At 51.8% G+C, this 268,685-nt stretch overlaps 4 protein-coding genes and 1 long non-coding RNA gene across 9 annotated transcripts; 3 read left to right on the top strand and 2 right to left on the bottom strand.

Annotated features, from left to right (window-relative positions):
- The first annotated feature begins 92 nt into the window (after positions 1-92).
- Positions 93-3,906, top strand: XKR5 (XK related 5). Its single transcript, XM_087815026.1, is given in 6 exon segments — positions 93-106; positions 992-1,089; positions 3,059-3,313; positions 3,316-3,510; positions 3,513-3,758; positions 3,761-3,906. Coding segments are annotated over 6 exon segments (954 nt in total).
- Positions 3,907-26,452: 22,546 nt separating this feature from the next.
- AGPAT5 (1-acylglycerol-3-phosphate O-acyltransferase 5) lies at positions 26,453-61,347 on the bottom strand. The gene is made up of 8 exons (XM_016219164.2): positions 61,118-61,347; positions 52,684-52,753; positions 47,300-47,415; positions 42,978-43,067; positions 38,565-38,655; positions 34,092-34,253; positions 30,423-30,546; positions 26,453-28,345 (listed from the first exon to the last, which is right to left on the bottom strand). The coding sequence occupies exons 1-8, from the start codon at positions 61,334-61,336 to the stop codon at positions 28,120-28,122; spliced, it is 1,098 nt and encodes a 365-aa protein (XP_016074650.2). The 5' UTR covers positions 61,337-61,347; the 3' UTR covers positions 26,453-28,119.
- Positions 61,348-72,978: 11,631 nt separating this feature from the next.
- Positions 72,979-207,152, bottom strand: MCPH1 (microcephalin 1). 5 transcript variants are annotated; one of them, XR_015714014.1, is made up of 15 exons: positions 207,068-207,152; positions 205,754-205,845; positions 204,896-205,014; positions 198,763-198,850; positions 196,927-197,041; positions 194,872-195,015; positions 191,568-191,657; positions 189,740-190,813; positions 185,515-185,621; positions 180,194-180,231; positions 178,211-178,373; positions 163,055-163,132; positions 91,821-92,058; positions 83,486-84,342; positions 72,979-73,045 (listed from the first exon to the last, which is right to left on the bottom strand). XR_015714014.1 is itself a non-coding variant. In XM_087814058.1 (14 exons), exons 1-14 carry the CDS (start codon positions 207,105-207,107, stop codon positions 84,287-84,289), a joined length of 2,442 nt encoding a protein of 813 aa, XP_087670184.1. In that variant the 5' UTR covers positions 207,108-207,152; the 3' UTR covers positions 82,209-84,286. The 5 variants fall into 5 exon arrangements, 4 of the variants coding, with proteins under 4 accessions (XP_087670185.1, XP_087670184.1, XP_016074631.2 ...); XM_087814058.1 differs by lacking the exon at positions 72,979-73,045 and having other exon boundaries at positions 82,209-84,342; XM_016219145.2 differs by lacking the exons at positions 72,979-73,045; positions 207,068-207,152 and adding an exon at positions 206,425-206,576 and having other exon boundaries at positions 82,214-84,342.
- On the top strand, positions 117,321-160,158 carry ANGPT2 (angiopoietin 2). The gene is made up of 9 exons (XM_087814057.1): positions 117,321-117,954; positions 141,726-141,881; positions 145,120-145,241; positions 147,336-147,568; positions 148,852-148,982; positions 153,740-153,841; positions 154,389-154,555; positions 157,201-157,331; positions 159,924-160,158. Exons 1-9 carry the CDS (start codon positions 117,667-117,669, stop codon positions 160,082-160,084), a joined length of 1,491 nt encoding a protein of 496 aa, XP_087670183.1. The 5' UTR covers positions 117,321-117,666; the 3' UTR covers positions 160,085-160,158.
- Positions 207,153-208,900: 1,748 nt separating the features above from the next.
- LOC107541950 (uncharacterized) lies at positions 208,901-213,723 on the top strand. The gene is made up of 2 exons (XR_001603656.2): positions 208,901-210,168; positions 213,115-213,723. It is a non-coding gene; the product is annotated as an uncharacterized LOC107541950 (long non-coding RNA).
- The last annotated feature ends 54,962 nt before the right edge of the window (positions 213,724-268,685 follow it).

Genomic DNA, 268,685 nt, shown 5'->3' with positions numbered 1-268,685 from the left:
TTTAATGGCTAATAAAAATTTCCATTATCTGCTTAGTGGAGAGCATGGCCCCAGGTCAAAGCCACCAGAGCCCAGGGCCTGCATGGGCGAGCATGTGTGAGCATGTGTGAGCATGTATGCATGTGTATACATGTGTGCACAGGGGGAGTGGGCATTCTTGGGATATTAAACGGCTCATAATAACGTTTTTAATTCCCTCGTTATTTAAGTCTTCTCGAGTTAAAATGATGCCCATGACCATGCAAAGCTTTCAAAGACCTTTAGCACAACAGTATTCCAGTTTAGTGTTTTAAATATCTTGTACATGGTATTTCAATATATCACCTTTGAAGTATGAATAGTTTAATTATTTTAAGAAATAATATTTTTGAAAATTGGAAAGCCAAGTTAAAAAGCCGCCTAGTGGGAGGGACAAAGCCTTCTGCAGGTGCTGCCCCAAGAGGCCACTCAGGAGGCTCAAGGTTCAGCCAAAAGCGACACTCCCTCCGCTGCCCCCTGGTGGCCGCAGACCAAATTTACCTTTAAAGAGGCAAATGCTTGAAAAAGAATTTCTAAAGTTTGTTCTGAAAGTTTGTGACTCTAGCCTACTGGAACTGACGGGCACTATGAGCTCCGCAGATGCTTTTAGTGACTGTGTTATAAAACTAATACCTGCATCCAGTCAACTCGAGCATGTGAAATACATAAAGTAGGAGAGAGAGTCTCCTCTCCTAGCCTCCCTGACTCACCAGCGGAGCCGTGGCCTGCAGACCCCTCCTTACACTCCCTGGGGGCCATGACTCCAAGTTCCATGAGCTGCACTGAAGACAGGGACAACCCCCTCTGCAGAGACGCTCTCAGCTCCTGACCCTGTTCCCAGGAGGGCTCGGTCACCCGGGGAGCCCCGAGGGCACCGGGCCTCCCACACTGAAGGAAGCCCCTGCAGAACTGTGGGATGGGCACCCAGGCCCTGTGCTCCCTGACCGGGGGCGACGCTCCCTTTGTCCCCTAGATTATGCTCCTTGAGAACAGCGTCCACTGACTTCCTCCAGGGGGCGTCATGGACCAGCCTGTGGACAGCGGCAGCCGCCTTGTCGGGATTTCTCATGAGTAAGACCAGTGGGCCTTCTCATCTCTCTCCCCACCCAACAGCAAAGAGGGAGCTGGCTCAGAATGGCACAGAGGTGAAAGAGGAGGGGGGAGCGGAGGGAGGGGGAGGAAAGAATACAGAGAGATTGCCCAGGCGTGCCCAGGTGTGCCCAGGCGTGCCCGGCTGTGCTCATCATGTGGCTCATGGGTTGGGTGCTCCTGGCGTACCTGGAGCAGCCTTCCCCGGAGAGGGGGGCTGGGGGGTGCCACCTGGAAGCCTAACCACTCCTTTGGACTCTGTTTCTCGGAGGCACCCGAGTCCTATGAGCACAGCGGGGTGGCAGGGAAAACGCACCCCCCCCACTCCTCGCATTTGCCTGCTCCAATTCATAAACAGGTGCCCGACACCCCTCCTAAAACATGCCTCACGCACGGCTTCCCGCCACTTTCCTCAGGGAGATAGTTTCTTTCTCAGCGTGTTGACCAGGGCGTGGGAAGTGGAGCCGGCACCGGCTCAGCCGGATGGGGGGCTCAGAGCCGCCCTGCGGCCCTTCCCCGCTCCTGGAGCTGCCTGAACCCCGACCCCCGTGGTCAGGAGGTTGACCTCGGTGGGGAGATGTGTGTGCACCATAGTCACCGGACCACAGCTCTCCATCCACAGCTCTGCCTCTCGTCCTGAGCCCCCTCGACAAGCGTTAACTGAGTACCTACTGCACGCCAGGCGGGGCTGCAGCAAGAACCCCGAAGGACGCGCCCTCGAGGAAAGTCTGTCTTCACCGAATCTGTGTATTAGGGCTGCGTGATCAGGGCCTCAGTCCCCCTTGGCCTTGGGTGCCTCGCTGTAAAAAGGTGACATCTCCCTCAGCGGCTGATGGTCCGGGCTCAGGACAATGTGAAGTGGTTTGCTCAGTGCCCGGGGCACAGCCAGCCCTGTCACGTTGGCACCAGGCCTCCATTCCCCTGTTTGAGGCTTGGCTACCTGCCCCCCTCGTCCCCTAACATAGTTCTCAGAGGGGGCGAGGGGATCTGGCTGGGCTCCCCCAGCCCCTCCTGGCCCCTCCAAAGCTCCCCCACCCGGTGCAATTTCAGATTTCATGCTGTTTATAACGAGGCCCTGAACCCGGGCACTTGGTCCAGTCCAACAGGAAACTGGAAATAACGTGGGAGGTTGCTGGAACTCCCTGTTAGAGACTCTATTGCCCTGGTCAACACTTCTGATCAAAATAAATCAACCCAACAACAATGTGATTAAGATGTTTATGCACAAAGGAAGTGTTGTTGCTGCCCATGGAAAGTCCTTGATCCGGGGGTTTTGGTGGCTGTGTGACCTCTGCCTGTTGTCAGGATTGTTCCTCCCCCCTCCCCCCAGCTCGGGGATCCATCACCCCTGTGTGGGTGGCTGAGTTCGGAGTATCTGATCCAGTTATTTGAAAATAAAACTAGCATTTCCGCCAAGCATTCCCATATACATGACACGCGCGCTGCACGCCTGTGCACACACACGTACGCGTCTCGAGCGCTCAGTTGGAGCCACCCTCTAAATGTAGGATTTAAACTTTGTTATTACATTTAAAAGAAAAATTTTAATCCTCACTGGAGGGTATTTTTTTCATTGTTTTTCAGAGAAAATGGAAGGGAGAAAGAGGGAGAAACATACATCGACGTGAGAGGGACATATCGAGTGGTTGCCTCCCGTGTGGGCCCCGAGCCTGCAACCCTTAGGCCGGAATCGAACCCGGGACCTTCAGCCCACAGGCCAGCGCTCTAACCGCTGAGCCAGACCAGCCAGGGCTGTTATTACATTTTTAAGTTCAGAAACATTTGCAGCTTATGGAAGCTGGAGCCAACGTAAATTGCCCCCAGGTATCCAGTCCTGATGCCCCACAGCAGTCCTGTTTGGATCTCAGAACTCCGGGACCTGGGCTTTTGTGAGCCACGGGGAGGAAGGGACTTCGAAGGACACAACCTCGTGCTCTTTTCCCTTTTCCAGGCAGTGTCCCGCTGGCAGTTTACTGTGGCCTGTGCCACCCCAAGTCCACGGCCACCTGGCAGGGCCTCATGGGGAGGCCCTGTGGCATCGCAGGGGGTGACGGAGCAGAGAAGGAATCATCTCCCCGGGCCTCCGCTCTAGCTGGGGACAGGCTGGAGAGCCCCGGCACATGCCCAGGGGACGGTCCTGAGCTAATAAGCCTGGGGAAGCCCCCCAGCCCGCAGTGGGGCCACCCAGAGGCTGGGCTGGGAAGCCAGGGGGTTGGGGGGATTCCTTCCTCAGTCACCACCACTGGCTGTTGGTGAAACTTGCCCTAAAAACCAGGAATGTGTCCAAGATCCACGCAGCTTTTGGGGAAGACCAACCCGGCTGCTTTTGTTCCCCTACGTGGGGCTCGAGTCAAGATGACAACCGGCAGGGGAAGTCGTCGTTTTCCCAGCAAGGCCGAAACCCCTCACCTCAGAGAAAGGCCCTGAGGTTCAAGGTGACTCAAAAGCAGAGGCTGACATGCTGGAAACTTCAAGTTACGTCTCCTTCAACAGTGACAGTGATGACAGAGCTCCTGTCCAGAAGCCATCGGCCACCTGGCAGGAGGGCTGCCTGGAGGAAGGGGCGGGGGCCGTGTCTCAGGTCCGAGGAAGAGGCACACGTGGCAGCTGAGAGGAGGGGAGGGCCGAGAGCTCCACGCTGTACTTCAGCGCCGCACTGAGGGGGCCACCTCCTCACACCAGGACAGCGGGTGGGCAACTCTGCAGATGTCGGGAAAGGCAGCCCGGCTGGGCCCGCCCCAGCTCAGCGGGCCGCCGAGCCCTTTCCCAGCACCGCGGCCAACATCAGCCCCATCCTAGGCACGGGCCCAGGCCCAGGGGGAGATCCCAGCCCAGCACAGTCTTCGCTGGCAGATCTCGGGGTGACTCAGAGCGTGGGGAGCAGCAGGAGCCCACGAGGGACCTGGGCCTCCTGCCACGGCTGGCACGTGGCTGGCACTGTCGAAGGCGAGCCTGAGGCCCACGGAGAAGCCCTGCCTCTCATCCGCCCCGAGTCTGAGTTCCTCGCGGGGACGGCAGCCGGAAGGGCAGGCTGGAGACCCAGACGCGTTTCCTCGTGTGCCCGCAGTCACGGTGGGTGAGACAACAGGCTGGCAAACCCAGCTGCCCTGGGTGTCGGGACAGGAGAGACCCCGCTTCTGACGCTACAGCCTTGGAGCATCAGCCATGGCCCTCTGCACAGCTAGGAAGTGAGGGGCCGGAGGAGCTTATTTCTAAGGCGCCCGCCGCACGTGTGCGCAGGAGACAGCCTCTGGCGCAGCCTCGGGAGAGGGAAAAGCTTCCATCCAAATCGCCTGCTTCCGCTTGTGAACTATGTGATCTCTGTCTTATTTTATTCTATCTTTTTTTGTGTGTGTGGCTTCAAGGAAACCAGAGGTATAACCCAGAGTCCTATTTTATTCTGGGTTCTCATTATTGTTAATGCCTCCTGACACTAGTGATTATCAATCTCTTTATAAAAATGTATTCTAACTGCATTATTTTGTGAAAATCCTGGTGAGGCCATATAAGCCCTTTCTGGCCTCTTCAGGCCCCGGCCGGGTGGCCCAGTTAGTTAGGGAATCGTCCCCACACTCCACGGCTGCAGGTTCATCCCCGGTCAGGGCACATACAGGAATCAGCCAAAGACGCGTAAACCACAAATCAGTGTCTCTCCCCCCCCCCCCCCCCGTCTGAAATCAATAAAAACAAATAAACGGCCTCTTCATGTCACACGTCCTGTAAGCGCTGGCGCCGGAAGGTCCTGATGGGTGAGGTGTGTGTTACTCCGTGGTGGTTGCTCTAAGGGCATTTATCCTGAGTCTGCTGTCCCACCCGCCCTGCTGCATTTCTTGGTTTTACTGAGGCTCCCTCCCCCCCCTCCCTCGGGGTCACCCAGGGAGCAGGAGAGGGGCTCCGAGGGCCCTGAGCTCCGCAGGTGGTACAGGCGTGGACTTCCCAGCCCTCCCACCGTCACCGAAGCAGGGGAACCGCTGCTCCAGCCCTGCAGGAGGTGGGGTTGAGTCCCTCAGTTTCCACAGCGACGGCCCCTCCCTGGGACGAGCCGTTTCTGCAGCATTGTCCTGGCGAGGCCTGGCCACCTCTTAGCAGCACCAACATGGGAGAAAGTCCAGAAAGGGCGCCCCTTGAGCAGGGCGCCATGTGTGGGCCCATAGGGGAACCCCCAACTCCCCAAGTCAGCCTCCGAGTTCCTTCTCTCATCGCCTGCACCCAGTCCTCTTCTGGCTAAGAGGAGAGGTGTTCACAGAGCCCCCCAGGGCCTGCCGGACACAGGCCTGGAGACCGGGACCCTGGGCAGCAGCCTCCTGGAGGCACCTAAAGGCCGTAAAATGCCTCGTTAGCTCATGCCTCCAGAAGGCCAGAGGGCAGTGTGACCCACGGCACGCCTGGCCGGGCAGTGGTGTGCTTGGTTTTTGCTAGTACCTCCTGCCAGGCCAGGCAGAAGCTTCCCATTCCTCCTGAGCCGTGCCTGAGTCCCTTCTCAGGCCGAATGCTAACTACACGGAGGTCTCGCATGCACCAAGCAAGGGTTTTACCTTAAATCCTTGTTGCTGTCTTAAAAACAGAAAGACACATATCACATGATCTCACTCATATGTGGAATCTAAGGAACAAAATAAACTGACAAAAAATAGGGCCAGAGGCATGGAAACGTGGAACAGACTGACGGCTGTCAGAGGGAAGGGGGGGGACTGGAAGAGATTAACCAGAGAATATACGTGCATAACCCAGGGACACAGACAATACTGTGGTCAAGGCCTGGGGGGGAGTGGGTGGAGGTGGGCAAAGGGGGGGAACGGGGGGCATCTGTAATAGTGTCAACAATGGAAAAAAATTGAAAAAAAATAAAATGGATTTGATTCAATTTTCCATAGTATTTCAGGTGACTGGCTATCCTGGTGTCCCCAGCATTGGGAGGGTTACAGGGCTGTGAGACGTTAGGGCTAAAACCAGGGTCCCAGTGTTAACGTAGGAAATCATTCAAAGCTGTGAAGAATTTTTGTGAGTTTATTTGAGCCAATTGCCGGGAAGCCAAAACCTCCACGGACTGGGAGAATGCTCCGGAGGGTGGCAGATTTGCACCTGGCTTCATAGATTACAGTCGAAGGGGGGGAGGTAAGTGGGTTACATGAAATCCATGGGTGATAGATGGGGGGGAGGCGGGAAAAAGCAAAGCAGGGAAACCTCTGGGACGGGATGAAAAGTCAATGATGGGCACACTGCTTTACACAGGTGGGTGCAGGATAGTTAACAGTCACCAGTTAACAAGTTACCAATCACAAGGAGAAGATGCCTGGCCTCTGCCCTGGGGCACTGAGAGGGCCCAGAAAAGGGAAATGACTCTGTTTTGCAAAGGCCTGTTCATCAGGATTGTTATCTCAGATGCAAAAGACCAGCCCGAGGCTTAGTTTAGGTGAAAACCTTTGTGAAGGAAAAATACTGGCTTAGGGCGTGACTGCCCACCGCAGACTGCTTGTAGTTAAAAAGTTTTCCTTTCCGACCGTCCTTTGTGGTTATTTTAGGTCTCAGGCAGGCCTGAGCTTTTCAGCCTTAGCATGTGGCCCCGTTTTCCTCGACACCAGGCGGGACGGGGTGGCTGTCCCCCCCATACCTATTAGCGGCACTTTGCTTTCTCCACTTTACGGAGCTGCGAAGCCAGGCAGCAGAGAGAATACTCCACGGTTACGAGCCTGGGGGACATTCCAGTCTCCAGAAATAGCTCCTACACCCCCCACCCCAACCCACCCGCCAGCCTTTCAAAAGTCGATGTGACTAATGTGCCCCTTGCTCGTGGTGACCACCAAAGTCAACCCGCTGTCAGCTTGAGCCCCAGCAAGCGTGCCAGGAGGGCCCCCGCTCCGGAGGCCACGCGTAATCCAGATTTAAGTGAACATCGCTGGGGAGGAATCTCCCATGGAAAAATACCACGGAAAAACCCATGACTGACCACACGGGAACATTCATTACAGCAAACTAATTGCCATGCGGCCCGTGGGGTTTCCATTATAAATGGGGTCTCAGGCTCAGGGGAACGGGATTCTTTCCAGATGGAGGTAACCGCGGACGGGTTGCCCGCCCGCAGCGGGATTTTCGGATGTGTTTACAGATTGGCAGGGCCTGGCCGGCCGGGCGGGCGGGGCGGGGAGGGGCCGGGCGGGGCGGGAGGGGAACGAACTGTGCGGATCTGTGTTCTAAGCCTGTTCTTTAAGCTGCAGTTAGGAAAACACAAACAGAACAACCAACCAGGATAACTGGGGACGTCTGGAGGACCCGAAAATTTTGCGTTTGAAGGCGACACTTTGTCTCTAACTTACTTTAAGAACTGACATGCATATGTGCATAACCCAGGGGCACAGATAAGAGCGAATGAAGGCCTGGGGGGGTCGGAGGGGGTCAATGGAGGGAAAAAGAAGACATCTGTAATACTTTCAACAATAAAGACAAGTTAAAAAAAAAAAGGTTGGCGTGTTTGCCGGGAGAACAGAGGCTTGCTGGCTTCCCTTCCTACACCTGAAGCTCCCTCGGCCGGGAAGGAGTGAGCTCCGGCTTCTGGGGGGAGCTGTGTGCTGGGGAGGCGGAGGGACAGACGAGACCTGGCTTCTCTTCTCTGTCTCCAGCCGATCCCCTGATTTCACAGAATCCCCTCATGTCTGGGCCTGGGGTTCCTCTTGGGAAATCAGGGGTGCTCGCTGCGCTGGCCTGTGGCCAAGGAGGCAGGGGGTGCAAGCTGCTTCTCGGTTTTACTAAAACCTCTTACAGCCACTGTTCGGAGCCCCTAAGACCATTTGGGGGCATGTGGCCATGATCTTGTGACTTCCTAAGGCACAAGGGCCGAAACCCTCAACCCCACCCCACCCCAGTCCTGCAGGTGGGGATTGAGACCCCTCTCGGGCCTGGCAGGGCTGCCAGGAGATAAAATGGCCCTTAAGAAACGCCTCACAAACCAGGAATCCCAAAAACGTAGCCCCCGCCGTCCCCTCTTATCTCTAGAACATGTAGGAAGAGTGAAGGGACGGGGCTCGGTTCCGTGACTGAGAAAGAGCATGTTTTACTCAGACCCCCCTTTCCAGTCTCCGAGTCTTAAGAATTTGGAGGTCAATGTCCGTCCCCGCAGTCAGGCAGCGATGGGAGCAATCTGAGCAGCGGAGCTCCGTGGACCAAGGTCCAGGTCGAGCTGGGTAAGGTTGTGACAACTGTGAGGATTCGGAGTCATTTGTTTTCAGTAACTGCCGGCTGAGAGCTGAATCCGGTTTAGTTTTGCCTTGGGTTTGAAATACATGACACTATGTGGCCCTGACCTGAAGTTACAAGAAGCGGGTTCTGCAGAGAGCCCCGCATGGCCCCGGCCTGTCAATGCTCTGAGGGGCTGGGGGGCTGTTGGCGTCCACGACCATGACGAAGTGGCCCTGCTTCTCGGGCAGGCTTTGCTTTCCGAGTTAACGCTCTTGTAACCTCACGTAATCCCCGACTCTGGGCACAGTCTGGCCGCCGACGTTTCCAGCTGCGCCCGGAGCTCCCCTGCCCGCGCAGCGCCCCGCGGGCCAGGAGGTGGCGCTCTTGCCCCTCCTCAGCGGCGCAGCCCCGGCCCCGCCGACCGCTCCATCTCTGACCCTTTTCAGCATAAGCTTGGGTGGCGGGTGTTCAGTGCCCGCTTTTGGTCATACCCGCGAACACCCGCGCGGACCGTACCACGGGACTCGCCAAAGGCCTGGCGGGGCAGGGCCTTCTGCATTTTCCCAGCAAACAGCCGAGCGCCCTAGTCAGGGGCGGAAAGGTTTATCCGGGTGGGCAGGCGTTCGAACGCGGTTGTCCACTTCCCACCAAGGGGCCACCGTGGGTCTGCGCTGTCAGAGGCAAGCGCCCTCACATTTGCAGTCGGGACTGGACGTTCCCCGGGCATCACCCACACTTTACGCAACCGGGTCAAACGGGCTGATTTTCATGATGGGGACCCATGAACCAGGCTCTCCTTGCTCTTGTCATTTTTTTAAAAATGTCATTTTCTGTGTATCATCCGGTGGGGGTGTTGTTAGTAGGGGAGGTTGGGGGACCGGGGGAATATGGAATATCTCCCTCCTTTCCCCTCAATTTTCCTGTGACCCCAAAACTGCTCTAAAAAAGTGAAGTCTATTTTTTTAAAAAAATGTTTTTAAATTATACTCTTCTCAGCTACAAACCAAAACCCATTCTTAACACTGAGACGTTTAATTGAGCACCTATAGGTGCCAGGCCCTGTACCAAGCGCTGGGAATGTAGCCCCAGGTCTGCCTATGAGAGCCAGCAGAAGACAGTCCCACCAGAGGTCGGCTGCCTCCCCGGAGTCTTGCTGTGCAGGCCAGACAGCCGGGGCCTGTGAACAGGAAGCACAATTGCTGACCCCTTGCAGGTGCTTCACGAATGTCACGGCTGGACCTGTGGGTTTGTGCCAACAGCGTCCTGGGTGAGCAGGGTAAACCCTCGGAAGGCTCCCAGGCTCACGGTTCCTTGGGAGGGCATCTGCCTCAGAGTCCGGTCTGGTGGTGAGTCAGCTTGTGCCCTGCCTGCCCTCCGGGGTCCGAGCCCTGCTCCGTCCCTTGCGAGGTGTGACCCGGGCAGCGCACTCACCCCTCCCTGTGAGCTCCTCTCAGTGGCAGCCCGCACAGCAGGGTTGTGCAGGAATCGAGTGGGGTGGGGCCCACGGCATTGGGCACAGATTAAAGACAGGCCGCGAGTGAACATCACCTGTCCCGGTGGGAGGCGCGTGGGGAGAGGTGAGCGAGCCTGGCGCTCTTTCTCTTGGTGACCACATGTACCTACACACCTTTTCTCCGAGGCTTTCGAAATCCCTCCAACCTCGCCATGCCCAGGGGGTAGCCCCATGCTGGGTCGAGGGTGTCAGCATCCAGAGGCCCCTCCAGACCTCCGTTCGGCAGACGCGAAACTCCTACCAGGGACCAGAGGGAGAGGCCCGGAGCCGCTCGCATAGAACCTTCTTTAGGGAAAAAGCAAAAGCAGGTCCAGGCTCAGGCTTCTGACGGGCTTCTTGTTTTCCTTCTGAGTCAGGGCCGGCAGAAAGGATCCACGGCCTGCCCACACTCGCTGGGCCAGGATACAGTCACTGAGAAATTTTTAATAAATAAACCACAGCGTGAACCCAAGTGCCCCTGTGAGCCAGCCGGTTCTCATGGGGAGGGCTCAGGAGCTTTATGGAGCAACACTCTGTTCTCATGAGAATTTTATTAGAAATCAGAGATTCGAAATGCATCAGGCAGGAAATTTATGAGGTTGCATGGGAACCATCCCTTCGCTGTGTCATTCCGGGTAAATTTACTTCTGCATAGTGTGTTGATTTACTTTGGAAGTTTCAGTCGTGAATATGAGGCTGAATTTCTCAGCAAATTCAAGCAGCTCGCTGAGTTCATGGATGTTTCACTTTCTGGTTTTACCCTTCAAAGAAGGTGCACAGTTATCGAGAGTCTGTACAAGGCAGGCCCCGCGTCTCTGGGAAACACACTGGTCGGAAACGTGTCCAAACAGGTCTCTCCCGGTGCCAAGGAGTAAACAGGGCCCCGTGAAAACATTTTTATAACCACATGCAAGTCTTTGTCTCCAACGTTTCCACTTAATCGTTTCTCCAAATAATCTTTTTTTAAATTGTGTTTTGCGGAGTACCCAGTTAAAATTTCACTCACCCAAAAAAACTTGTTTATCAACATGTAGCCCAACTTGGAAAAGAGCCCGAACCCGGAATAGCTGTTTGTGCCGGCGGAGCGGACAGGAAGGGCTCTAAACAAGGGCCCGCCTGGGCCCGGGCCAGCGGCTCGTTAACTGGGCCCCGGCCAGCGGCTCGTTAACGGTCCGCGTTAATGGCATGAGGAAGGACGCCAGGCCTGGGTGAGTGGCTCAGGAACCCACTTTCCACGTTGACCCCTTTGCTGAGATTTCGGCGTGACTCCCGGGTGAAGGCCCAAAGTTAGGTAACTTCCCTTCCTCTGTGAATTTAATTCTTCGGTGGTGACTGTGTTTTTCCAGCCAAATACTTGGTGTGGGCGTTGGAGTTTATGGAACGGCCACCATGGGGAGAGGGGGTGTCAGTTTCTGTTCAATTTCCTTTTTCACTCCTTACTACCCATCGCCCCCAAATTCCCAGGCACCCATTTCAGGAAAAAAAAAAAAAATACTCATAATAAAGCAAAGCAAGAAGGCACCCTGGTGCCTGGGCTTGAAATTTCCTGGGACCTCAGAAGGAGCTTGGCTGCCCAGTCCTGGCTTGGCTCCTCTTTGGAGTCATGGGAGTGGGTCATTCCTCCAAGATGCAATGGAATCATCGGTCATCAATAACTGTCACCATCAGCTAATCTTCTCTGCCTACGTCCCATGCGCAGGGTCTCTGCTACTTCATACATATGTTAGCACATTTGCTACTTGAAGCTCTCAAAAGGAGGTCCTGTTGTTTCTCCCCATTTCACAGATGGGGAGCTCGTGGCTCAGGGAGGTGATCGCACAGGAAGATGAGGCTCGTCCCCTGCTGTGCCAGACTCTTCAGGGCCAAGTTCGGACCAAGGTGGGGAGCAGACAGGAGGCACAGGCCCTGCCCTCAGGAAGCTCCCTCCCGAATTTCAGGAATGGGGAGCTTGAGCGTAAGGACTTGGGTCCTGCAGGACACTGTCACTGTGTGGGCAAGAGATGCGTTGACGGCAAAGAAGCTCTGAGAAGATGCCCCCCACATGTGTCACTGGGACATGCAAACTAAACAACACAGCACCACACACCTGTCAGAACCACCTAAACCTGGAGCACCGGCCACGCCCAAACCTGGGAGGGCGCGGGGGGGGGGCGCGGGAACTCACATTCACTGCTGGGGGGACGCAACGGGGTGCAGCCACCTCGGCAGGCAGGTGGCCGTCTCCTACACATCGATCCCACTGACCATTCAGCCCAGCAATCCTGCCACTTGCTGTTTACCCAGCGGAGCTGAAAACTGATGTCCACACAAAAACCTGCACTGGGACGTCTCTAGCAGTTGCCGGAAGCTGAAAGCCACAAGATGCCCCTCAGGAGGTGATGGACAAACCGTGGTCCATCCGCACAATGGAACATGATTCAGAGCTGAAAGGAAATGACCTACTGAGCCATGAAAAGACACGGAGGAACCCGAAATGCATGTGACTGAGTGACAGAAGCCACCTGAAAAAGCTTTACACTCTGTGATCCCAACCCTATGACATCCTGGAAAAGACAGAACTATGGGGACAGGGGAAAGATCAGGGGTTTCTGGGGGTTGGGGGGTGAACGGGCAGAGCTCAGGGGACTTTAGGGCAGTGAACCTGCTCTGTGTGACGCTGGCTGACGGACACGTGTGCTCATGCGTGTATCCAAACCCACAGGATGAACAACAGTGCCTGCTGTCACCGCGCACTCCGGGTGACAGTGACGCGCCGGTGCAGGTGCATCAGTGGTGACAAACGTCCCGCCTGGAAGGGACACTGGTGATGGGGGAGGCGGTGCATGTGGGGGGCAGGGGATGTGGGAAATCTCTGCTCCTTCCTCTCAATATTGCTGTGAACCTAAAACTGCTCTGAAAAAATAAAGTCTATTAAAGAAACAAAACAAACAGAGATGCCCCAGACTTAGGAAACGGTCACCCAGGGCTCAGGAACGGGGAGCTTTGAAACAAGCACAAAAACAAGTAGAAACGACCGATCGGCGGTGGCTGTGAGGCCGCACCCGCGGGGGAAGGCGCGCTGGCCCCGAGGTAGCCAAAGGCTGGGCGAGGAGAGGCCTGGGGACCTGGGGCAAGGGGGGGAAGGGGGCCGCCGGCCTCTCCCTCGGGCCTGTGCCCTGCAGGTTTTGCTTTGCGATCCTTCCCCCACCCACCCCCCGGCCCCCTTCCTCTGAGAATTGCTAACAAGTTCCTTTCCTCCACTTCCAGGCAGCTGTGTTTTGGTGCCGGGCCAAGGAAAATACCCACTGAGCGCAGACCCCGCTCACACCTCGTGCCCAGGGAAGGGCACGGGAACGTTTTATCTTTAGAAGAATCCACAGAGGCTGCCTCTCCTGGTCTTTCCTCGGAGTCCTGAGGGCCCAGAGGGGCAGATGTCACTGCAGGACCACACCGCCGGCCGGTGCCGCCCTGGCCGGATGGGGAAGCACGGACGGGGCTCGGCAGGCCTCCTTCCATCTCAGCTGGGCGTCTCCAGCTGCCACACACAGAGGACAGTCCTCCAGCCCTGGGAGAAACCTCGGCCCCGTGGGACGCAGGGCGGAGGATGGAGGCCACCCCGGGGCCGGGACCGCGGTGGGATGAGAGGGAAGCATGGCTGTCCCTGGGCCTCTGACTGGGCTCCAGCCTCCTCCACACCAGCTGCCAGCCGGGCCAGGGACAGGGGACACACAGGCCTCATCTGAGACTCTAACGGGCGCCGAGCCGCCAGCCGGGCCTGGGGAAGCCCTGCTGGACGTGAGCCCCGCCCTCCCTAGGCGTCAGTTCTGTGAGGACAGCGCCCACACTCCACTCCCCTCCCGCCCCCTGCACTCACTGTGTGTCCTGTCCCAAATGTACCAGCTCCCCCACTCTCCCCACAGGTCACCCCCTCTGGGTGGGGTCCAGCTCATCTTTCCCCAGCCAGACCCCTGCTGCAAGCTCAGGGTCACCGTGGTGCCTGCGGCCCTGACCCCTGCCACCTGCTTAGCACACAGGACGGCCCCCTCCATGGACGCGGTCCTCTATCCATCGGTCTCACTCTCTGCAGGTCGGGCGTGGCCGTCAGGGCTTAAGGTCCCACGTTGTCCCCAATTTAAAGTCCCCTGTGGGCCTGCGGCCTTTGCCACGTGTCCACACAAATGCGCCTCTGAGTTCCCCTCACCAAACCTAGCCCCTGGGGGAGGTCGGGCGTCTGCGGGAACAGCCTGCCATGGCTGGGACGCCGGCAGATTTAGGAAGACGGGCATCGTGAGGGACACTGGAAACAGAGCCGATCGGTACCTGCTGAACAGCGAGGGGGACCAAGGGAGCAGCGGGCACCGGTGGTGTCCCAGGCGGGCGTTCATCCGCTGGAGAGCTCCTCGCCCTCCCTCCACAGCCCCTGACGTGCTCCCGCCCTGTGCCCACGGGCAAGGCCCGCAAGAGCAGGGCATGTGGCCGCTGTCCTTGCCGGGGGCTCAGGGAGCTCCGGCGGGTCGTCTTGGCCTGGAAAACGGGAAATAGTGGAAACCCGTCCCCTGGGCCCCTCGGCACGGTCACCGCGTTGGGGGCTCTCGGCTTGAACTCCGGGGAAGAGCTGCCCAGACAACGGGAACGACCCTCCCGCTGTGCGAGTTCCCCTGGACAGCGGCCTGCGCTCTGCCTCCGGGCCACCCTCCGGCCAGACCCCACGGCCCCCGGCATGGAAGCGCGGGCACGCAGGACCCAGGCCGGGCCAGCCCCCGTCCGTCCGCACACAGCAGACGTCCCCTGTGCCCGCCACGTCTCGGGCCCTGTGCGAGGACAGGCGGTGGGGATAACCAGGCGGGTCCCGGCCGGAGCACCCGAGATGAACCGGGGGACAAACGCCTGCCACATAATTAGCCCTAAAACAGGGCTCGGTCCTGCCCTGGCTGGTGAGGCTCAGTGGTTAGATCGTCGGCCTTCGCGCCAAAGGGTCACAGGTTCCACCCCCAGTCAAGGCAGGTACCTGGGCTGCAGGCTCCATCCCCGGCCCCCGTCAGGGAGGCAACCAGGAGACGTGTCTCTCTCCTGTCGACGTTTCTCTCTCCCTCCCCCCTCCCTTCCATTCGCTCTAAAAAGTCAATGGGGAAAACATCCCCGTGAGGGTCAGTTAACAGCATCACCTCCGCAAAACAAGCGGCCGGGTCCAGACACGGAGTCTGCGCTGAACCAGCGTTCACCACGCCGGCCACTGCCGGTGAGAGCCACGCGGGCGTCGGTGCGAAGGGGCCGAGTGCGGGGTCGGTGGGCACCTCCTCCCTCGGCGTCACACCGGGGAGGCCTCTCCGAGTGGCCCGCGTCCGTCCCTCCCTCGGGACCAGCTGAGGCGGCGCAGTGTGCGGACGTCACTAAACCGGGACGGAGAGGGAAGGGAATGTGACAATAGCCCACAAACACCTGACTGGTGTAAACAGCAGGGAGGGGTTGGCGGCCTGGCATGTGGACATTTAAGTAGGAGTAACGGGGTGCGATTAAGGAAACGGAAATGTGGACTGCCTTGGGGAGAAAACTGCCCGTGGCCTGGCCGCGGACACGCAGCGCTTTCTCCGCCGGGGCCTGGCTGTCACCTTGGGCTGCCGGGGACAAGGGCTGGACCCCCACCCCCGGGTGGCTCAGTGCCATGCAGGAGCCTGGAGGCCGAGTCCAAGAACACAGGCTGAGAGGCACGGGGCCGAGGGGTGTCCAGGGCCAGGCACGTGCGCCGTGCGGTGGGCACTTGTGAGCCCAGAGGCCCCTGGCTGGAGTGAGAGCCTGGAGGGCGATCCCAGGACCCCAGTCTGCTGGTGGCTCCTGAACCTGGCCTGCCAGGGGCCCTGGGGGCTCAGGTGAGACAGAGAAACAGGATGAGCAGTGAGTGTGGGGTGGGCGGCTTTTTGCTTCTTGAGGAAAAAAAGAAAAACCAGGGTCACTGCCTGAAACAGAACTGGGTGAACCTCGGCCACGCTGGCCCGTGACGCGTGCCATCGGCCCCTCACCTCAAGGCCAGTGGGGAAACCACGGGGCTGAAGATTCACATCATGACAAAGGAGAGGAGAGCGACCGGCGAGGGCCGGGCCATCACCCCGCCCGCGCCCGCCCCTGCCGCCCCGGAGAGCACCCGGTCACGGATGCTGTCTGCCAGCCCTCGGTTTGTTCTGTTTAGTTCCACGAGCTAAAGTGATTTGTCAGAAAGAGCATCATTTATAAGCGGCAGCCTTAGTCACTAAAGGCCCACGATGACCTAGGAAAGGGGTAAACACCCTGGGGCAGGCGGCCTGGCGGTGAGTGGGGCCTAAGGAAAGACGCCCACAGCCACGATGCCAGCTCGGCTGTCGGCTGGGCTCTGGCCGAGCCGCCACCTCAGGCCCGGGAGCAGTACCCGGCCACCAGGGCCCGCTGGCCGGAGCGGCCCGGCCCCGGGGAGATGCTGGTGATGTCAGACGCTCATGTTTCCAGCTGGGCCGCGCCGGCCTGCCGGTGGCCGCACTCTGGGGACACAAACTAGGAAATGCTTCTGACCATCATGAGATGCAGAGGGTTCCACGGCCACGATTTCCCCCACTAACTGAGGTTTTCCCCTGTGGAAAGAAAGCGGTCACCAGCCCCAGGAGTCCGATTGGTCGGCAGCCAGGGGAACAGTCCTCACTGCGCTGGGGACATGGCAGAGCAGACGGAAACGTGGCCGCGTGATCTGGGCGGCCAGGGAGGGCGTTCTTGGATGAGCCGGTGGGGCCACGGGCTTCCACCCCGTCCCAGGGGAGGCCCGGGGAGTTAATGGCTCCCTGCAGTTGTAAATTTCCTTTCGTTCCTTGGTTTGTTTACATTTGGGGAAAGGTTTTTTGTGCTTCTAATGAAAAAAAAACAAGCCAAAAAGAAAAACAGAATGGTTCTTTTTTTAGCCTAAAGATGATAGTTTCCCATTCACAGAAAAACGTACACTGGTGTCCTCGGAGACACCTCGCTTCCTCGACGGGCCCGGTTCCCACATCCACACACCACCTGCGTCAGAATCATCCGGCGAGGGGTCGACAGAATCAGTTTCTGGGTCCCTCTCAGAACCACCGACTCGGTCTCTGGAGGGTGGTCCTGGGAGATTTAACACCCAGAAGGGGGCGCCCACTGACCCCGTCCTCTCCCCTCACTCTGGGGCCGTGAGCCTGGGGAGCAGAACCGCGGGGACAGCTCTGTTCAGGAAGCAGCCGGTCGGCAGGAGAGAAGCGGGCTGCCGGAGGGCCCGGCCCCGCGGGTCACAGCTTCTCCTTCAGCCCGGCCCAGGGAGGAATACAGGCCTGGGCGGCCGCGGGGCAGCGACTGCACCTTCTCCTTGGTGCTAACAGGCCACCGATCGCTCGCGTTTCGTTGCTGTTACTGCTTTTCCTTTGCTCCGTCGATCGTTACGTGTAACCCCCCGCTTGCCGGCGGCACGGGGGAATTGTTCCCAGGCACAGCCTCGGCCTCGAGCGGCCTGAGGTAACCGCCCCCTCCGCTGACCGTTAGATGCAGCCCAGCCGGCCCGTGGCCCTCGACCCTGGGAAGAGGCCATGTTCCCCACCCCCGCCCGGCTAGCTGGGGGCAGCTGGGAAAGGAGAGCGGGGAACGAGGTCGGCTCTGGCACAGGCTTTGGAAGGGGACGGGAAGAGAGCCAAATCCGCGAAAAAACGAACCCTGGAGGCCGGCCCGAGGCAAATATGGAGCCAAAGTGATTACTGGGTCACCGAAGCCGGGACACTGCCAGGGAGAACCATCACAAGATCCCCCAAAAGGTGAGACGTGGGCATAAAAGGGGGCACCCACAGCCAGAGCCCCTAACCCTCGGGAACGGCTCATCCCACCAGGCGCCCGAAGGCCACGCGCGCCCGGCTCCCCACCCCTGCTCTGTGCCCAGGTGCTTCCTCACCAGGAGTCCACGCCGGGTGTCGGAAGCCAGCGGCTGCACCCGCCGAGGACACCTGAGGTCCAGGCCCCTACGTCTGCGGGAGGCCCCCACCCGGCGCGCTCTGGGCTGTGGACAGGCCACTCGTAAATCTGTTGGCACCTCTGCAGGCTCATCTCCTGTGGGCAGGACGCCGGCCCCGCTGCACTGCCCCGTGGACACTTTCCCGGCTCTGCCCCGGCTCTGGCCTGTCAGGGCTGAGGCCGAGCTGGCCCAGCGGCTCTGACTCCGGCATCCTCTGCCGTCACTGCAGGGCCACGGGAAGCGCGTCCCAGGAAAACAGGAAGCCGGGGGGCTGGGAATGTGAGCACCTTGGGGATGGTCCTCTGCTCAGAGCGGAGGCTCCCCTCAGCCTCAGAGATCCCACCCTGTTCTCTCTGCTCTGCCGTGAAACGGACCCTGAGCTTCAGTAACAAACCGCAGGGTGCTGAGGGCCCTCGGGTGTGGCCCGGCATCCTGGCAGCTCGTGAAGGCGCCTCCTGCTCACGGATCCTCCCAGTGCCAGCTCTGCCCAGGAGACACGCACCTGCCGCGTGGCCGTGGCCGTGGCCGCAGCTAGCGCTGCTGTGGCGGATGCCACGGCTGGGCTAAAGGACAGCGGCGGTCAGACCTGGAGGCTGACGTCAGGGACAAGCCCCAGCAGGTCCTGTTGGCTGAGGGCCCCCGGGGGCCGCAGACGCCGCCCTCTCCGTGTGTCCTCACAAAGGGGGCACAGCTCTGGGCTCTTCTCTTCCCCAAGGGAGCTACCCCCCATCTCTCAGCCCCCGCTCACGGCACCTCTCAACGGCCCCACCACAAACGCCAGCGCGTGGGCCGAGGGCTGCAACATCTGGATCTGGGGCGCCGCTCCACCCCACAACAATCCCAGGACCCCAGGACCGAGCACAGGCACCTGCACTTGGGGGGAGCACACCGCATGTCCTCTGCTCCCCGACGGCTCGCGGCCCTGGGAACAAGGGCCCGTTGGTCAGCAGTGGGTTTTCCTAAACTAGACGCTAACCTGCTGGGAACGGGGAACCCGTGCAGCAGGCTGGGTTGGCTGGGCACTGGGTGGGCTCGGGGGTCACGGAGGAGACACTCAGGGGCTCCTCTGGGCCTCTGCCTCTCCCCCACCTGCACCCTCTTCCCCGCCGCCCAGCAGACAGCGCCCCCTACTGGAGAGAACAGGCACTGCTCCGCCACCCCTCAGTTCTCTGCCCGGGTCACCTGAGGCAGACAGACCCAAGTCGTCACTCACTCGCTTTCTCCCTAATGCCCACAGACCCACACGGCAGGGGCTTGCCCAGGGACACATTCTACACCCGCGAAAACTAAAGCCGAGGAGCACCAAGAGCGTGGGTGCCATGGCCTGTCCCTTCGGGCGGCGGGGTGGGCCAGACAACGGGGCCGGCCCGTGGGAGCCGCTGCCCCCGGATAGGAAGACGCTTCTGAACAGGAGGGACGACGAGAGGAGGGGCCGGCGACAGGGGAGAAGCTCCGTACAGCGACCCAGCGACCCGGCTCTGTGGAAGGGGCGGGACCCAAATGCTCCTCCACCTGCCGCAGGGGGCTTACTGCCGGCTGCTGCTCTGAGTAGAGCGCACAGGGCTTCTCGATTTGGCGGCGGCTGGTTTTGTTTTTTAAAAGCTGAGCGAGGCCTTGCGATCATCTAGAGCTCCACACCTTCCCAGAGACGAGGGGACCGGCGGGGTGGGCGCCGCGACAAGCCAACAGCGACGGGCACTGCCGCCCCCATCCCGGCCAGTGCCGCTTCTCGGCACGTCACAGGGAGCCTCATCGGAGGTGTCCCGTGTCTCAGGTTCACGTCGTCCTGACGACTTTATAAAGCAGGTGTCACTGCTCCCACTTTACAGACGGGCCTGCCGAGTTTCCAAGCGGGGAGGAGACGCCAGGGCCACAGGGCTGGTCCCGGGAGGAAATGCTGCCGCTGGATTGCGTGTCCTGTGGTCTGCACAGCCTTGGGGGGCAGAGGACCCCAAGGGGAGGTTGTCTCTGGGTAGGAAAGAGGTGAAAAGGCCCTTGGAGGGTGTGTGTGACGATAACACGGGGCAGGGCTGTGGGGACAGAGAAAATCTAGGAAATGACTGAACATCGGGTCACGCTTGCTGTCTGCCTGGAGCTGGGGTGGGGGGCGGGGGGCTGGGGAGACTGACCTACGTGATCCTGCTCGTTCCTTACGAAGCCCCAGTGACACGGACACACGTGCGGATGCCAGGTGTCCCCCCTGGGAGGTCTCACCACAGGTCTGTCCCCTTCGGCGGGTCTCTGAGGGAGGTGGCCACCAGGGGGTGGCAGAGGGGCTGGCACGCGAAGGCTGGATCCTGCTCACTCCTACCCACAGCCTCGAATTCCCTGCGCTTCACCCCGCGGTCCGTGGTCGCAGCACCTCGCACCCGGGTTATGGAGACAGGCTTCAAATAACATTTAACTTGAAAACCAAAGGTGTTGCTACCTTCAATCTATTTTTTCAATTGAAATTTTTTGGGGACATCGGTTAATAAAATTATATAGGTCTCAGGGGTACGATTCTATACACATGGTCTGTATATCGTACTGAGTCCCCACCACCCCAGGTCAGGTCCCCTGCCATCACCATTTTCCCCTCCGCCCGCTCCCTCCCGTCTGTTAATAAGGCTTCTTCTCTAACACGGGGCTGGTTTCACAAGGACAGGGCTCCTTGCACCCTGCAAACCCGGGGCTGCCCTGGGAATTTAAGGGCCAGCTTCCCACCGGGCTTGGCCTCGAGAGTGTGGGGCGGTGAGGACACAGGTAAAGCGTGGGATTTGGAGTCAGACCAGTGCAGGGGTGCCTGCTACCTCCTGCCTCCACCGTGACGTCTTAATCAGGTCTGGGTGTTGCCCTCTGTCCTCACGGTCCTTTCCGCACCTGAAACGTGAGCCAGGTGTGCCCGGCTCCCCTCGCTTCCCCGGCTCTTGGGTTCCCGGTGGTGTCGCCGTGTTGAGCTGTTTAGAAATCTGTCTGCTACGTGACTGTCAGTCCAGCCCAGGGCCAGCCTCACTAGACGACAGGAGTTCTCTGATCGCACCGGGGAGTGGTCTTGTCCTCCGTGAGCTGCAACCTGGTGAAAAAGTCCTCTTTCTGCGGCGAGCGTTCTCGACGTGCCTTCCGGGGCCACTGAAAACAAGCCTCTCAACACGGCACGCCCCCAGTCGCTTCCTTCGGGAAGCATGAGCGGGGCAGGCAGAAGTAATAACGACTTATCTCTTCATCAGAAGCAGGTGCAACAGCAAATATTTTCAAAATTATTCCCTGGATTCGCAGCACCATGAACTGACTGCGTTCGTGCAGCTACACCAGAAACGTCGGCGAGGCTCTCCCAAGTCTTGCAGATTGTAAGCTTGTACTGACTCCATTCACACTGGGACTGGTAATCACAGGAAGGTGGGGCATACTGGACTAGTGTCTGTGATGACGCGGAGTCGCCTTCAGATAATACGGCTGAAAAAAACCACCAATGTGCCTAGGCCTGACATTTTAAATTTGGAAATAAAGATACAAAAATAAACCCAGTGTCCGCTGCAAGCCCCTCCCCGAGCGAGCACATCCCGCGTTGCGTTAGCTTCAGGTTAACTCTAGTGGAACTTTGGTGGAGTCTTTAGGGTTTTCTATGTACAATATCATGTCATCTGCAAATGATGACAGTTTTGTTTCCTCCTTTCCAGTTTGGATCCTTTTATGTTTTCTTCCCGTCTGATGGCTGTGGCCGGGACTTCCAGTTCTATTAGAATAAGAGGGTGAAAGTGGACACCCCTGTCTTGTTCTGGTTTTTAATGGAGATGGTTTTAGTTTTTCCCTTTGAGTATGATGTTGGCTGTAGGTCTGTCGTATGTGGCCTCTATTATGTTGAGGTTGATCCCTCTATTCCCACTGTGCTGAGAGTGTTTATCAGAAACGGGTGCTGGATTTTGTCAAATGCTTTTTCTGCGTCTATTGATATGATCATGTGATTTTTGTCTTTCATTTTGTTTATGTGATGCATCACATTTATTGATTTGTGGATCTTGTACCAGCCTTGCCTCCCTGGAATAAATCCCACTTGGTTGTGGCATATGATCTTTTTAATGTATTGCTGGATCCGGGCCTGTGCCCTGACCGGGAATCGAACCCTGATCTCCTGGATCCTAGGTTGACGCTCAACCCCTGAGCCACGCTGATCGGGCTGCCATTATTTCTTCAAAGACGTTCTCTAAGCCCTGTTTACTTCGACCTCCTCTGTCCGTCCTATAATATGGAGTGTTATGTTCCACGCTGTCCCACAGCTCCCTTAGACTGTCCTCCTGTTTTTTGTTTTTGGGTCTCTGATTGATTTTTTTTCTACCCTGTCTTCTAATTCACTGATCCGATCCTCAGCTTCCTCTAATCTGTTTATTCCTTCCAGTGTATTCTTTATTTCTGCTATGTCATTCTTCACTTCTGACTGGTCATTTTTCAGTTTCCATATCTTTTTTCATGCTGTGGAGCATCCTTACAATCAGTATTCTGAATCTATATCTAAGAGATTGCTTATTTCTACTTCATTTAAGCTCTTTTTCTGGAGACTTCTCTTGTTCTTTCATGTGGAGGTTGTTTTTTGGTCTCCTCATTTTGGCTACTTTTCTGGGTTTGTTTTTAAGTGTTTGGTAGATCTACTAGGACTCTGACTCTTTTTGGAGGGTCTCTGGTACAGGCCAATGTCAGATGCAGTTTCTGGCTGGCCCTGAGTACCCTGTTTGGGGCTATCAACAGCCCTAGGCTTGAGGTCCCCTCTGCTGGGGCTGGGTGTGGTTGGACAGGACCAAGATGCACCCCAAAGTCTGCTTTTCCAAGGCCCGGGTCCCCAAGCAGGTCAGGCAAAGACTCACAGCACTTTGAGGTCTGCCTCTGCCTGCAGGCTGATTAATCTGATTCTCTTAATGAGCCTCAGGCTGCAGAAACTCCACAGGGTGGGGCAGCTGGTTGTTATCAGTCTCTCAACAAGCCTCAGGCTGCAGAAACTCCTCTGGGCAGGGCAAGAGGCTTCCCAGCAGGTGGGGCAACTGCTTCCCCCTCAGGGAAAAGCTGAAAATTATCTGCCTGAGAAAGACGTCCTCCGTGGTGGGGGGAATCCAGAGGGGTGCCTTCTCATCTCACTCTCCAGAGCCCACAACCCCAGGCTCTCCCCACACAGCTCCAGTGCACTCTGCCCTCCCTCTGCCAGGGCCCGAGGTGAGTGGCTGCAGGTGAAACTGTGCGTTGGCCCTTTGAGAGGGGCCTGCGTTTCCAGCCGTCTCTCCCTGGCAGAGAGAAACGCGGCTGCTTTTCACAGCTGGATGTTCTGTGGGCCCGTCTCAGCTCTGGCGCTCTGGGCTGGGAGCCCAGCCTGGGGTTTAGGCCCCGGAGTCCTCAGTGGGAGCCCCACAGCTGAGATCTCTCGGGCCCTTCGGCTGCTGCCTGTGGGGGCCCAGCCGGCCCTCTCGCGTCCGCGCTTCCTACCGGCCTCTGTGGGGTCTCCCCTTGTCCTCCTTGGCTGTGAGGGTGCTCTCCAGATAGTCTCCAGTTGGTTTTCTGGGTGGTTTTTCTGTGTTTTAGCTGTAAAGCCAGTTTGGTCCGGGGAGAGTGTCAGTGTAGCGCCCCTCAGTCCACCGCCCTCGTTTCCTTTTTCCAGGTTTTATTTCTTGGTTCTGCTCCACTGTCGTGGGCGCCAGCACTTTCTGGATGAACCTATCAAATCGCAACTTTCCTATCACTTGTTAAACGTTTAATAAAATATTAAAGGCCACTGACTTTTTAAAAAGAATTTGACTTCAGACTGTTACAATTAAAACAACTGATTTAGACTTCCGACTGATCTCTAGCCAGGGGTGGCGATGACGAAGCCAAGCGGACCAGGGCCAGCCTCGGGCAGCCTACGGAACGGGGCCGCCCGTGTTTCCCACCCCGTGTGTACTCGCTGGGGCTGTGCCCGTCCTGGAGGCAAACCCTGGAGCGAAGCCCCCGCCCCGTGCCACGCGGTAGGCCGGGTCTATGCCATGGAAACACCCAGGGGTGGGCAGAAGTGGCAGCTGCGCTGGGGCACGGAGCTCACGAAGCCCTCGTCATGATCACAGCCTGCATGTCTCTCCACACAAACAGCCGCGAACCTACTTTGCCCACCCCTGTGTTGCCGGACACGGACACGGACGCTGTTTTAAATTTTCTAGTGGCCACATTTTAACAAGTTAAACAGGTGAAATTAATTTCAATATTTTATTGAGCATTGCAGATCCACATTATCATCACAAGATATAATCAGTATAAAGATTAACACACTATTTTACATTATTTTTTGGACTAATTTAAAAAATCTGGTGTGTATTTTACACTTAGAGCATACCTCGCATTTCACGGCTCTTTGGCACGCGGGACTGAGGCCTCTGCCCAGGACAGTGCCGGCGGGAAGGTGGTTGTCGCTCACACATTCTAAGAGGCAAATGGGGGGACTGGGCCCTGGCCTGGGGCTCAGGAGTCAGGGGCTGGGAGGTGGGGAGGTGAAGAGGGAGGAAGCCGATGGCGGCAGGAGGAAAGGGCCATCAAGTAGACTCACCTGGGAGACAGGCGGGAGGTGTGGCTGAAGGTGCCCCTGTGCCATCGGGCCCGGGGCTGGGAGGGTGCCCGGGAGATGCAGACTGTGGAGGCAGCAGATTGGAAGACACACAGTCTCCACGGACTCTGTGACTCAGCCCGGTCCCAGAAGATGGGTCAAGATAGAAGCGAGCCACCGTCACGTAACTGGCACCTGGCCCCAGCCCAGCGTCTCCTGACCCTCAGACCAGTATTTTTTGTGCATGGCACTGTCTTGAGGCCAAGTCTGGTTGAAGCCCCGTTGCTGGTCTTATGTTAGATTGGAGCCAACCATCGGTGATCAAATGGCACAAGGGGGGTTAGAAATGCGGCAGACACCCAGGTGGGAGCTGCCAGGGAGCCAGGGCCAGGGAGCGCCAGGGACAAAGACACACGGAGGGAGGCTTCGTATTGGAGTATTTCTATCTAAAATCCTTTACTCATCTCAGCTTCTAGAAACAGGGAGGGGGCAGACATACAGAGACAAAAAGGAAACATATTAGCACACACAGAGAGGGATACAGTGTCCAGTATTGAGTTGTTAATACACTTTATTTCATTTCACAAGATCATGCGCCAAATTAGACCAACGTACCAAACACCGAAAACAGAGGATGTAATTGCTAGTGTATCACAGAGCCCACGTACGGGCACGTGGACCAAGGATTTGAGTCAACTGACAAGGCAAGGCACCGGCCTGGCGGGGCCTCAGGTAGCGCAGCCACCCAGCGGGAGGCGGGGTTCCTGGGCGAGGCGCCCTTGCCACCTTCAGGCACAGAAAGGTCAGGACACGGGCGGTGACACCGCTGAGCACCGAGTGCTTGGAAAGGGGCGGGCGCCAGGGCCAGGGGGGCGGGCGCCGGGAGGAGCGGGGCGGGCGCGGGGGGGGGGGGGGGGGGTGCGGGCGCCGGGAGGAGCAGGGCGAGCGGGGTGGGCTCCCGGCCCACCCGCCTGCCCACTGCAGCCTCAGGCATGTCGGGGGCACAGCCCAACCGCTGAAGAACTCTCAAGCCATTCGCAGCTGCCACATGTCTTATAAAAGATACAGGTGAGTTTACAGAACCAAACTAATACACTGCTTCACAAGTTTGAGTGTTTTCTTGTCTTTTTTCCCCAACTTGCTCAATACTTTAAAAAAGTATAGAATGCAGGGCCAGCCAGAATGCCTGTTTCGTGTGATAGAAGACTGTTGGGGAATTCTGGGGTCATAAAACATTAAAGAGCACAGACATGAGAGACAGTGAAAGATTTTATTTTTTCTTTTACTTTCACCCAAACGCACCCTTCTCTGAAGAACACAAAAGCATGCACATCGGTGGCGCTCTTACAAAGAAAAACTGAGTAACAACTGAGCTGTAAAAACAACACAAACAAAAGCTAAATGATATTATGTGAAAAGGTTTACAAGTAGAGGTGGGACTCTTAATTTTAGAAAATAACAACTCAAGTCATCAACACACATTAAAAAGAAGCTTCTAATTTTCCAAATATTCTGATACAAATTTTTTAACCAAATATTTATAGACCCTTTGTGAGAAGCATATAAGTAGAGTCATAAAAAACATGATTTTTCAAGGGATCTTAAGCAGTTCACTTTGCCTTCTTAAAATCAGTTACGATCAGTAGAATTCTAATGGTATTGCTTCTTAAAATTTAAACTTAGAGCATAACCATTATATTCAAAGTAAGTTATACAACTTACAGTTATTTTGCTCTAACTAGAAACAGGGTCTAACTTTAGGACTTTAGAAAAACCATGTAACAAAAACATGTTATTGATCTAAATTTCACTTTACAGATGAGAGAAAACTGCAGTTTGGTATGAGAGCACTTTTCAAAAGTTTTACTGACCAACCCTCCCCCCTCCCCCATCCATGACCAGGCCAGTGGTTTCCGTGGGACTGTGTGCATGTGCATGTGTGTCTGTGAATGTGCATCTATGAGTGTGTGTACATGAATGTGTGTGTACATGAATGTGTCTATGAATGTGTCCGTGAATGTATGTCTGTGAATATGTGTCTATAAGTGTGTACATGAATGTGTGTCTGTATGAGTGTGTACATGAATGTGTGTACATGAATGTGTGAGTGTATATGAATGTGTGTCTGAGTATGTGGACATGAATGTGTCTATGAGTGTGTACATGAATGTGTGTCTGAGTGTGTACATGAATGTGTGTCTGAGTGTGGACATGAATGTGTCTATGAGTGTGTACATGAATGTGTGTCTGAGTGTGGACATGAATGTGTGTCTGTGTGGACATGAATGTGTGTCTGAGTGTGTACATGAATGTGTGTCTGAGTGTGTGTACACATACACGCTGACAGACTGATTCCTCCTGCCCGGCTCTTCAGCGGTGCTGCTGCTCTAACTGGCTCGCTCTCTGGCTCGAGACCCAGTTACCCAGAGGCTCCCTTAGTCACTGACTTTGGTCTGTCCGTCACGGGTCAGCTGGTGTGCGTCAGCTGGAGCAGTGACGCAATTCAGGACAAAGCCCACCAGCAGGCACAGGGCTGTTACCGTAAAGGACTGGCAGGCAATCAAGTCTAACCAGTAACACAGAAATGGAGCAGATCACACTGCAGAAAAGTCTCCACAGGACACACTGACGTTTGTGGGATTTGGTACCTGAGACGCAGCCCTTGTGGTACAGGTGAACTGCGCACCCCCGTTACACGCATGGGGGCACCTGAATCCGCATGGACCCGGTGGGTCACATCTGGATTTCGCGGCTCGAGGAGAGTGAATTTCCTGGCATGAGACAGACGCACAGTCTTGCGCAGCCAGTGAGCTCCCCCACCAGGGCTGTAGTAGTTCCCCAGCGGACAGACACCACGCCACACCCCTCTCCTGCGAGCCCACCGTGCAAGCCCTGGAGCACCCCATGGCCGCCACAGAGACGGGCACGGTGAAGATCGACCACGTGATATAAAAATGATCTCGGGAGTAAACATTTTGCTAAACCCCAGAGTGACAGGAGAAAGGCACACGCTAGTGAATCCGCAGACATCTGAAGGCTCCCATCACCTCAATGTCGGGGGACCCAGGTCCAGCAAAGGTACACAAAGATCACTTTTATATAAAAAAGTAAAAGGAAACCTAAGGTTTTCGGGTGCGTATGGCACAGAGGGTGCGAGGTTCGGGGAGCTCAGCTTTACCCTCGGAGGGCTGGGCAGTGTCAGGTCTCGCACAAGGCCCCCCGGCCACAGTTTCAACTCACTGAATTCTCCCACTTTACACATTAGTCTTCCGTACAGAGTACGGGGTGTGCAAATTAAGCTGTTTCAATAAATATTAGAAACGTGGATCATTTTGCAAATAGAGTGCAGTCAGCTCAGACAGCAGGTGCTCACCAGAGCGGATCCCCCCCAGGGGGGCCTGGCCCTTCCTTTCTCTCCCCTCGATACTTAAATACACTTTCTCTCACCGACCTGGAGAAATTGCGCAAGAAGAAAACATTCCATAGCTGCAAGACACTCAATACTTTAGTGGTAAGAGCCGGGAGCAGCGAGGTTGTCAAAAATAGAAAATAAGGAACAGTGAAATGTGCGAGCACAGGCCCTGAACGGCAGACAGCGACAAGCCCCGCAGCACTGACGCGCCCAGGCCCCCGGCTCACAGGCAGGCTGGGCAGCGCCCCCTCGGGGGCTCGGGCACTGACGTGAGACGGGGTGAGTGCGCCCAGGCCGCCTGCAGGCCAGCTTTAGTCAGAAATTCTATTTTATCCGAAGTTCAATCAACAAGGCTTTATTTACACTTCTCGTTAATTCGGGAGGCAATCTGGCGGAACGGGCGCCATCGCCATCCGCGAGCACAGCCCGCTGCCCGGGGCGCCTCAGGCCTTGATGCTGACCCACAGGCAGCCAACCACGGTGCCGTAGACCCAGGTCTTCAGGTAGAGCCTCCGGCCGGCCTCGGTCACCAGCAGGCCGGCGGTCAGGGCGCTCAGGATCAGCAGCGACGGCAGCGTCTTCTTGAGGCTGAGTTTAGAATTAACACTGTTCCCAGGAAACCGGCTTCTCCGGCCCGGGTCCAGGGAGTCGTAGAATTCTATGAGCAGCCTGCGGCCAGACGGAGAAAGTTCTGCGTTTCAGTTTTAGTCGTTTCAGTGCTTTAATCCAACGAATACCTGTTGGGCACCTGTTATGTGCTGGAAGTTACAGGTCCCTGGGAAATGAAGATGAACATGGGGCCACCCAGGGGGCTGGTTTAACTGCAGTGTCTAGACTTTTAAAGTACCTTTCATGTGCCCGATGAGCAGTGTATATAAACTGCACTATACGCCATGGATCCAAGTCATTTTATGGGGATGATTTTGTTTTATAAACTTCAGGTCTTTAAAGCCTTCCAGGCCCTGACTCGCACGGGGTGATGAGCCCTCTGGCTTTCTCTCTGCCTTCCTGCCTTCACCCCCCCGCAGCCCCCACTCCCCCAAAGTCACAGGGCAGAGCAGCAGTGCTCACAACACACATGGCGCCTCCTGTTCCAGGGAGTTACGAAACTGGCCCCAAGGGAAAACGGTAAACGTACTGTTCAGGCTTTCTTCCTGAGAACAGATTTTCATGTCAAAACACACAGATCTTACTTTTTAAACGTCTCCCTTGACAGTGTGTGGCACTGAATGGTGGTTTAATAATTCACGTTGTGTACAACTGAGAGTCAGTGAAATACAGACATTTGGCTACTGGTTTCTGAACGTACTGAGTTTTGCACACTGGGTTTAGCACACTTCAGTCACTCTGTTGGTAGCCAGCCCAGGAGCACTAACTGGGAGACATTTTACTGTAAAGCAGCAAGGAAAGGAGGCAGAGGAGCAGGCTCCCGAGAAGGGGCCTCTCAGGAAAATAAAACACTTGGGTAGAAATTCTGAACATAAACATAATTTTGAAAGGATTTTTAAAGTCCTGAAAAAAACATACTTTTCAATGTGGCCTTTATATATATGTGTGTGTATATACATATATATACACACACACATATATATATATTTTAAATATATCTTTGTTGATTTCAGAGAGAGGAAAGGAGAGGGAGAGAGAGAAATAGAAACATCAATGATGAGACAGTCATTGATCGAGCCCGCGACCCGGGCATGTGCCCTGACCGGGAACCGAACCCTGATCGCCTGCATCCTAGGTCGATGCTCAACCGCTGAGCCACGCCCGGTCGGGCGTCAATGTGGCCTTTATAAATGGCACATCCTATAACTAATGGAAGGTCCATCTTTTCAAAAAGAAGATAAAAGTGTAGATGTTTAAAATATATTTCCAAAAAACAAGACACATGTCAGGAAGGACCAAACCGCCCCCGAGAGCAGAGTGAGCAGCAAACACAACACGTCTTGAAGTTTTTACCAAGAAAATCAGCTTCCAAAAGTCACATCGAAACCCGAGACCCACTTCCTAGCTGCCTAAAAAGAAAACTGTGAATTCCTACCTTTAGAATGTGTGTGAATCAGATACTAATGTCCTCTCCTGTCACCTGCGGCTTCAAGACCTGTCTTTAATCAGCGGCCCGCGCTCCCTGGCGGACCTCTAGGCCAGGCTCACCCCAGAGGTGCCCAAACACACCTGCGCCTCCTCACAGGGCCTCCCGCCACGCTCCACACTCCAGTCTGCTCCACATCAACCGCATGGCCAAACACAAGGCCGATCCCAGAAACTGTTCAGGCCCCAAAATACGAACACCAGAAAGACACGTGGGCCGGGAGAATGCCACCTGCCCCTCCCTCCTTTCCACAGAATGCCCGCATCGTCTCCACGTGCTTCAGACACAGCCTGTCCCCAGGCCTCCTCCCTCGCCGCGGGCGGGACAGCTGGCTCCCCAACAATCCCGCCGCGCCCTCGAGCTGGACGGCAGATCTGGGGCCTCTCACGGGGCCGTGTCCTTTTCTACTAAAAGCTACATCTCACCACAGAGCACTGCTCTGGAAAGTCTGTAATGAAGACGGGCGGCCGCCATGACAAGTCCTCTTAGAGAGACGCGGAGCAGTAAAGGTTAAAACAGGAGCGGGTACCCGTGGGGCAGGACCGGACTCGGCTTCATGAAAACCACTCTCAAGATAATGGAACCCCACCCGTTTCGGATGCTCAGGGCACTGGAAGCCCGCGTTCGCAGAGCTGACCTGCTGTTACTCACTTATCTTTGATCTCAAAACGCTCGTGAAGCCACCTCCTCATGCACCCTCTTTCCTCCGGGACATCTTCTTTATTTATGCGAGCAAAGTGGATGTGGATTTTTGGACATTCTTTGCAGAGAAATTCTAATAAAAAACAAAAATATTTCGTTTTTTATTTTAGGATTCATGATTATATAAAATAAACAATGAAAATGAGGCAAAAAAAAGTTTAAAAATAAAGTACAGGTTCCTTAGCAAAAACAAAAAGTCATAGATTATAAGTGGAGTTGGGGTTTCCAGCTGAAGGGGAGAGCGTGTTAGTTTCCACGGCGACCGCGGCTGCCTGCACCCTAAGGTGCGCCAAGACCGGTGCTTTCGTGAGACATCCTTTCCTTGTGCGGCCTGGAAGGGAGCTGGACCTGCTACGACGTCCCAGCCTCTGACGGGACCCCCAAAGGCCGGCACCATCAAACCCACCAGTCACCTTCCCGAGACCACTCATCAGTCCCCCATTCCCAAGCATATCACTCGTCACAAGGTCACTGCTGCTCCCACACAGGTGGAGACGGGGTGCGTGTACCTGGTTCACTAGGGCAAAACAAGGGGCACATCTGGGCACTTAATCCCTTTGGTCCCTGGTCCCTGACCTGCGCATGAGCCTGCTGTCACTCATGCCTGCTGCAGGGCAGAAAAGGCCTGGGGACAGGTCCCACTCCCTCTCCGGGAGTGCTGGCTCTGCTCTCCCGATCCCATCCGGCTGTAGCCCCTGGGTATGGGAGAGCTCCAGCCCTCACACGACCACAATTCCTAAGTCAATCCGAATCTGAAAGAAGCAGACACTCCCTTTTCAGCTGGGGGGGCCCAGGAACCAGGCCGGCATTCATTCCAAGATAAGAAAGACCTCAGAGCCGGGCCTCCCTTCTGTAGGTGGCTCTCTGGGGAGAGGTGAGGTAGTAACGTATTTAAGTTCCCTGGGGAACAGGGCAACCTTCCTAAGAGCTTTCAGAGGAGACTGTGTTCCCAGGTGGGCAGCAGGAGGAGGCTGAGGCCTTTCATCTCCGGTGGCGACGTGTTCAGAGATGGCTCTGATAAGGGGTGACTCCTCCACAGCTGGGGAGGCTTCCAGCTGACCCTTAAAGAAGGCTCCGACTTCTGACCCCCCCATGCTCAGTCAGCATCTCCGCAGGTGCTGTGCATTTCTGGTGTCCCCCTAGTACCACGCAGCACTTCTCTCATAAAAAATGATCTTATTTTTTATATACTTTTAGAAGTAAAGTGGCCTTGATGATAAACATCCAAAAATACTACAATAGGGAAGATTTACGTTTCAATATTTTGGACTTAATTTTCCTCAAGTTCTATCTTTCATTTAACTAATCAAAGAACTGCTTAGGAGGCCCTGTTAGAAGCAGGGCTGTGCATGGGCTCAGAGCGCGACGGGGAGTCGGGCGGCCCGGGTTTCGGCCCGCGTGGGCCCTGGGCAGTGTCGGCGTCTCGGTACCTGCGGTGTGTGGGCCGCTGTGAGGAGCTGGGCCTGTTACTGGGATTGTTGCCAATCTGACAGAAAGAGAACGGTGCCTCACTGTCACCTTTAACTGGCGCTTTTCTCATTATGCGTGAGGGTGAACACTTTCCTGTGATCTGCCTGCTCTTAGCCTGTGCCATTTTCCAGAGCTGTGGACACAGGTCACCTTCCTGGCCAACCTGCAGGTGTGAGCACCCAACACATCAAGGGCACTTGCCTTCCTCTGCGACCTGAGTCGCAGTATTTTCCCAGCCTGCCCTCAGTCCTCTGGTTTCACTCTGGCGTATTTTTCCTTACAGAAATTATCTTTAATTGATTGAAACGATGTATTTTATTATCTACGTGACTTCGGCGTGTGAGAAGAAAGCCACCTTTTCAAACACAGGCACGGTGTGTAAGGCTTGTAATGAAGACTCTAAGCAAAGCACAGGAGAGCTCGGCAGCGGGGGGCTGGGCTCGGAACCAGGTTTCTCCGGACACTTGTCCTGGCTGCAGAGGGAGCCAGGGCACAGCGTGGGCCTGGAGCGCGGGCCTGGAGCGCTAAGGCAGGAGAAGGCCCAGGGCGCTGGCGCCCAGCTCTGTAGGTCAGACTGTGTGGGAGACGGACTCACCCCCACAGCCTGCAGTGGCCCCCCAAGGCGCTGGAGGTGCGGAGGGGCAGCCCCACCGAGGGCACCAGGCCCCTGGGGGCACCTTTTGGGAGGAGGTGGGTATTTATCCTGCGGACACCGCCCAGCTACCGAGGTCTCACGCCCTCGCAGGCGACAGAAGGAAAGCAGCAGTTCACAAAGGTTACTACGGGAATAATTCTTGGTTTCCATAATCAGCAAAAACACGTTTAATCATACTTTTTAAACAATGTTTGATAAACCAATGACAATGTTGTTGAACTAAATGCAAGTATGCTTTCAAATGTGAGAACAGGTCAGTGACTCCTTCGATGGTTAAAAGGAAGATTCGTTTTTTGTTGCCTTTCTCATAAGAAGGGGCCAGAGAGTCAGATTATACACTTAAATGGGCATCTACTATCCACAAGAAATTAAGGAAAGTGGTTACCTCTGGGAAGGGGGTGGGGACAGGTGGACACGGGGACACGCGCACAGAAAGCCGTTTCACTGCATACTTTCTATAGTTTTCATTTTACAAATGTTTGATGTATAATATATTCCAAAAATCCCATTTAAAATGGAAAAACCTCAGCTTCCCACTTCCCCTGTACTCTGTCGAAGGCAATTGTAAGAGTGACCATAGGGGTAACTGCTCAGATTTTACCGACCCCACAGTGACCAACTTTTACACCCCACAGCCCTGGTGCCTCCACCGTCTCTGGGGACCCCCTGCTGCTCCCAACGCCTTTTGAACAGACACGGTCATCGGCTTTCAGGGGATCCCACCGAAAGAGGACTGACGAGCAGCTGAGGCCACTTCAGACAGTGCCAAGGACAGTGCAGGTCCACGCTGTCCCAGCTCAGCTCCAGTGGACACTGAGAAAGGGACGGCGACCTGAGCTCTGACCCTGCCTCGGCTCCAGTGGACACTCTGAGAGAGGGGTGGTGACCCCCACTGCCTGGCCTGCCTACTCCGCGTATAAATCTCCCTAACAATCAAGCGCACCTTGGGTCTGTTTAGCTAAAATATTCTGCTCACATAAAATTCTATTTTCTTCCTGTTGTAACTGACACACATCGGCAACAGCTCAAGGTCCTGAAGACCCAGCAGCTTGAGGAAAGGGTCACAATAACCGTCCTTCCTCTCATCAGTGACACTAAATTCATAAATGTTAGATGCATATCATGAGGATGAACCAGGGCTACCAGTGCACACCTGGGCATCGCAAGGCTGGCATCCCCCCAGTGAGGCTGGCGTCCCTCCCCACCCCCCACATCCTTCCTCATTTATGGAGCGTCCGCTTTTATAGTGAACTTCTGGCAGAAAGAGGCTGAGTTAATGATCATGGGCAAGTCTGAAGGACTAAGATGGCAACCAAGAAATACCAAGCTTCGCAGGACTGACGACATTAGACCGTCGCAGACGAATAAAACATACTCGAAAAACACATAATACTCAGAAAACGTACCAGGTAAATGCAATGAGGCAGAGCCCCGGGGCTGTTTTAAGAATGAATTACACATTCGTGATACACAGACTTGGTCAGAACACTCACCAACCATGGACGGTGCTTCCTTCCGCTGCCCCTTGTCGTCTACGGTCCCTTCGAAAGCCACCGTGACGTCATAAACTGCATCCAGGTAACTCTTCATGGAAGTGAAGGCGACGTGGGTGGCCTTCACCCTGGGTGTCAGCACGTGTTTCAACACCGGCAAGCCTGCAAAAGAGGTCGGTCGACTCAGTGTGGCCACAGCTCAGTCACAACCCCTCGGGGGACTGGGCGCTGCTTCCAGACACCTCCAGACAGACAGAGGACACTAGGCCGTCCCCCAGACCTACGGGCCCGAGGGCAGAGAGTCCTCTCTGGTGGCTCCACCTAAATCACAACCAGCCGCACGAGACGCTGCGGAAAGCCGCTGGAAGACTGGCCTCACGGTCGCGGAGCCCGTGGCCGTGACCTGCCCCCCAGCACAGCACCGGTGGCAGCCCCTCCGCCTCGGTCACCCGAGACCCGTGACACCGCCTGACAGTTTCTGACTCCAAGCCCCGGACTCCGTCAGTTCCACGTCCAGTCAAGCAGTTACCCGCCTGCCCCCGGGAGCGGGGGCGGGGGGAACACTGGCCCGGCACACCAGGCAGCCTCAGCATCCGATTCTGGCTACGCTTTCTAAACCTGAGAGCTGACTCACCACAGCACCCGCCATGTTAAAGCGGACAATCCAGGGGTGGTCAGCACCTCAGAGAGCTGTGCGGCCATCACCAAGGCGAAACCCAGCCCGCTTCCTCAGCCGCCACCCCCGGGGCCCCGGCGACACTGCGCGCCCGGCCCCGCGCCCACGCCCCTCCTTTCCGTCTCCAGCTCTGTCTGATACGAGCATTTCCCAGAGACGGGACCTGCAGCGTGTGCACTTCCGTGGCTGGCGTCCGTCACGCGGGTAACACCCGTGAGCCCCCCCCCCCGCGGCCCGTCACTGCCTCGCCCTCTCTAGGCCGAGCCGCACTCACTGCGACGGCCCACTGCCCGCGAGACGTCGGGGTCGTTCCCGCCCCGTGGCTACACGAAGGCTGCTCTGCTGCAGACTCAAGCTGCACACGGCGCTGCAGGAGAGCAGTGGGGTCTTGTATTAACACAGGACTTTATTCTCTTGGGTATATTTGACATAGTTGTGTGTATACAGCTTTTAAAAGCTTCTTTTCAAAAACCTTTGAGAGGATACTGCAATTCAATAACCGCATGCCCATCAGGGTCCCGCCAGGCTAAGCAGGTGTCCCACCCTCCTGTTTCCGACAGCCGCTCCTCCTGGGTTAGGACACTGACCAACAGCGTCACGGAGAAGAGCAGCCCTCGGAAGCGCCTCCAACACGGACCAGAAAAGCAGCCCGACTTGGAGTTCCTGCCGCGCTCTCCGGGGAAAACCAGCCGCACCAGGAGGAACAGTCCCAGCACGCTGGGATCCTCCGAGAAGAATTTCTGAAATGCAGAGCGTGTGGGAACAGCGGAGATTCCCACAGCACACGCCCGCCCGTCCCCGGCAGAGGCGCTTAGCTCCCTCGCCAGCTTCTGACAAGGTCTGCAGAGCGCGCGGGGCTGGGAAACGTCCGTGTGTCAGTTAAGTCAGCTGACGCTTCCTCTGCTGCTGGAGCGCCCCGGCTTCTCGTACTGCGCTGGCCTGGTTGCAGGGGCGCAGCGCCGTGCGCGTTCACCCAGCCTTAAGTGCGGGGTTCCAGAGAATCACGCTGTGCAATTCAGTAGGAACCATTAGCAACCGAGGCCCACGAGGCGGATCTGCGGCCTCGCTGAGAGCAGGCGGCACTCTCCACACTCTACCAACGGCAGCCAAGACGAGCAGACACCTGACCACACGAACAGCGACCGCTGCCCAGCCGCGGGCAAAGCAGGCACTGCCCGGGGCCAGGAGCGGAGGGCAGGCCGGGCTCTGCTGGGTTTAGGTAAAAGGATCAGGCCCGTCACGAAACCAACGCCCCAGAGAACGACAGAAAGACCACTTACCCGGCACGCTGCGTCATTTCCCCTGCAAACGACTATACTATAAAGTACATGACATTACACACCCACGCCGCGTCCTCACCTTCACGCACCGACACCATTCGCTGGACACTACGCCGGCCTCTCCTGAACGTCTCACCACTGTCTTCTTAAGCGACAAGCTCCATGGCAGCCTTTCGGAGGACAAAACGCTCCGTCCCCTGACTTACTGCTGCCCAGGGAGCAGCCTTCAGTGCAGACCTGGCTCACCTGACCACAGCCAGTTTCAAGAAGACTCTACCTAGACTTCAGATCTCTCAAAATCTTTAGTGTTGTCCTGGAGAGATTGTAGTTAAAGAAAATCCTAATTTATTTGGTAATGTGAAGTCTTTATTTTTATTTTTTTGTGTGTTAATCTTCACCTGAGGGTATTTTTCCATTGCTTTTCAGAGAGAGTGGAAGGGAGGGGGGGCGAGGGAGAGAGAGAAACGTCGGTGTGAGAGAGACATCACATCGAGGCTCCCTCCCACACACGCCCAAACCAGGGCGGGGGCCGGGACTCTAACCCACGACCCTTTGTGCTCGGCTGACACTCTAACCACTGAGTGACACCAGCCAGGGGGAACAGTCTTTTTTAAAAGAATGACTAACATTTAGTTTCAAGGAAAAAGGGAATTTAGAGATAATTAATAGGACAATCTTTGAAGTAAACAATATTAAGAATTCATGATACTATAACACAAACATATCTTAAATAACAACCCTAATACTGAATCAACATATTTTGTGCCTAATATTTTTTTAAGAAAAATACTTTTAGGAAATAGCAAAAAGCAGAGCCTTGAACTATTTAGGGTTAAGACAGACGTCAGATACGCCTCACAGCTCGTGAGCCAGCCTGGACCGCTGTCCACAGACCTGAGGGTGGTGCCCGGCACAGTCACAAGCATCAGGTTTTAAACACCTCAATTAAAAGGTCTGCTTTTTACGTCAGAATCAAATGAAGATACTTTAGGAGCAAAGTTAACTATGTTTAGAAGCAAAACATATCAGACTAACAAGTGCTAGTAGTTTCCGCTTTCCTGAAGAACAGTTAACAGATGGAGAAACAAGGTCTTTTGTTTTCATTTAACCTCATTTGGTTGTGGCTGAAAAGGAAGGAAAACAGGAAACACTTTTTCTAGATACCTGCTCAAGTACCAATCCCCCTCGTGTCTGGTAGGAATAATCACCTTGACAGTCGCAAGAAAACAGACTTCTGATAGACAGCAATAGTGTCCCAGTTATAGAATTTAAAGACAGAACAGTGAGAGGTTACAAATTATATCCACAAGACAAACTTTTCTTCCCCCTTTGGTCACTTTGAGAAAGATGTACAACTCAGAAAAACAACACACCAATAATTGATCAATTATAGGTGACTAGATTTCTATTAGACTAAAAAGCTAGAATATATATCACTATTACACTATCTTAAGAATTACTTAAAAGTACTTGCTTCAAAACACATTAAAAAATTGCTGCGGATTTTTAAAAATAAGTAATTCTTAGGCATATAAACAGCCATCTCAGTTAATGAGATTAAACAACAAAAGGTAAAGGTCCACCTTAAATTGATTTTAAAGTGATGAATTAAAAAATATTAGTATTAAATATCATTACATACAGAAAAATAATCTAAAGCCCTGCTATGGACTGAAGTCTCTCTCCGCCCCTCCCCACAGCTCATTTTGGAGCCCTACGCCCAGGGTGAGTGCATTTGGAGACGGGGCCTTTAAGGAGGTAATTAAGATTCAATGAGGTCATACGGTGGGGCCCTAATCCAACAGGGCTTGTGTTCTTATAAAAAGAGGAAGACACAAGCGGAGTCTGTGTGAGCCCGAGAAAGGCTGTGTGAGGACACGGCGGGGGGGCAGGCCTCCGCAGGCTGGAAGGTTCTCACCACAAACCTCCGGTCATGAGACACCTGGACCTCAGACTCCCGGGCTCCAGGGCTGAGAAAACCCTGCTGGTCAAGCCACCTAGTCTGAGGTGACTATGCAGGGCCTAAAACTTGGATTAAAATTATGATTCTGAGTAAACATGACACAGTGAATAAATCTCTTTGCATATAAAATTTGTTTTACCCAACTGACAAAAATATGCCAATATTTACATAGGAGCACACACACAGTTAACCCTTGGACAACAGGGGTTGGGGTGCCAGCTCCCCCCACAGTCAAAATTCCCGTGTAACTTCTGACCCCATGACAGCTCCAGGCATCCCTTGGTGTTACAAGGAGCTGGCTCCAGGACACCTAAAGATACCAAAATCCTTGAGGCTCACGTCCCTTATTTAAATGACACAGAACAACGAATGCAGTCGGCCTCCAATCGCTTTCTATGAGCATCATGTCACTGAACCTCCCTCCACTCAAGGCAAAAAACATGTTCATTCATTCTAATTGTTGTAAAACATAAATATCTTCTCTAGGAAGAAAAATTGGAAAGGTCCTTATCTTTAAAAATGTTTTTTTCAAAAGCAGGCAAACATTTACTCACCTTCTCGAGCAGCAAAGGTCTGGCTGGCTGAAATGACTTTGGTCAGCTCGGGGTTATATCGCGTTCCCTCTGGGAAAATCACAAGGTACATCTGTGAAGCATGAAGAGAGTGCGGTTCGTGGGGTATGAGCTTTGCTGTTCACTTACCAACGTCAACCCTACTAATGCAAAGGGAGGGATTCCCGGTGGGAAAATGTACATTCGTTTACATCCAACCTTCATCCAAGCAGAACCACCCGAAGGCAGATGTCAAATAAGTCCAACTTAACACAGACCACACTTCAGACGCGCCTATGTTCACTGGCAGGCCGGTCATTAGGGGCCTAGCATTTCTTACCACCTGTTAATAGTCACTACATGGAAATTTGGCCAAGAAATGCTGACTCATAGGAAGCCTCCATTAATTAATAAAAGAGCTCCCCCCACCAAGTTCTGCAAAGTGACTTTTAAAAAGGGGCACATTTTAGACCCTTGTAGATGAAGCAGATCCAGGCTGATGGGCGCTGAGTGACCCCGTCCAGGCACGTACACCTACCTGCTCGGGAAGTCAGGCCAGAAATAGTGCAACTGCACTGCGAAAAATTCCTAACTTTAGAACCGAGTCGCAAACTACACCAACATGTTCCACAGCCGCAGACGAAGCAGGCCCTCCACTGACTCTCACACGCCGCGCAATTCACCCTAACGATGGAGCCTCCCTGTGGGCTGCACCGTGAACTCCCAGAAGAAAAGAGAAAGTCTCACAGCCTTGAGCTTGGCACATAATTAAAAAATAGGACGCAGAAACAGAAATTATGAGAGAAAAATCAGTGAATTAGAGAGAATAAAAACGGTTCTTCAGGACACCCACACGGAGAGGACAGGGCGTCACAGGTGCAGCTTAAGCGACACGTTCAGTCGCCCCGAACGGACCAGCGGCAGTACGTCCACAGGGTGACACGCTACTTGGGAGTGAAAAGAAACAAAAACACTGATCCACACAATCATGTGGACGAATCTCATGCTCAGTGGAAGAGCCGGACCCACTCCCCCGAAACGAGCACAAGCTGTGGGATCCCACTGTCTAACCGACAGCCACAGGCAGCAGGCCGGTGATCGCCTTGGGACGGACAGGCAGGGAGACAGACGCTCAGACTTCCCAGGTGACGGGCAAGCTCATGGCCTGGCCTGCGCGGGTGGTCCCCCGGTGTGCGCATACAGCGAGCCCGGCGGCCCTGCACCGCCCCCCTGCGGCCGGCCGTGACCTGGCACGCTCACCCGCAGCACGTCCACAAAGAAAACACTCCCAATGCCACCTTGTCACAAAGGACAGGGTGTCCTTCTCTCGAGGCTGAAAATATCCCCCTCTGCATGGACACGCACCGTATTTCCTTTCTCCGCTTGCCTACTGATGGACTCAGGTCGCGCCCGTGTCCTAGCTGCTGTGACTATTGCTGCCACCGACACAGGGGTGCAGACGTCCCCTCAGGACAGCAGGTACCTACATATGTATCTTGGACACACACTCAGAAGCAGACTTGCTGGATCACAGGGCAGCTCTAGTTCTACTCCTCTGCGGTCCCTCCACTGTTTCCACAGTGACTACGCCGATGTGTATTCCCACCAACCGTACCTAAGGGCTCCCTTTTCTCCACACCCCCACCGACATTTGCTATGTTTTGACTTTCGGACAATGGCCTTTCTACCAGGTATGAGGTGACCTCTGCTGTGGTGACTGCATTCCCCTGGTGACGAGTGATGTACAGAGAGCACCTTTCATGTGCCTGCGGGCCCCTCGTATGGCTTCTTTGGAGAATGTTTATTCAAGTCCTCTGCTCATTTCTGGGTGATTTGTTTTCTTGCTAATCAGCTGCATGAGTCTCCCATATATTTTGGAAATTAACACCTTACAGGATACGTCGTTTGCAAATATTTTCTCTTTCCATAGGCGGCTTTTACATCTGGTTTTTGTAAATCCAAAATTATTACAAGCTTTTAAATTTATTAACAAATATAGGAGGCGGCTTTCACTTAGGATATAGAATGATAAAAGAATATTGCTCCCAGCCGCAGAACACCAGCAAAACACTGCACTATCTGCAAACCGAACCGTTCAGAGAGCTGAGGTTACAAGGCAACCTTAACGTAAAACAACTAGAGAATGTTTGTAAATAAAAACTTGACTGTCAGGGCACTTGGTCAGTTGACTGTGGAGAATTCGTCCTCAAACATGAGCTCTGGCTGCCACCCAGGAGCCCTGGAGAGGGAAGGGAGACAGGAGAGAGGGAAGTGGAGAGGGGGTGGGAGGGAGGGAGGCAGGGAGGGAGGCAGGGAGGGAGGCAGGGAGGGAGGGAGGGAGGGAGGGAGGGAGGGAGGAGGAGGGAGGGAGGAGGGAGGGAGGGAGGAGGGAGGGAGGCAGGGAGGGAGGAGGGAGGGAGGAGGAGGGAGGGAGGAGGAGGGAGGGAGGAAGGAGGGAGGGAGGAGGAGGGAGGGAGGGAGGCAGGGAGGGAAGGAGGGAGGGAGGGAGGGAGGGAGGGAGGAGGGAGGGAGGAGGGAGGGAGGAGGGAGGGAGGGAGGGAGGGAGGCAGGGAGGGAGGGAGGGAGGGAGGAGGGAGGGAGGAGGAGGGAGGGAAGAAGGAGGGAGGGAGGAGGAGGGAGGGAGGGAGGCAGGGAGGGAAGGAGGGAGGGAGGGAGGCAGGGAGGGAGGGAAGAGGGAGGGAGGGAGGGAGGGAGGCAGGGAGGGAGGGAGGGAGGGAGGGAGGGAGGCAGGGAGGGAGGGAAGAGGGAGGGAGGGAGGGAGGGAGGCAGGGAGGGAGGGAGGGAGGGAGGGAGGCAGGGAGGGAGGAGGAGGGAGGGAGGAGGGAGGGAGGGAGGGAGGGAGGGAGGAGGAGGGAGGGAGGGAGGAGGAGGGAGGGAGGGAGGAGGAGGGAGGGAGGGAGGAGGGAGGGAGGGAGGAGGAGGGAGGGAGGAGGGAGGGAGGGAGGGAGGGAGGAGGGAGGGAGGGAGGGAGGGAGGGAGGAGGAGGGAGGGAGGGAGGAGGAGGGAGGGAGGGAGGAGGGAGGGAGGGAGGAGGAGGGAGGGAGGGAGGAGGGAGGCAGGGAGGGAGGAGGGAGGGAGGGAGGGAGGGAGGAGGGAGGGAGGGGGGAAGGGAGGGAGGGGGGAGGGAGGGAGGAGGGAGGGAGGGGGGAAGGGAGGGAGGGAGGGAGGGAGGAGGGAGGGAGGGGGGAAGGGAGGGAGGGGGGAGGGAGGGAGGAGGGAGGGAGGAGGGAGGGAGGAGGGAGGGAGGAGGGAGGGAGGGAGGGAGGAGGGAGGGAGGGAGGGAGGGAGGAGGGAGGGAGGGTGGGAAGGGAGGGAGGGGGGAGGGAGGGAGGAGGGAGGGAGGAGGGAGGGAGGGAGGGAGGAGGGAGGGAGGGAGGGAGGAGGGAGGGAGGCAGGGAGGAGGAGGAGGGAGGGGGGAAGGGAGGGAGGCAGGGAGGGAGGAGGGAGGGAGGAGGGAGGGAGGCAGGGAGGGAGGAGGGAGGGAGGGGGGAAGGGAGGGAGGGAGGAGGGAGGGAGGCAGGGAGGGAGGAGGGAGGGAGGGGGGAAGGGAGGGAGGCAGGGAGGGAGGAGGGAGGGAGGAGGGAGGGAGGCAGGGAGGGAGGAGGGAGGGAGGGGGGAAGGGAGGGAGGGAGGAGGGAGGGAGGCGGGGAGGGAGGAGGGAGGGAGGGGGGAAGGGAGGAGGGAGGGGAGGCAGGGAGGGAGGAGGGAGGGAGGGAGGGAGGGGCCTGGGCCTGGAGGAGAGTTTCTGAGCCACAGGAGAGCTAACCCCCGGGCCCTGGGGGAGGAAGTGTTGTCCTCACTGCAGTCCTATTGGTCACTGCACTCCTGTTGGTCACTGTGGTCCGGAGTCCTGAGGGCAGCAGGGGCCAGGCCGTTGGGCGGTATTAGTTAGTGTCTTTCTAAGAGAACACTGAGATTCTTTTTGGGGAGCAGTTTTATAAAGTAGTATTTACGATGAATGACTCCCATTTTTGACTTTTCAAATAACACAATCGATAGGAGAAGTCTGAATTCCACACACAGGCCGGCGCAGCTGCTGCCTCCAGGACACCCTGAGCTGCAGGGCCCCGCAGAGCTGCCCCAGGCTGCAGGTTGGGTTACAGGGCCCTGCGGCTATTTATAGACCCGGGACGCTCCTCCTGTTCCACCTCCTTAAGGCTCACATTGCCCCCTTCCCCTTCCAGCAAAGACCGAGTGGAGACCTGCCGACGGCCCAAAGGCTCGCCTATACTTGGAGGGGTTTGTTGCCTTCACAAAACTCTGAATCACTCATCACACACGGGCTAACACACTTTCAAAGCAGTTCTTAAATTCTAACTGCGTCCTTGACCCCAGGAGCGAGCCGGTTGGCGGGGCAGGTTGGGGGGCAGGTTGGGGGGCAGGGCGCGGCCTTACCGGGGTCCCCGCGCTCACGTAGCTCAGCAGCTTCCTCTGAATTTCCTCCTCCTTAAACCGGGCGCTCCTCTTGACGTAGATCCCTCCATGCTGCCGAACAGCAGAAACATCATCATCAGAACACCTGCCAGAAACGCTCTACCCCCAAAGACTGAGGAGCAAATCGACATTTTAGGAATTAAACTGTTTACTACATTCAAATATTTCCACCTAAAGAACATTCGCTGACAACTTCACTATGTTGCAACGTAATTCAAATAAAACTGCACATTGCCCTGGAAAGTGCGTGAACATTCAGCTCGGTTGGCAGTTAAAGTAAACATGCTTCTTTCCTGCCCGGCTGGTGTGGCTCAGTCGGCTGGAGCACCGTCCCCCACAGAGAGGCGGCTGGTCTGAGTCCCGGTCAGGGCACATGCCCACGTCTCCCCGATCATGCGGAAGGCGACCGATGGACGTTTCTCTCTCATCGGTCTCTCTTTCCCTCTCCCTTCCTTCACCTCTAAAAAAAAAAATCAACGAAACATATTTTTAAAAATGCTTTCTTAAAAATACATTTTTAAAATAAAAAAGTCAATCACAGATGGATCTTAGTTCTCAATTTTTTCAAAAATTATAAAATCACTTCAAAGTGTCCTTAAAATTTGAACATTTATGATCTTTAGGGTTGTTAAAAACTAACCCACTGTTGTGGACTGAACTGTGTTCCCCTGAATTCTTAGGCTGAAGTCCCAACCTGCAGCCTGATGGTCTTTGGAGACGGGACCTCCAGGGAAGAAACGCAGGTTAAATGTGGCCCTAACCCGACAGGCGGGTGCCCTAATGAGGTGAAGACGCGGGGGAGGTGGGCGAGGCCTCAAGGAGACGGACGCGCCAGCACCCTGATGGCACTCCTGCCTCCAGGCGCCCGCTGTGGCATCCGTGTGGCAGCCGCAGAGCTCAGGCAGCCTGGGATTCGCTCCGTCACAGCACCTCCTCCAAACTGCAGAGAAGCGGGGAAGCAGGGCCTCCACCGCCGAGGCCGCGGCTCGGCCCACACACTGGCCTCGGGTGCAGAGCAGCGCCGAGGGCCCGCAGAACGCGAGCCGCTGTTTTCCAGGACACAGGGCGCTGAGAGTCCCGCGAGAGTGAAGGCCACGGGAGGCGCCCACGGCCGCGTACACTTCCCCGGCTCCCGGGACAGCAGGCCTACCCTCCACGCCGCACCTCTCCCGTCACTCAGCTCACTTATCAAAGCCTATTTTAATTCAAAAGCATCTGCAAGGTGCTGGAGTGCAGACCAGGCACCGTTCTCTCGCAGACTCACTGAGCAGAGGGGAAGTGACACGTGACACAAGCATGACCAGAGAGAATCTGGCAAGTGTCCCAGTGAAGACAAACCCGAGGAGGCGCGGGAGGAGGAGGGCGTGTAACTGGCCGGCGCAGGGGGGCTTCATGGTGACGTCTCCACTCGCCTCCAGGACACCGACGGGCGGCTGAGGGGACAGCCCGAGGAGGACGCGGGGAGAGCAGCTCGGGGACAGGAAGGCGGGCGACGGGGGGTCAGGTGGACCCTGACGACAGGCAAGGGGGCTGGGACGCGACGCAGCCGGAAAGCACAGTGTTGGGCAGGCGAGGGGCCTGGCCATACTCAGGCAGGAGAAGCCAACCCGGCGTGTCCGTGGCCGCAGGCAGTCGCGGCACCTCCGTCAGAGTTCAGCCCAGGCCCCAGGAGGCGGAGGCGGTGACAGGCCCACCGGCTCCAGCCGCTCTCCAGGGAAGGGAGCGGGCGAGTCTGCTCAGCCAAAACAGGTAAAATTCGCAGGCCCTGGATGTCACACTTTGCGGCCAGTAAGGCACAAATCAGGCTACAAAGCAACCCTGGCTGAAGCCCAATCAGCTTTAGGATTTTAGGAATCTGGAGAATGAACCTAAGATGTTTAGTTTGATCTGAAGCTGGTAAAATGGACAGACTGAAACACTTCTAAGGTGGATCAGGGGACTTTTATGTTCTAAAAAAAGCATCCAAGACCCCCAGCTTACTCTTTGCACACTCCTGACACGGTCAGAATCCTGCCAACCCCCCAAGTTAAGCATCCTTCTAGGGGCTCTGAATGTTTAAAGCTGGTCTTCAACTATTTCATAAAACTGCAATTTTTTTTTTTTTGGAGAACCGAGCCTGTCTTGGGCTGAGAGAGAAAGGATCCTAGTTAATGGAAATGGAGACTGGGAACTTCAGGTGCAAAGTGTCTTTATTCTCGAAGGCGCCCGCCTTCTGCTGCGTCGGCGTTCCAAAGCAGAATCTACCTCTAAATATTCCTCCCTCCAAAAACCGTTACCTCCGGGACTCCTGCTCCTGCAACTCAGGCAGGTCTCACACACACCACAGGTCCTTCCTGTGCTGAGTTTAAACTCTGAGCCTTCCTCAACTGGCCGCGATTATCAAGGGGTTGTATTTGCCATAAAACCATTTAAACTTTAGAGGTCTGTTCATCATTTTATAGGAAGGACCAATGAAGTCCAAAATACTCTGTTTTTAATATTAATGAAGTATAATGGTGACTTTCATGTTTAAGAAAATGAAGAAGAAATAATAAACATCCCGTTATCTTCACAGGCTCAGATTAGCAAAAGCTCTCGACTGCACTTTCAAAAAAAATTAACACAACAGTAAGACTCCCAGGGCGCCTGCCACTGCCTGGGGGGGGGAGGGCCAGCGTGAGGCAAACTGAACTCTGTTCCCTATTCTGAAGTTAAACTGCAACGTCCCCAAGCTGGCAGTTCGGAAACATTTAGTTTTCTAGATATTTATATCATATTAATAGTATTTTTCTATACATATGAAATATTTAGTATTTATAATAATTACAGGAAATCCAAAATGTGAAAGTTTGTTTCCTCATATTTTGCTTGTAAGTAAGTATTTGTGAGTAGCATTATTTCTGCTTCATACAAATTGTGAAAAACAAGTCCTTTTAAAGGAAAAATTCACTTCCTGGCATCAAGTCCACCTCTTGGCAATCTATTTCATTTTTTTATATGCACCCAGCAGCGTAAAATACTTTTCATCAAAATATGTAAGAATCCGACCTTCCTTTAAAGCACCAGAGATGAGGGGAGAGGAAGTGAGAGTGGGGGAGGCCCGACTGCAACACGCCGCACGCGGGCCGGGCCGCACCCGAGGTCAGGGCGGCTGCTTTCCAATCTACCTGTTTTCACAGCTCCAACTGTAACGTTAGCTTTTCTTCTTTAACCTACTATTAAAGTCTTATGAACAAGCATGCCTGCCATACAAATTTTATACTTTATACTTAAAAAATTAAGTATCAGATAATTTATTCAGAAAAGACATAGGAAAATGCTAGCAATCCCTTTCTAAATACGGACGGTTTTCACAGTTTAAAGTTAACTGCAGACCTGGTCAGGCAGCTCAGTTGTTCAGAGTGTCACCCCAATATACCAAGGTTGCGGGTTTGACCCCCCAGTCAGGGCACATACAAGAATCAACCAATGATGCGTAAACAAGTGGAACAACAAGTCGCTGTTTCTCTCTCTCTCTCTAAAATAAAAAAATAAAAACATTAAAACACCAAAAAATTAACTGCGAAATTGAGTAAGGTACAGTTATTTCCCACACACCCCTGCCCCCAAACCCTTCTGAATATTAAAACAAAACCCTGTTATACAGAGTTTCATGACCTGAAGGTTACTATGTAATTTTTATCTTAAATTGATTTCAGAGAGAGGAAGGGAGAGAGAAACATCAATGATGAGAGTCACTGATTGGCTGCCTCCTGCACGCCCCTCACTGGGCATCGAGCCCACAACCCGGGCCTGTGCCCTGACCGGGAATCGAACTGTGATCTCCTGGTTCATGGGCTGATGCTTAACCACTGAGCCACACGGCCGGGCAGTTACCACGCAATGTTAAAGGGCATTTTGGAAAATAATATATATTGAATATTTATTATGTACTTGGCACTCCTGCTAAGTACTTTACATATAAAACTACTTTCTTATAGCCTACAGTCCATAATTACTTTCATTATTAGCTTCTGAAGGTAATTGTTTATCAAATTCTATGCCATTAAATTTTCCTATTTGTTTGATTTTTGTACATTTGTATTTTTGTGACTTAATTTAACTATCTAGGTATTCAGATAAGTATAGAAATATATACCATTAGAAACCCAAAATAAAATTGTTTCAATTTAGAAAAAGCTATTAAACTCATAAAAATAACCACCCCCGACCTGTGCATTTATATTAAGTGTATGTTCAATTTGAAATCTAAACTTTTTATAAGCTACATATATATTTTTTAAAAAGCACGTAAAAGCCGTTACCTGAGAGAAGTAACACCCATACAGCGGAAGCCACTTCAACCCGTCCTTCAGCACGTAGCGCACGTGCCCGAGGGCGCCCTGCCGGATGGCCAGCATGTCGGCGATGATCCAGTCCACTGCAAGACAGAGCGGGTTAGGGCCCCCGGCCGCCGCCTGCCAGCCCCCCAGCGGCGAGCGGCTCCTCACAGCGTGAGGACTATGCCCGGAGAACGTTACGATCAGAACTTTAAAACTACTTTAAATTAACACGAGACATTTAAAAAATATAAATTCTGTGTTTTTAAATTTGTTTTTGTAGTTTAGGGTTGTTTTGTTTTACATTTCTTGAAAGGCTTTTATTTTGTGAGCAAAATGCACAGGCTACCAAGCGCCGGGGCAGTGCAGAGGCAGGGCCAGGGGCCGCCTCCAACTCTGAGCTTAGAAACCTGGCAAAGCGGCAGCAGGGTAACGGGCACACGGCACTGCCCGCTACAGTCAAGTATTCTGAATACACCAGTATGTTCAGCAAAAGGCAGGGACACTGTACCAAGGGTCTGGGGACACAGCGCTGGGTTAGGAGAGCCGCACGGCTTTCATCGCGCCCGGCAGACGCGTGACACCAAAGGGCGTGGCCCAGGCGGCCAGGATCCCTAGTTAACAGGCGCGGTGCCACGAACGGGCCCTGGAGGAAAAATGAGGAGGCACGGGTGAGTCTGTACCAACAAAAACTTGCAGAAAGAATTGTTAATTGATCTTTCAGAGGCATTTTGAACAGGGACTCGCCCTGGGCAAGAAACAGGACCCGGCGCAGTGCGCAGAGGCCGGTAACCAACCGAGAGGAAATGAATGACACGGGGCAAGTGGCAAAGGTCTTGCCGACCCTAAGTGGCTGCAGACTTCCCTACCTCCTGAGAAGAGTGAAAATGATAAAACCAAATGCAAGGGACCCTTCTCTAGCATCTACGAAGGAACTTAAAGCTGTAACCAAGGGGGGTTTCCATAATTACAGGCCGACTAGCCCTCGGCTGTGGGGCCTGCAGGCAACGCGCCATCCGGGACAGAAGAGCCCGGAGAGCAGCCGACTGAAGCGCTAAACGTTGTCCTTTTGGAAACAGTGTTTCAACTGTCATAAGTTCTCTTTTTAATCTTTTTATCATCTGCAAATTAACTCTCCCACGATGACTTAAGAATTCCAATTATTATATATATAATTCAACATATTAAACAGTGAGGATGCCGAGACCCGCCTGCAGTCAATGACCCCGGCACTGTCTGCGGGGAACACCTAGCCAGGGAGCTGTCCCTGTCGCCTCCTCTCCGCTTCCCTCCGATTCACATCAGCCACAGTCACTGAGAACGTCTTTCTCTCTAATCGCATCTTGGAAACCAAACACTGGAGCCGGATGTGAACCACCAGAGTGGGGTGAGGCCTGAGTGCACGTCTCCGGCTGACACGCAGCCAGGACACTCCAGGTAAAGACGCGGCCTCTTTCCCTGCAACGACGGTTTTCAGAGTCTGGGGGAATTCTTAGGATGCATTTTATATTGAAACCTGCATGGTCATGGGATGGTCCAGGATGCACCTTCCAAACACTTTTGAGAGAAAGTGTAAAATTTTAAACATATGTCATGTTTGAAACAAACCGTCCTGGGCCCTGCCCTAAATCTTTTGAAAGATTTTAGTGGAAAAATTTAAGAACTTAAATAGTCACAAGACACAAGCTTTGTGCCATCAAATTTTTTTAAATCAATCCTCACTCGAACGTATGTTTTGATTTTTTAGAGAAGATGGGAGAGGGAGAGACACTGGTGAGAGAGAGAAGCCTCAATCGGTTGCCTTCCGCACACGCCCGACCAGGACTGAACGTGCTCCCCAGGTATGTGCACTGACCGAAAATCGAACCCAGGACCCTCTGGTGCAGGAATGACGCTCAGCCGAGCCACCGGCCGGGGCTGCGCCATCAATTTTTGCTCCTCAAACACCCTTTTCACTTTTTCCATTTATCCTCAACGAGGTTTCAGGTGGAGACCCTAGACAGAGCCAAGAGGTAAGTCATCTTCACGGGGCATTTACACCGCGTCGGGCACAGTGCAGTTCAGACGCGCAAGAAAGGCTGCCATGCGGGCTCCTTCCGCGGCGGCCCAGCCAAAGCAGGGCCACTGTTCCCCTGAACTTGGGAGGGTTCACGGGGGCGCTTGCGCTTGCCCGGCAGGCACCCAGCACTGTGCCTCAGCAGCTGTCGTCTTCATCACCATCATCACCACCACTCCTGCTGTGAACGTCCCCACGAGCCAGGCGCCCCGAGAGACCGCGAGCCAGCCGTGCAAACGCCCGAAACCCGGGTCAGCAGGTGTCCCTCGCCCCTTCCCGGTATCTCAGGCTCAGCGGTCACGCAGTTTGCGGCTATCACACGCCAGGGTCTCTGAGCCCGAAGCCCAAGCCTTTTCATGACAATCCTCTCCCCATACGTGTTGTCAGTGAAGAAAAACGTCACCCAAACCGAGGAAAGGGAGCGTTTCCTGAGACTAGTGAGCTAAGTAGAGTCCAAAGCAGAGTTAAAGAGGCAAGGAGGAAGGAGTTACAGCCACTACATTCGTGCTGACTGGAGAAATAAGGTAACGGACTAGACACGGAGACAGCACAGACACCTCAAGTGAAGACGAGGGAGGGGAGAGCCCATTAAGATCCCAGTCTTTCGAAAGGCCAGGCTGAGCAGAGGCTCCTGCGCTCTGGCTGGCCGGGCAGGTGACCCAGAGTCCGCGTGGGCAGCGGTCCTCCAGGGACCGTCCTGCTCCTCGCGTTCCTAGCTCCTCGGCGTGACTCCTGATATCTCCGCAGAGTTTGAAAGGGGCACTTGACACACAGGCCAGTGACCCAAGTCCATGGATATGCCGGAGGGGCCTCCGGAACCTAAAACTACATGCACATTTTTATGGGGACCCTTGTTTTTTTATGGGAAAAGGCTCCAGCTCTTCTGTCACACAGGGTGGGGCAAAAATAGGTTTATATAGTTGTTTGTATGGAAAATAATACAATAATTAATAATAAACTGTGTTTCGTGTACTTACAACTGTAAACCTACTTCTGCCCCACCCCGCAAGTCTAAAGTAACTTAGAATCACTACCCAGCTTTATTCCTAAGTTATGGGTTTTTAAAAGGCGTTTAAGAAGTATCCTGCTCAGACCGAACGGCCTGGCGGTGCGGCCTGGTCCCAGGAAGGCAGCCTTAGAGGAGGGTGAGGGCTGGGCCGGGGCTGGGCGGGCGCTCTGCTCCGAGAAGTGCAACCTCTCCAGGCCGCTGTGGGCGGCTGTGCAGCTCGTGGTTCCCATTCACCTTCCAGTTCCAAACACAAGGAGAAGTTTAAAAATCTGTTTTCTTCAGCCCCGGCCGGTGTGGCTCAGCGGTCGGAGCACTGGCCCGAGAACTGAAGGGTCCCGGGCTTGATTCCAGGCAAGGGCACGAACCTCGGCTGCTGGCTCGATCCCGGCCCCGGTCGAGGCCCGTGTGGGAGGCAGCCAGTCAACGCCCCCCCCACTCTCTCTGAAAAGCAATGGAAAAAACATGCTCAGGTGAGCGTAAGGAAAGAAATCTGTTTTCCTCCATACGCCCTCCAGAAGTCCTCACTCTAGTGATGCGCACAGAGGCCCGCGTGCAAGCGCCAAGGCCGGGCGGCTGCCATGGTCTCCCCACACTGCCCACCCAGGAGCGCGGGGAGGGCCCACTCCACGGTCAGCACCACCGTCCTTACCACTGCCCCCGTCCTAATGCAGTGTCCCCATGGAAACCCGGGACAGGGAGGGGTGGCAGGGCACCTGAGCGAGGAACTCTAAGAGGGATCCTGCTCAACAGAAAGAAAATCCTATAAACCACATGGGCCGGGGCCCCCTACAGAGGAAACCTGGGCCATCACGAGCCCCTTCTGCCCTGGACCCCAATCCTTCTCCCCAGGGGAGCCCTGGTGGAAATGCTTCGGCAACGGGTGGGCGCAAGGCTGTGCTGGTGGGAACAAGCCCAGTTCTCTGGAGAAACAGTGGAAATGCAGGACCAAGGGAGGCCACTGTGCAGCCAGGGTCGGAAGCAGGCCCTGATCTCAGGCTGGGCTCTTGGCCCGAGCAAATGGGATGAAATCACAGCATCCGAGCCAGTCATGTCGCTGAAGTTTGCAAAACGCACAGATAAGCGAGAACCATCCACACTTGGTAGCCAACCCTTGTCCTATAAAACTGAATGTAGTCGTTAATAAGCTAAACCAAGAAAACGCATTTCCAGCCCCTTCCCTTTCTCACCTCCCCTGTGGCCGAGGCAGAGCTAAAAGCAGCTAAGCTGTGAGGGCCGCAGCGGAGGGAGGGGGGCGGCCGGGCGCGGGGGCCTTTCTGCTCAGGTGGGAGCACCCGGCAGGTCGCTTTTAGGCTTTGACTTCTGGGCATCGTATTTTTTAGAGTAAAAGCGAAATTTAGGGAGTGGGCACCAACAGCAGTCCCAGGTGTGAAAACAATGTGAAGTGGAATTTTTTTGAGCGGAATTATTTAGAGAACTATAAAGTATTGAACCAAAGTGAATCTCTCGGTTTTGAAGCTGTGCGGTTACACACGGCGTCACCGCTGGGGGCGAGGGGTCGTGGAGCTCGGTGCGTTATTTCTGCAAATCCTTCTAAATCGGCAATCATTACAAGGTGAGACGTTTAGAGCACCGTGGCCTATTTATTTATTTATTTTTAAAAATATATCTTTATTGATTTCCGAGAGAGGAAAGGAGAGGGAGAGAGAGCGATGGAAACATCAATGATGAGAGGCATTGATCGAGCCCACACCCGGGCATGTGCCCCGACTGGGAATCGAACCCCGATCGCCGGGATCCCAGGTCGACGCTCAACCGTGGAGCCGCGCCCGGCCGGGCCACCGTGGCCCATTTAAAGCGCGCCCTGCACTTTATCACAGGCACAGCCTCCGGCTCCCCTGGCAGAAGGATGAGCCGTATTAGACCCAAGCACTTGGAGAGGCCAAAGGAACCTCCCACCCTGGCAATTCGCGCTGCGCCCAGGAGGCGACTCGCACGGGGCACAGCCTTCCTGCAGCGTACAATCAAATACACACGCTATGGGCACGGCAGCCCACCGGCCCCTTCCGGAACACAGCCTACGAGAGGAAGAGCGCACCGACTGGTTCAGGGCTAGTCCAAGGAAGAAAGAAAATAGCTGATTTACACCCATCAGGGGGAAAAAGTAAAGGAGGGAAATTCATAGTAAAATCACAAAAATACAAGGTCAAGTATAATTATCTGCATTGAAAACTCATGTTTCAACAATAACAAAAACATTTTCATTTAAATATATAAGAACAATACTTTGAATGCCCACATATTTTCTGTACAAAAATCTAAGATTCATGCAAATGAAATACAAACCTGTGCTTTGATGATTTGCTAAATATATTACATTTTCTTTATTTTTTGGCAAATCTCCATACAGCAGTATCTAAAAGATAAAACAGAAAGAAACATTACTTGCATATCTGAAGCATGTGCTGCTGTGACACACAAAACGGACACTGTCAAACCGACAGACACGGCGTCACGGCCGGTTCCACCCTCGATGACTGAGGTCAGGGTCTCTCAGGCTCAGCAAGCACAGGGCGCAGGTCTCACGGAGCTGAGTGCAGGGGGTTGACGGTCACACAGTGGGACGGACGACTCCCCGCGAGCACACCCTTCACGGCCGTTCACGGCGGCTGAATCGCTCCCGGCCCCTGGCACGCGCCTTCCTCCCGGAGCCCAGAGCGGCGGGCGCAGCGCCCTCAGGAGGCTCCGAGCCCCGCGGAGCCGCAGAGCCCTGGCTGCGCAACAGAAACCCACCGCCTGCGACGTCGACAGGCCCGGGGTGGGCGAGAGAGGCGCGAACGGGACGAGCGGGCGCAGGAGCGCCCGAGGCCTTAGGCGCCCACGGGTGGCAGAACTTTCGGTTTTCACCTCTGTCCCAGGGGGCCCCGTGGGCGCAGAAATGCCCACAGCAATGAGACCTGTATGACTTCCTCGGGGAATCTGGCCTCTGCCGGTTAATCTGCAGGCCCCACGACGGCCTACGAGGGCAGCGCAGAGGCGTTTCCTGCGCCGGCCTCACCGCCAGTCACCGAGGGCTCCGGCTCTAACATGCTCCCTTTGAAATAGTTTGTTTTCTCTTCAACAGGCACCTGCCTCAGGGGCCGGGGCGGAGGGGGCAGGAAGCCAGCAGGAGGCCAGGGGCCTGGTGTGGCCGTCTGGGCGTCGGTCCCTCGGTGCCGGTACCGTGGCCGGCAGGGGGGCGGGAGAAGAGCCCACTCAGGACGCCTGCTGGCTGGGCGGCTGGGGCGAGCCCCCTGGGGACCTGGGGCAGCACCGACCACACTGAGCCAGGGCGGAGGCGTCTGCCAAGGGTGGGTGGGGGTCTGCCCTCTCTGGGCTGTGGTGAGACGACAACTTTTATTAAAAGCAAACTGCTTATTCAAGCTGATCGTGGAAGGACTCAGAATGCAGAGCAAGGATGAGAAACTCTGGCCGCCAGACGGCTCTGAGGCTCTCACTCTAGGGAGCTCACACTTCGTTCTCAGGAGGGTGACCTAGGCCTCAGGCTGCCACCCGGGAAGGTCCCGTCACAGCCTAGTTCCCACGGGAGTGGGTGGCGTCTGCCGACTGGGTGGGGCCTCGAGCCTTCTCTGCAAGCAGCTGGCACTTGAAACCCAGCCCATCCCCTTACCTGTGAACTTGAGCAAAAGCACCCCACTCGCACCCAACCTCTCACACCCACGGCTTCGCCTGCGCCGAGTAGCTGCTCTGCCCTGGGCTGTGGGGACACTATCGAGACTCTACATCTGGAACAAGGCCTGGGCATCGAAACCGTCCGCAATGCAAACTGCCGCCGGTGTTACCACCCGGAACAGCGGGCTTTTAACTCGGAGCTGGGTGAAGCGATGGATGAAACCAGCTCTCGTCTGTCTTCCCAAACAAAGGCCTCTGATCAGGCAGAACGCAGCCGTGGAGACTTTGTTTGAATGAGCTGAACTTATACTCCATGTAACTTATACTCCATGTTTATAATCCTTTGAAATTTTTTTTATGCCAATGAACTATATCACCAGTTACCCAGTACAAGGTTTCTATACTGAAACACACAGACACTGGGGTCTTTCTCTGCCCCATCTGAAACAATTCATTGACCAGGGAAACTATGGCATCCTCGGAGGCGAGATCGAAGCGCAGGCATCGTCCCAGGTCTAACACCGGTCTGCGGGACTGACGGCTGTGCAACGCTGAGGCGGGCTCCCAGCTCGCGCTCCGGGCACACTCGCCACGCCGTCTCTCGGCACGGTCCCCGCTCCACGGTGGCGTCTTTTCTGAGCACCCAGGGTGGACCAGTCACTGGCCGGCAGCTTCCCTCACCGTCTCGGGCAGTCTCCAAGCTCCCGTGACAACGAGCGCCCACCTTGGGACGAGCCCGGCAGCTGAGAAGGTGACTTGTCCAAGCCGCACGCAGGGTGCAGAGACCTGGGGACCCACAGGTTCCTCACGCCAGATCCAAACTCTTCCGAATGTCTCAAAACTACTCTCTGCAAAACCTCCAAACAAAAACGTCAAACCAGAAGGGTCCTCACATATTAGCAGCTGAGGTGACGTTTTCACTTTGAATACGAACCCAGAGATGAGAAATCTATGAGATCAAGCTGGAAACTGACATAAGAAAAACTTTCCCTGCAGAAATACGGGCGGGGACCAGGCGCAGCGCGGCCCAGAGCGCACAGGGGCTGGCGCCCGGCCCCGTCCAACCCGCTGGCCCACGAGCCTGCTCACGCCCAGGCATCAGCCACACCGCCCCGGGCTCAGCTCCGCGCCCATCTAATCCGTCCCGTGTCTCACTCGACAGGCTGAGTGCGGGTTCCTGAGGGTGGACGCTGCTTTATCAGCACGTGCTGAGCACTCCACGTGGCCCCTTTCCAGGCGGCACCCTCACTCGGCTCCCGGACTCCCACCCGGAGACGGGACGGGGAAAGCCGTCCCCCGAATCTCACTCGCGCATCCACACAGGGCCCCCGCACCGCCGGGGCCACGCTGCCCACACGGGGTGTTCGGGCCGGTCCCCAGACACACGGAGGAGACATAACAAACCCGGCAGAATCCCACAGGTTCAGAACTGCAAAAAGTACCAGTGCCACTGGCAAGTACACAAAGGCTTCTCTGTGTCGCCGCCGCCCGAGTCCCGCCCCGTCCAGCTCCGACCTCCCTCCGCCTCGCTCCTGAGGTGCATAAAGCAGCCCCCACCTGTCCGTCTCCGGAGGAGGGCGTCAGACCCCCCCGGACGCTGCTGGACCCCTGCCGGCTCGCAGGCCGCTCACCCGACCCTGAGGGGCTGCTCACAACAGAGGCCGGGCCCGCGACCTGACCCGGCCCAACCCGGCCCGGCGGCCACTCTGCCCTCTGCGGAGGGAAAGAGGCAGGTCACGTGCGCCCACACCGCCGCCCAGGGTGACAGTCCCGCGGGGGGGGGGGGGGGGCGCTGAGACACGCGGTGTGAACAGTGCAGGTGTCAGTGCCACACGCACGGGATCCTGACGCCGAGATGGCGAGGCCGAGGCGGGTGGGGAGGCCGGCTGGAGCTGGACGAGGCGGAGAGAAACCACGAAGGCAGCTGTGCAGAGTGTGGGCACCTGGGGGCGGGGCCGGCGACAGGCCGCCCGGGCGCGCTGAGGAGTCTGTCTCTCAGCTCTCAGCTGAGGTCCCCGTCCACCAAACGCACGAGGTGCTTCCTCCCGCTGGGCGAAGGCGAAGCAGCTCCGCACGCACACGGCTCAGGCGCGGGATCGGGCGCGGGCTCAGCTCAGGCTCGGGCTCGGGCGAGGGCTCAGCTCAGGCTCAGGCTCGGGCGAGGGCTCAGCTCAGGCTCGGGCGAGGGCTCAGGCTCAGGCTCAGCTCAGGCTCGGGCAAGGGCTCAGCTCAGGCTCGGGCTCCGGCTCGGGCTCAGGCTCAGGCGCGGGCTCGGGCGAGGGCTCAGCTCAGGCTCGGGCTCGGGCGCGGGCGAGGGCTCAGCTCGGGCGAGGGCGAGGGCGCGGGCTCGGGCGAGGGCTCAGCTCAGGCTCGGGCTCGGGCGCGGGCTCGGGCTCAGCTCAGGCTCGGGCGCGGGCTCAGACGCGGCACCTCAGTCGCCCAGCCCGGCTCTCTCCGGGTCGCAGCCTCAGGCCATCTTCCCTCCGGATGGCCCACGTCTCTCCTCCCTGCACAGGACCTGGGACAAGGTGCCCTCGCGGATCCTGAATGAATGAACAAGAGCAGGTTCCAGGGGCCCCTGAGTGAGAAGTTATTCCTTAGTTTGGATTGTCTATTAATATCCACCTGTTTAAGAAACCACCGTGTGATAAGGACACATTACAGGGAACACTGGCTTCTAATTCCATTTACCAAGAGCCAGCTCTCGTGTATCCAGCTCCACAGAATCAGGCACAGTTATAACAGGCAAAGCAAAGCATGTGCACAGAGCTCCCTCCCGCTACTCTCCACTCAGAGTAGGCCAGCGGAAAAACTAACTTATTTTATATCAAATGCCACATTTTACTGTTATAATGTATGTTGCTAGCATTTGGGGAAGAGAGAATTAGCAAACAGAGCCATTAGAACAAAATGTTCTTTAAAGTAAATTCCAACCGATTTAAGCGGGAGGGAGGCGGTGACTGAAACAGTCTCAGGTGTGGATGAAAAGGCACCTATCGGGTCAGCAGGTGCTTCCGGCCTGCAGACGTCAGTGACCAGTTCCTAGCGTATGCTACTGGGAGGAGGGAAAGAGCAGAAATTTTTTAAAGAGAAAAAATTCTGATACTAAGAAAAAATTACAGTAACTTTTGTCAGCTTCCAAAACACATTAAGAAGATGGGTCATGACCCAGCAGGACTCCTGCAGGTACGTACAGCCCAGGCAGCTGTCCAGCGAGGACAGAAATCGCGGGCGGAGAGCCCAGCACCGGTGGTTTCCCTGCCGCGGGAGGTTGCAGGACCCACGTCACCTCCACGGCCTCGCTGGCATCTCCACCTTCTCTGTGCTCTCCCCAAGTCCCCTAAGCTCAGCTCCGAGACAGACACACGCCTCCTTCCTTCTGGAGTCTCCAACCATCCACACCCGAGCTACTTCGCACCCTGCACAGGTGTCAGGGCGAACATAACAAGCGCCAATGTGTTCACCATACTGTGTACAGCAAATTCTTACTTGAAATGTTACATTACCTCTAATTGATCAGTTCCAGCTTGTCTGGGGGGTCAGCTATCACGAGATGGTAACGTAAACGTCTACTAAGAATTCAAAACACCCACACATGGGTAAGAAGCTGGTTATTATTCTACAGAATAAAAATTGGTTCGGAAAATAAGACGCCCATTCAAATACTCTATTTTAGGAATATGTGAAGGTAAATTTGAAAATCAGACACTAAAAGCTTATGGGAAGTTATTTTAAAAGTAACCTTGGCATAGAGAACCTGGCTCCCTTTCCTCTGGCAGGTTAGAGAAAACAGAGCCAAATGCTGGAAGACACCTACAGAAACAGGGCAAAGTTCAAGAAACAACAAAACTCTGAACAAGCACAGAGCGCAGGGTGGTGCCGATGACCCCCAGAGGCGTGTCCATGTCCTAAACCCAGAACCTTGGACGGCGACCTTGTTTGGAAAAAGGGTCTCTGCAGACTGTTAAGATGCCGAGTCAGGGAGATCCTCCTGGGTCATCTGCGTGGGCCCCACACCCCAGGACCAGTGTCCTTACAAAAGACAGGCAGAGGGAGAGCTGAGGGGGAGAGGAGCGGCCTCGCGACCACAGAGGCAGAGGCTGGAGGGCATGGCCCAGGTCAGGGGATGCCAGCAGCCACCAGAGGCTGGAAGAGGGGAGGAAGGATTTTCCTCTAGAGCCTGGGGGGGTGGGTGCAGGCCAGCAGCCACCTCGACTTCTGACACCCGGCCTCCAGAACTGTGAAAGGATAAACTTCCATTGTTTTAAGCCAGTTAATTTGAGGTGCTCTGTTATGGCAGCCCCAGGAGGGTAATACAATTACCCACTTAAATCAGTGTCCCCTCAAACAGTGAAAAGGTGTGTTCTGACTGTCAGTGCATCTCAGACTGAAGATAGATACATGAAACTTTCAAAACCCCAAAGGAAAAAGTGGTGAGAAGGTACCAGTTGAGTTTCAGTACTGATGAGACCCTAGGAGAACCTAAGATAAGCTGTAAACAGTAATTTCAGCAGCAGTGGTGGAAATGTTTTCCTGTCTCTGAGGCAGCATGTGAGAATAAAGCAGCGAGACCAGGAAGGAGCAGGTGTTTACCCAGAATCCAGTGGGACATCCACGTGCACTTGCTGGAAGGACGGTTACCTGCCAAGCAGGTAACTTCAAGGTCCTGATTGTCTTCAGCTTCAGAATTCCAGGCATAAGAAAACACTGTCTTACTACTATTACAGAGCATTTATTTTTTAAACTTATAATTTGAAAGCATTAAAATGCTGTTTATACAAAATCTAATTTGAAAATATTTCTGCAATGTGTATAATTCAATGGTGAACTTCCTTTCATTCAAAAACGTATATCCTCTTAAATTACTAAAACTTCTTCAGAAATGAGTGAACATCCTTTATACAGAACAAACGAGAGGATCATCACATGCCTTGCAAATGAAAGCTGATGAACAAGTCCCCTAGCAAAACAAGAAAAACAAGCTAAGCTTTTAAAAATATTTTTTAATTGCTTTTTAGAGATAGAGGAAGGAAGAGGGAGACAGGGGAACATCAATATGACAGTGAAACATGGGTCGGCTGCCTCCTGCACATCCCCCCACTGGGGACTGAGCCTGCAACCTGGGCATGTGCCCTGACCAGGAACCGGACCAGCAGCCTTTCAGTGCACGGGACAGCGCCCAAGCGACTGAGCCACACTGGCCAGGGCACAAGCCGAAATGTTAATAGAAACTTTGCAATGACAGTCATTGATGAAAACTATTAAATAAAAAATAAGGTGACAGACTGTTCTGATAAACCCTTTTCTTTTGGGTTTATATTTTAAAACAGCTATTTTTTTCCTCTTACTCTTCAAGAACACCATAACAAATATTAGAAGGTAACCTTGTCTACCTAGGAACCCCATATTCCAGAAAGAAAAAGACCCTGAAAAAATACCCTGCTCTCTGTTACTAACCAGCAGATAACTCTTTGCCAAAAAACAATGCACGGACATGAAGCTCTTGGGCCTACAGTTTTATTAAATGTTCATAACCTGCATTTGGTGAACAGTAGGCAGAGTTGTAGGATTCCTAAAATACTTCATCAAGGCAACCACATTGATAAAAGGATGTCTGATGGACCTCAAGTATAATTTAAAATTTTTTTTAAAAACCATGTGCTGAGAACTCAAAAATAAATTGGAGGTCTATACTGAACAGAGCATGGGGTAAGACACAATTTCAGAAACACTGAAATTTTACAATTGCTTTTTAAAATTAGAAACTTTCTAAACACAAAGTACTTCAATGGTATATTGTACATTATATTGCACAGAACGTATTATAGTCTTTGAACAAAAAATACAATAACCCAGAACAGGTAGAATTATTTTTCTAAGAGGTAACTGACTGTCATAAGTTCTGAGTCCACGCCAGCTGCGATATGATGTGAAATTAAGTTCTTAATCATGATAAAACCATTTAGGTAAATGTGAAGAGCAGAGGGGGAAATGATAGGTCTGCATCAGTGAACATTTGAAATGAGGCTCATTTTAAAGGTCAACGACCTGGAAATCACTTTCTGAAAGAGCCATCTTTCTGTCCTAGTAAACAAAGATACCAGTTTAAATGGAGACCCTGGCTTCTCCTAATTCCCTTTCCCTCCAAAAAAACAACCTCCAACTGGGGCAAACTCAAGCCATCAGGGAATCAACAGCAGTTCAAAGAGTCAAAATAGTAGCTGGGTGACTGACAAGAGGGGGAAAAGACAAAACAGTGCCATCCCATTCCCTCCACGCCACCCAACCAAGAAAAGAAAAGTAAAAACAAGAGGAGTAACTGAATACAAGTAATAACCAAGAATCAAGCTCTTTTTTTTCCAAATTGGGGGATAAAAGAAAAATTCACAATTGTTATTTTTGTAAGACGCTTCCCAGAACTAAATAAAGTTAAGAGGCCCTTCTACTTTTGCTTTACGAATTTAATCTACAAAGCCAATCTCTATGGAGAAAGAAAGAAACCGAAAGAAAGTAGCCAGACAAAAAAGATGAGCCACACATTCAAGCCTAGTCAAAGCTGGCAACAGTTTTATCTACGGCGAGGCTTCTACAGTAACAAGTGTATTAATTTCCTCGCCCAGCTTTCCCTTCTGCTGGGGAAGAAGGCAAAACAAAGTTGCACTTCTTGTGCAAACAGTAACAATCTTGTTTCAAGAGAAGGTCTCCGCCTTTTCAAAGCGCGCTTTCGAGGTTAAACAGTACCCCCTTCTCACGCCAAACGGAAAGGCCTGAACCGCCTGCCCTACTTCCCCGTAGATCCGCACCCACTTCGCTAAGCACTAGGATGGCGAGTTAAAGAGGGGGGTGCGGGGCGGCGGGTCCCACCTGCGGCTCGGAGCACGGTTGCTACAGCTTCCTCGTGTGAACTTGGGGTCCCCTGCACGGAAGCCCGGGGCCGAGCCCTTGGGGTAAGAACCTGAAAGTTGCCCCGACGTGGAGGGTGAGCTAACAGCACGTGTTCTCGGGCGGATCTGCCCGGAGGGCGCCCCGATCCTCACGTCCCCGGTGGGGCCGGCTGGTCGCCGCGCGGGACCCGGGCGGCAGGTGCGCGGGGGGCGCAGAGCCTCACCTGCACGCCGGTGTAGTTCTCGAAGAAGAAGAGCACCATGCTCTGGTAGATGCAGTAGACCCGGTCGTCCACCGCCTGGTAGAAGCGGGAGGGCAGGAAGGCGGAGAGCAGCCGCCAGACCCCCCAGACCAGCACGTAGGTGGGCGCCGTGCCCAGCATCACGGCTGCGGGCAGCACCGAGCGCAGCGAGTACATGTGGAGCACCAGTGACAGCAGCATCCTCGCGGCTCTGCGCGCGGCCGGCTCCGCGGCTCCTCCCCGCCGCGGCCGCCTCCGGCCTCCCCGCGGTCCTCCGTCCGCGGCCAATCACCGCGCCGGGCCGGCCCCGCCGCCGCCCCCTCGCCGCCCCGGGCCGCCCGCCGCACCGGAGGCGTCCAGCCCGCGCCCGCTCGGGCCTCCGCCCCCAGCCGCATGGGCCGCGCCGCCGCCGGGGTGGGCGGGCTGGCGGCCGGGCGATGCGGGGCCGGGCGCGCTGCTGCGGCCGCCGGGCAAGGGGACGCCGGGCCCTGCGCGCCGGGAGCTCAGGGGCGCTCACACCCCATGACCCTATCCCGTCACCCTGCGCCCTGTCGGGGGCGGGGCTCCGCGGGAACAACGGGGCTTCCGATTGGCCGCCCGTTTCCATGGTCCCCCGTCGGGGGCGGGGCTCCTCGGCAACAACACGACTGCTGGTTGGTCAAGTGCCGCAGACGGTTGAGGCGCAACTGCCGCGGGGGGGCGGGGCCCGGCGTCGGAGGCCCCCGCGCATGCTCCGGAGCTCGGCCGGGCTGCGGCGCGGCGGCAGGTGGCCCAGCGGCGGGGCCGACGGAGCCCGCGGGGCGGGGGCCGGGCGGGGGCGACCCGCTCGCGGGGCGGCTGGGGGAACGCCCGCCGCCGGCTCGCACGCTCTGTGGCTTCGGGGGCGCCTGGGACCCTGTGTCCCCAGGTGCGCGCTGCGCCCGGGCTGCCCTGCGGGCGCGCAGGACTCGTGCGCCCTCGGGGTATTGGCCGGGCCCCGGGGGAGGGGCCACAGATCCGGCCCGAGGAGTCACTGCCGCGCGAAACGCGCTGTCCACGCCCCGGCCCCGGGTCGTCCGGCCCGGGCCAGGCCTAGACGAGGCTCCTTTCCTTTGGTTTTCTTTCTCTTTTTGTTCGCCGTCACCCCGGGGCGTTGTTCCATCGCTCTTTCTGGGAGGGGGGGAGGGAGGGGGAGAGAGGCGCGCGGATGGGTTGCCTCCCGCACACGTCCGACCTGGGCCCGGGTGGTGCCCGCATCCCAGGTAGGTGCCCTGGGTCGGAATCGAACCCGGGACCCGTCAGCCCGGGCCGGAGGCCGTAGCCACTGAGCCGAACCGACGGGCAGTGGGTCCTCCAGCCCCGCAGCCGGGCTGCCGCCGCGGGGAGGGGGAGGCCGGTCCCGCCGCCCTGCTGCGCCCCGAGCGGGGTCACCCGGGCGGTCGGGGAGTGCGTGGCGCGTGGCCCGCAGCGCGGGGAGCCCCCGACTCCGCGGACAGAGCCTGGGGGCCGGCGGCACAGCTTCATCTCATAGCTTGGATGCCCCCAGGACGCCGTGTACGCCGCGCGCTCGTTTGTAAGTTAGTGTCCGAAATTAAAAAGTTCAGCCCGGCCGGCGGGGCTCAGCGGCTGAGCGTCGACCCGGGACCCAGGCGATCGGGTTCGATGCCCATCGGGGCTCAGGCCCCCAGTGGGGGGCGTGCGGGAGGCGCCCCTGACTCTCATCAGTGACTTTTCTCCCTCCCTCTCCCTCCTCTCTCTGAAATCAATAAAGATATATTTTTTTTAAAAATTAAAAAGTTCAGATGAGTTATGAGATTTTAAAATAAGGTGGTGACAGAAATCTTTTAAATGGGTCCCTTGGGTTCTAAATACCTTAGAGATTTATTACCCACAACCATCCATTAGGAAATACTCCAGATTCTTAGCAGCTAGAATTTTACATTGGCCCTTCTTCTTCTTGAAGACGTTTTCACTCCAGAGCATTTATAGTCACGGAGTAGCTTTTCTGCTTCTAGGTCTTTTATTCAAAAAGGTTCTAAGAGTCGAAATTTCCTCTGGATTGAGCTTATTACTATTGTCAGCAATATAACTTGCTCAACATATATGGCAAAGTCTGATATGTAATTACTGTAAAGTCAAGTCCTTGAAATGCCCGTCTTAATGTGCCTTAATTAAAAGAAGTTGTCCGATTACCTTTTGGTGTCCTCCAGATTGACCCCTTCCCCTCAGTGCAGTGCCCTGAGTAGGATCTGGGGGGCCCAGTGGGCCGGAGCCGTTGCCAAATGCAAGGTGGGTGGACTCCAGGAGTCTCGCCGGCAGATCAGTAGTTTTAGGAAAGTGAAGCGTCTGAAGATTGGTTCCTTTAAAACTCCTCATGGCCACACCATTACTTGGTTTCAGGGATCCCCACGGCGCAGTCTGAAGATGGTAGAGAAAGTACGTGGGACTAGGGAAGGAGACGAAGATGATGGGGCTGAGCTGGGAAAGGAAACCGGCAAGAACCAGGGACAGCGGGGTCTTACGGGACATGAAAGTGACGACTTGATCCCAAAGGTCCTGGGAAGCTACTAAAAGGTTTTAAGGCGGGAAGAGACATGATCAAATTTGATTTTTAAAAAAGGGTCTGGGCTGCGTGGAGAATAGATGGGGAGCAGTTTGGAGGCTGGTCCTAGACTCCCAGCTGGAGACAGTGGTGCCTGGACTGGGACAGTGACCGTGTGGGGAGCCTTGGAGGACAGCTCGGCAGCACTGACCGCAGGCGGGCAGGGAGCCTTTGGATGGGCAAGGCTACCTAACTGAGCCCGGCGGCAGCACGCTTACCCAAGCCCATGAGGCTGACACACGAGACGGGCAGGTAGGTCCACACGTCTCAGCTCCAAGACATCGGCCAGAAAACCAAGCTGTTGGGCGATAGTGCAGTTCCCCCACTCCTGTGAAAACTCAGTCCACGTGTCCCTACGCCAATGTCCAGAAACTGCTGACGGCGGCCACCTGTGCGGGGGAGCAGTCAGGTGGAGGCCGGCTGGACTCCCCATACTGCTTCCCGGTTTCACAGAGGTGCTGACTCCGCAAGCACCCCACCCTCACAGTGCCGGGTGCCAGAGGTAAGGGGAGAGCGGATGAAGGCCCTGAGGTCATGGCCTTGGTCTGGGGCGGGGAGTGGGGTTTACTCGTGACACAGGCAGTTCAAAATGGGTAGGGAAGGAAAGACGCAAAGAGGCCGTGACGGAGGAAGAGGGAGGGGCAGAGCTTCCCACGTCCCAGGCCAGGGTGACCGGGTGGGTTTGGTTGTGTCTACCCATGGGGTGGACGCCAGTGGTTCTGTGGGGCCTGGGACTTGGCTGATGGGCGAGCAGCCCTTTAAGAAAAAACACAAGTTTACAAATACAAAATTAGGTCTGAACATGGATATTTATATAGAATGAGGGGGGGAAAAATCTCAAAAAATAAGACTTTAAAAGCTGACATATCCAGAAAAACAACTATTGTGTATCTGTAGTAGAGTGTACCTTCCTTGTGATGATGAAACCATTTAATATTTTCTTTAATCACCTGAAGGTATTTTTTCGGTTGCTTTCCAGAGAGAGGGGAAGTGTGGAAGGGAGAGAGAACCATCGACGTGAGACACATCCAACCTGGGCCGGGGATCGAGCCTGCAGCCGAGGTGCTTGCCCTCGGCCAGAATCGAAGCCGGGACCCTTCAGCCCCCGGGGCCGAGGCTCTAACCACTGAGCCAAACCAGCCAGGGCCATACTTTCTTTCTATAGAAAGAAAAGTAATTCCTCTGGCATGACAAGTGGAAATTTGGTTTTTACCATTGATTGTTAGGACATATAAAATACTCAACCACGTGCTATGATGCTAATACATATTCAAAAAACTCCAACTAGGTGTTTCTGAGGAGGGAGGTGCCGAGGACAGCCAAGTGCAGTGGGACCTGGACAGGCGCATTCTAAAATTTATGTAGAAAAACTTGAAATATTTTGAAAAGGAGGAATGCTGAGTGTGGTGGATAGAATGATGCCCGCCCCCAAGAAGTCCACATAGTTCCCGGGGCCTGTGACTATGTTAATTTACATGGTAACGGAGAATTTGGGGCACGGGTGGAATTAGGTTGCCAGTCATATGACCCTGAGGTAAGGCCAGGTTACCCGGGTGGGCCCCGCATAACCACCAGGGCCCTTAAAAATGGAAGGAGGCGGCAGAAAAGGAGCTCAGAGTGACCCAGTGTGAGGACTCGGCCCGGCTGTGGGCTTTGAAGGTGGAGGAGGGGGGCAGGAGCCAAGAAAAGGGGGGTCAGGCTCCAGAATCTGCAAAAGGAGGGTATAGATTCCCCCACCAGACCCATAAGGAAACAGCCTCTGTACCCAGGGAGACTTCTGACCTGTGAGCTAAGTTTCTATTATTGAAGCTGCTCCCTGCGTGGTAACTTGTTACAGTGGCAGTGAAACCAGCACCGAGGGGTCTTCCAGCAGGTACAGTAACAATGTTACTGGTGCAGAAATCGGTGGCTCTGAAGCCAAAGGAAGAGTCTGGAAGCCCATGGACTGTGTGTGTGCGGTTTGTGTTGTGAGTGATGTAAGTGGCGTTTAAAATCCAAAGGGAAAGAATTAGTAAAAAATAAAAATAAAATAAAAAATCGTAGCAGCACCGTCATAAAAATTGTTAGAAGCACACATGACAGTGTACACCAGAATGAAAGCCAGGCGGGATTTAGACATAAAAACATTAATTAGAAAGCTGAGAACACACACATACCAGAAAAGACACAGGGTAACAGCTTTATAGTCTTCAGGTAGAGAAGACTTTACTTGGGGTGAGACTAAGACAAATAATCACGGTAAAGTATCAGGTGCCTGAAGGTCCTGGAATCTCCACAGAGCAACGCCACGGCCGAGGTGCGTGACCTTCACTGTGGCTGCACCGCAGGCAGGTCTCGGTGCTGCCGAGGGCCGTGGGTCACCGGCTGGCTGTGGCGGGCTCGGGCGCGCACCGGAGCTGCAGGGGGGTGCCCGGGGCAGCTCTGCTGTAAGTGGACCCTCCTGCCTGGGCGCGAAGGTGCCGACAGGTGAGGGAGCGACGAGGTCCTGGGCAAGCTCCGCTCGTCCTAACAAGACCAGCCAGGCTCGGCCTGTGCCGTCCGCTGCCCCTCCCGCTCTGACTTTTCTATTTGTAAAGCGAAAACAAGAAGGCATTTGTTCTAAAAGATTTAAACAACCGTGTGTTTTGAAATGAATGAAACCGGGGAGCCTCCCTCGCTGCTGCCCAGATCTGACTTTCTCACCTAGAGGGTAGCAGTCGTAATAAACAGTTTTCTATGTATTTTCCTGGCTTCCACCAATGGGTGTTTGTGGCCCCCTGGATGTCACTAGGACTTCCCTTCAGATCAGGTGCCCGGCCCTCCTCAACACAGCTCATAGGCTCTGGGGGACGGGCCCCCTCCCCCTCCCGGATGGGCCGCGATCAGTGGAAGGCAGTGTTGGTGCGTTTTGAAGCGTGGACCTGGAACCCTCAAAGTTCCCCAAGACGCTTTCGGGTGCTCAGAGGTCAACACATTTTCATAATGACACTGAGACGTGATCTGCCCTCTTTACTGCGTGGAACTTGCGGTGATGTTGTGGGTAAACCTGCTCGTCCCTCAGCAGCATCGGGCAGTGGTACCCAAGTCCCAAGGGCCACGTGGTCTCCATCCCCACGCGCTCACGGCAGGAAGCTCACACCTGTTTCACTCAGGACTGTCCCTGATGCCTGACACGAAAATGCCAGTTCCGTTAAGTCCCGACCCTTGAGCACACCCCTCCTAGCGTCTGTGAGCGGGAGGTATGCGCGGTGCACACCGACACACCAATTCTTTGGAGGAAAAAACCTTTGATTTGTGAGCTGAACTTGCTTTTTTCATGGTCATCATTTTTACTTGAGAGAATGATAGATAAGCTACAGATATCTGGCAGACAGTTTCTCAAAAATGAACAAAACGATCCTGTCACTTCAAGGAAAACAACCGATAGCGTGGCCAATAATAATATTCGAGCTCTCAGATGAAAATGAGAATTTTGGGAAACTTAGATTTTCTCCCACGGGGTTGACACATTCCCAGTACTGAAGACTCTTTTGAATTCTGTGGTGATAGAACCACTGTGGTTTTTCAATGCGAATGTCAGCATTTCGAAGGCCTGTGTAACTCAGTGAGCCACTATTTTATAAACCAGGGGTGACCGTTTACTTGTTTTGTTGAGTGATACCAATTGATATTTACTATTGCAAATTTAAATGAATGGGAGGTTTTAAAAATATTAATTCCCTAAAAAAGAACAGTAATAAGTCCATTGCATAGTAACATATTTTTATAAAACATAACTGTTTTCAAAGACAACAAATATTTAGCAAGGAGAGTGGCCTCAAACTCAGGATGGTCACGTCCTAAAGGCTATTAGTGTGGAGTTTGAAACGTGCCGTGAGGCCTCTGTCCCACGGCTGAGTTTACCGCTGTGTCCGGGGCCCGGTCTCCCTAAGCCGCACCCCTCTAGTGCTCTATCCAAGCCCGTTCCGGTCGACATGCCACCGTTTGCAACAACATGGATGGGCCTTGAGAATATCATGCTAAGCAAATAAGTCAGAAAAAGCCAAGGACCCTGTGACTGCCCTAGTGTGGGATAAAAACCTGAAACTCAGACACAGACAACTGCAGGGTGGTCACCAGAGGGAAGGGGTGGGGGAGGTAAAGGGTGAGGCCAAATACACGGTGACGGAAGGTGGTTTGACTTTGGGTGGTGGGCACACAATGCGATGTATGGATCATGCATCTTAGAAATGCAACCGAAGCCTATCGGATCCTGTTAACCAATGTCACCCCAATAAATTTAATTTAGAAAAAGAAAAACCAAATAAAATGTTTGTGCCCCATTACATTAAAATCCATTGGCGTATCGTGCACTTCGAAGCGACCGTTTACTCAGCCGCGGGACAGAGGCCTCACGGCACGTTTCAAACTCCACACTAATAACCTTTAGGACGTGACCATTCCTGAGTTTGAGGCCACTCTCCTTGCTAAATATTTGTTGTCTTTGAAAACAGTTATTTTTAATAAAAATATGTTGTTATGCAATGGACTTATTAATGTTCTTTTTTAGGGAATTAATATTTTTAAAACCTCCCATTCATTTAAATTTGCAATAGTAAATATCAATTGGTATCACTCAACAAAACAACAACAAACACACAAAAAGCTGTTCGTGAAAGGCCCCTGAACCACCGAGGCAGCCCCATCTCTGCTGCCACCAAAACTGACGTAGGGAGGCACCCCCACGGCGCCTGAGACGCGGGGAGACGAGTGGGGTTTTCTGTAAAGGCTGTTCCCTCTGTGGGAGGAGATGCGCCTCCCTCTCCTCCAGCTGGCGACTTATTCGGGGTGAACTGTGAGCGGCCGAGCGACTCAGCCGTGACACACACAGTCAGTTTTAGGGTGAAGCTGATGCCCCGAGGGCAGGGCAGAGAGACCACAGGCCGGTGGTGAAATCCTGCTGCTGCTGAGGGGCGCGGCTGAGGCCCAGCCTCCCTCCCGGCCTTTGCCCCTGCCAAGGCCCATGGCTCCACCGGCCCGAGGGCGTTTCTCTTGCCCGTCCCTACCCGGCCTTCCTGCTGGAATGTTCTTCTGCACCCCCACCTTTTGGGAAGAGCTGAAAACGATTAGTATTAAGGCCTCTTCGGAGGATTGTGAACTCACCTGTGAAACCCTGAGGCCCGGTGTGGGGCCGTTTGGGTTCATCTCCCTGGGACACCAGCTGGGATTTCTGGGTCCGGGCGTCGGCTTCTTTCTCCAGGTTGGGAAAGTTTTCAGGCGTCGTTTCTTCAAGTACCGGCCCTCCGCCTCCTCTGGGGCCCCCTATGAGTGCCAATGCCAGTCTGCCCGACGTTGCACCGCAAGTCCCTTTAGGGTATCTTTATCTTTCCGAGAACACACTTTCTATTTCTGGGTTTTTTTGCAGCTCCGCCTGGGTCTCCACTGCCGTCTTCGAGGTCGTGGATCCTTCCTCCTGCTCCCCCTAAGCTGCAGCTGAGCCCCTCCAGGGCCCTTTTGGTTCAGCTACTGTGCTGTTTAGCTGTGACCCCTTTTTGGTATTTTCTTGAGTTTTCTCTCTCTTGGTTGAATTCTCACTGTGCTCGTCCATCTTACCAGGTTTGGTAAGCGTCTGACGATACTTCCAACTCTTTACCGGCTAAATTACTTATTTCATCGGTCACACGGCTGCTCTGTGGCGATGCTGGTTCCCCCGTCACCACTCTGTCCACCCTCACACTCCACCTGCATGTGGCCTAAGGGTTTATGTATGTGCTGCATCGGTGACATTTTAAAAAATGTGTCTTTATTGATGTCAGAGAGAGGGAGGGAGAGGGGGAGAGAGAGAAAATCAATGATGAGAGTCATTGATCGGCTGCCTCCTGCACGGCCCCTGCTGGGGATTGAGCCCGAAGCCCGAGCATGTGCCCTGACCGGGCATCGGCCCTTGACCTCTTGGTTCGTGGGTCAACACTCAACCACTGAGCCACACTGGCTGGGCTAAATCAATGATATTTTTCATGCAGTTTAAATTTAGCTTCATACGCTCCGGTCTGTCCTGGCAGATAAAGTGGACTCATAGCGAGCACGCTGATTTCTTTGTACCTTAACTTCAATTTTATGACAGTTCGTCCAATAGGACAAGCATCACGTTTAAAAACTTGCTTTCGAGCTAACTTACTAATTTGCAAGCAAAAATATAGGTTTAAAGGCCTTTCAGGCGGTGAGCCAGGTCACTAGGGTGTGGCAGTGTTTGTCCAGCTTCCTTGATGAGTTAGCCTCGCAGTTTATCACCGATGTGGGCACCGCTCCCCCCTCCTCCCCTCCCCACCCACGGTCTCCTCCTCTTATGCCCGCGGCCCAGCCACACTCACCCCCATTTGCTGGAGATGGTGACAATGCCGTTGTATCTGGTGTTTACGGACCTTCATGCTTTAAAACAAATATTGAAAGCTATCAGAATTTTTTTCAAAAGTTTTTTCTAGCCTGGCTGGCACGGCTCAGTGGTTGAGCATCGACCTAGGATCCAGGAGATCGGGGTTCGATTCCCGGTCGGGGCCCAGCCCGGGCTGCAGCTCGATCCCAGCAGGGGGCCTGCGGGAGGTGGCCGGTCCAGGACTCTCACCATTGACGTTTCTCTCTCTCTCCCCCTCTCCCTTCCTCTCTCTGAAATCAATAAAAAAAATATTATTTTAATAAAGTTTCTTCTAGTAAATCACTTCAAATTTCCTGAAGTAACGCTGTTAGGATTCAACCATACCATTTCTCTACTCTGTGCTCTCCTAATAATTCATGTCATTTACAAGCACTGTTCTTTTTCTGTTGAAAGAGATGCATTTTGGAAACGGTCCCTTCCCCACTCCTCTCATTTCTGTAAAGAAAACACTGACGTTGGAGATGGACAAATGTGTGAATGAGCCGCGGCCCTGAGACTGAGCGTCCGTCACTCCTCTGCTCCGCCGGAGGATCCCCAGGGTAACCCCCTCGCTGCGGCCAGGGGACGTCGGCAGCCGGCCCATGCGCGGTCATCCCTCTGCGCCGGCCACCCTGGACCTGTGTCCCTCGCCCGACCTGCGACGCTTTCCCTATCTGGCTTCTTGGGGTCCTTCCGACGGCTTCATTTGGAGGGGCAAGGACACCTCTGGGCCCACGGCTCCCGTCTCCGGCCTCCAGGCTCCTCTGCTGTGCTGTTCGGGGGGGAGGACAACGGGCTTCTCGCCCCGTTTCCTGCACACGCTCTGCTACAGCTTTTCTCATCGAGACTTAAAGCCTAGATTATTAAGTGACTGTTTTTCTCCCTTTTGGAAATCCATGTGATTTCTCTTGTCTACAGAGCCGTATGTTACCCTTGGAAGTGTCCTCTTGGCCAAGAGCTGTATTTATTACTTAATGTTACCACCGGAAAGTCCTTCCACTTAAACCTCTCAGGGCTGTGTCCGCAGAGCTTCGCCATTAACGTCGCGTCTTCGGCAAGGGCCACGCTGCTCCGCGAGCACCCTCCCACGGCTGCACGCCCCACACACGTTTTAGGTTAAATTCTCTTTTTTGTTGGTAATCACTTCAATATTTTCTTATTCGTTCTTCCTGGCCCAGTGTCATCCAATGTAACAGCTATTTTGACCTTACCACGTCCACACTGGCCCAGGCGCACAAGATCACATGCTCGAATGTCTCCAAAGAGCACACAATAGTTACCACCTGATGCCGACAACGTGAACAGCAGCAAGCGGCAGGGGAGGGAAGTCAAGGCTTGGAAGCGGCCAGTACGAGTGAGTGTCCGCGAGTGTTCATCTCCCGGCGTCCACGACACGCCGTCTGAGGGAAACCCGCCTTCAGCAGAGCGGTCGGTCAGAAGTCAGGCTCCGGGGACTGTGATACGCAAACACGGGTCCTCGGGAAGCTGGAGTGGCCGCGTTAACACCATACCCGCAGAGTTTAAGGAAAAACAACGACCACAAATAAAAGGGCCGACTCACCAAGAAGACAAAGCGGGCTCTGTCCCCGGCTCCGGGGCATCAGGATGCGCGAAGGGAGACCTGACGGGATGACACCAAAGGTTCAGCACCAAGGACAAACCGAGAGCTAGTCGGCGCCTGAGCAGCCGCGGGCGCAAACCAACACGCGAGGACCGGCTGCACCCCTCCCCGCCAGGCGGGACAGCCCGGCGCGGAAGCCGAAGCGGTTTCACTCCCGAAAGAAGGAGAGAGACACTTAGGGACGAGCTTAGCCGGGGGGACAAGACTCGTGCCCTGAAAACTGCCAAACCTTGCTGCAAGAAATTAAAGAAGTGCGGGAACGGCCACGTTCATGGACTGGAGGGCGCAGTGTCGCCAACATACGCCCCCCCGTGGTGGCCACATTCAGCGCAGTCCCTCTCGGTATCCCGCCGGGTTTTGTTTCTTTTAGTTTCGTGTTTCTGTTTTACAGAAAAGCAGAGCCCATCCTCAGCTCCACAGGGAATTCCAAGGGACCCCGCGTAACCAAACAATCTTGAACGAGAACAACGCCGGAGGCCTCCCGTGTCCTGCTTCAAAGCCGCGGCACTGGGCCCGTCTCAGGTAAGTGAGCGGCTCCCCCCGGGCGGCGGGGCACAAAGGATGGGCTGGGAAGCCGCGAGGACCAGGGCACCTGAGGGGCACCTGAGGGGCACGTGGCTGAGCGGAGAAACCGCCCCACAAGGCTACTTGCTGTGCGGTTCCAACGCCCAGGCTCCTGGAAAAGGGGCACTGTGGGGGTGGGAAGACCAGGGCCCTAGGTGTGAGGGGGGACGGGCGCGGGTGGCGCAGGGAGGACCTTTGGGCCAGGAGCGCTGCCCTGCGTGAGGCCGCGGCGCTGGGTACGAGCCGTTCCTTCCTCGGCCCACGGACCGTCCTGCAGCCAGCGCGAGCCCTCAGGTGAGCCTGGTGTCGGCGCCCGAGGCCGTGAGCGCCCCGGCGGCCAGGAGAGCAGGGCGCCCGTGGGAGACGAGCGGGCGGTGGTGGCCGGTGAGGGATCGGCGAGGCCTGCGCTTCTCGCTCAGGATTCCCCGCAGGTCTGAAACTCCTCACTCCCCCTTTGTTTATTTTTTACCCAAATACAGATCAGGGGCTCGGGGTTCACCAGGACCGCCTGCCCTCGCCCTGGTCCTTCTCGCTCACCTGCCGGCCCTTCCTCCGCCCGGCCCCGCGGGTCAGGCCACCAGCAGAGGGCGCCGGCGGCAGGCGCCCCCGCCCAGGGCCTGGGCTCCCGCGCGGCTCGGCTCGCGCCCCAGCGGCCGGTGCCCGGTTCACGGCGGAGCCCGGGTGTCTGCGCGTCCTGGGAACAGCCTGGAGGAAGAGGGCAGATGGTCCGGGGGCCTGGGGCGGGCTCACGGCTCCGTCTCGGGATGTTAACATCTAAGTTGAAAGAAAGACTTTTTATTATTTTATTTTTACATTTTGTAGACACCGGAGTTCCCCGTCTCGCTAAGTTCCTGAGAAAATTAGAATAAATTTCACTTCACCGCTGCTGAGTGATCCAGGTTTTGGCTTAATTTTGTGTTTTTATTTTTTCAGAGAAAACTCCCAGCAACGGGAGTGAACGGAGGTATTAAAAGCTTCGCTTAGGGACACGTTTCTCAGAGCCAGCTGACGGACTGATCCCTAAAACCGCTTCTCAGGCCTCCGGCCGAGGGCTGCGGGCCCCGAGCGCCCGCCTCGCCCAGCAGGGTTCCCAGCGCGCCTCCCGCGGCCAGAGGTCGCCCAAGAGGGAAGAGGGGTCCCCGCTCCTTCCTCGGCGGGTGGGAACCGGTTCAGGGCTATTTATAGCGGCCCTCGCTCTGGAAATCCCAGACTCCGCCGTCTATTTATAGGCAGGCTTTGGGTTAAAGGGGTGAAGCCAGAAATCCTGACAATGCCGCCCGCTTTTATCCTGCCGTTGGAGCTAATAAGCTGCCTTCCCGGGGTTATGACGACCAGGCCCTCGAGGGGCAACCCTGGAAACCCAAGCACATCTTGGCTGCGGGGAAACTGTCCCAGTCGAAACGAGCCCTGTTCTCCTGATGAAGCGACCCTTACGTGGTTTTCTTCTGCTTTCAAGTTCACTGCAAACCGGATCTGTCCACGGCGCGGGGGCTCATCGGGCGAAATGTGGGAAGGGGAGTGGGGGGGACAACGCTTGCAGGGGGCTAACAGGACAAAAGGAAAGCCAGGTAAACGAGCAAGCACAGGCGGTCCCCATCCCCGGGGGATGCGTCCTGAGCCCCCTCACAGCCGCCAGCTCCTGAATGGGGGACCCGGCTCCTCGCGGGCAGCGCGGACCCGCCCGGGACCGGCCGTGGCGTCCTCAGTGGGCTCTTCCCTGGCCAGGGCTGGGGACGCCGACCTCCCGCCTCCTGCCACAGGCTGGCTGGTGTCTGTGTGGCTCTGGGAATATTTTCTCGGTGGGGAGAGGGAGGAGGGCTAACGGGCGCTTAGGTCACGGGAATGGACGTCTGAGCCCAGCATCAGTTTCCAAGACAGGAGGGAAACCTGAGCATGAGTTGCCTCCCACGAGGGGCCCAGATCTGTCTGCTCTGCCTGACACTCAGCACAGGACCCTCGAGGTCCATCACGTTGCTGCAAATGGCAAGAGGGCGGGCGGGCGGGAGGGAGACATCGATGTGAGGGAGACACATCCATCGGTTGCCTCCCACACTTGCCCCGACCAAGCTGGGGATCGAACCTGCAGCCCAGGTAAGTGCCCTTAATGGGGAATCGAACCCTCAACCCTTTGGTGCTCAGGCCAATGCTCTAACCACTGAGACACACCGGCCAGGACAGAAAGTGGCTACTTCTTGAGCCAACAGGCAACTGGGCCCCGCTATCGGCAGGCGTGAAGGAAGCCGTGTGGAGTTGGACTTGACCTCCGAGCTTGCCCGGCCCGCGGCGGGGCTTGCGTGGCGCGTGGGACCCTCCTGTACTGGGGCCGGTGCCACAGAAAGGGACACGGTGGAGCCCTGAGGGGTGCATGTGCTCAGCGCAGGGGGAGAGGACGCCCACCGCCTTCCCCAGAGAGCCAGAGGGGTTCCCCGCGGGGCCTCCGCTGGGAAGTCTGTCGCTTCGGGGAGTCCTCCTGCTGGGGCAGGGGGTCCTCATGGGCCGATGCGGCGAGGGCCTCGCGGTCTTCCTGTCGCCCCCACGCTCCCCGCGGACTGTCTGCTGTGGAGTCCGGACGTGCTCCCTCCGAAGCTCCATTACCCTCTGCCCTCTCTACTTTTTTCAAACGTTATTTTTCAGTTATAACTGACATTCGGGATGATTTATATTAGTCTCCGGTGTGCAGCACGGCCGCTGGGCAATTACGTAACTTACGACGTGAGTCTCCCCCGTGTTTCAAGTAGCACCCGGCACCCTGCAGTTAAGACACTATTGTTGAGGGTGCTCCCTGGGCCGTACTTTACACCCCCTGCTACTCTGTAACTGCCAGTCCTACCTCTCGGTCCCTCCACCCTGGTCACCCAGCCCCTGTCTGCCTCGCCCCTCCCTGTGAGGGGGGAAGCTGACCCTCCGCCCACTGAGAATCCCTGCTCCAAGGGAGACCATGCCCGGGTCCTCCCGGTCCTGCTTCAACTACTCACGGGTCTGCCTCCCTCCCCATCGCTGCTGCCACCGCCCAGGACACGCCGGGCCCTCCTCGGGGTCACCTGCCACCGCCCGGGACACGCCGGGCCCTCCTCGGGGTCACCTGCCACCGCCCGGGACACGCCGGGCCCTCCTCGCGGTCACCTGCCACCGCCCGTGACACGCCGGGCCCTCCTCGCGGTCACCTGCCACCGCCCGGGACACGCCGGGCCCTCCTCGCGGTCACCTGCCACCGCCCATGACACGCCGGGCCCTCCTCGCGGTCACCTGCCACCGCCCATGACACGCCGGGCCCTCCTCGCGGTCACCTGCCACCGCCCATGACACGCCGGGCCCTCCTCGCGGTCACCTGCCACCGCCCATGACACGCCGGGCCCTCCTCGCGGTCACCTGCCACCGCCCGGGACACGCCGGGCCCTCCTCGCGGTCTCCTGCCACCGCCCGGGACACGCCGGGCCCTCCTCGTGGTCACCTGCCACCGCCCGGGACACGCCGGGCCCTCCTCGGGGTCACCTGCCACCGCCCGGGACACGCCGGGCCCTCCTCGCGGTCACCTGCCACCGCCCGGGACACGCCGGGCCCTCCTCGCGGTCACCTGCCACCGCCCGGGACACGCCGGGCCCTCCTCGCGGTCACCTGCCACCGCCCGGGACACGCCGGGCCCTCCTCGCGGTCACTGCCCACCCGGACACTCGGGGTCTCCCAGCATTCGCCCCAACCACCTCACGGGCCTTTTGGCCTCGTCTCGCCCCACCCACGGCCCCTCCACACCCGCATCAGGACGACCTTCCCCCAACGCAAACCGGGTCACGCCGTGTCCTGCTCAGGAACCTCTGGCGGCGTCCCGGCGCTCGCTGACTTAGGACGAGCTGCGCCAGCAGGGGACTCCCAGCCTCTCCCTAACCAACCTGCCCGGCTCCACTCCGGGCACCGAGCAGGGCGTCTGCCGCGAACCCAACCCTGTCTGCGCGGACGGGTAAATGGCCCTTCCTGCAAGTGCCAGCGCACAGCCCGTCTCTGTGCCCTGTGGGCGCTGCTTCCTTGCGGAGAGGCCTCCCCACCAGGCTGCCCGCCCAGAGAGCTCAGGCATGGCGCCCGGGGCCCATCTGTGCCATCTCCCCGCCTCCCCCGCCCCGCGGCCAGCCCAACACCTCTCCTCCCGGTGCCTGGAGCACCCCGGGCGACACACCTGGCTACAGCTACTGGTTCGCCCGGTTCACGCGCTGGTCAGGTACGAGGATGACACCCACGTTTTGAGGCCTCCACGGCAAACGGGTGCTCTGTGCGCGTTCGATCGAACCGGAAACCGGAGGGGACCTTAGTTGAGCTGGAACTCGGTGGGATTCAGGGTCCCTCGGCCGAAAAAAGCAGCGGCTGGCGCCCAGGGCCCGCTAGCCCAGCCCTGCGCGCAGCACGCGTTACGGGCCCTGAGGTCCTGCAGCAAACACTTCCTGGAGGGGACGCCGGACGTCACCAGGACAACAGAGATTTTTGAAAGATTTGCAAAGCAAGGGACTGAACTCTGGAGGGCTCCCGGCTGGCCACGCTCACCGGGGGTTCCGGGAGCCAGGCCACGCAGCCTCCGGCCCTCACGTGAGCTGGCGGCTTATTGGGCCTGAAGGCACCAGACGCCGTGGCTTCTGAGGGGCCGCGGCTGCCGACGGGAGCCCAAGTGGGAACCTAAACCCACTTCCCGCACCAAATCCCCACAGCTTAGCTTTGCTGCCATAACGTAACTCAATTTAGATGGGATGCTAGTTCTTCATGTGATTTTAACTTTTCTCACCCATGACTTTTCGGGGGAAACCCTCCTCGTGACTGCGGGAACCTCGCCCCTCTAACGAGAAGCCCGCAGACATCAGACTTCACTGCCTGCTGACCCCCCAGGCGTCGTCCGTCTGTTTGGCAGCCGCAGCCGTGTTATTAGTTAATTCTCAGTAACGTCAGGATCGGCGTCTGGGTCAGAGGCCGTGCGCGTGGAAACAGCTGAACACGCCGGAGGGACCCGAACCCTCCCGCTTTCCCTTCCCGGGGCTGTTGCCGGTCACCAGGGCTCAACTGGTACCTGCTGGCCGGCATCTCGAGATGTCCCCAAAGGAGCCCGCCCGCCGGCACGCGGGGCTGGCGCCCAGAACGGTGGCTGTGCCGGACCCCCCCCCGTGGGTCCTGTTGCAGGAACGTCCCGGGTGCCGGGAGCCTCAGGGCGGTTCCATGGGAGGCGGGGTGGGGGTGAAGCTCTACGGACGCAGGGTGTGGGGGGGAAGGGAAGGGCTTTGGGAAATGTCTGTGCGGAGAACACGGGTTTGGGGATCGGACAATGGAACGTGCACCCCCACCACTCGGACGTGGTGGCCTCAGCACCCCTCACCTCCGCAGGACCCTCCTCTGTGACATCCTGTCACGCGGCCCTGTCCTCGTGTCTGTCTCCTACAAAGCAGCTCTCAGCCTCGCTGGGCGGTGCTGTGCTCGGGTCACCGAGGACGGTGGTCAGGGGACACAAGCCTGGGCACTGCGGCTGACCCGAGGGGTGACAGGAAAGAACGCCGGTGTGGTTGGGACGGGAAACCTCCCCTCCAAGGCAGCGTCACTGGGTGGATTCCGAAGGCTGCCCGTAAGTGGGGGCCTCATGCCCACTCTGAGGGGACGTGCTGGCAGAGGGCGCCCTGGGCACCACACACCTGCTGGCAGCCTCCCGTCCCAGCTGCTCTGCTCCTGGAGCCCTTGCCGGGCACAGTTCAGTCGTCCTGGGAGCCTCATGCCTCTGGGAGGCCGGGAGGGGGCAGAGAGACTCTGGGGACCCACACAGCCTGAGACACTGGGTGGCGTCCTTGAAGCCATCTCTCCTAGCCGCCCCCAGTCTCGCATCCACGGCCTGCCCAGTGCCCCGCAAGCACCGGGGACACCCCGACTCTGGGCCGCTTTCCCACTCACAGGGCCACAGGAGCCGCTCCTCCCGACGTGTGTAGCCTCTGCCGCCTCCTCTCCCCACACCCTGTAGCCTGTTTCTTACTCCCCCCAAGCTGGGCCATCCCGGGTGCCCCCAGTGGGAGTTCCCTGGCCACCTGACCTGTTTACGCTGAGCCGGATACGGGGACTCCCCGCCTGGGACCGGGGGCTGGGCGAGACATCGGCTGCTCCCCACCTTTGGGTCCTTGCTGGCCCCAGAGCTGCCCTGTGGGAACTGACTTCCCTCCTTCTTGCCGCAGGGAGCGGGGCCACGGCCACCACGGTTGTCTCTGTTGCCCGCTGGCTGGCAGCCCAGCCGTCCAGTGGGTTCCTCCCTGCCCGGCCCTCTCCTCTGTCCACTCCTTTCAGGGAGCGGGGAGAGCTCCAGAGCTAAGTGTCCCTTTCCCGGGTGGAGACCACAGCCTCCCCCCGCTGTGGACAGTGTCCACCCCCCTCTGGGTCAGGTCCCACCAGTCCCGCACCCTCCCCTTGGGCCGTGGTCAGTTCAGAACAAAGGCCAGACGGCCGGGGAAATGGAGGTGGCAGCGCTTGAGGCCGGTTAGTGCCTGTCCCAGGCCCTGGGGACTGTGTCTGTGTCACGAGAGGTTTAAGAAAAATGGATCGGAGACAGCTTCTTCTCTGCTAATTTCAAACGTGCCCCGCCTGGGCCACGCTACGGAGAATCATTACACGGAACGGTCAGACCGAGGAACAAGGACCAGCCGAGCGAGCCCTGCGACCCCGATTCCGAGCACGGCCGCGAACTCACCGGCCGCTGGGGTCTGGCCGGGTGCTGTGACCAGCTGCACACGCGTGAGCCCTTCTGAACCCCCGTATCTTCTGGAGGCGTCGGGAGGGACCATCTGCCAACAACCAGAGAGTCCAGCTGGCCAGAGCCGAAGAGCGACAACCACGTTTGTGGCTGGAACCGAGGAAATCAGAACCTCCTGGTAAAACCACTGCTCCAGGAGTTAAAAACACATCGTCTGCCAAAATTATAATGGAAAACTGAAGAAAACAACAGATAATTTGGTGGAAATGAAAAAAAATAATACAAAGGAATCAGCTTGATGGATGGAAACAGGGACCGTTGCCCACTGGGGGGTCTGCCTGTGGGGGCTGCAGGGACCCAGCGACCGCAGTGGGAGGCGCTTTTCTGGTGTTGTCTTCGCTCAGCTCCAATCACAATGTATCTTTTCTCGATTTTCTGGTGTTATCTTTGCTCAGCTCCAGTCACAATGTATCAGCATGAGAGGTGCCCTGGCTTAATCACAGCAGCCCCTCGCCTCACAGCCAAGCTGCACGTGGTCTGTCAAGCTCAGGATCACGGGTGGTTTCACCCAACCTCCTGCCCCTCAGCCCAGGGAGCAAGCCCTCCACCCCTGAGCATAGATGTGCCCCCGTCAGTCTAATGTGGGCCCCGAAGATATTACGAGGTGGCCTTGGGTCCAGCAAACCACAGAAGGAAGAGGTGTTGTGGGAACCTCTCAGGAACAGCAAATGCCAGCGTGGAGGTAACCCGATTCCCCGCATCTACCCGCGCTAGAGGCCCCTCCACGGGGACGGGGTGGCCGTCTTTCATCGCCCTCTGAAACGAGGGTGGCCTTGAGCTTTCTACCTCCCGCTGTCCCCCAGCGTGTCCCAGCGCCGTTCCTGGAACCAGGCTTGTGGCATCGTGAGTCACAGCCCTCCTGCGCCCGTCAGCAGCTCTGCACACTCAGGACCCCCAACGGCGCGTGGTCGGGTTTCAGGCCCCTGGCTGAGCCCGTTCTGGCCAACAGCTGGCTGTGCGCACCAAGCCCGGGCTGGCAGCCTCTGCCTTCCCGCTGCCCCGGCCCTGCGAGCTGGCAGAGCTACTGCCGACGTGCCTCACCCCGCGCTCGTGTTGACGATGGACGGACAGATAGCTGGACGAACCCCAGCATGGGATTCCCCCCGACAGTTCCTCCCCCTCAGGTTTGGCTGAGATTCCATCTGCTGGATCCCAGGAGGGAGACAAAGTTAACTTTTTTTAGTAAATCTTCTCCTGGAATGTTAAAGATGTTAGACAATCTGTTCCCACATATAAGCTGTGATTCCAAACGTTAAAAAAAAACCCAGATTGATAAGAAGACTGGGCCCGGTACCTCCGACTTCAAGGAGCTTCGGCTGGAAGGCCCCGAGGCTCTGGGAAAATGTTAACAGCCAACCTGGGGATACAGCGAACACACCCGACCAGCCGCCGATCTCCGCGTGAGCGGCTTCAGCTCGGCAGCTAATCACGGTCTCAGGCACCGGCTCGAACGTCCCTGGGACTAAAGCAGACGATCTGTCTTCTGGGCCCAGAAAACTGAAAGATGAAGCACAGCTGAGAACAGGGACCATCAGAATTGAATCACAACCACAGGTCACGGCAAAATACACGCTGACGCTGCACAGGAGGGTGATTAGGTTCGACACCAGCTAAGCCCAGTGGTCTGAAGGAACCCAGGGTGTCCCTCTGTCTCCATTTTGTCGGCAGCGAGGCTGGTCTGCTTTGCATTCTCAGCCGGTGCTGGGACTTCCTGTCGCCTGGACGGTCCGTGTTTTGGGTAGAGATGCTCCCGGAACGATGCACACGGGGCTGCGCTGACTCCCACGCCCCTCAGAGCGCTTTCGTCTCACGTGGCCCCGTCCTGTGCTCCGAGGACCCCGACACGCACCCCTGCGAGTGCTGATGAAGGGTCCCGCGTGCTCAGGCCTGTCCATCTCCTGCACCTGCTCTTAGGCCTCCGTATAAAACCCAGTTTCAGTGGGAATCCTGCTGAGTCAGTTTAACCGGAAGCCCTCGCCCTAGATCTGATCCCCCTCGGCCCCCCGGTGAGGTCTGGTCACCTGGCTGCCTTCAGCAAGAACCCTGCTGGGTCGGTGTAGCCAGAACCCCTCCCCCGATGTTTCATACCCCCTCCGGCCCCGCCCTGCTCCCTGGCTGTGAACCCCACTTCCAAGGCTGCTTTTGCAGCTGCGCCCCATCTGTCCCCCAGAGGCCCCCACACCTATGGCTGAGGCCCCCTTGAACACCTGCCTTAGCAAGTGTCTAGACTATATATATATTTAACAGTATTGCTAGTTGCAGAAACTGTGGCTCTAGGACAAATGCCTTGTCTGAAGTCCCAGAGCTGGTGCCACTGAGATGGGTGACCAGCACGCCCACCTTAGCATTAGCATGGACAAGAGTGGAGTGTGGTCAGCAGAACGGCCCCTGGCCTGTGACTGTGTCACCTTTGTGGCTGCTAGTCAGCTGACTTTAAGACAGAGAGATTGTCTTGGATCTTCTGGGGCAGTGGGTGGGGGAGCCCAAGGTCATCAATATGATCACAGGGTCCTGAGCTGGGGAAGAGGCAACCAGTTAGTGTCGCAGGGAACGAACAAGAGTCTCCACCACGCTGACGGCTGTGCAGGTGGAGGAGGCGTCCATGAGCCCAGAAGGGCAGGCGCCCCAGCAGCTGTGAAAGGCAAGTGAAGGAAAGTCCCCCGGAGCCTGCGGAAAGGACCGCAGCCTGCCCACACCATGGTGGGAGGCCCAGTAAACCGCCTGACCTCCAGAAAGGAAGGGGAATAGGAGGTGGGAGAGAAGGCAAAGGAATGGAGTTGGACATAGAAAAATAAAGTTAGAGAGCAAAGATGCGAGGAGGGGGAAGGAGGATCAGGTTAGACGGAAGGCAGCACTGAGGAGAGGCTGATCTGATCTTCATTTTCAGTTTGCAAAGAGCTTTATGATCGGAGAACCGGACCCCAAAGGGGTTCTGAGTAGGTGTTAATACCCCACTTGGAGATGAGAGAATTCAGGCTCTAGAGTGTACGCAACTTGGCAAAGAAACTTGGGCCGACATGTAGGCAAAGAAACATGTAACCAAAATGCAACATGCAAGCTGTTCCTGAATAAGGCTTCAGATAGGTAGGTGCTAAATGTTTCTTTTCAAAAACATTAACAGTATTACTGAACAAACATGTAACACAAAAACCAAATACAATAATTAATCCTGGTCCACTGCCCCACTCCATTTTCACCCTCCGCATGTAATTCTGCATGGCTCTGGTTGCAGGATAAGTGTAATTTTGTATCTTTGCTTCACATTATAAACATTTCCTATACTGTATCAGTCTTCGTAATTATAATTTGTAACAGCTGCTTGGCATCAATGCACACTGACTTACCAAGTAATTCCCATAGCTGTGGGACATTTGACTGTTCCCAGTTTCTTTTCAATATAAATAATGCTGCAATTAGCCTCTCTGGGTCCATGTCATTTGTCTTTTTAAAGGACATTTTCTTAAGATTAATCGCTGGGACTGAGGGTCTGGAAGTTCTGACAATTCCTTGTTTCAAATACTGTTGTGGTTGGAAAAGATACTTGATATGATTTCAATCTTTTTAAGTTTATTAGGACTTACTTTGTGGCCTAACATGTGATCTGTCCTGGAGCATATTCAGTGTTTGATTGAGGAGAATGTATATTCTGCTGCTTTTGGAAGGAATGTTCTGTGTATGTCTGTTTAGTCCATCTGGCAAATGTGTCCTTTAAGGCCAATATTTTTATTGGTTTTCTGTCTGGATGCTCTATCCATGGATGGTTACATTAAATCTATGGACCAAGTTGAGAACTGCTGTCTTATCAATATTGTCTGCTAAAACACGAACTTGGTATATCTCTCCATTTATTTAGATCTTTAATTTCTCTCAGCAATGTTTTATAGGTTTCAGTACACAGGTCTTACACTTTGGTTACATTTATTCCTACTTAGTTTATTTTTAGATGCCATTATAAGTGGAACTGTATCCTTCCATTTTCAAATTGTTTAGTATGTACCAATAGTAACATCAACAGAACCACAAATAACTTAGCTGGTGTACTGATTTTGTATCCTGTAATCCTGTTAAACTTGATTATTTTTGACACAATTCCTTATAATTTTTTACATACCGTATCATGTAACCTGGAAATAGTTTTACTTCTTCATTTCTAATCTGTGTGCCTTTAATTTTGTTTCCTTGCTGTTTTCTCTGGGTAGAATTTTGAATAGAAATGGTAATAGTTGCATGCCTTTGAAAATTTAAAAGAACTCGGACTTCTGAGACCCTGTAGCCCTCGGTGACTTGGGTCAGGGACCGCAGACCTGCAGTCACTAACCTTCAGGATTACGGGAGGGCTGACGAGCCTCTCAGAGGCCAGGCCAGGGCTCCCGGGATGCAGGGAAACACGACTACTCACGGGAGAGTCGCACTGCGGTCAGGTAGCTGTGGGGGTGTGAGCACTGGGAGAGGATTACCTGTGTTGGACATTATTGTAAAATCAAGAGGAAACCCTTCATTATTTCCATGTGCACTTGCTACCTCATTTCTGGAAGGTTTATTCTAGGAGTTGATCCACTACATTGTTGAGGGCCTTTAATTCCGAGGTGGGAGTCACAGCCGAGACGAGGGACGGGCCACGGAGAAGGAGCAGCAGGAAGGGCCTCTTCCTGATGCCATCACACTCGGTGGGATGGAGAATTTCTGTCCATAGGCGGTGACTGGTCAGCACGCGCCAGCTTCCTCTTGGGGACAGTGAGTGTCAAGGCGGCCAGTGTGGCCGGATTTCTCACCCACCTGGTGGCACTAGTTCTCAGGGCACACACTCCTTGTTAGTCAATTTGAGAAGAGCCTCTGGGGCATAAAGGCATAACCAGCACTTACTGACTGGCCAGGGTCCGTTGTCTCTAGCACATGACATGTTATAAAGACCTTAGAGCCTAACCAGGAGACTTAGAGGTTAGCTTGTTGTCTAGAACAAAACAATTTAAACAAATTCCTGCTCTTTATTTAGTGATGAGTGATAAAGGTTCTGTGGCCTCTGAATTAAGGTCATTCCTAAGATATACAACCTGTCCACAGGGCGAGTCAGGCTTCTGTGAACCACGTCGGTCTCAGAAAGGCCATGGAGGTTACAGAGCGTAGCTGCAGCACCCAGGCCCCGTGTGGTGCCACAGAAGGGCATCCTCTGGGCGGTTCCGGCTCCCTGGTTCTGTCTGGCTGAGCCCCAAGGACAGTGTCACGAGCTGCCTGCAGGCGACATCTCGAGTGACATCTCGTCATTGCGGCAGCAGGTAGTTCTCACGGGCGCAGATCCCATGCTGAGTGACCGAATCTGGAGGAAGAGAGAGCAGTTGGGTGTTGACAAGGGCCAGCCACACAGTAAGGAGCAGCCCTTCTATGTAAACGCAAAACCATACTGTACAATCTCAAAGGGTCTAGAGCTGCGCTTTCCACACGTCCACGGGTCCAAGTAGCCCATAAAAATACAATAGCATGAAATAAAGTAAAATGAAAAATTCAGCTCCTCAGCCACACTTGCCACACCCCGAGCGCTGGCAGCCGCAGGCCCTGTGAGATGTGCTACACGGGGATTCTGGCCACGGCGGGACAGTCCCTCAGCCAGGGAGGACAGGCCCGGGCTCCAGTCTCAGCAGCTGCAGCAGCCTCTCTCTGGCACAGGCCGAGCATGAACAAGCACGCAGGAGTTTCAGGCGCCACACCAACCACGCACTGCAGGCCGTGCGGGTCATCCGCTCAGGCGAGCCCTTCACGTGGGACACGGGTGGGTCGCGCTCTGACCTGCAGGCTTTCTCCTTCAGCCAAGGAAGCTGACACTGCTCCAGTTGAAACTCCTTTCAGGACAAGCTCCAGGTGCAGCTGACAGGCCGGCCAGGCGTCCTGCAGCCGGCTCAAGGCACCCCCTTGCACTTGCCGTGAAGAGTCCACGGCTCCCAACCACTTCCACTCGAATGGAAGAGGAATGCGAGGGACCCTCAGCTCTGCCGGGTTCCAACTCTGTCAGCCTTACTGGTGACCACTGTCACTGGGGGGGTGGGGGTGGGCAATGTAAGATGATGGCCGTGATGATGTGGGGCACCAGGGGGGAAATGGGCTTATTCCCCGAGTACAGGGGAAAATGGGCTTATTCCCCGAGTACAGGGGAAAATGGGCTTATTCCCCAGTACAGGGGAAATGGGCTTATTCCCCGAGTACAGGGGAAATGGGCTTATTCCCCGAGTACAGGGGAAAATGGGCTTATTCCCCGAGTACAGGGGAAAATGGCTCATTCAAGTCCGAGGGTTTGACCAGAGCCTCCTCAGTGCAAACTCGCCTCCACACGGGAGGTGGGAGTGGGCGAGCCGAGCCGCGGGAGGAACCCCAAGATGTGTCACGTGGACATCACGCCTTTGTAATTAATAAACAGACAACAGATTTTGGCCGTTCCTACGAGTACTGTGCAAACCGCTTAAGCCGCAGCCCCGTGAGGAGCTGACTGTGATTTACGTGTGAACATTAGTCCTTTACTTGTGAGGTGTTTCCGTGAGATGCCCGTTGGCCACTTCATCTCTTTTTGACTTTTCTTGTGCAAACTTCCGCTGCGCGAACCTGTCTGTTCTACTCCCACATTCACGTTAGGTCAGCCTTCCCTTTTATTGCCTGGACTCTGAAGGACGGGCAGAAAGCCGCCCCCGTACCGGGTGTAACGGAACCCGGCCCTCCGCTCTTCCAGGCTGTGAAACCTCTGTGAACTCAACGTCTACGTTAGGTTTCTGACAGGCTGTCATCCGCAAAAGCCAGAAAGGACGGCCGAAAGGATGCGCCTCCTGGTGAGGCTCGAGTCCAACAGGGCCCTAAACTTCCAGCTGTTTCTTTAAAACACTTGAGGCTTAGGCTGAAGTTTATATGAAAGAAAACGCACAGAAGGCGGTTCAGAGAGAGGAACGAGGGGCCGACACCGTGAAGTCGCTGCAGTGAGCGGCACGCAGTCAGCAGGGACAGAAACGCTCCGCGGCCCTGCCGCAGAGGTGCTGCTGGGAGACGGGCAAAAAGGTGAACGGCCAACTTTCAAACAGGCCGCTCATGACCCAAACCCCGCAGACGCCCACCCGCAGCGGCAGCCCAGTCGGAGGGGCTGCAGGGGAAGGCGCGAGGTGCTGCTTCAGCTCACCAGCAAATCCTGGGCCCGGGGCAGTCGGCACTGGGGGCGGCCGTGCGACTGAACGTCAAGCACCCCCCTCGCCTGCGTGCCTGTGACACTGGACAGGCGCTGGAGCAAAGCAGGCCTCGCCGACGGAGAGAAGCAAACAGTCAGGAGCAGCCCCGTGGAATTTAAATTGAAAAAATCGGTGTTGTTTTTAACGAGGTTACTCGGCAGGACTTGGCTCCTGTGTGGTCTCAGGGTTGGGACACGAGTCAACACGCTGCCTCGCTAGCTCCTACGGTGCGGTGGGCGAGTCACCCCCTGACCTGAACCTCTAATGGGCAGCCAGTGTGGCCACTGGTACAGTGAGTGGAGCTCACAGGCACCCAGGCCCGGGGGACGGCTGGCGTGGGTGCCCGGGCACTCGCCCTGCAGGAGTCTGCGCTGTGAGCGCCCTCAGCTCAGCGCTGCCAACCTGGGAAAGGAGGGCTCAGCCCGCGTCCTGGCCAGACCGACGCCCCATGGACCACCCCTCCCAGCGATGGACAGAAAAGACCATTTACAACATTGCACGTCCTGAGCCAACAGGCAGCTGGCTGACGGGTGTGCCCCAGGTTTTCCTTTATGTCCATTTATTTGTAATCCTCACCCGAGCATATGCTTATTGATTTGGGGGGAGGCAGAGACGTTGACTGGTTGCCTCCCATACGTGCCCCGAACAGGGATCTAACCCCAAATCTAGGTCTGTGCCCTGACTGGGGGTCAAGCCCGGCCAGGGCTCTAGTTTTACTTTTCAAGTGATGCTTGAGGGCTGCGCCTTGGTGGGAGGCGCAAAGAAGGCCTTTTCTTTTCCAGTCTGCTGGCCTTTAAGATGCCTTCTAGCCCGGCCGCCGTGGCTCAGCGGCTGAGCATCGACCTAGGATTCAGAAGACTGTGGTTCGATTCTGGGTCGGGCACGTGCCCTGGTTGTGGGCTCCATGCCCAGCAGGGGGCGAGCAGGAGGCAGCTGATCAATGACTCAACATTGCTGTTTCTCTCTCTCCCTCTCCCTTCCTCTCTGAAATCAATAAAGACATATATATGTGTGTGTGTGTATTCTTAAAAAGATGCTTTCTAACCTCGTTCACATCCAGTAAGGGGAGTCGCGTAGGAGGAAACTTGCAGGAGAGCCCAGCAGACAGGCTAGGAAACTTCAAAGATAACCGTCTGGGACCCACAAATAGAAAGGCAGGCTCAGAAACCCACCTTCTGCCCACACTCTTTCCATAACTTCCCGAGGCTAATGCTAAAGAGCTGCCCTAGCAGCTAGCAGTTAATTTAAAAGAAAATCAACACTAATGATATTTTTCTTTTTAAAGAAAGCCTCAGCACGAGAAGTTGGGACTGCAGACCCCCTGAATCAGTCTCAGGCCTCACTCACTCCTCTCCTGGCAGAGGCCAAGTTCTGACAGCTCAAAAGAAGATGAATTCATCTTCCTGTCTGAAATTGCACCTTAAAACTCCAGTCATTTTTTTCCTTTCTTCTTTTTTTAAGTTTTTTCTTTCTTTTTTTAATATATCTTTATTGATCTCAGAGAGGAAAGGAGAGGGAGAGAAAGAGAAACATCAATGATGAGAGAGTCATTGGTCAGCTGCAGCCAGCAACCCGGGCCTGTGCCCTGACCAGGAACCAAACCCCGATCTCCTGGATCCTAGGTCGACGCGAAACTGCTGGGCCACGCCCGGCCGGGCTTAAGCTTGTTTTTTAAATTTAAGTACAGATGGCGCACAATCCTATATCGGTTATAGTTTCAGGTGTACAATACAGCGATTCCACATTTCTATGCCTCGCCCTGTGATCACCCCACTAATGCCAGCGACTGCCTGTCACCATGCAAACTATCACAGTGCTAGTGACCCTCCCCCCCTTTCCTCCAGAGCAGACAGAGTAGCCAATGGACACACGACAAGATGCTCAACATCACTCATCACCAGGGAAACGCAAACGGAAGCCACGGTGAGATACCACCGCACACCAGTGAGAATGGCCGTCACTGAAAAGACGAGAGGTACGTGTTGGCAGGAATGTGGAGAAGGGGGACCCTGGTCTGCAGTCACCTTCTGGGGTGGTAGCCTCGGAGAGGAAGGAATCAGGGTGTCCGAGGGGCAGCCCAGAGCAGCCCTGCCTCCCGGCCCCTCTCCCTCCCCTCAGTCTCCGTCCCTGGTGGTGGGCTCGAGGCTCTGCGACAGCTTCCCTACCTGTGCAGCGGGGTGTGGACAAAGGTGACTGAACCACGAGGCCTCCTACATGGCCTAGCTCCCAGACAGCACCCATCAGCACATGCATGTCCCTCCCAGGCCTCCGGTCAGCCGCGGGAAACAGTGATCAGATAGTGCCCTCGAGCATGCGCCAGGCCCCTGCCCTCAGCCACCTCTTCCTGAGAACATCGACCCGGGAGACGGTCAAACCACGTGCTTCTCATAAGCTACAAGGAAATCATGCCCAGGAGAAACTTTCTCTCTTGTTTTTGGCAACACTGCTGAGAATATTACACGATGTTCCCACAATAGCGTAAACTGTGTGTCTTATCACTTGAACGGAACCCAGACAATACAAGGGTTCCCGAGCCTGGAAATCTGTCTTATGAGAAAACCCAACCTCTCGTGATAACAGGCTCAGCGGAGGGAAGAGTGAGCAGAGAGGACCCAGCCCCGCAGTCCCAGAGCCGCCCTGGGGAGGTCGGGGCAGAGGTCCGAGGCGCACACCCTCCTGAGGCAGCCACGTCCCCGCGGCCCAGGGCCCTGCTTTAGATCTGGGGCGTGGGGATGAAACTCCAGAGGGGGTCCCAGGGCGTCCCGGGGGGGGGGGGGGGGAGTCACTGGGCCGCGCTTCAAGCACAACGCGTATTAGCGGTACCAGGTACAGGTAACACCCCACTTCCTGGCCCGGGAATTTAATGTCTGTTTTCCTGTTTATTTTCATACACATCCACGTGCCCAGAAGTGTCTCTCTCTTAAACACCCCCCTTTCTCCTCTGGCTGAATGATTCATCCAGAGTCTTGGCCTCAGCGTCCTGCAGTTTCAGGGAAAACGGGCCCTGGGGACGGCACGGGGAACCTAATCAGACAGCCTGGCTGCAGGGCAGCTCGCATCTGAGACTCTCCAGGGACAGAGCACGCAGGGCACGGCGCGTCTCACACGGGCCCTATTTGGAGGTTGCTCTGTGCCAGCAACGAGGGGCGGGGGCAGGGCGAGAGGCTGGGGTGCAACATGGTCACCCCACGCTGCGTCTCCCCCAAAGAAACCACTGAAGGCTGAGAAGACATTTTTATAATTAGCATGATCATTTAACAGTTGTGTTTTTTTTAATATTCATAAACGGTGGGTCTCTCTTTTTTAAGACGCAGATGGGGAAGGGATGAAGTGGCCTCTCTGAGGGACTACAGTGCTCGGGGTTGGGGGCCTGTCTCTTTCTGGTGTATCCACATTTCCTCTGCAAAAATAAGTCTCCTGCTTGCCCACCCCTTGCAACTTTATTATGTTTGCAAAAACTAGGACCGTGTAAGCTACAGCAATAAATATGAAGGCACTAAAGCCCCTGGAATCTTTATTTTGGAAGATAAATTACAAATCAGAATAACTTTACCTTTCCAAACTATGCTTAAGTCTAGGGATCTACCTCACCCAGCAGCTGATGCTCCAGTTAGAACAAATTTAATTTACAAATTCTGAGTGTTGCTGTTCATAATCGGTCACAAAATAACCCATTTTCTTTAAATCGGTTCTTATGTTGTGAAATTAAAATTTAGTCCTAATTTTAATTTCACAACATATTAAGAAAAAATACTCTCCAGAATGTTAATAACGGAAACTAATGGAGAAGGAGGAAGGTGTTCAGGAGACAGAATTCTGCTTCGTCCAAGAGTCGGGAGGACTGTTCTGCGTGTGAGTGGACGCCATCACCAAGACCCCAGACAACCGCCCACTGGGGAAACGCACTGTTCTGCGCTCTCCTGGGCCTGTCCTCTGTCATCAGTGAGTAAATGGGGCAGAGGCCGCTACCCCGTTTCACAGACGGAATGAATGAGGCCCAGAGAGAATCGGCGAGTCGCCCCTGGTGGCAGAGCCTGGGTGGGGAGGAAAGGCCACCCTCTGGACCGTGCATTCCTGTGAGCAGAGACAAAATGAAACCTCTATTCTCACACAGCTGGGGCTACTGAATGTAAATTCAGAAAGAGGAGAGCGTAAACTAATAAGTATTTGAAAAATACACGCCCAACCCCCACACGACCAGGCTGGGGGGCCCGGTGCCGACGGGCAGTGGCCAGCAAGTCGGGGCTCATCTCATGGGTGAGAGTTTCTCCACTCTGAGAGCCAAGGACTCCCAGGCACAACGCCCAGATGCAGCCAAAGGCCAATCAGGAACAGGACAGAAGTTACGGGAGGGGGAAGAGGCAGACGCTCTGACGCTCAGAGAACCCCAGGGGCCTGCACAGGTGGAACCCTGGGCTCCACTAGGTAAGTCACCTCCTCAAGCCACCAGCAGGAGAGCCGATCACAGGACAGCCAGAGTGACACTGTGTGTACAGGATCACAGAGCGACCTGAGGGGCTGGAAGTGCCCGGCCTGGAAATAATGGGAGCAGACCCGGGTCCCGGCCTCCCCACAGCACATGGTGCCCAAACCCCGGACGCCAGTTGTTGGTCACTCAGGTGCACAGTCCCAACAGCCGAATGAGACCACGACTCTGGTGCCCAGTCGGTGTCATTTTGATTCGTGAACTTTTCTCAAAATCAAAACAAGAGCCTGTGTTTCAGAACAGAGGATGTTTTGAAGGCTGTGTTCTTGGCATTTGGGAGGAAGACGTGAAGTTTATTCCCCAGAGTAAAGTCCAGGATCATTCATCCCACTACAAGCCCCTCAGTAACAGCAGGGACACTACCCGCCATGGTATCCCGCCTGGGAGTCCTGGCGGCCCCTATGGGTGGCCCAGAGCACAGGGGACAGACCCAGCCTACTGTCCACATCTGCGTCCCAGAAGTCAGGGCACATCTCCCACCACCTCTGACCCCCCAGGAACTAGTGGCACACAGGGCACAACCGACCCCAGGCCTGGACGTCACATTCACGCTACAAAAACCACAGCTTCTTCTGTGCTAATGGATACCACTTGGAGCATGTGAACAAAGGAGGTACCCGGACAGGTGCCCATGAGAAAGGAGTGGTGGAGCCCTTGGGAGCCCGGCCGTCCTCAAGTCCACAGTCAGAGCATCTCCCCGACTGGCCAGTGCCCCCCCCCCCCAGGGACCCTGGCTGCCCCTGAGCCTGAGGTCAGAGCACCTCCCCGACCTCCCAGTGTCCCCCCTCCCCCTCCGAGGGACCCTGGCTGTCTCCGAGCCTGCAGTCAGAGTACCTCCCCGACCTCCCACTGTCCCCCCTCCCCCTCTGAGGGACCCTGGCTGTCTCCGAGCCTGCAGTCAGAGCACCTCCCCGACCTCCCAGTGTCCTCCCTCCCCCTCCGAGGGACCCTGGCTGTCCCCGAGCCTGCAGTCAGAGCACCTCCCCGACCTCCCAGTGTCCCCCCTCCCCCTCTGAGGGACCCTGGCTGTCTCCGAGCCTGCATTCAGAGCACCTCCCCGACCTCCCTGTGTCCCCCTGGGGCCCCAGCTGTCCCCAAGCAGGCTCCTACCTAGGATCCACTTCTCCGACAAGTACATGACGCTCTCCTTCCTCCTTCCGTGGCAGGGCCCGATGAAGACGCTGGCCTGTCGAGGGACACCCGTGACCCGGCCCCCACACAGGAGGACCAGCTCCCATAGCTTGGCTCTGGGGGGGTCGCTGGCGGGCGAGATGAACATCGTGGGCTGACCGGTGAACAGGGTGCCCTGGTACTGCCCGGCGGACAGGTGGCGCTCCCGGCGGCAGAGCTGCAGGCAGAGATGGGGGGGTTAGGCGGGAGCCAGGGCAGGGTCTGGAACAGGTGCACTGTGCGGCTCACGGCCTTTCTCGGGAAAGGGCAGAGTGAACGGCACGGGGCACGTCCTCGGGTGAATCCTGAATTCTGAGGACCGGAGCAGAAGATGACAGGAACACTGACATTATCTGAGGCAGCCTGAGAGCAAAACTCCAGATGAACGATTTACAGGCAAAAAAAGGCTTAGGACTTTGAATTATTCCACACTCTAAACCAAAGTACTCGAAAGTAGCCAGCTGTGCAGCACAGTGAGGTGAGCCACACCTGGCTCTGTGAGCCCCGTGGCCAGGGCAGCAGGTCTCCTTAAAGCCACCCCCAGCCCCGCACCTGAGCAGCAGCCTCGGGCCTGGTGCTCTGGGTTCACACGAGGGTACAGAGCGGAACCTCAGCGGCTCCCCGAGCACCGCGGGTTGGGAGCGGCATGGGCACCAGGGAAATGGGGAGAAGCCGAACCGGGCTGGGGACACTTCAGGATCCGGATGCTGGGCCGCGCTCCTTTCTGTTGATGAGGTTGTGGTCGTCTGGCTGCCCAGGGGGCGGTGGGGAGGCCCAGTTATTCTAAACACACTTCACTCAGGACAGACTAACGGAGGCGTCGTTTTAAGTGCAAACTCCCTCCAGGAGGCACTGAGGGTGCCCTGCTGTCCACAGGGTGAGTGTTATAATCGGCTTATTGCCCTGAGGACAGAACTGAACATCTGAGACATTTGTTGTTTTGATGGGAGGTTTGTGGGGAAAAAGATCAAGGGGTGCTTCTCAAGGAGTGTGACCAGGGCGGGGGACAGAGGGTGGGAGGGGGAACCCAGTGCTCCACCTACATGTGACAGAACTGGAGAAAGAACGAACTGCTCTCCCACCAGGTGTGCAAATTGCTCCTGCTTTTTAAGAAAAGAGGGTGTTACTGTAAAAAAAAAAAAAAGCCCAATGTTAAGCAACCTAAGTGTCCACTGATGGGTGAATGGATAGGGGTGGTACCTATGTGTGATGGAATATTACTCAGCCATAAAAAAGGGCAAACTCTTGCCCTTTGCACAACATGGATGGACCTAGAGTGTGTTATGCTAAGTAAAACCAGACAGAGAAAGACAAATATCATGATTTTACTTAAATGTGGAATCTAAAGAACAAAATAAACAAAGAAATAAAATAAAAACAAACTCAGATACAGAGAACAAACTGATGGTTGCCAGATGGGAGGGGGGTTGGAGGGATGGGTGAAAAGGGTGAAGGAGTTAAGAGGCCCAAACAGCCAGTTATAAAAGCAGTCCCAGGGATGTAAAGTACAGCACAGGAAACAGTCAATAACACTGTAATAACTGTAGATGGTGCCAGGTGGGCACTAATTGAGGTGACCACTTTGAAACTTAAACGAATGTCTAATCACCATGCTGTACACCTGAAATCAGTATGTCAACTGTAATTGAAAAACAAAAAATTTTAAAAGGTGATTGTGTGTTTTTCTAAATTCTGTATCACACGCATGCATATTTAGGATACAGGGGTTTTTTTTGTTTTTTTTTTTTTAAATGGGATCCGGGGTTATCTCGGTAAATGGGAAAGCAGTAAACCCACTTTTAATCCAGTAGAAAAGGGCACATGTAACATGCCAGTAACAAGCAGCTGCGTGACCTATTACGAGGACATGTGCAGGCCTTCCAGGTGCTCAGAATGGGACTTTAGTGGCCGATCTCTGTGAATCCTCAGTCCTCTCCCTCCCATTTAGTCAACACTCACCCTCCACCAGGCCCTCGAGCACAGTGCAGGGGATGCAAATGTGAATAATCCGTGGCCTCTGACCTGAGACTAAACACATCCTATAAAAGTCAGCCCATGAAAATGCCTCCCTTCACTTATTTACTCAGCTTGAAGTCAGAGGGGTCAAAGAATTACAAAGACCCAAATAACTGAGTGGATGGGCATGCGGGTTCCCAATCCTAAGTAAAGTAGCTGCCAGGAAAGCCTAACCGAGATGTAGTTACTTAAAATTAAAGCTTAACGTGGGAAGTTAACCCATAAAGCGCTCCCTGATGTGTATACGGAGCTCACTGCCACAGAAAGGAAGATACAGGCCAGTCTAGTCTCATCCACACTGTAGGTGTGACAGGACACAGGATTCTGCTTGTCACCGAGCTGCAGTGACACTCATTTGGGAAGCAGCAGGTCCTAGGAGGCAACACTTCCCCACTGCTCCCGAGGACACACAGCCCCGCTGTCATCTCAGTCCCCCGGGGGATTCCCTATTCCAGGTCCTCGTGACTGAGGAAACGGCTCTGGGAACCCCTGTCCCCGTGTGGCCTCTCCTGTGGAGGCCACCTGTGCACGGACCACGACCTGGCGTGGCTACTGTGGGACGTCAGTTGCCTCAGGAACCCACCCCCGGCAGTCAGCTCTTCCCTGTGCAAAGGCCAGTTCTGTCCCCATGGGGACATTCTACACACAATTCAGGACGGTAAGGCCGCAAGCAGCACAGAAGTCACTTTTTCCAGCTTCATTGAGAGATAATTGCTGTATAATCGGCACTGACTTGAACACCACAATGTGTCAGCACGTTGGCAATAAATGTTGAGAAATTTCACAGATCTTCCCCAGGAATGGGAGCGAGGGAAGGCAAGGAGGGCGGACAGGACCTGAGGGCCACTGCATCCAGGGCTCGTTCCGGGCAGACAGGGGACCCGTGACCCGTGCCTGGTGCTGGCACCTGGCCCAGCGTGGGGGCCTCTCTCCACAAGGACACTCCCAGTAAGCACAGATCCCTGACGCTGTCCAGAGGAGGGCGGGGAAGGCTGCCCGGTGTGCGGGGTCTGCGGGGATGGTTTCTAACTTCTCCTTTCATGAGAAAATGAAGCAAAGCACCAGGTAGACACGTTCCCGACCCGAAGCCACCAAACGGGCCCCTCGCCTGCCCTCCACAGTCAACTGCAGTGTAAGCTGAGGCAGGATGCATTTCCCCCGCACTTCTTAAAAAAGTCTTTATTGCTGGAAGTACCCCCGTTTTCCCCGTACTTTTGCCGAGGGCTGTGAGGACGCCCGAGTTAGAACTTGGAGTGGGCCCAACTTGGATTTTTTTAAAGTGCTATTGGAGTTTTAAAGGCTGCATAAGTGATGGGAACACAGTCGCCTTGGGAATCCACAAATAGCCTTTAAAAGGCTGTAAATCTGGGTTCCATGCCTCACAGCTTTCAACGCGGTAAGTAGGTCAGAGCCCTGTCGGGGTTCCTGCTCCGCAGCATCCAGCTGGCGGGGCTCCCTGGCTCCTTCGCTAACAACACGCCAGCAATCCAGCCACACTCGCCTCCCGGCTGCTTTTCGCGCTCAGTTTTCAAAAATCATAACAAAACACACACATGGAAATCGCTTCTGGGTTTTATAGGACTTTTTATTTCACCCTTTAAAAACCCTCTGGTAGGTGGCAAGAAATGTGTAAACCTATGAAAGTTAAAGTTGGGGTCCGCGCAGGCCTGCGGTCGGCAGAGCTGACTGAGTCAGGGCTGGAGGCCAGGCACTGGGCAATGGCATTTCCAAAGCTCCCGGTGACCCAGGGGCCACCAGGTGAGGAAGGGTCCTAAAGAGGATGGGCACAGATAGCAGCCACCCGGCGGCTTTATAACACTAATGCTGGCCAGTCCCAGCCATTCTGATGAGGCAGGGATGTGGCCTGGGGATGTGGCCCAGGCAGAAGTTAAAAAAAAAAAAAATCTCCCAGGTGATTCTAATGAGCCAGAGCCACTGAATTAGAATCAAAGGGGCTCCCAAGAGCTAGCATTTTGCCCCGAAAGCCCTGTCTGCAGCGCTGAGGGCCAGGAGCATAGGGGAAAGGCACCTGTGAGAAGTACTTAAGGGTGGGCACCTCCTGCCTTGCATCGACCCACCCACCAAAGGAGAATAGGACATAGTCCCTTAGAGGATGAGAGGAAAAAACCCACCCAAGTGTGAGAGTCCAGCCGATAACATTTCAGCTCCGAAACAGAGCGGCCGCCCACTAGGAGACAGACGTCTGGGTTAGAGCCCTGGTCTCCAGTCGCTCGGTCTCCTCTCCAGTTTGTCTGGAGGCTGCCAGCCTGTCCTGTCTCCATCTGCAGGCCCTGTGCCTCCTCCTGACCCCTTGTCCCACCCTGGCACAGAGGCCTACCCCCCAGTCCTGCTGGGGCCCCAGCTCATCTCACTCTGGGCAGTCCTGGCCAGGCTCCCTCCTGGGGGCTGACCTTCCTCATGCCAAGTCCTGCATGGCCGGCTTCCCAGGCCCACCAGCTTCTCGCAGGTGCTCTAGTGGTTCCACTGCCGAGAGCCCCCGACAGGCCCCGCCTCACACCAGGGCCTTGCTTGTTGTTTGGCCTCCACGTTTCTCAGGAGCATCTTCCTCCCTCTGATCTAACTCCATTCGCCAGCTCCATGTGCAGGGGGAGAGGAAGAGCATGTCCTCTGTCCCCTCCCGTCAGCTGACGACTGTGGTTGTTTGACTGGGGCACCGTCGAGACACCTCCCATAGGCCAGGTTTTTTTGTTGAAGTTTTTATTCAGAGCCGTATTTTGGGTCGAGATTTGCAGAATGATCTACTGTGAATTTTGTTTTTAGGTCACTCTGAGGACACTTCACCTGCTACTGTGACCGTTGCAGCGTGAGTTAGGATGAATTTCATTTGCTTTCTCCAAAGTTGTCTTCCCCCTTCTTTGAGGGTTAGTAGGCGGTTTAGATATTCTGTTCTGTACACAGGTATACGAGACAACTATATCATTTCAAGGTTCCAAGAACCCGTTTTCCTTATAGTTAAATCAGGCACATTCTTCCAAAGATGAGGGACAGCTCCTAGGAATCCTGTGAATCCAGGCTCAGTAACCTGGGGCTGCCCCCAGGAGCCACCGAACTTACTAACTGTTGGAAAAGTTGCTTATACAGTGGTACCTCGGTTTTTGAACATTTCTGTTGACGAACATTTCAGTTTACAAACACCGTAAACCAGGAAGGAAATGCTTCGGTTTTGAACACGCCTCGGAAGTCGAACATGCTGCGCAGCTTCCGCTGAGGGCACGATCCTGAGGCCCGGCTGCTGGCTGTGGATCCCTCGGTTTTCAAATGTTTCAGAGCTCGAACAGTCATCCAGAATGGACTGCATTCGAAGACCGAGGCACCACTGTAGTCTTTCCACTAAAACAAAGCTTACCCATCTGGACTTTTAAAAATCAAACTCAACATCTTATTTTACAAACACAATTTCTTTAATTCCCAGTGCTTAAAACTCAAGCTCGGTTTCTGAACGTCCTTCAAATGCAGGCACAGGCCGGGGCCAGTGACCATCCCTTCTGGACTGGACCGGAGAGCAGCCGCCTCCCTCCCACCCAGCACCGGCAGACGGCTGCTCACAGCGGAGCGTGGCTGTCTGGAGATGGCAGCTGTCCTCGGTGTCCCGGCTGGATTACGCCACAGCATTGTTCACGTCTGACTTGTCTGCTGCTGAGTCTCAGGTCAGAGACGCAGGCCGTCCGTCACACTTTCCTACCAATCCACCCAGTGCTGTGGCTTCTGGGAACACCCAGGGAAGGCAGGGTACTCCCTGCTCCTACGTTTCAAAGCACTTCCTCCTGGGCGAGACTAAGCTTTTTGCCAATGAAGAAGTCCCAAGGGAGGAGGGGCACCAGGAGGCAGGAGAAAATAGGCAACGGATAAACCCTTAGGAAGGAAAGAGTAATGTGGGTGTCAGCAATTGGACAGGGGTAGAAACGCCCCATGCATGAGGGTTGGGCCTGCATTTTAGGAGCCCAGGAAAAGAGGGGCCTGGGCACCAGGAGGCCTGCATTCCCCACTCCCAGTGGCTACAGGGTCATGCTGGCCGAGCCTCGCCTATCCCTCACCCCTCAGGGAGCTGCCAGATGGAAAGGAGTGACCGCCCCTCAGGAAACAACAGAAGGTGAGCTTCTACTGCACGAGACTTTATAACTGTGAGAAAATTGTCCACATCACAAAACTATGCTGGAGAATGCAGACAGTCACTGTTTACCCACCAACAACTTGTCCTGGAGGTTTATTGGGGAATTTGGTTTTTCGGCTGTATGGTATGGGGCCCCACACAGAGACAGGGCCAGATGGTCCAGTGTCCACTCCTCTTTCGAGGCTCCAACACTGGTGGAAATAGCAGAGGCTAGTGGGAGACAGGTGCACAGCTTTCTGTTGGCGCTGTCCCTGGTGCTGCCCCCGTGGGTAGTGAGGACCTGAGACCTGGGGGGCCAGGGCCAGCCCAGCCCAGCCGTGAGGCAGACAGACATACAAGCCAAGCACGAGAAGGACCCCGTTCGCTGTCATGGAGATGGGGCCCTCGGGGGCCTGCTTCTCAGTGCAGCCTGGACTCTGTGAGGTCCGGAGAACCGGTGATGGTCCAGAGTTCATTACCGGCTACATCTCAGTTTGGACCTCTCCTGAGAGCCTCACACAGCCGATGCTCAGGTCTCTGCTGGAAACCATGGCCAGCCTCAGGAATAAGTGGTGCCTGCAGACATGCTGAGGGTGGGAAGGTGTGTCCAGGCCCAAACTCCCCCCACTCCTCTGTGCTGGTCCTTCACCAGGGTTATACCCGGGGAGGGACTGCACTGGCTTGAAGTCACTTAAATGCATAAGCAACCGATGGTACCATTTCCTAGCAATGTGTACGTGCTTTTTGTGTTTGTGATGAACTTTGAAAACCCATTGTATGGAGGTATAACTTATAAACAATAAGATGCACCCATTTTAAATGCACAAAGTTTGATGACTTTGACACATCTGCACGCCCAAGCGTGACGCAGCCCTATCGAGATTAGTAGGCGTCCATCGGTGGAGGTTCGCACTCCCTTGCCCGCGGGCCCGCCGTCAGGGCAGAGGGTGCAGCCTGTCCTTGGAGCTCCGGGCGGGTGAGACGCCGTCTGGCTGCTTCTGCTCAGCACCACGTGTTCGAGATTCGGTGATGTGGCTGGTGCTCGGATTTACTGCCGCAGGTGCTGCTGTGTTAATTTCTGGCTGTACCGCAATCTTCACCCACTCGCCTGTGACTGGCATTTTGGTTGTCCTCCACCTTGGAGCAGGGCTGCTACGGACAGCAGCCTGTCTTTTTACAGGTGTCTCTCCCCCTGCCTCCTAGAATTGGAATGGTGGGGCCACTGGGAAAGTTACTCATTAAATTTCAATGAGAAATTGTCAAGCGGATCTCTGAGGTGTCTGCCGTTTCCTCTTCCCCCAAAAAGTACGAGTTCCAGCTGCTCCGTGTCCTCTTGCCACGTGGCACTTTAATTGTGGCATTAACTTAACCTGGCCACCGCGGGGTGTGGACTCGGCTCACTGTGGTTTCCACCCCATTTCCCAGACGACTCGTCACCAGCACCTTTTCGCCTGCTTTGTCGTCCACGAACCTTCTGTGAAGTTCTTGCCCATTTTTAAAGAACGTGGATTGGGTTGTAAGAATTCTTTATCTAGCCCAGCTGGGCGTGGCTCAGTGGTTGAGCATCGACCTGGGATCCAGGCGATCGGGGTTCGATTCCCGGTCAGGGCACATGCCCAGGTTGCGGGCTTGATCAATGACTCTCTCATCATTGATGTTTCTCTCTCTCTCTCCCTCTCTTTTCCTTTCTCTGAAGTCAATAAAGATATATTTCTTAAAAAAAAGAATTCTTTATCTATTTTGAACACAACTTCCTTTTCAAATATGTGGACTATAAATAGTTTCTTAATTCTGGGGCTCGCCTTTCCATTTTCTCAATGATGCCTTTCAAAGAACATTAACTTTTCATTTTCATAAAGTCAGACTCGGGTTCGTAACACAATCAACACAGAAACTCTCTATACACACACGCACACACACACACTGACGCGCACACACATGCACACACAGACGTGTGCACACATACACACATGCACGTATGCACAATTTTATATACCTTATATGCATATATTCATTTATTTATAATTTTCTCTACTTTAAGACCACACGCAGCAGGCCCTATTTAGTTTACTATATATCTTAGAATAATCAAGATGGAATAAAATCCAAAAACACAAAACAATATCCTTCAGAGAGTGGCCAGAGGTCAGACCCAGGAGCCGAGTTTAAAGGAGTCAGATCTGCAGTTGGGCCACGGGGTGACTCAGAGGGAAGGAGATAAGATCTGTCTACGAATACCTGGACGTGTAAACAACAAGGAAGCCACAAAGCAAACCAGCCCACAAAAGCTGAGCAGGAATGTTCTGTGGACTCAGGGAAGGAAGTGGACGGGCGAGGAAGCCTTCCCACGGGCCGTGCTCTGAGTGGGACCCAAGGCGGGCGCCTCCCTTCTGCCCCACCCTCCCCCATCCTTCAAGGTCCTGGACTCTCGCCAGGGTTCCAGGTCTGGTTCTTTCCCAGCCCATGGGTTCCGGTCCACACATGCAGCTGCCGGGCCGCCTCCCATCAGGACTCTTAGGTCTGACTTCATCTGCCTCCAAGTCATTGCCTGGGAATCCTCACAAAAGCCGGAGCCCAGGTCCCCCTCTGACTGCAAACCTGCAGAAGTGGAAAGACCTGAGTTTGGTCTTATGGCCTCTACGATGTGGTTCCTAATGACCTCCCTCCTTCCCAAAGAGCAGCCGTCTGGAGTCTTTCTGCTGGAGGAACCAGCCCCCAGCCCTCTATCTGCCCAGCACCTGGACCTTGTCACCCCTCCAGTCAGGCTCGATTTTAACTCCAGATGTTCCTCAGGGTCTTCAATACAGATGCAGGGCATTGAGAAAACAGACAAAAACATGGACCTCGCCTCCAAGAAGCTCATCGTCTCCCAGGAGACAAACATAAATGACTCCTTAACACATTAACGATCCTCTTACACAACAGCATGTGTACTGGTGACATGAACAACTGAGAAACCATAGAAGAGGGTGAAATTAGCCTCTCCTGAAGGTCTGGGGATGCTTCCCAGAAAGCGTGTCCTGAGCATAACTAGGAAAAGAACGTGTGTGTGTGTGTTGTGGGTGTGTATGTGTGTTGTGTGTATGTTGTGCGTGTGTGTGTGCATGTGTGCTGTGAGTGCATGTGTGGTGTGTACATGTGCTGTGTGTTGCATGTGTACGTTGTGTGCTATGTGTGCTATACGTGTATGTGTGCACATGTATATGTGCTACGTGTGCAAGGTCATGTGCTGTATGTATTATGCTGTGTGTATGTGTGCTGTGTTTGTATGTGTGCTGTACATGTGCTGTGTTGTGTGTGTTGTGTTATGTCAGTGTTGTGTGTGTGCTGTGTGTGCCGTGCGTATAGTATGTATGTGTGGTTTGCATGTGTGCGTGAGTGTATGTGCATGTGCTGTATATTGCATGCGTGTGCATGTGTTGTGCGTGTGTTGTGTGTGTGTGTGTGTGTGTGTGTGTGTGGTATTGGTATTGTGATGGGCAGGCAAGTGGCTCAGGAATCAGGATGGTGAGGCCGGGCTCACTGTGAGAGCTGAGTGGGTGCCCAATGAACCTGGGGGGATGTCATGGAGCAGCAGAAGGCCAGCCACCATCCAAGTTCACATCCACAATGCCAGGTAGTCATTAATGTGCCTAAAGGGGCAGGCTCCTGAGCTTCAAAAAGAGGTGCTGCCCGATCAGATACTGGGCCAGGGACCCTAACAGCCACCTTACCAAAGATGCACAGATGGCAATGAAAGGATGCTCCGCATCATAGCCCATCAGGGAGTGCAAATTAAACAGCAGTGAGACCCCACTACACACCTGTCAGAAAGGCCAAAACCCAGACACCGACCAAACCCAGTGCCGGGAGGGTGTGGAGCAGCAGGAACCTCACTCGCTGCTGGCGGGAGGGCAGGTGGGGCAGGCACCTCGGGGGACAGTGGCTGTTTCCTATAAAACTAAACATGCCCCTATTATAACAGTCCAGCAACCATTCTACTTGGTATTTACTTAAAAGAACTGAAAACTGACATCCAAACAAAAACCTGCACATGGATGTCTATAGTAGCTTTAGTCATAGTTGCCGCAAGTTGGAAGCTGCCAAGATGCCCTCGGTGACAGATAAACTGTGGTCCATCCACACAATGGAACAGTATTCAGCTAAAAAGAAATGACTATCATGTCATGGAAGGTCGAGAAGGAACCTGCAATGCATGTGACAGAAGCCACCTGAAAAGGCCACACACTGAGTGATTCCAACTCTGTGATAGCCTGGAAAAGACAAAACTGTGGGACAGTAGAAAGGTCAGGAGTTGCCAGGGGCTGGGTGATGGAAAGGATGACCAGGCGGAGCCCCGGGGACTTTCCAGGCAGTGAAACTGCTCTGTGTGCTACCGTAGTGGTGGACACACGTCACCATGCATTTATCCAAACCCACAGCATGTACAAGAGCGACCCTGATGTCCGCAGGGTCATCAGTGATAAATGTCCCATCTGGTGGGGTGCTGATAGGGAGGGAGGCCGTGCGCATGTGTGTGTGTGGGGGGCGTATAGAGGAAATCTCTGCACCTTCCTCTCAATTTTGCTCAAAACCTGAAACTGTTCTAAAAAAAAAAAAGGTCTTAATTAAAAAGAAGGGAAAAGTGGTGCCGCTGTGTCCGGTGGGAAGAGAGCTTGGTTAGCACCTGCCCCTCAAAGCCTTCGCCACACTGCTCGGCGTCTTCTGATGCGCCTTGGAATGCTTAGGGCGGTTGTAAACGTCCTAATTTAGCAGAGGGCTGGCCAGGGTCACAGAAATTAGAGTAGCTGGGACTCAGTCTCAGGGGCCCCAATTCCCCGGGCACTGTCCCCGGCCCCCTGCCTGGGCTCCTCATGCAGTTCCATTAGACGCAGCCCCTGACCCGTTAGTGCCACAGGGAGTTTTCAAAACACAGAGCTCTTGCCGGGGTGGCCGCAGCTTCTGCATATTTTAAGGTGGCATCCAGCCTAATCTTTCAGAAAAGGTCGGGAGACTCAAACCAGAGACTCCTATGTCTGTACCAGCTCCAAGCTCCTAGTTCTATCAATCAAACTCCTATCGGCTTCTGCTGTTAAACGCTCACTTTAAAGCACTCGAGAGCAAACAGAGCACAAAGGAATAAACCCAGGGTGCGTTTCATCTTCATGAGCCTCAGGCCCCCTCCCCTGGCTCATGGTTACGTTTGGAACAGCAAAGGCACCGAGGCACCTGAGGGCTCGCTGCGGTTGCTCTCAGTTTGCAACATAGATAATTGCTATGTATCCGTATCTACAGCCACAGATACATGAGAATTTCTCTGCTTTATTCTTGATAGCTGGCATTTAAAAAATGTACACCATCTCTAATTGAATCTTTCCTACCCCCATTCACTCTCACTGCATTGAAACAAAAAAAACAAAACCCAGAGTGAAGATAAAGAGTAAATCCAGGGGAAAACTACCGGGAGGCCGCCTATTTCCAACAACAGATGACTCAGCGGCACCTGAGAATTTGTTGTGCCTGCGTGTGCCACGCTCTGAACTTCCCGTCTCAATAAAACTCCAAACAAGTCGTGCTTCCTGCACAAATAAGCCATTACATCAAGCTGTTCCTATAACCTCGGGCTGTCTCCACTCCAGCGTTTTCTTTGGCAAACGTAGAAACATTCTAATTAAAGTGGGGAGGAAAACGAGCATCATTCACCACGGTGAGAGCGCGCAACAGAACATCCTCCCTTCTCCCTCTCGCTCGGCTGGGCTGCGCGTCGGGTGGCGCGGGCCCGGCGTCACGCAGTCCCGGACCAATGCCCAGGTAGTGACAGAGAGCGCGCCTGAGTCACCGGGAGAAAATTCCAAAGGTATCGATGATTCCTGTCACAAGCTTCACATTCTCTTAAAAATATCCTTCCGGGGCTGGGAGGAAGTACATTCCTTTAGGGAACACGTAACAGCAGCGAGGTTGCTTTGTAAGATTTTGAGATTAGGAGAGAGAGGCTTCCTATTTACAGCCATGTGTGCGGGGGGGGGGGGGGGGGGTATTCTCACTGCCCAGGACCTCTGAAAATGCTCCCTTTTATCAGAACTTCAGTCTATTCTCTACGCAGCACCAGCTGAAGCGGCTGCATGCTTTCTAAGATGCACGGTCTAATGAGAAGTGATGGGACCTGTTCCTTCGTCCTGGTTAAGGAGGGTGCATGTCTGTGTCTACATGCAGGCACGAGTCTCAGTACAGTCTCAATGAAGCCACGTTCCTTGTCTGTTAACTGAAAAGGCCTGTGCTTTGGAAAGTCACACCCTGACCCGCGGCAGTGCTGGTGTGGCTGGAATAAATTAATTTTATTTATCTATCAGTTCTGGAAGGGGCTCTGTGACCACAGGCGGGAGCCAGGAGCAAGCCCACAGCCCCTCCTTCTCCAGGGCTGCAGCTGCCAAGCTCAAGTGCACATCCCTGGGTGTCTGTTCGTCTGTCAGGATCCTGCACAGAAGCCCTGACTAGGGGAGGGAGTGCGCAGGGGGTGGCAGCCACACACTAGGTCTCCCTCTCCTCCGGCGGGGGCACAGCTGCCAACCTTGCTGGACACCTGCCTGTCAAGCACCGATGAACAGAACTCGGACATGGGGGAGAGGCGGCAGGGAAGCCTCCGGTGGCCCATCACCTCCTCTCCACAGCTCTGTCTGCCTAAAGGCTGGTGTCCTGCCCCCCGAAGGGACAGCCATGCCTGCCTAAGAAGAAAGCAGGGCCCATCTTCCCTGGAGAATCTGAGCAATGATCCACAGCCCCCCCCCAGCCCTATAAACTGTATGGAAAGTAAGCCCAGCCTGGCTTTACAGAAGTGTCCGAGGACCCTCCCAGTCCAAGCAAACACAGGGACCCCTCAACCCAAACTACCCTGAACCGCAGCCTGGAGGCAGCGATTTGAGGGGCAAGACAAGAGTAAGGCCTTTTGTTTATTTGGGGGAGGAGGGGAGAGAAACCGAGTGCCTAGATCACCTTTAAATAACTAAGTACAGCCTAGGGTCAGAGTGACTTTGACTTAGAATGAGAAACTGAGTCTTATAGGAAAACCACTGTGTGCCTGGGTTAAAATCAAATGAGGGTTAGGACGAACATTTACGCCAAGGAAGGCATGGGGCCCACAGCAGAGCGCAGAAGGTCCTTGGCAGGGGTCTTCTTACTTGACGGGTGGGATGCCAGGCACGGTGCTGGGTTCCGAGCCCTGGAAAGGAGGCCCTGCCCAAGCTGAAGGGCCACCAACCAAGTTCTGAGCAAGACTGAGCCCCTCAACCTTTCCTGAGACAGTTTCCTTAACTGCAAGCCCAGAGGGCTGGGCACCCCCAGAGGAGCCCGAGGTCCCCCTGCTCCAGGACTCTCACTGAGACAGGTCCCTGGAGGTGATGAGTGTCAGGAGTCAGGGCCCCAAGCTGTTCCTTTTGAAACGACTTTAAGTATCTACGGCTTTGACTTCCCACCAGGTCCCCGGCGCCACCACCTGCCAGGAGCTGGGGGATTGATTTCAAGTATCTCACACCAACCCCCAGGGCAGGATTATCACCCCAGGAAACAGATGAAGAAACAGGCTCAGAAGAATGGATCCATTTTCCAGGAAGACTAAGGCCTGCATCCCCACCCCGTACACCTGCCTCCACGCCAGCTCCTTCCCACCAGGCACTAAGCCTTCCCCTCAAAAGTCACCTCAAGATGACGGGGTAACAGGCCGGTTCTCAGGGGGGAAGACGGGAGGGGGGCCAGGGAGGGGGCTTCAGCTTCGTGACACTGTAAAACCTGCAACAGTCTGTGAGAAGCCAACAGGAGCGGAAGCAGCGAGAACATCAGGACTTGGCGAAGCTGGGTGGTGGGGCCCGTTCTCCAGGCGCTCGAGAGGCTCCATCAAACACACGCGATAAAGGAAAGCGCCCACCAGCCGTGGCGCCCGAGCACAGCGTGCCCCGCCACCGTGGCCCGCTGCGGTTCCCACTCGGGTTTCTCGGGACGATGACTATGAGACTGGAAGCTTGATTTTCTCACTGAATGTTCGACAACGATCCCGTGTGACTGAAAACGCTGTGAAACCGCCTCCAGCTGCCCCGGCCGCCCCCATCGCTCACGCTTCTGGTCCTCACTCCCCTCACTGTGCAAAACGTCTTGTAATGAGGGTGGCGTTAAAGCAGCATAGTGTTTTATGAATCAAGACTTCTCTTGAATTACTTTTATTCCAATAAGCACAGGTGGCAGAATATTCAGCATTTACTGCCTCGTCTTCACATTTCAGTCTGAAGACAAACACGATGCAGAAGCACGCAAACGGCTGGGCGCCGATTTAAACATTAATAAATCCGAGACTTCGCACCTAACTTACTGAGTTGCCACAAGTTGCAACACCTGAAAAACCACCGAGGATGATGGGGGGGGGGGTCTGACAAACAGGGGACTCCTTGTTTCTACTGCACGGCTTGGGGACATCACATGAGGCTCAGGAAAAAGGGAGCTGCACGTAGTAGGCACGCAGGAGGGCTCCTCTCCCCCCCCTTCCTGAAACCACGCCCTGCCGTTCCGGGTTCCATCATTTCCAGATGCCTGCTCTCCCAGTGACATCCCGGGCGGCACAGATTGATGTCACCAAGCCTGGAATTTCTGGTGGAAACGGCAGATGAACTCACTGGATGCTAAGATCCTGTTTTCCTGTCAATATCCTCAGCAGCAGAATTATGAGGAAAGAGAGGAAGCCCAGGGCATAAATAAGTTCCCTACCCACCCCCAGCCTCCGCTGGTGCTGAGCAAGATTCCCGTAAATCCAGGTACAGCTGTTTGTTAAGAAAGAAAACAAATAATTGACAAAAATGCCATTGAAGTCTGGGTTCTGGAAAATGGCCTTGTCTCTGTCACATCTCCCTAGGACGCATCCCTGCAGAGCAAACCTGCCGGCCCTGGGACCACTCCTGTAACTCTATCGCCTAGGTATTCTAATGACTTTGCCTCTAATTTTCATACCTTGGCCATTTAATAAAGATCTGTTTGTAAAAGCAACAGCATATTTTCAGGGGCGTCCGTATCACTCTCTCAATGCTGCACCTTCTGTCCCCTCCACTTTCAATCATTTTTCTGACGCTCGTCTTTCCCATAAGGAGGGGGGCCCCAACCTGTCTGTGTGGTTCTGGACCTGGCCCAACATGCTGGGAACCACCTGGGGGAGGGTGGACAAGGTGGGCAGGAGACTCAGGTGTGTTCTGGACAAAGACAGGAAATAAATCGAATGTGGACGGAGGGTCCCGGCAACGCCTGCTGCAGGACAGGTGAGCTGCCAGGCCCAGGGTGCCTGCGAGCCCCAAGCAGCTCAGGGCCGGCCGACCCAACGCACCCTACTCTGCAGACCCCTCCTTGGGGAGGTGCTGGGCCTCCTCCCTGGTAACTCCAGCTGGCCCGCAGGGAGGGTCTCAGCCTGCCTCCGCGCTTATCAAACTATTCCTTCAACCACAAGGTCCGTTTCCAAGGGATGTTCTCACAAACATGATGTTCTTTCCAGGGCTTTCCTTTTCAGACCTTTTTTTAAAGATTATTTTCAGGGAATTTTGAGTTCTGACTCCATGGAAGCTTAGCAGCCTTTCTAGACTGACTGCTCCATGGTGGCCAAGCCTCTCCTGTCTCTGAGGTATCACTAGGCCACTAGGGCCATGCAAGCTGCTCCCACCAGATAAACATCGTCACCAACAAGGATGAGTGGCCATGACCAACACTGAGCCCGGGACAGGTGTCCCAGCCCCCATTGTGTGTGTAGCCCCAGGGCCCCTAGAAAGCCCGGATCCTGGAGCCCTCACGGCAGTGATGGGAGTATTTCAGGCAGGACACTGAGCAATCGCCTTTGTCAAGTTAGCCTATGGCCTTTTCCAGAGTTATAACCCGTGGAAGGCATCTACACAGTGTAGCTATGATCCCTGCGACCCGAAGGCCTCACCTCCAGCTGTTTAGAATGGCTGTGGGTTTGGGCTGAGTGTTTTCCTAAAAATGCATCTGGGAAAGAATTCCCACCCATGTCCCTCCCCACAAGCCTTTATCATGGCTCATATTTATCCTTTTGAAAGACCACGTGCAAACGCCCATCAGGGCAGTGATTGTCAGGGAAGCAAGGCCTGGGTGGTATTTTGAGCTGTGGGTGAAAAGAGAGACCACTTTGTCCTACCCAAGGATGAGGGAGGCTCTCCCAATACCCAGGGGACCCCCAATTCCAATTCAGAAAGGCAGGTGGCATTCTGCTGTCTTGGGGGAAGGGACGCAGGCAGTGGAGGCCTTGTTCCCCATGACACCCAGCCTTGGGCTGGGCTGGGCTGGCCTTCCAGAGCGACCCTGGAGGCAGGTGGAGGTGCCCTGGATGACCTAGGCTCAGGATCACCGAGCGCCTCATCCTGAGCTCTCCCCCACGGCCAGCTCACTGAGAACTCCTCAGCCTGCATCTTTTACAACTAGACGCGTCCTTCCCACCTGCGGGACTGAATAAAAGGAACCGGCACTGGGAACCCACAGGGAAAATAGCACGGCGCTGTGCCCCCTCACTAACCCTAACGCAACACTGCGGGCTGGGGCACATTAAACATTATTCTGCCCTGAACCCGTGAAAACGCACCATCGTGGACGACACTCGGACACGGGCCCGGCCTGGGGCAGCTGCTGAGAATGAAACGCGCTCTCAGTCAGAGGACTGTACATTCGGAACCAGTGACCGCTTTCACCCGGGGCCACCTGGTCTGGATCAGGTGCTCTGCACGCGACAGTTCAACTCAACCTGGGGCCATTGACCGATATATTTTGTGACTTCATTCAAACGCAACAGGCCCATGAGGTGATAAGGGGCCCAATGAAAAGACTCCAGCAGCACCCAGTTTAAAGAACAGAGCTCCCAGTGAGCCAGGTGGCCTGAGGAGAGGGTGCACAAATACTTAAAGTCTTAATTAGCCCAAGGGCTCGTGACACCTCTGCGGCACCCTGGCCGCCTCGGCTGCCCCCCGGGCTGATGTCCTCGCTCAGAGCCACTGCATTCGCTTGGTCCTTGTTCCACAGGCCACCTGACTCACCCAGTTCCTGCTTCCACTGCCATTTCATCGGGTATTTCCTTATTGTCATTTCATGGATGCTATTAACACCGTTTTTTAAATTACTTTTACCCAGCACCTTTAGGTGTTCTAAGTGGAAGAGTCAACCCCAATACCAAACCCACCCTGTAGCTGAAATTCCCATATCCGCTCCCTCCAGAAGGCCCAATGACGGTCCTTAAGCAACCTCTGGTGGATGCTGGGTTCTCGTTCAGGCCGACACGTGACCTGCACGGCCGTCCCGTTGCGCCTCAGGGCTCCCTCCAGCCTTACCTTCTCCCCACCTCTCCCCTCAGCCTCCGGGAGCCCTTCACATCAGGTCAGTCCACTCCCGAGGCCCCACATGCATTCTCTGCTGTGAAGTCGAATGTCCCAGCCAGTCCTTGGAAGCGGGGTCTGGGTGGGGTCTCCGTGGTCTCCTATTTATTGTACAACTTTCCCTCCGCCAGGGATGTAACTGCCTTCACTTTTGGAGTCTCTATTCTGGGGAAAGGCTCTTTTGAAATAAGGAAACACTTGGATGGAGGAGGTCACTGAAGTGCTCCTGGCTGATGGGTCAGGTGTCCCTGCTCGGTGTGCTCCCCGGCAGGACCCAGAATCAGCAGGGAGGCCATCAGAGCACTGTCCCCGGGACCCTGGAACTCCCTCCTCAGGCTGTAAGTAAATGGGCTACAAGCAGGATCGGGTCTCTAGCGCACCCCTCAAGGAGACAGACACACAGACCTCTACTTTTCCCACTGCTGCTTCACTCACTGGGAGGTAACCTGGTAACCAGAGGACAGAGATATAGCTTCTGGCTCTGCGTGTGCTGAATGGAGGCTTAACTATACTTCTTACCACCCACAGATGCGCACGAGTGGGTGTTCGACCTCTGCACATGGTGAGGTGCTTTCTGCACTAAAACCATGATGAAAGCTCCCTGGGCTGTACATTAGTTGCTGCTGATTTATGTCCTTAATTGCATCTTACTTCTGTTACTGACTTTAATAAAAACCTTTAGTTCTGCCTGTTATTTGCAATAAGACCAGTGGAGGGAGCAGGCGAGCATCACCAGTGGGTTGGACACTTCGCTTCTCCCACAGGTAACATCTCTAGCAGGTTTTTGTTGTGCTTTTCATTGAAGACAAGCAAAACTTTTTGACAGATACTTTAAAAAGGTCACTGAAATGTGCATCAGGATTTTGGGAAAAAGTAAACCATATTTTTGCCTGTAACTAGTGCTAGGGCTTTTGAAAACCACTATTAATTTTTTTTTTTTTTTCTTGAAGGGAAACAGAAGCCAAAACCGAGGTAGCTAATAAGGGTATAGATGTCCTCTTGTCACAGGCTTTGTAAAATTCACTTCCTTTCATCTTTCTTTTGTATCAATCTTTCTTTGCATTTAGACCCTTTCCTTGAAATAAAATATCTGGGGGAAGAACAGTTTATTATTAATGAAGCGGGTACCAAAGAAACTGCATGAGATGGGGTATAGGAAGAAGAGCTGTGTACATGTCAGATCATCAGGAAAGACCGACAGCTTCATGGGACAGCCAAGCTTGAATTCATGAAGGAACAAGACATGAAGCATTTAAAAAAGCTGTGGGACATTTACACCATGGAATACTATGCAGCTGTGAAAAAGTAAAACCCCTTACCCTTGGGACAGCATAGAGGGACCTGGAGAGCATTATACTAAGTGAAATAAGCTAGTCAGAGAAAGACAAGTATCACAGGATCTCACTAATATGTAGAATCTAATGAATAAAATAAACTGACAGACAAAATAGATTCAGAGACATGGAAGCATGGAACAGACTGAGAGATCGCAGAGGGAAGGGGGGGCATGCAGGAAGAGATTAACCAAAGAACTTATATGCATATATACATGACCCATGGACACAGCGTGGTGAAGGCCTGGGGTGGGGGGTGCGAGGGCAGGTGGAGGGGGTCAGTGGGGGGAAAAAGGAGACCTCTGTAATACTCTCAACAATAAATTTAAAAAAAAAAGAGATGGAGTATTTTTATACACTTGAATGCAAACATCATGTCCTTTTATATATTAACTATTTATTATATTTCTAGTATCATTCTCCAAAAACTATACATAATTCTTCAAAAATACTTTTTATACATGTAACTCCATAATCAAGCCTAATTTCCCACAGGAAGATGTTTTTATATCAAGTCAGACTGATGGGATACCCAAGGGGGTTTAGTGCTTTTATTGTTTTACTCCTTTGACATAAGTGATTTTATTTATGTTAACCTATAACCAGGAGAGATAATATATCTTAATGTAACTAGCACACAAGACATTTTTATCTCTCTTATTTTAAAAGGATTCTCAATAATTAAGATAAAAATTTTATAAAGTCAGATTAAACAAAGATTAATCTAGATGGCATTAAGCCACTTCCAAGAAGTTCATTCTGAAAGAAATTTAGTTTCTAATAGAATGGTTATGACAAGAGACTAGACACATTTTTTACAATCAACAGAATTTAAATTCTCTAAATTTTTATTAAAATAAATTTAGGAACGCTTAATATAAAATTACAACTCATAAACCCACCTCAAAAACCTCTAATGTTGTTAGTCAAAGGAAAGACGTTATTGACTTTACATTGGTTGTGGGTAAAACAGTCATTGTCGACATCAATGCACTGAAAGAAAATGTTTAGTGTTTTTTTCTATGGGGAGAAAACAGGACACAGAATCACGGGCATGAGCATTATCAGACCAACGCACTCATCTGTTGTTTCAGAATTTTACCCGCTGGCTTTTTAAGTTATGGTTTGTATCTTAACCTTTCAGGCATTTTTTGATGAGATGATAAAACATTCCATGAAAATATTAAGAGAATGAAAATATTTAAAAATCAAACAGCATTTGAGATAACTTTTTATAACAGGAGAATTATATAAACCAAAATATCCCTAAAAATTCAGGGAATTCATGCTGGAATCTTAAAAAACAAACAAAAAGCAAACAGTTACTTGGATATTTCCCAAGTCTCTAGTAACTAAGAGGTTTCTCTTCCAAAGTCCTTCAGGTTACACATTATATACAACATGGCTTTAAAGCGAATGTTCTGTAGCAGATGTTATGCTGGGTTTTGGCAGAACAAACTGTAAAACATTCAGGAACCTTTTAAGTTTCTTTAAAAAAAAAAAAAAAAGACGTCTGTCCTTTCTACATGCCTTTTAGACACAATTTCACAGTAAACACTCAGATGACTTACGATGAATGAGTATTTTGGTACCTTTGAATTGAACTGACCTAAATAAGAGTGACAGCCACCTGAGCAGTCACATGGGAAATTCAGATTCTCTCCAGTTATTAACTCTGAGTCTTCCATCAATACCAACCCTCTGACACACAGCCAGGTGCCCATCACAAGTTACACAGCTGCGGGGAGGAAGATGACTGTCCCAGATAAGGCCATGCGCCTGGGGCCTGCCCCTCGGGCCTGCACTCACCCATCTGCTCGGCAAGGAAAATACACTGGGAAGCGCAGGGGAAATGGCTGTTTCCCAGGAAAGGAAATTGCCTGAAAACACATCTGGCAAAGGGTTTTCTCTCCCACTGGCAGGCAGGTCCTTATTCCAACAAAGTATACATTTCCTCACCTTCCACAAAGGTGGGTGCCAGGGAGCTGATGCCCCACTCCAAGTGGACATTTAGTCTGTTCTCCATATATATATACGTACGCGCGCACACACACACACACATATATGTACATTATATGCTTTTATTGATTTTCTAGAGAGAGGGAAAGGGAGAGAAACATTGATGAGAGAGGAATATAGACTGGCTGCCTCCTGCACACCCCTGCTAGGGATGGAGGCCAAAACTCAGGCATGTGCCCTGCCAGGGAACCCAACAGGGACCTCCTGGTGCCGGGGACGACACTCAACCGCTGAGCCACACCGGCTGGCCAGGCTCCAAGTATACTTTATGTCAGATGCTATATATAATCAATTGCAACTGGGACAGGAAACTGTGCTACACTAGGCAGCATACTTCATTTCCGAAACCGTTAAAATTCTAAAAGGTACATCATCAGTCTTCTCAACATCTTCACTGAGTGACACTAAAGAGGCAAAGAAAGGAGGAAAGAATCTGAAAATGCAGCCGGATGTGTACACAGCCCAACTGAGGCCCCGATACCGGCTGATCTCTGAGACTCTCCGCAGCTGGTGAGCAGGATCCACTATGACGTCTGCACCCGAGTGTATATGGCTGAGGTCTCTGCCCACTCAGAGGCCACAGGTCTGGGAGCTGAAGCAGACATGCGGTGGCCCCTGGCAAACCAGCGGCTCCGGCTCGTGGTGGCCCATGGCCACAGGATTCTGTCTCCGGGGACGTGTGTTTGCACCGAACAGAGGAAATGGCCAGCATGACAAGGTGAATCTCCACCATCTCCACAGAAGTTGAGTTACCAGGTTAAAATCGGGGTGAAACCTACTGCTATAAATTCATCAGCATGATGTCAAAGTCAGGCCCAGAGGTGCACCTGGCCAAGGGAATTCTGGTCATCTCCCCACTGAGCCAATTCCACACCCACTACGGGCAGGATTTACCTTCCAAGGGTGCGTGAGTGTGTGTATGTGCGCGTGTGCGAGAGTGTGTGTGTTGTGTTTATATTTATACCTTTTTTTTTCTTCTGTCTTTACTGTATCGTTACTGTAGCTTTTCCTTTGGCACTTTTTTCAAATCCCATAGCTGGGCATAGTCTCTCGCAGCCGCCAGACTCAGGCTTAACACTAGCTCCCCCCCGATGGGCAGCCCTGGAGAGAGGCGGCACCAGGGTTTGCAGGACGGCTCGACTCCCCCTGTGGTCTCCAGGTCCAGCTCAGCCTGTCCAGGGGCGTGGAGACGCCTCCTACAGGTGTGGGGGGCTGCCCGCGGAAAGCTGGACATTGTTGCCAGTTGTGGCTCCTTTAGCTCTCCTTGGTTATCACACACACAAAGTAGTAAAAGTAGCTTTTTCTCCAACCATTTTATGCCCAGTGAACTTTCTAACAGCTCCCCTGTACTCTGAGCATTAGTTTGTAAGTAAACACGCTGACTGGTCTCATTCAGCCGACTCTGGAAAGGCCAGGTGGGAAGAGAGGAAGACAAGGCATCCCGAAGCCCCCAGTGGCTACTGGCCAAGGGCCAGACACTGAAGGGGAGCCTCAGTTTTGCTTCTCATGGTGTCTGAACACTCAGCACCCTCCCAAAACCAAGGCCATGCTGGCCACTCGAGCTGACCAGGGCTCCGCGCCAGGGCCTCAGGCAGCGGTGAGCTGATGCAAGTCAGGGGCCTTTGGCTTTTCCCATGCATGGGGGGAGGGCTCTTGTTCATCAGGGTAAACTGAGGCAGAATTCTTCATGATGCTGACCTTCGTGACCAGAGCAGGGGGAGGGCCATTCACACAGGCTGTGCACCCAGTGGCCTCCCATCCACACCACGCCCACAGGCTCCGAGGTTCCAGCTCAGACTACAGCCCTGCTCTGTTATGAATGGCCAGTGACCTAAGAATGGTTTTTACATTGTTAAATGGCCAGAAAAAAAAGCCAGAAAAGAATATTTCAGTACATGAAAATTAGAAGAACTTCCAATTTCAGTGTCCACGTGGTCAGCAAAGCATGAGACATTTCCATCTGACCTTTCACAGAAGAAGTGTGGGGCCCTGTCTAATGGGAGCTTCCCCATCTCTCCGCTAAAAATTCCCTGTAGGAACCCAGGAAGGGTCTGACCGAGGGGCAGAGACGACAGCGTCCCTGCCAACCGCCTGCAGGACTGCGGCCTGGAGACCACACTGCACTCCCGCTGTGCTCACCCCTCCTCAGTCCCACCCCTCCCTCCTGTTGCTTCTTCAGGTCTATTCATCTTCACCCCAGGCCCTCCACAGTGACCGTTACAGGCTGGTGGACGAGAGGGACCCGCGGGACATCCCCTCTCTCGGAGGCACTGTTTCCTGGACGGCAGAAAAATGATTTCTAAACCCCAATTGCAACAGCGACACCTCACAACAGGCTTCTTCAAATGGGAAAAAACTCAGAAGGAAAAATCTGCCCCTAAGTTTCCATCTCACGTCCAGAGAACAAGTGGTTATGATATTTGATGGTGAAAGAACCAAGTTCCATTCACCAGAAATGCCAGTAAAGAGGAAACTAATATTCCTAGGTCACATTTACTATGTTGTGTCATTTCCATCCGAAAGGCACCACAGAGGAAGAATCGTCTTACAAGTGGGGAAACTGAGGCACAGAGAGGTCAAGCCTTTGCTTCCACTCTCGCTGGACCGGGTTCTGACAAGTCTTCAAACGCGTGCGCTGCCCTCTGCAGCCAGAATTCTAGGGCGCGTTCCCCTAAACCCGTGCCTTCGTGGCATCCACGTACCGCCCAGCACCTGTCCTGCTCCCTGACCTCCGGGGCTCCCATGTCTGCTGAAGGCACAGCCCCTGGACAGCGGCGGGTGCACTCCGCTCGGACACGGAGCACCACGGTTAGGGGGCGAGTCTGACGGTGGCGCGGGCCCCGTGCGGGCGGCAGCCCGACATGTCCTGAGAAAGGAGCTACTGTTTCTAGTGAGGAAGCCTGGACACTGGCCGCTGCTGTGACCATCCGCAGTTCAAGGAAAGGTGGTATTTCAGGTAGAGCCTGGTGGGAAATGCGGACTCTGCCCAACACAGGGAGGACCTCGGGATCTCAGCCCTGCTCCAGGGGTTACCCACCCAGGAGCCAGCCGTGAGCAGGAGGGACGTGCTACCGGTGTGACGAAGACTCCTGGAAACACTCCAGAAGTGAACTCGCTCTGCAGATCCCACACCCACCTGGGAGTTAACATCATAATCCTGCACTCCCCAGCGTCGGCCCAAGAAGTCCCAACCTGTGCAGAATTTTGATGAGTTTATTTGAGCGAAACTGACAATTTCTGGGAAGCATAATCGCAAAGGACTGAGGAAATGCTCCAGAGAAGGCCGGTTCCACACCTTATTTTGTCCATTAGAATCCAAGGAGCAGGTGTAGACGTTACATGAAAGCCACTGGTGGTAGGTCAGGGAGGCGGCAGAAAGCAAAGCCGGGTCTCTGGGATGGAGTAAGAAGTAAAACGGACAGACACACACTTCTGCACTGGTGGGTACGGGATGGTTAATAATTTACATTTCTAGCACATGGAGATGGTATGCAGGGACCAAGGTAACAATGAGACCTGTGGTCTTCTGCCCTGGGAGGTGAGCCCTGAGGAGTTTGGGAAGGTCACTCTGACATTTAAAGGTATGTTATCTTAGATGCAAGGGGACAGCAGACGGGCTCATTTACAGTCAAGACAGACCTCTGGACGGTGCTGCCACCACGACCTGCCTTTCGTGAGGAATTTCTATGCTCAGACCACCCTATGTGGCTGCCAGGCTGGCCTCCTTAGCCCTGGCCCTTTGTCATGTACACCAGGAAGCTGATCTTGCATGACACAGACTGACACAGGCTTTCCCGGCAGGTGTGGTCCCTCGGGGCACCAGCAGGTGCTACCAGTGAGGGCGACCAGCACACCTGTGCAGGTGGGTTGGCACCGGCTCCTCTGCGTGTGCTCTCTGCCTGGGGAGTGAGCAGGCTCTAGCCTCCGACAGCCAGGCTTTGCTCAGGGAGTGACTGAGGACGCACAGTCCCGGGGCTGAGAGAGCAGCAGTGGCAGGGGACCCAACGCCTCGCTTTCACAGGTGAGGCCATCAGCGCTTAATTCAAAGGGGACAAGACTGGATGTCAGGGCTCGGAGGCTGACCTCCCTGCGACTGAATGAAGCGCCGTCTCCCTGTCAGGCGTCTGAAGTGAGAATTCTGTCCTCTGAGCTCAGATCAGAATTGAGCAACACCCTGGGACTGTCCTGCGTCGCCGAGGCAGAGTTTACAGGAGCAGGGCTCCTTCCTCTGTGTTTGTAACAACAATAAACTGGAGTCCTGACGTGCCTGCAGTATTTCTATCCCTAAAGGAAAAACAGGAACCTGCATTGTGCTTTCCAGTGACTGCCTCAGCTACTCCCCCAGCTGCGCTGAGGAATCCGTCAGACGGAGACCCAGGCTCCCTAGGAAATGCTCCGCCGGGGGGGTGCCCTGCAGTGCCCAGGGGCCCTGTGAGCCCCGTTCCCACAGGGCTCTGCCGCGCAGCCTGGCCGGGAGGCACGCACGGGGGGCTGGGGTTTTTCCTGCTGCCTGGCTGCTGACCCCCCCCACAGGAAGATAACGGACGAGCGGGAGGGCGGAGCCGCTCGCCACACATGTCTGGCTGCTCTTATCAACTTATCATATAAAGAGCGGAGAGTGGCCGATTCGGATCCTGATCCCGACACTGCAGGCTCTGGGGCAGAGACAAAGAGGCAGCAACTCCCCTCTGTGGGCGAGCACAGCCCTCCCCGGGGAGCAGGGTGCACTCCCGGCTGCAGGGACAGCTCCCCAGGACAGACAGACAGGCAGCCCGGGGCTGGCTCCGCGCCTGCTGCTGGGAGAGCGGGGACGCGGCTCGGCGGATGGACCCTAAGCCGAGCGGCTGAGCCCTGGTCGCAGAGGGCAGCCCAGGACCGCGTCCCATGCGCCCTGCGGCTCGCTGAGCCGTCTTCCCCAGGCAGGAACAATGTGGCCGATTGTCCTCCTAACTCTGAGCTGGGACCTGCTCCCGGCCGCCGCCTACAACAGCTTTCGGAGGAGCATGGACAGCGGGGGCCGGCGGCAGTACCAGGTCCAGCAGGGCGCCTGCAGCTACACGTTCCTGCTGCCCGAGGCGGACAACTGCCGCCCGCCCGCCGGCTCCTACGTGCCCAACTCCGTGCAGAGGGACGCGCCCCTCGACTACGACGACTCCGCGCAGCGGCTGCAGGTGCTGGAGAACATCATGGAAAACAACACGCAGTGGCTGATGAAGGTAGGGGACCAGCCCGGCTGGGCTCACAGCCCCGGAGGGGGATGGGGTGAGCAGGGGAGAAGCTTCTCGGGATGAATGCGGTTCTGGGTCCCGCGCCAGAGGGCAAAGCGGTCTCTGAGAAGGGGAAAGGGCTGTTTGAAAAGAACGCCGGGCTCAGAGAAAGAGCTCCGCGGTGAGGGATCAGCGAATGAAGCGGAGACCCTGCAGGCTCTTCTGTTTAAGCCGTTTGGGTGCAGGAACAGCGGCTGCCAGGGGCTATAAACCGGCAGGCAAGAGGGGGACGCCAGGGAGCAGCAGCCCGCGGAGCCAGGAAAAACGTGACAATCATGCTAATTGCTGGTACAAAACGGATGGAGGAAAGTGCTTTACCAATTTCCTGAATTTATTTACTAAAATAGACTGTGACTCTCGGTAAATGAGAGGAAATTAATTAAAGCAGACTCATGTTTCTCAGCGTCCAGGGCTTTACCCCAGGGGCTGTCCTCTGCGAGGGGCTGAGCTCTCTCTGTGTCCGGGGGTGGGGGGTGACTGAGCACCACAGCCCCTCCAGTGCCGGCGTTGGCTCTGAGGGGGACCCACATGGGACGCCACAGGGCCAGACTCGCTGCGCTGCACTTACGCTGTGAAGGGGGGATCGGGGTTGTGCTCGCATGCAGGGAGCTGTTTACACAACCCCCCTTCCCGGGCATCTTCCTTCACATGGACCGTGTATTCTAGAGGAGGTGTGAACAGATCCTGACAATAGTGGGCTGATCATTGGTATTATAAGGACTCCAGGGAGACTGACAGGGCAGGGGATGTGACCATTCAAAGCCAGGCAGGAACTAACAAGCCCGTCGGCTCATTCACAACTTTGCCCCAGAGGAGTGCAATTACCATCAGTCCCTGTTTCACATGAACTCTCGGTTAGGATACCTTATCTTAATCTCAGGGCAGATCTCGCCTGCTAATCTGCGTTTCTCATTAACTCCCTGCCTTGGAGAGGGGAGAGGAAAGGACCAAGTTATTAGCTATTAGCGGAGCCCTGAGCCCGAATGAATGAGTCCTCTCTGCCTGGCATTCAGGGGGATCAAAGGACAGAAAACACAAAAAGGAGGCAGAAAGGCCCGCCCTGTCCCATAACTCTCCCTGAGCACTACCCTCTGGCTGATGGTAATTTTCCAGTAAGTTTCCCTCTTTTCCAGAGAAGGTCTCTGGGGTCTGCTCTTCTTAAATCTTCTAAAACGCACAGAGGTGCAAATAACATCAGACTTAAAAACTACACAGCAACACAGGCTCGAGTACTTGGGAGACAAACCTGTACCCTAAACCTCTGCTCCCCGGAGCTCCCCACGTCTTTTCACCTGACCTGCTCCTGTGTCAGTAGCCTCCCTGCACCTCGAACTGGCAGCACCACCAGCCCTGGGGAGGGAACAGAATACCGTCCATTCTAGGAAATATTCCAGTCTGCCCGGGCCGGTCGGTCAGCTTGTCAGATAAACAGTCAAAAACGTAGAAGAATGTTTTGCCAAGTGCAAGGCCCCTAAACTGCACTTGCCTAGCGAAGCCGACCTCAGGTCTGCCTGACTCTCCAGGCGTTGTGCGTGTTTCCTCCCCAGGAAACAGCCCCACTATCGGGACCCTTGAGATGCTGTTTAAGGAAGGAGGAGGGGGATCCCACATTATGTGACCAAAGATTTTTCCTTCCCAGGTTCAGTTCGTAAATTTTTGAACGGGGGCACGGTGGTATTCCTGCCTTAGCTACCTGGCTAAATATCACCAAGCCTGACAATGATTATCTTTTCCTCGGCTCAGCACCTGTTTCCCGGGCCCACCTGGGTGACGTGCACCTGAGAAAGTCGGTCTCTGCTGTCACTGGGCCTACGGGTTTCTGGTTTGGAAATGAAAGCAAAGAGCAAATATGATCTCCCTTAAAGTGATTCCATGGACCTCCCTGCTTGTTTTTTCGTCTGTGTTGTGTCACCTGTGATAACAAGCATTGCTCTTCTCATAGGGAGAAAATAAAGATAATGGGGGGCAGATCAGCCTCATGATTACAGGAGCACCACCATACTATCACCTCCTGACAGACTATCAGAGAGAAAAAGCACAGCCTGTGTTTTCACTGTTTCCCATAGTTCCTTTCCTTTAGGCCTGCTTATATATTTTTTGTTTCCATATTTTCTTTCCCTGACGAATACTGAGAGGAGAGAGACTGACACACACACACACACACACACACATACACACACACAGACCTTGAAGCTTTTAAGAAAACTTGTGAAGAGGTAGAGCGAGACCAAGTTTCTGGTAGATTCCAGGGCAGATGAACAGCATTTCATCTCGGGGGTGGTTAGGGTCGCCTCAGGAGCTTGCACCTCCTCAAAGGATGCCACTATGCCCCCCTAACCTGCCAGGCAGGGGAAGTGTCAGACTTGTGAATGAGCCTGAAGTATGAATGGACAATGCAGGAGGCTGACATTCTGCTCCCGGTGACACAGGATAAGAGACTCCTGAGAGCTGGGGCACCAAACACTCCATGACCTACAAAAGCACAGGACGTCACATCCCCCTCTAAGCCTACCCCTGGTCCAAACCTCTGCCCAGATAGCAAACACACTCTATAAAAACTGACAAATAACTGAGCAAAACAGATCGTGTCCTGCTAGGAGGCCAAATGTTTTCACCCCCCAATAAGAGGAAATAGGGAACGGAAATAAACAACTATTTCACACTGATGAGTACCTTAAATTTATAAACAACTGCAAAGCCCATTGTGCTTCAAAACAGAATGTTTTGAAAAATACAGCTCATGCCTATGAGATGGAGGTAAACATTTCCTCTGTTATCTTGCTGTTTTTTTTTAATGTCAGAGTATAGGCTGGAAACTGCAAACCTGAACAGAGGTCCTTTACTTTCCTTAAAAGTAAGGTCTAAGACCTTTTAACAAGATGTGAGAACAACTACTCATCTATCCATGTGGGAGCAATGAAGTTTTGCTCATAAAACAAAACTGCTGTCCATGGGGGAAACTGAGGCTGGGAGGCTCACATGACCTTGGACCACCAGCCCTTCCCCACCCTGCCAGGGACTGTGTCAGTGTGTGTATATGTGAGTGTGTGACTGTCAGGGTGTATGTGTGTGTGAATGAGTGTGTGTCAGTGTGTGTGACTGTGAGAGAGAGAGTGTGTGTGTGTGTGAGACTGTGTATCTGTACGATTGTGTGTGACTGAGTGTGTGATGGTGTGGCTGTGTGTGACTGTGTGTGTGGCTGTGTGTGAGACTGTAAGTGTATGAGTGTGTGGCTGTGTGTGTGTGACTGAGTGTGTGTGTGTGTGTGTGTGTGTGACCGTGTGTGTGTATCCTGTGGCTGCAAACCTCCCCCTGCTTGGTTCATTAGTGGAAAGAAGAAATTCCCATCCTGTCCATGCTAATGGCCCTGCAGAGCTGGGGCAGAACCCTTCCTGCACAGCCTCAGTTGTATCCTGACTCAGGAGGTGTCACTGTGCAGTGTGAGGGGCAAGCTCTGTGCATCCAGATAAGCGGATGAGCCCCTTTGCTGAAGACTGCAGGAAAGTGGTTACTATTGTCATCTAATTACCTGTTAATAGCATGAGGGTGAGGGATGGAGAGGATGCAAGTTCCACTGGCAGGGCAAATTTGGGAAATACAAGTGTAACAATGTTTTCTGTACTATATGCAAGACATACAGTACAACATATAAAATACAATAAATGTTTACTGCGTGTTACATGTAGAGCATATATGTAATGCTTGCCTTCTACGGTCAAGTAGCTTCTGCTCATCACACGGGGCCGTGTGTTGTGCTGATCAGCTCTGTCCGCATCACACTACCTACGGCGAGATGATCATTCGCCCGCAGAGCTGAGCACTAGGAAATTCCATAGCATCTTACTTCCTGTTTGGAAACTAGACGTCCCATGTGGCCTCCATGCTGAAGCGTGAAAGTCGGCTGATTTTAATCAAAGTGGCTCTTTACTAACAGGTTGTAATCCGAATGGTAATTATAAGCTGGTTACTTTATATGGGACTTGAAATGGATGGTGACCTTACAGTGGTCAGATGTTCGGGCTGGCCCAGAGTGCTTATTTTATTCTGTAAAATAACTGCAATTTTGTATATCTGTAATTGAAAAACAACCATTCTGATTGACCCTACCTCCACACAATCATTTAAAAAATAAAACAAAAAAGATTACGGAAGTCATAGATAGGCAATGTAAAATACAGTCAAACCATCAAAACTGTAGAAAATGGGAAATAAATACTCCCCCCCGACATTTGTCCCCTCTTCAAGATGAGCCCACAGGTTTATACTAGCGCCTCACTGTGACCAATGAACAAAGCCAACGTTTCCTCCTCCTCAGAGCACATACATGACTGCAGGCCGTCATCAAAATCCTCTGTTTAGCTCATAAATGACAGGAAAAGAGGTTGGAGGGAAGATGGTTTAATTAGGGAAAAAGAGCAAGATTGAGAAGGCAGAGGTAAAGGAGACTGGATTAGAGGGGTGCATGGGGGGGACTACCCAGGACGGAATCTATGGAGATACGGGGGCAGTGAACGGCACGGCTGTTCTGATGAAAGGGGGGCTGACACGGCCCCATCTCTGGCTGCAAGGTGATGGCAGGGACTGAGCAGTCCGGGTTCCCGGAGGTGGGATGAGAGGGCGCCCGCAGGGAGGCATGAACATGCAGGCAGCTTCCAGCAGGTGTCACCGTCTGCAGAATGTCTGAACTACAGCAGACAAGCTGTTCTCTCCTAAGTCTGTATTACATATACTTATATACCTCACACCTATCTGATGATTTATATTTCTATTAAAAATAAAATACGAAGTGAGCCATACACATTCTCTCTTCACTGCATCCTTCCTCGACCTGAAGGAAACTGACAATGAGATTTTCTCCTAAATTATTCTGCTATGAACACAGCCACTCTACCTACCGGCCACCCTGTCACCACCGAGGTAACGGCTGTCACAAGGTAATGGGCGGCAGTCAGGTAGCACCTCCCCTCGCTCGTCCTCAGGCATCTCTAGAGCACAAGCGGGGACCGTCCACCTGCTCTCAGCCACTCGTGAACACAGGCCAGGAGAGCGGCAGGCCTGTCAGGTCAGGAGTCTCGCAGGGCTCACCGGAGAGAAAAACAAACACGGAAAAGCATGCGCATCCCGTCGGGCAGAAAGCAGGACTGTCCAGGGGCCACCAAGAGCTCCAGGAGTTGTTGAGAGAAGTGTGAATGAATACGAATGAGTGTTATTTCTCAGTTCCTAACGTCACTGAGTGGAAACTGACCCGCCCCCTCCCACCCCTTGGGGTTTCAGCCATGCAGGTGTCATTAGGTTCACTTCTTTGTTGGACAAATATTTAGGGAAGGCCTGCGGGTCCAGCAGGGGCTCCAGGCAGGGGCTCTGGCTAAACCAGTGAGGTGAAGACAATGACCCGGGGTCTGGCCCTGGTAGGGGCCGCGCTTCCTTTTACCAGCGCATTCTTGTCAGAACATGTGTGACGAAGGGTGGCGAGTGCTGCACAAAACATGAATGAGCAAGCGAAGCGGACAGGGGATAAGAGGCTGGGAGTGCTGGGGGGGTGGAGGGGTCATCAGACTGCTCACCCACTGAAGCCTCTGGCACAAGGAAATTCAAGTCAAACCATTTCCCAATATTCCTTTTTCCTGATCACCAAAGTAACACGTGGTTACTACAGAAAGCAGAATCTACAAAGAATGTACAAAAAATACCATGTATATGTCTACATTCTGAAGTAACCATCCTCAATATCTGCTGCATCTCTATGCCTCTAAATGTACAATGAGTTGTAAACGTGCTGTATAGACTATAAAATTATACACACCCACATCTACCCGATAATGTACTTAACTAAAAGTAAAGAGGGGAAGAGAGTCTGAGAGGTTAAGGAACTTGGCTAGACAGAGGCCCTAATGGAAGCCCCCCCCCCCCAGGGTGCTCAGGGCATAGCTCGGTGCTGGACTCCAGACCCCGTGGCAGCCCTGGCACTGGATGGCTCCTGAATGGACAACCTTGGTACTAAGTGCTTACAGATGAGGTAGGTGATCTTTCTGTGAGGGGATGGTGCCAAAACTACTAAGAAAAAAAGCAATTGGGAATGTCCTATATGCAAAATAACTACATAAAATTCCACTTGGTAGCTCAGTAAAGTAAAACCAAATTCTAGGATGACCAAGAGACTATGAGAAGCCACACCTGTGGTAACAGCCCTTTTCTGGGTGCTGACTGAGGGTGACACCCTGAATGTCACAGAACCACCGGGAAGTCCAGGCAAATGAAATCAGGCCCAGGAAGGCCAGGTGACCTGCCCTGTCCCCTCTGTGATTATAAAAACAATGAGAGGGTGTCTCCCATTTAGCATTTCACAGGTAGGTATAACCCAAACCTCTCAACACCAGCATGATGTTAGTGTATAAAATGCGAAAACAACACAAAGTCCAGTGATTCAGTGGAACAAACTAATAAATCCCATGGGTAATGTTTTAGAATAAGGGTGTCCACATTTCCTGGGATTAAAACAACTCTTCCTGTATGGTTTGAAAGGAGAGATGAGCTCCCCACCACGAACAGTGAGTCAGGTGTGCTGGCTGCCTGCTTTAAATTAATATTTAATGAGCTATTTCCCCATGAAATCACCTTCCTTTCCTGTCCTGATCTCAGCATGCACCAGCTAAGGATGGGAGACCCATTAAAATCTCTGGAGGAGGGGGCCTAATCCTTTCCCCTTCATCACTCCTTCAACAAGCACAATCCATTATCTCTTCAATGCCACAGAAGACTAATTAAAACCTCCCCGGGACCCGCCCCGGGGGCGCCTGGGCCAGTAATTGCTTTGCTGGGAGTCAGCCTCGGCCCTCCCTCTGAACCACCTTTCCCAGGCCTGCACATTGCTCCTGGAATCTTTACCCAGACAGCTTAAAGCTACAAAGTACTCACCCAGTATCTGACATTTAAAGAATCAACAGTCAAGCAAACTAAGGATGTATCTTAGGAATACAACCTGCCACTTTGACATTTAATATCATGTTTGGGTGTCTATGTGGACAGTGGTGATATTTTTTAAAAAAATATATCTTTATCGATTTCAGAGAAGGAAGGAGAGGGAGAGAGAGATAGAAACATCAATGATGAGAGAGTCACTGACTGGCTGCCTCCCGCACGCCCCGGACTGGGGATCGAGCCCGCAACCCGATTCCTGACCAGGAATCGAACCCCAATCGCCTGGATCCTAGGTTGATGCTCAACCGCTGATCCACGCCTGGCTGGGCAACAGTGGTGATTTTTAAGGGAGAGATATTAAGATACATCTGGACCACGTCAACACTGCTCACACAGGAAGGGTCTCCTTGGCGTGAGGGGTGATCCCACCAGGGTGACTGCACCGTCACCTCCACCTCCCCATCTTAAGGACCCAGTATCTAGGACACACGCCAGCACCTTCACTAGGACGGTGCCAGTAAGTTCCAGGGGTGAGGGCCGAGCCTGACTCGTGGCTGAGCCTCTGCAGGTCACTGGTGAGCATCTGGCACAGGGCTGCCCACGCTCCACCCGGGAGGTTTCTCCTCTGGCCTCCAGAGCACACCTTGGTAGTCAGGTCGACAGCAAGAGGGAACAGCCCTGGTCGGGAGGTTGTGTGACTGGTGGACCACAGTGAGGAGGCCACAGTCATTGGGACAACCCACAGATTGCGTGGGACCTGAGCAGGACAGTGAGCCCCACAGCCCGTGTTTGAAGACGTGGTGAGGGGGAGCCGGAGCTGCCCACCCCTTGGTCTAGGAGCCCTGAGACCCCAACAGCACCATCCTGAGGGAGGGGGAGGAAGAGCTGGGAGAACTGGGACCATGCCGGCAGTTTCATTTCTGGTCTGAGCGGCCCAGGAACTCAGCCGAAGACCAGTGAGGGGGTGACACGTTCATGTTCTCCCCAATTAGGAATAAAGACAGGCTGCACCAAGAGAAGCGACAGCTCCGACACAAGGCACAGGAATCTAACTGTACACGAGGCCGATGCTATTATCAGACCAGCTGCCTCTGAAGTTACTTTCCTGGGCTTTGTGTCTGTATGTTTGATTAACTACATGACCAGGGAGAGCTGGCTTGGTTAACTGGTACAATTGGAAGTTATGGAACAAATGTTTTCTGTTATTTCATTTAAAAAATGACTTTTTAAAAAAAGAAAACTTTTTAGAGCAGTTTTAGGTTCCTAGCAAAATTGAGAGGAAGGAGCAGAGGTTTCCCAGATGTCCCCTGTACCCGCCCCCACTGTCAGCACCCCCTGCAGATGGGACAAGTGTTCCAGTCAGTGAACCTGCATGGACACGTCAGCACCAGGGCCCACAGGTGACACCAGGGGCACTCTTGCTCTGGCACATCCAGAGGGTTTGAACAAATGTATGATGACATGTGTCCACCACTGCATCACAGAGTAGTGTGACTGCCTGGAAAACCCCTGAGCCCCACCCGTTCCCCCCACCCTCCCCTGGCAGCCCCTGGTCTTTCTGCTGTCTCGGCTTCATCTTTTCTAGAGGACCACGTACCTGGATCACACTGCATACAGCTTCTCAGATGCCTTCTGTCACTGAAATTACTTTTTCTTTTTTCATGATTAGCCTTCCATTTGTTCAATGACCCTGGCCTTGTTCACTAAGTTAACTGCTAACCCCCCACTGTGCACCTTCTTACCTACCGTGGGGACCTCAGGGGGTTATTCTGTATCCCAAGTATGAGATGAGTGCAAAGTGCACTGGACCCTACAAGATGTCACCAGGGACAGTAATTTAATAACAAATACCAGCAACACACGTCAGATCTGTGCTGTCGCACATTAATGATACTTCCACGAACTTTAACTAGATTAAATGATCTGATCTTACACCTCTGAGGCAGACACCTGGGATGAAGCACGTCTGTGCTCTAAGATAGTGACCTTCCTCTCAGCACAGGAAAGGGTGGCTGTCAGTGTGCCGGTCAATGTCCGTGTTTCTATCCCACGCTGAGGGCCTCTGTAGAACACCCTACTCCGGAATCGCCACTCCTGAACCTGCCCCTACCCCGTCAGGCCCACAGCTCGTCCTGTGAGCCCATTGAAGCAGCCAGACTCCACCGTTCAACTCAGTCTTCACCACTGCAGCTCAGCAGGCGATAAGCAATGCTGCTCCTCTGTCTGTTTTACCGAAGGCGGCAGGCACCGAGTACTAAAGAGCAGCCCCCAAACCACCTCTGAGCAGGTATTGCAGGGGTAGCTAATCACCCCCACACCTTGGTAGAGAAGATTCAAAATTCCCAAGAGGTACCATCTCCTCTGGGCTCCTGACAGCATTTTCTCTGTTGTTAAATTGGGCATCAGCAGATAGGATCAGGTCCTGGTTATGTGCTGGATAACTGCAAACATTAGTCTGTAGCTAACTGAAGCACTCCTTTGAGGTTTATTAACTACCATTGAGTCTTTGGAACCCTGAAAAGTTATTACATACAGATGTAGCTGAAAACTTCCCTAAGCAAAATTTAATGGGAAATTCTGGTGCAAAAAATGCTGCTCGGGAGAGGAGATATTTCGCTGAATCACATAAAACAACCAAATTCCAACCACAAGTTAATTATCTATGCTTAACATTTACTATAAGTATATGAAATTCCTAATTATTTTTAGCAACTAAGGAATATTCTGAGATTTCCTTTAAAAAAAGCTGACTTGGTTTTAACTTAATAAAGTGTTAACAATAGGAATTGCTGACCAGAATTGGTTTTAACTCATCCGTAAAGGGAAATGCTCTTAAAAGCAGTGACGGCTGGGCCAATTCGGCTACAAGTTAAAGAACCAAGATTAATAAGAACCCCGTCTTCTCAAAAAACAATCGGTCATTTTGTGATGTGTAATTAGTTGTCCAAATTTTCAAATATGGTTCCCTTCTGGTTATAACAAGCACAATTAATCTCTATGGGCTTCTCCCTCTAATTGGACAACGTATGAAACGCAGGATGTATCTACGGGCTGGGCCTGCCCCACACCCGGGGGTTTCACACCTGCACACCCAGAATTAACTGATGAGTGCTGCTCCTCCTCCCCTCTCCCCAAACACCATCGCCATTCACATCAACGGTCCCTGCGTGAGAAAGGAGGACAATGACTGATGAATCTGGTGGACGCGCAACTCTCTCCACTTATTTTGGACTCTTTCTCCACCCATCTCCGTTTTCGGGGACTCAGGATCCTGAGCAGCATGCGGGTAACCCCGCACCCATCTCACCTTGCACACAGTGGGGTTTGCCGTCTGTGGCTGTGACACTAGCATCTTTCTCTTGTTTGTATAAAAAGTCTCTAGAGCTCTTGCAAAGGGGCACTGTTCCTACAACAGCGGTCACTAGAGGTCAAAACTGAGAGCTCTCCCCCCGTTGGCGCGCTGCACTTGTTACTGTAAACTGAGTGTGACGATGCCACCTGTCATGTGACAGCAGCCAGCACCCTCAGGGGCATACCTGACCCTCTGGCCTGTCAATCTTCACCTCTCCCCTGACCATGCCTTAATTTCCAGACTCAGCACAGCGAGACGGTTCCACACACAATACTTTCCCAGACTAGAGCTCGCTCCTGGGAGCACCCGGCTTCTCCTCTCCCAGTCTCCCTAACTGGTATCCTGCCTTGGCCTGAATGACCATGGTCACCGCGAGAAAACCCAGGAGGTGTGCCTTCTGCATCACCATGGCTCATGTCCACCCCTCTAACCATGCGCCGGCCTGACCTTGCTTCCCAGGCCCTTATAGGACCACCGAGGCGCACAGCACAGGGCCCCTGAAAAGCCAGACTCTCCTCCAGGCCGCCAGGGAGGGATGGTGGCCGCTGGGAACAAGGATCGAGATGAGGAGTCACATCCCAGCTCCGAGTTCCCCACCGTCGTTTTCGGTGACTTTCCCAGGCAGGCCGGGTTCCCCCCACAGGCACCCATGCTCCGGGGGACAAGTGGTTCACAGGCTCAGAAACAACTGAGAGACAGCCACCTCCCTCCTGGAGACACTGGCTGAGACGCAGGACGGGCATGGGGACGACCTCTGCTGTGTTCTAACCTTGGCCTCCTGAAGCCGAGGGTCCGGAAGGGCCAGGATTCCAGCGGAACCAACCACTCGTAATTGAACCTGAAGAGCTGCCGAAACCCCAATGTCAGTCCTTCCGCCAAGGGACCCAACAGAGACCCTGAGCCACCGAGTTTAAGCCGGCACCCAGACCACATTCCTTTGAACTCAGATTTCTCCAACGCAGGGAGGCTTCCAGGAGCTGCCCACCATGTTCAGCTGGCGGCTGGGCCAGCGCCACGTCCCAGGGAACCCCAGGGGCTGCTGGTCACCAACTGGGGGTGAGGTGACTACATTAACTGGAGCCACCACCCCATCAACAGGAGAACCTCTGCAACAGCCCCCTCTTCCCGTGTGACCCCCACTTCCCATGTGACCCCCATGCCTCACTCCCACTTGTATCAGAGCTTGTTGTGCCCACTAAATGGGTCAGTTAAGATGTGGTTTGAAGTGACTTGCGTGACGAGTGTCACTGCTCTGAACATGAGGTGGGGTGTGCTGCTCTGCCCTGTCCTGCCCCCCCGAAAGCACTCGACAGCTATAAACACTTGACTCCCTGAAGATGAAGCCAAGTGCACCAGTCATGCTGCGGTGGCCCCGTGACGCTCACCCCACTGACAGAGGAGCGTCTCCTGAAATTATTTTTTCCCCTCAAGTTGTGAGTAAAAATTCAAGCATGCAGAAGGAAAAGTCAATTCTGAATGACATGCTTTTTATAACCGTGGCTGGGGAGTGACAGGGGACAGGAATTTTCCACTCGCTTCCTTCCACTGGAACAGACCTGCGTGTGGGGCAGGAGGCGAGGGCGAGGCGCAGAGCTCCAGAACTGAAAGCAACCGCGGGCCAACGACGCGAGCGCGGGTGCTGTCACCACAGGCGTCTGGAGCACCACGCTGGAAACGACTCCCCTACCTGCTTGGGGGCCGCAGTGAATTTGGTTCTGTGTGCGCCATAAAACCAGTTCAACTCGAGCGAGCGAGGTGGCAGGCATGCAAGCTAACAAATTCCATGCAGAAACGAGCTGCAATTGTAAAAACAGGCACACATTCTGTACCCCCTCCACGCCACCCAAACACACCAGCCTGGGGCCACCACACCACCCGAAGACCGCACGCGGCTCCGAGGACTTGCTCCTGAGGCACATTGCTGGCCGCGTGCAGACACAGGGCCAGTCAACCAGCTTGCGAGAAACATGGTTGTTTTCCTTGATGGTTTCAGAAGTTGGGAAAATATTCAAGTATACGCCCTAATGAAGATCTTACATAATTTATAGCTCTTTTTGATTCACTAGATTTCTAAAAAGCCTATCAAATCTTGGAAATGGTAATTAAAGACAGTGTCTGGACTGGGGACAGGAAGGGAGGTGGACCAAGTTTATACTCGGTAAACACAAGGTTCTAGTTGGGATGTTGGACAACTTTCCCAGCGCATGGCACCCTCATTTCTCAGCATTTTTTTCCCCTGGCACTTCTAGGCCAAAAGAAATACTGAACAGTTACATTTAGTAAGCGATTAGGTCCAAACAACTTAGAAATATTTATGTCCTGACAATTTAGTAGCCCGTTAAAACCACAAATACACATGTATTCAAAGAAAAAAATATGAATCTTACTTTGTCTTCAGCAACCCCAATTACTTAGGAGGGGAATATAGTTGCCAGTTGGGCACTGCCCAGCCCCTTACTCTGGACTCAGATGGAGCCTCATTTCCAGTTCCAGGCTGACTTTCCTGCAGGCCTTGCTTTTACGACGGCAGCCCCCCTAACCCAGCTTGGCACAGCACAGGATTCAGCAAGCTGAAGCGGTGAGCCGCCCGGACCTACTGATTCCTCCAGGGGCTGACAGGTGTTGAGGGCTGCTGGGTGTCCCCTGAACATTTAAACCGCTTCCCAGGGCTCCTGAGAGTTGGCTGGGGGGACCTAGGTTGCTGGCAGACACTCTGGGAACTGTGCTGATGGCCCTGTTTAGCTCTCACAGGGACACACCACAGGAGGCACCCATGTGCCCCTTTACCAGTGAGGAGCGGGAGGGTGAGGAAGCAGCCTGATGGCCAGAGCACGCTGAGCCAGGACTCGCCCCGTGGGGGGGAGAGCCCGTCACTGCTGTACCGCGACTTCGCAGCTCTCACTGCTTCCCCACTTCAACCCAACACAAGTACAGCTACTCTCCTCAGGTTTCTATGCTGCTGCTCAAAAGTAGGCAATGCCTGAACTGGAGTAACTCAGAGCAGGATTAAATTCAACAGGCCACTTCGTTTATTTCCCTTTTCCCAGAGCGACTCTGAATTTGCTCCAGCGGGTGATGGGCAGTGCAGTGCTGTAGAAGATAAATCATTTTCTCCCTACACTGGAGGCCACAGGACTCCAGCAGGACGCAGGACTCCAGCAGGACGCAGGCTATGACTCAGACGCTTATTTATTTATTATTTATTTTTAGACTAATGGGAACGGCTAGAATTCTTTCTTGGTCTTCCAAGAGCGAATGCCTTTTATGCTTGATCCGGAAGGAGTCGGAAGGAGTCGAGTTTCAGAATCGCAGCTACTAATTTACTTAACTGAACAATTTAACCCTCTGAGGGTAGCTGCGGTGGTTTAACCCAGGCTCCACGCAGACAGTCACTTGCAAATCTCTTGTTCCAAGTTTCTTTCTATCAGCAGCATTTAGGTTCGACCAGATGAAAGATGCAGACAGAGGAAAACAACTACTAAGAGCAGCCAGGGTCGTAGTGTCACAGCAAAACTGTCAAACATTCCATTTTTAATCTGCTTCCCTTTGAAAACTATTTTTATTGAGGGCTAAAATTCAGGAAATGAATGGTAAACTAACCTTAAACTGACAGCTTCTCGAACTTCTAAAGCATGAATTAACTCATGTAACTAGCATGAAGATCAGGACAGGAAACATCTCCAGATTCATCAATGGGCCTCCTGCACGCGCTCCACCAGGGACCGAGACCGAAACCTGGGCATGTGCCCTGACTGGGAATCGAACTGGCAGCTCTTAGGTGCACAGATGATGCCCAACCAACCGAGCCACACCAGCCAGGGCATCTGTCTTTATTTAAATGAACTCCTTCTTAGACTGAAGTTTTATGCGAAATTACTTTAAACCTACAGAAATAAAATAATGTGTTTAACCACTTGGAGCAATGACACCTTTACTTCATGGCCAAGTTTTCATGTGCATCCTTACTCGACCACCGAAGAGCAATGAATGACACAACCCCAAACAGAAGATGGAAATAAGCTCCCTCTAAAAATGAGCCTGAAAGATCCCAGAACGGATACTTCATAAAGAGGAATTTATACCAGTAAGACTCTCATTTCGGGTCAGGAAGCCCAGCAGACATTGACTTGTCCACTTCCCGGGAGGAGCCACCCCGCTGCCATCACACAGCAGGGCGTGTGGCGGTCGGAACCCTTCCGGGACTGCGAGCCACACACACGGGAACATGCGTAGGAGTTTCCCTGCCTTCCAAGGCCAGCGGCAGCCCCAGCCCGACCACCATCGTGTCGCTCGTGGACAGTTAATACATTTCTTAGCAAATTTCAGGTCAAGAAATGAAGAGAGCTCTGGCTGGGTGGCTCAGTTGGTGGAGCATCACCCCATGCACTGAAAGGTTGCAGGTTCGATTCCCAGTCAAGGCACATACCTAGGTTGTGGGTTCGATCCCTGGTCGGGGCACGTACTGAAGGCAACCAATCAATGTTCTCTCTCACATCGATGTTTCTTTCTCTCTCCTTTCCCTCGCTCTAGAATCAATAAGCATATCCTTGGGGGAAAATTAAAAAAAAAAGGAGATACAAAGAGTTATATAACTAGGAAAAACAAGAAGCCACCACACTGTTCTGTCTTGCCACGTAACCTGGGCACAGAATATTTGCTTATGCAGCATTGTTTCTGATTAGAAAAAAAATCCTACCACTGATCAGGTATAAAATAAAATGTTAACACGCTTAAAATACATTATAGCTTTAGAAATTAATGTGCGAAACAGTCTAATTAAACAAGTAATTTGTACTTCTAATGTGAGTCAAGAAAGGATTTGGTCAGTTTTAGATCACTTTGCCTCTGCAAATATATAATTCCTCAGAGTACGTGCACACGGCCACTGAATTATGCAAGTAAATACAAACTATGACAGGCGTTAGCTTCAGACACTTGAGAGGGTGAGGCCCAAGCGCGGTAAGAGCAGAAAAGGCAGGTTCTGCCTCCTCAGTGGTTCAGGCAAGCAGGAGCTCTGGCTGCTGTAAAACCAGTAAATTCAAAAGCTGCAGCTAGAGCTTCATGAACTGAGCATCTGAAGGCAAGGACCGTGCCTGCCTGACATCTCTCCCCACATCACAACGGCGCAGCCATCTCTGTGGTTTGGGCGGCTTTGCTGAGCCGCCTGAGGGTGATGCTGACGAGGCGCAGGGAGGGTGGGCTCAGCGGGGAGAGCCTACAAATGCATGTTGCGCCCTTTCATGTGAATCCACGGTAAAAAGACGGGTGGTGTTGGGGCCAAGAGGATGCACAGCCAGCAGAGGGCTGTGGGCGCAGGAGGAAACACCCTGACAACACATCCTGGGGTGGTTCAGGGTACCTCCCCTGGAAAAGAGGGAACTCAGTTCTCATGCAGCTCAGTCCCCTGGAAGGAGGGTCCCCCGGAGACCCCAGGGGCTCAGAGGGACTCCCTTCACCTTGTGGTCTGCTGGCCGGAGGAGGAGAGAGCAGCAGGAGGGCTGGATTCCACGATTTCTCAAGCGTTCCCAGGCCCCCTCCCTCCCTCCCTTTTAAAGAACCAGCAGGGCTTCCTGCCTTCCTTATAAAGAACTAGTTTGTCAGTAAAGTATTTTAAGAGGAAAATCATTTAAATTCCTGTAGCCTTTTCCTTTCCTACCAACCTAGTACAGTAATTGTGACAGTGCAAATTTATTCCATGTTGAAAAGAAAGGAAACAAGCCTGTTCCAAAGACAATGGCATTCTCTTGTCCCCAGAAATCTACCCAGGACTCCAGCAAACTCACATGATACAGAAAGAAACAGCAGGGGCAGAGCAAAGACACAAATGACCTTGGGGCCTGACCAGCTCGGCAGAGCAGTGGAGGTTACACGGTTACCGCTCACTGGTTAGCACACTTTTAGGTGAGTCCGGCGTTCCGTGCCGTGGTCACAGCGAGGGACGCGGCGCCGGGCGATCGGCGCGCTCACGCTCTGCTACGGGCTCGCGCTGTGATCCGGGTCCTACACCCTTGTTTAGAGAAGGAGGGTTCAGCAAGAACGCGCCCCCCGGTGAGGGCTGAAAAACAGAGAAATGCCCAGCACACTGCAGCCTAAACTCATCAACCGCAGCCCGGGGCTGAATTTCCACTGCTCCCGTCCGCGGCGGTGGACAGCGCGGCTCACCTACAGGACAGAATGGTCCCACAGCCCTTCTGCGCTGTGTCGCCCAGGCTGAGACCCAGGGTGAACACGCCCGGAGGCGGGCGGGCGGCGGTCTACGGGGAGCCCGCGCAGTGGGGACGCGCTGAGGCGGCGGTGAGTCCTCTCGACGGCCGTGGCTGGGCAGCTGCGAAGCTCGCGCTGCGTGCACACAGGCCACCTCAGGCTGTCTCCGGCCCCAGCCTCTCCTTCCCAGCCTGTCAGAAACGGGCATCTCAGAAGGGCTGCTTTTAGGACCGCTGTCTGTGAAGCCCGAGGGGGGCAGGCATCCACGGCACCAGACTACCCACGTGAGCTTTACCCAAAGATCCCATGCCACCCGGGCTCCCGGGGCGGCTCGCAGTCAGGCTCATCCTCTGTCCCCAGGGTGCAGGCCCGCGGGGAGGCAGGAGGAGGCCAGAGAGAACCCTGCTCTGTGTCAGGGCCTCGGGGGAGGGCTCACATCCTTCCGCCCGCCGCCTCCCCCAGCCATTCCGCAGGGACGGTCCCAGCGGCTTCAGCAGCACGTGGTGGGACAGCTGCTCCTGGCCCAGCAACATGTCCGACTCCCAGCTGCCTGGGGAACCCGGTGGGAACCGCTTCAGGGCTCCTGCAAGCGACCCGAGTGTGGCGGGCAGATGCCCACGGGCGGCCTGCCCAGCAGGGACGGGGTGCTCTCCCTGCCAGGTGCACGGCTCTGAGGCAGCTCCTCAGATGGTCTGTGGGCTTTCTTGCCGGTCCCCACGTGGCCCCTCCTGCCCTGCCTCCCTCGCCTGTCCTCCTGGCTGCTCCCTGGGACTGTGTCCTAAATAAACTTCCTGCATGTAGCCTTGGCCTCGGGCTCTGCTTTGGGGAAACCCACGCTAAGGCTGTGTGAGAACCAGTGAGATGAATACACACGTGGCATTTCGCAGCTGTAAACGGGTATGACTGTGCTCGCCACATGTGAACATGTGCACGACCCCTACAGCATTCACTGCATTTTATCTGCTCCTGGACTTACAAGTATCTATAAGGCGCTGCGCTCAGAGCTCTATTTTGGGAGACATGGGGTACAGATCTGGGTCAATATATATGGACCTCAGGAGCCCTCTGAAAGCCTCACATGGGTAACATGGGACACTTCTGCCATATAAAATGCCCTAATTTACATGGGGTTACTCTAACAGCCCCTTTAAACTTGCATATATTTTAAATGGCTGCTATTGATGGTAAAATAGTCATTTCATCAGTAGGAAATGAACAGAACATTTTAAAGGGGAAACTGCATTTTTCCTTAGATTTTGGGACAGTGGTCAGGGAAACATACCAAGAGGCAAGGCCATGGGAGCGTACGTGACAAACCCCCGATTGAACAACAGGGAATATGGAGATGCACTCAGAGATGAAGCAGGGACGCACAGACGGCTGGTGTGGCACAGACACACCTGCATACTAGGTTACTTTACATTCTATCTGTCATGGGGGGAGGGGACAGACCGGTAACTGCAATATGGCTCAATTGTGCCCACAGCGCCGGGCCCTATCATGCCCTCGAGGTCAGCCATTAATGAGTGACCCCTTAGACTCTATTTTATAGCAGTGAACACAGGACAGGGTGATCTACACGCAGTGCCAGACAAAAAGTCACTTACAGAAGACAGTGAGAAAACAGGTCAGAGCAGATCAGCTACAGGAGGTGCTCGGAGGAGCCTGTGCGGGTGGGGTCCATGCAGTTACGGGGGATGGGAGGGCCCAGCTTCCCTTGGTTTCCCATCACGTCCTACAGAGCCTTACATGGGATGTGGAAAGAGCGGTCAGAGACACAGAGTCAAAGGAAGGCACGGGCTTTTACATGGCTTTTCTAGGCTACGAAGTTCAGGTATGGGATCAACACAGAGAGGAAACAGGGACAAAGTCACTGGCCAGCTCATGGGCATCTGAACATCGCCTCCAGCACCGGGCAGTGTCCGGCCCAGTCTCCTGCGAGTGTTGGGGGAAAGGGGTTTGCCCAAGGCACCCCCTGCCCTCCCCTTACTCCCAGCAGCTCTCCTTAACCATGGAGCGCTCACCGCTTAGGCAGTAACATCGTCTCCAGATGAAAATAAAAAGCTTCCTAAGGATGGGAGGAAAGCCCAGTTTTGCCACTTTTCTGTCTGAAGAGCTCATGACAGGGAACCAAGAACATTAGGTCAAAAGCCTTCCAAACAGAGTATTCCTGGATTTAATCATCTTGGTTTCAAGTTTTCCAACAAATTACAAGAACAAATGCTGTGCATGTTACCAGCATGTAGGCCTGTGGACTGGCTACAGAATCTCAGTGTCCCAAGCAAGCACCACAAACCATAGTATTTAGAGATTTAAACATAAATGGAACAAAGACAAAATGACTTAGGTATCACAATGCAAGACAGTGTAGTGGGCATCTGACATGTGCAGTGGGCTAGGCTATCGTCTCAAGAAGGGAGAGGAGGGGCGGACCCGAGGAGTGACGCTGCCCATGGGGCCAGGTACAGCCAGGAGCCAGGTGCGCACAGAAATGAGTCCAGGCGGTTAAGTGGGGATCGGGAAGGGGGTGGAGCCAGGCCGCGGGGTCTGCATCCAGCCCGCAGGCTAAGGCGCAAGGCAGGCGTCCGAGCTGCCAAGTGGCCGAGCTTCCACTGAGCCCTGTGACTCCCAGGGTGGGGGGTGGGGAGGCAGGTGGGCTGCGTGACAGCCCAGAGGAAGGGGATGGCGGGTGCTGGGCGGGAAGCAGGGGTCAAGTCAGGAGGGATGGCTGGGGCAGGGAGAAACTGTCCTTTTTCTGGGGGGGCTGCATGGAAGAGAGTAGAGTTATAATATCTTGTTTCCAAGTTGAAATGCTGGAGATGAAATGTTTCCAATGAAACCCCAAGTTGGTTGTTAATGTGCTGGGGAAACCAGTCATTCATTCAGGTGAGAAAAAGCTAATTAATTAAAAGGCACCAGGACCTGGAGCTTTATTTAAGTGGAAACCGCCTCTCAACCAGGGTCTATGGTTGGTAAGGGACCAACATCCAAAACTTGAAGTTGGGAACGATTTTTGTCAACTGTGTTTTCCTTCCCCAGCTGGTTTCAAGATCACTTTCCTTTTGATAGAAAAAATAACGATGATAACCTCGGTGAGAACACAGCCAGGGAAGCATTTTCACGTGTAATCCATCTGCTGTGGTTGCCTCACAAATGGACTAATTTTCCTGTCAGTTTTGATCATTCCAAGTGTTGGGGAGCAATGAAAACGAGAGGATGCATTTTACATTTAAAAAAATATGTATCTATGTTGTGTTAAGATATTGTACTCTGGTTGCTAGGGCTTCGATGTGCTGCCAACTATTAAAGACTATGTTTGAGGTACAGCTCCTTTTTTTTTTAGCAAATGAAAATGATACAGAGCAACAAGCTACGCCACTGAAATGCTAGCAATAGCCTTAAAGTGTTACCTACATCTGGAGCATTCATCTGAGTTCTAAGGACAGACACAGCTCAAGGGCCCAGCTGCGGCGCATTCATTACAAGGACAGCCCTGGCCGCGTGCTCAGTGATTAGAGCATCAGCCTGTGCACCGGAGGGTTGCAGGTCCAATCCCTGCCTCCAGCCAGGCTGCTGCCAGGAGGCAACCAATCGATGTGTCTCTCTCACTTCAATGTCTCTCTCTCTCTCCTCTCTCTCTCCCCCTTCCTTGCCTCCCCCCCTCCCTTCCACTCTCTCTAAAAAATCAATGGAAAAAATATCCTTACTCCTTGGGTGAGGATTGGGGGAAAAAAAGACAAAATGAATATCCATACAGTCCTTTCAAGCTCCTCACGCAGACCTCTTCAGAGGTACCGGGCCCCACAGGTCGGCACCACAGCCTAATCACCTTCAGAGGCGAAGGCCCAAGGTTTGCACACGCCAGTGTGCACAGCCACCCGTGAGATGGGAAAGAGCCAGGCCCCTCCCTCGGGAGGCTCAAGTATCTTGAGCTGTTTGGATAAGAGCAGCTGAGCGCAGAGGCGAGGGTGGGAAACACTCAGTGGGGAGCTGGCCATGGGAGGGGGTCTCATTTGCCTCTTCTTTTTTCTGGTATCAAGACTTCCTTTTACTGGAGTGGGGTTCCATTGGGCAGATTTCTGTATTTGTGGGTTTCAGTCATACACAATAAAAACTAGACACTAAACAGAAAGACGTTCCAGGCCATAAGCTAGGAAAGAACGAACTGGTCCCGGCCAAGAGCCAGTGAAGTGTCAAGGTGCGTCTTTCCACGTGGGAAGGTCCAGTGGGCTTCGTGTTGGGACTCGGTCTCCGGCTCTGGGACATGCAGAGACTGAGGGAGGGCCAGCCCTGTGGGAGCTCTTGCTTTGAAAGTGTTCGTCTCCACACCCCATTATGACTGTCCTCTCTAAAAATTACTGCCAGTCTTGGGAGGGAAAACAGATTCCTTTGTCATGAAGCTCCCAGGAGATAGAATCAGCACCAGTAATCCTCAATTCTAGGTCTTTCTGTTAGTAAGAATGATCCCACCCCTTCCTTAACTGCACAGTAGGTGGTCTGTGTGTTTTAAGGCATTGTAATCCTTGGACTTCAGGAGGCACTCTCATGCCAATCTGGGGCTGTTCTGGGCTGTTGAAAGGCAGGGGCTGAAGAGCCAGTTTGCTGACATGCCAGGCCTCAGAGTGTCCCGTCTGGTGACACCAGGTACCTGGAGGCCCAACAGCTGAGACACAAAGTAACCAACCGACTTGAACCAGTTACTGTGGCTATTACAGCTGTTACTATTTCAGAGACAAAACACATTCTTTGTTCTTAAAGAGTTCTCAGTTCATGTCATCTACTCTCTTAAAACTTTCATTTAATTTCATTCTTCGAGTGTGAGAACACAGATCTTTTTGAGAATCAATACAAAAGGTCTGATACTTGACATTTCTGTTTCCTTTCCACTTTCTCCCAAAGACTTCGATTAGTTAGCAACTGGGCCAGTGTCATATCCAATTTCACTTCATTCTGTTGTATACATTATATATAGAGAATCTACACATATCTACTACATATGTGACATCCATATACACACATCACATGTATACACACATCTGTAATTTGCTTCAGTGTAAGATGCACCCCCCCCCCCACACACAGTACATGTACTTTGTTATCCTGAAAAGCTGAAAAGCAATGACCTAAATAAAAAAGCATTCTGCATTCTACCACTTTCAAGCTTAGAAAAAGCTGTGGCAATAAAGCTAAGAAACTTTATTTTTATAAATTAGGTCTTTTATGTCTTTTAGTTCCTAAGTCTAATTTTAACTTGGAACGTGACTTTAAAATGTGAAATTATAAACAACCCTCTCATGTCTCTCAATGCTGTAAACACACTTGACCCAGCAGTTCTAGAGATGGGGCTGGGGGAGGGTTAAGGAATTCATTTCACCCCCAGTTATACTCTTTAGAGTGAAAAGGTAGAATAAGTTTTATTTAGCTCTTAAGTACTGAAATCAATAGGACTTTTATCTATACCAGTTTGTAAATTATTACTTGGAGCATGGACTTAAACCAAACTGCGGCCTGAGTGTCTTTAATAGCTCCAAACTTCCCAGGACAACTCTTTCTAAATATTATTTCTTGCTGGGTGTTAAGAGTAACTAAGATAACTTCTCTGGATGACTTATATAGCTGTAACTTTAACCTCAAAAATTCCCTTATTCCCATGGTGATGAGCCAGAGTGAGAGAGTGGGAGGGAGGGAAATTACAAACTTCTATATATAAATTCTTTTTAATTGGGAATTTAAGCCATAGAAGTTATGATTTTAAAAAGGCAGGGAAGGAAGGGAGGGAGGGAGGGAGGGAGGGAGGGAGGGAGGGAGGGAGGGAGGGAGGGAGGGAGGGAGGGAGGGAGGGAGGGAGGGAGGGAGGGATTAAGAAAGAGCACCCCACTGAAAGTCTGAGCTGGCTGGCACTAGCTGGTTAGTGAAGGGTTAACAGGGCACGGCTTTAGGATTTTTATGAAGTCTAATGAGAGATGTTTGCTGGGACTGCCAAGTGAGAGTGCCTGATTCTTTATACCAGTCTAATCTACTTTGATTCATATGGAGAAGGTTTCCTACTCTTTGATCTGCCCAGTGGCCAAGAGAGAACCAGGGAGCGATGGTAAAGCATCCAGAACACCAGTGTGGGGGAGATGGAGAACTCCTGGGAGTAGGGGGGTCCATGGCAAGCCAGCCAAGGGAGCAGGGAACTTACAGCTCTAACTCGAATCCTAAGACCTTGTAATACACCTTGAGACACAATTTATAGATCAAAGCAACAAAGACGCCCTTGAGCTCTGGGGAGAAGCTCCCGCATTCCCACCCCCCCTCCCTCTCACAGGCAGGAGCAGAGACAGGGCAGGGACCACCGAGGAGGACTCACACCGGCTGACGCCTCTATGAGAGGTTTTTCTGTGGTTTTAGAGAAAGGTATGATGAGCAGTTTGGTGAATGATTTTTAATCATTCAATTTAATGAAAAGTATTTGAGTTATAACTATGTGATAAAAAAATAAAACTAGGGTTTCTAACCTCATGAGTTACCGCTAGACCAATGAATGGAATTGTGGCTCCCATCACTGGATCATTACAAACAACAAAAAAGAAGGAAAATTAAATTTTGAGTACCCAAGTTATGCACGAACACTCACTTCCAAGGCATAGCTAGAGCCCTGGCCGGCGTGGCTCCGTGGTTGGAGCGTCGGCCCGCACACAGAGGGTCTTGAGTTTGGTCAAGGGCATGTACCTGGGTTGCAGGTTTGATCCCCAGCTCTGGTCGGGGCACATGTGAGAGGCAATCAATCTGTGTGTCTCTCTCACATCCATGTGTCTGTCTGTCTGTCTGTCTCTGCCTCTCTCGCCTCCTTCCCCTCCCTTCCACTCTCTAAAAATCAATGGGAAAAATATCCTCACTCCTTGGGTGAGGGTAAAAAAAGCCCCGCTTGATGATAATGAGGCAACCTACGTGCCCATCAACGCACCCGTCTGCCCGCCTTGAGCACAGCCTCGCTCCCTCCCCTCCCCGGCCTGCCCGTGGCGGTATGGGCTCCCGGTCTGTCTCCTGTGCGTGATGTTGCCAAGCTGCCAGATCCTGAGTTAAATAAAGTCACACACTGTATTTTACTGCTAGTGATTAAAAAGGAAACAAGCAGCAAAATTTCAAAGTTAGAGCAAGTTCCAGGTCACCCAACGGATCTGTTTAAAGGTAGGGAATGTTCAGGCCTGAGGTTTCTGGCCGTCTGGCTAACGGCCGTCTCTCTGACGTGTGCTCCTTCCAGCTGGAGACCTACATCCAGGACAGCATGAGGAAGGAGATGGCGGAGATGCAGCAGAACGCGGTCCAGAACCAGACGGCGGTGATGCTGGAGATCGGAACGAACCTGCTCAATCAGACGGCGGAGCAGACGCGCAAGCTCACCGACGTCGAGGCCCAGGCAAGTGACAGGACAGACGCACGGGGTCTGGCCAGAGACAGCTGCACGAAATTGCATGTATGGCTAAGCAGAGAAAAGTGGAAAAGTAAAGAAAGGCTGAGTCCAGCGGGGAACGGGACGGCTTAGTGAGAATTTAAGAACTTGCAGCTAGATAGGAATTTAAAGTCTGTAAACAGGTTTTCAATTTTAGTGCTGTGGCGGAATTACATTTATTCTACTAAGGACACTGAAATCCTGTCCATATGCTTCACACTTGACAAGACGAATGCTCATCTGCCTCAGTGGTGTTCTCTAGACTCCAGGCGTCCTTTCCGTCTCTGAGTCCTTAGCTCTCCGATGCACTGAGAAGTGAAAGGCACTGGGGCAGAGGCTAGAAACTCTGTTCTTCAATCCAACTCTTAAGGTAAAACCTAAATCTCAAAGAACAGTTTAAACAATCCGCGGTATAAGCTCGTACAGTCTGTGGTGTGAGTGTGCACCATTGGTCCTATGGGCGTATACACTTGCTGTCTAACTTTAGAAAGAGGCACACGGGGGGAGGAAGCGGCCTGCAGCATTGCCTGCTCGGCTCTGAAAGTCCCGGCTCCACCCATGGCAGATGACCGAGCGGAGCGAGGACCGTAAGCAGGGCTGGGCCATGTGACTGACTGTGACGTCCCAGTTTAGCTTCAAGGCTTTATGAGCTAATGGTTAACAGTGGTAGAAAAGGAGACCATGAAACATGAAAATATTAAAAGACTAACTGCAAAACAGTAAAACAAAATTCATGGAGCCGCTAAGTGACCCACCACAGACAACAGGAACAGTCCAGATGGAAAGTGCTGCTGGAAGAGCTTGTGGAGATGATCCAAGCTCAGGCCTCTCACCAGTGAGTGGGCTCCTTCCCGGGTGAACCGGCCCCTTCCCGGGTGAACCGGCCCCTTCCCAGGTGAACCAGCCACTTCCCGGGTGAACAATCCCCTTCCTCAGTGAACAGGCCCCTTCCCGGGTGAACCAGCCCCTTCCTGGGTGAACTGGGCCCTTCCCTGGTGAACAGTCCCCTTCCTCCGTGAACCGGCCCCTTCCCGGGTGAACTGCCTCTGCGCTTCCTAGTCAGTTATGAGCCAGCACCTTCCCACTCTGAGCTGTAAGTGATGCCCAGAGAGAAATCAGCAGTTCTGTGAACAATTCCCATGGCATGACTCCGACTGGCTGCTTCAGCTAAAGGGACAAGGCGCTGGACATGGGGCAGGGGTAAGAGAAACTGGACAGCTTCCCACGGAGGCAGGGCCACCCTTGTCCACCTGACTCCGGCGTTTCACTGTCTCCCTAACTGCCAGGAAAGAAGAGAGCAGCAGAGAGGTGGCAGAAGCACGAGGTACTTTTATCTGAGGACAGAACAAGAAACTACTTGCTTACCAGATCTTTCCACAATATTAGGACAGTTTAGGAAAAACAGAAATACTTTACGCGATGGATCACAAGGTACCAAAAACTATAATCCAAGGAGGTAATAAAAGCTAAGAATGAAAATCTATAAAAATTCCAACATGAAAGTATTACCATATCCAGTCCATTATGAAAATGCATCAGTAGTGATGAAGTCCCACCCCCACCTTGGGATGGGAGCAGGGTGGGATGCCGGCTCACCCAGGCACTGCGGGAACCCAGTTCCTGTGTGTCCAGGAGACAGTATTAAAAAGCAAGGAGGCACAGAGCTTGGACGTGAACCTTCCTACATCCTGCGTCAGGCAGACTCTAGCTTCTAATGAGCTTTTCTGGTTGGGTTCATGATCGTGAAATACCTGTTGTGAACTACATATCATATGATCCAGGACAACAGGAACACGGGGAGACGGCTGGAGAGAAACAGCCGAGAGTATCCAACCAGACTCGTTAGCATGGCGGGACCTGAGCCAGGACAGCGGGGGACTGCGTTGTACAACTAACCGACTCTCAGCACGTGCTAGTGGTTATGTGTGAAACAGGTCTGAGTGCAAACATGAACACTTCTGTACAAAGCAAGATTCCTCTAGCCTGTCAGAGACTACAAAACTGGACACTGAGGGACAGCGGGTGTCTGAGATCTCAGAGACAGCACAAAACCAGCCGACCCTGATAACTTGGACAGTCACCTGCAGCTGAGCGCTCGGATGCGATGGAAGCATTGCTATCAGTTCTGGGTCAGTCGGGACCCACACACCACCCTCCGCACATGTCCCCCACTGTGCTCCTTTCATGCCATTAGGAGTTAAATAAAAGACCTGAGTCTCCACTTCCTTCAGCCATAAACAACATAGAATGTTTGGGCCCAAAGATGAAAGCCAAATCCACGCTCCAGGTGTTCGTATTAAAACCCACCATCACAGTGGCCAATGCCCTAGTGCACCCAAAAAGGCGTGTTTATGGCCTGAACTCACCCAGCTGGGACTCAGGCTGGACCATCCCTTCCTTTCATGGGGCCAGGCTGGGCCTTTATGAATGACACGGGCCCAGAGCAAACAACGCTCCCTCAAGGACCCCTGTTCCCCGGCAACATCCCACCTCACACTTCCACGTGACCTCACATCCTTAAAATCCATGACACACAGGACGTGAGTAATGCAGCCTTCCTGCTAATAGGCAGCCAAAAGCGAAAGAATCCGTCCTCACAGTTGCTGGGACACAATGGGAGCAGCGACAGGGCGCGTGGCGCACGTCAGGGAGGCCCCCATGCAAAACCGAGCCCCCATCCCACCCCGACAGGGTGCTGTCTCCCAGCCGGCTGATCTGAGGTTCAGAACAGGAAGAAGAGATGGAAGTGATGGCAGGTGGCCTGGAAATGCTGGGTTGAGAATGAGCTGCACTCCACAGAATGGAAGCAGGTGGCTGCTGAGGAACAGAGCAGCACTGTTCTGAGCAGGCAGGGCCTCTGTCACTTACCACGTCTTGGGCATACCACCCATGACTTCTATCCCCCGACTGCCTCACTGTATACGACACAACAAGAGAGCTGACATCCTATTATTCGACACAAACACCACCGAGCAGAGCTATTAAACACTTTCCAACATAAACACCTGCTTAAAGGACTTTTAAACACGCTCTGACATAATCCGGGAACTTGAGATAGTTCTGACAATGGAAACAAGCCCCCGTCAGATGCCTGGGTAGAACAAGAGGCTCAGTCACATTTTCTGTAACTGAGGCAACTCGGTTAAAAGGAAGCTGTACCTAACTGTGAACATGATAAACAGGAGCTTCATTCTGTCACATCCAGGTATTAAATCAGACAACGAGGCTTGAGCTGCAGCTTCTGGAACATTCCCTCTCCACCAACAAACTGGAGAAACAGATTCTGGACCAGACCAGTGAAATCAACAAGCTGCAGGACCAGAACAGGTAACAAAAGTGCAAGAAACTTTGTAATCCCTAACTGCACACTTTCTCCAAACGAAAGACTGTTTCAGAGGCTGTTAAACAGAAGCTCCCAAAATGCCACATTTCCTAATTTAAAATTTCACGAGGATCAGAACTTCTGTGCGGAGAAGCAGGGAGGGGTTTGAGGACAGTACTGAGAGAGTGTGAGCCCCCTAACCGTCCTCAATTTTGTGTTTCATCCTCTGGCCCCTTCAGCAGCCTCTTACCATCACCCTCCAAACCCTGCCTCCACATCCCGGAAAGTGCTCCAGTATGTGCACGAGGGTGACACTGGCCGGGGCATCTTCCTGCCAGCTTCATGGAGCTTCTCTGCCTCTGGGAAGCTAGTTTGTCCCCAATGCACATCATCTACAGCAGGAAAACTATATTTAAACCAAAGCACGTTTCACGATGCAATATTTACTCCTAAACCACAGATAAAATAAAGATTACATGATTACATTGTATTCAAATATAGACAAACCCCAAGAAAACCAATACATGAACAAGAATTATGGGTGATCAGGGGGACTGCTTTCCTAAGTCTCTCCCAGTCGGGGACTTCCCAGGGTAACTGTATCACACACCTGGCACTTTGTTTCTAATTGAAGAATAGAGATGAGGTGGAGAACCGTCAGGCAACAATGTACTCCTACTTCACACTGAAATCACGTCAATTAAATAATTATTTGTTCTTAACCCAAAATGATGATAAACTGGTTCTTGGAGCCTGTCTGCTCTGGGATGACTGGAGCCTGGGCCTCACTCTTGTATCTGAGATGAAACCTTTCGGGTCAGGATGTGACTGCCCTCTACAGCTACACTGGTCTAGTTCTGGGACAAATATAGTTTTTTGAGAAAACGTTCATCCCTGAGTACTCCTACGTTCATTCCCATTCCGGGCCATGTGACCGTCCCATCTCCTTGTGGAGTATTAAATACAACAGGAGGGGACATCACAGTGAAGGCAGCACAGATGAGCGACAAAAGTGGCCCATGTACTTCATGTCAACAGTCTAGGTCGAGCCCTGCAGGAGTGTTTCCAGAGCCTGACCCCTGAAGGTACCAGAAATGGTTTTAGGTAGAAAACGAATGCTTTATGCACTGATTTTCAGGTGACCTTTCTTCTCCTTATGGTAAGTCATCTGGGTTTTTAAATTAATGACAGTGACATACAAATTGAAAAAATAAGTTAGCTGATACCTAGAAAAATGTAAAAAACTGACAGTTGAAAATGGATATGGTAGAACTGGTGCAGGGCAAATGCACTGACTGCACTGAGGAACAGTACTGACGGACTCGGTGCCCTGACAGTGTGCTCACTGTCCTGACTCACTCTGACTGCTGGGCTGGATGAATTTAACAGCTGCAATGGAGCTTCTGATCATAATTATTAATACTGAACAATAATGCTTACAATTAAGACCTTTAATGTGTAGTGGGTTCCTTGGCTGAGTAATGTTCACAGGGTTAAAGACTGAGAAAATGTTCCTGCCCCCACAAAGGCATAACAGAGTTAGAATATTTGAGGCAGAAGGGGCCTCAGAGACCATCTAATCTAGTGCCTGTGTTTTAGAGAGAGATTTACTTCCCTAAGTGGACGTTCACTTTGACAGGCTATTTATTCACTGCAACCCAGAGAGCAGCCAGCCTGCCCAGGTAGCACAGGTGGTCACGAGGAGGGGAGGGGCTCCGCAGGCTCCCACCCCACCCACATGTGCTCCCAACGCCGAGGGCACCTTCTCACTGTCCACGTTCCTTGTCAGTGAAACCATGGCCTTCAAATACGCGGTGTGATAACATACCACAGACCTTATATTCTCACCAGGGTATCTTCTCGTATCTAAGTCCCATTTATGTCACAGCCACCTGTCCAGTCTATGGAGGGAGCCTGAGGGCTCCTACAGGGCGGTGGCAACATCTTGTTACTTTGTAACTTCTCTGACATCTGCCTTGGAGAAGTAGAAATTCAAAGGTACAAATGATAGTGTGAGGGCTATGAGGCCAACGGGCGCATGGCGCTGGGCGCGGAGGTGCACAGAGCACCCCCCTAACCAGCCGCGCTTTCCCCACAAGCTTCCTGGAGAAGAGGGTGCTGGACATGGAAGACAAGCACGTTGTCCAGCTCCAGTCCATGAAGGACGAGAAAGACCAGCTGCAGGCCCTAGTGTCCAAGCAGAACTCCATCATCGAGGAGCTGGAGAAGCAGCTGATGACGGCCACGGTGAACAACTCCGCCCTGCAGAAGCAGCAGCACGATCTCATGGAGACGGTGCACAGCCTGCTGACCATGGTGTCCACGCCCGGCGGTAAGTGAGCTCACACGCCACTTCGAATGAGGTGTGCACTTACATGCCCACCCCAGCCGGGCCAGAGAGCTGTGTGGGGGTCGGTCTTTCCAATGAAAGGCAGGTAAACACTGTGAGCGTGTGCACGCACACACACACTCACATGCACACACACACGCACACACATACACACACGTACACACAGATACACACACATACATGCACAATCAGATACACACACATGCAGATACACACATGCACACAGACACACACACAGATACTCTCACACAGACACACACACTCACATGCACACAGATACACACACACACACAGAGACACACACATGCACACACAGACACACATGCAGACAGATACACACTCACATGCACACACAGATACACACACAGACACACACACTCATGTTTTTTAATGTTGCAAAAAAGGACCGGGAAGTCTGAATGCTGAAAATTTTTTTTGAATTCTCAACTGAGGATATTTTTTCCATTGCTTTTCAGAGAGAGTGGAAGAGAGAGAGAGAAATATCAATGTGTCTCTCACACCAATTGGTTGCCTCCCACATGTGCCCTGAAGGGCGGGGATGGAGCCTGCAACCCAGGTATGTGCCCTTGGCCAGAATCAAACCCGGGACCCTTCAGTCAGTGGGCCGATACTCTCACCACTGAGAAAACTGGCCAGGGCTAAATGTTCAAATTTGAAAAAATTTCGTAGTCCTGGAAATTTTAAACTTACATGAAGAATTTCAAAGACATAGGTAAATAAATATTAGGTTCCCCTTTAACACAAAGTATTATGGGACAGTTGTTAAAAATTCAAAGAACACTAAATGTCTTGGCCCAACAGTCTACAGAAGCACATAAAGACGTGGCCTCAGGTACGTAGAAAGACAGGGAAAGTGTAAGCGGGGTCTCGGCAGCGTGGTGGCCGAGGGCCTGCGTGCGGCCACTGGCAGGGAGCTGTTTCCAGGCGGTTCTTTCGTTCTGCAATAACTTTATCTGGTTCTCCTCAGGATGGAGGGTTTTAAAAAGGGCCAGTTTATGAGAGCTGACTGAGAAGTACTGCATCACACGCAGCTGAGGACAGACGGCGTGTGGGCGACTGGCAATGGTCGCGGAGAGTCAATAAAGACAGACAGAAGGGGAACCTTCTTGGGAAGGGGAGAAATGGGCACATCCTTTTTACTTCCTACAAGAATTCAAATGTCATAAAACCTCCCAAGTGAGAGCACCTCGAGATCCGGCCTTCATCTTTCCATGAACCCACACGAACCCTTCTATTTTCTAAAGCAGCCAAGCGCACCCCTGCAGCTAAGGAGGAACGAGTGGCCTTCAGGGACTGTGCGGAAGCCTTCAAGTCGGGCCTGACAACCAGCGGGGTCTACACGCTGACGTTCCCCAACTCCACAGAGGAGATCAAGGTAGGGTGCTCCCTCCCAGGCGTCACTCCCCAGCTGCGAGCGGTCACACAGCCTGGGCCCGCCCGGCCTCACTCGCACAGGACCAGCTGGGCCCCAGGTCCGAGCTCCTGCAGACACTGCCCGGGAGCCCACCATGCCGGGGCTCTGGCTCATCCTAGCTCCTACCCTCGCCTGGCCTTGGGCTTGGCTGTGGGTGCCGTCAGCTGTCCTCCTTGAAGTAAGGCTCTCTGGTTAGGTTTAAAGAAAACGTCTTCCAATGAATAACCATAGTTCATCTTTCAGTCGTTATTTCAAGTAACAATGGTATTCCACCCCTGAAAGGGCCCACCAGCTTGCACCTAAACCGTGCTCCCAGGAGCTGTCCCCTGGGACAAGCATGGTAGGTATCCTGTGTGCAGGTGACTAGACATGTCTCCTCCTGCACACATGCGAGGGGGCGTGGGCTCTGCAGCGCAGGTTTTGTGAAATTACTCTGACTGCTTTGTCAGACAGCCTGAGTGGGGTCGGCCCCCCGTTGTGAGTGTGCGGCAGGAACCCAGCTCTCCAGTGTAGTCTGCTCCATGCCAGGCACTCGCAGGCTCACACACTCACAAACACTCACTCGCCGCAAACACAAACACAGCGGGAAAGGCAAAGGTCTCAGTGTTACTATGGAAACAATGTCAGCCTGTGGACTTGTTTTGAGGGTCTGGGGACACCCAGGAGCCCAAGGCCACACCCAGAGGACTTCTGGAGAGGCTGCTCCCACAGGCTATTGTGGTGGGAATGTGAACATGCAGCATCACAGAGCAGTGTCCTCCCCAGGACACAGGACTTACTCAAGTGTGGCTCCCCTGCCCCCATGACTGTGCAAAGTGACAAGGGGACCTGCCACCAGGAGGGGCCAGAGTTCAGCTCTATCAGTGGTTTCCAGTGGTCCTGGACCCAGTCTGGAGCGCTGGGTGCTCGGGGCTCCCACAGGGGCGCTGGGAGACACTGCACTTTTAAAGAAGACAAAACATCTCTCCCCAGGGACTGCTGCAGTGTGGCTTTTCTTAGAGGTCTGATAAGCTGGGATAACACTGCAAGAGGATCAGTTAGTAAATGCTGGGTGACTGTATATAGTGAATGTCTATAAACATGTTTGCATCTAACTGTGAAAGCAGCTACACACTGAATATAAACACTTATGGAAAAGGTACTCGATACTGTATCAAAAAGGAAACTTTAGAGACCCCCGGAAGTGTTATCTTTGACTTACTATTATCCTCAGCATAGTAACAAAGAAAAACTTATTAAAAGTATAAGTATTAAGGGTTTAAAGACATGGGCTTGAAATGGTAACATAACCTGATTATGAGTTTAAAAGACAAATATTGTTATTGAAGATAATACTTTCCAAAGAAACCTTTGTATTCATTCGTGCTGCTTTAAATCAACTGTGGGAACCAGCTAATGTCGCTGGTGCCCTAGAAGCAGTGCATTAGGAGAGGAAATACCCCAAACACTGTACTGTAGGTGAGGAAATGGGCAGATGCCGTGCTGAGCCTCTCACCCCTCTAAGCCTGGTGTTCACAACACTCCTGGGATGCTCGTCTGTTACCAGATGTGGGGCTCTTCTTGGCACAGGAGTGACAGAAGATCCGAGTGAAATGTGACCATGACTGACACAGGCCCAGAAGGATAGTCGCCAGGCCGCTGCTGTGCTCATGTTTTCACGAGACCAACCTCTCGAGACGGCCTCTCGAGGTGTGTGGCAGCAAGAGGGAGACACGCAGGACTCGGGGATGCCAGCAGTCTCTGGCCACGGCTGGAACCGTTAAGATTCGTGTTCCTTTCAAACATCTGCAGTAACTCATGCACAGGGCAGGGAGCAACAATCTTCCAGACCACAATTCCCTTATCTCTAAAGAAATGGTCCAGATCAAGTTACTTCCATTCCCTTCCAGACAATACTCCGTAACTCACAGTCTGATCTAGAAGAGGGAGCCCCACAAATTTGGGTTAAATTCTGGCCCTGCCAATCTCTGGCACAGGCTGCTGAGTAAGTTGTCTAAGCGGTGTGAACCCTGTTTCTTGACCTGTAACATGATGTGACCCCCCCCCACCCCCAGTCTCAAAGAATGATCTGGGGTCACAGTGGAGCAGCAGCCCCAGGACGGGACCTGGTGCTCCATCTGTCTTATGAACAAAGGGGTCACCACTGTGAGTGCCCACGGACACCAGGGGACGGCGTCTGCTGGCAGGCATCAATTACGCCGTTTCAGCTAATTCAGGACATGAACATTCAGGAGAGTTTGGGGAGATCTTTTCCTAAAGGGCCTAAATATTTCAACTTTGCTTTTGAAAACCTCATTAGGTCTTTGTACAGACAGACCCTGTGGGATGGAGTGTATGGGAGGCATTCGTGTATGTCTGCCAGTTGGAGACCTAACAGTTCCTTCCCCAATTTCACGAATACCTGTCTCCTAACGTTATCTGTGTTTGTGTTTGCTGTTAAATCGGCCCTTTGCCGTGGCCTCAGAGCTGCGGCATAACCTTGAAATTGAGCATTACTTGCCAGGAGACACTGAGCTGTGGAGCAAGCCCCTAGCCCCTGAACCGTGCAACAGTGCGCTGGTCACAGTACTAACCGCCCTGGGGCTGAGGCCTGGCGTGAGGTCCCGAGGTCCTAGGCACTGTCTGAGGGCCCAGCTCCCCCATCCTGGTACTATCTGCTTTCTCATCTCTACCCAGTGCCTCTGGCTACATGGACAACTCTCTCTGAAAGTTCCACGACCCAATTAGCTGCATTACTTAGGTTTTCATAAGCTCTGTTCCTTTAAAATCTGGACAAAGTCACGTTAAGAAAGTGCTCTAACAGCGGAGTCAGAGAATAGTGTGGCTGCCGCCGCTCACGCACCTACAGTGACCCTTGGCCATCTCAGAGCGTTGACTGGTTTACAGAACGCCATGAGCTGCTTCTGATGTTAACATCAGTGACTTCACAACAGTGACGGTGACATCAGAGGACCTCACGTTCTTGGAACAAGGACGGAGTCCCTGGGAATCACATCAATCCTGTCTGCCCACCAAACGCCGCTTGGGATTTGGGGGGATGAACATTTCTGCACATATACAACCTTGCAAACCAAGGCAGCTTATGTAGCTGGTATACCGAGTGGATTTTAAAAAGACACTGGAGAATGTGAGCAGGATGGACCACTTTGTGGACCACGGGCAAATGAGAGGGGGACTGTTTGTGGACCAACTTCAACATGGAACTGAACTGAGGGGCTGCTCGCCTGTTAGCAAAGGGCCACATTTCCCTGTTTCTGGAGGCAGTGTGGTGGAAAATATCATATGATTAGGAACCAAAGAGCTACTCAAATCCTACATCCCACCTAACAGCTAAGTGACGACATGAACGTGACTGGACTAAACCTTCTCTGCTCCAAAAATGAGAACCCAATTAGCACCAACGCCGAGCGGCTGTCAGACAAACGTGAGCGTGGACCTCTGTGGAGCTGGGCACACAGTGCACAGCAGTAGCTGTGACCTCTGACAAGGACGCTGACACCAGCACAGGGCGCAGGGCTCCCTCCTGCAGATCAGTGTCCTATGTCTGATCAACTGAAAATGGGAAAAGCATTTTATTTTTAATAACGTGACTTTCCTTTTAATGGAACATATTTCCAAAGGGAGAGACTGGGAGAGAAAAGCCCCGGGCAGCAGGGCCACCCCGGGGGGCCTGGGCAGCAGGTGGGCCCTCAGCGTGGGAGAGCGCGTCCAGGTGCCTCCCTGGTTCACCTCGGCCCCACTCGCTAGGATTTTAACTCACAGGGCACCACCTCTAAACTCACTCTGCCAAAATGTTCGCCGTTATCACCGGAAAAACCAGGGAGAGCATCAAAGCAAGGCTGTTCCTCACGGGCTGTGAGCCCTGACTTTCACATCTCCTACCTGCTATGCTGTAGGAAATTTATCTTCTCTTTCGGGAAAGTTCTTTCGTTCTACTATAACCTCATTATTTAAAACTATTTATGTTATCTCATTTTCAGGGGTTTTTAATTTCATAGAAAGCCTCCAGCTGAGCTGAAATTTAGCATGCACACTCTCGGCCCAGGAAAGAATTCCATGTTCTGAACAAAGTTTAAACCCTCCAAGCTGGCCTGAAAGCAGGAACAAAGAGCTGGGAGGAGGACTGCCATGGGCAGTGAGCAGAGTGCAGGGACCCTGCCTCATGACCCTGGGCAGCCCAGCCAGGCCGTGCTCAGGTCCCACAGGCCCCTCGAGCTGAGGGACAGGCCAACAATCCTGAATTGACCCCACAGAGAAAGGAGGACAGCCCCACGACCCGTCATATAACAGGAGTGCTTGGAACCCTAATAGCCAGAGGACCCCATTACATCACTCCGGCAGAGTTGACTATCACACAGGTGTTTAGGGATGTGCATGGGGTCCATGCGCTTGTATAGATTTGAGATGAGAGGTCTGGGCCAACATGCAGGAGATCCCGTTCACAGCGACTCTCTGAGGAACAGCAACCCCTGAGGTCAGCCACTGGGTGGGTCTTCGGCCTAAGCCAGGTGACAAGAAAGTCGTGTTTTCATCACTAGATTGTTATATTACTGTTTATTTTTCATCCTTTTAAATCCATGGTTTTCAATTTATTTAAAACCATCTGTTTCTTGGAAGACCACAGAGATTTACCCCAAAGGACCCTGTCAGCAATGCTGCTGGGCAGCAAGACCTGGGCCATGGATCTGCACGCAGTAACCATGCCCTCTTGTTGGCAGGCATACTGTGACATGGAGACTGCCGGAGGGGGGTGGACCATCTTTCAGCGCCGGGAGGATGGCAGCGTCGACTTTCAGAGGACGTGGAAAGAATACAAAGTGGTATGAATCTTATTAAACCATCTGAAAGTAATTTTCTTTGTGAAAAGTAACTTTCAACATCTGCAGAACTGTCACCACTAATCCAAACTAACCAATGACTTGAGACAATTCTTTTTTTAAACCAAAGGGTTCCTTTACCTGTGTGTTGGTCCCCCCGTTACAGAATGGTCCCGTCAATGTAACACCAACCCTCTATCGAAACAAAGGCACACGAGCCCCAGGCTGCTTTCAAGGGCAGCTCACGCTGCCGGTGAGCCCTTCACACGTCTAACGCACCCATAGCTGTTTGTGCTGATGCTTCTGTTGGTGGTTCCCCATGTTGTTCTAATTACTCTAACACCAACTTTCTTCCCAGAACAGCTTAGTTTCTTAAAATTGGCCTTTACAGATCAACATTCTCATATGAAGAACCTCACATTTTCCCAGGACAGGGAAGGGTTTCTGTGGAACCTCTATCCGATAATTACCGGGGTTAGACTGATGGGCTACTGGTTTCAAACACACGAGGGAAATGAGTGAGGGGCTGACCCTGACTCTTGGCTCGCAGGGCTTCGGGAACCCCTCGGGCGAGCACTGGCTGGGAAACGAGTTTGTTTCACAAGTGACCAATCAGAAGCACTACGTGCTGAGGATCCGCCTCACCGACTGGGAGGGCAAGGAAGCCCAGGCCCTGTATGACCACTTCTATCTCTCAGGCGAGGACCTCAACTACAGGTAAGGAAACGCTAGGCTACTGAAGATGCTAACGCCTCCTGAGGATGGGGTCTGTCTGTTGTGCCTGCTCTATGTCCTCATGCGCAGATGAGCAGCGGCCAATGCCAGGCATTCGACAGCCATCTGTGGAGCCTGGGGTGTCCTCACAGTAGAGTAGGGACAACATCCTAACAGATGTACACCTATGACTACTGTTTTTTACCAAAAGGCTTTAAAAGTTAAATCTGTCTTTCTGTAGTTTAAACACATCCAGTTGTTAAGTTCCACCCCAAAATCAGGGTGAATTGCCAAGTTAAAAAGTGAAAGAATTCCATGGGACAGTTGGGGAGGGTCTGCGGTTACCTCCCCTGCTCTCTGTGGCAGCTTGTCCTAGCACTTACCTTGTCCACTAGCTGGGGGCACTAGCCATGAATGTTCCAAGGAAAGTAGGGCAACCTGGGCCCGGAATTCACTCTGGCTCAAAACCACGGTGACAGCAGAGACAGAGCAGCCAGGGGTCTAAAAGCCGGACCCCAAGGATCTGCGGTGTGAGGCTCGAACAGAAAAGGCACCTATGGGTACCTAGTTACACAAGGAGGAACTCAGAAATGCAAGGAGCTGGTCTGCGAGGGCCCACAGACAGTTCAGCCACCACTATGCCCTGAAGGAGCCTAAAGAGCAGACAGGTGGTGTGTTTGACCATGAAGCCCACGTGGAATACCTGCTGAGGTCAGAGGTGAACCAAACGCAACGAGACCTTACACGAAACTGCCATAGTCCAGCCTCCAGCCCCACCTAAACCCCATCGATGCCCAGCTTGGACCCTCTGCTCAAGGGAACACAATTCCGCAGCTCTGGAGCTGGCTTCCCTGGGGAGACCACAAGGTACAGCACAGGAGAGGGTGGAGTCAGCTGCCTAAACAACCACCTGAAAACTGCCCTGTACATTAGGCCTGCTTTGCAAAGAGCAGACAGAAATGCAGAAGCACCTTTGAAAACAGATAAATCTCATCCAATCAGCACTAACTTGAGCTACAGGAAGTCAGTGTAACGGTTGGTAGATGCACATCACAGACAGAGCGGGGTCCCCGGAGAGGCCATGGCCCAGATCAATGACAAGACAGGTGTCTGGGCCTCACCCCAGCTCCAAGGACACTCCAGAGAGAGGAACCTTCCAGGAATTTTTACACGAGCTGTTGGTCATTGTTTTACCTCCAAGCTAAATATTGTTTCAACTGGCAACAGTTAGGCATCTACAACAGAGGAATTTAAAAAAAGAAACAGACATTAAGGATTAGGCTGTTTACATAAGAAGATTTTACAGATGGGTCATTACTCTCGTCTGCTGACATGAAAATATTTAAATCTGAGTTAGTTAACAACAGAGATTTCCTTTAGAAATGTAAATCAGTTTCTGGATACACCATTTTATAAAGCGCACATTTGTTTAAAGCTAAGCTTAATGTACTTGGCGGAGTAAGACAGATATTACACTGAAAAAAATTATTCTTCTAATAAAACATGCCCATGTGATAAGAGAACTACTACGTGAGTGAAACTTAGAATAACCACAAATGGTTCGGAATGTCAACATTATATACAACTGCGGTGCTTTTTCTAAAGAAACAGTCCCTAAGTGTCAGAAACTGAAAAATACACCGATGAGGCAGAGCCTGGTCAGTCCCAGTGACCCTCCCCTCTTCTCCACCCTTGCTCCAACGTGAGTTCTTGGAAGTTACACTCCTCCTAGGGTAACGGTTAGCCAACGTGAGCGGTGTCACAGACGAGCATCGTCTGGGGGATGAAAGTGCAGGTCTCCCTGAGATTTTGCAGGGCTCCGTTCTGTGGGATCCCCAGGACGGGCAGACTCAATGCCCCAGGCTCCAAACTCCACCCACCAACCCAGCAGTGTTGCATCCTGCAGCCACACATGGCACATGAACCCTGCTCTCGGCTGCACTGGGCCCAGCTGCTGCCCATGGTACCCCTGAAGCAGGGTTTCCATACCTTCTCCCGTCCATTCTCCTCCCCAGCACACAGGAGCTGGGGCAAGCCAGACATCTACAATCCTCAAAAAGGATGGGCTACTACCTGCTGTCTAACTTATCAGCACCTTTATTCCCTTCTCTGTGTCTAGCAGGTGTATTATTTACTATACAGACACAAGGCTAAGTAGCCATCAGGACTTATTTTGACTCAATTCTGCAGATTTCAACTCAAATTCTATGATCATTCCTTGTTGCCTGCTGGTCTCCTCACCCCCACCAACCCACTGAAAACAATGGTGCCTGAGGCTGTCCTGGCACCCGAAGGCTCTCATTTCTATCTGGGTGATGTCTCATACCTGGAGAGAGGACCCCCCACACCGCAGCCCCACTTCCTGTTTATCTCAAAGCAGCAGGAAGATAAATGGAAGGGCCCCTGAGTCCCCAATGATGCTGTGCAAATGACCTGCATTGAAGGTTCCTCGAAAACATCCCTCTCTGCCTAAGGATTCGATGATAAGCTGGTTCCTGTTTATACCAGTGCGAAGGGCTCTGTCCCAAGTGCACCAGCCAGCCCACAATGCCTCTCGGCAGAATGGAATCCTTTATAAAAACTTTCCACTATGGTAGATCGACAGCCCAAGCTAATTACTGCTTTCCCCCCCCTTTGCACGCTTACAGGATTCACCTTAAAGGACTCACGGGGACAGCCGGCAAAATCAGCAGCATAAGCCAACCGGGAAATGACTTTAGCACAAAGGACGCCGACAAGGACAAGTGCATCTGCAAATGCTCCCAGATGCTCACAGGAGGTAGGACGCTTCCTATTTGTGTTGGCAAAGAGGCCTCAAGCGCGAGGGCCGGCCGGCTGGACTTCGACCTGTGATGGGTGACAGTGTCCAAACTTCATAACTAGACATGCTGGCCTGGTGGTGAGAGATGCTTCTCGCTTTGTCAGCCTGCTGAGCTGGAAGTGTCGGCAGCAGCCGGGTCTGTCCAGGGCCTGCCTGGCAAGAAGGGCTGGGGCAGCCAGCGAGCCGTCCCCAGGCTGTGCTCCCCGAGCGTCAGAAGCCAGACAGGTGGCCTGGCTTCATTCTTATTAAAAAGGTTAAAGAGTCAAAATGGCAACTCAAAGTGTAATAGAGTCACCGCTATAGAAATGTTTACAAATAACTTACTGTTCAGCAAAGAATTTTCAGTTATCTTTTATTAGAGGATTTCATTAATATATAGCAAATACACACATACACAAAGGAACTGATGAACTATCCTGCTTTCACAAATTAAAATGAACAGGCTGCTTTAAGTCAAGGCCTTTATTTTCAGATTCTTCTGGTTTCCCACCTTTCACGTCAGACTGCTTTTAAAAAATGGAAACACACCCACCTCTGAGCCTATGGCTGCAGCAACCATCACTTTAAAAGGCTAGACCTCCATTCAGAAATACCTAGTTTACTGATAGGAGCCTACCGCCAGGAAACACTCCTCCCGATCTCCAAAAGTTTAAAATAGGATAACTGGAGCCACTCAATAGTAACTGAGGAGAGAAAACAGCCTGACAAATGCTGTCCAGTGTCTGAAGACACTGCGGTGGTGCAACAGCCAGGGGAGCTCGGCAGCAGGCAGGCTGGGTGGGGATGCAGAAACGCAGTGTAGACTGTGAGCTGGATGGACAGAAGTTCACGTACTACCCCCTGGGGCACCCAGGTAAGAGCTGTGGTCCGTGCTCCATAAACACAAGGCAAGGAGCCCGGCCCACTGGGTGTCTGCACTTCAGTCAAAAGGAAGGGTTTATGAAAATAACTGGAAGCTCAGTCATGTTCCTGTCCTTAAACTCATTAACACTGTGGGTGGAGAGGTAAGTCGGACGCACAGGCCTTCCCAATTAGCCGCATTATTTCAGTAATTCCATCAACGAGGGGAAGCTGCCTGTTGTCCTTGTCCGACCACAGCCACCCTTGTAAAGCAACAGAGAGGAAAGGGGGCGGGGGCCAAACACCCCCGGTCCTGCCTTCCACCTGCTGCTCCCACACCAAACCCAGAGAGAGGAAGAGAGGGACCTCACCCACCAAGGAAGCAATGTATTTATTTACTCGAAGAAAGAGTTAGGGCTGCGAGTAGAGTGGACAGAAACAACAGTCCGAGGGTGACACCAGGGCAGCTCCAGATGCAAGGTGAGAGTCTGACCCAGGGTTCAGGCCCGGCATCACCCCCACATGACCAGCCAGGTGTCTGCAGGGGCAGTGAACCCCAGAGCTGAGTAAGACAGCGGGCTCTGGAATGGGCAGATCTATGATCCTGGGACAGTTCTGAGTATTCTGAAGGGTTCTGAGTAAAACACACAAAAGTCTTATCAAGCTGACATTAATCTGAGTAAACTAAAGTCCCGGAGCTGTTTTCCATCAGGGAAGACTTAGGCACCAGGATGAAATAACTGGTGACCACAGGCAAATGGATAAACAATATAACATAACATAACATAACATAACATAAATATCACATCTGAATATTTTTTAAAGAAATCCAACGTCCAGATACAGCTAAAGCTGCTCTCCTGACCCCGTCCCTGAGCAACCCACTGCACTGAGGTTCATTCACATTATTTATCTTACTAAGTATGAAATATCAATAATTCTGTTTTCTGTATTTTAAAAATTTTGTATAGATGGTATCTTACTCTCTGTCCCTCAAACCCAGTGTTTTAGGATCAATGCATGTGTGTATACAGCCACGCCCTTCCTGCAAACACATTTTCAGCATACTGCGGCTTCTGGGTCAGGGTTAGAGCCGAGCCCAGGCACTGGGGTGCGGATGGGGACCCACCCCCCCACTCTGTGCCACCCACTCACCCCCTGGCTTCACTTAGTGAGCACACCACTATAGCTTTAAATTTCTCTCTTTTTTTTATCCAGCTCCACTGGCACTTAAAACTTGGGGTTATATTTTAAACAAAAAGAATTTCTCTGGTAGGAGGGAGGCCTGAATCAATCCAGGTCACCGTGTCGCTGGAACTGGAAAGGAACTGTGGCCCGATGAGAGCAGTCCACAAGGCCTCTTTTTCATGCCCATCCTTTCTGCCCTACCGCACGCTGTGACATTGGGATTGTGGGAGCCGGCCTCCTGCTCGTGGCTGTGGCTGCTGGCCTTTGCACACAGACAGAGCAAGTGGTGAAAACACCCCTTGTACAAACACCTGCCATCACGGAGCTGTGGTTTCACCTATGCAAGGTGCACAGCGTCCCCTCCCATCTGCCAACACAGCACACGCCACACCCAGGAACACGCGTGCATTTAAAATGCAGGGAATGTGCCTCCTGGATGAGTCCAGAGTCCCTGACTCACGGTGAGATGGGGAGGCAGTGAGGGTGACCCAGCTCCTAATTCCTTCTGTGTTACTTTCACAGGTTGGTGGTTCGATGCCTGTGGCCCCTCCAACCTGAACGGAATGTACTACCCACAGAGGCAGAACATGAACAGGTTCAATGGCATTAAGTGGTACTACTGGAAGGGGTCGGGCTACTCACTCAAGGCCACTGCCATGATGATCCGGCCCGCGGATTTCTGAATGCTGCACACACCCAAGGGTGGTACACTGCACGGCCGTCAGAGACTCGACTCCGAAGCGCTAAAGGATGCAGCTGCATCTGGTCCCCTCTGCCCCTCAGATGGACACCTGCCCGCGGGCTTGAATCAGAGCCTCCAAACTCCACCACCGACACCTGCACCACTCAGCGAACCAAAGCACACCCCAGACCTTCACCTTGTGACCTGGCAGGACATCTACAGAGACCAGTGTAACTCGCGAATGAGACTGATGGTCCACAGACGCTGCTGTCACCCCAAGAACTTCATGTGCGAGGCCATCAGTGAATAACTGGAAAACAGACACTTGGGCTCCAGGGCAGAGATAATCCGGGACTGCATTCCTCTGAGCACTGTTTATAGACTGTGTAAATACCCACAGGTCCTCGACGCTGCATCGCTATCTAATTAAGGAGAGAGAGCTCTCTAAGCCACACACACACATACATATATATATAGGTTCAGGGACTTTCTGAGAAGTGGTTATGAACATTTTTGCTCTTCTTAGGTGCTTTACATTTCCTTTCTGAAAACAGATTTACATACATGTTTCTGGCTTAGCTTTAAGTTAATGCTCAAATACAGATTTCACGTTTATATGGGAAACTTCCAGGATCTCCCAGGATGTATATTCTTTTACGTTATGTAAAGATTGTACTATTTTTTTTGTTGCTACCTGACTGTTAAATATGAAGGTATTTTTAGTAATTAAATATAACTTATTAGGTGAGATGACTACATTTGACTTTTATGATAATAATTACAATTCTGCAGTCTGACTCCAAAACAACTGATCATGCCTCCTGACAAGGAAAATTCTAATAACCAATGAAGAAAATTATACATCTAATTTCAGGACAAAGAGACTTTACTTCACTATCTTTTACTCACTACCCTAACACGGGGTCTTTTTTCTCATCTAGAAGCACGTAGCCTAGAGAAGTAGAATATTAGCCTGTGGCTGAGAAAACCCTTCCATTTAAAGTGTGTACGAAGTTATACTTCTCGAGCTAGACTCCCCCCTGAAGTTATGTAAGGGAAAAAATAATTTGCATTAGTAAGATACTTTTTAAATGTTTACCAGAACACTTTTTAAAAAGTGTGTTTTTTTAAAAAAAAAGGTTTTCATTGATTTTTAGAGACAGAGGAAGGGAAAGAGATAGAAACATCGGTGAGAGGGAAACATCTATCGGCTGCTTCCTGCACACCCCCTACTGGAGATTGAGTCCACAACCCAGGCATGTGCCCTGACCAGGAATCGAACCAGCGACCTCTTGGTGCCTGGGGCTACGCTCAATCCATTGAGCCACACTGGCCAGGCTAAAAAGTATTTTGAAGTGCAAAACCAAAATCTGATGTTTATAGTATAATCATACGTGTACAGAAGATTTTGAGAGCACGGGTGCTAAGCTTAGGACTACTTTAATTCCTAGAGTGTTAACTCTGACCAAGGTTTTCATAGCATGGTGAGCACTAGTGGACACTGGTGGACAGCACTATAATCTGAAAGTGTGTTTCTCACATCTGCTTTTGACTCGGTTCAGGAAGCACAGAGCCTCACCTGCAACCAGCATTCACTTTATGTCTGCCTCCCTTATACTGTGCTACACATTGTGTCCTTTAGTTCATATCTCTCCTCTGACTTATCTGACCTTAGCGGGCCTGCCCCACCCGAACTCAGTGCTAGAACATTCCACAGGTGAGTCAATCTATGGACTCTGCAAGGGTAGGGCGCTCTCCTCGATCCACTGTGTTCCACTCTCTCAGGAGCATATGAACAGGAACCTCCTCTTATCACAAGTAAGACTCTACACATTCAACAGAGGTGTCTGCTTCGTATGAGTTAAAGAACATCTGATGAGAGCATATCACTGGTTGAAAAGGAACAGTAAGTTTCCATGGGATCTGGATGACCACAGGGCAGACACTGAGTGGGGAAGATGATCAGGGAGAAACTGACGACACAATTTACATCACTCGCCACACAGGCAGGTTATAGGAATTCGAAAGGTGAGCCGCACTGTGATTCAGGGTCACATACTCTCGACTACAGAGAATCGGGGAATTGGTGTTTTCTCTCTATGCTTCAGTCCCTTACATGGCATTTTAGAGAGTCTTGCGGAGAGGAATTTTTTCTCTCCTTAAGAAAACATTTATAGAGTTGACAGGAAATCAAAGCAGTAATCTTAAAAATGAAAACAAAACAACCCAACAACCTTGAAAACCACAGCGATTTGGGGCAGAGGTCAACTTCTTGTCATGTGATAATCACACGTCACACTCAAAACAGCCAAAACCACATGAAGACTGGTCACAGATAAAAACCACCATTTATCTTTCAGGTAATAACCTTTTGAATAAATAAACCATCACAAATCAGTTTTTGAAAATGAAAGCCAGCTTCTGCACAGTCCCTGCTTCCAAGTGCCCTGAAATTACCTACTAGATTATTCCTAATCTTCCCCTAAAAATCAGAACCTGGAACTCTTCCGTTGGCATTCAAAATACTTAAAATTCAATAAAGTTGAAGCTGAGTTTAGGAAAAATATCAAAACATAAAGTCCACATCATAATGCTGGCAAGCCAAAATTTTTATACCTAGCCGTTCTATCCCCATGGGCAGTAATAGTGTTATCTTTTAAAGCTATAAGCAAGATATAATACTACCATCTCAAGAATCCAGTCTTTTTCATTTTTGTTTTTCTCAGTCCTGAGGACTTCTGTTGTTAAAATTTTTTGAGACAGCATCCCTCGCCAACTTTTTGCAGAACATTCTCACATTCTCATATTTGTTTTCAAAAACAGATAAAAAGTGTTAAGTTCTGTGAATGTCTTCTTAGTTATGGGCATCATTGTTCTTGATGTAATAAATACTTGAGTTTATAGCTACGCTAATAATAATTTCTCAAGAACACCAACTGTATTTACCATCACAAAATAAAGTCTGACTTACGGGAGCCGCAGGGAAGGAGTCGGAAAGTTCGAACGGTTCCTCAGATATCCAATGACCCATTTCCAAAGACCACAGCACCTACAATGACACAAAAAGCAGGACATTTTTAACATTTATTAAACTCTCAAGGGATAATAATCCACTTAGAAGACAGAACATAAAACAAAACAAATGAAAAATGCAGCAGTGAGTACACACCCCACAGATCAGAAGCAGATGTGTCTCAAACACTTGAGGGGCCCTCAGAATCTCCAGGCTGCATAAACGTCATATTAATAAGTCTCACGACTAGAAATCAGGGCTCTTATCCTAGTGAGGCCAAATGCTAGACACCACCCTGTTTCTAAACATATGAAATACTACCTACTTTTTCAAATTCCAAGTTTCCAATTTAAGGAGTCATTATAGACAATGCTCAGTAATTATTCCAGAATCTTATTAATTAAAACAACAACAACACATTAATTAGAAGAAGACAGACCATAAGCCTAAATTTAAAAAGCAATCCTTTGGTATGTGACTGTGTTTCTAACATTAACTAAAACTTTCAGGAGAATTTCTCCACAGCACATGTGAAGTCTTTCCCAGACTTCTAAAGAGTAAAATATCCCATAAACAAGCTTTCACCACCATCATCATCACCACCATCACTACCATCATCATCACGACCATCACCACCACCACCATCACCACCACCATCATCCTCATCTGAACCCACACATCTTCAAATGATCACATTTTCCTTTTATCTCAACAATATTTGAAATTGTGCAGCCATCTCTGCTCTATGATCAAACTGCCTCAAAATCTGTATGTTTCTATGCTACAGTAGCATTTTACAACTAAAACAGTCATTACTTAACTCACGTTTATCTCTTTATAATTTCACTTCTCACATTCATTGAGTCCATTCTTTCTTTCTGAGTGGCTACGCAAAACTTACACCCTTCTCGCAGACTTACTGGAAATGAGGCTGAGGTCTTCCTTTTTGGTAGTTTCTAAGGTTCAGAACCATCTATGGAAACCTAGTCTTAAATATTTCCCTTTTTATATGTTAAAGCTAGTATCATCCAACATGAGACAGCAACACTTCGTTCCTAAGAAGTGAGTGTGCTGGTGGAATGAAGACGGGAGCGGGATATGGAACCTGAATGCTACTTCCCAGCACCGGTCTGGGTCCAACAGACACATTCGTTTATTCAACAGCCCTTTCTTTCTGCTCACTCTCCGTTCATCTGTTACGAGTAAGATCCCACGCTAGGTCCAAGAAACAAGCCCAAACCCTAGGAGGTCACGCTCTGTGGGTGGCACGAAGGCACACCACAGGCAGGGGTTCTCCAGAATGGGGCCGTGGGAGCCCACAGGAGGACGCAAAGTGACTCAGTGTAGAAGGAAGACAGGGTCCGCAGACGGGCTGATGTTTGAAACTGAGTCTTCAGGGAGGAGTAAGAGCTCTTCAGGCCAAGAGCGAGCGAGTGGGGAGGATGCTATGGGAGAAGGGGTGGGAAACAGGGTTGGCTACATCCATTGGGTACAATAGGTGCCCTGTTTCTACCTCTGTGTGCTCAGGGGCATTAACAAGGGGCAAAAGCACTATTGGGAGGAGAATCAGAAGACAAGCCAGAAAAGACAGGAAAAAGAGCTCCTGGGGCACTGGGCCCACAATGATTTAATGGGAATGGAGTAGAACGCGGGAAAATCGGTCTCCATTGGAGAAAGAAAGTAATGAGCTGTGTTCTCAGGGACACTGTTCATCTTTAATTAGATCTGTGGGTACATAAACATTTTGCCAATTAGGTCACTTTTGTTGCCTCCCCGATTTTTACTGCCTAACCAACATTACAAAAAAAAAATACTTAAGAAGTTCAATGGAAGAAGGTATTAGGAACCTGGTCACTTTACTCTAAAACTATGTTTCCGCTCGGCTCTGTCTGGGTGGTTAGGAACACTTAAGTGACAGTGTTTGCCTTATTTCTATCAGTCGATGTGCATGATCACATACAGAGACACACCAGCAACATGTAGGTTCCCCACAAGTTCATATGATTAGCGCAGGAAATAAGACGTAAAGTTTCAAAATCAGGTTCATTCTGGAAATGAGGCAACGTGACAAAGCAGGAGAGTCAGAAACACAGCGTAGCAGAGTCCGGGCATCTCTCCTAAACATGCGTGCGGCATCCCAGCTCAAATCAGATCCACATTAAAATGCCAACTGAGTTTAAACAACCTCCTGGGGGAAATTTATGTTCTCCGAGCTTATCCCTCTCTAAATGTTATAAAAATAAAACCATAAGCATCGACGGCAGAATTTTGGTAAGTGGACTAATATATTTTGTTTATCTAGGCACCCCAGGAATGAATATTGTACAGATAACAGAAAACACAAATTTGACTGGAAGGAAATCAAGTAAGAAATATGTTACAGAAAAAAGCTTAAACTTTTTCTGTTAGTGCCTTCACTAGCCAAACTTATCTTTACCTTAGTATTCAGAATAGAGAAAATATACTCTGCAATAGCGAAGGCTGTAAGTGACCCTGAAAACAAAATGTTAACCCAACACATTTCCCATAATATACATAACAGAAAAAATAGCTAAGAAGCTAAATAAAGCAAGGAAGGGCGTAGAAGGAGCAGAGGATCGAGTCCCATGTTTCACAGCCTTTAAAATGAGAGGCGGTATTTCAGTATCTACTACAAACAAATACGATATTTCTGACTTTAAAACTGTGCCTCGTAAAACATGAGCCTTGATGAATCCAGTAGGAACCATCTTCTCGCGGTATCATGTGATGGACAGCAGTGATGGGAAGCTCCCACGATGCAGGGCTACTCGCAGTGCAGTCCAGGCCCGCGGGCACAGGCCGCACTCCTGCGTCACGTGCCCGGCAGCAATCGCTCTACGGGAACGGGGCGGGCCGAGGAGGAGGCGCCGCGCCCGGGGAGCAGCCGGGGGACCGCGCTGGGCCAGCGCACGTCAAGAAGAGCATCCGCACCAGGAGAAAACGAAGTCGCCATGGGCAAGCACAGCAGACGGCGCCTTTGCCAGTCCCGATGCTCAGGAAAACAATGGCATTTAACGGCGGGGAAAGGACTCTGCAGCAGATACACGATGACATCCGGGAAGCTGGGAAGGAGATGGCTAATGGTAAGTGAGGCAGGACAGCAGAGCCCAGCTGGAATGTCAGGGTCTAGAGGGACTCGACGGAAAGTGTCCAGCTACCTCCTCAGACTCCAAGAGAGGGAATGGGGGGCAGAGGCACCTAAATTGGGGTGCAGAACAGGGTAAAAAGCAGGAATCCCCCCCCCACCCCCAGCCCACTCTGCTCTGGAACAAGACAGGACAGACGTCTCTGGGAGCAATGTGGAGACGTGTGGAGAAACCTCTGCGGCACAGCCCTCACGCTGGACACCAACAGGACCCAGGACAGGACGCGGGCATTCTTTTCGGGGACAGTGATTAGCCCAGGAAAAGACAGACACACAAATACTAACATGTGGACCTCCCTCAAACACCCCCATCCTATCACATGGTCTCTATGCCACTCAGGCAAACAGTTTCCATTGGCTTTCCAATGCCTCATACTACACACGATTTAGACAATAATTCTCCAGAGGCCAAACCAAACACAAGGGGATTCCTGGGATCACACTGATGACAAGTCCCGGGGTAACAGCTGCTCCACAGACCTAGAGAGAACCAGTCTTGAGGGGGGAGCAACAAAGGGGTTCATGGGTGGTGTCATCAAGACAAATAAGCTGGATGGGAAGATTATCTGATGTGCAGACAGTTGAGAGAATTTTAACATTTTTAGACCTCTTTGCAGTGAATTTGTGATAGGTACATAGAAAACAAAGCAACCAAAACAATCATCGAAGGTGACCTCAGAGAAAACACAAAAATCACCAGAAAGAAAACAGAATCATAGTGCATTATACGTCTCACCTCAAAGAGTATTCACATAATCCTCCGTGTGTGTGTGTGTGTGACTGTGTTACACAAAAATTATAACCATATTGGGCAGAGTGGAAAGGGGGAGGTGCAGGTACTAGTCAAAGCCACGTCGTCCTAGTTTAATCTTCCACAGGAATCTACAGATAATGCCCAAAAGTGAAAAATAAAAAAATGGCAGGGAAAGCATTTCATTTAGAAACATGTAGGTAAAATATCATACGGCTATTTTAGGGTGGGAACCGGGCTGGGAAATAGCAGGGCAGGCAGTGACATTTTTTATTATAAGTCTCATAAATTATACTTGATTTCTAAACATTTCACTTTGGGAAGTTGTAGACGGACAAAAGGGTTGCCCCAATGGTACAGAGTGTTCTCATTCATCCAGGCCCTAGGTTCCTCCACTGGGTGAGCCTCCAACTTGGCCCTTGTGTTTCAAAAGAGCTTTGCCAACCAGAACCATGGTCGAGATCTACAAAAACATTGCATTGGGCTTTTTACTGGAACTGAGTTGAATCCATAGGTCAAAGCTTAGACAACATCACGTTTTCCAATTCATAGTTTCTCTCTCATTTTATTTTGGTCTTGTTTGATTTCTTTCATAACATTTTGTAGTTTACAGCAAGCAGATCCTGCAGATCCTTTGTTAGATTTTAACTTAAATATTTCCATTCCCGGGAGTGTAATATCAATTGTGTTTTTTTAAAATTAGAATTCCAGTTGTTCATTGCAGGAACACAGAAATACAACTGAGTTTTACATATTGACCTTGTATCCGTAACATTGCTGAACTCATACTACTAGTTGTGGGAGCTTTTCTGTAGACCTGTTGACGTTTTCTCTGTAGACAATCACATTTCCTGTGCATGGACAGTTTCCTTTCTTCCTTCCCCTCTCTGTAGGCGTATATATTTTTTCTTGCCTTATTGCACTGGCTAGGATTTCCAGTACAATGTAGAAGAGGAACAGCGAGAGCATTAGAGCTGTATGAACCACTTTCTGAGGCAGATTAATATGATATTAAATATTATCATAACAGAACAGCATAAACCCAAAGTGTTCCTGTGTATAAATTCATGTTTCTATGGAGAACACAAGGCTTTTCCTGCTTAGTTTCATCTTGTGTTTAAGCAAAAAAGTATAGATTGTTACCTAGCACTGGTGCTGGCTGGTGGTCATGGTGCTTTCACTGGCTGCCTCAACTTCTTATTCACCAGAGGAGAAAATTCTGAGTGATCCAAAGCATTAAAGCTCAACATCAGCAAAGGTGACTTTCCAAAACAAAAACAAGCAAATTACTTTTCCTAACATTCACCTTACTTCTTAATATTTTCTTAATTTCCTATGAAAATTTCTTTAGCTGTCTAAAAAAATTTAACTTATTCACAAATAAGCAGACACTCTAAACAAGGTACCCTTAATTTTTTACCTATAAGAGAGATTTTAGGTTGCACTTGAAAAAATTAATCATTCCATATAATAATCACTCACTCCCGGTATAAAAATTATAATTGTAACATGAAGCTGACTTAACTCACTTGAGGGCATTAATGAATATGTTGAAAATGTTTATTAGTATTCACAGTTTCTTATTATAACTGTATTATTAAGTTCACTCTAAGTTTCTAAATAGTCAGCTGAATCAATCATTTTTGGACATGCCTCCAGAGCACCACCTACAATGTATAACTGCTACATTCAACAGCAGTTATGGTACCAAGAATACTTGTGAGAACACAGCAGGTGAAGAAAAAGTGGGGCATGCTGGGGGGAAACATCAACAATATTCTTTGCATACAGAAGAATTTATATTGTACAAAACACCAGCTAATTAATTAAAATTAAATCTGAAAGAACCCTGCCACAGATTTAACCCATGGGGACCTAGTTAATTTCAAATAGTTCAAAAGTCTGCTTTAGTCTTCATTTTAATCACTGACAGGTGGGCTCAGCTCTACCCACCTTCCTCCAGCAACTGAGATGTAGAGACCTATGTTCCATGTTTGCAAGTCTTTTCTTTCTTACAGAAGATTAACTAAAATAGTAATTACCATTTCTTTCTTTTTTCGCTATTTTAAGCCAACAACAAAATTGTACAAGTTGCGCTGTGGCTGGCGTGACTGTTGGGAGGGTGTTGTCCTGTGCAAGGAAAGGTCACCAGCTCCATTCCTGGTCGGGGCACATGCCCGTGTTGTGGCTCCATCCCCAGTAGGGGGCGTGCAGGAGGCAGCCAATGTTTTGCTCTCACATCAATATTTCTCTTTCCCTTCCTCTCACTAAAAAAGTCAATAAAAATATTTGTTTTAAAAAATTATATAAGTCGTATTACAAATATTTTCCTCATCAGACTTTATAGATTCTTTGTCTCAGCTATGAAGGTGGATGTTCTCAGACCAGAGAACCTGAAGAGAATCTGCTACTTCGAACACCAGTTTGATTTTTTTCCTGGAGGAAGGATATTTGTTTCTCCCATAAGTAGACAGTCTAGTGCATTAGGAACCCAGAATCCACAAAACTGGGTTAAACCATCTCTCTCCTCATAGCTTTGTGACAAAAGGCAAGTTAGCTAACCTTTGTCACATGATAACATTATATATCATCATAAATTACAAGAGTATCCATGTGGTTAATGAATAGTTGTGGCAAAGAGGTTATATATAGGTTCAACTTTGGAAGAAAAAAAAAAACAGGGCTATCAATAGTATAAAGTTTAATGATAAACAACAGGGTGCTTATATCCCGAACACTCTGGAGCCAGAAACCAGAGGAGGTCCTGTCTTCTGAGAAGACCAACTTGAACTGGCGAGGTTTCAAGGCAACAACATTTGCTCCAAAATAAGCGATTCCTCTGTTTCCAACACGTCTCAGAATCAAGAAATACTTTCTGCAATTCCATCCCGTTATTTTAAAAACACAACCTATGCCGCAGATGCAAGGCTGACTCAGGGAGGCAGTTTTCCACATGACTTTTTAATTGAGGTGAGACTCACATAATACACAGCTAACCGTTGTAAAGTGCACAGTGGCACTCAGCATCCTCAGTGTTGTGAGGCCACCTCTTCCTAGCTGCAGAACTCTTTAGTCACCCCAGGAATAGGCCGGGTACCCACTGAGTAGCCAGGGCTCATCCTCCCCTTCACCCACCCCCTGGACTCGCCCACCACAGACATGTCACATTACAGACATGTCACATCAAAGGAATCATGTGACGCATGACCCGTGTTTTCCTTCATTGAGCAGTGTTTTCGAGGTTCATTCATGCTGTGATTTGAAGGAAGGTGGGTGAGAGGTGTCCCACAATGCTTAACAATAATAGTAATTAAGGTTTGCTGAGGGCTCAGTGAGCAGCTCGTTCAGAGACAGGAACAGGCTCAGAGGGTCTAACTGCCTTAGTTGTCACACTAGTCGGGGGCAAGGTTGGCCTTGGCATTCACTCTCTCACCCACCCATCTCTCAAAAACACGTCCTCTGACGCACACAGTGTAAAGACACCAATGTTTGAGGCAGTGGGAGGTAAGAATGTTCTCCGGGCTGTCTTGGAAGGGGATGCCAGGGAGAACATGGGCTAGGAACTGGGGAAAAGCTGAATTCAAGGTCAAATTCCCCATTTCAGGCACTGCGACTGTGAGCAATTTACTAAAACCCAAGTCAATTCCAGACTGGAATAAACTCTAGTCTCAGGTCCCACCAAGGGCTACTGTACCGACGAGTCAAGTGCGGGTGCAGGTCTCCTGACAAGACAGGCCCGCATCTGTGAATTTTCTACGTGATGGACACGACTGTGGTGGGAAGCAGCCCCCGTGCCCCCTAACCTGCCGCTGTCCCCAGCAGCTACCCGTGTAGCACGGTGCTGGACCAGCCGCCTTCCTCACCTGCGAGCCAGCAGCAGAGGGAGAAGCCAGGGACCCAGCACCCTGGAATCAGAACCTGAATTTTAATAAGGTCCCCAGGGGAGTCCATGTGTCTTGAAGGCATAAAAATCACCGGCAGCTGTCTCTAAAAAGTGGCACGAAACCAAAAACCTCGACACGACCTATGCAGCCAAGACAGAGAAAGATAAGCGCAAAAGTCCTAAAAATAAGCAGCCAGGAACCCTCTTTCCTTTTTAAGAGACGTGAGCTGGCAGCCAGGAGGAAGGAGCCTCTGCACGCTGACACACGCTGGGACGTTCCTACGGAAAGGGCTGCTGTGCTGCATGTGGGCACTCCGCCGGATTTAAGCTGCTTGGATCTTGCCCGATCTCTTCCAGCCTGCGGAGGTGAACACGGGTTATCCTTGGGGGGAGAGCTTAGCTGCCCCTCAGCTGCTTTCTACATGCTGCTACCCAAAGACCAGGGAGACCCAGCACCTCGCAGCGCAGTTAATGCAAAGTCCAAACATCTTTATAAATAACACAAGCTTGCGTTTTCCTTATCAAAATGGAAACAAAGAAATACAACACATTCCAATGTAACTAAAATAAACAGCAGAAACATCTCTTTATGGAAACAAAGCAGACATTCTTACCATCAGAGACAACCCCAGTAATACAGCTACTCAGAGCAATCATTGGTTTTTGCTTCTGCCCATGAATTTGAGTTACAAAGTTCTTTTTCTTAGATGAGCATCAGGTAATCTGACTTTCCTGAGTCCTAACAAGGAACACAAGAATCCATGAACACTTCTGTAATTTATGGTGACGTCGTGTTTTTATATCACATTTTTAGCTCATCAGAGGCAAGAAGAAATCCTGAGAATTTTTGTTAAGTATGTTTACTCAGGCAGCTCATGTACTCATCCAACAGGTAGGTGCTGGGTTCCACGTCCCACCTGGGTCCTGGGCCAGGTGAGGACAGGCGGATGGGGCCTCTGTCCTCGGCGAGCTGGTCCTCACTCGATACAGTAACCAGTGTTTGCTCACAGGTGTGGCCTCCAAGTCCGAACGGCCTTCGCTTCGCCCCGTCCACGTGCCAAGGAGGGGTATGGCTGTCTCTACGTTTTACCACCCACAACACTGTTCACCCCTTAACAACAGAGATAATGCTCTGCTTCAGGGAGGTACAGTGCACAGAACAGTAACAACACTTGTCTGTGCACTAGTCTCTCTTGCTTTGTGGTTATCCAGCAAACCCAGGGCAGAACAAGTTACATAAAATAGCCCTGTGCAGGCGTGTCTCTGTCCTCACCGACGACACCCTCCTGTGGAGTGTGATGCTACGAAGGGAATCACGCTGGTCCAGGGAAGATTTACAGCTGGTCCAGATGTATCTGTTTGTTCTGGGAAAACAGAGCTGCCAGGGTGGAAAAGCACCCCAGGGACTTGCAGGGTGAACAACAGAGGGCCAAGGAGGGTGGGGGAGCCCCACACACCACCTCCTTCTGCGGTCTGAGGCTCAGCTCTGCAGAGAAAGAGCTCAGGCATTTCCCGTAACAACTTGAGAGCAGCGGAGTCTGCAGGTTAGACGTCGGTCCGCACACGGAACGCACTATTTAACAGTGGAAGTGTATGAGTGAGGGGTGCTCCGAGACGACTGCTTACCGTCAGTACCTTAGGACAACGCCCTCCTGCCTCTAGCATCTCAGACCCACACTCATACCAGGTGAGCTGCTTCCTAGAGTCTCCACTGCTAACCACTAACAGGGCCTTCTCTGCTGCAAAACACTCTGCCGACGAGACAGTGGGTCGGAAAATGCTTTTAAGGTAGAGGTACTTTATCCAGGGAGGATCTGCAGCTGAGTGAAAGACCTTCAGACTCAAGCTGACAGGGTTTCAAAGATCCAGGCCGGAGACCTCAGTCAGCTGGCATCTCGCGGCACAGGATGCAGCCAACGTCTGCTCTGGAGAACCTAAGACAACAGCTCAAAGTCCCCAGTGGCAGACGTGGTTCACCAGTCACCTCCTGTCTATAAATTATTAGAATGGCTCAGAAGTTCATCTGTCAACTTAAAGTTAAAAAAAAGGGTTTCAAAGATGGTTCCTTCTCATGGTCTCGGGAGGCCGTGTGAGGCATCAGAACAGCAGGGAAAAGCTAGACTGCAGACACTAGGAAAGGGGCTCACATCCCCCCAAGTAACTGCAAGCGTGGACTGTGGGGCTGCGAGATGTGTTCTGAGTCCAACAGCTGATTCGAAGATCAACCTATGAAACCAGACTACCCGCTGCCCAAGTCACTGTGAGGAAGCCAACCCTCAACCATGTTATTTATTTCACGAAAACGGACTATCGTGAAGTTACTTTCTGACTTACCAACACTGGATTATAAAGTGCTCTTTTGTTTTGTTGATGGTTAACTGTCCTGAAGTTAGGCTGCGGGACTGATTTAGTGTCTGAACTCCAGACCTGCACTTAAACTTACTATTTACTGCCCTGCTGATATCAGGCCTGACTCAGAGCTGCCCAGAACCACCCTTTTCTCACCCACACAGGCTCAAACCTCCACTCAGGCCCAGGCTCCATTCCCACCCCCCGGGGGGGGGGCACCCACCCAAAGTGGGCGGCGGGCAGGTGGGAGGGGACAGGCCACTCCCCTGGGGGCAAAGCAGACATGCAGGTAAGTCAGAGAGGACAGGGAGACACCCAGTAGGTGACAGGAGACAGGAGCAGCTAAAGAATCCACACAGCGCTATACCCGAGCACAATTCAGCAAAAAGGCACTGGTCTAAAGGGACCCTGCGGTCAAAGAGTTTCATCATCTTTCCACGGTGCTGCTTGCGGGCTCCCATCAACAGGAAACAGAGCAGCTCCTGCCACGGTTTTCTATTTCCCTGTATCTGATGGGCCATGCAGCCCCAAAGCAGGGAGACCACCAGGTATTCTCCATGCTGCACACGGCAGAGCTAACGATGGAGTGGGAACGTGGAAGCACGCAGAGCTGCCAACAAGCCTTTCCCCCCAAAAATTAAAAATTCAAACTGAATTTTGTTATAAAATCACCATGACTTTTTTGGTAGATTCAGTGGGCCACAGACAACCATCTAATTTGGAAGAACAGGGAGAGCTCTACGAGAGTTTCCAGAGAACACCACACGAGCCCCGAAACGAAAACATTCTTAGCAGTGTTGTTCTTGGAGGCGAGTTCATATCGCTGGCCAAAAGGAATATTTTAAGAATCCCCCAAATCGCATCAGGGACAAGCAGAAACGGAGAGGCCCAAGACAGAGCCATTCCTCTCACAGAGACAGGGGCTCCCTGAAGTACGCAGTGTGGACACCTCCCATCTCGGCCCAGAGAGAAACCGCGACCTGGCAGAGCACAGGGCCCAGTACAAAGCTGCAGGTACAGGTTCCACTGTCGACTGTCTAAGCTTTGCACGCTGGGTGCAGTGGCTTTATGAAGAGTGGCAACCCTTCTCTCTCAAAAAGGTTTATTACATTTGTTAGACTGAACTTCTTTATAAAATTAGAGAGGCCACGAAAGAAGGAATTCTCGTCTTAAGACTGATCAACAGGGAACGACATCCAGCGGCTTCTAAACATGTTTTACCCCAAGGATGCACATCCACAGCAATGGAGTAAAGCCAGTGAGCATGTTCTAGCGGCATGAGGGGCCTCGACAGCGCCACGACGACATCGCAGGGCAGGAAGAGACCTTTCACTTCAGGCCACAGGATATGGTCCTTGTCCACTGTCCAGGAGTTTAGGCAGCTGCTCTCACAGAAACTCACACATCCCAACACTGTTACTGTTCAGGTCTGTGGGTGACAATTCGCAGGAACGGTGCGTGGATGGGTGGGGGGAAGGGTAAAATCTGAAATCAGCGCCCCGGTGGCCTTGGAGAAACACCCCCCATCAGGATAGATACTCTTTTTAGGCAGCATCCCCCAGACCACACTATGCTCCCAGCTCCACCGCCTGCTCCCCTCCCAGTCACTCGGCCTCCGGGTCATGAGCTGTCACGAACATTCCCCATACCAGGGTAGCAGCAGGGGTCCAGGGCCAACTTATCGCTGGTCCAGAGAAAACACAGGCATCTTTTTTCAATTTTAGGGTGAATGCATCCCTTCTGTATATGACACTAGGTGAGAGCAGATAAGCAGTTGATGTTTACAGCTCTGTGGGGGAAGTTGATACATTATTCCTGCTGTTACTTTTTTGAGCCACTGCTCTGGGCACTGTGCACGCACAGCTCTCGGCTCTCACACAGCCTGTGACGGACAGACACTGTCCATACAGACCAATGAGATGGAGCAGAGTTCCCAGCACCCAGGCAGCTCAACAGAGTCTACTCCTGTTTACGTAGGGCCAGAGGCTAACGTTCAGCCCATGAAATCCCAAATCCAAGAAAAGCCACGCAGGCCGGCGTTTACCCCGTACAGTTTTCCTTTTTCATTCTTCATATTATTGTCCTATTGACTGTTACAGTTTTGTGGGTCTTCTACTGCAAAATCATCTTAAAGGCAAGCTAGTATGAGCTCAGGCACTGCAAACAATGGTAACAGTGGAAACACGTGGGGCCCTGAGCATAGCACACACCAGGGACTCACACGGTGTAGGGGTGTTTTCAGTGTGATTACTGAGGCGGGGCGACTTCTCAGGCTTCCTTCATCTCTGAATAGATAGTTGATTTCTGTCCTCATAGAAGGTGGTGAACAAATGAAATTCAGAGGAAACATAAAAACCTGTGAGGGGTCATATCTTGTAGAACTGTGGCTTTGTTAGTGGCTCGGTGACGGAAAAATAAATTTTGAGGCAACTGCTGTACCACTATTTAAGATCACTGGTAACTGAAGGGTATTATGCTAAATAAAATAAGTCTCACAGAGAAAGGCAAATGCCATATGATTTCACTTACATGTGAAATCTAAAGAACAAAACAAGCACACAAAACAGAAACAAACCCACAGATAAGAGAACAGACTGATGGTTGCCAGAGGGGAGAGGGGCTGAGGGTCTGGATGAAAAGGTGAAGGGATTAAGAAGTACAGATTGGTGGTCTCAAAACAGTCACAGGATACAAGTACAGCATAGGCAAAAATTTCTATAATATTGCAGTAACTATGTATGGCGCCAGGTGGGAACTAGAAATATCAGGGGATCGCTCTGTAAAGTACACCTGACACCAATGCAGAATTATATTGTACATAAACTGTAATTAAAAATAAAATAGAAAGAGGGCACGGGCTTTTTCAACATGAATAGAACAAGATAAAATCACTCCACTGGTATATAAATGTGTTACTTAAAATAGGGCTTTGAACACCCCTGCATGGTCGAGCTCGCAGTAAACCAAGGAGGGCTCCAGGCTTCAGCACTAGGCAGCTGGTCTCAGCCCTCTGGGCCTCGTTGTGGGTTTGCCTTTCTGTCCCACTGCGTCTGTCCTTCTGCCAACACCACACTGCCCTGAGAGAGGATGCGGTGAAATCAGGGAGCACCAGGCCCCAACTCTGTTTCAGCCATGCTGGTCGCTTTCCCATACATTCATCTGAGCATCAGCATGTCTACCGCTTCAGAGGGTCTCCCGAGACTCTGAGTGGGAACGTGTTAAATCTACAGATCACTTGAAGCAGGAGTGACATTTTCACTACATGGAGCCTTCTGGTCCATGAACATCAGCTCTGATTTCTTCATCTCGGTGTTTGGTATCAGCTTCTGCACATACTACTAGGTTAGGTTTATACTTAAATATTTCAGTGCCGACTTTGTATTACTGTAGGCTGACAATCTGCTCAACTCACTCACTAGTTCTAAGAGCGTTTTGTAGATTTCTTGCCACTGTCTACATAGACACTCGTGTCTATAAACTAGTTTCAGGTCTCTCTCTCCGACCTGACTGCCTTTCATTTCCTTTTCTTGACTTACTGCACTTATACCTCATTCATTCACTTAGGTAACTGAGTGGCCCAGGCACTTCGCTCCAGGCAGACATCCTGGGGATCCCGTGAGAACTGGAAGTGTATTATGGTAACACATTCTACTCCCTGCCTTTCATACACACAGCAGCTAATCCCACAGATAAACTAACCATGAACCCAGTTTCATTTCTTCATGTGATTAGTGGGAGAGCACATGCAGCACCCTGAGCAGACGAGAAGACACCTGGGGCAGCAGGGGAGATGCCAATTCTCACGTCTGTCCTGCTCAAAGTCCCAGGGGAGCAGGCTGGGTACAGAATCAAGTACAGATGGTATCTCTATAGAAGATCAAGAACATTTTTTTCCTCTGGGACATGAAGGAAGAAACAGCTGACTGATGAAGATACATTGTGAATCAGAGAGAAAGAAAACAGGGCATTCGTTCAGGGAAGCTGGACTTATAAATCATGCCCATCGGTGCGGATCAGTACTAACACATGATGAGGTAAGGTAACCCCCAACTGCCACCAATGCAAACAGAATGTCTGGGGCAATTCCAACCTTTCCCACTTCGTGACTTTAAGCACTACCATCTTAAACATCCTGGACCAGATAGCTAGCTGCAGGGTTAAATCATAGCACATTCTTAAAAACACACCTGCAGTCTGTTTGCATGTTATAATTCTACAGGTTTAAATTAACACAGTATCTATATAATGCATTCTTAGGGGGAGGAGGCAGGAGGTGGGATACTTAGCAGATGCAACACAGTAACACAGATAACAGACTAATCATTCGCCCCACTGCAATGCTTCTGAGTCACTAGAGGTTGAGGAGGGAAATAAAAATAGAAATAGTAACAAATAATTTTTATGAATAAAGAACGATTTTTAAGAAAAATATAAACCTCCTTTAATTCACAGAAACAAGGGCAAGTAATGTTACAGATAGAGATGTGTAAGATAAAACATATCCAAATGGGATTAAATGTATATGTTTCACCCTAAGTAAATCCATCTGTAAAAACAATCACCAAATTCTTTGGGCTTTTTAAACCATCCCTGACAGAGGTCACATTATTTCTCGGTCAAACACAGAAGAGAGCACACAGGACTGTGAGAACATGCGTCGCTCATCTTCCTTCTAAGTCTGTCCTAATCCGGTTTCTCCCAGTGGTTTGGGGGTCCCCGTAGCGCCCTGCTCCCAGAGGGGGTTAGCTGAGCCAGGAGGAGACTTCAAGGAGAGAAGGACTCTCACTGCCCACAGGAAAGTGTGCAAATAAACAAGGACACGCATGGGCATGCCTCGTGTCAACACCTCCAGATGACCTAACCTACTCCAATGCCTTCGGTGCTGGAACATGAGGCTCTAGCACAGGCTCACCCACTCCCAGGGAGGGTCTGGGTGCTAGAACACATTGTCTAGTACAGACTTACCCACTCGTAGGACAGGACCCAGCAGCCGCGCGCCAGGCCCAGCAGCACGTTGAGGGTGCGCAGCGCCTTCCCAGCCAGCACGTGGGTGGTGCTCTCACACACTTCCCGGGCTAAAGAGAAGCCTTTCAGTTTGGCCACAACCCGGGTGACGATGCTCTGCTTCCTATCAGAGAGGGGGGAAAAAATCAATACAATGCTCCTTCCTATGAACATCAAGGTGATTACTTCGAATTAAAAATAGAAAGAAAAACAAAGCAAGCTGAAATTCTACACTGATTCCAGCTGTGCTGTTCATGTCTTAACTCCTTTACAATACAGCCCATAACCTGAAATCTGGGGAAGTAAGAGAACTTCAGATCTAATGCCATGTGTCCATGGAAGGGCTGGAATGCAGGTGAAGCTGTGAGGGCTCCGCCACGCCCCATCCAGGAAGGGATGCAGCCAGCACTGGGCGCCAGCAGACACCAGCCCTGCTCTCCCACCTCAGCACCTTTTAGACTGAACCAACCCACATGTGCTCGGGAGCAGCTCTCAGGTGCATATTTCATTGGGAAAACACAATTATTTACTGAGAGTCAAACACACAGTTTTTCCACCATGAGGAGAGGGAAAAGGTCCTGTCATTCAACTGTCCCATCAAACCTTAGGGCAAACTGACAGGCTGCTCATTCTCATAAAGCTCATCTCTGTCTACCTTCTGTCTATCACTGCATCAGTGCCTTAGTACCATTAAGAAAACCCAAAATCTCCCAATTCTCTTTCTGACCACGTACCTCTGCCCTCTTCCTCTCCTCCTTCCTAAGGCCTTTACTTCTACGCACTGCTTTCCCCTCTCCTGGCGAGTTCTGGGAATCCCCAGTGACACACAAAGGACACACAGGGCTCACCACACAAGGGCATACACAATGAGCTAAGAGATAACTTCTGCCCTCTTCAAAAACTACATCACAGAGGGAGCACAGCAGCTGTTGTCCAGACTCAGGCTCAGATAGCCTGCCTCCCTCAACCCCCCACACAATGGCCCTTTTCTCAGTTTTCTCTCTTGTGATAGTATGTCGACTGCAAGACCCATTTCTTCACCTGTAAAACCACAGGGGTGAACTACGCCACAGTTCTAAATTCTGAGAGATCCCTAGGGTACAGGGATGAATGGGTTGAGATCCGGGCCCATCACCACTCCAACCAGAGATCCACTTCTGTGTCACGCTATTTAGAGTGTCCGACACGTTTCCAAAGACATGAGCGCAGGCTGGGAGCTGCTCCTCTCCCCAGCCGGCAGGTGGGTCTGCGTCCCCATCCTTCAGAGTCCTGCAGGGCAGGAAGAGGACCCGCCACCGCCAACGTGTCAGACGGACATGGACCCCTCGGCAGCCTGTTTTTCACTGAAACGTCCCAATGTTTGGATGAGTATCGTGAAACCTGAAAACCTACGACGGATGGAAAGGAATTCGGCTTTCCCGCGAACAGGAATCCAAAAACCTGTGACAGAGAACACGGCGCCGTTTTGTTGGAAGTGCCATGCTGAGTTCCATGCTTAGGGGAGATGGTAACAGTGTGTCAGCGAGCTCTGAACTCTCCACAGAACGAAACCTGTGGATGCCTGTTTCCACTCACAGCAGAGCGCGTCCCACCAGAGTCTGTTTCGGAGCTTTAGGGGCAATGTTCCAGGGGCGAAGCTCCAGCTACTGAGCATTCAGGAGCCATGGGTCAGGTGGCGGACACACAAGCGGGTGAAGCCAGAGGAAGGGCAAACTGTAAAACCTCTCCCGCTGGCTCAACAGCTCAAAGCCTCCAGTCCTAAACTGCTCACAGTCTTCTAACCAACTTAAATTCCCAGGGATCTTCTAGCTCAGGTGTTAATCACACAGCGTAACAGGGTTACAGGGCAGATATATGAACCTCTGGAAAGCACAGCCTCACAGTATATGAACAAAAGCTAAAGTATTATGTCGAGTAGGACATTATCAACACGGTGATACTTACTCAGAGGACATGCTTGTCATGACCAGTGTTCTTGTTGGCTGGAGGTTTCAAAAGAGAAGGAACAAAAAACAGTCAAAAATGTAAAAAACATTTTCCCACATAAAATTGTTAACACATATTCATTTTCTATTAGAAAGAGAGCTATGATAGACCTTTTATAAAACCATCGTTGAACAGTTTTGAAGGTCTCCCGCTGACGTGCCCCACAGACTCTGGGAGGGAAGTCAATGTCACCACCAGACGCACACTCCACAGGCAGCTCACGTCCCTGCGCATCTTTTACTGGCTCCCAGAGGCCAATCCAAGGGACAGAACTTTGCTGACCATCTGTTTTTCTAAAGTTAACTTTCCTCTCCACTAGTTTTTGTCTTGTTTCATTAATGGATAAACAAAGGCAGGCCTTGGAGATACTGTGGGCCAGTGACGGCAAGAACGTGAGTATCACAATGAAGCAGGTCATGCAGATTTTCAGTCTCCCAGTGTGTGTAAGTTCTGTTTATGCTACACTATAGTCTACTGTTTAGTAACATTATGTCTAAAAAAAGTGTACATACCCTGATTGAAAATACTTTATTGCTAAAAAATAAATCTATATATCAGCTGAGCCTTCCGCAAGTGATTATCTTTTTGCTAGTGAGAGGGCTTCAATTTGTAAAAACACAAAATGAAACATAGTATCTGAAAAGTGCAACAAGGTGCGCTGCCTCTCCATCCACAGGGAGCAGCACTTTGAACGATGCCTTCCAGGTCCCCACACGGGGTGCTCTATACAAAGTAACCAACCACAGAGGAAGCTCCTCTGGGGGAGACAACAAAGAACCTGGTTCACTAGCCCCCTTTTCCTGCTCATTTGCCCATTCTGAGCTAAAGATCAATTATGGTTTTCATTCCTCCCAGGAAAAAGAGCTCTTTAAATCTAGACAGGTTCTAGTTCTTTCTGTCCTTATCCTTGACCTGTGGCTGAAATTATAATTTTATTTGATCTATTTTTGCTTATTTTTAAATGCCACAGAAGCTGTATCTTTGCATCCTATCACTGAACAGGTCCACTTTTGCCCCTTTAAAGGGCGTAAGAGAGGCAGGGGGTGGGACGCTGTGATGCAAGCCTTGCTGGTCGGCTGAATGCCCCCAAAGGATAGACGTTTCCCAGCTACCCCCCCAGCTGTCTATGAAACAGAACTTATTAACTTTGCCTAAAGAAGTGTAATCAATAATCACTGTAAATGGTTAAGGTCACACTAAGAGAAATGTTGACAGAGAAACACAACTGTGCATGTGCCTTTGTTTAAAAAAAAAAAAAAAAAAGATTAATTTTGTTTTTGTCTCTTTTTTCTTAAATATGTTTTTATTGATGTCAGAGAAAGGAAGGGAGAAGGAGAGAGAGAGAAACATCAATGACAAGAGAAACATCAATCGGTTGCCTCCTGCATGGCCCCTAATGGGGATTAAGACTGCAACCGGGCATATGCCTTGACCGGGAATCGAACCTGCGATCTCTTGAGGCACCGGACGATGCCCAACCAACTTAGCCACACTGTTCAGGGTTTGTTTTTGTCTTTTAAAAAGCAGTGGTTTTTCAGGTTTGATGAGCTCTAGACTCCCTTACACTATTCATGCCTACTGAGGAACCCAGAGAGCCCTTGTTTATTTGGATTATAGCTACTGACATTTACCATCGTGGAAACTAAAAACTTTAAAAATCTGATTTACTGATCCACCTACAGACAGCAATAAGACCATTCTGCATGTTAACAGAAACAAAATCCGAGTGTCACTCTGAAGTCTGTCCTGGCCACAGGGGCACCCTATGCTCTGTCCTTAAGTGTTAAGCCTGCCCCGGGGTAAGAAAAGGCTGCTGAAGAGCAACACGTGAAAAGTCATTTACTTTATTTTGTGATACCTGAATCTGAAAGATGAAAACTGCTACAGTTTGAGCCAAGTTTACTTGTGTTCATGGGTTGTCCATGGGCCTAATTATATTCATCAGACAGAAGAAACAAGCATAAAGCATGTGTCTTAACCTTTTAGCAATAAGCATGGCGATCTCAGGAGGGAGAAATGTACAGTAAGATTGTGTGTCATGCTCAGCCTCCAGGGAAGTAGAGTCTTTATCTAGTCATGGGTGATGCATTAATATACAGTGTAGCCTCTCCACTTGCTCTGCTCACATCGTCTCCCACATTTAAGCATTTTGTCAGCGTTTCAAGGAATCTATCACAGAGTGCCCAGGATGGAAAGAAGGAAAGCAACCTTCTGTGTTTCCCACACTGGTGCTCAATGCAGGCCCCGTGACTCAAAGGAGAAGCACGAGTCCAAATGCAGCGGCCTGGCCTCGAGCAGCAACCAAAGCAGACGCTGACAGACTCTCATGAAATCATCCACTGGCCAGTGAAACACAAGTCACTAGGAAGAAACCCCGCATTTAATTTTAGCAAAAACATGTTCTGGAAGTTCTAAAGTAGTGAGAGGAAAGGGGAGGGGAGAGGGAGAGAATGTATTTGGAAAATAGCCTGGTTGATATTGTTTTAGTAAGATCAAAGGTAGGTCAAATTAAACAAATGTACTTGTTTTATTAGTGAGAAAAGGGAAACATTTTAAAAATAAAACCTTCTTTGAAACGTTTTGGGTTGAAGTACCACTTTGTAGGTAAACAGGGAAACTACTTTTCCGTAAAAGAAACTGAAATCAGGAGATAAGCCACAGGTCTGCCAAGATTACTGGTTTTGTTCGCTGTGAATGACACACCCCAGCCAGAATCACCCTGATGTGAACTCTGGCTCCGATGCCCAACTGCAGAGGGCCCGGGGGAAGGGGCCACCACGGCCTCTCCCTGTACGTGCCCAGGACAACTCGGAGAGCACACAAGAATGAGTTCGGAGGATCCGACCGGCCCGTGTGACCCCCTCCAGTGCAGAACATACTTGACCCCCTCTGAGGCACCACACCGTGTGTCGCAGGCAAAAGCAGGCACTCTGTACCTAAAATACCACAGAAAACACAGGAGAGGACAGCGGTCCTCTCACAACGCATATTTCCTGTTTTCTGTGCAAATGTTTTCCTCAACATAACCAGAGAAAAAAAACAGGCTGATGGAGCCGAAAGGCACCCTTGGGCTTCTGGGAGGCGGTGGTTTTCAGATGCTTCCCAGCATCCCAGCTGCTGCGGGACCCACACCTGTCCTAACAAGCACCCCCACCGTGGCCAATTCTGGGACACATTGCCAAAGGGACTTACGGAAGCAGTCACAGGTCAGCGAGGCCCGTGTCAGACACCAGGCCAGCTGCAATCTCTGTGAGCTCAGCTGTCAAATCACAAGCACCACGGGCATGCACAGGGGACAGGCCCTGCCCCACTGTGGTCTGGGGCCCGCACAACGGGAATCATCTACCTGGACACTTATAAAGGACCCTGTTGAACTGTCAGGAAACAGGGCACCTATCACCTGTCATCTAGATGAGTCCCAGCTATTTCAACCTGAAAGTCAGACTGAAAAGAATACAACCCACAGGACTACACCCTCCAGGCAAGGGCACCAGGGGAAGGTAGGCAGCCCCACCCGTGTGTAGTGACTGCAGACAGTAAGAGCACAGTCATGAAACATTCATGTGTCCAGCAGACCTGTGAAGCACTTGTCCATGGACCTGGTAGCGGAGGAGATAATAGGGAGAATCATCTGTTTTAACAAAGTGGCTCAAATACCCTACTTTCTTCACTCAAGGTGGCTTCCATCTCCCTCCCATGCTCCTCGGGCCCTGGCCAGCCTGTCCACACGGCCCGTGTGAGACCTCCTGAGCCCTCCCTAATCACCCATACTTGTTTCCTTTCCACCACGGGTACCCTTGATCTTCTAGTGAGCTTCTAGCAAGCTCCTTTTGTGGAGAAACCAGACTCACTGCTGTAACCCCACATGTACTGCCTCCACCATAAATGCATATCAGAGCTCCCTGACACACTCTCAGCAGCATCTCCCTGTGACAGTGAACAGAAAATGCAATCTAAAGGCAGCCACAGCAGTCAAGGAATGGCAGCTACCAGCGGTAACAACCAGCACATCATGTTCAGCTTACAAAGGCCTATCGATGGAGCCCGGCGACCACTGGATGGTTCTAATGATATCAGAGAAAACTAAGGAAGGGGCACTGACGACAGAGCAATGCCTCCTGAGTGGGTACAACTGTGTCCCTAAGCAGATATCCACATGCAGGGAGAAGCAGGCAGTGTCACTAAGTGTGGAGGTCTAAGAAAGAAGGCCCGGGTTGCACCAGGAGCAGGGCAGAGATGGCACTGCCAGCTCAACAGCACAGCTGGGCCAGTGTCAAAGGTTAGCTGGCAATGCAGCAATTAGGAAGGAGCCTGGGACACAGGGAAACAAACACTAAACGCAGTTGACAACCACTTTCCACAAAGGCACAACTACTGGGCAGGTGCAAAACACTGCAGCAGACTTGGGACAGTGGCTTCTGTCAACACAGGAGGCCAGGTGCCTGGTGCCCTCAGACTACCCACACTGGGAAACCCCAACAATCCCTCTCCCTGCAAATCTGTTGCTCTACCTTCTACTTTTTGCTCCTTTTTAAAAAAAGTAGTTTACTGATTTCAAAGAGGAAGGGACAGGGAGAGAGAGAAACACTGATGTCAGAACCACTGCTCAGCTGCCTCCTGCACGCCCGCCACTGGGGATCGAGCCCACAACCCGGGCATGTGCCTGACCTGACTCCAACCACGACCACGCGGCGCAGGGTACGACGCTCAATCACTAAGCCGCACTGGCCAGGGCTGCTTCATTTTTTTTTTTTTTTTTTTACAACAAGTAATCTAGGTTTCTGCATTCATAGAGAAACCTGGGTTTCTACGCGCTGCAAGAGGCCTTCGTGGGATCCGTGTAATCCCAAGCTTCTCTCAACCACTGCCAGGAGGAGGAAGGCGTCTGGTTCTCTCCCAGGAAGAACCAGCTGCTCTCGTTCTGCCTGAGCAGCAGGAGTTGGGGACCACGTGGACTCCACTCGCTGTCGCTGCTGTCCCGTCCTGTTACCTGTGCATCGGCACATGTTCCTGTAGCCTCAGATTCAGGTTTCCCTGTATCACACTCGCTGGCCTCGCAGAAATGCGGCACAAGACAACGAGGGGCTCACTCTAAATTTAAGGAATGAGAGTAGATGCTGAAGAATAAAAAAATCTCCCCCCCTCCCCCCACCGTGCAGGCCAGACGTTCTCGTCAGTTCTGTCGCAGAACCACGACAGACATGCTCAGTCACTCCACAAATGTAATTTCTAAACACAGAGCGGCACTGGGAAGTTTAGGGTAACATTTCCATACCAACCTTCCGGTCTTTCCAGCTCTTCTTTGATGCCTCAGGTTTGACGGGGTCCTTGGAGCCTCCCCATGAGCCTTCCAGAAAATCTCGCCTCGTCCGTCCATTTTTAGAACCTATGACCCAAGTGGATGGAAGACCGGTCAGCATTCCCCACAGACTGAATACTAATGCAACTTAAGCAAATGGACACTTCCAAGTTTATTTGTGCCCATGGCTCCATGGGAGTGGGGTTCTGTAAATAGTCGGCACATGCCTCACTCTCAAGGCCTGTTTGAGACTTTCCCTTTATTCTACTCAAACATTCTACACAACTCACCCAACTCTGGGGTCAGAAACAACTGTCCCTGTCAGGTGACAATACTGCTCCAGTAGCCCTTCTGTCCGTCTGATCGTGAGAACAGATGCCTGCATCTTGTGTACAACTCAAACCCCAATTCCTTGATTTTTACGTAATGATCCAGCCCCAGCTCTGCAGAGAGGGCAGCTCTATATCAGAGGACACAGTAATCTCGGCGTTGGGTGTGAGTTATCCCAGGAAGCAGTCTCCAGTACAACACTTCGGGTTTCACTCTACAAACGATAGATGATTCTACTCCCTGTGTATCTCCACCTGAGACCAGCATCCAGCCATGAAAACACACACACTGAAAAGACACCCGTGAAGGAACACATGGTTTCATTAGATGCTGAACAGTGTGGAGACCCCGAGTAACCAAAGTAAAGTGTGAGACATTTGCTTTCCACATGCTCCTAATTCTCACCCTTCCCTCTCAGGAGTTTGCCTGCCACCTGGATTCCTGGTTACTCTGAACAAGGACTGAGAACTCCAGTCACCACCCACCTGGTCTCAGGGGGTAAGACACAGCAGCCTAGCGGGCCCTTCTGTCCCGGCCACAGCCGGGTGCTAGCAGCCGACCCGCATGTTCACCCTAACATTGCCCACTCAGCCGCAGATGCACTTATCGGTAAACATCTAATTACAGGGTGGCCCACTACAGACACAAAGGTGCACAAACACTGTCCCCATCCTGGCAGCTTACAGACCAATAGACAATGCAGACAGATAAATGAGTGTAAGGCAAGAACGATGTAAGTACCATCTGAAATTAAAATCACACAACATGAGAACGACTGCTTTGCAGATATTTCAAATAAAATAGGACGCTTCTCTAGAACCCTGTGCTTTTCCATACAATCAAGCCTGGAGAACCCGACTTGGAAGTTTTAACTCTTCTTTCAAAAACAGGGTTCTAAAGCCCTGGCCAGTGTGCTCAGTTGGTTGAAGCATCGTCTTGGGCACCAAAAGGTTGCAGGTTCGATTCCCGGTTGGGGTGTGAGCGGGAGGCAGCCAATCCACGTTTCTCTCTCTCTAAAAATCAATAGAAAAATTTAAAAAACAGGGTTCTAGAGACATGAGAACAAAATGCAGAATGATGGTTAAATATTTTCTTGAATTCAAACTAGTTATTTACAACATGGGCCCTAAAAACATCCAGTTCTGAACCACCTACAAACCTCACCCTGGGTCCCTTTGGAGATAGGCCAATCCCAGGTTGACCCCACTGTCCCCTCAGCGGCCTCCACACTTGACTTGTACCCACCCCCCCTCCCCGTCCTTACTCATCTGAGGCGACCGCCCAACTCCAGCTGCTAGAGACCTTACCTGGCGCAGGTGGGCGAGCAGGCCATGTGCGAGGGCATCCTGGTTACTCCGTTTAAAACCCCCCAGTGCGTCTATCACACTTCAAACCAAACCAAGCTGCTCCAAGCCCGGCCCTCAGACCTGGCCCCCGCGGCCTCTCTGCCCTCACTTCCCCATCCTCCATCGCCCCAGGAGCTGCTGTTAGCCCCGCGCCCTTCCGGCCAGCACCTCCCACCTCAGGACACTTGCACTTGCCGTTTTCCTCAGGCTGACACAGGGTTCCAGCAGTCACAGGCTACCTCCTCTACCACACCCAGGCCTGGGATCTCATGCCACCTCTTCCGAGCAGCCTTCCTCGGCTGCCTCACCTGACCGCCCACACTTCTGTGGTCCTTCCCTCATCACTCACTGTTTGTGACCGATGTCATGCTCACACCCCTGTGCTGCTATCTGCCCTCCTCACTAGGACATGACCTCCATGAGGGGTGCCTGCTGTCTCCCTCGCTGCCATCTCCCTGGAAACAAACCATGTTGTGTGGCCGGGACACAACATGTGCACAGCAAATAGTTGTAAAATGGACTAATGGAAGTGAGGAAAGAAAATTTCTCTTTTTAGTAATGTTTGTTACATTAAGCTTGTATTTGTGCTGTTTATAAAATCAGAGAATAAAAGTTTAAAAACAAATTGGTTAACACAATTTCAAAGATTGCTACTTAAAAAAAACCAGAATGAAAGTTTCTCCCTCTGTTCCTGTCCTAGCAACGCCCCGCTGAATCTCTCACTGGTTCCCGCAGCCTCTGCAGGCGAGCAGAAAAGGAGAACTGAAGACAGACACTAAGAGGAGGCCTTTATTTCTACAAGAAGGCCTGCAGAGGCACAGCTGGAAGCACGGAGTGGCTTTACAGCTTCACAATCTGGGCACACTGGGGGCGGGGTGTCAGGGAGACCACAGGCCGTGCACTTTGATAAGTAACTAACTCCCGGAGGGAAATGGGATATTACAGGGCTGACAATGGACCATTAAAACATCAGTGGGTCTTCACTGTATCACTACAAAACATGTGTTAGGCCCAGACTAGACAACACATAGGTCTCTTCTGTCCTGAAATGCCATGACTCTGTCTCTTTGGAATGACAGGGACTCTAGAAGATACCCTTATGTCTGTTTCCGGAACTGAGTCACACCGGGGCCCTGTTTGCACCCCACTGCATGACAGCCCACACCTTGTGACCACTGAGACCTGAAGTCTCCTGGGAGGCCCGTGCTGCCCCTCAACCTCTCCCACATGCCCCAGACCTCAGGGGCCATGGACAGGCCGTACGTCCGCCTCCAAGAACCACCACATCCTTCTAGACATCACTGGGGTCCAGGGTGCACCACACTGCCTGGAACCAGCTTCCCTCCCACTCACTTTGATGTGCAGGTCATCAAATAGTACTCGAAGGTTTTAAAAATACACAGGTCAAAACTGAGAGTGAGAAGCGTTGAGAACAGAATATCCTTAACCCCCAAAACTAGTCTATACATACAGTGTTTTAAATTAACTTTGGAGTCCACACGAGTTTTCATATATTTTATATATAATTTTATATATTTTTAGAAAACTAAGATATAAAAATTATATTAAAAATATACAAAATTCTTTTTGTGAGACGATTTTGGGGAGCTCATTTATATCCAAGGGAAAGACACACAATACATCTACCACTATTCCAACCCCATGACGTTCCCATCCTGAGAGAGGTGGTTAAAACCACTTGGGGAGTAGAGAAATGATAAAAATAAACTTGGTCTTAATGAAATATCAGCCCAGCCTTTAGGTAGAAACGGTTACAGTTCAAGATTTCTGCATTCTGATTGCTGAAACGTATTTCTGCTTAAAATCAGAAAGTGCAAAATGTTTTCCAATTTTGCCCCCTTTGCTACGATTACTACAATTACATAGTTCGTTAATGTTATGATTAAATTACAGACTGAAATAAATCTATTTAAACGATGTTTGAAGCAAAATAAGTAAAAGCAAGGCCTGCTACAATAAGCTGCCCACTGAAGGAAAAACGTTAAGCATTTCTTTATAACAGTGCCCAAAGTGTCTTCAAAATACTGCAACATATCCATGTGCTTTTTCATACCTTCCCTTTTCTTGACAAAATCAATGACCTTCACAACCTTGAAGTCCCTTCTGAAGGGAAGGCCTCACTGTTAGGACCTGCGATTTTACCACTGCCCCTTGGTATGCCTCTGTGCACACAACCGCGCTACGGTGAGAGGCTACATCGAAACAAAGAAAAGCATTCGCTCCTGTCCCTTACACACACCAGGTATCACCCTTCTTTTCACCCACAGAAAGTGCAGGCTGGGAGAAACGTATTCCTAATGCATTCTAGATCTGACCTAGAAATTCCACAGGGTGGTGAGCCATTCTCTCTAAAGAATTTATCACTGGAAAATATCAAGGCCACATTCTTTAAAATTAGAAAGAAAAGAAATATTTCTAATCACAGCCTCCAGCTAAGTCTCCCTTTCTTCTCTGGACTTTCCACACCTGAGTCACCTACACAATCTGCTTAGAACCCCTGAGATTCACCTTGCGAGAAATTCAGCATTCTAGAGGTGGTGTCCTCTTGCTGCTTGCCTGCCGCGTCCAATTCCGTCATTTCTTTATTGCTTGGAGTGAGACCACCCTGGTGCCCTCTCCCTGCCTGTTCTTTTCCACGTGCGAGTTCATGGTCGGGACAAGAAAAGTCATTTCCCTCCCAGCACCCGTCTCCCCTTCTCCGAGCATCAGCCTGTCCATAGCACCCTGGAGCTTCCTCAGCAGCAGGTGTTTTCCTAGAAGTCACACCACCCAGAGGTGCACATGACTCATCATTTCTGGGTTCCTGAAGACCCGAGCTAGTGTTTGCTGTTACATGGGCAGTGTCCACTGACCTGGGGTTTTTACCAATGCGGGAGAAGTCGGACCTTTCTAAGATGTCCGTCCTCTCCCTCCTGGAAAGACCAACTCTGTAGCCTAACTGAGCAGGGCGGGAAGGTGACTGAGGCCCAGGAGGAAGGTTCTCTGAGCTCCTTTCCTTGAGATTGTCGGGTGAAAAGTAATCGTCATACGAGGACCCCCCACAGTGAGGGGTCTCGACAGCAGAGCTGGCCACAGCCCACAGGCCACCTTCTGGCTGAAACAGCTGCATCCTTGGCACAGCGGCCTTCCTGCTGCACCTTTTCTTCCCGAGCCTGTCGTCTGGAGGTGAACGCAGCTGCTCTGACCTTCTCTTTCTCCTCACTGAGGAGCTCTTGGGCTGTGAATGTCCCACAAGGTGGTCTTCGGCTGCAGGCGACAGACTACACTTCGCGTCAAACATCTCTGATATTCCCTTGGATGGCTTCTTGCCAGGAGTGGTGGCCACGTCACCTCCAGGACCTCTCTGCCCATTTCCTTCCTCCTCTGAAGGTTGGCTCACAGGTTTCCGAGGAGTTGAGTGGCTGAGGTACCTGGGAGATGCTAGTGAGTGAATACTGCTTGTTTTCAATGCAGGTGAAGAAACACACACATCACTTTTAATGTCACCGACGCATCCTCCTGATTCCCTTTCCTGATTCCCATATCCTGAGTTTCCACAAGGATCATCAAAAGATAACTGCAGACAACCAGCAAAGGAGTCCCCTGGAAAATATCAACGAAGAATTAACTTTTAAAAAGGGGTCTTGATCACCATAAACATCATGCTGAGTTGTGCAATAGACTGATACGTTTGAGCACTGCCATTAGTTAAGAAGAGCTAGTTCTAGTTTTCCGGGTTTTACTGCTGACATGGAAGTAAGTGTGACGCTAAGCCCGTGACCCTGTTCCATGTGTTCACCACACAGGCTGTAGGACACTGTTTCCTGCCCTGAACGTTTACACGGCAAGCAGGTTCGTTCACACAAGATTTATGTAATTTAAAGATCTATTGATTCTGTTCCAAGAAAGCAAAGGCCTAAGAAAAATGCCACAGGAACCAAACGAGGTTTAAGTCCTGTAATTTGTTATATCTTAATTTCATTACAAAAACTACTTTTTATTATAATTCCTAACTTCAGGGTGAAACTCAGGAATTCTAGTTTTTAAGTAACTAGTTTTCTCATCATATAATATTCCAAATGAGAAAAAAAATTTTTTTAAATATATCTTTACTGATTTCAGAGAGAGGTAGGAAGAGGGAGAGAGAGAGATAGAAACATCAATGATGAGAGTCATTGATGGGTTGCCTCCAGCATGCCCCCCACTGGGGATCGAGACCGAAACCCAGGCATGTGCCCTGACAGGGAATGGAACCATGATCTCCTGGATCCTAGGTTGATGCTCAACCGCTGAGCCACGTCCGGCCGGGCGAAAATAATATTCTTAAAGCTTCAATATATCACAAAAAACAATTTACCTGAGCAGGAAGTATCATGTGATATGTCCAGAGATGCTTCACAGAAAGAGCGAGCTGGGTTTTCACAAGACTTTTCAACCATTTGGGAAGCTGAAAGCACAGTCAAAACATTTCGTTAGACACAACTTTGGCATTTTTTCAGATGAAGCTAGTAGAAAGCCCATGCAGTCTGCTCTTACGTATCACGTACAGACTTATGCCTGTACCTTACCTTCTGGACGTGCTACAAAATAAGCACACAAAACTCACCCAGATCTATTAGAAGTGGTGAGAATCTTAAAAGTAGTCTCTGGAACTCACACTGTAAAAAAGAATTAACTCCCTGGATAATCACAATCAGAAGGGGTCATGAAGAGTGGGCTTGCCTGAACCCAGGATATAGCTCAACAAAGGCAAATAACTATTCCTGTAAGTTTACCGCCTGACAATACAGGCTTTTTTCCAAGGGCCGTATCAGTCACCTCTCTGGCTACAGAGTGCTTCCCACGGCGGGGGGGAAGGGGCGCTGGGCTACCAGCAGACCCTGGGGATGTCTGCAGACACTGACTTGTGTCATTGGGGAACGAGGGTGAGGATATGAGCTCTGCTGCTGGCACCTAGTGGGCAGAGGCCAGAGATGCTGCAAAACATTCTACCAGTCCCAGCACAGTACCCCGATAAAGAGTTACCCAGCACAATATCAACAGTGCCAAGGCTGGGAAACCCTAAGGCTCCATAGAAAACACCCAGTTTAGGGTATCAACAATTTAACAAATAAGGCCCTAAACACTATCTTCAAAGGCCATGCAAACAACAGACCAGAAACAAGAGATTTTGGCTTCATACCCACAGGTGTTTTTAAAGAGAATCAAAAGGATGTTTTTCTGAGAAAACTTTAGCAAAGAATTATAAAATGAGAATAAACTAAGATAAGGAAGGTAAGCTCAGAGACAGCATTTTCAGCTGTTGAATTCTGAACTGTGCTAGGTGCATCTGAGTGGCAGAATTAGCTCTGCAGAGTAATGGACCAAAGTTTAAGGCAAAAATAGGCGCAGACACAATTATCCACGGAGACCGTTGGCACAATATTCACCTGGAACAGCTCCTGACACACCTCAGTTTCCATTCTCTTCCCCTCTCAACCACACAGCCCTCATGATCAGAGCAGCAGGCTACCCTGGGAAAGACTCCATTCCAGTCTGGCTGTGGTCTCCCGTGGGCCACTTGTATTTGGTTTCTACTTCCTGGGCTGGAACCACTGAGGTCGCCACTGGCCAAGTCATCCTGGTGCCAGCGGTCACCAGGCGAATTAAACTGGATGTATGAGCACAAACACAACTGACTGCACTGGATTTTCTCCTGGCAGATCTAGAGTAGGATTTTTGCCCTTGTAGCTCTCTGGCCATAAATGGTTACATGTAGCTTACAACCAGGAATAGCCATAGGACTGAGTTCTGACCAATGGACTTTGGCAGCAGGACTAGACAGGATTCTGGTCAGGCTGCTCCCAGGAAGCTGACTCAGCTGGGAGGCACACACCTCAGCAAACAGAGCCAGGCACCAAGGAAGGCAGAGCAGAGAGGTGGGAGCCGAAACTGTTACAGACACCTAGGGACAGCCACCCTGTCACTGCTGACTGCCAAGTTCTCTGACATGATAGACATGCACCTCTAATTTCAGCCTCTGTTTTTGTGCTTATGTTGTATGCAGCCAAAACTAACCTTACTTGATAGAGTTGCCCACAGCATATAATATACAAACATAAATTCAAGACTTTAAAAAAATCTAACCTTAAAAAATAAACCACAAAACAGAAAGTAATACAGACCAGGTTAAAACCCCGTGGTGGAGTTCTAAGCCACACGGAGAAGATGGACAGATTTATCTACATTACATGGAACGTTTCCATTTTGCAGAAGTCGCTGCAGGTTATCTAACAATTCCGTGCACTTTACTCAACACGTTTGCTGACTGCCTTGGACACAGGCACACCGTGCTGCACGCTGGAGAGCCAGGAGAAAATGTTTCCAACACGTGACAAGTCATTAGTGTGAAAGACCCACACAAAGCTCCACAAGTCAGAAAAGAGAAACATGAACTGAATTTGGACAAAGACGTGGAGCTCACAGCACTGGGTACTGTAGTCAGGGATGGTCATGTCAATACCATGAGAAGACATCCAGCCTCACCAGCAAACTCACTGCTGACCTTGAAAGCAAATTATCCAAAGAAATGCAGTGTCTCAATCTCAGACTGAAGAAAATGTTAAGGCTAATGTCATTCGGTTTCCCAGGTGGAGAAACAGGCACTTTTACAAATGACTGGCAAAGGGCAACCTGACCATGTCTATCAAAATTTAAATTCTCTTGAAAAATAAAAACTATAAATAAAAAATTTTAAATTCTGCCTTCACACGTTGACATTATGTAAATGCATGAGAACCACAGGAGGGCGAAGGTCTCTGAGAAGCATGTCCACCAGTGTGTGGATTTAACAGTGAGAAGTGGGGGAGAGCCCGACGTCCACAGATAAAAAAATGGGTAAAGCTCCCAAACAACCACACCATTAAGTTTAATAAAGAAAAACAAGAACAGGCACCAACAGGGGATTCATATCAAAACTGCAATAACCTGCAGTATTTTTTTTTTTACAAAAAGAATTAAGTCCACACCTACTGACCTGAAAAAACCTTCCAGACACTTTTAAGTAATAAAAAAAGTTGGAAATAACGGATATGCCAGGATCCAATGTAGGTAAAGAAAAATTACACCTCCACACAGAAAGATGCAGGTGTCTCTATCTTTTTCATGAACTCAGGTATCTGATGCACTGGAAACATCTGGATAACACATCAACTTACAATGTGGGTCATCCACGGGCAGAGGGAACTAGGTAAGAATCTAGATGGTTGTTACTATGAGCCACCTACTGGTAAATGTTTTATGAAAATGTATTTATGTAAATTAAAAGTTTTAAAGATGAAAGAAAACATAAACTGATGCATTAGCTAATCTAAAGCAAATTCTTTCAAAAGAGGGGCCTGATGAATTTGATTAAAAAATCCCAAAGGTGTTAATAATTACAAAGGAATCACAACAAACAGGACTTTAACCCTGGAGAATGCTATACACCCAATAAGCCTTAAAATATCAATGAAGCACAAGGCTTTCTGGAAGAAAATATTAACAAAGTCTACCATGAAATAAGTTAAAACCTGTCAGAATTGGGAAACTTGAACTAAAATATGTAGGTAAAGGAAAACTACCTTCTCACCACACTTTATTCACCTATCATAACTTCCATTTTGTCAGATGTAAGCACTTACAGGTAGGGGAGAGGTTTTCCCGCTTCTCCTTCATCTCCTGCAGCCTCTTCTCCATGGCACTGTGATGACCCTGGTACATGGAAAGTATGGGGCTGTACACCAATGAGCCACTGGACTCAAACAAGAGAACAGGGACGTCCTGATCTGAAAGGAAACAAAAATCCAATTTAAGCTAAAAAAATGCCTTCCTACTTCAACAACAGGATTCCTTTAAGGACCATCCCCGCCCACCACAATTTTCCTCTTTCCTTTCCACATCATTACCTGCCTCTACCAACACTCTACCAACACTCCATCTCTACCATCAGTACCACCTCCGCAATGAACACCAACACTCCACCTCCACCATCAGTACCACCTCCGCAATGGACACCAACACTCCACCTCCACCATCAGTCCCACCTCCGCAATGGACACCAACACTCCACCTCCACCATCAGTCCCACCTCCACCATCAGTTCCACCTCTGCAATGGACACCAACACTCCACCTCCACCATCAGCATCACCACCTCTACAACTGATACCAATGAGAATGAGCACAAAAACAAACAATGAAGGCAATGTTTTCAGAACGTTACCCGGCAGCCCTGTGCAGGCCACAAGTGCTAGTCAGTTCTGTTGCAGTACCACAACAGATGTAAAATAATGGTCATTCTACCTACATAACTTCAAAACACAGAACAGAGAATCTGCAACGCAGCAGTATAGACTAAAGCAAAGAAAAACCATAGTTACAGAAATTGCTTATTTGTATCAATGATGTGCAGCATTGGTCTGAACTACTGAATTCAGAGAACAGGTGACACAGGCAAAAGAGGGAAAGAAATGTCGAAAACACATAAAGTACTTCAGAGTCTCATGACATTTCAAAGTATATGTCCAAATCATTAAAAGAATACAGTAAAAAAATGATTAAAAAACGGGCAGAGGACTTCAATAGACATTGCTCCCAAGACGACACACAGATGGCCAACAGGCCCATGAAAAGCTGCTCAACATCAATTATGACCAGGGAAATGCCAAGTCAAAACCACAGCGAGATTCCACCTCACAGCTGTTAGAATGGCCATCATCAAAAAGACAAGAGATAACAAACGTTGGGGGGATGTGGAGAAAAGGGAGCCCTTGTTGGTGGAATGAAAACCGGGGCAGCCACTATGCAAAATGGTACAAAAACAGAACCACCACATGACCCAGTACCTGAGTAGTTAACCAAAGGAAACAGAAGATATCTGCACCCCCATGTTGACTGCAGCATTGTTTATAACAGTCAAGATACGGAAATAACCTAAATGTCCATCAGTGGGTGCATGGATAAAGGAAACATGGGACATGTATAAATGGAACGTTGCTCAGCCATAAAAGAACAAAATCTGCCAGTTGAGACAACATGGATTGAACCTTGAGAGTAGTACTAAGTGAAATAAGTCAGAAAGAGCAAGACAGACACTGCATGAAATCACTAATATGTGGAACCTTAAAACAAAACAACAAAACAACCAACCCCCAAACTCACAGATACAGAGCAAAGATTGGTGGCTGCAGGGAGGTAGGGGATGAGGGGCATGAAATGGGTGAAGGGGTCAAAAGGCACAGACTCCCAGTAATAAGACAAGTCAGTCATGGGACGCACTATACAGCATGGTGACTAGTTAATACACTGTACTGAATATCTGAAACTTGCTAAGAGAGTACACCTTAAAAGCACTTATGGCAAGAAAAAAAAAAGAAAAGAAATTCTGTCACTCTGTATGGTGATGGATGCTGACGATGTATACAAGTATCAGTCCATTATGTTGCATACCTGAAGCTACATAACGTTATATGTAAATTATAGCTTAACATGCAAAACCCCACTGTGATCAGTTAGCTCACTGCCTGGCCCTGCAACAGCTATTTTCAAGGTGACCTGTATTTTGTTTTCTTCTTCCTGGGCTAGACCACTGCAGTCCCCTTCTTCGCTAGGCCATCCTATGTGCCACTGGTCACCAGGCAATTTAAACTAGATGTATAAACACAAACGGAAAGGATCATGTTGTATTTATTTGCTTACCTAGAGTTGTTTTCTGCCTTTGTAGCTCATTAGCCATTTTCTCAAATTTCTTTTGAAGCCTCTTATTGTTTTCTGGTGTTTTGGGAATAAAGTCTTTGGGCTGCATACACCTATGCTGTGCAAAAAAGAACATAAAAAATTAACACACAGTATTGCAATTGTGTAGGACAGGAAGGAACTCTTTTGTGTACGTTCTGGATATGTCTTGTACCATTAATAATAAAACCCTGAAAAGGTACTTTTTGCACTATATGTGAGTTTATACAATTGTAAAAATATGGACAGAGCCCTGGCCAGTTGGTTGGACCGTGGTCCCATGCACTAAAATGATCACGGGTTCAATTCCTGGTCAAGGCACATACCCAGGTTTTGGGTTTGAGGCAACCGATCGATGTTTCTCTCTTCCTCTCCTGTCTTCTCTAAGAAAAATCAATAAACATGCCCTCAAGTGAGGATTAACAGATATATGTATATATATGTGTATGTGAACAGAACCTAAAGACCGAATAAAGAGCTATGCAAGTAGCTGTGCTGCTGAGGCATTTTCTGCATCCCAGCATGCTTAGTTTCCATGAAAATTCTTAAAAATAATTAGTCTCTTTCTTCTTATTTTTGCTACTATCATGTTATTTCCCCATCTCACAAAAAATCCAGACATAGTAATAAAATACCAAAGCAGTTATTTTATAATAATTGCTAAAGGAAAGAATCATTATTTAATCTTGTCTTCTCTTCAAATCACAGCAACCCCCTTCAGCCAATAAAAAGCAACAAGCAGAACTACAGACAAAATGTACAAAATCAGGAAACCTCAGCTCCATGAAGCTCAGGCTCACGTCAAGAAAGTCCTGGGATAACTTTCGAGTATTACCACCCCCAGAAGGAACATGCCTCCTGACACACCCCACACCTCCCCCCTTTCTCTGCTGTGGAGCACCCAGAGCCAGGCCACACGAATGCACACCTGAGAGCTCCAGCTTGTCCCCTGCTTCTACACCTGAGACTTCCTTAGGACCCTGGAGAAAGGTGTCTGCTGGCAAGGCCTGTTTGGCTTTTGGGCTGAAGCTGCCGGTGCACCTGTTTACAAGGCTGCCTAGTCTAGTCCCTGTCCCAGTGACAATGAAGAGCCAAGGCTCTCCTGAGGTCTGGACTCAACCACCTGCTCTTCCAGGGAGTTAGTTCCTCTCCTTCATCTGATGAGTTAGCAAAACGCTGTTTGTTGTGTGTGAGGAACTGTTCTCAAAGACTGAGCCTTGCCATCATGGAGCTTATTCCCTCGTGATGAGTGGCAGAAATAAGCATAGAAATAAGGAGATGACCCTGGATGCTGGGGGTTTCGCCAAGCAGGTAGGGAAAGGGCCTGCACTGTTCCCTCCAGTGTCCTTGCACAGCAGGCCACTTGCTGATTAAACTAAGTGTTGCTTCATAGCTACGGGGCCAGGGAGTGTGGGAATCTGTACACTCCCCGCCCCCATGCCTATCACTGGTGGGAGGGCTGTTGTAAGGAGGTGATGTACTGGGAAAACAGGCTCCCTGGACACTCCCTGGTCCTGAGGTGCTCCCTAGATTCCGAAGCACTGGGAATCTCCACCAGCATCTGGACCTGTCTAAATGCCGCCATCACCACAGCGAATTAGAAAGCAGTAAGTAATGTCCCACCACAGCCTTCACGGGTAAAATAATCTCAGCTCACAAGAACACTGTGATAACAGTATTATCAACAGCAGTACTGAAGACAGCACTTGGCTGTATCTCTAAAGTTTCCTTTTCTAGGAATAAAATAAACGATGAATAAATGTATAATCGCCACTGTCTACACTGGAATCACATACTTACTTTCTTTTTAATGAGGCACGGCAGGTGTTCATGAGTGTTTGCAGCAGGGAACAGGGCCTCGTCGACGTGTGCCCCAGCGGTCCTGCACCTGAGGAGAGCCACCATCTCCGTGAGCATGTCTGTTAGACTCACAAGGGTTAAACCTGCATATGTCAGCGGTAACTGAGGAAATCCACACACTGGTACACACGTTACTAATACAAAAGTCCATATAAATTCTGCCTTCCATCGTCCTCTCCACATGGTGTTTCTTGGATGAGAGTAGGGGTGAGAGGCACGTAAAGGAAGTGCTCTTCCTCTGCACTGATGTCAGGTTTGAAACACATCTCAGAATGGCCAGTGCACAGCACTCACAAAGGTGCAAGCATCTGCCATTAAACGCATAATGTAAACAGGCTGTAAAAGGAGTAACTCAGAGCCAGAAGGTCCTGAAGAAATTGAGGGCAGAAAGCTCATCTTTCCTCCAAAACCAGGCTCTCCTTTCTGTGTATTTCTCTCCGGACCCTGAAGCCCCCAGAGCAGTTCTGCCACCCGCTGTCCCCGGCTGTGCCTCTCCTTCCACAGTCCGGCAGCCATGTCGTCACTGCCACTCTAACACCCTCCACTGTCCTCCTCGCACTGGGAACCTGGACTGGGACCTACCTCCAGGCATCAGTCCCTCAAATCTGCACAACTACAGCGATTTTCTAAATGTTCTTCTCCATTTCTCCTCTAATTCTTCTATCACTGAAATACTAACCTTGAATCATTCTACTCATCCATTCCCGACCCAGACCAGAACCCTCACCACGCCCATCTCACAAAGCAATCTCACTTACCTGTGACGTCTTTTTAAAATTCAGCCCTAACCACATCCCTGACTACAGTTCAGAAGATATCACTGCTCGAAGTCTAGTATGCAAAGGACAGCTGAAAATATAACTAAAATACAGTAAAAAAGAAAGCAGGATAAATATGTCCATGCTGACACAGAAAGCTGTCAACCGTATTAAGAAGGAAGTGTCAGGACCGTGTGTGTGGTAGCAGCAGGTATTTTGTGCATTGCTTTGCCTGTTTAACTAACACAGGGGCACCATACGTTTGCTACGAGGAGAACAGTCTACTTGGCAGGTTTTTTAGAAACACTGGTCCTTTTAACACCACCTTTCATCACAAGAACAGGAACCCTGAGATCTCAGCTGTCTGCTCCTATAAAGCAAGCTCAGAAATAACCCCACAGACGGGTTCTAGCGACACCTAGTGACTGGTCCTATGTACTGTTCACATTTCCTGTGAAAACAGGAGCAGTGGCCTGGATGGCAAAAGGACAGACATCTGACACACAAAATAAAGCTCAGTTTGGCTGTTACCTCTAAGTTTTGGGGGAGAAAATTCAAGCTTACTAAAAAATCAGGAAAATGAAAAATCAATTTTATTTTTTCACCTGAAAGTAGGGAAGATGAAGATAACGGTATGAGAAATGGCTGTGGAAACAGGTGTTTTTTCCACCACTAGAAAAGATGAAAACTGGCACACTTTCTCCAGGAGATAACAGCATCCACCACAACTTTAAACATGCGAGCCCTCTACACTCAATAGTAACGTCTGGAGACTTCAATATGCCATTTAAGTGGACAGATCTAGAAGGAAACACAAAACTTAAAAAAGTGTAAGCTAACTGCTCTAGGCCTGACAGAGTGCATACCTAGGACGTTCCTCCACAGAGCACCGGCAGGTCCTCCCAGGAAGACCCAACACCAGGGCACAGAACAAGTCTCGACTACTTGAAAGGGACTGAAATAATACAAAAGGTATTCTCCGTCCACAAAAGAACACGAGACATCAAAAACAGAATGACGTTTGGAAAACTCACAATTCGTGGAAATAAAACAAGAACCTCCTAAATAACCAATGAGTCAAAGAAGAAATGGCAAAAATAATCCCAAACCAAAACAAACAAAAACAACCCACACAAAAGTTTGAAACAAATGAAAACAAAACCACAACATATCAAATTTTATGAGATACAGGAAAAGCAGTGCTTATAGAAGGAAATTTATAACCTTAAACAAATTTCAAGAGGAAAAAAGGAAAAATTTCAAATCAGTAATCTGATCTTCTGCATAATGATATCAGAAGAGCAAACTGGCCCGAAAGCAAGCAGAAGGAAGCAGGGAATGAAGAATAGGATGGAAATGAACACGAGAAAAACAATAGAGGAGAAAAATCAATAAAACCAAAAGTTGGTTCTTTGAAAAGTTCAATAAAATTGACAAGCCTTTAGCTAGACTGATCAAGACAAAAAGATTACAAAGTCAGGAATGAATTATTACCAACTTTGTTAATGACAAGAACTGTAACAGAATACTACGAACAAGTGCAGGCCAGCAAATATCGACCCGCGACGAAAACAGAAACGCCCTAGGAAGACACAAGCTATTTCAAGTGACTCAAGAAGAAACACAAAGTGAGTAGACCTATAGCAAGATATTGCCTCACTAATCAAAAAGCTCCCACAAACGCAAGCCCAGGCCAGGCTTCACCGGCGAGTTCTACCAAATATCTGAAAAGGGACGAACACCAATCCTCAAAAACTCCTCAAAACCAGACGCGGCTTCTGTCCAACACCAAACCCAGACTAAGTCACCAAAAGAAAGCTATAGACCAGTATCTCCTAATTACTGTAGATGCAAAAATGCAAATAAAAAATTAAAAAGTGAAAGTACTACCAAACATCACAGCAGTTAAAAAAATAAGTATACAATAGGATCAAGCAGAATTTACCCCAGGAATGCAAGGCTGGTTCACCACACAAAATCAATCGACGTAATACACCACATAAACAGAATGAAAGAAAAAAACCATGAGTATCACAATAGATGCAAAAAAGAAATTGACAAAATCCAACACCCTTTAAAGATAAACAACAAACATTAACAAACAAATAACTAAGGTTGGAAGGAAATTTCCTCAACCTGATAAAGGGCACCCAGGAAAATACGCAGCTACACCATGCGTGCCAGTGAAATACAGATAGCCTTTCTCCTGAGAGCCCTGGAACAAGACGGGGATTCCACTCTCACCCTACCCATGTCTATTCAACACTGCTGGAAGTTGAAGTCGGAGCACCTGGGCAAGAAAAAAAAGGCATCCAGATTGGAAAGACAGAGTAAACTGTCTATATACAGATTATACAACCACATACATAGAAAGTCCTGAAGAAACCACAAAACACTTAGAGCTAATAAGCAAGTTCAGCAAACCAGCAGGATACAAGATTTATATGCAAAGCTCAGTCATTTTTTTAATACTGACAACTACACAACCTAAGATGGAAAACTCGTACACGGAAAACCTCAAGTCATCATGGAAAGAAATTAAAGACCTAAAGAAACGCAAGCACATCCCATGGCTGTGGACTGGAAGGTAAAATGCTGTTAAAATGGCAACACTTCCCCAGTTAGAGATTCAGCCTCTCTCTATCAAATCTCGGCTGATGTACAAACACGCAGAATGGGACATGGTCTATCCACACAGGGCACTGCTGTGCAGCCACTCAGAGCACAGTGCTGACACAGGCTACACAAACGGGCCCTCATACAGCGGGCTAAAAGCCAGCAGAAAAGGCCAAACAGGGTTCCACATGCGTGAAGTGTCCAGAACAGGCAAATTCAGAGGTAAAAGGCAGAGTTGTGGTCCAGGGGCTGGGATGGGGCAATGGGGAGTGACTGCTAATGGATCAGTGTGGGAGAAAGGAAGGCTCTTATGCATACACAGCCGGCTACTACTGGAGAAAGGGGAGGAAGTGTTGGACTCGGAACGTAATCATCTTGTAAGAATCAAAGGTAAGGTTGGCTCAGCAAGAATCATTAAGGGATGCTGTACCTGGGGACAGGGGGAGATGCAGGGATCCCATGGGAAGCAGGGTGTCTGCATGGTCTTAAGATGTCTCCCTACACGTGGCTTATTAGTTTCAAGGGAAACAAAGCCTAAGCACACAATGGAAAAGTCAACAAACACCGGGCCAGGCGATCAAAACCAGCATAACCAGGAGAGGCAGGCGAACACTGAAGGCTGCGGGCAGGACAGCCATCACTCACAGAGCCTTCAGCGTAGGAAACCACAACCTCAATCCCATCACCAGGAAACATCAGACAGACCCACAATGAGGACCACCTGATCTTAAACAGAACAGTGGAGAGGGAGACTGGAATTGTCAAAACTGCCCCTGGTCCAGCCTGAGGTGACTAGAGACCAGGCCATAATGCACAATGCCCTGCCCTGGACTGGCTCTCGGAGGGAGAAAACCACGATTGACAACCTACACACTCAAGACAGGTTTCCTAGAAGCATTTCAGATGGAAATTTAAAAGGAGAAAAAAAAAAGTCATCTTCACATTACACACGCACCTGTATCTCCTAACAAGGAGAACTCCTCTGCTCTGGTCCCTGCCCTGACCCTTACTGAGAGCAGCGACTCTAGGACTGTCCTGGCTAACCACCGTGGATAACTACCTCTGGAGACGAATGCTCCCTGGAATCCAGGTGTACAGGAGTCCTGGTGCTGCTCTTAGGAAGCTGGAGGACACGTATGTGAAAGCAGCAAGGCAAAACGTAAGGCATGGACTCTGGCTGACAGTGATGTTTGAAACTGCTCTAAAAAAGAACCTACTTAATTAAAAATAACAATAATAATAATAACAAGGCCTGGTCATTCAAACTTCATGGGAGGAACTGTGACCTTTTGGAGTAAATTCCCCAGGCAATCCTCTGGTCACAGGGGCCCTGACTGGCCCACCCCCCTTCATTTGCCCCCTCAGCGAGGTCACAGTCTTTGTGGTGCTGTGTAATATTCACTCTAGTTTTTCCAGGGCACCGTTAGGCCAGAAACCATGTCAGGGCCGACTAGCCCAGGAACGGAAGGGGCCCTGTGAAGAGCAAGTGCCAGGCTCAGGGGCTTCCATAACCTGCACTTCAAGCGCCACTTTCGACCCACACCCTCCTGTCCTCCCAACATCTCCTCTTGTAAAACCAGCCAAGACCTACGGGCTGGAATCAAACCATCTTCCCTCACTTCCCCTCCCTTTGTGCCCTCTCCCTGCCCTCCCTCCTAAGAAGGTTGGCATATGTCCCTGGTGCTTCCTTATCACTGCTTCACATTTCCCTCTACTCCCTCAGTGGCGGCAGCTGGCAAAACCCAACCCTGACTAACCCAGCTCTCTGCCCCCTTCCCGTTGAGTATTCTGGATAAACAGTTGGCCCGCTCCTCTGGACTCATGTTCAACTTACAGCCTCCACCCTCAAGTGAGCTATTAGTCCTTTGCGACTGCACTGCACTGTGGCCACTCTGGCTCACGCCAAACCTCCAGCCTGGCTCATTCAGTAGCCTCCAACCACTCTCCCTGCTTCTGCCCTGGCCCTGGTCCCACCTCCAACACCTTCTTCTCTGCCTCACATCCCACAAAAGCCTGTGTCATCAAATGCCCACGATCTCTCCTCAACCTCCTCCCAAGCTTCCCCTGAATACTCCTATCAAGGGCTCAATTACGTCCCCCCTAAAATTCATAAGTCCTACCCCCTAGAACCTCAGAACATGACAGTATATGGAAACGGGGCCTTTAAAGAGAAAACTAAGGTTAAATGAGGTCATGTGGGTGGGCCCTAATCCACTGGGATTAATGTCCATTCAAGGGGAGATGAGGACCCAGACGGACCCAGAGAGACCAGATGAAGACAGAGACACCTGCAGGCCAAGCAGAGAGAGAGGCCCCAGAAGAAAACCACCCTGCCAGCCCCCAGAAGTGTGAAAAATAAAGTCTGCTGTTTAAGCCCCAGTCTGTGGAATGTGGTTATGGCCTCCCCAGCAGGTGGATACAGTTGCTTCACCACACTTGATCCCTTACGGTTTCCTGAATGCAACAAGGGCAAGTGTCTCGGGGCGTGTGCTCATTTCCCCTCTAGGCAGGGCGAGGATTATACTACATGCATGGTCCAGCTGTGGAAACTGAGGCTTGAGGGTGTTAAATGACTTGTCCAAGTAAGAGGCAGAGAGAAGGAAATAAAACATTACTTGGTTCTGTGATCCCTGCAAAATGTATTGCTGTGCTTTACCAGCACTAGACACTCAAGGAAAAAGATCAGAGAAATGGCTTACTTTTCAACCCAGAGCACAGAAACGAGCTTCACGCCTCTCTCCCGAGCCTTCTCCCAGGTGCGCGGGTACCCATCCTTGAACACGACATGAGTTACTTGTTTGTTAAAAGTTTTTGACACCTGTAGATAAAGTGCAGGGGAGAAAAAAGTATTACTATTTGCACACAATTTCACAAAGTATAAGCAAATGCCACTCATGGAGACACTTGCAAAATAAGCAACAAAGTATTAGCAAAAAGCATCAACCTATAAAAAGGGTAATAGAGGGTGGGGCAAAAGTAGGTTCACAGTTGTTCGTATGGAAAATAACATGATAATAAATAATAATATGAGTAAACTCTATTTCATGTCCTCACCACTGTAAACCTACCTTTGCCCCACCCTGCACAGCCCTAACACTCGAATTTATTCCAGGACTGAAGAATTGGCAAATATTAATAATAATAATAATTTAAAAAATCAATAATCATTCACTACGTTAACAAAGCTGAAAATCATTATGATCATCTCAACACATGCATAAAACACATTTGATGAAATTAAAATGTTTATCATGAGGACAATTCTTAGTGAATGAAGATCTCAGAGCTGGTACAAGACGCCTTACGGGAAGTGTTGAAGCTTTCCCATAAAGACAAGGAGGGCACAGAAAGGAGGGAGTGCTATGAGTCCTGCTGTGCCAAATTCATGCCACGGTCTCCTCTTCTTCCTCCTGCCACCTATCCACCCTTCGTGTTCTAGTAAGCCCCCAAATAAAAAATGCAAATATGTCTCACCATGTACCAGAGGACTACCACATGTAGCAATGGTAAGATGAATTTCTTACTCACATGCAGCAATGGTAAAATGAATTTCTTACCTTTGCCCCCATCTCAACAAGTTGGTTTGTAAATGTCTTCGAATAATTTTCTGTTCCATTGGCTGACCACACTTCAACATAAGCCACTACATCTGAAAACAAATGCGGTGTCAGCATGAAATATACTGAAATTCCAGCATCCCTCGCCCAAAGATTTCAATATATTTTCCTCTTGTTATATTTATACTAAAAAAAAAAAGAAATTTAAATTTTTCCTATTACAAGCGTATTCAAAATAACATTAGTGCCATTATGGTCCTTAAAATTTCAAGCAAAGAACAATTTTACACATACACACGTCATAGTTTACATTATTAACACTCAACGCTCCTCCCAAATTCCCAAATGAGGCTTAACTTTCCTAGGGCAAGAGTCTGCTTTCTGAAAGGTGCCAGACAGCACCTATTTCAGGCTTTGAGGGCCAGGCCACCACCCAACCTCGCGGCTGCAAAGCAAAAGGAGCCAGACAACACATTCACAAGGGAGCACAGCTGTGTCCCAAAAAGCTTCACAGGCAATAAAGTTTGAGTTTGATAGTTTTCATCTGTCTTCCTCCTGCTCATGTCCTGTGTGTCGTGTCGCCCCCCTCCCCCATTTAAAAACGTAAAAAAACAGTCTTAGCTTGCAGGCCCCACAAAAACAGGCAGAATGGGGGTACCGTTTGCAGACACCTGTTCTAGTGGCTTTTTCTCAAAATCTAACGCTTTAAAAGAATTCACAGGCGTGCCATTCTAAACGAATGGGCGCGCAGCAAAAGCCACGTCAGGTCAAGGCAACCAACGGCCACGTGGAAAAGCAGCCCCGTCGGGCCGCAGCCGCGCCCCCTGGACTCGGGTCTGCAGAGCTCGGCCCCGCGCACGCGCGCTCGCCGCCGGCGCCCCTCCTCTCCGCGCCCGACGCGACCCCCGCGCGCGGCTCCGGGCGCCCGGGACCCGGGTCAGGGCGGGCGCGGGGCTCCCCCCGCCTCGGCGCCGCGCAGCTGGGGCCGGGGGACCCGCGGGCTCCCCGCCTGCAAGGGCGGCACCGCCGAGGCGCGGGGCTCCGAGGTGAAGACGGCGCCGCCCGAGCCCCGCGCGGTCGCGGGCACCACTCCTCCGCCAGGGGGCGCGGCGGCTCTCCCGCCGGGCCCGGGAACGGGGCAGGCAGGGCTCCGCCGGGTCGCCGCCGTTTCACCGCTGCCCGCGCCCGCCAAGGTCGCCGCCGGCCCGCGACGGCGCCGACCGCCGGCCACTCCCCCGGCCCACGTGGCGCGGACGCGGCCCCCGACTCGGGGACAGCCCCCCGCGCGCCCGCCCAGGGAGAACCGGCGCTCACCTTTCAGAACCGAGCCCCGGGAGGCCCCCGGGTCTGCCATGAGGCGCGAACGGAGCCGCCCCGCCGAGCAGCGCCCAGCGGTCCCTGCCGACCCCGCGGCGGCCCCGAGCATGCGCAGGACGGCGCGCTCCGCTCCGGCTCCGCGGGGTCCGCCCTCCGGGTTTCCTCAGCGGCCGGGGCGAGCCGGGGGCGGGGCCGGGAGCAGAGACCCCGGAGGCCTGCGGGCGGGGCGTCCCCGGCACCGCCTCGGCCGCGCCGTCCCGGTGCCCGCGGGTCCGCGTCCTGCTCCGCGAGGAGCTCCCTCTGGCCGCTCGTCCGTTAGGGGGGCGGACGGCCCCTAAAACCCGCGTCGAAGCCGGCGGCTCCCATAGGAGACTGAGGAGCTCTCGGCGCCTCCCGGGGCCTCGCCCGGCAGCGGGGCGGGAGCGTCGCCGTCCGCTCGCAGGCCCGCGGGGCCCAGGGAGCAACTGCCCAGACGCCCCTCCCCTCCGTGCCCAGCGCGCGGAACGGCCGCTCGGGGGGGCCCCCAGGGCGCGTGCGCGGGTCGGGGGCCGGCCCTCGGGTCCGCTGGGCCCACGCTGCAGCTCGCAAGCCCCGGAGCGGACCAGCCCCGGCGGGACCGGAAGAGCCCGGCGCTCCGAGGCGGAACTTTTCCCTGGGCTCTGCCAGTCCCGGCTTCAAACTTCCCGCCAGCGGAGCCCCGCCCACGCCGTGCAGGGCGCAGGCGCGGGCCCCGCCCCGAGGCTGCGCGCATGCGTCCGGCCCGAGCACAGGCCGGGCAGCGCACCTGCGGACCCGCCCCGGCCCCGCTCGCCTCGGGTGGGGGGGGTGCTGCCGTCGGTGGCGGGCCCGTCGGAGTTCTCGGTGGACTCCCCGCGGGACCCAGGGCGGCTGAGGACGGCGCCGCCCGCGTGAAGGGAGCGAGGAGTGAAGCGCGCCGTCCCCAGCGCCGTCGGGCGAGCCGTTCCCGCGCCGCGCCCGGGGGAGCCCGCGCTGCGGAGGCTGGAGGCCGGGAGGCCGGGCCGCGGAGGCTGGAGGCCGGGAGGCCGGGCCGCGGAGGCTGGAGGCCGGGAGGCCGGGCCGCGGGCTCCGTCTCGGGATCCGCCCGCCTGGGCGCCGTGAGCCGCGGGCTGCCGGCGTTTCTGCAACTCCGCGCGCTTCGCCCCCGCGCGGGGCCTGAGCGACGCCAGCACCGCGCCGGCCGCGGAGCGCGTGCCGCGGGCTCCAGGCGCGTGGTCGCCGTCGGTCCTCCCCGGGGCGAGCGCCGTGCTATGTAAAAAGCACTTACGTATATTCCCCCCCGCAGGTTCCCACCGAAGTTCTCGCATCCTAGAGGTATTTGTTGGGGCGCCCTGGAGGCCGGCAGCGGCCGCCTCCCCAGCTCCCCGACAGTTTGAGGCCTTCCCTTAGCTTCTGCTGTGCCATTCGGTGCTCACAACAGCCCGCTACATAGAAATGTAGCTGTAAGTGTCAAATATAACTGTTATGGAAGAATGTATACAGGGGCCTGTTCATACCGTTAAGCAACCGAACCTCGAGCTCAGTGAAGTTTGAAAACCCGACGGGCTTCGTTGGAGGCCTTGCGAGCCAGGCAGCAGGTAGGAAGGAGCTGGGAGGGTTTTTAAAAGCATAGAGGGGGTGGGACAGGGAAATCCAATTTTTTACCCATGGATTGTTTCAGGGAAGGCCACAGTCCTTCGGGGGACCATCAGAACCGGCCGGGAGGATTATTACCTTGTTGATGCCGCCGGGAAACTCCACCCTGGCGGCTCAGATCACAGCCCTGGGGGGGCTGCAACTGGAATCAGGTTCAGTGTGAAGTCTTGGTTTGCAGGTGTGGGGCTGGCTTAGCACAGGTGACTCTACTTGGGGCCTGTTGTTTCTTTTTCTATTATTATTATTGAATTTATTGGAGCGACATTGGGTAAGTATATAGGCTTCAGGAGTGCAGTTCTATAGCACACCATCTACATGTTGTACTGTGCTCACCACCCCAAACCAGGTCTCCTTCCATCCCCGCTTATCCCGCCTTTACCGGCTCCTCTACCTCCCCCACCCCCTTCCCTCCGGTGATCACCATCCTGTTGTCTGTGTCTAGGAGGGTTTTTTCTGAATCCTCTCACCTTCCTCACCCAAACCTGCAAACCCCCCCCCCTCTGTCTCTATGAGTCTGTTTCTGTTTCATTTGTTAGTTTATTTTGTTCCTTAGATTTCACACATGAGTGAAACCACACGGGACTTGTCTTTCTCTGCCTGGCTTCTTTCACCTAGCGTAGCGCTCTCCAGGTCCACCCATGCTGTCACAAAAGTGTCCTCTTTTCTGGCCAAGTAGTATTCCACGGTGTGAATGTCCCACAGCTTTTTTATCCATCCTCTGCTGACGGGCATGTGGGCTGTTTCCATAGCTTGGCTATTGTAAATAATGTTGCAGTGAACATAGGGGTGAATATATTCTTTCAAATTAGTGTTTTGGGTTTCTTCTAATATATTCCCAGAAGTAGAATTGCTGGTCCATAAGGCAGTTTCATTTTTAATTTTTTGAGGAACCTCCACACGGCTTTCCATAGTGGACCAGTCTGCATCCCCACCGGCAGTGCACTAGGGCTCCCCTTTCCCCACACCCCCGCCAGCACTTGTTTGTAGATTTGTTGGTGGAGCCATTCTGACAGGTGTGAGGTGACACCTCATTGTGCTTTTAATTTGCGTCTCTGATGATGAATGACCTTGAGCATTTTTTCATATGTCTCTTGGCCATCTGCATGTCCTCTTTGGAGAAGTGTCTATTCAGGCCCTTTGCCCATTTTTTAATTGGATTGTTTGCTTTTTTTTGGTGTTTTATAAGTTCTTTATAAATTTTGGCTGTTACCACCTTATCAAATATATCAGTGGTGAACACCTTCTCCCATTCAGTGGATTGTCTTTTCATTTTATTGATGGTTTCCTTTGCTGTGCAAAAACTCTAGTTTGTTGTAGTCCCACTTGTTTACTTTTTCCTTTTGTTTCCCTTGCCTAGGGAAGGCTAGAGTCAACCAGTGCTGTTGCATTGAAATTGGTTGCTGGTTTTAAACAGACACAGAGAAATACAGAAGCATAAATCGATGGTACAGAATCAGTACAGACATCTAGTTGTGGGCTTGGATTTGGCTGAGTGTCCATGATGTTCTCCATCTCTGTCCTCTGGGGGTGCCTACGCTGTCCCTGTAACAAGTAGCACCCAGGGCCCAGACCATGGTTTCTAACTACCATTTTCTATTAAAACAACTAAAGGTTCCTTGAAGAAATGGCTAGCCCTATGGCTGGCCCAGGGACATCACAGCATGAATCGGGAATAAAAATGTGGGAGGAAGAAAGAAAGTGCTCAGAGCATAATGGGGACAGGTCAAGAGGACAGGAGTTGCTGAAGGGCTCCTGCTGCCAAGTAGGGGACAGTTTTAGGATCATAGTAAGTATTAACAGATACTAGCCCATTCAATGAAACAGGAAATTGTGAGCCTATGCTAGTATGAACAAATGAATGAATGAATGAAGACGGGAAACTTCATTACAGTAGAACTGTAACAAATAAATGCGAAAGAATGAAGGAATTAGAGGAGCATCAGTTGGCAACCAAAATAATTGTTTGAGACAGTGATCATCAGTTGACGCTAAAGCTTGTTAGTGAAAGTGTGATGAGAGATGGCATTTTCACACACATGGTATCTCCCCACAAGACTCGTGACTCACACAGTAAGTTTACAGCTAAGAAACACAGTGCGCACCACCTGCAAAGAGTGACCATACTTCACCAGTCAGGGGACAAATGGATGTCCTGTGCCCGGTGATACGATGCACAGTGCGGCTCCCGGGATTCCTACTAATAACAAAGAACATGAATCTGGTTCTGAGCAAATCCAAACTGACGGGTATTCAACAAAATAACTGGCCTGGATGCTTCAAAAACGTCAAGGTCTTGAAAAACAGAAATGTGAGTGACTGTGTCAGGGACTAATGGAAACCAAGGAGATTGGCAACTAAAACGGTGTGTGATTGTGGATTGAATGATGGACCAGAAAAAAATTTTTTTCTATGAAGAATATTGAGATAATTGGTGAAATTTGAAAAGCCCTTAGATTGGATAACAGTATAGATGTTAATTCCCTGCTTTCGATCATTGTGCTGGATTATTTAAGAAAATGCCTCATTTTAGAAAAATGCACACTGAAGTGTTTTGGGGGTAAAAAACATCATGTCTGCAACATCTCATATTTTAGGGAAACACATTCTTATAGGTAGAAAGGGTGATAAAACAGATGCGGCAAAATGTTAACATTTGGGGAGCCTGAGTGGAAATTGTGAAAAACCTTTATTATTTTATACTTTCTCTATAAGTCTTAAATTCTTTCAAAATAAAAAGGTGGAAAAGAGGTTTATGGCAGAAGAATAGCTGGCTAGACCGTGATTAGCCCCGATGGCCCTCACCTCTCAGGTAGGAGATGAACACTGGCGCCCAGTTAGTGGTGGCTTCACATGCCCAGAGCAGTTCCTACAGGGGACCTGCTCTTGCTATGCACCTGGTGAGAGCAAGTGAGGGTTTAAGATTATGCAGCAAGAAATCGATGTCATCACTGAACACATCTCAGCCCGTCCAGAGAAAAGCAGTTTCTGCTCTACCAGCGATTTTCCACTGCAAGCTGCAGGGATTTTTAAAACATGAAATACTGAATTTAGTTAGGGCACCGACCTCTTTTCCCTTAGATTGTCAAATAGAAAAATGACAACAGCCAACACAACAATAGCCATCCAGTGTGAATGAATCAAAGTTATACCTATTTTTTTTTTTTTTGTCAGATCAGCAAAAAATATGTTTTTGGGTGTGCCACAGGATTTTAGTAATTAATTTATGTGCCATGAGATGGAAAAGGTTGAAAATCGCTGAGTTATACGATTTACAATCATTTCTGTTAAGGATGGAATGATTTTAGTTCAGAATTCTAATGTCTGGGAAAATACTATTAAATACTGTACTGAAAACAATCTAATTCCTTATGTAAACTGGAAAGATATTTACTCTGCCCAGAATAGAGTCTCCAGTGTAAAGGTATTTTGTTTCAAGTGCTGTTTCAAGAACAGTTTCAGAGCTGTAACAAAAAGCCTTGTTTTAATAAAAAGAATACAATTTTAAAAAGAAAGGAAAGGCTTGACCCAGCAACAGCATATCAAGAAAGACCCATCCCTGACACCAAAGATGATAAATTTAAATGATGTCATCATCTAGTCCAACACGTTTGCTTTACAGATGAGAGGAAGAAGGCTGCCAGCTCTAAATCACAGAGCCACTTAAACTAGAATCAGTCCTGGAATCAGCCTCTGGGTACCAGCGCCAGTTGCTCCGTGTTTTCCTTCTACATACCGTCCATAGGTATTTACTGAGCACTTTCTATGCACCGTGGGCCTGGTACGTTTCAATATATGGACCTCTTCTCATTTGCTTCAGCACCTCTTCTATCAGAAGGAGACTCTATCATCCAGGCTAAGGACTATCCAGCTCCTTATTAAGAGCAAGGTTAATTAGCCTGGCTGGTGTGGCTCAGCTGGCTGAGCATTACCTTGTGCAGCAAGAGGTTGCTGGTTCGATTCCCAGTCAGGGCTCATGCCTGGGTTGCGGGCTCCGTCCCCAATAGTGAGTGTGCAGGAGGCAGCCGATTGATGGTTCTCTCTCATTGATGTTTGTCTCTCTCTCCTTCCCCCTCTCTCTAAAATCAATAAAAACATATTTTAGAGTTATAGAAAGAAAAAAGTTAATTAAATTAATGAGTTGAAAGAAACTTGACCTTTGCACTAATACACTCCAGTTTTATTTTTTGTCATTGCATTTCTATTCAGGGTTTTTAAAATTTTTTATTAAATTTAATGGGGTGACATTGGTTAATAAAATTATATAGGTTTCAGTGTACAATTCTATAACATCAGTATATTCAGGGTTTTTACTACAATCATTTAATATAAGGAAAGGACTTAGCAAAACCTACGATAACTTATCTGTGCTTTTGCATTTTTACTCTCTGCAGGGGAATAAAAGATGAAAGCCGTTTTCTCTGCCAACCCTCACCTGAAATAAAAGGGCTGTAGACTAGAAAGTCTCTCTATACACACTCAGGGCCCAAGGAGGGCGGAAAATGTTGACTTCAGTTCAGCAGGTGGCGGGCTTCTCAGAGGCTGCTTCCTGACAGCCTGACAGTCCGTGGACAGAACCCAGGACGTGCGGGTCTCTGAGAAGTCCTGGCAGACGTCAGATGAAAGGCCCCGGGCTTCAGAAGGACGCCCGGTGCCCCAGAGCCTGGAGCTCCCCTGGAACCCTCCATTCTCAACACCTCGGCATAAACACTTAGGGCAGGAGAGGGCCCCGGCTTCCTAGGAGGTCATAAATTTCAAAGGTGAGGCACAGATCACTGAGCTATGTTTTCCTTTATGGTGTTTCTACAAACCCGAAAGGAGACAGAGGAGAGAGACTTGAAAAGCCAATGTTACATCTACTGAAAACTTTTATCATCTCCCGCTGAAACCAGTACTCTGTAATTATTCTTAGTAGAAGCAAATGTGGCACTTTTCCTAAATAATGATATAACAAAATACATTTTCGAACTTAAAATTTTTTAAAATAAAGTTTTAACAGACTATTACTTGGTGATATAGAACAAGAGGCCTGCACTCACAAACATGAAAAGCATTTAAAAATCCGTGAGTATATGAACTGAGGATGGGCAAATACAAAGGGGAGGGAAAGCGGAGGGCGTGAAAAACCGAAGAACGAAGCATTTGCGGGACCAGTGATGGATTATTTTAGTTTGTATCTTGTGTTGACATAAGAAACATTCAAACCTGTAGAGAATTTTTCGTGAATTTATTTGAACCAAACCGTCGACAATTGCAGAGAAGCAAAATCTCAGCAGACTGAGAAAATACTCTAGAGTGTCAGTTTTGCGTCTTATTTTATACGTTAGAATCAGAAGAGAAGACCTAAGTGGGTTCCATGAAATCCTCGGTGATGGATGAGGGAGGCAGGAGAAGGCAAAGGAGGGGCGTCGGGGATGCGGAGTTGGGGGGGTGGGGTTGGGGCGTGGGGGGGTGGAGGACGCCTCTGGGATTGGGTAAAAAGTAAAATGACGTCTTTTACAAAGGTGGGTACAAGACAGCTGATAGTCAACAATTAACCATAATGGGAGGATTTGTGGTCTCTGCCTGGTGCACTGTTTGTGACCTTAGGGGGTGGGAGCGGGAGTTACCCTGACGTGTGAAAGGCATGTTATGGTGGGTGCAAAAAGACGACAGACTCAGCTGAGGGAGAGATGGACCTTTGTCAGGGGAGACTGTAGCCTAGGACGTGACTGCCCGCCATAAACTGCTTTTAGTTAAAGAGTTTGCATTTCAGCCCATCCTGGTGGTTACTTTCGTCTCTGAGATTGTGAGGTGGCCACGCAGGCCTCCCCGAGCCTGTCAGGTTTGGTATGTGGCCCCGTTTGGTCCACATTTCTTACGACCAAGTCTCGGGATTCTACATCCTACCTGTTGCTGCCCTTGCGGTGGCCGCGCCCGTTCTGGCCAGTGACCTGTCTCCAGGTGTGACCGACGGCAAGCCCCTTCCCGAGGTCAGCCCGGCCTCCCTGGGCCTGCGCCTGCCTTCCCTCCGTCCAGTCCCCGCCCCCAGGGGTCTGGCCTCCCCTTCGCTGCTTTCCTACTAATAATGAGGTAGTTACAAAGCGGTCGTCACTGTGGCCCTGGCTGGAACAACCTCCCGCTGGGGGCCAGGCTCCACCTCAGGAGATCGCAAAGGCTTTAGGGGCTCAGTGCCAGAGCCAGAATGCAGACCAAGGAGGTATTTGTTACCATAAATCACTATCACAGGTACACAGTTCAGTAGTGCTGAGTATATGCACGTAAGTAAAACATCTTTGTGCAAGTTATAGTGTTGAACATGTATATTCACATTTTTTCACCTTGCCTCTGTCCCCTGAACACAACCTCCCTCTTCCTTCTTTCCCACCACCCTCAGAAACCGACGTCCTGCCTTCTGTCTGTGAATTCGACGGCCCTGCGTATAGCGTGTGAGCAGAATCAGACAGCATTTGTCTTTCTGGGACCCTGTTTCACTCAGCATCACGTCCTAGGGGTTTATCTGTGCTATGTGGTGTCAGAATTTCTTTTTAAGGCTGAGTAATATTCTGTTATGTGCATGTTTCACATTTTACTTACCCATCCATCCTGGGCGCTTGGGTTGCTCATACCTCTTGGCTTTTATTGCCAGGAACGAATATCTCTTTGAAGTCCTGCTTTCAGTTCTTTTTGATATACATATTCCCAGACGTGGGATTGCTGGATCACATGGCAATTTATTACCTAATCTTTTAAAAATGTTTTTAAAAGGATATATATGCTCTCTCCCCATTTCAATTGCTGATAAAGGATCAACTGGGTAAAACAGAGAGACCCAGACATTATTTCAGGTAAAATGCAAATGCCATCGGTACAGTCTGACCTTCGCTGCTTTCTGCAGTCACTGTGATGCCTTCCTCCTAACACCTCCGGTGTAAAGAGGCAGAACGTCAGCAGGAAAGAGCCGCGTGAGACTCGCCTCAGAGGGCAGCTTTCAATCCCATCACCCGAAGCTCCGAAAGCGGCCAAATAAAAGTGGGCAGAAAATGGGGGAAAAAAAGACAACATGAAAAACCTATCTGTGAGTTTCAGAGGGAAGTGTTATCTGTGTTCCCACTTAAACGTTTAGGTGACTGTTCCTGCGAAATCTGGATTAAAAAGTTGTATGAAAATGCCCATTAGATGGAGCTGTCCCCGAGGCACCCGGGATCAATGACTCTTCATTTCCTCTCCTGGGGCAAAGCATTGAACAGTCACTTATGTTTTATATAGCAACATAATTTTAAAAGTTACTTTCTTTTAATTTCAATTTCATTTATTTGTGTTTTCACTGATGTTTTCCAGAAGAGAAATTACATAGATGATTCACGCTTCAGTATCAGTCTTTTCCAAACGTCTGGTTGGAGAATTAGGTTAGCAAAAGTTTCATTGGTTTTAGTAAATGGCATAGTCAAAGGTTGTTTACTGAGTGTAAAGTTAATGAGAGGAGCATCCGAATAGAGACTTTGAAACTCAAGCTAATCAGCTTCTGAGAGTATCAGACATGTGGCCAACTGCACAGGCCCGTCTGGCCCCTGCTTTCTGCCCCCGATGCTGGCCTGGGGTGGGGGCTTAGACTGCACACAGGAAATGCAGGGTTTCAGCACCGATCGAGGGAATTTTATCTTCACTACTGCCCCCTCCCTCAGTTGTGTTGGTCACTATCCAGGAGTGGACGTCGAGGGTCCTGCGATTTGGGATCGGACCGTGATGTGGCTCCCAGAATGAACCTCTTGTTATGAGGGACCCCTTCTCTCATCCTGCAAAGTGACACAACTCAAGGATGGAGAGCGGCCGCGGTGGGCCTGATCTGGACTCAGCAGAGTGGTCGGTGGGGGCTGAAGGGCATGCTCAGCAAAGGAGGGAGTCCATGTTTTAATACCCAACCGGCTGCCAACAGCTGTATCCCAGTCAGTCTTGTGTGTGAAGGTCTATTGAAGGTTGGTGGCAGTTGAACATTTCACATCCTAGTTGTGTGATATGAAAGGAGACCTGTGCACTCCAGGGTCTCGGGCTAAAAGACAATGGTCCTGAACAGGTGTCATGGGCTGAATTCTGTCCCCTCAACATTCAGATGTTGAAGTCCTTCCTCCAAGTGTGAGGAATATGCATGATACATATATCACAGAGAAAAAAATTGATGTGTGAAAGGAACACTGGTCGGTCGGCTGCCTTCTGCGTGAGCCTGACCAGGAACTGAACCCACCACCTTTCGGTGCAGAGTACAACACTCCAGCCACCCGAGCCACACCGGCAGGGCCCCGTGTGACTGTTTCTAGACCTTTAAAAGGTAATTAAAGTTAAACTAGGTCATAAATGTGGGGCTCTAGTCCGGTAAGACCAGCACAGAGGAACGGCCGTGCGAGGGCTCAGAGAAGGTGACCGTCTGCAGGCCGGGAAAGGGGTCTCACCTGAGACAACCGGGGGCGTCCAGCCTCCAGGGCCATGAGAAAGCTTTGCTGTTTCAGCCAGCTCGATGGTGGCATCTCGTGACGGAGCCCCAGCCCGCTAGCACAGTAAGTCCCCTGGTCAGTACCATTTCCTCTCGGCCCCCGCAGCATGTCGAGGCTGGGGCCCTCCCAGGAGGGGCGGGCTGGCAGCTGCAGCGGGGGTCGCCGGCACAGCCGCCCCCGCCCCGGGCATGAGGGGTCTGCGTGGACGTCACCACAAGGACGCCCAGGGACTGGAACAGCCGGTCGTACGCTTGTTTCCACATCTTGTCCCCGAAATGCGTAGGGAAGGGTCTAGATCAGCTCCCCCCTCGGGCGGAGGAGGGATGATGACCTTGTGGTGGTGAGTCAAGGTCACCCTTTACTCCATGTGCTTAAATTGTCTCTACAGTGAGCGTATATTCTTGTGTTACTCTTGAATTTAACAAGTACAGTAACAGTAGTGGGGGGGAACCCCTGCTGGCAGCTGCCTGGGAGAGGCGTTCCTCAGGGATGTGTGAGGAGCGTCCTGAAGGCTGCGGAGGACCAGGGAGCGGTGGCCTGGGCCGGGCCCGCTCTCGGCAACACTGCGATAGCTGCGGACGCTGCCAGGGGGGCGGCAGACTTACTGGGGTCACTTTTTAAATTATATAAATGTCTAACCACTATACTGCACAGCTGAAACGAATAAAACACAATATTGAATGTCAACTATAACTGGAAAAAAAGTAGAAAAAAAATGATGTTGCCCCCCCACCCCCCAATCTGTTCTAACTGCTGCCACCATTTGTTTTGTAAAAACCTCAAATGAGCTCACGCCACCCCCTGCTTTGAGTCTTCGATGGCCTCGCTGTCCTTGGGGGACGCGCAGACTCCTCACCGCAGCCTGGAAGGCGCCCATTCGCCCTTCACCCGGCTTCAGGCCCCCTCTCCGCCTCTGCCGGGCCCTGAGCTGCTCAGAAATGCCGGCTCCTGCCTGCTCCCCGCTCCTCCTCTGCTGTTTCCGTCGCCAGGACGGTTCTTTCTGCCGCACTGGACAACTGCTCAGATGGCACTTCCTCAGGAGGGTGTCCCCAGGGCGCATGCAGGCCCCTCCGTCCACAGCTCTGCCCCTTCCCTGACCTCTCCCCGGGCCCCGGGCCCCTCTGCTCACTGTCAGCTTTCTCCATTGTAATAAGTATTTTGTTGTGTCAGACCCCAAGCTCACGGCCGATCCCCAAGCTCACGGCCGATCCCCAAGCACACGCCGATCCCCAAGCGCACGCCGGTCCCCAAGCTCACGGCCGATCCCCAAGCGCACGCCGATCCCCAGCCTCGTCAGCGCCTGCACACTGTGGAGGTTTAATAAATGCTGTTGAATGAATGAATGAACAGAGGATGAAGGGAAGGCCAGACAAACCTCTGGAGGCACCACCATTTCCGAGTGACACAGACGTCTGGCAGGGAAGGGGACTGAAGGGGTGGCCACGGCTGTAGGAAGCCAGCCAGGGAGGCAGAGAAGGAGCTGTCCCATCAGCAGGCAGGCGGCCGCAATGTCAATGTCGAAGGGCCAGCGAGGTCGAGGGTGGAAGTTGTCCATTTTAATGTAGTGACAGAGAGATCACGGGGACTCTGTTGAGCGCATTTTGGAAGAGTGAGAGGAGTAGGAGGGTGGTCTCAGCGCTGGGCCAATGGGAAGGAGCCGAGAATTGGGGTTACCTTCAGACCGCAGCCCCGCCCTCTGCCCAGCGTGGGCTTCAGCAACTTCTTTGATTTTTGTGTAGCTCACCTAGGACACGGGGTAATGATGGTGCCCACCTGCTGGGGGGCTGAGGAACTAGAAATAAACAGCGAATGCCACAGACGCGTCTCCAGGACGTCCCTGACAAATGGGGCAGCGGCTGTAATCTAGTCCAATGTCTGCATTTAGATGCACTGCTCTGTGGGAACAGACCTAACTCAATCAACAGAGGCCCAGGCATTTTTAAAAAGTTTATCAGGTACATTAATGTGACCCAGTCAAGAGTGTCTAAAAACCCGTTAAGGAGTAAGTCATGAGGCTCTGCCGGGATCTGCAGTAATTTGTGGAATAATTTAATATAAACCAGTGAATTATAGACTAGGATCCACTCTGGGATGTGTTCCTATCAAACAACACTTTCATCATCACAATGTGCCTATCTTTAGGCAAAGCGTGTCTGATTTTACCACCATAATCCCGTAATTTGTAGAAAGATTTGAAAGTTGTGAATTTTTACAGGGAATACTGGATAGGGGCAACCACCACTTAGGAAGAGCTTTGAGGTTGTGACATTTTGGTGATCATTTCCTGTATCCCTAACAAATATGCAAACCTGACTATATAATTTGTCTTTTCAACAAAACGAAAACAGAACCGAGGGTCTATTGTGTGGCCTCAGGGAGTGTCGCCAAGACCCGCGCTGGGAAGGAAAAGACCGCGCGCGCCTCTGGCTCTTCACCACGAGGTGGCGCTGCTCCACGCTGAAAAACTGAGGGCCCGCCAGGCACCCCCCCCCCCCAGGAGTGGGTCAGGCAAGGGCCTCAGCCCCCGCGCTTCCCCCGAGACGCGCCCGACTGTCGGTGCCTGACCGCAGCCCGTTACAGTTGCACTTGCGTGTGCACGTGACTCGGCGCGGGCGGCGTCGAACACGCGCGCGGGGGCCCGCGCTGTGCGCAGGGCGGCAGGTCCCGGGCGGTGAGACGCGCGCGGCGAAGCTGACTCGCCGCCGCCGCCGGGACGCTGCGCAGGTGCCCGGGCTCCGCTCGGGAGCCGAAAGCGCGGAGTCAAAGTGACCGTAAGATGACATAGAGCCTCCGGCGGCTCGCACCGGCGCAGCCGGCTCCTGGACCCCGCACACCTCGGACACCCCGTCGGGGGCGCCGCGCCTCTGGACCGCCCGCCCCTCCGCTGCTCTGGGGAGACCCGTCCTCCCCGCCCCCGGCCGAGATGCGCGCGGGGCGCATCCGGCTCTGAAACGGTCCCCTGCCGAGGTCGCCTTCCCACCTCCGAGGGCGGGGGCAGCCGAGGTCCCCGCCTGGGGGGAAAATCAGGAGCAAGCGCCCCGCTTGTCCGCTGCGGCTTCTAGAAACCAAATGGCCTGGGAGCGGGTGGGAAAGGCGATGAAGCGGGGGTACTGCTGGCGTTCCCAAGACGGGGTGCGGGACCCCCGGGCTCCCTGACTGCAAAGCGGGCTCGGGAGCCTGGAAACAGCAGCCTCCTGCGGAATGAGGGCTCCTCTGAAGAACTGTCGCCTCCCCGGCCCTTTAAATGATACAAAGAATGATCTGGAGAAAAATCCAGATATTTGGGGTATATTCTGTCCTTTTGTATGTATAAAATTAAATATATGAAATAAACCTTGGTCTATTTAAGCCTAAATGAGTTCTTTTAAGAACTGTCTAGAAGAAATCCAAGTGGTAACTGTATCACAGGTTAATAGGCATAAAAACAATGGAGCAACCTACGATGGGTGGCACCTTAGCTCGGATGGGACACAGCAATGTGAGCGCCCTATACTGAGAGCTCCGTGTCCTGGGTACATTTCACCAACGTTAGTGCTGTCAGGCTCAGAAGTGACCCCGTGTTGGGCATATTACTTAGCCTCTTTAATGCTCAACTGTTTTTTTTTGTTTGTTTTTACATGTAAGAAAGAAAACAGAAACAGAGGCATAGATACATGGAACAGACTGACAGCTGCCATAGGGAAGGGGGTGGAAGGACTGGTGAAAGGTGAAGGGATTATCCAAAAAAGATACACGCGTAACACAGAGACACCGGCAACAGTGTGGCCATGGCCGGAGGGAAAGGGGGCCGGGGAAGGCCGAGGTGGGCAAAGCGGGGGGACTGGGGCTGGGAAGAGGCTTTGCTTGAGGCAATGGGTGCATGATGATGTTTTATCATGCAGTGTGCAGGTGATGTTTTACTGGTTTTGTGAACCAGTATCACCCTGATACATTTAATATAAAGAAAGGATATAACGATAGTATCTACTTCCTTAGGCGATACATGTAATTCACTTACTGTTTCAGGCATGTAGTAAACAACCAGTAGGTGCTAACAAGTCACTGATAATTTAGATATTACAGTAAGTGGACAGACATCATGCGAAGTGATTGTTGGCAGCCACAGTTTATTCTAAAATGTTTGAACTGCCTCCATAACACACCCGTAGTTGTCTTATATAAAAATCTTGTTTCTCTTCCCCAAATCCTCATGTGAGAGGGCAGGTTCCCCATCAATAGTCTCATCTTAGGTGACTTCATCCACTCCCACGGCCTCAAGTACCCCCTATTAGTTGATACCCTCAAGTTTACAGGCCTGTGCTGGACCTTCCTCTGGAGTCCCTATGTTATAAACCCAGCTGCTTACCTGGAATCTATGTTTAAACATCCCTTGGGCATCTTACTTTAGTCCAAAGGGAACTGAGTTGCTTTCATTTGTCTTTCCCAAAGGCAGTTTCGCCTGAACAGGCCCTTCTCTGCGCCCGGCAGCCCTGCCCACACGTAGGAGACATCCCTGACCTCCTCTTTCCCGTCTCCCAGCACTTACAGGCGTCCATCCTCGCGGCTCTGCTTCTGGGTATATATTGTATATGGACTCGGAGCTCTTCCCAGCACCTGCACGGCCAAAGCACTAGTCTCCACGGTCACCCCTTCTCACCTGCCGGTACCCCCCGTGGTCCTCCCTTCACCAGCCTCCCCATCTAGCTTCATGCCCCACAGAGCAGCCAGACGCCACCTTCCCAAAGCATCCATCGGATCATCTTTGCCCTGCAGACGTCCTCTGGTGGCTTCTCGTTGTTCTGAGAGTGAAGTTCCAGGCCTGCGAGAGTAGGAAGCTAAGTGTTACGGGGTGCAGGGCGGGGAGGGCTCCGTCCCACCCGCTCCCGGGAGGTGTGCGCAGCGGCCCCACGCGCTGGGAGGCCAGTGCCCGTAAAGTTAAGCGCCCAGGTACCACACAACTCACATTTCACTCCTAGGTTTGGGCCCAAGAGACACCGAGGCCTGTGTTAATCCAAAGACTTGCTCGTGTTTACAGTGTGTTAACTCAGCAGAGCCCCAAGTGTCCTCAACAGGCGGACGTGTGACTAGCCTGTGGTGTGTACACACAGCACGCCCAGGGGCACACACTCAGCAATGAAGAGAACCGGAACACGCACCCTGTGGGTAACCGTGTGCAGACCATCACGGGGTCGTTTAAGGAAAGGCCGAGGAAAGGGAAAGACAACTTACAGTGACGGAAAGTGTTCCAATGGGCACCCGGATCTGGGATGGGCCACTTTACGGGTCGATGAAAATATTCTGTATCTTGCTGGGTGGGTGGTCACGCTGCTCAGAGCACATCAAAGCGGGCGCTCAGCATGGGCGCAGTTCATTGTGCGTCAATTACACCGCAATGCGGACGATTTAAAAGGAAAAAGCCGGGAGCACTCAGCACGCGGAGTCATCATCGGGGCATCTCGAAGCGTCTGCTTTTAGAAATGCTCACACAGCTGGTGCTGACTGACCAGGCCACCTCAAGGGACTTCCTCCTTCCCGAGGTGTCAGGAGATGTCCTTGGGTCTGGGAAGACGGAAGTTCACTGGGCAAGGAGCTGGCATATGCCACCATCCTGAGGGAAGGGCCCAGGGGTTCAACTTGCCTTCTCAGCCCAGCAGGGAGGTATGAGAGCGGGGGCCCCCAACGTCTCCGACAAAGGGCTCCTGGCTCGCCCGCTATTTTCTCTTTTGATGTAACAGAATCACAGGTTGTCAAGTGGGAAGAAACCTTGGGAATTACCTAGTTCAACCTGCAATTGTTTCCCTGTCGCCACGGTTTCTGTCTGACTACCTTTCTCCCTGGGATCGGGACGAACCTCGCTCTTTTCTTGTTCGCGTCATCCAGGCGTCTGGCGAGGGCTCGCTTATTGGTTTCCTCCTTTTTAGTGCCTGTGCTTTTCCCCGCTGCTTTGACCTTTGTATCTAATTCTTTTTAAAAATGTGTTTTTATTGATTTCTTTAGAGAGAAGAAGGGAGAGGGAGAGAGAGAGAAACATCGACGAGAGAGAAACATGGGTCGGCTGCCTCCTGCACGCCCCCTCCTGGGGGTTGAGTCCCCAACCCGGGCCTGTGCCCTGGCGGAAATTGAACCCCGACCCCCTGGTTCATGGGTCGACGCTCAACTGCTGAACCACACAAGCTGGGCTGTATCTAAATTTCACGTTCCCAAAGCCAAAGGTTAAAACTCATTACGCAAAGTCAAGCTAAATGCATGTCAAAGACACAGATGTAAATCAGGCTTGTTTACTGCCACTTCCATAAACACATCAGGAGGTGCGTAAAGTGTCGATGACGTTCCTGGACTACTTTACTCCTTAGGAATTTCTTTGAGCTCAGCGGTCCTTGGAGAAGGGAAGACAGGTGACCCTTTGTCCGCAGCTGGGGCAGTGAGTGGGGGAGCAGCCGCCCGGGTCTCATTTGTCCCTGTCATTTGTCAAGAGTGGAACTGGGCTGGTCTTGGCCAAGTTGTACAACTTTCCTGAGCCTCTAGGACCTCCGAATGGGAGTAATATTGTCAGTGGGGAAGAACTTATTTTCCCTACTGAGAACTGGAGAACATGGACAGAGTGTGGCCCAGAGTAGACACTCAGCAAAGGCTCGTGTCTTTGTCCCTCCAGGTTCGCTGTTTCCAGGGGGCCAGACTCGGGTAGAAGACTCATGTAAAGCAGAATATTTCCTGGGTGTTCCAGAGCGGGGCTAATGTAAAATTTGTACTTGTAAAAATTTTTGTAAGTTTTGTAAAATATTTGTAAAATCTCTAGTTTAGCTTGACAGAGCCTCGGCCCGCCCTCCGGCTACTAAATCACAACCTCTCTTCCAGTGTATGTACCAGAGGTTTGCAGTAAAGAAGGGACGTTGCAAAATAGCTTTGTCTTTACCTGTTGGCAGACGAGGATTCTATTTTTCTTTCTGGACGCGACAGGGTAAGTCCCTCTCTCGCGGGTGCCGGTTCATCTGTCACGTGTGTCACTAGGAAGATTCACGTTGACCACATCCGTGAACCTGAAATGACGGAGCGTCCGGCCTTCGTAAACGGATCTGCAGTTATTGGTAATTTCACTTAAATCGTGAATATAAACAAACCAAGCCATCTCCTTTGTGGAGTTGCTGCCTCTTTCTAACTAGGATCCCCATTTCTTCACTATTTTGCAGACTTGGTAGGTCACTCACTTCTATTGCAAAGAAGGACAGCTGGAGGCCACGGCCCGCCCTGTCTCCGCCGCAGGGCAGAGTGTCTGCACCGAGTCACCAGAACCCCCTCGGACGTGCGGGATGAGTGAGCGCCTCCGTCACAAAGACAGTGACCTTCAGGGAGAGAGGAAAGCCCCGGCGGTGACTGCGAGACTGGCTGGGGGGGTGGAGCGATAGGCTCCGTGGAAACCAAGCCGTGACCCGAGTTAAGTGGGGAAGGCGAGGATGACGGAGGAAATGGGGGGCCGGGGGGTTGCGGCCTCAGTGAGGTTGAAGAGCGGCCCCCGTGGGGATCACTGAACGTGCGAGCCGGAGATGGGGCCTCAGGGTGAGATTTCTGGGGCTCACCTCTGAGGTGGGCCCTTTCCAGGGATGACAAGGGAGCGTGTGGGTTTCGGGGGCGGGGGACGGGAGGACAGGTCACGCCTTGATCCCTGAGGGACATGGATGCCAGAGATGGCTGTGGCAGAAGGGGGGGACCGTGGTGACCAGAGCAGGCGTAATGGCCTCTCAGTCAGCCTGGAGCCGTGGAGTCTGACTGCGGACAAGCGACAGCACAGAGCCGGAAGGCGAGCTGTCCGCGGGCGAGGACAGGTGGCCCCAGGTGCGGGGAGCGCAGGGCGTGGTTGGAGGAAGGTCCCGATAAACGGTCCCGGCGAGCCGGGCGGCGGGCTGCGGGCAGACGGCCCCTCCCGCGCGCGAGCCCGTAAGTGCCCGTCTAGGGCTCACGCCCCGGGGCATCTACTTTCCACAGGCACACAGCAGCGAGAGCGCCTCACTGTTACCATTGTCCTTCAGTCTGTGTTCCTGATCGTGAAAAACGGAGAAACCCAGTTTTCTCTGCATTACGAAATGTTTTCAAAATTTTAACCAGAATGAATCCCTAAGAAAGCACTTTTTCTTAAAAACACTGTTTGGGAGGTACAAGACAATCATTTGGATTACTTTTTTAGTTTTGTTAACTTTCACCCAAGGATATTTTCCCAGTGATTTGTAGAGAGAGTGAGAGGGAAGGAGGGAGGGAGAGAATCATCGATGGGAGACATCGAATGGTCGCCTCCCGCACGCGCCCCGACTGGGACCAGGGATCCAACCTGCAACCCAGGTACGTGCCCTTGACCGGGAATCGAACCCGGGACCCTTCAGTGAGTGGCCAACGCTCTAACCACTGAGCCACATTGGCCAGGGTTGGTATTACTTTTTTAAAAAAGATTTTATGCACAAAATTTTACTTATACTGTAATGTATTGTTAATTGGTTACAAAGAATTATTTTCTTTCTTTGAATCCATCCCATCTCGTTTTATGTTATTTTTCTCTGTGTAACAATAGACTTTTACCTCTTCTTCCTCTGGGTTATGTTCATTAAGGTTTTCCTCTCCTAAGCAAGAGCAGCATGACTAGGAAATACAGACTTTTCAGCAATGCATCTGAATGTGCTTTAATTTTACATCCCAGCTATTACTTGTTGTGTTAAAAAGCCATCGACTTTCTGAGCGGACGTTGGTCCTAACTGCCTTTCTGTTTTCACTGCGCACAAGCAGCCACGAGCGTTTTCCCACGTTGATTCTGGTGAGTCAGTGGCCGCTGCAAAATTAAACTTTGTGGGTTAAACGGGGATTTAAAATGTAGAGCAGCACACGTGATATGAAGATGATTTCTAAGGTTATTTTCAAAATGAAACACCAGTGGTGGGAAATAATTACTTTGGCAGAGATATTACTTAAAATAACACTCGGATTTGCAAATCGAAGCACATCAACGAGATAGTTCACAAATGCGCTCACTTCCTCTTGCGGGTCATTAGCCAGGGGTGGGGACCTGGGACGGCACACTCGGATTGTTCCGGAAGCTGGAGAGGCCGGGATTCAGGGCTGAGGTGAAAGGCCTCTCTCTCCTCCAGTCCCGGCCCTCCCGCGGGTGGACGTGGTGTGTGGTTTGAGGGCTGAGGCGGGGTCGGGGAGGGAAGTGCCCCCAGGGTGGTCTCCACTGTGGGTAAGACAAGCTGACATGACCCTCGACCCCGGTCAAGCAGAGTCCCAAAGGGCAGACCGGCTTCTGGATTGACACGTGGACCACAGGAGATGGACTAGAAGAATTTTTTCTCCATTCTTCCTGCTAAGTCCACTAAACACGGGGCGTTATCTCGAAAGCAAACCTGCGTCTCTGAAAGATGGACAGCAGGCAGCCTGGAGGGGACCTGGGGCACCATGACCTCAGGGTGGTGTCAGCCGAGGCCCAGGGTGGGCAGCTAGACCTCATACCCCGACCCAGCAGTGACGAGGGGCCCCTCCCACCTTGGGGGCGTCCACAGAGACCGAGGGGGGCAGGACGGACTTCTCCCTCCTCCTGACACTGGGCTTTGTGTTTGCGCCTGGGGCAGCCTCAGGTTGAGTTGGGTTATTGGCTGGATGTCTCCCTCGTCTGTTCCGCAGCAAAGCCGACCGCCCTGCGTGTCCTCAGGGGACCTGGGACCTGTGACGGGAAGCCGTGAGCTCCCTCACCTTTGCATTCAGGTTGGTGACTGCACACGTCGGCGCTTGATAAATATTACGTAATTGACAGAACCTGGGACCTGACGCAAACTTACGGAGCTGTCGAGAGTGTAACGTTGCTCAGACATTAGCGGGACCTGACTCTACTAACGAGACGCATCTTGTAGAAATGACCTAGACAACAGGCCGGAAGGGCTGCTGCTGACCTGGCATCTCCTGAGGAGCAGTGGGAGGGCCCCCGGGCTCGCAGGCCCAGAAACTCCATTTTCCGTGGGAACTCAGAGTCAGGAGAGTGACTCTTGGTGACCAAGGGGGCAAGAAGGTGGTGGATGGGTCAGATGACCACATACTAATTAAGGTGAAAGCACAGTGCCGAGGGGACTCACCTCCCCCTCTGGACTGTCATGTGGGGAGCTCCATCCGAGCAGACGTTTGCTTGAAGCCGGGGGTCCGAGCAAGCCACGCCCGCCTGCCTAGCTCCCTGTAAGAGCTTGAACACCCGATTCTGCCAGGGGCAGATGTACCTTTAAGGGAACCAGAACCCGCTGCTGAGAACATAGTTTTCCTGAGACAGTTTTGGAGATATTGGAATTCTTATTTCCCTATGGAAAGATTATCAAACTTGGAGTCAGACTTTGATTCTAACTTAAGCTCTGTTATGTAGATTTCTAAGAATTTCGTTTACAAATTAAAATATAGTGGCTCAGAGAGATCAGGCATTTTGAATAAAGTCACATCACACAGTAGAGAGAAGCAGAACCAGGGCCAAGGATTCCAAAGCTAGATTTTATTTTTTTTTGACATTTAAAAAAAAAATTGATCTTAGTGAGAGGAAGGGAGAGAGAGAAACATCCTTGTGAGAGAGAAACAGCAATCGGTTGCCCCCAACACATGCCCTGAGCGGAGACTGAACCGGTAACCCGGGCATGTGCCCTGACAGGGAATTGAACCAGCCGCATTTGCCGGAGTGATGCCCCCACCAGCTGAGCCACACCAGCCAGGCCCAACCCAGCCTCTGCTAGTTTTTATTTTTAGCCATTCGGCCACATGGCCTTCCTAAAGGAGAGAAGCTTCCGGGGCCCAAGCGAACCTGGGTTTTGGAAGGGGCCTGTACCAAGTTGTGTTAGGTGGCCCATTTCTCGTAGACATCCTCAGGAACAGCCGATAAGAATATACAGAAATCAATTTCAGAGACAGAGGGCTGAGCAGGAAAGGAAATATTTCAAACCGGAAAGCAGTGAGTTAATTCATCTGTGGACAAACAACCCCAAACACATATTTCATGAAAAACAAAAGCTCGGGAACAGCGTGGTGAACCTTGTTAGGAAGATCGATTCCGCTCCCTCCTGTTCTGTTCATTATACCTGAGTCACCGCTACGACCCAATCCGTAAATGGTGAAATTCCTAAATGAGGGGGGACCTCAATCTCCACTTTGTAGACTCTGAATTAATTCTGTGCGACACTGAAGGGCCCTGCAGACTTATTGACGCCGTGTCTAATTCTCTCTGGTCTTTCCACCAAACAGCCTTTTTCTGCTTCTAGAGATAAGCACCATTGTAAAATACGCAAAATTCTATAATGTTGGAGTTTTACGTGAAGGCGACTGCTTCACACTAACCCCGCGCAACACCCCGATGTGCCCCGACACCTTGCCCAGTCCCTGCCCGCCCTTCTCGGGGTGGTTCCCTCCGCCAAGCTGCCCCACGCCCACCGGCCTCTGCTCTGCCATTGGGAGCTTCCTGTCACCAGGCTCATGGCATCCCACGGGTGACGGGGTGACACTCACTGCAGCGACCGTCCGGGTCTATTTTCTCTGCTGTAAAGGTGAGCACACATCAGCCCTGCCCTCAGCTGCGGCCTCCAGAGAGCTCTAGTTAGGTTGCAACATATGAAATTGCCAATAATTAAGTGTTCTTCACCCCAAAAGTGGCAACTTCATGCGGTTCAACCTAATTCCTATATATAATAGGAGTGTCAGGCCTATTTTACAAATGTTGAAGTATCTGCAGCAACCCTTTTTAAGTTCAAGGCAGCCTGTTTTTAGCCCTACCGCCTAATTTTTTTTTTTAAAGTTTTTATTGATTCTAGAGAGAGAGGAAGGGAGAGGGAGAGAGGGAGAAACATGGCTCAGTTGCTTCCTGTGAGCACCCGGCCGTGAACTGAACCCACGGCCTGGGTATGTGCCCCTACCTGGAACTGAACCGGTGACCTCTCCGTCACAGGCTGATGCTCAACCAACGGAGCCACGCCAGCCAGGCCCCCCTCCTCGTTGCTGAAGGGGATGGCGGGGTTTAGGGGACGGCGTTGGTTAGACTATAGGACAATAGTCGTCCTTCTAAAGCCACCTTCCAAAGCCATTTCCGGTTCCTGGAACCAAGCACCTAAGGACAGGGGAGTGCGGCAGATCCCCGGGCAATCAGTCAAGTGGGCCGGGTGCTGAGGCCAGTGCGAGCTCATTAAAGCGCGGCGGCGAGATTAAGTGACTGCGTTAAACCTTCAGCGGCCGCGTACTAACTGGAACAGAAAATAACTGATTGCATGTCTTCTCTTCGACGTTCGGAAAGAAGAAGAAATTGCTAATTATCGACTCCTATCCCCTGAAATCTCACTGATCCACAGAAACCTGAGCAGAGCTCGAGGTGAAAGCCGGCTGGTCCGAGGCAGCCAGTCTCGACAGGCCCACCCGGCGGCACAGACTCCTTGATGACGCTTCACGCACAGAAAGAAGGAGCCCACATTGGAAACAGCTGAACTCACAACCAGGTTACAGGTGCGTGAGAAACGGGCGGGGGCCGTCCCTTCATTCCAGGTATTGCAAAGCAAGTGTAGCCTGATTTCGGGAGGGGGAGTAAAGGCAGGGGGACTTAATCCCGAAGTGTCCAGATATCCTGAGAGCAAGCTCCCCAAAGTCAAGCAAATAAAACTCAGCTTCCCTTGTAAGAGAAGATATTATTAAATGAGGAAAGATTCTTTAGAGAAATAAGCGCCACCCCCCACCTAGGTAACTGAGCCATGTAACGGAGACTAGACGCATTTCAAAGAAGTCAGTCTGTCTCATTAGCTTCCAGGGCACAGCAGCCCGTAATCGTCACGTCGTGACATTTTATGTGAGTTCAGAGCATCGTTATTAGACTTTTAAATATAAACGGTTATGTCGGTTATTACGACTCTTACAGCTCCATTCAGCTTTTACCCTTGTAGGGCTGCTTTTGCTGTGGGGAGCTGGCTGTGGCTCCTGCACCCCCGCTTCCCTGGGCGGGTGCCCCTTTCTGTGGCCTCTCGCGGAGCGCACGGAGCCCCGCATGTTTGTGATCGGTGCCTTTTGTTTTAGCCTGACCCCGTTTCTGCTGCTTCTAACCAAGGCGTCATAGAGGAAACACCGATTTAAGCTGCTTAGACACGAGGCCGGGGGGGGGCCTGTTCCGTGAAGCAACTGTTACCGTGGAAGGAGGAGGTGGCCCCGTCTTCGGGAAGGCTGGGTCGAGTCCCATGTCAGCCGTGAATAACTCCCCTTGGGCACGTCTCATAGTGTCTCTACACTTCATTCTGGAAGTTCTATCGAAACGGCCATCACCGTCCGCCTTTGTCCAGAGCTGCTGTGAAAACTGGTGGATTTCTGAATGTGGAAGAGAGTGGTGGGCTCTGCCCTGAGGTCAACGTCAGGCTCCCTGTCGTTATGGGGGGAGAGAGGAGCACCTCGTAAGCTTCTTACTGCGGCGCGCGGCTCCGGAAAGCCGCAGGCGGCATTCAATTATTCATTTATTCAATCAACAGATACTCACCGAGGGGCCCAACTGTGCTGGCAACTGTTCTAGCGAGTGTAAGACAAAGAGAAGAGACAGACTTGCTGGAAGAAGACAAATTTTCGTCAGATGGGCAGCAGAAGGGGATTGGGAGGCAGAGCACAGTGCCTGGCGTGCGGCGTCCTGGGTGCCCAGGGTGCTGGGGTGCAGAGCGTTGCTTCCATACGGCACAGCGCGAAGTGCTCGGAGGCCCTGACAGGAGGTGGCATCCAGGCCTCTTGGACACCCCAGAGAGCTCGTGGGGCCAGGTGCCCATGGCTGAGGGAGTGGGGGACACTGAGCAAATAGAGGGGTGGTTCTCCTGTGGCAGCTGGGTCACCGTGGAGACGCTCAGGCCTGTGACGCCTCCGTGGGGCCGTGGGGTCTCCTCCTCACGCCCCCGGCAGCCCACCTGCTGGAAAGGGATTAGGCTCCCTCGTGGGCGCTGCGCATATCACTTGCCTGGAAGGAAGAGACACTTTTACACACAATTTTGCTTTCAGCGAGGAGAGGACTGTTTTCATGCTGAGAATCCAATAAAACCCAATTCCACTGTAACAGCCTAAGCAAATCAGCAGACAAGCCCGAGATGCGATGCGACTGGGAGAGAGGATGGAGGGGAGGCAGGGCGGTTCCGCTCCTCGCCTGCCCGCTGCCTTTTACCCTCACCGGCTCCTCGCTGGGTGATTTCCGCTTCCCAGCTTGTTTCCTGAGGGTCCCACATTATTATGAGAGTGGCAGGTACCGAGACCCTGCTCCCTGCTCCTTGGCTGAGGGTCCTCCCTCCGGCTTCTCCAGGAGACGCGGCCCGGTCTGGGCCCAGCTGGCCCTTACGTAGGTCGTGGTCTAGGTCAGAAGTCCCTACACCTGCTAGATTGATGGATTTCTCGGTGGCTCGGTCAGTTTTTCCAGGCATCTCTAGGCTCAGAACAGAGCTAACAAAAATGAAATCAACTCAGTGCACAACCTGGCAGCCCTGCTCCTTGGTATTTACCCAAAGGAGATGAAAACCGATGTCCTCATGAAAACCTACACACAGATGTTTACAGCAGCTTCCTCCGTAATTGCCAAACCTTGGAAGCAGCCGAGATGCCCTTCTGCAGGTGACGGATGAATGAACTGTGGTCCACCCAGACCCTGGAATTTTATTCAGAGCTAAAAGGAAATGAGCTACCGAGCCATGAAAAGACGTTGAGGGGACCTAAAACGCATGCGACTGAGTGACAGGAGCCAACCTGACAAGGCTACGTACTGTGTGATTCCCACTCTGTGACATCCTGGAAAAGGCACAACTATGGAGACTGTAAAAAGCTCAGGGGTCTGGGGGAGAGGAGATGAATCGGCAGAGCACAGAGGATTTTTCGGGCAGCAGAAATATTCTGTGGGATACGATGCAGTGGACGATGCTTTTATCCATTGGTCCAAACCCACAGAATGTGTGGCACCGAGAGTGACGTGATGTAAACTGTGGACTCTGGGTGACGACGGCGTGTTCGTGCAGGTTCATCAGGTGTGACAATGTCCCATCTGGTGATTGTCACAAGTGTACCGCTCTGCTCTTGATGGTGGGAGAGGCTGTGACGTGGGGCAGGGGGAATGTAGGAGCTCTCTGTATTTTCTGTTCAAACTGCCTGGGAACGAAAACTACCCTGAAGAACAAGGTAGATTCAGAGACATGGAAGAGCCTGAGGGACCTCCGAGGGAATGGGGGGAGATTAACCAAAGAACATACACGCATGTCGTCATCGCCCAGGGACACAGACTGCAGTGTGGGGAAGGACTGGGGTGGGCGGTGCAGGGTGGAGGGGTCAAGGGGGAAAAAGCAGACGTCTGTAATACTTGCAACAATAAAAATAAATTTTTAAAAACTGTATTATTAACTACATGACCTGTTAGCTTTGTTTCTTTGCTTAATTATTTTGATAATTGGTAATATTGCTGTTTTTATTCAAAGATTACTTTGATACCTTCATATAATGACTCAGAATTCCATTTCCTTAAATAATGTGTATCAGTCCCCTTCTAAGAACAACGATGCAATTAGCTTGTTTCCTTTTTCCCCCCAATCCCACTCCTCAGCCACTCGTTTTATATTTATTAATATCAGTCATAGGTTTGACCTAGTACTATGATATATGTGTACGCTTTAATTACTTTATTGGCTTTATGTTCTATTTAAAAACTCCCAGCTACTGAGGATTAGGCATCCAAGGTGCTTACTCCAGTTTCCCATCTTTACCTTTTCCCGACACGTTTCTACCAACGGAATCTTTTCATGTTGTTTCAGGATGCACCTACCGCCGTCCTCTACCCCAGGCCGTATGTTGGTTGATGTCTTAGTTCTATATTTAAACACCGCAGCCTTTTTGAAATTGTTATTTTCCTAACTTGCTTGGCTGAGATTCAGCCTTTGTTCATTTTCTCAGGGAGTCTTGTGAGAACAACCATCTGTGGTCGTTTTCATACCTGAGAGACAAGTGCTGGCCGCCCCAGGACAGACAGCCCCTGGGGCTCACCTGTGTCCCTGACCGCGGGGCTCACCCGAGGCCCCTGGAACCTGGGAGGCTCCAGCTGCCCACCTGCTGGAGTAGCTTTTGCTCAAACTGTGGCTGGCTTGCAGCCTTTATACATAATTTGTAGTCTCTGGGTTAGATCTGTCTGCTGGTTTCACTGGGGGGGAAAAAAGAGTTTGCAAAATGGCTTTTGCTGTCCTTATTGCTTTTTCATGATTTCCAGGAGGAGAGAAATGCTGACACACAAGCTTTGTTTGGCCCGATCCTCAGGAACTTTTATGCTTTAAATATATGGCTTCTTTCTGTTGTACTTTTGGATATTTATTTCTAATTTTATTGCTTGATGGTCAAAGAGCATGGTATGATATCGACTCAATTATACTAGTTGAAAAATTCTGTGCATCTTCGTGGGCGGTCAGTTTTTGTCAATGTTCCACGTGTACTTGAAAAGAAAACGTGTCTTCTAATTGCTGGGTGTGGGGTTCAACCTGTGCCCAGGAGTTTAAGCCTCTTTACTGTTTCGTTTATGCTTTATTGTTCATTTTTCCCTGTTCGTGCTATCATTTACTAAGAGTTGTATATTAAAATCTCCACCATGGCTGTAGATCTGACCTTGTAATTTTTTCCCATTTTTTTGTATAGGGTTTGTGTGGGCTTTGAGGCTATACAAGCAAACAAGTCGGGATAACTTCCCGGTGAGTGGATCCTTTCTTCCTTGTGCGATTCTCTCTAACTCTATTTGTTTCTTCTGCTTAGTTCTACATATTACTTTACCTTGACCTTTCTTCGTCACTGTGTTTTAGGTAAATCTCTTCTAAATGGCGTACAACTGATTTTTAAAAATTCCAATTATATCTATCACTGGACCTGTAGGTAATGACCTATGATAAATACAGGGTGGGGCAGAAGTAGGTTTACGATGGTCCACATGGAAAATAACGCACTAATCACGGACTAATAATACAAGGCGAAACTGCGCCGCTGCTGCTCCCAGCCTCTGAGCCCACCGTTGCCCTGCCCTGTGTATTTCTGTGAACTTACCTACACTTCCTACTTACCACTCTTCTGCTTTACTTTTCATGTTTATTTTTCTTTTCTGTTGGGTTGCACGTTCTTTACACACCCAGGGTGCCGGGAACGCGGCGGCGCAGGGACTCGGAGGCTCCGCCTGATGCCCGGAGGCGCGGGGAGCGCGCACGCGTGGGACGCGGCCGAGGGAGGTCGCGCGGGGAGCGCGCACGCGTGTGTCCCGCCAGGAGGGGCCCCCCCCACCTGGTCTCGCGGGGTTTCACCAGCTACTCCGAGCCAGGAGGAATTTAACTCGCGAATTGCTTTTTTCCGGTGTTTTTAATTTAACGCTCTCGGACCCGGGGCCGACCAGGTGACTGAACCGTGGAGAGCGAAGCCACGCACACGGGAGGGTCTTCTCCATGTAAATCGCCTGCGGACTGAGCAGGCCGTGGGGGCCTCGCTCCAGCGGCCGAGCCGGCGCCCGGGGCGGGTCCGAGGCTGCGGGCGCGGGTGGCCCCTCGCCCCGCGCGTTCAGGGAGCGCCTTCTGCCTGCGCCCCGAGCCTGTCCCGGGGCGCCCCGAGGAGCCGCTGCTGTTGGGACCCACTGCGCCCCGCGAGGCCTGTCCAGGGACGTCAGGATTCCGCTGAGATCCACCCGTCTCGCCGCCCGCCACGGGCCTCAGCGGTAAGTCCGTCCCCGGCTTGTCAAGCCGGCCACCTCCCGGGTGGCCACCTGCCCGCCCACCTCCCCCTGCCGTCCACCTCCCCCTGCCCCCCATCTCCGCCTCCCGGGTGGCGTGACCACCTGCCCGCCCACCTCCCCCTGCCGTCCACCTCCCCCTGCCCCCCATCTCCACCTCCCGGGTGGCCACCTGCCCGCCCACCTCCCCCTGCCGTCCACCGCCCCCTGCCCCCCATCTCCGCCTCCCGGGTGGCCACCTGCCCGCCCACCTCCCCCTGCCGTCCACCGCCCCCTGCCCCCCATCTCCGCCTCCCGGGTGGCCACCTGCCCGCCCACCTCCCCCTGCCGTCCACCTCCCCCTGCCCCCCATCTCCGCCTCCCGGGTGGCCACCTGCCCGCCCACCTCCCCCTGCCGTCCACCTCCCCCTGCCCCCCATCTCCACCTCCCGGGTGGCCACCTGCCCGCCCATCTACCTCCACCTGCCCGCCCACCTCCCCCTGCCGTCCACCGCCCCCTGCCCCCCATCTCCGCCTCCCGGGTGGCGTGACCACCTGCCCGCCCATCTACCTCCACCTGCCCGTCCGTCCCCACCTGCCCTCCGCGCCCAGGGCCTAGTTTGTGAATCGACACCTTCTTGTTTGAGTGTAACAGGTTCACCCGAGGAGCTCTAAATGTCTGCCATTTCTAAATGCCCTCTTATTGAACGCGTGCGGCTGGGGGGGGGGGGGGGGGGCGGGTCAGTGGTTAGAGCCTCGGCGGCTGCACAGAAGAGTCTGGGGTTCGATGCCCAGCCACGGGCATGTACCTGGGCTGCAGGTTCGATCCCCAGCCAGGCCGGGCGGTGCGGGAGGCGGCCAATGGGTGCGTCTGTCACATGGGTGCTCCTCTCTCTCCCCTCTCCCTCCATCCCTCCCTTCCACTCTCTCTAAAAAGGAACAGAAAAAATATCCTTGGGTGGAGATTAACAAAAACAAAACAAAAAGAGGTGGGTGGAGCGGGGACTTCGTGTAAGCAAATACAGACATTCACCAAACAGGGAGCAGAGGGAAAAGAAACACCCCACTCACAGAACTGGCACCTCGGATTAAAACCGCGGTGTTTTATTAATCATCATAAAACCTGCCTTTCAGACAGAGGTTAAGTGAGATACGCAGCAAACAGGAGACTGTTTGAATTTCAGGCTCCCTCCCTCCCCCACTCCGCTGCCCCATTCTCTGCCATCAACCGACAGTAACTCCCGAAGGCAGAATATCCTTAAACGACCGAACATTTACTAAAGATTTCCTTCGTGGGTTCCCTTATGCTGCCTGCAGAGTGTGTTACTTGTTACAGGTATTTCATGATGATCTTTTCCGAACCTGAACTTGACTCCACCCTGCCCCACCCCCTCTACCAGCTGTGAAAGTCCAGCGGTCTCCCTGTGATCACAAAACAACCCACATTTCTGGGCGTCGCAGTCGTCGTTGCTTTCTTCTTGCAAAGGAGCTTAGTTCACGGCAGGGCTCCTATCCCGTATCCCTGTAAATATGAGAAATAGAGAGAAACTCCTCAGTGGGGGCTGAGCAAATAGGCCGGAGAGAAGGAAAAGCTCCATAGGTGAGCCTGTGCCCGGGCTTTCTCCTGCTGGCCCGGCGCTTGCTCGGATCAGGAGGATTCTAGACGTTCCCCGCCTGGCGAGAATGGTCTCCTCACGCAGGCCAGCTTTCGCCCGGTGGCTTAGGAGCAGGCGGGGGCTGTGTCTGTAGGCTGAAGTCACTGCCCACGGCCGAATGGCAGCCTGGAAAGACGACCAGGGGTGCGGAATCAGAAGGACCTGGTTCTGCACTGTAGGTGAGCCGGCTCACCTGGGGGCCTCCCTGGCTTCCTGCTGAAATCAAACGCACCTAAACATGGGGAGTGGGTCATGCTGAGCTTGGGAAGCTGTCAGAACCCCGCTAGAAACAAGTGGCTCTGTGTGTCTTCTGCACAAAGTCATTTTTTTTTCTTCCCTGAGAGCTGTTTGTATTCTGCTCAGGTTTCTCTCCGAATTCACTCTGTTCTCTTTGACTAGGAACTCACAGTGAGTTCCTGTCTCTCATGAATTCTAAAGCACACAGAGCGGCTTGTACCAGCCTGCACAGTCGGATGAACCCAGTAAAAGCCGTTAGAAAATGCTGGTGTGAAGCGGTACCTGGCTATATGTTCCCCCCCCCTCTTGTTTCTTTTCTTCCTTTCTTCTTTCTCTCCCTTTTTAATGGGCTAGGAGGCTCTTGCCTGGAAGAGTATGTGGTACTGGAGCTGCACCCAGATATGTTAGGAGAGCCCCATAGACCCCTCTGGCCTGCAGCGGAACTCCACGCCTGTGCGCATGTCCTGGGGCTCTGCAGTAAGAAGCCGGAGGCTGGAGGATGGTGGGCGAGCAGGAAAAACAGGGGAGGCACGAGGTGCTGGTCAGAGCCGGGAGATCCATGCCGGTGAGGGAAGGCATGGGACTCACCCACCTCCATCACCCCACTGTGCTCAGCACAATGCTTGGTCCATACGTGTGTCTGACGCAACTATCTTCAAAGAGTCAGTGGGTTCAGGAACACAGGGTCCCATTCCAGAATGTTCCTTGTCATCTGGATGGTGCTTTTCACCTGCCTGGGGCTGGCCAGGTAGTTCACAGCCTGGCCCTAGGGGCTTTGTGCGGCCATTGGTTCCTCTGGGTATTTAAAGATCTGAAACTCCTTCTTTAGTGGGAGGTTCCACTGCAGGGTCTTCTGATGTTTTTGAGCCACAAGTGTCCTGGTTTTCTATTACCATAGAACAAACCACCCCAAGCCTGGTGACTTAAATGAACCATTTTATTATGTCTAAGGATTTTGTGGGCGTGGCTCTGCTTGGAGAGTCTTGTGCTACAGGTGGCACTGGCTGGGGCTCCGTCTGTGTCTGGTGGGAGGGCTGGGCTGCAGGGTCCAGTGTGGCTGTAATGGCTGGAGGACAGGACATCCACCTGTGGTGTCTGCCGCAAGGCCGTCCCAGAGTGAGCAGGAAGAGGAAGGCACTGGTGCTTAGGCCTGGCACGGATGCTGGCACAGTTTTATTTCCACTCTGTTACATCCGTCAAGCAGTCTTAGAGCCCACCTGGGTTCCAGGGGAGGGGCATCAACCCCATCTTTCAAGGAGAGGAGCGGTCAAGAACTTGTGGCCATTTTATTTGATCACAAAGAACCTCAAGTTAAAAATGTGTTGCAATAGCCCTGGCGGAGTGGCTCTGCTGGGCGGAGCATGGTCCTGTGACTGAAAGGTTGCCAGTTCGATTCGGGTCAGGGCACACACCTAGGCTGTGGCTGCCATCCCTAGTGGGGGCATGTGTGGGAGGCAGCCGATTGATGTTTCTCTCTTGCATAGGTGTTTCCCTTTCTGTCTCTCTCTAAGTCAATAAGAACATATACTCAGATGAGGATTTTAAAAAGGTGAGAACAACCCAGATGCCCACCTGTGAATGAGCAAGTAAGCAAAATGTGATGAAATGTTACTCAGCCATAGAAGGGAAGGAAATTCTGACCCCTGCTACAGCATGGGTGAGCCTTGAGGACCTCCTATGAGATAAACCAGTCACAGAGGGGCAAATACTGTATGATTTCTTCTACATGAGGCCCCTAGGGAAGTCACATTCCTAGAGACAGAAAGTAGGATGGTGGGCGCCCAGGGCTGGGGGAAGGGAAATGGGGACTTGTTTTGTGGGGACAGAGTTTCAGTTCGGGAAGATGAAGAAGTTCTATTAATGATGGTGGTGATGGCCACACAACAGTGCGGGTGTCCCCAGTGCCACCGTACACCAAAACAGGGCTGAGATGGGACATTTTATGAAATGTGTATAAAAAATACAATGAAGTGAACTGTATTAAAATAAAAAACGTGTGGCAGTTCTCTGAGTTTGGATGATCATTTCCTTCTCCAGTATGACTGATTTCCCAAAGCACTAAGGGACTTGATGTTTTCTTGGGGGCTGTGAGTGTCTCCCTCACCTCCGCCTGAGGCTTTGGTACCTAATCTGAGCTCCTTTTAAAGATAAGAGGAAACAGACCCACTGAGGGAAGAACAGAACAGGTATTTCCACTCTTGGCATCAATCCGGACAAACTGATCAGATGATTTTAAGAACTATATCCGTGAGGACTTTCTAATCCCCAGGAAAATGTATCACTAAATTATTAATGTTGTTTTGTTGCCTTATTAAAAATAAGCAAAGTAGAGTCAAAAGGAGTCACTAATAAGTACTTTAACTCACCTGTCAGCACCTATCAGCAAAATCAATACCTGATGCCTAGCTGCCCACCTTGTCTACTTGTATGCAAATTAATTTACTTTCCCTTTTGGCTCTAACTGCTCAGTGACAGAAGGACAGACGTGGTGGGCTCACAGGAAGCAGTGGGAGAAATTTATCTCAAATTTAGATTTCCTGTTTTCTCCTCCATAGTGACATAGCCTTGTATTTGTCTATAATGTTTGTATTGATGGTTTTATAAAGAATTTAAGTATAAAATACATTCAGAAAAGTGCAGAAATCATACATGTACATTCAGTGTGTTTTAAGAATGTGAAGATGCCCATGGAACTTGCATCAGGAGAAGGAGCACTTCCAACATCCCAGGAGCCCCCTCGGGCCCCTTATCGACTTCTAGTCCCACAGATGTGAGTTCGCTGCTTTTGAACTTGTTATAAATGGAATCACACGGTAGTTACTCTTCCTGTGTTGACTCCTTTCGCTCAGATTTATGTTGACGAGATGCATCCATGGGTGGCTTGTGGTCATAGACCATTTTATTCTCACTGGACTAGACCACAGTTTATTTCTTGGGCCTGCTACTGGGCATTGGGGTTATTTCCAGTTTTTTGGCTAATATGGAAATTGCTGCTGCGAACATCCTCATACAAATCTGTTGGTGCAGAGGTGCCTGCCTGTTTGTGGGATTTAAATGGGATCTCTGACTGACGGTGTCACAGGGATGCACATGTACCACTTTCCTTGTACACATCAAAGTGTTTTCTGAAACTAGTCTGTCGGTTTACATTCCCACCACTGTGTGAGTTCCCTTTGCTCTACATGCCCTCCAGGCTTGGAGCTGTCAGCCTTTTCTGTCTTAACTCTTCTGGCAAAGAGCAGTGGGGTCACATTGTGCTGTTTATTGGCCAGCTAGGTAACCACTATTGTGTCATGCCTGTTCAAGTAACTTGTCTGTTTTTTCCTATTGGGTTGTCTGCATTTTTCTTACTGATTTATAGATATTTAAAATATATCTTTTGGATATGAATACTTTTTTGGATATATTTATGGCAAATATATTCTCCCATCCAGTGGCTTGAATTTTCACTCTCCAAATGGTGTCTTTTGAGGAATAGACATTCTTGATTTTAACGTATGGTGGTATAACACGGTTTTTCAAGTTTTTGCTTCTTGGATAGCATTTTTTGTGAGTGGATGTATGTGTTGCTTAATATATTTCTCCAGGTCAAAGGCAGGAAGGGAGTGTCCAGTACTTTAAAAAACTTTATTTATCCTATCTTTTAATTTTATATCTGTAATATTATGCTGTGTGATGGTTAATTGGTTCTTGGATGAGATTAACATTTAAATCAGTAACTTTGATTAAGCAGATTGCCCTCCATCATGCGGGTGGGCCTCATCCAATCAGGTGAAGGCCTGAATGGAACAGAAAGACCAGCCTCTTTGAGCAAGAGGGAATTTTCCAGCAGATGCCTTCAGTTTCATCTGCAGCATTGGCTGTCCTGGATCTTGAGTCAAATTGGACACGCAGATTTTGGACTTGCCAGTCTCCATAATTGTGTGTGTTTGTGTGTATATATTACATATATATTATACATATATATATATATATATATATATATATATGGAACAGCCTTTTGGTTTCATTTCTCTGGAAACCCCTGACTAATACACAGTGTGAGAGGGAGGTCAAGATGCATTTTTCAGTGCCTGAAGCACCTGAATTTAACCCTAGCTTGGGAACCTAGTTTAATACTATTGGTCTAAAAGACATAGCTCTAAGTATATCATTTATTGCCTTCTTCTGGATGCTCACTCTTCCTTACAGCCAATTTGGAGTCTCTGGAGCATAGGAATGAGCCTCAGAATGGGAGAGTCCGGGTGAGAGTGTCAGCCAAGTTTCCTTTCTGTAAATCCTGCCCTCCCCTTTTTGCCTAAGTAACCCTGTGCTGATTGAGATGATGAGAATCTTCTAATTACATTATTTAAGACGAGGTTTTATGTGTGATGTGCATTCAGCCGGAGCAGAAAAAGGCACATTTATTTTGGTGACATACTGAAGACATTCAATTCAGTATGGATTTGTTAACTGAATGGGCAAAATTTACAAATATTACTTTTCAAATAAAATTTTCATTCCAACTCTGCATTTTCGCCTAAGTGTTAAGCCCCGAACAATGATTCCTTTGTGAATGTCTAGTTATTCATGCTGTCTTCTATCACTGTTATAACCCATACATGATTTTAGGGCCATTAAACTGCTCACCCTAATGAAGATGATCCAGTCATTGCTAAAGATGCCCAAGTGCAAGAAACAAAACAAACAGAAAAACCTTTCTCTGTTGTGAAGACAAAATAAATGTGAGCATTGGACAGTCCTTGAAGCGCTGAAATTCTGTGTTAAGGAATCCACAGTTGTTATTACAAAGGTCCTTTCCTCTGCCCTCTCACCCTCAGGGGGACGACCAGTCCACCTTTCCCGGACTCTGCTGCTCTGCGTTGCTTGATGTGGATGCTACAGAAGGGCGGCCAGACTCGGCAGTGTGGGCGATCTTAGGGGTTGCTTCTAGGTATCTGGATTCAACAAGTGCCCGCTTTGAGATACCATTTGATGGAGACAGAAAGTGTGAAGACAACAGGGAAATTATATGCAACAGCATAGAAGTTGGCTCCTAGGAATTTAGTCTTTTCTTCTGCATTTCTTACGGTGTCATCCTGTTTCATTCAGGATGAAGTATCTGAGTAGAAGACAGGGCATGGCCAAGGTTAGATACCTGAGGTGGTGGGACAGTCAGAGCAGAAGCTGAACAGGGTCTGACTTGGGTTGGGAGATGGGATTCCCAAAAGACATACCATCTGTGCGGAGGTGTCAGGTGAGCAACAGTCTAAGTTTGTGGTCTGCAGGTGCTCCAAGAACACAGAGCAAAAGAATCTAGAAGGTGTGCATGGTTGGGTGTATTAGGGCCCTGCAGAGACACAGAACCAACAGGGTGTATATGTATACACACAGAGAGAAATGAAGTTAATTTATAATTAATTGGCTGACAAGTCCATATCTGCAGGGTGGGCCAGCAGGCTGGAGACCCAGAAAGAGTCAATGTCCCAGTTCAAGTCCATAGTCTGTCTGCTGGAGAATTCTCTTATTCAGAGGAGGGTCTGTCTTTTGCCCTGTTCAGGTCTTCAACTGATTGGGTGAGGCCCACCCACATTGTGGAGGGCAATTTGCTTCACTCACAGTTGACTGATTTAAATGTTGATCTCATCCCAAAACACCCTCACAGAAACATCCAGAATAATACTTGGCAAGCTCTCTGGCCCTGTGGACCATCCAAATGGACACATAAAATTAACCGTCACAGCTCTGACCAGTGCGACTCAGTGGTTGAGCGTCGTCCCATGATGGAGAGGTCGCTGGTTTGCTTCTGGGTCAGGGCACATGTGTGAGTTTCAGGCTTGTTCCCCAGTAGGGAGTGTGCAAGAGGCAGCCAGGCAGCTGATGGATGTTTCTATTTCTCTACCTCTCCCCCTCCCTCTCTCTCTCAGATCAGTAAAGTATATTGAAAAAAAAATTAACAATCACATAGGTCCAGATAATACACTTTGGACTTTTTCCATGGGTAAGCTTCATCTTTCTTTTTTTAAAAAAATTACTGATTGATTTTAGAGAGAGAGAGGCAGGGAGAGAGAAACATCAATTTGTTTTCCTCTTATTTATGCACCATTGGTTGCTGCTTGTATGTGCCCTGACCAAGGACGGAGCCTGCAGCCGTGGTGTCTGGGGATGAGGCTCTAACCACCTGCGCCACCTGGTCAGGGCTCCTCTGTCGTCGAAGGCCGTGCAGAAGGAGCGTGGTTCCTGACAGGACCCTTTCCCTGACCCGTGTGCTGCTTGCTGCCTTAGGGATACAAGTGGTTGAGGGGGCGGAGGAAGAGAATCACTTTTCTGTGTCAAAGGCGGGGGGGACCCCTTTCCAGATTGGCTGTGACTCCAGGGGTCCCATGTACCCCATCCCCTCTCTGGGAGGACGGTTCTCCACTCTACGCCTGCCCAGGGGGCCTCCGCAGCGTCAACCATCAGGAAAGAAATCCTGAGGAAAGCGAAGAGCTTCATGGTGGACGTTGCGAATGCCAGAATCTACCTAGCGAGGTCTGGTTTCACGATGATCTGCACCTAGGCCAACTCTGACGCTGTGTGCACAGGCCTCAGCCCTGCGGCCTCACTCCCCACCTGGGGGTCCTGTCCTGGGAGCAGACGCCTGGAGCCCTGCAGGGGGAGAGAACAAGGAGGGGAGGCCCTGCTTGCCCGGTGCCTCTCAGCTGGTCCAAGTGCACAGCTGCCACTCACATCAAAGGGACTCAGCTCCAGAGCTGTGAGGAAGATCAGACGCTGGCCCTGGGCATGGTTCTCGGTGTACTTTAGTCACCTACCCAGGCCATGCCCCCTGGGCACGGTTCTCCCTGTGCTTTAGCTGCCTGCCCAGGCCATGCCCCCTGGGCACGGTTCTCCCTGTACTTTAGCTGCCTGCCCAGGCCATGCCCCCTGAGGATGGTTCTCCCTGTGCTTTAGCTGCCTGCCCAGGCCATGCCCCCTGGGCACGGTTCTCCCTGTGCTTTAGCTGCCTGCCCAGGCCATGCCCCCTGGGGAGGGTTCTCCCTGTGCTTTAGCTGCCTGCCCAGGCCGTGCCCCCTGGGCACGGTTCTCCCTGTGCTTTAGCTGCCTGCCCAGGCCATGCCCCCTGAGGATGGTTCTCCCTGTACTTTAGCTGCCTGCCCAGGCCATGCCCCCTGGGGATGGTTCTCCCTGTACTTTAGCTGCCTGCCCAGGCCATGCCCCCTGGGCACGGTTCTCCCTGTGCTTTAGCTGCCTGCCCAGGCCATGCCCCCTGGGCACGGTTCTCCCTGTGCTTTAGCTGCCTGCCCAGGCCATGCCCCCTGGGCACGGTTCTCCCTGTACTTTAGCTGCCTGCCCAGGCCATGCCCCCTGGGGAGGGTTCTCCCTGTGCTTTAGCTGCCTGCCCAGGCCGTGCCCCCTGGGGAGGGTTCTCCCTGTGCTTTAGCTGCCTGCCCAGGCCATGCCCCCTGGGGAGGGTTCTCCCTGTGCTTTAGCTGCCTGCCCAGGCCATGCCCCCTGGGGAGGGTTCTCCCTGTGCTTTAGCTGCCTGCCCAGGCCGTGCCCCCTGGGGAGGGTTCTCCCTGTGCTTTAGCTGCCTGCCCTGCCATGGTCCCTGGAGATGGACACGGTTCGACCTTAGCAGAGGCTCCCGTCAGAACACGCTCAGGTTTGCAGGGGCAGGAGCTCCTGGAATGGATAAGACATTGGTCGGCATATCCAGCTTGCTTTTTAGTATCATTTAATTTTCTGGCTATAGAAGAAAACAAGTTCTTAGGAAAATACACAGAAGAGACGGAAAATAATAAAGGGAAAAAAAGGCCACTTAACATTAAACTCCCGACTTAATATTGCGTATTTATCACACCCAGGTGCTGTGCTTGAAATAACTGCTAGTAAGACACACAGATTGCGTGGGTCCCTGTACATATTGCCTCCCTTCACACACACACACACACACACACACACACACACACACACACATTTTTAATTCAAAATTGTGTGACTCAGGATACTGCTTTTTTGCTTAAAAATGACAGTGTGCTCTGGTCATGTCATCACGATGGAGTCATGCCATTTTTTTTATTCCTCTTATGTTCTTGTTGAGTATTTAAGTTGATTTTAATTTTTATACTATTATAAAAAAGTTGCTATGGTCATTCTGGTCTATGCATTTTTGCTTATTTTCTCAGGAAAAATTATCAGAAATTTGATGGAGAGGGTCAAAGAATTTGAACATTTTGAATGGTTTTGTAGCCTCGTGCCAAGTTGTCTCTGGAAGTGTCCCGGTAGCAGCACATGACGTAGTTAATGTCCTACTCATTGATCAGTTTTGGGTGTTATTTAAAAAAACTGCCTGGTGAATAGACGAGTGAAGGGAACTCATTTTTGTTGGCGTTTGCTGACAACTGGAGCGGTCCCGGGATCTGGGCTCTAAGCCACTCTCCACCTGGGCTGACTGGAGGGCACTCGGCGCTGGCCCTAGGTTGGGGTTGGGTGCATGTGTTTTGTGGAGGTCTGGCCTCAGGTTTTGTGGTGGCGAGAACATGAAACAAGGCGGGAAGGAAAGGGGAAGCGTGAGGCGGGGGAAACAGGCTGACTAGCGGGTGACAAGGACAGGGCGACCAGTCACTACGGAGAGGGACGCCTGCCCTCCAGGTATGGGCTATGCCTGTGTTTGGCTTCTGGCTCTGCTCTCGGTACCTGCTTGACCTTGGCAACGTTATTAACCTTCCTGTGCCTCAGTTTATCACCTAAAAATGGGGATGCCAAGAATACTCACTCCCGGGAATTTTAGTGAGGGTCCAGTGATTGATGATTGGACTCAGAATCCCGAAGACTTAAATCATGTCTGGCTCTTGACTCAGTAATTGGGATCCGCTCTTCCTGCGGTCAGGCACGCACTCCCGGGACCAGGCTCCCCAACAGATGGCTCTGCACTCGGCACCAGGTTCTTCTGAAGAGCGTGTGTCTGGTGCATTTCCAGAACTTGAGTGGTTTCCCAGTTTCCATCTACCATCCTCTCATGGATCTCCCCTCCCTCCCTCTATCCCCCCTCCCTTTCTTCCTTCTGTAAATATTTCTTGAGAGCTACCATTGCCAGACACTGTCCTAGCATATGGAGTAGTGTTGTGTCTTAGTCTGGCTGCTGCAACCAAGATACCACAGACCTGGTGGTTTGCCAGCAGTAAACATTTATTTCTCACAGTTCCCGAGGCTGGAAGTCCAAGATGCTGCAGCCGCAGGTTTGGAGTCTGGTGGGGGCTCTTAGACGGCCGTCTTCCTGCTGAAACCTCACACAGCACGAAGGAGCAGCCGGCCCCCTGGGGCCCCTTTAGAAGGGCACTAGCCCCAGTCATGAGGGCTCCACTCCCATGATGGAATCACCACCTAAAGTCCTCACTTCCAAATCCCATCACCTTGGGGTTAGGACTCAACATAGGCATTTGGGGGGACACAAACATTCTGTCCATGGTAAGGGGTGAACAAATCAGACAAAAATCCCTGCTCCCGTGGACCTTAACCCCCAGCGCGCAGTTTTTGTATTTGCTCCACGCCTGTCTTTTCTGGGGCTTGTCTGTTTCACGCATGTGCTCCATAGAATGCTCTGTGCTCTCGTCTTTCCATAAGCAAGCCTCCCATTCTTTAACGTCCTGCTCAATTTGTACTTCCTTTCTCCAATCGTCCTTGAGTCCTCCAGTGGAATTCGAAGTCGCCTGTGTAGTGGGCGTGTGGCCTGTAGTTAGCCGAGCAATGCTCTTCTTGGATGTTTGAAATTCTTATTATTCACCTCCTGCTGGCACGTCCGTGTCCACCTTGCACTGGGGTTATTTTTGTTCGTGACCCTTCTGCCTATGAAACTTGGACTCCTTTGCAGCTGACGTCCAGGGTTATCCGCCTCTTTTCCCCGCATCACCAGGCCCAGGGCATGTGCGCAGCTGATGACTAATAAGGGCTCTTGAAGAACGCAGGCGAGGAAGGGGGCCTGCGGGACACACGCTGTTTCACAGGGACACTCACCAGGCACTAGCCAGTTGACAAAGAAACCAGATACTGTCCTTAGTGCAAGTGGGTCCATCCCTGCGGGGCGTGGGGACGGCCGTGCCAGAGCAGCGGCAGGTGTTGTCCACGAATCTTCCACCCAGCGGGGTTGTTTCAGGCGTGGAGGGTGGAGGTGAGTGGAACTGCTCCCAAACCCATTTTCTAAAGGGTTCCCATCCAGCCCAACCTCTTTGGACCCTCAGGTGTTGCATTAGTTTCCTATTGACACTTTCGTGGAGCTAAATTGGAAAGTTTACAGGAAAGCAACTCCGGGAAGGAGAGAGTGTCCACACATAACCCTGAGGTGATAAATAGCATTCTATTTCAGTTTATTTTACAGAAAATGAAAACAAAAAGACCATGTTTGTTCCTCTTTCCACTTGTAGTCTGGGACAGTCTTGCAAGTCTAGGATAAGTAAAGAAAAAGACAAATGTGATATAACTACAGTGAGTAAGTGTCTAAAAGAGAATTTTGATTTCATTGCTGTTTTGAAGGGAAACTCACCCTTCTCAGTAGGGATTTAATATCTGTGAATTAAAAATGAATTGGTAATATTAAACTCAATCCAGATTATTTAATTTAAATGGATAATGTATATTAAACACCAGAGGTGATATCCTAACGGAGACTAAAAATCACAGGCTATATTTTTAGAAATCATTAGAGATTATTTAACTCTGTATTTTCTTTAATCTTGAGAAATATATTTAAGAACATATTTTTTTATTTGGTGAGATATATAGCCAAGTTGTCTGAAATGATTTCACCTATCTTCTCTACAGATGGAAAATAACTGTAAAAACGTTAGCTTTTAATTTGCTTCTGACCTCTAGAGGACGACTTAGCTTCTTACCTAAGCGGCTGGATTTTATGTTGGCGTAGTCTTCAATTTAAAATGGTTTAAGACCTGAAAGGTTCCTTGTAGGCCAGTTATTTTGAGCTTAGAGTTTCTATTTAAGACCATGATCGGATTTTGTCAGGCAGCCAGTTGGGGGAGCCTGGAGCCCCTTTAAGGCGTGCCTGTAAGAGGGGCACCTCCTTGCTTAGGACAGTCCCCGGGGAAAGAGACTCTGCCTCACCCAGTTGGCTGATCTTTCTGCATCTGTTCCCCACCTGCCACCTCTCTTCCTGGGAGAGTCCCTGGCCCCAGCACTTGCTGCTGTGCTCACCCCCATCTGCACCCTCTTCCTGGTGGGCTCAGTCCCGCCCAGCGACCTCCACTTTCAACTGTGACCGCTCTGGGCTTTGTGTCTCAGACCATCGCCTGAACCCGACACCCGCTCTGCTCCGGTTGACAGCCTCAAACTCTCATTTTCATTTTGCTCTCCCCCATTGTCATGGGCGGGGTAAAAAACCTACTCAGCACATGATATACCTGAATTATGAGAGAAACCAGAATCATGGAGCCGAAAAACACCAGAAGGAAATGAAATCCAAGTCTTGTCCCTCTGATGAGGGAGATCCCAGTGTACCAGGGACTCTGCTCTGTGGTTCACACATCAGTTCATTTAATCTGCACGGAAGTGTATGAGTATCCCCGTGTTAGAGCTGGAGGAATCGGGGCTCAAAGAGGTTAAAGACCCTGCTCAGCTCATAAGTGGTAGAGCTGGGATTCTAACCCACAGGTCTGTGGATGGAGTGAAGCACATGGCCCTCCCAGTGTGGGGGCCTCCTGTGCATTGAGGACCTGGGTCTGGGAGGACAAAAGGGGGGGAAGGGAGCATTCCGCCTCTGTGCCTGACTGCTGAGCGGGACACGGCCGCCTCCTGCCTCAGACCCGCGCTCAAACCATCGCATCTCCTGGTTCTCAGGACTGTGGACTTAGACTGGAACCACGGCAGCTGCTGTCCACCTGGACCGGGACCACGGCAGCTGCTGTCCACCTGGACCGGGACCACGGCAGCTGCTATCCACTTAGACTGGAACCACGGCAGCTGCTGTCCACTTAGACCGGGACCACGGCAGCTGCTGTCCACTTAGACCGGGACCACGGCAGCTGCTGTCCACTTAGACCGGGACCACGGCAGCTGCTGTCCACGTCTCCAGCTGGCAGGCAGGAGATCTCGGGCCTTCTGGGCTGCATGGTCCTGTTGGCCAGTCCTCATTATCTACATCTGTCTGTCCGTCATCTCTCTCTCTTCCCATAGCTTCTGTTCCTCTGAAGACTCTGACTAATGCATGGGACTCTTCTGCCCTTGCTCTTACTCCTGAATATCTAACTGAAGGTGAGGTAAAGAATGCCGAGAATTCAGACACAGAAGAGATGGCTTGAGGATGCGCCGTGTTAGATATGTCTCTGTACTTACCAAGGTTTGTTTGCTCACATCTTTTCGTTGTTGAATTGTTAGCTCTATGTTTATTTTCTGCTTTATGGGTTTGGCTGATGTTATTTAGAAAGAGATAAACAAACCCTCTCTTCCATGCGTCTGATATTTCTGTGGCCAGATGGTATCAGTTCGCCCCCAGCTGCTCCATGTTGACCACACGTTCCATGCTGACAAACAAGATGAGATGTTTTCTTGCTGAATATCTCAGAGAATTTTCTCCCGGAGATAGTCCCGCCACTGATAAATGTGATACTGAACAACAGCGGAACAGATTTTTCCTTGTAGTAAATGTTTAATCTAATTTCCCATTAGTCTTGTGCTTCTGGTGTTATCTCATTGCCCCGAAATGTGAAATCATCCTCGGAACTGCATTAACTTATAAACTTGGGTGCAGGGAGCCCCACACAAGGAAAAGCAACAGCTCAGGAATGATAAGGCTGAGTGGGGCCCCTCTGGTTTTATGATCTTTGTACACACTCGGTTCACCAGCTTTTTTCCTGGGATTCTCTCAGTGATAGAGGACAGGACTCCGACTCCAGGCGGACTGCGCCATTTCCCTGGCCAGGAACCAAACCAGCGACCTTTTAGTGCATGGGGCGATGCCCAACCAATTGAGCCACACTGGCCAGGGCCATAAACTTCCCTCTTGTCAGTATTGTCTGGGAACTTGGAGTGTGTGACTTCTTCAGCCATTGTAGGACACACTGTTGGAGTTACCCTGGATATATTTGGCCCGTGGCCTCTGTGGTAGCAGATTTGAGAGTACACATGTAGGGCATGTTCCAGGCCATGCTCACCAACACTGGCTCATGCCGAACATTTCCTGGCACCTCAGAAGGGATGCGAGCCCCTGTGTCAGCTGCATTTGGGAGCTGATCCCCCCAGAGCCCAGGATGACTCTTGAGAAAAAAATGAGAAGAATTTGTAAAATTTGTAAAATTCTTCTTATGTATAATTATAACCTAGATATTTTATATGGGGTGCCCCCCAAATGTATACACACTTTAAAAGCTGATTTAAAAAAAAAAATCTTTATTAATTTTAGAGAGAGGAAAAGAGAGGGAGAGAGAGAGATGGAAGCATCAATGATGAAAGAATCATTGATTGAACCCTCAACCTGGGCATGTGCCCTGACCGGGAATCGAACCCCAATCGCCTGGATCCTAGGTCGATGCTCAACCGCTGAGCCACGCCCGGCCGGGCAACAGCTGATTTTTATTATAGTTTGAATATGAAATGTATTTTAATGAAGATTCCCTTTATAATTATTCGAAGTGTGTATCCAATTTTTTGGGACACTGTATATAACTGCAGCTTTGATTTGCCTGGGCCCTACCAGTTTGTGGATACAAATGAGATTATATTATTTTCAACCTATGAATCTCAGTGACCCATTGGCCTCACAGGCCCACGCAGAGCAACAGAAGTAAGAGTCCTTGGGTCATCTCACATGTAGACGCCGATCTGCTAAACTCTTCCGCTTTGCCCTGTAGGAATATCCCTGGCCTGCGACTCTTTCGGGACAGGCCTTTGGCCTTGCTAGTTGTGTACGTGTGCTCTGCAGCAGTGCTGCATCCGTGAGAGATACTGTGATAACTGTGTAGCAGGGTCTCCTGGCTGATGCCAGGGGGACCCTGGGTGGGGGCTAGAGGACCTCCCAGGCTTCGGGCGGGCTGGGGACACCCCCATCCTGCTTCCCGTGTCCCCGTCTTCTTCTCACCTCCCTCTGCTTCCCTGTTGAGTAAAAATCTCCACCATCAGCCGAAACAGAGGCCGCCGTCTCTCTCAACTCGCACCCGCTGATCCCTAGGAGAACGCTGTTCTCACTCTGCAGACCCACCTCTGTTATCGCAGTGAGTTCCAACCCTGGGCAGCGTCACTGTCTCCAGTTTCAGACGAGAAGAGTTGGCTCAGGAGCATCACACGACCGGAGGATGGCCAGACAATCAGTGTGCTGCAGAAATAGACGTTGAACCCAATGCTTTTGACGCCAACAAAGTGCCTTCGCCCCTGCAGGGTCGTGGCCCCGGCGGCCAGGGTCAAGGGCCTACACCTGGCAGGCTGCTCTGTGAGCTACGCGGGCTCCTGCTACGGGACAGTCACATCATGCGGAGGCCCCCACACAGACTCTAGACGAGACAGCTGATGCTTAAAATAATAGGCCACAGCAGCCCAGGGACAAATGCGTCTTTGCAGAGTATATATTACTAAAGATTTCTACAGCTGTGCACAGAATGCAAGACCAGATGGTCTGACCTGACCGGAGGGGGAGTGGAAACCTCACGTGCGTCACGGGCCCGGTCCCTGACACGCCGCTCGGAGCCCGGCTGGCAGTGCCTCCCTGCGCCCTTCCTGCCGAGTTCAGTTCCCCGGCGGGAGGCGGCGGGGAGGCGAGTGGCTCCTTCTGTTTGTGGTTAACGTGAACGTGTCCTTCTAGGCCCGCGGTCCGCCCGGCTGTCGGCGTGACCTCTGCCACGGTCCAGCAGCCCTTCCAGACTAGTAAGTCGCGTTCTCTCTCGGTCAGGAAACATACCAAAGGCTGTGGTTGTCCGTGCAGAAGTTTAAAACAACGATAGAAAAAACAAGAAGCCTTTTAGGAAACAAGACAATTTCTGTCAGCGGACCTGTTACATAAAGAGCAGCTCTGACTGGAGAAATACCAACCAGGCGAGCTTAGCTGATAAAGGACCAGCAGCGAGCAAAGGAGAAACAGCTTTCTTTGCAGACTCGACTAGAAAACGGTTACGGATCCCGCTCCCTCCTGGGAGCGGCTGTGGAAACGTCACACTCGCCCAGTGGGGCGGATGGCTCGTCAGACACCGTAGTTGGTAAAGCGCCTCCGCCTTCACCCTGTTCCCTTAAAACGCAGCACCAGGCAGCGTCTGGGATGTGCGCAGGGAAGAAATGACAACCTTTCTTCAGTACACGATGCACCGACCGCATGTCTATAGAAAGCCCTCCCATCTCTTCGTTACCTACTGGGACCAGTAGGCAGGCCCATGGATAGATAATGTGATCAATAAGGTGGTTCCATTTTGGGAGCACGGTTCAGCCAAATTGGTGACATCGGCGCTGTCTTGGTTTTATGGCATCAGGCGCGGTTTGAACATTAACGTCTGGTGACACTGATGCCTGCAGGCTGCTTTCCCTGGGTTAGCTGACACTGTTGTGGAAGCGGATCCCTGTGTTAATATGACTGTGCTGGGGCCTGAGGAAGGGGATCGGGCTCCGTTTCGTGTGGGGACACACGGACCTAGGACACAGGACCCCCGGCGGGCAGCACGTGCGTCGTTCACGTGGGCGGCGTGGAGGGAGATGAACCCAGGCTGGCCCCGCCCGGCGAGGGGTGCCGAGCAGGCCTCCTCCCCGCACGCAGCATGGCGCACACCCGCCTTCTGGGACCGTTCGCGTTGCCGCTCAGTGAGCGAAGGTCCGCTGAGCTGGGACCTCTTCTTCCAGCCGATGTTCTAGCCCGTTGGTTTTCGGCTGGCCCTGCTTCACAGGGCTTTCCTAACGCAGTGGGCGGCGTAGCGGCCTGCGGCTGCGTGTCCCCCGCTCGCCTTGGGTCCCCCGCTCCCACTCAGGGCACAGCCTGGGCCGCCTTCTGGTGGGAGGGGACGGCCACACCGAGCCGTGCCCTTACCTGCTCCAGCTCTCCCCTCCGTCACTGAGCCCTCCCCCCGACCCGCCCAGAGGCTTTGTCACAGGCCCTGAGCTGATGTGGCAGGTGCCCCCCGAGACCCACCGAACAATAACCCGCTTCCAGTTTCTCAACAGGACGCACGCTCTTGTCGCAAGAAGTGACCCTGAGGGACACTCACAGCTGCTTAATGGCACCATCACCCTCTTCCTTCTGTCCCACGTGGGCTTCTTCGCTGTTTTTATGCAGATATTGCTGATGGAATAATTGAGTTTTTGTCTGGTTTTAGGTCTCCTCCGTTAAATAGGAGGTGCCTCTGCCCAGAATGTTTCTGTTGTCGGTGACCAGCATCTGGGTGACTGAGTTAAAATAACTGTGCTTAAGAATGTCGATGTCACCCCAGTGGTGGTTGTGAGGCTCAAACGAGGGGTAGTTTTATTTCCTATTTCATGAGCTTGTGCGCTGTTCATTCTCACAACAAATGAAGGGAATATCTTCACAATGTGCGCAGATAGTGGCAGAGACAGTGAACCCCAGAACCCGGATCAGTTATGCGTCTCAGGCGCCAGTCTCCTGCGAGCTGTGACATAACTGAATCAAGGTCTAATTCGATTTCTCGGCTTGCTCTCTGGGAGTTCTGATCCCCAGTAACGGGACGGCCGTGAGATCCCCTGGGAATGACTTTTCTGAGTACAATACTCTCGGGAGTGGGAAGAGCCACCTTTGCCTGTGAGCACGTTTGTCACACATTTTCAGATACGAGTCTGAAGACTTATTGGAAACGTGATATTCCTTTTGCTAGCGTTTGAGTGATTTTTAAGTAACAATCCCCTTCAATTTTTTAAATTCGCTCTTGCTGATTAATATTCATGTGCTCTGCCGTGTCGTCTAATCCACACAATAAAAAACCTATATAAAGGCAGATACACAGTTATGGCGCCGTCAGGATGACGCTAACTCAGAGGGAAAACTGTACAAACTGAGAAATGAGACATTCTAGCCTGTCTTTCTGCAGATCTTCCAAACGTTTCAGCCAAAGCGTATTTTGGGGCAACTATACAGACAGGAAGAATGAACGTTTTTTGAAAGGCAATGAATGTTCTGGAAAATGTTTGATTCCAGGAGTAGATTAATTAGACTTTCGTTAGCGTTGACAGAAACCAAAGCAGCTCGTGAAACTTCAGTATGTAGGGGACGCGCATGTCGGGCTTTGGTTTCCCAGCCTCGCTTTCCGTCGGCGTTCATGCACCGACCAGCATTTCGGGGAGGGGGAGACGACCGTCGGTCTCACCTTAACATGTTTTCCTTTCTTCTCCTCTGGCCCCTCGAGACATTGGCTGCTCCCATGTCTTCAAGCAGCACTAAGGCCTCGTTCTGATTCCCGGTTATCTGTAACAGCTACAGCCCTATCGTGATAGACAGAAGTCTCTTCTGTTCTGATTTTGTAATGTCACGGGTGCTTCTTCTGAGATTGTTTTTTGTCTCTGTTTTTCTGTTAAAGATTTTCTTCGATCGGAGGGAGGCACCGAGAGGCTCCCGGGGTGCCTGAGGGTGGCCCACATGGATTTCTAACGTGGGGGTGCTCCAGGTGGTTCCACGGGCGGCTTCTCTGGGTCTCTCTTCCGAGTTGCTTCTTCCTGTGGTCTCTTTTCTGAAGCTCCCAGTTGCCGGAGGGAGACATCCTCTCACACCCTGCAGGGGACGTGAGCCTGGAAGCTGGAGATGAGGGCACGAGGGGTCCTCAGAGTTCAGGGTGCAGGTTCCCCGAGCCTCTGTTCCCGGTGCGGTAACATGCCCACCTCGCTCTGGTAGGACACACGGCTGCTGTGGTCCCTGAGCGAAACAAGCTCTCGCCTTTGGGACGGGAGGGACAGCAGGGTCTCGTGCCCTGAGCTGACTTCCCGCCAGTCCTGACATCAGCCAGGCTGTGAGCTCACCTCGGCAGAGCAGCCAGCCGTCCGGACTGGCCCGCTGGGGGGTCAGGTCTGATCTGTGGGTCGAGCAGCTTCCAGCGGCATGGCTTTACTGCTGCAGTCTCCTCCCCTTTTGCTGTGTGAATTGGGGTGTATTTGTGAAATCTCCTGACTGTCCCATGGATACCGGACAAAGTGGGGGGGTCTTCTTCCCCCTGGGCATTACCAGGGGTGGACTTCTTATGATATCCCAAGAAAAAGAATTTTCTGAGACTCACAGAAGAGGAGTGATTTTTATTTGTGTGGAATTAAATCCCAGCGTTTCTAAAGTCCCATCTCCCTTAGTCCCGTCATAGAAGAAGTGTAGCTGGGGTTTCGGTAAAGCTAGAAGCAAAGCCAGTGTCCAGAGTTTCCTTTCCTTGTTGCAGCCAGGTCCAGTCCAGGATCAGACCAGCTGCAGGCTGTCAGGCCGTGGTGTGTGGGGTCCACTTGGCCGTGGGCTACATGGGAGAATGCCAGAGCGCCGAGCGTGAGCCATGAACCAAGCGGGACCAAGAGCACAAGAGAGCGAGTTTCTTTGTTCAGGGAGTTAAGTACCCCAAATCTTCTCAGGTTTACAGTGGCCGTGCCCGGTCTGGCCAGTGACCTCTGTTTCCAGGTGTGACCGACAGCAAGCCCCTTCCCTAGGTCAGCCCAACCTCACTGGGCCTGCGTCTGCCTTCCCTTTGTCCAGTCCCCTTCCCCCAGTGTTCTGCAGGGAGCATGCCTGTAACGTCTGGCCTCCCCTTTGCTCCTTCCCTGTTGTTAATAATTAACTAATTACAAAGGTGTCACTATCACAGTGGGGTTTCAGGAGGAAACTACAAGGTTGGCGCACACGTGTTCAGTCTGCCGTGCCTCACTGGTGGTTACAGCACTCGTAGTAGCTAAAAGTGTTTAAGAATTAATCTTTCTTTCAGAATTAATCAATTCTTTAAGAAATCATATGCTGTATCCACACGATTTAAAAATATGTACCCAAATTGCCAACCTGGAGAATTTTTCCTAGAGAGACTAGAACACTGACTTCTTAGCACCAGAAACCTAAATGTAACACATTTTTGCCTATTTGACCGTGAGAGTATAATTTCACATAAAACCAAAGTCCAGGGATTATTTTATGGGGCTTGAGGGTGGGACTTAGGGTACTGAGGAAAAACGATTCAGTTGGCATTTAATAGTGGAAACGTTACTGCGTGTGATCTAGGGCAAGAATGTGTTTTATCTCAGCTTAAGTAAAAACAAGCAAAGAACAAAACAATGGAAAGAGCGCTTCTGATGTGACCTGGTGAGTCTGTCACACAGGTGACTGGCCGCTATTTCTAGCAGTGTCGTACGTTGTTAGAATTTGGGTCTGATCTGGCGCAGAATGCCCCTGATTCTTAAAGCAGAGGGTGTGCAGACACTGAGGATGCGCTGGGGAGCGGCGGACTCTGCATACCCTGGGCTGGAAGTTCTTCGGTTTCCCTGGACTTTCAGTGAAGTCCGTGACGGGGGCGCTGCGCCGGCTCCGTGCGGGGGAGCGCGGGGCTCTTGTCTGCACCACAGAGGCGTGGGGGAGGTGAGTCCTGTTAGGGCAGGGCCGTGAGTCAGCTCAGGGACCCAGGGGAACTCGAAACGGTTGACGTTACTCGTGTCAGAAAGGAGAGGAGGAGCTGCCGAAACGGATATTCTCTGTGCGCGAGGACGCAGCCGAGGGTCCTCGGGAACAGCGCCCGGGCCAGGCCCTTAAGAAACTCACCACGGCCTTAGCCCAGCACCTTGGAAATTCTTCTCTGCTGCCACGTTATATCCTGGACATCTGTCACCGATCTTCACTTTTATTTTATTTTCTTTAATTTTTAAAAAATATGGTTTTATTAATTTTAGAGAAAGAGAAAGGGAGAGGGGGAGAGAGAGAAAGATAGAAACACCAATGATGAGAGAGTCATTGACCGGCTGCCTCCTGCACGCCCCTGACTGGGGATGGAGCCCGCAACCCGGGCCTGTGCCCTGACCGGGAATCAAACCTCGATCTCCTGGATCCTAGGTCAATGCTCAACCACTGAGCCACGCTGGCCGGGCCTGGACTTCACTTTTAATTGAACGTGGGTTAATTTCTACATGCTTTCTTCTCTCTTCCTTAGAACCTGGGACAGATTTCCTCTCTCTGTTGAAATCTTACCACTTTCTATCCCTTTTCCTAATGTTGGCTTCATTCGATAGCCATCTACTGAGGATTTTTGTGTGTGTGCCAGCGACATGCTAGGGGCTCTCCCCGTTAGACTTCTTCCACTTAAGGACTCAATTTGTCTTACAGATGCTCTTCCAATTATGGACACCCACAATCTGAATGGTCTTGTATTAGTAGGACAATTTACTGTAAATAAAAGAGTCCCAATTCGAATGATCACAAGCTGACAAAAATATCCATCATCCTACACTGTGACTGCGGTTGTTAGTGTTTGAGACACTTCAAACAACATGTGCTTATTAAGTCTCTTACAAAAGCCCGTGTTATGTGCTGGGTGGGGTGGGGGTCGTAGGGCTGGAGGTGGGAGGGGATGCAGGGAGGCGAGGCTGTGAAGATGACGGGTTCTGTCCTGCCCTCGAGGAATTTACATCTGCTGGGGAAAAAGAAAGTTGGTGAGACTCACATTCAGAAAATGCCTCAGGATCTGGGGTAGAACCTGCTTCTCAGGCCTGTGATTCTGAGCCCCGTGTGGTGTCCCCTGCCACTATTTTAAGAGTGTCTGGGTGACTATTTTAAGAGCAGAAGTGTTGCTCAATAGAACAGTCTAAGTTCAGAGGCCTAGTTGGCGGTTTCGAAAGTCCAATGTGTTGGCACTTCTTTGAGTCTCTGCAGGAGCTATGACTCACTGTCCTGTGTAGAGTGGCCCTGGAGCTCCCTTCTCTGAAGTATCAGCCCAATTTCTGACCACTCTGTACATCGAAAAGTCCCCTAGATTCTCTGCAGGTAGGATGGCGCGTTTTGCACAGGGTCTGGGAGACAGGCCTCCTTTCTGGGCCTGGCCTGCTCACTCCTGTGACTGGACCGCCTGCAGACTCTGCACCTTCCCAGCCACCCCCTTCCCCCGCAAAGTGCCCCTCAGGTTAATTTCCGGAGTGAGGGCCAGAGAAAGCCCAAAGCCGGAGTGTATAAAATACTTCCTACTTATCCCCCTCTGAGTTGAGATATAGAAAAATTCAGAACTGACCCAGGAGGGGAAGGGCATGGTCTTGATCAGTTGAAACACGCAGGGGGTGGGGGAACTAGAGAGGAGGAACATCATTACCAAAGCAAATGGTACGCACAGAGGATGGACTGCAGCTGGGCTTGTGGACTTCAGTGGGACCGCCACGGGGGACTGGCCCCGGGTGGGCCCGTGGACTTGGTGGGACAGTTGCACAGGCCCACAGCCGCTCGCTCAGGCGGTTTCAGTGGAGGAGAGCGCACCCGTGGCCACGGAGGGGTGATGTCACCGTCAGTCAGTGTTAGTTCTGGGCCTATTGATTGGTGGGTTGTAACAAAATTAATTAGTTGCTGAGGCCTGGGGTTGTCAAATTGTGTTAAATGATTTTATATCCAATGTGGATATCTAAATCTATTCACCGGACCCAAGATGCAATACCGTAATTACTAATATTAAATCAGGGTTTGTGTCCCGGTGTGGTTGTCACATGTCTCTTGGAGATATTTTTTAAAGGAGAGTGGAAACTTGTGCTGCTTTTTTGTGTACATTTATATTTTTTCCATTGCTTTTCAGCAATTGATATTGGTTGCCTCTTGCAGGCACCCCTGCCAGGGCTGTGGATGGCGCCTGCAACCCACGTATGTGCCCTCGGCCAGAATCAAACCCAGGACCCTTCAGTCCGCAGGCTGATGCTCTAACCACTGAGGGCAACAAACTGGCCAGGGCAACAAAGTTGGCTAATTAAACAACACCAACAATTAGAACAGTGTAGCTAAGTATGCCCCGGACAGGTCTAGGAGGACCACTGACTCTTCAAACCTTGGGAGCGTAAGAGTCTCAGAGCATTAGGAGAGTATTGTCCATCTTTAGAAGGTGGAGGATTCTCAGTGTCATGTCCTGAAGAAGGGACGTCCTGTGTGAAATCTGCAGAAGTCCAGGAGTTCCAGCAAGATCAGAGCCCTGTCCCGCTTCCAGGGGCTCTGCATCCCTGGGTCGCGTCACGTTGGGGACCCTGGCACTGTGGAGAGGGCGTGAGAACTCAAGGACAGACAAGCTGCATTTCCTGTTTCCACATCCAGCACCCACTCGAGGTCTTGCCAGCACTCCCGGGACTGTCCAGCATGACTCCTACCCACTCAGACCACTCCTGCTGCCCCCTGTTCTGTCTCCCAACCACTCAAAGGATTGTCTTCCAAAATGACAGGTAGGAGTGTGGCCTGAGGACCGCCAGGTGGCCCCGTCGATGGGTCTAGGTGGCTTGGATTCTGCATCCTTCCTTCCAGACTCTGTTCATAGATGTTCCTTCCCACCTTTAGGCTCATTTTGTGAGAGACAGATCTGATTCCACCAGCTCCCTGCCTGGAAGCCTCTCAGGGTGCAGGTTGCTCAGGGATGGGGGGCATTTAGGACTCGCGATCTGCACTTACCCCCGTCCTAGCCTCATGTCCATCCTTCTCAACCCCTGTGCCCAGGTCAGAGCCGTGTTAGAGAACATGCCAGATTTAGAACAGGCATTCACCGGGGATGTCATGTGCTGGAGAATTCAGCTAAGTAGGTACAGGTGTGGAGTTTAGCCGTAATTTTATAGTATTAACATTTCCTGCAAAACCTCTGGTTATCTCTAGAAGTCTCAGGAATGACTCTCATTGGCCGAGCTGTGGTCAGCTGCCCGTCACTGAGCAACCACTGCGTCTGAGGAGGCTCACTGGCTGGGCCCGGGGCATGGGCTGACCCCTGTGCATGTGTGTGGGGCGTCAGACCCCCTTGAACCACCGGCAGAAATAGTGGGGATGGGGGTGTCACCCAAGGAAGAGATGCAGGGACACAAAGAAGAGAAGCAGAGGTCAAGTACAGCTGCAGACTGGGGACAAGCCCACCTGCAGACCGGGGACAAGCCCACCTGCAGACCGGGGACAAGTCCACCTGCAGACCGGGGACAAGCCCACCTGCAGACCGGGGACAAGTCCACCTGCAGACCGGGGATAAGCCCACGTGCAGACCGGGGACAAGCCCACCTGCAGACCGGGGATAAGCCCACCTGCAGACCGGGGACAAGCCCACCTGCAGACCAACCAGGGACAAGTCCCCCTGCAGACCGGGGACAAGTCTCCCTGCAGACGGGGGACAAGCCCACGTGCAGACCGGGGACAAGTCCATCTGCAGACTGGAGGCAGCCAATGAGCGGGAATGGAAACGATGGCAGATGCGCGCAGCAAGAGGGCAGAGGGGACATCTGACACCCTGCGGTGATCACCACCAGAAACTTCAATTGGCCCGAAACGACAGAAAAATAAGAGCGACCAGGGTGGTGTCGAAGCACCTGGAGCAGAAATGCACGTGGAGGGGAGCGTTGGCAGGAAGGGGGCTCCTGCAGCGGCCAGGGAAGGAAGGAACCGCACTGGCATCCCGGTGAAGTGCCACGGTGCCCCCGCTGCCATGTGTCCCCAGTCTTAGCACCTCCAGGTGACACGCGTGCTGACTGCCGCGAACCGACGGCGCCTGTTTGAAATAGTGCACGCTTCGCCCGGGACGGTTAGGATAATGGCGTGTAAACTGCTGGATACAGATGCTGTAATTTCGCAAGGTTGCTGTGCCCGTGTGGAAATCTGAAGAATCAGTTCAGCACACACGCCAGAGTCTGCGCGGGAAGGGGGCTCCGCCTGCAGAGGCCCTGGCTTGTCTTGACCCTCGGAGCAGCCCTTTCGCCCTCCGACGCAGGGCTGCGAGCGGCGTCCCTAAAACACCGTCTGACCGCGCTTCCTCCTGCTTAAAACCTCCCGCGGCGCTCGATTGCCGTCAGACTGGGCGAAGTCTGGAATCCTCAGTGAGGCGTTTAAAACGACCTTTTCTGAGCCACGTTTGCTCTGCGTTCCCCAGTCCCAGCTCTGCTGCAGACGGGGCTAGTTTTCGTTTCCCCAAGTGGTTGGCTCCTGTGTACCCCGGGGCTTTGCTTATTCTGTTCCTCTAGGCTGAGCACCTTTCCCCATCCTCCTCTCTGTGGTTAGCCCTGGCCAAGCTGGTGGCCCTCGTCCCACTAACTACAGCAGAATTCCCTTTTCCTTCCTGTGCCCTTCACGCGCGTCATTGCTGTTCCCCAGCCTCCTGTTGAGCTCGGCGTCCTGGTTCCCTGACCCGCGTGAGCCCTTCACCTGTCCGCCAGCACAGCGCGCGTCCGTGGGACCGCGGGACGTAAAGAGGACCGGCAGTGCCGCGTGACCGAGAAGCTGTTCGCATTCCAAGTGGTTGCTGGGAAATCGCTGGGAACGTGGAGCCTGACTTTATAGAAACTGCGTGTGGGTGGTTCTAGAGCCGGAGCTGGTCCATCAGAGCGGGTTTAAGTTGGAACAGACAGAATTCCCGTGAGTCTGCCGGTGTGCAGTGCCTGACCCGTGCTCCCGGCGTGGAAATAGCCCCCGCGTGTCACTGGGACGGGAAAATGCCACCCCCACCGTGTCACATACATGGGCTCAGGAAGAAGGGTTTTCAGATACAGGGCAGTTGGTCTCTGAATTGGACCTAGAATTGCCTAGAATTGGGCTCCAGAAGGCTGGTGAAAATCATTTTTGCTACAACTAAGAACAAATGATATTTCGGCCATGGCTGTCAGATAGAGGGTTAAAGGGACCAGGTCCCTCATCTTGGCTCAGAGCAGGAAAGACGTGAACGGACGTTTCTCCCAGCTCCAGGCTGGAAGTCCGAGGTCAGGGGCCAGCATGGTTGGGGCTGGTGAGGGGCCCCTTCCATGGACTCTTCTCACTGTGTCCTCACACGGTGGAAAACGCTAGAGAGCTCTCTGGGGTCTCTTTTACAAGGGGACTGATCCCACTCATGAGGGCTCCACCCCCATGACCTTGTCACATCCCAGAGGCCCACCTCCTCACACCGTCACTTTGAGGGTTAGGATTTCAATACGTGATGACCCGGAGGCTGGGGACTCCTGAACCTGGTCATCTCCAAGGTCCTTTTTTTCCTTGAGCTTCTGAAGAGCAAATCTTCAATATTAATTTTTCCAAGAGTGTAATTCATAGTGTTTCTAATGGAAAACTTTGATCATGACTGACTATAGTGATGTGCATGAAATTCACACTGACATGCAGAATGTGTTGAGACTTTAGGAGGCTGGTACCAATGGTCAACCTTCTAGCCAACATGGGAAAAAGGCAATTTGTAGACTTAAATTTGGAATAAGTTGGAGAGTCAAGAAAAATTTAGACCATCCGGGCCAAGGTGGCATAGCTTGGTTTGCATAGGTAGACATATGACTTCTGGGTGGAGGTGGGCGAAGGTGGGGAGGGGAATGGGGGACATCTGCAATAGTGTCAACAATAAAAAAATTAAAAAATGCAGTTGCTGTGAGAACTGGCTGGTGACAGGAAGGGAAGCCACCCGCCTTGCAGCTGGCCGTGCTCATAGCGGAGCTTCACAGGGACAGTGAGAGTTTAGTCTGAATTGACATCAGCCGTGGTAGGAGGCTTCTTCTGCTGGTTCTCTGTGTATTGAAAATCCCACTTTTTACTCCATTAAAATTTTCAGCTTACCTGCTGTGTGCAAAGAAAAAGAAAGGTTTCCGTGACTCCAGCCAGCAATCCTTGTTAGTAAATAACCCTGTTCTGTCGTGTGTGCTTCACAGGGAGAGGCGTAGCTCTCGGGGGCTGAGAGAGGTCAGCTGCGTAATGGTTAGAACCACTGACAGGTGATGTGACTTTGGGCGAGTTACTCACCTGTCTCTGGCTTCAGGTCTCAAGGGTCATGTTAGAACCAGACTCAGGCTAGTCATGGGTATTAAATGAATTGAAATATTAAATTTTTAGAGTAGTTGTTGGCCCATAGTGAGCACTAACAATGTTAGAAATGACTGTTCCAGAGCTTGAGAGGCAGCTGATCTTCGCTTGTCAGCTCATGGCCGTTAGGTCATTAAATTCCGAAACCTCGGTATTAGCAAGTGACTTTGTGAGATGACGGGAGCACAGGTGTTTGTAACTATCTGGTGTGGATGGCGAAACTCACAGCTGGTGTTCTAGGTGTGTCCCTTATAGACTCAGAAATGGAGGTGAAGGCAACTTCCCTGCTATGAGCAACGCTCATGTAACGAATATTTAAAAATGAGCAGTTGCATGAAAGTCACGGACAACCACTGTGGAAAAACATAAGAAAGCAAAAGAAAAGGTTGAAAATCACTTGTTGAATCTCAAACCTGAGCTGTTTGCTCCTAGTACTGGGACGTCCTTTGTCATGTGTCCATTCGGTCATCATCAGTCTAGTCTGACCAAACTAGTAAGGTGCCCAGCACTGCCGTGCACAAAACAAATATAACCGTTTCTGCCTCCCAACAGTTGTCCTCTCTTCTGGGGAAGGCAGGGATGGCAGCATTTTTATTTTTTAAATCCTAACCTCAGGGTATATTTTTATTGATTTTAGAGAGCAAGGGAGAGGGAGGGAGAAAAATTGATGTGAGAGAGAAGCATTGATCGGTTGTCTCCTGTACATGCTCTGACCAGGGATCAAATCCACAACCTGGGTATGTGCCCTGACCAGGAATTGAACCCACAACCTGGGTATGTGCCCTCACCGGTAATTGAACCCAGAACCTGGGTATGTGCCCTGACCGGGAACTGAACCCAGAACCTTGATATGTGTCCTGACTGGGAATTGAACCCACAACCTGGGTATGTGCCCTGGCCAGGAACTGAACCCACAACCTGGGTATGTGCCCTCACTAGGAATCGAACCCGCAGCCGTTTGGTGTACAGGACAACACTCCAACCAACTGAGCCACCCGACCAGAACTGGGGTTAATTTTAAAAAGACTGAACAAGAAGGGGCGTGATGGAGACAGGAGTTAGAGGACGTGGGGCGGGGACTGTTCAAAGGATCACCACGTCCACGTCTTTCTTACGAGGGCAGAGCTCCTCTGCGGGGCCAGATGGCCTGGTTTGCGCTGTTCTGACCAGGTGCCTTGGCCCGTGGACTTCCAGTGCCCCCCTGGGAAGCAGCCTCTCAGACAGGGTGAGACTAAGGCCGCCCAGCCTGTCTGGCAGGGTCACCTGCAGAAGTGACGTGTGCAGGTTCCTGGGAAAGCAGCGATATCTGCTCCCTTTCTCCCTGTTCCCGAATCCAGGTGCGTGGTTCGGGCGTGGGAGCCAGCTTCTACTGAGGGCACCTCTCGGGTGCTGGCAGGGATCTCAGAGGGTGCACTTGGTGCTCGGGCTCATTAAAATATCAGCTTAAACGAAGGCAGCCAGCCAGCGATGCCGGGAAGAGAAAGGACAGCGGAGCCCTTCAGTGCTGACCACCCTGAGCCCACAGTCACACGACCCGGAGCGACGAGGCTGGAGCCAGGCCCAGCCCCAGGGCCCGGGGGCACCTGCTTCTCGCCCAGGCTGAGGCGCAAGTGCTGGTCCACTGCCCTCTTACTGGGGACCCTTACACCCTCGCCTCACAGGCGGTGCAGAGATGGCTGCTGTCAGGGCCGTCACGTAGCAGCTTTCTTACTGATGCACGCAGGTCTGCCCTTCACATGCGGGCTGGGCTCGGGACCCTGCTCTCCCGGGACTCCCCACGAAGAGGCCGCCCACACACAGGTGACTGAGGACAGGCTTGCCCTGCGCCCCTCACTGACCACTGCGTAACAGAAAGGAGAGCTTTGTGTCTTTGGAGCATCGGCGAGATTGGGCCTCTTTCTTAGGGAGGCTGAGCGTGTACCCTGAGTGCTCAGACCTCGCCCTGCAGCCGGGGGCCAGGGACCAGGAGAAGGGCCCGTGGAGCTGGCACTGGCCTGGGCACGGCCTGGCGCAGGGAGAGCAGCCCTTCTCCGTAAAGATCATTTCCTTTTTTTTTTCCTTCTTCATATTTTGGAGATAATTTCTCTGTCAGCACAGCAGGTTATGAAAGAATACTGAAAAGTATCTTCATGGGACTCCTAGGAACTTTAAAACATTTAGGAAACTTCTATGCTCAAAATAGAGCCTAAATGGCTTTAAAAGATTCCTCACGTTGATGGTTCTACCTGCTCCCTGTTTCTCAAGGGGTAAGAGCCCTTATTAGTTGTGAGGAGCGAAAGATGCCTCTGGGTGTTACCTCACTGTGAGCTCCGCTGTTTTTCCTGGTAATTGAGGAAGCCGCAGCGTGCACCAAAAAGATGAAAGCCTGTGTGGGAAGGAATTAGAGGTGTTTTAAAAAATTTTTTTCCAAAGGATTGTGCTCCTGGGTGGTGGTGCCATTGAAGTAAATTTCGTGCAGCTCCTTCCCGAGCACGTAGGGGAGCCAGGACTCCTTCCGACCCGTCCTCTGGGGACACAGAGTCAGGCCCTGACTCTGCACGGGTTCTGAGGGGCCCTCGTTTCGGGTATTTGCTGGGCAGGATGTTAGAGTTATTTAATTCCAGCAGAGTTAGTATTTTTCCATGTAAGAGTGTGCCTGGGTACCTTGAAAAGAGGTGGTGGGCATACTGTGCCTTTGGAAAGATAAAGAATGGAAGTACCTTAGGGCCCGTCTTGCTGTGAAGAAAGAGGCCACCTCCTTCATGGAAAGGTTGGGGGCGGTGTCCCTGAGGTGCCAGGGAGCGGGTCCATCCATGCAGTACGTCACCCAAGCTCTCATCGGAGGCTCAGCTGTGCGGCAACTTGGATGAAGCCTCACTAACACTTTCCTCTCAGTATTTTCAGTACCACTCACGATAGTTAATTTTGTGTGTCAAATGACCGGACTAGGGAGGCCCAGAAAGCTGGTAACTCATGATTCCTGGGCTTGTCTGTGAGGGGCTTTCAGAAGAGATGAACATGTGAGTCAGTGCACTGAGAGGAGAGGGCTCCCCAATGCGGAGGGCACCCCCTAGTCCACCGAGGGCCCGGGTAGAAAGAAACGGGAGGAAGGGCGAACTCCCTCTCAGCCTGAGCTGGACACCCACCTCCTGCCCTTGGACAGCGACACCCCTGGGCCTGGGCTTTCAGATTCAGACCAGGACTGGCTGCCATCAGCCCTCCAACTCTCCGGTTTCTGGCTCAACTGAGCTACATCAGCAGTGCTCCTGAGTCTCTAGCTCACCCACGGCTTCCGTACTCACACGAACCGATTCCTGTAGTAAATCTCCTGTCTGTCTATGTGTGTGTGCATGTATCTGTGTGTGTGTGTGTATGTATGTATCTGTCAGTGTCTATGTATGTATATACCTATGTATGTATGCATGTATCTGTGTCTATGTATGTATGTATATATCTGTCTATCTTTCTATCTATCTATCATCTATCTATCATCTGTCTGTCTATCTATCTATCTATCTATCTATCTATCTATCTATCTATCTATCTATCATCTATCTATCTATCTATCTATCTATCATCTATCATTACCTGTGTCTGTTGGTTCTGTCTCTCTGAAGAACCCTGACTAACACACTGCTCGTTGGTGTCTTCGAGTAGATATTTAGATATTCCAAATGAAGTCAGCAAATATTTCCTCAACATACGTTATTCATGAAGACCTTTTCCTAGCTTCTGCGAAGCAGGCAGACGTGAATAGGGCAGCGCCCCGTCCATGGTGAGCTTGCCGCCTGCTTGGAAATAATTCCAGTAAAACATGGCTGATTTGACCAAAAAGTCACCTGCAAACGCCGTATCACATACGGGGACTTACGTTCAGATGTCTCTCAGCGGAACACAGGCCAGAGACCGTTCTTTCCTCCAGAGTCCTTCAGGAAATGTTGCTGATGGACTTTTTTCATGCGTATCGGGATGAAAGCAGTTTCTCACCGTTTGGTTACTATTCGTTGATAGTTGGAGCCGGCCTTGCAGGAGGGCTGGATTCAGATAAGATTAATTCTGGTGACGTGGCCGGTTACACCGAGCATTCATCAGCGCATTTCACGGGGGCGCTGGTTCATTATTTTCTCTGTTCCTGTAGTGCAGGGACATTAGCTTCTGAGTAGGTCATTTTGAACGTACTCTCTGCCACAGCACCAAGACTTTATGGATTGCCCCCAGCAGCTGGCCGTTGCACACTTTCCGTTGGAAATAAAGCAGCCGTGGCCTCGCATCCAATGCATTGCCCCCGGGCGGAGGCCGGCGCTCTGCACAGCAAGGACCCTGCCGCGAGAGCGTCGCTTATCGATCGGACAGTTAGTTATGGCCGCATGAAACCTGACGGGGGCATCTCCTCTCTGTCACTGGGCCCTTGGAGGAAGAAGAGCGTACAGTAGACGGAGGAAATTTATACGTGTCTTGCAGGGGCGGGGGCGACGGGGAAGGCAGATGGATCGCCTCCCATCACTGTCCCAGCCCCGGGGACTTCCACAGGCCGCTCCACTCAGTGAGCTTCAGGCGGCGGTGCAGAGAATGAGGGCCTGCAGGTGAGGGTTCATCCTGAAATCCCGCTGCGACTTCACTGCACAGCAGAAGGGACTGTCATTCATCTGTTTCATGGAACTGCGTGTCATCGTTGATGCACCACTGTCACTAACTTCTGTGATATGCAGATGAGAGATTACGGCAGTGCTCTGCGGCATCCGCTTTTTATTTAAAAATGCTTCAGTTCTCAGGTATGCCGTACAGGCGTCTTCAAAATAATAGCGATTACTTGGTGTCCACGCAGATAGGCACGTGCCCCAAGTTACAGGTACATGAGGCAACGGGAACATGGAACCTGCTCATTTTGGGAAATCAGGATTGCAGCTAGAAAAGGGGTTTCTTGGGGTAGAGCTGTAAGATGAAGTAAAAGCAATTTCACTAGCCGAGTGCTTGCTCTGGATGGGGGAAATTATTTTTAACCAATTCCGTATTTAAAAAGTTTCTTTGCTGGTTCTTTGTGTCATATATTTGCAGAGATGAGGGATATGGTCTATGGTACATTTATTTAACAAAAAAATCCAATAAAATTTCAGATGAAGTTCCCCCCATTTTTTAAAGAGAAGTGGTGGTCGATAGGATTACCTGGAGGCCGTTCCCTTCCATGCTGACCTCCCCCTTAAATTTGTCCATCGGCTCCCTTCACCTCAGAGGTGGAGACCCCATCTTTCCAGGTGCCTAGGCCACAGAACGCTGGAGCTGTTGACCTCTCCCTTTCTTCCATCCCCCGTGTCCAGTACGGCAGCAAATCCTGTCATCTTCACCTCAGCTTTGTACAGAATCGGAGTCCTTCTCTCAGCCTCCACCCACCGTCGCCTCTGTGGTCCACCTGCTACAGACGACATCATCTCTTTCTAGATTAAATCGCCTTTCAACCGACCTCCTCGCTCCTGCGCTTGTCCTCCCTCCCCTTCAGGTGTTCCCATTTTCTGCTCAAAAGGTTTTAATGCCCTCCCATCTCACCGAGAATAAAAGCCCTGCTTGCAAGCCCTTACGAGATCTGGCCACCTCTTAACTCTCTGACCTCACCTCCTCCTCTCCCCTGTGCTCATGTTCAGCCAGGCACCCTGGGGTCCTTGCCCTTCCTTTAAGAACCCAGCCATTTTTGCACCTCAGGACCTTTGCACATGCCGCTTTGTTGCCTGGCCTGTTCTTTTTCATGATGTTCACATGGATCCCTCTCTCATTTTCTGCATGCTGTTGCTCCAACATCACCCTTTTAGGGGGGCCTTCCATGACTCTTCTATTTAAAAGTGTACCCCTACCCTCCACCCCTCTTTTCTCTTTTATTTTTCTTCCCCTCACTTTTTACCGTCTGACACACTATATGCTTTCTTATTGGTTATCTGTCTTGCTGCCCCAGATTGTCAACTCCAAAAACATAGGCAGTTTTATCTCTTTTGTCTATTGCTGTATCCTTGATGCCTAGAATAGTGTCTGGCACACATTAGGCCCTCGATCCATGTTTGTTAAA

This window comes from Miniopterus natalensis, chromosome 2 (assembly GCF_054644295.1).
Source record: "Miniopterus natalensis isolate mMinNat1 chromosome 2, mMinNat1.hap1, whole genome shotgun sequence".
Classification (NCBI taxonomy): Eukaryota; Metazoa; Chordata; class Mammalia; order Chiroptera; family Miniopteridae; genus Miniopterus; species Miniopterus natalensis.
This window is presented reverse-complemented; position numbering and strand designations above follow the sequence as displayed.

Excerpts from the sequence above, each read along its gene's own strand:
- ANGPT2 (XM_087814057.1), top strand. The coding sequence starts at position 117,667 with ATGTGGCCGATTGTCCTCCTAACTCTGAGCTGGGACCTGCTCCCGGCC. Across the intron at positions 141,882-145,119 it reads TCACCGACGTCGAGGCCCAG|GTATTAAATCAGACAACGAG; the intron begins GCAAGTGACAGG and ends TGTCACATCCAG. Across the intron at positions 154,556-157,200 it reads GGCGAGGACCTCAACTACAG|GATTCACCTTAAAGGACTCA; the intron begins GTAAGGAAACGC and ends GCACGCTTACAG.
- MCPH1 (XM_087814058.1), bottom strand. The coding sequence starts at position 207,107 with ATGGCAGACCCGGGGGCCTCCCGGGGCTCGGTTCTGAAAG. Across the intron at positions 195,016-196,926 it reads AAGGCAGAAAACAACTCTAG|ATCAGGACGTCCCTGTTCTC; the intron begins GTAAGCAAATAA and ends GTTTCCTTTCAG. Across the intron at positions 190,814-191,567 it reads ACATGATACTTCCTGCTCAG|GGGACTCCTTTGCTGGTTGT; the intron begins GTAAATTGTTTT and ends GATATTTTCCAG.
- AGPAT5 (XM_016219164.2), bottom strand. The coding sequence starts at position 61,336 with ATGCTGCTGTCACTGGTGCTCCACATGTACTCGCTGCGCTCGGTGCTG. Across the intron at positions 47,416-52,683 it reads AGCAAATCATCAAAGCACAG|TGGACTGGATCATCGCCGAC; the intron begins GTTTGTATTTCA and ends TCTGTCTTGCAG. Across the intron at positions 30,547-34,091 it reads GGAAGCACCGTCCATGGTTG|AATTTCTCTGCAAAGAATGT; the intron begins GTGAGTGTTCTG and ends GTTTTTTATTAG.